Genomic DNA, 250222 nt, shown 5'->3' with positions numbered 1-250222 from the left:
TAAACTTGGTATTTTTTTAAAAAAAAGAAATCTCACATTCTTGACTCATTTAACATATCATATGAATTATATCCAAGTAGATGGAAATCACATCCAAAAGAGAGCTTTTGCAGTCTGGTTTATATCAGGTGAAAGTTTGCTTCTCTTGGACATCAGGGTTTTTTTGACACTTTGTTTTTTAAACTAAAAAAGGTTGATATTATCCTTTCTTGGTCTGCTGTCGTCATCAGGCCCTCTGTGGCTTCTCCCTGACTCTCTGTTCCCTCCAACCCCACTTGAGGATATAGTTTTGTCCCATTTGACCAATCCACTCTGTAAGCCAACCTTCTGGGACTAAGGACCTACCTCAGTTGTGCTGTCATGAGGATAAAAAGGTATACCTGGCACAGACTAAGTGTTCTACAAATGCTGTCTGTTGTCATTACTATCCATCCTATTTGGAACCTTACCATCTAGAGGCAGGGACCTGCCTTACCACTAAAATATCTTGGGGTTCATTTTTCCAGAACCACACAGCCTGTTCCTAAGGGCTCTTTCATTAAAAAGGAAGGAAGATAAGACTTATTGATTGCCTATTTATGTCAAGCACTATTTCACTTATTTAATCTTTCCAGCAAATCATAATACCAAAGGATAGATAGGTCTCCAAATTTGCAGACCTATTAACTGTTCTGCTACTGGGGCCATAGTTGTCTTTGAAGTGGGATGTGGTAGAGCATATTCCTGCCACCAGAGGGCAGAGGTGAGCTACATAAGGGAGACAATAAAGCCAACTGAAGAAACTAGGAGCAGCCACTTGTAATTTCTTAGTAGAGGCTGAGAAAGTAGTCAAGGAAAGAGAGAAGAGACATAGGATGTGGGACTTGTTCAAACAACTGACTTAGAAATAACTGTACCTCAAACTACCCAATTCACCCCATTATATACACCTATCCCTTCACCTACTGATAACCACAGGCCATGTAATTGACCCTGGGCAGATAATTGACGTGCCCTACAAATGAGCCAGTGTTAGAGAAATAGCCACCCATCAAACATATCCATGCCTTCAGTAATCACTGAAATACTGGACCTTATAAAATACCCACTGCTGGCCAGAGAGGCTCTAAGGATGAATTAAGTTCATGACCCTACCCTCAAGCAGTCCAGTCAGCAGAGGAGATAGATGAGAGGGAAAAAATAATACAGAGTGGTAAATGCCATTTTAGAGAATAATCAGAGAATTTACAGGAGATAGAGCCCAAAGGAGCCCCTGCATGAGAGAAGAGGAATTCAATAGGAAATGTTGCCAAGAGCAAGGGACACTTAATATGAAGTATCTGGAAGGAGGAGTAGGGAGTTAGGTATATGGGGTGGGGAAGCAATTCCTGGCAGAAGGAACAGCATATATAAAGGTCTGGGGTATTAAAAAATGGCCCATTTGGGAACAGTTAAGGTCAGAGGTAGGTATGTCAAGCAAAGGATGTGTGGTAGGACAAGTGACTAGAGATGTAAGCAAGATCATAGTTTTTAAGGTCTTGTTGGCTAAAGCATTCATTTTGAACTTACCCTGAAAACATTGGAGAACCACTTACAAGTAGCAAACGTCAAATTATTTTTTAGAAATTGATTGATAACTAGTATGGAGGCTGAGCTGTAGAGATACAGGTAAACTAGTTAGGCTATGGCATCATCCTGAACAGAAATGATACACATGGAGGGCACAAAAGAGATGTTGGATTTGAAAGACTCTTGCCAGGTAGATGGATTTGGTGTGAGTTGAAGAGGAATATTCTAGAATTTCCCAGGATTCTGGCTTGAGTAGCTAGCTCATGCCATAATCAAGATAGATAAAACAGGAGGAGTTTGGGGGTATGTTGCTTATGAAATGCCCCTGGGCATCCAGGTTGAACTGTCCAGTAACAGCTGTGGAGATTTATATATAGACAGATAATGCTGGTTGGTGTTCTAGTAAGGTCAGGCTGGAAATCATGTTTGGCTGCCGTTAGCATGCATATAATAAGGTAGTTGAAGCCATAAATGTGGATGTCATCTGGGGACAGCTTACAATGCAAGGTGTTTATGATATGGGGGTCCATGAACCAGGCTTTTTTATAATCACGTGTATGTATATACATGCACATGTGAATATTTCTCCAAGAAAAGCCATACTTTCATCAGTCGCCACTGGATCCGAAAATTAAAACCTTAAGCAGTAGTGCTATATGAGAGACAAGGCCAAGGACACAAGCATTGAAAGGACAGATGGGATAGCACAATCCTCCAAGTTGGTTGGAGGAGATGCTAGAGAATGAGTGTGTGAGGCACTTCAGGGGCTCTGGATCCCAGATGCTGCATGCAGACAGAGTGGGTGCACCCTCCTTCACTCTGTGAGTAAGGATGAGCTTAGAGGCAGAATGCTCAGGGTTACAGAAGTACTGCAAAAGGAAGACTGAAAACTGTCCTTAAGCCTATACTCACACTCCCACTTCTACAGAGTGGAGAAGCAGAAGAGGGAGTACATTCAAGAGGCTCTCGGCAGGTATGGGGTCGGCGGGGGGGGGGGGGGGGGGGGGGAGGGAGGTGCAGGGGTGGTGCTGATTAGTGCTTACAAAGCCGTGTGCTCCAGTTAGGAACTGCACGCCCACTTCTCTCACTTAGCTGGTGTAAGGTGTTAGCCTCAATGTACTGATGGGGAAAATGTGGCTCAAAATTCAGTGTTAGGACAGTAGTAAAACATAAACCAGATTTGGGTCTTCTGATTTCAACACAGTATGGAATAGGAGTCATGCAACATAAGAACTCGAAGGGTCTTCAAGCAATCTAGTTCTCTTCCCGCTTTCACCAATGGAAAAATTAAGTCCCCAAAGGGTTAACTGACTCACTCAGGACCCCAAAGCAAAAAGGAAAGAAATGGGTTTCTTTATGCTTTAAGACTTTCTGTAAGGACAGATACTTTTGTGTGATGGGGAAAATGAATGACTGAATCACCCTCCAAATGTAAAGAGATGGTATTGTAAAGCTCACTGGTGACCTGAATGTGTTTCTTAGTTAGAAACCCTCCCCCCTTGCATTTGAATAATTTATACACAGTAATATTTTATTAGCATAACAATTTATTAGCAGACAAATGAAATGACACCTCTAGATCACAACCCATATAGGATCTTATATAATCAACATCACAAATAGATCCCAGATGAAAAGGATCTGCTATTAACCAATTCCCCCTCTCCTGCAATAGGCTGTAATCCATCAATAACTCATCCTCATCCCATAGAGGGTTAAGCAAGATTTATGTGGAATAGCATCAAGGCACTTGCTTTAATTTAAAAAGATATACATGGTATGAAACATATTCCCAAAAGTCATTAGCCTTGAATAAATTAGAAAAAAAAAAGGCAGTATACTTTTTTAGTGAATAAACAAGACTGAGATTTTAAGTTCATTCACCTCTCACCCTGATATTGTCTTGATTTGTATACAAAATTGCAGAGGAGACCAAAAATGGTAGCGTTTTATACAGACTGGTTTGTTCACACTAATTTTTGAGAAATCATGGCAGCATCAGAACTCAAACAGTAACTTCCCAACTGATTTGAATTGAAAAGGCAAGAGCAGTTTCGTTCCAAGTAACTTATTATTTTAGGGATGGGGAATGGGGTGTGGGAAAAGAACCTCCCTAAAATAAGTTTCTTAAAACTGCAGTTAAAAATCCTTTCTGGCTAAGGCTGCTTGTCTGTTTGCCAAGTAAAAACCTTCAGTTAGAAATTCTGTCATTGGTATTTTTAATAAGATTATAATTATTTGGCCAATTTCAGAGCCATAATTCAAATCCAAGAAAGGTTATACAACGTTCCAGTGTAGATTTACAAACATGGTAGCTCCAATAAAAGCATTTAGTGTCCTTCATTATTCCAGTTTTCATAATTCAATATCTCCTTCCTATTTTATATCACTAGGAGAAAAATAAAACACATGCCAAAAAATCCACTATTTGGTATAACTGTATTTAACAAGTTTACTTTAAAATCTCAGGTACAAAACACTTTGTTAAAAAATAGTCCTTCTCAGGATAAAAATAACCTTATAAAAATAAATTTCCCCCACTCCTACATCTAAATTCTCCATTTCTAAAGTTACTAACATTCAAAAAAAAAAACCTAAAATTGTATACTTATAGTATTTCAATAGTATTTTACTTTAATAATAGGCTATGATAACAAACTAGCTGGTATATTATTTTGGCCTATTGCATTATAATTTTCATTCTCGTTATTAGCACTCAAATGAATGATCCCACTCATGATTATCTAAAATCCTTACACCAAAAAAAGAAAAAAAAAGCCAAATTAGTTCAGAGCCTAAAAGCCTTCTAGATCCAATTTCTTCCTTTTTGCAGTTCTTAAGGCCCAGTTTCAAATAAGGCATCACTAGAACAGATAAAACAGTAGAAGAAAAAGAAAGAGAAACATTAAAGAACAGAAAAATTAAGCAAAGTCTAAATCCTATCGATAGGATTCTTACCTTGTCACTGTGCAATCATTCCTTGAATAGACCAGGGGCATCCTTGTTTGCCTCAGCTGCCTGCCTCCTGCTCAGACCTCAGTCCAGGCTCAGCTTAGCCCCTCCATAAAGCACCTCCAAGTGTCGCCATGTGTTACTAAAAGAGTTAGCATATAGCCCACCTACTGGATTTAGTACTGTAGTCCCAGCACCTGGCCCAGGGCCCTAGACTCCTGCATAGGTCCTCAGGAAGTATTTGAGGTATTGTCTACATTGATGTTATGGCTCATCTACAGCAATACATAGAGGAAAACAATTCATTAAGAACATTAATAAGGATCACAAAGCTTGAATTTATTATCATTATAACTTCTAGGCTCAATTTAAGTTCCCAAGAAATTCACTGTAACACTTTTCTTACTTTTATATTAAGATCCGGGCTAACACCCAGACTGTGTGATCTTAAATGACAAATTACTAAGAGAATACTCATGCAGAGAATTACTGTTCTTGTTAAAATGTGGTCATTAGCATTAGAATAGCCTAATGAACTCATCTGACACCCTGACACAGTTCAAAGATCACCATTTACCATGCTGTACATTTACCAACAAATTTTGGCTTCAGTCTACTGACATTTAAAAGCTAAGTCAGGCTATCCAAATTGTGTTTTCCTTTGATCCTTCTTTAAAAAAAAAAAAAAGTCAACTAGGCATCTGTCAATTTTACTACCATCAGAGGCTACAGTCACTCAGTCTAGTGCTCTGGAGTAGGTCAACCCGGGCTTTGGCCCCAACCTTGGCTACCAGCTCTTTCAGCTTTGGTGAATCTGTGCCCTCCCCTTCTGGAAGCAGAATCCAGTTCTGAGCTTGCTCTCAAACTAAGGTGTGGCTCTTAATCCTGGTCTTCCTACTGTTGTGAGTGGCTAACCAGGGATTGGATCCTATTCAACTGAGTCCCTCTCTTTTATCCCTTGTTTGGTCAGAGATAGTCTTTTCAATGGTCTATTCCCTTCATCTCTCTCTTGAATGTTACCCTTAGTCTCTCGGTGCATTGGCCCACTCCACCCCTCTGGTTGTTTTAACCATCAAGAGTGTACACATATTTCAATTAAATGACCATTTTAAGATATACAGAATTTTGTACATTTATCAATAAGCAATGCAAATATGCTTCATTTAGACTCTGAAGTTTAGAGTAAGCATGATATCTTCGTATCAGTAAAGTGTGTAAAATATCGCCAAATGAATTAAAGTCCAAACCCTTGAGTAAGAAAGCAAACGAAAAATATTAGTTTTATTGGTGAGTTAGATTTTGGTTTCAGGTTTGATTCCTTTAAATACCAGCAATCAAAAAACCTTAACATGTAAGTATAGGCAGACTTCAAACCAAGCAGAGAAGGTAAGATTTAAATTCTAGTGATACCTTAAATATCTTTACAAATGGCTTTCAAAAGCAGAATCTCTTGTTTGTTTGGGTAGGTGGGAGAAGAACAAACCAGAACACAATTCAAGAATCTGCTAACTGCATAAAGTTCCAGAATTGCTTATATCCACGTTATGGACAGAAATGGCAGGTAAAAGACAAACCCTGTTACTCTGTTCTTTTAAGAGATTTTCCAAATTCTATGGGCTTTTTTTTTTTTTTTGCTGTGGTAGGGTTTGCTAAATTATAGAGTCGTCTTGAACATGTACTCATTACTCTGTCACATGGCATTAGATATCTACAATGATCTGGATTCAAATCTGGCTTGGGGAGGTACAAGAGGGGTTGAAAACAAATGACAACCAAGACACTCTGATTTTACTATTACTATTCATAAGACTGGAGAGAAACAGCAAATACTGGCTACAAACAATAAGCAAAGGACACGAATACAAACAGCAGTTAACATTTCTGAAATTCTAGACTTAAGTTCTAAAAGGATGTTAAAACTCAGGACACTATTACATTTAATCATGATGTCAATCATCTCAAAGACAGAAATCTAGCTCCTAAGAAACTGCTTTGTTTTAATAACAGAAAGGCATTTTTCATGTAAACTGATGGGCAGAGCTCTACCAAAAGAAAAGCAACAGTTGCAGTTTACGGAGCCAACAAGAAAGATGGTTCAAAGTCTTCCACTCCAATAGATGCCCTACACATAGGCTTTGCTTCTTATAAATATTTAAACTGTTTAGAATGTAGGAATGGGTTAAAAATGATTTTGCACTTTTGCAATTTTTATCTTGTTTGTTTAAAATGGTGTGCTAAATGTTTCAATTTTACATCAACTAGTCTCCTAGTCCTAACTTTGGAAAACCTGTTTTTTTTTCCTTGCCCTTAAAAGTACAGATACAGAACTATAAGCTTTCAACGTCAGACATACTTGCTTTTCAAAAGGAAGTATTTCTGGGCCACAACCTGTGACCAGCTATCATAAATAATACACCCACAGAACTTAGGTTGTATAAATGTGATGCTTCTAAATTCTCTTACATAATAGTTTGAGGTGGCCTAAAGAGTTAAATGCTGTCACTGTCATCAATATTTATTGTACATCAATAGGGTGCATGGCAGTAAGCATTAGCTTTGTTTCACTAAAACATCCACAATTATTGATGTTCTTTTGGAAGCACTCTTATCACTTCTATGCATTCTTTTCCATTGGTTATAATAAATTTTTCTTGTAAAGATGAACAGCAGCTTCTCAAATATGAGAAAGACTGTCAATTCCCAGCTGACCCTTGCTAAAATACAATGGGAAAGAAAAAAAAATTCACTGCTAAATAAACAAAGTCTTAAGGGAAGCTGTCAATCATTCCTTTTTGTAATTTGTCCTGAACAGTTTGCCTCAAGCTCATTTAAAAGGCTACATAAAATTGCTGAGTTAGCATTTTGCCTTTTATCTGGCAAACTTGTCACTCACTGGTAATCAGACATAGCAGTTTAGGACAGATTCCATGGGTAACACACTAAATGACTGAAAGTTAAAACACAACTTAATGGTAGAGAAATACTCAGAAACAGGGACAGATAGGGATCACAGAAGAGACAGAGAGGATTCTCATTATGTTGGCTGATTATGAAGAGCTCTTTTTTTCTTACCTACTTACCCTAAACAAAAAGGCTGACTAAAAACATCAAATGTATCACCAAGAGCATTCTGTATAATATGGGGCTAGCTGGTAGGATTTCACAAACCTGCTCAGCCATCAGACTCCTGATAAGACTGTGCCTGAGAGGAATGCTGCTCTCTTATTAAAAGCCAGAGATCCGACTGCCATCTGGGGGGCAAAGACAGGGAATAGAGAATTACAAGTGAGAACAAGCTTGTCTAGTTACTACCCCGCACCACAGAAGCCTCTTGACCTGCTGTTAGGAGAGCAGACACAACATTCTCTCCCTACTTCCTTTCTACTCCCTCTCCAAAGAGCCATGCCAAACAGGCTCCAGCACTTCTCATGTAAATGCCAGCTTTACCCCTTTACCTCCTGGAGAAGGAACAGTCCAGATGCAAATCTCCTAAAACAGGATGGTAATTAAGTTTTGGGGCTACTTTACAGTTCAATTCAATAGATATTTATTTAATTCCAAGAATATCTCATATTTGCAAGAAAGCTGAAAACCACAATATTTTCTTCTTTTTGATTCTGCCTGACTAAAAGCTCTGCTGCATCTGTGTATCTACAAAGGCCATCAGCTTCAAAGGAAGAATTCTGTCGAGCCAAAAGGTTAAAATTTCTAGTGTGCAACAATTTCCAGTTCCACAGTATAAAATGTTAAAAAACTTGAAATTTTAACCTCTGGGGCTAGACAGTATTCTTCCTTCTATTTACTTTCTCAATCAGTCACTGGAAAAACTCAGACCATTGGGAACATATATATCCTTCTGATTTTGAGAGTCTTCTGCAAAAGTCATTGCTTCATATACACTATAAAAGAGAAGGTTTTCTTCTTCCTTTTTGCAATACTCTCCCCGGGCCAGGGAATCCCTCACAGAGGGATTGCACTGAGCCAGCAGAACTTGGATGCCAATGGCTTCATAATCTCTGCGAACTTCTTTCAGTGTATGGATCCCTGCTGTATCTAAAAATTGTATTGCACTACAGTCAACCACTATGGTATGGAACTCTAAGGGATCACGGGAAAGTTGCACTGAAACTTCATCCCGGATTCCACTGAGAGTTGCTGTTTCCTTTTTGATCTTTTTCTTCGCTGCCTTCTTCTGAGCTGCCTTTACTAAGACTGGGTTGAGAGTTTTTTTGTATAAGGAAGATTTAAAATATTCTTTGTTTATGTAGTAGAGAGGGGCTACAAAGCGGAAAATCTTGATGCCTGACTTAGCCTGAAGGTTCTTGTAGGCAGACATGGATTCAAAGATTTCAGACTCTTCCACCACACCAAGCAATGAAGTCGTTGGCTTCTGAGTGCGGAGGATGACACAAAACAGAGAAAAACAAACCCCAACAAGCAGGCCTATTTCAGTACTTATCAGTGCAGAGGACAGCATAGTAACAAACCAGATAACTGTATCCATTCTGCTAATCCTCCACATCTCGGGCAGATCCTTAAATTTACGTAGGGCTCCCCGGAGATTTACAATAGTGATCACACCAAGGACACTTTTCTGAAGGGAATAGAATAAAGGAGCTATTACCAAGAGGACCAACAAAAGAACCAGAGCTGTCACCACACCAGAAAGCTGACTTTGACAGCCTGTGGATTCTTTAACCAATGTCTTTGCAAGAGCTGCACTAGTAGCAAAGCAGTGGAAGAAGGAAGGAATGATATTGCAAAAGCCGATGGCATACATTTCCTGATTAGCTTTGACTGTGTAGCCATGTTTCTTGGCAAACATCTCAGAAAGTGATACAGTAATAGCGAACCCAATGATAGAAATAGCTATTGCATCTACAGCCACATTAGGAATTAAGTTCCAGTCCGGTGCTTTGGGTGGCATAAACCCAGTGGGAATATGTCCAGCAATACTCGTATTGTATTTCTCATTTAGTTTTCCAAAATGAGAGGCTAATGTGGCTGCCACAACAACAAAGAGTTCAGTAGGAATAGGCGCCTTAAGTTTGGACTTGAAGCGCTCATTGAGTTCTTTGGTTGGCAAAAGAACCAAAAGGCACAAAAGGCTGGTGATGAGATCACAGATATTGGTCTTATGGATGTTTCTGAAGATATGTATCCAAGTAGTGATGAGTGATCCCACGCCACTACTCCGAGGAAGGCTGAGTCCAAGGAGATACTTGGCCTGAGATGTAAGAACTGTGAAGGAGGCACCAGTGACAAATCCACTCAGCAAGGCATCTGAGAGGTAGACTGAAACAAAGCCCACTTGAAAGAAGCCCATCGCTACCTGGAAGGAAGGATATACAAGTGTTAAATATAAATGGAAAAGAGCTTCTAAATCCTGTATTCCCCTGGTATTTCTTTGTGTGGAGACATACCATCAGAGCACCACAGAATGTCAGAGCTAGAAAAAAAACCACAATCATTTATCAATCCTCTCATTTTACAAAGAGAGGGCTCATTTTACTGACACTCAGAGGGCTAAGCAACTTGCCCAAGGTCACAGTGTTACTGACTAGCCCAGACAAGAGCTTAGGATTCCTACCTTCTTGCACAATGTTTCTTAAACTTGAATAAGGTTCAGATCGCTTTGAAAAAGAAAAAATTTCTCAAGGATCCATGAGAGGGCTTCCCTGGTGGCGCAGTGGTTGAGAATCTGCCTGCCGATGCAGGGGACACGGGTTCAAGCCCTGGTTTGGGAAGATCCGACATGCCGTGGAGCAACTAGGCCCGTGAGCCACAACTACTGCGCGTCTGGAGCCTGTGCTCCGCAACAAGAGAGGCCGTGATAGTGAGAGGCCCGCGCACCGCGACGAAGAGTGGCCCCGGCTTGCCGCAACTGGAGAAAGCCCTCGCACAGAAACGAAGACCCAACACAGCCAAAAAAATAAAATAAATAAATAAATAATAATTAAAAATGAACATCTGCTTAAAAAAAAAAAGATGTTAAAAAAAAAAAGGATCCATGAGAAATCATAAAAACACAAGTTGGAAAAATTCTAATTTAAAAAACATGTGTTTTTCTTTAAATTACGTATCATTACCGTAAAAGTAAAGTTTTAACTGATAAAACAAAAAACTAGATTCACATCAAAATAGAGTCACACTTTAAAAATTATTATAGAATTCTTTAATCTAACTTCAAACTGAGAAACTATTTTCAGCCAATGCATATGTGCTTATGCTATACTGCCTCCCATGTTAATTCTATATCCTCAAAGATATAACATTTTATTTCTTTCTTTTTCCTCTTCCCAATAATTTCTCAGAATTCTATTCACCCTTCCTCGTTCTCGGTGAGGCATACTAACAAAAAAGCAAAAATGAACTCTGAGGAGCACAACTCTTCTGCACACCAGCCCCTTCTCCCTCTCCTTCTGTCCAAGCACCTAATAAAGTGAGCTACTCTTCCCCCTCCTATATTGGTTCCACATGTCTGTAACAGAGAAGAGGTTTAATGTTGGCACTGACTCCTGAATGCCAAAAGGCAGAGGCATGATGAAAATGGCAGATTAGTGGATTCTATGGGAGACCCAAAAGAATTTCATTTCTAATCCTTCTCCTGGCTGATAGCATGAAATAGTGGTCCCCAACTTCTTCCCTTCCCAGCAGTCCAAGAAAACTACTATCTTTAGTGAGAGTCACTCATTAGAGCAGCAATTCTAAAACAAGGGGGGAAGTCATCTGTAGTTTGAAAAACTCTTGCACTCTTCCTCTCCCAACCCCCATTCTATTGCCCTCTTCCCTGCTAGTGCTGACTCCGCCAATAACCAACCACAAATAACGTCAAGCAAATCTGATAGTTCTCGACATACAAAATTAAGAAGTTGTACTAGGTGGTCTGAGGTCCCCTTCTGGTCTGAATTTTTACAATCAAATAATTAAATTCTGGCTGACTGAAATTCATTGGTTAAGAGGCTGCCTAGGGTTGAGAAAATAGAAGCAGCCTTATCTTACCTGTGGAGTCAAACCAGGGTTTAAATTTTGGCTCTACCTCTTCCATATCCTGAGCGTTCAATAAATGATAGCTTTAATTATTATGATTGCTAAGTTCCCTTACAGATCTGAGATTTCATGCATAGTGATTTCTTCTGCCAGAAACAACCACTTATTCCACTGTTTCTTACCTGATAAACTCCAGCCATAAAGGTTACAGTGCTGCCAACTATAATTGCATAGCAGCTTTTGTCACATATCTTGCCTGATGTCTGGCTTAATAATGTGCTCTCATTTGAAACCACTCCTAAAGAAGGAGCAACATGGGCAGTGTCATAGCCAGCTTTGTATAGTTCTCGGTCAACTACTTCACCAATCATAAGGCACAGTACTCCAAAAATGCCCACAGAAATGTGACGGGAGGTACCCAATAGGAAATAAATGAAGCTGGCAAAAAAAGATGTGTACAGACCATAGACAGGTTCTTGGCCAGCCAGGAGAGAATAAGCAATGGATTGAGGCACCAATAAGATGCCCACAATCAAGCCAGACATCACATCTCCTAAAATGTTTTTCTTCAGATTATATTTTGGGAGCCACTGCAAAACAGGAAGGAAGCCAAAAATGATATTTCTGGCTTTGGTTGAAGTGCACTGGCAACTCTTCTCTAGTTTTTTGATGACAAATTGCTTGAAGTTAGTATCCGGTTTCTCTTGAGGCTCCAAATGGATCCTAGGATAAGGTCTGCATTGATCATTGGTCTCAAATTGCTGGAAGTCATTACATGATTCCTCTTCATGCTCCAGATGGATCCTAGATGGAGGACTGTATTGGTCATCTTGCTCTTTATTTTTCAAAGACATTTCTGGAGATAGATGTTTCAGCCTCCTACCCCAGAGAAAATACGAGGGTTAACTGATTAAGTAATTCTCAGTACTCACACATTTTAACAGTCCTACTTGCCATTCATGAGAGTTAAGAGAAGTTCACTTGGGGGTAGTATCTTATATTCACTTTCCTTAGTTGAGCCTCATTTGTCTTGATCCAGGAAAAAAGAATCAGACTAAGTTAAAGCAAATAACTCACTGAGTACAGGACTTCCCAAAAGTATAAACTATCAAGGATTCTTCTCCATCTCTGCCTGGCTCCCCCTGAAATTTTTTTCTCCAGAAACGGTATTGGGGTAGCCTGTTTCCTCCTTTCTATATGCTACTAACAGTCTTATTTTCAGATTTTTCACTCCGACGAATACTGCAAAAGAGGATCTGGTCTCAAACCTTGACACCTACCTTACCTGCAAAAGTCCCTGAAACAAGGAAGATGGTTTTTTTGTTTTTGTTTTTGTTTTTTCAGTGGGTGGGTCCCTTTTAAGATAACCTACTAGTTGTTGAAAATAAACAGAAAGAAAATGTGAGTGACAGAGTAAAGATATGTTTTGAGAAAAAAAAAAAAACTAGCACAGAATGCATTTGTGTCTTTGAACAACGTGCTCTGGTTTGGTAGGAAAGAAAAGAGAGAAGCTGATAAGAGACTGTTGAAGGAAACAAACATCAACAGCATGGAGTAGGCTGATGGGGCAAGTGTCTGATCTCTGAAAGGTTTTGTTCTATTCTACTTTGTTCTAGTATAGAGTCATGTCTGCTCTATGGGCAGGATCTATATTCGTGCAAAGAAAGATTCGCTTTACTATCCTAAGTATACACTCTAAAACATAAGCTGAATGGAGGAATAATGTTGCCCAACACTTCAACTAGGAGGAGATCCAGGTGATCCTGCATCTCTGGGTCCTAAACTATAAAACTACTGCCATAAGACCTACCACTAAGAACTACAGGAAAACAAAGAAGGTAAAAATAAGCAAAAAGAGAGGAGGGACAACAAAAAATAAGTCTTGTAATAAGAGTAAAAGAGAAGGAAAAAGAAACAGACCTTCAGAGGAACAGAGTGTAAACTGCCAAATACTTCACAAATCAGTGGCTTTGCGTTGGCTGTTTGCTTAGCTTAGAATGGCCATCCAACTCTCTATCAAGACCCCAATCATTTTTAAAACCCAGTTAAAATGCTATCTCTTCTTCAAAGCACTGACCCCAGCCCAAATGAATCTGTGTCTCATAGCACTTCATGCCTCCGTTACAGTACTAACCATACTTTTGTATTAGTTAAGGAAAAGTCTCTCCAGGTCCAGGAGGAAAGGACATCTTGTTCATCATTGTAATCATCAACAATGTATGGTAACTCTGAGATAGCAGGCTTACAAAATGTTTGAATGAAGGAAATAATAAATGAATAAACAAATTTATGACTGTGGACAATAAGAGATAAAATATATTAGACAAAGGACTCAGGTAGTTTCCTGTCTCAGAACTGACAGAAAGATAAGCCCTCGTGAGGTTCTATAAGCCTAATATTGCCAAGATGCCATAATCCAGGACCCATGACCCATTCAAGAACACAATATTTGTAAAAGTAACCCACATTAGTTTTGTTTAGGATAATAGGGCTATAGCTGGTCATCCCACTGAACAAGAGTAAAACAGTAGTTACATTGATGGTCTTGTTAAATAGATAAGGAAGAAAAGAACAGATTTAGATGACCACTTACCCTGGGCAAGTCAATTAGATTGGTGAATACACACAGCAGCTCTTCATTCCTCAATGCAACTGGTCTATAACTCTCTTCTCACTTCCTACTTTCAGGCCAAGCTAGTTTGAGTGCATTCCTTATGTCCTTCTATTTTGGAATAGTTCTTAGTGAGTTCTGGGCCAAAAGGCTTTTCCAAACCTAAAAGAGGCATAAGAAGAAACTAACAAAATTCAAATCTTGCCCTATATGGCAGCTAGCTGGAAAGGAAAAAGATAAAAATTAATACTAGAAAGTGCAACAGGGTGATGGAAACTGTAAGAAAGAACTGAAATGTAATACTAAAAGTGAAAAACGTGGTAACAGAGATAAAGAATGCCTCTGACAGGACCATCAAACCTGACAGAGCCAAAGAGAGAATCAATGAAATTGAAGATAGATTGATAGAAATTACCCAAACTAAAACAGAAAGAGAAAAACAGAATTTTTTAAAAAATGAAAAATAATAATTTAAGAGAACATCCAAGAGCTGTGGGATGTATTAAACAATCTAACTTATGCATAATGAGAATCCCAAAAAGAGAAGACAGAGAATGGGTGGAAGGAATATTTGAAGACATAATAGCCAAGAATTTTCCAAAATTAATGACAGATACCAAACTATAGATCCAAGAATCTCTGAGAATACCAAGAAGGACAAATACAAAACCAAACCAAAACAACACAGCACCACACACCTACACATGTCATATTTGAACTGCTGAAAACAAAAGACAAAGATAAAATTCTAAAGACAGCCAAAGGGGGAAAAAAAAAAAACCACACTACATACACAGGAACAAAGATATGAATTACAGCAGACTTCTTATTGGAAACCATACAAGCCAGAAGATGGAGTGATACCTTTATCACAGAAATATAACTGTCAACCCAGAATTCTATCCCCAGAGAAAATATTTTTTGAAGGATGAAGAAGAAATAAAAACTTTCTCAGACCAACACTAAGAGAATTTATTGCCAGCAGACCAGCACTACTACACACACATACACACACACACACACTACACACACCAGACAAAAACTCAGGTCTACACAGTACACAACAAATAAAGTCTAAGAAATGGAACAAATGAAAACAAGATTTATTTTTAACTAAAAAAATCTTTAATTGCTCTAAAAAAAATAACTGTCTAAAGCAAAAATAGAAATGCATTTTTACAGCACATGCAAAATAAAATGCACAAAACAAGAGCACAAAGAATGGTAGGGGGAATTAAGAATTGTAAAGTCTTATACTATATATGAAGTAATATAATACTATTTGAAAGTAGGCTCTGATTAAAGATGTACATTGTAAACTCAAGGGTAACCAATAAATTTTTTTAAGATATAAATAATAAGCTAATTCTGGAGACAAAATAGAATCATAAAAAATTCTCAATTAACCCAAAAGAAGAATGAGACCTAAAACAGGTAGAACACATTGAAAACGGCTAGCAAGATGGTAGAATTTAATCCAAACATATTTTAAAAAAAAAATCACATTAAATGTGAATAGTCGGGGCTTCCCTGGTGGCACAGTGGTTGGGAATCCGCCTGCCAATGCAGGGGACACAGGTTCAATCCCTGGTCCGGGAAGATCCCACATGCCACGGAGCAACTAAGCCCGTGCGCCGCAACTACCGAGCCTGTGCTCTAGAGCTCACGAGCCACGACTACTGAAGCCCGCGTGCTGCAACTACTAAAGCCTGTGCGCCTAGAGCCCGTGCTCCGCAACAAGAGAAGCCACCGCAATGAAAAGCCCGTGCACTGCAACAAAGAGTAGCCCCTGCTCGCCGCAACTAGAGAAAGCCCGCGCGCAGCAACGAAAACCCAACACAGCCAAAAATAAAATAAATAAAATAAATAAATATTTTTAAAATGTGAATTGTCTAAATATGCCAATTAAACAGATTGCCAGATAAGATTTAAAAAATAAGACCCAACTATATGCTGTCTATAAGAAACCCACTTTAAATATAAAGATATAGATAGATCATAATAAAGTGAAATGTCTTGACCAAATTAGTAATTCATTTAGCTTGTGTAAGTGACTGAGCCAGATAATAAAATCCAGATTTTAAGACTCCAAGAATAGCTTTTTTTGAGCATGTTACTATTCCTATCACCTACCTAATTAGCTTTCTCTAACTTCAGGTACTTCTAAACACTTTGAAATTCAGTTATCCTACACATCCCAGTTTCACCTACCTGCTACCCAAAATGACCTAGCACTGACATCTACAAACTCGTGCCCAACTCTCCTTTCTCTATACTCATGGCCATAGTCCTTTTCCATCTCCAGCTCTCAAAAACTTAGGTATTCACTCACAAACAGTCCTAGAAGTGGAAATGATTTAGCCATCAGTCTGAATCCAAAAACCATCTATAGTCTTTTACTGATCCTAGTCACCCCCTAAAATTCTCCTCAAAACTACTTTTTTCCCCTTTTTTCAAGCCTATTTTAAAACCCCAAACAATATAAAACTACATTAAAAATTATCTTAAACTAAATTGTAGGTATGACCTCCATACAAATTAAGCTCCTTGAGAGCAAGCTCCATTCTGTTTCATCTTTGTATCCCCTGAAGTGTCCAAGTATATGCTTTCGAAAATAGGAATGAAAATATTTGCTAAACAAATAACTGAAATACAGAAAAAGTAGGATGCAAAGCAATATTTATTTTCAGGTGGGACTATCTACTCTGGAACAAATTTTTCAAGTATCCCTTTTTGCACAAAAATCCTCTCATTCCCCCAGGCCTGTTACTGCTTTCAATTACAGTATTCACCAATTGCTTCATGAAAAATGAAGTTACAGTGTTTATCCTTGAAATACAGTCTATAGCCAGACTCCCATTTTCAGAAAGTTGGAATACATACTATATATTCCATGAAATTCAGTAAAATAGGATTCTCCTTTATCATCTAGGGTAGTTTCTCCCTTTATCAACATTGATAATTGAGAGTGAAGAAAAGAAAGGTTCAAGAAGAAAACACTTGAACCTTCCACATTACCTTGCAGGAACTGGAGGAAAAAACCAACAAAACATTTGAAAAATACATTTACATATTCATATATTAAAGTATAATGGCAGTTCAGGCAACACAAAGAGGAAAAACATTTCTGTACTTTCTTCTTTAATTAGGCACATGCAGTGTGACTACTTAGAAAGCTGTCTTATCCTGGTGACTAAACAGCAGCACTGGCACTGTTTCCCGTGTGAATTACTGAGAGTCTAAGAGAACTGAACTAGAAGAGAGGGATATCCCTTCTATGTAAGCCTGACAGCGGGTCAGCCAACTTCTTTTTGAAATTTTGCAGATATAAGAGAAACAATGTCTACTTTTGGTAAGTAATTACAGCATATAATTTTAACCAACAGTGCATATGAAACAGTTTTGCAATTTGTGAAACTGAAATGCCTTTTTGGAAGGCAATAGTGTTCAGAGACTGGTGAAGTCTGCCTCTGAAATATAACGGTTCCATATTCATGCTCTGCTCTGTGTATGTATGCCACAACTCACTGCTAAATAAAACTGAAGCTGCCAACTACTAGAATCAGAGCATCTAAGCAGGGAAGAAATCTGCAAGAGATAGGACAGTTTAGAAAGGCTTCCAGGGAACAACATATCTCACCTGGGATCTGAAGTCCGGGCCAGAGATGAAAGAATGAGGGAAGGACTTGGAAAACGGATGAGGAAGAAGAAAACACAAATAGCAATAGTTCTGGGGTTGGAGGGAAAGAATGAGAAATAGTATGATATGTTTAGAGCACCAGATGCATATGGGAGATCAATGGGAGAGAAAGTGGCAAAGGTACCTAGGGGAGATTCTGGAAGGCTTTTATGCCAGGGTAAGAAAGGTAGACTTTCACCTGCAGACAGTGCGTAGGCGCTGAAGGTTTTTGAGAAAATCACTTACTGTATCACTCATTTGACAATCATTATCTTATTACATCTTCTGGTCTGTTATGTTATTCAATTCTTTTTCAAGCAAGCAAGTAATATTTTCCTTTTTTGCCCTTTATGAATAAAAATTAGTTAAGATTGTTTTTATTTTTATAAATTTATTTATTTATTTTTATTTATGTATTTTTGCCTGCACTGGGTCTTCGTTGCTGCGCGTGGGCTTTCTCTAGTTGCAGCGAGTGGGGGCTACTCTTCGCTGTGGTGCGCGGGCTTCTCTCATTGCAGTGACTTCTCTTGCTGTGGAGCACAGGCTCTAGGTGCGCAGGCTTCAGTAATTGTGGCTCGTGGGCTCTAAAGCGCAGGCTCAGAAGTTGTGGCGCACGGGCTTAGTTGCTCTGCGGCACGTGGGATCTTCCCGGACCAGGGCTCGAACCTGTGTCCCCTGCATTGGCAGGCGGATTCTTAACCACTGTGCCACCAGAGAAGTCCCAAGAAGTCTTAGCATTAACCTAATGTTAATGTGAACAAGTCATCTACCAAAAAAAATCTCTTCTCCTAAGTGGAAAATTCCAGTTAAACTAGGCTGGAATAGGTGTGGACTATACAGTTCGGAAATAATTTTCCAGTACTCACACAGCTTATAAGCAGTAGAACCATGATGAGAATCAAGACCTGTCTGATTCAAACCTACTCTCTGTCTCTGGACTGCTTATTTTGAAACTTTTCAAATATTCAGAAAAGTTGAAAGAATGATACATGGAACACCTTAGTCACAATTCACCCATTTAACAATATACCAATTGTTAATGTTTTGCTACATCTGCACTACTTCTGCACTCTTCATACACTCAGGTTGGTTTGTTTGGGTTTTTTTTTTTTTCCCTCAACTATTTGAAAGTTGCAGACATACTTCAGCCTTAAACACTGAATTGGACCAATGTTTTTAACCACCATCCCATGTTGCCTCTTCTTCAAAAGAAGCATTCGTTAACAACATGGCATCAAACCATTTGGATACACTCTTCAAAAATCTGCAATGGCTCTCCACCTCCTACTAAATATAGTCAAATAACTTTAGTATAGTCTTCTCTCTGTGAATGAGCCTGCAACTGCCTTTCTCTTGCTTCTTTTCATGCACCAGTGTTCCAATCACCAGTCCATGAAAATACTAATAAGCATCTTTTGCCCTTTGGGGCCCTTGCTCATGTCGTTCCTTCAGTCGGGGATGTCTTTCCCTTCTATCTCCATCTATCTTGGTCCTTCTTATAATCTTTTAAGTCCCACCTCAAATGACATAGGAGAAGGGGGCTGAAACTTCTTAGGCTTTGCTTCCCCAACATATGACACATAGCTATTTAGCACTCAAGTTTACATGTGTCTCAAACGAGAGTATCACTTTAGGGCAGACACCAAGTCATCCTCATGTCTACATAACCCAGAACCTAACACAATGTCCTCCCACTTGCTATGTATGGTTACAGATCTATGTTTATTGAAATGAACAAACAGGTGAAGTTTCAAGTTAATATAATGAAGCCAAAAAAAAGTATTCCTTGTTTTCCAGTTATCACAAATGATTAACAATGCCCATTTATTTCTGTGATGCAAAAAGAAGAACCACCACAAGGCTTATATCAGTAGTATAAGCACTATGATATATTTTTTCTTGTATAAAGCCCAATATAAGACAAAATAATAAAATACCCAAGAGGAAAATAGCTTAATGTAAAACCATGGTAAAATAATTAAATAGTTCCTTGCATAGTAATTCACTGCTTTCAAAAAGATTTCATCTAAATAAAAAAACCCAAAAAAGAAAGAAAAAAAGAAAAAAATTTTTAATAAAATTTTAAAAAAGATTTCATCTACATCTCCCACTTGCCTCCTCAGTAAATCTGAGAATCAGAGTATGAATTCCTATTCTCCAGTATGAAAAACATCAAAGTTTAGTCACTTGCTTAACTGGTAGGACCAAATTCTCAATCCTCATCTTCCAATTTCCAAGCTTAGATCTCTTCTAAAATACCACATGACCCCCAAATTTATTTCCTTGCTAAGAGGTCTTAGGAGCTAGTTCAAAGCAATAATTTTATGGCCAAGTGCTCACCTCATTTCTGAGCCTATTATTAATTTTAATAATTAATACAGTTCACAGTTGTATTCCCAGTACCTTGAAACATGTAGAGCACCTAATAAGTGCTTAACAAATATTTGTTGAGTGAATGGACGAATAATAGTTTAAGAGCTATGTGGTAAAGGGTTTCCCTGGCGGCACAGTGGTTAAGAATCCGCCTGCCAATGCAGGGGACACAGGTTCAATCCCTGGTCCGGGAAGATCCCACATGCTGTGGAGGAACTAAGACCATGTGCCACAACTACTGAGCCTGCGCTCTAGAGCCTGCGAGCCACAACTACTGAGCCCACATGCCACAACTACTGAAGCCCATGCACCTAGAGCCCGTGCTCCACAAGAGAAGCCACTGCAGTGAAAAGTTCAGCACCACAGCAAAGAGTAGCCCCCACTCATTGCAACTAGAGAAAAGCCCGCACACAGCAACGAAGACCCGAGGGAGGGAGGGAGGGAGGGAAGGAGAGAAGGAGGGAGGGAGGGAGGGAGGGAGGGAAAGAAAGAAAGAATCCGCCTGCCAATGCAGGGGACATGGGTTTGAGCCCTGGTCAGGGAAGATCCCACATGCCGCAGAGCAGCTAAGCCCTTGCGCCACAACTACTGAACCTGCGCTCTAGAGCCCGCGAGCCACAACTACTGAAGCCTGTGCGCCTAGAGCCCATGCTCCACAATGAGAGAAGCCACCACAGTGAAAAGCCGACTCACCGCAATGAAGAGTAGCCCCTGCTCACCGCAACTAGAGAACGCCCGCATGCAGCAACGAAGACCCAACGCAGCCAAAAAAAAAAAAAAAAAGAATAAAATAAATAAATTTTAAAAATATATATTAAAAAAAACTTTAAAAAAAAAAAGAGCTCTGTGGTGAAGAAAAAGCAGTTACTCCTCCCCCTCCACCCCCACACACCATAACCAAGTTTGTGTCAAGAAACTATTCTGGCAATCATCTACCTGGGGGTTTATACTCATTAAAAGTAATATCAATGCTCAAAATGACCCCTAGTGAATCTAATCTAGTCGCCAAATCCCTGAATAGGTCATCTCCAGATCTTCCTCCAGGAGGCAGCAAATTATAGTACAATACAATGATATCAAACATGAAGATCTGTTAAAATGCAGATTCTCAGACAAATCCAGGGATGAGATCAAAGACTGCTCCCTGGGTGATTCTGAGTCAGTGGGCTGAGGGCCTATTTGGAGAATCACTAGGTATGTTCTGGAGTCAGACAGATCTCTATTCAGATCCCAGCTACGCTGTTCAACAGCTGTATGGCACTGACTGAAAAATTTCATTTTACTCAGCATTAATTTCTCACCTGTAAAATGGGGATAACATTACTCAACTTGCAGTGTTGTTTTAAAACTAACCCAAGTAAAGTACCTAGCACAGCGCCTGGCACATAGCATTTGCTCAGTAAATGACAGCTACTAGTCTCCATCCCTTGAGATTACTGAAGGAAAAAAAAAAGGGGGCTTATTTCTTGCCAACAGCTTTGGCTCTCCATTTCTTCTTGACTCAACATTCAAAGATAAGAACTTCTGCTTAACCCAATACTGGATATCACATTAGTTCCAGATTTCACATAAAATGCCTTAGGGACAAGGAGGAAAAAGGTACTAGAATGAGTGCCAGAAAGGAGTTTAAGTCCTGAATGCGTCTAATCCACCGTGGTCCCCAATCTGTGCAAGGAGGGGCCCAGCCTAATAGTCTATGAGTTTGGTAAAGCTGGGTACAAGTCCTAGTTCTGCAAATGACTTGCTGTGTAATTTTCGGCAAGGCTCTGTCCCTCTGTGTCCTTTCAGTGTCTCCATCTATCCAGTGAAAGAATTTCAACTTAAGTCTATGAGTCTCGAAAAACTACAGGTCCTGATTTGTACTTAACCAGGTGTGTGGTTTTAAAAACCAAGGTAATCAAGTCCTCTCTCCTACCCAAGCCTCAGTTCCCCCATCTAAGGTGGTGGTGGCGGCTCTTATGTCCTTGGTCCTGCTCCCATATATCTGGGTTCGAGAAGGCGCTACGAGGACTCGGGCGGAAGAGCCACACCGTTACCAGCGGGGTTTAGGGCACCCGGCGCGAAGTGTGGGGTGGAGGGTGGGCAGCCCTCAGCCGTCGGAGTTGGGTCGGGATCACCCGGGTGGAGGGAGTGGGGCTTTGACGCTGGCCCTGCCTCCGCCCCTGCCGACAGAGGAAATAACTCCTACGCACACCCACCTCTCACGGCCCAGCCACGATGGCCCGCGGCGACCGCTGGTGCGCGCTTCCTCCCACCACACCTGGGTCACAGGCGAGGACGACCCCAAGAGGGGCCCGCTGACCACGGGAACGCCGGCACCGCTGTCTCCCCCGCGTCTCAAGTCCCTCCCCTCTCCTCACCTCTCGAGTCTGGGCCGCCCCGTGCGACCAGGATCCAAGGCGCGTCCTCTGCCGTGACGGGACTGAGGGGATCGGGTGGCGCGGGCAGAGGCAGCCCACTCCCGGGCCGGCCTCCCTTTAACCCGCCAGCCCCCTTGCCCGCCCATCGCCCGGCCCCTGGAGGAGGCGGGGCCCAGGGGAGCAGCGGGAAGGCACCGGAGGCGGGGAGGTGCCGAAGGCGACTCTAACAACGAAAGTTCAGCATGCACAGTCACGTGGCACCGCGGAAGAACGACGCGGCTGTCAGCCAATGACGTGACCAGGACAGGCAAGGGTGCTGCCCCCTGGCCGCTTTCCTCCTTGCGATTGGCTGCCCTGTACAGAAGGAGCCACGCGTCCCTGATTCTTAGGGAGATTCCTCCTGCGCTGTGCCCGGGCGATGAATCATCTTCGAAGCGGGCAGATTGCTGGCTCTCCGCCTTAACCCCGAGGGTATTTCGAGGAATCAGTATCAAGGGAAACGTGGAAATGCTCTAACGAGAGCTGTAAACTACTCTTTGTTTGCGAGGGGTATCGTCTTCATCTTCGACTCCGTGGGACCCCCGTTCCCACCCACCCTCCTTTATTGTTAGAGAAATGGAGGCCCTGAATGGGAAAAGGTCTGCTAGAAAGTTAGAGGGACTCTTGCCCCAGTGTAACTTACTTTCCACCAAAGTTCCCAATAGCCAGAGGCTCTTTTTAAGATGTAAAAGAAAATATAAAAATAAATATGAAATGTAATTCCAATCCTCGTTTAAAATCCTCAGTGGCTTTCCTTGACATTTACAGATAATATCAAATTTCTCCCAATGCCCCCGAAGCCCTGAATGCTCTGGGCCCCGGCCCCTTACTCCTCACGCTCCTCACGTGGCATCTCTCCCTCCCTCAGCCCTCTCCCACCCATCCTGGCCTCCTTTGCTTGCCAAGCTTGTTCTCTTCCGGACCTGAACACTTGTTCCAGTACCTGGTTTCTACTTGTCTCTCGGGTCTCAGGCTAAACCCCCAACCGCCCTTTCCTCAGCGACTTCCCTGCTAGTCACTTCCTAGCAGGTAGTCTTGATTTAATTATCTGCCACGAACTGGGCGCTATCTGATATAGAGTATATGTTAATTTGTTCATTTTTCCTCTTGTACTGCCTGCGGAGGCCCACAGATGACGATAGGATAGATGGGAGTGGAAGAGGACCGATGAAGGAAGCAACATGGTTAACTTCCTTTTCTTCCCTTTCCCATGAACTTCTTCACAGTCGTTTAAGGAACTCCCTTTCTTATCCTGAGATGAGCCTCAGATTCTGTCACCCACCAGATTCAGAACTTCCAAAGTCACAAGCCGTATGAGAATCAGAACACCTGGGTTCTAATCCTGGTGCTGTCCCTTACCACTGGGGACAAATCACTTAATCTCAATTGATGTTCTCACCTTTCCAAGGGTAATTAATGGCCCCACACTCAGAGTCCTGGAGGGGATCAAGTAAAACAATGGGTGTTAAAGTACTTTGTCAACTCCCTATAAGCTGCAAAACAAGCAGAATGACAACAGTTGACAGTTTCTGGATATTTATTTCTGGATGCACAAAACTTCACATTTATTATCTTACTTAAGCCTCACAGAAGCTTTTGAGGAGGTGCTATATTGTGAATCTCCCTTTATAGGTGAGGAAATGAGACTCAGAGATGTTAGGTGACTTGTCCAAGTTAATAAACGGCAATAGCATGATTTTAACCCAGTTACATCTGCCTGCAAAGCCCACTGTTAACCTCTACACTCCCTGTGTTAGTCAAATGTAAGAATCTATCCCCATCCTTGCATGTAACAGACACCACTAAAGACTGGCTTAATTTAATAATGGCTATCATTTTCTCTCTTTTATTCCATACTTTCTAATCTACTTTACAGATGAGGAAACTGCATCTTGGAATACTGTTACTTAACAAGGCCACTCAACTGACAAGTAGTGGATTTTGCGGTGGAACAGAGATGGGTTTTCTTACTCGTAGGTGTCAGTCATTGGTGCCTCTCTCCCTCCCAATTCAGCATCCCAGGCTGCTATTTAATGTTGTGGTCCCCCAACCTTCCCAAATACATATCCCCAGGGACCTCATAGAGCTAGCCTTTGGTCTGCCACTCTACCTTACCTTCATCATGCTCCAGTTCTCTGCAGCAGGAACCTAAGGTGTGAAACAGATAGCCAAATCCCTGCTAATGGAGAGCTGGCTAAATAATAATCTGCTTTTCCTCAATAACAGTATGTCAGCAGCCAGCCAGCCAGAACCCAGATCTCTTCACCCCTCCCAACTAAGCCTGGGCATTTTCCCTCCTGTTGGTCTCAGGGTTCACAGAGGTGACTGGCAGCTGGAGGGTTACATATTGTAGCCATTACTTTGTCCCAAACTGCTTTCCAAAGAGTAACTAATGATGTGTTAACTAGGGATGTTATGGGCCAGCAAAGAAGTCATCTCAGGTGAGAGACCACTTCAGGATTCACTTCCTCAGCCCTTCCTGACTACCCACTCTTCCCAGGAAGGACAGGTCACCTCCTCTGAGACCCCATTATTGAGTGGACTGTTCCTATTTGCTATCTGGGATTCATTTCCGCTGCTATAGCTATTTTTTAATTTTTAATTTAACTTGATTTTAGGGACTTCCCTGGCGGTCCAGTGGTTAAGACTCCATGCTACCAAAGAAGGGGGTGCGGGTTCGATCCCTGGTCAGGGAACTAAGATCCCATACCCACATGCCATGTAGTGTGGCCAAAAACAAACAAACAAACATGATTTTTCTTAGAAATAGGTAACATGCAAGTAAACAAGTTCAAAATATCAAAGAGTTTACAATTAAAAGTAAATCTCCCTCCCACACTATCCATTCTTACCCGAGCATCCCTTTCTGGAGGCAAACACAGCATCAGTTTCCTGTGTTGCCTTCCAGGTTAGTCTGTACCAGCAGTTCTCAACTCTGGCTGCACATCAGAATCTCTTGGGGAACTTTTAAAAGATAAAGATAGGGCTTCCCTGGTGGCGCAGTGGTTGAGAATCTGTCTGCCAATGCAGGGGACACAGGTTCGAGCCCTGGTCTGGGAAGATCCCACATGCCGCGGAGCAACTAGGCCTGTGAGCCACAGTTACTGAGCCTGCGCGTCTGGAGCCTGCGCTCCACAACAAGAGAGGCCGCGATAATGAGAGGCCCGCGCACCGCGATGAAGAGTGGTCCCCACTTGCCACAACTAGAGAAAGCCCTCGCACAGAAACGAAGACCCAACCCAGCCATAAATAAAATAAATAAATAAATAATTTAAAAAAAAAAAAAAAGATAAAGATATTTTGGTCTCATCCCCAGATATTATGATTGAATGGTATAGAGTGGGCTCAGGCATTGACATTTTTTCAAAGCCCTCCAGAAGATTCTAATGTACACCTAGGGCTGACAAACCAGTGATCTATGCATGTACAAGACTCCTCCAATCAATCAATCAATCTTTCTCTCTCTCTCTCATATATATGCTTTTTTAAAAAAATAAAATGGACACTCAATATATCCTATTCTATACTCTTAAAAATTAATAATATTAAACCTTGAAAATTGTTCCATCTCAGTGCATAAAGAGCTTCTTTATGGCTATCTACTGCTAAGTAACAAATCACTCCAAAACTTAGTGGCTTAAAACAACAATAATCATTTTGTTATTTCTCATGTTATAATAATCTCATGTTATGATAATATTATAATAATAATAATAAAATATATTTTGTTATTAGAAATTTGGTAAGAGCTTTAATGGGTGATTTTGGCTTGGGTCTCTCATAGAGCTATAGTCAGATAGTGGCTAGAGTGGGGACAGGGGATGGGGCTGAAGCAGTTGAAGGCCGTCTGGACATCTCTCTTCATGTAGTCTCAGGGCCTCTCCCTGTGTCTCTCTCTGTGGGCTAGTTTGGCCTTCCTCACCCATGGCAGTTTCAGGGCAGTCTGTACTTAAAAGACCTCCGAAGGTTTCAAGAGTTCCAGCAAGCTATAGCCTTTTAGGATCTAGCCTCAAAAGTCACATACTTGCAAGTCTCAATGGGAGACGTGTCAAAGTCACATTGTAAGAGGGAATTGTGGGGTGGGAAATATCGCTGTGGCTATCTTTGGCCATAGCAGCTGCATGGTTTCCCACTCTTTGGGGGAACCATCATTTATTTAAGCATTGACGGACATTTATATTGTTTCCATTCTTTTTAATATTACAAATAGTGCTTTGGGACTACCCTGGTGGCGCAGTGGTTAAGAATCTGCCTGCCAATGCAGGGGACACGGGTTTGAGCCCTGGTCGGGGAAGATCCCACATGCCGCGGAGCAACTAAGCCTGTGCGCCACAACTACTGAGCCTGCTCTCTAGAGCCCGTGAGCCACAACTACTGAGCTCATGTGCCACAGCTACGGAAGCCCACAGACCTAGAGCCGGTGCTCCACAACAAGAGAAGCCACTGCAATGAGAAGCCCGCGCACCTCAACAAAGAGTAGCCCCCGCTCGCCGCAACTATAGAAAGCCCGTGCGCAGCAACAAAGACCCAACACAGCCAAAGATTAAAATTAATTAATTAATTATTTTTAAAAAAACAAATAGCGCTTTGAACAATTGTAGGTATTTTTTCTCTGCCCCCTCTCCCCCAATTCCTAAAGGGGGCTTGGCCCTTCTTTTTTTTTTTTTTTAATTTAATCTATTTATTTATTTATTTTTGGCTGCGTTGGGTCTTTGTTGCTGCTCAAGGGCTTTCTCTAGTTGCGGCGAGCGGTGGCTACTCTTTGTTGAGGTGCACAGGCTTCTCATTCCGGTGGCTTCTCTTGCTGTGGAGCACGGGCTCTAGGAGCACGGGCTTCAGTAGTTGTGGCTTGCGGGCTCTAGAGCACAGGCTCAGTAGTTGTGGCACATGGGCTTAGTTGCTCCACGGCATGTGGGATCTTCCCGGACCAGGACTCGAACCTGTGTCCCCTACATTGGCAGATGGATTCTTAACCACTGCACCAGCAGGGAAGTCCTTGACTTGGCCCTTCTTGATCACTTGCCTCTCAGGGCTGCTCTGTGGCAGGGCAGGAAGTAACTATTCTCAGACTCAAGAAGAGATCCCCTCTTCCTTTTGGCCTTTGAGGGAAATTAGACTGAATTGTCTCAGAGAGGGAAAGAATGGAGGGCCAGGAGTCAGGGGGAAAGGAGATTTTTGAACGCTTCCCCCATGAGGGCTAGGCTTTGCAGGATCTTTGAGTGGCAAGGACCTGGGCCTCTTCCTGCCCTGGAGATGTGGGAGGGTTTGCCACATGGGTGACTGTTGGTGGCTCTGGGAGCCTGGAGCCACAGCAAGAACCTTGGAAACCTGGCAACGAGCAGGACTGTTTCAGGGGCCTCATCAGCTTGGACGAGGGGCACATTTGTGGTAGTAGGATGGACCAAATAAAGGTTACAGGGCTTTTCTCCGGCTGGACTGAGTTAGACCAACAGGCCTTCACGTGACCCTGGGGCGGGGCAGTGGTCACAGTAATTATTGGGATCGGATATCCTGCCAGCACCGTGGGATGGGGGCTTGGAACATATAAAATTTGATTTGGAGAAAGAAAAGAAATGTGACTCTTACACCTGGGGTAAAGCAGTACAAGTCACCCTTGCTATAATATTTAGGTACAGAAAGTGATCTGTTAGTTGACGTTTCATGGCGATCACAAGCCCTGGCATCCCAGATTTGTTCTTTCAGGATTATGAGCTAGGTGCTGTGGGATAGCCATTCAAAATGGAACATGACCTTTGTGCTAAAATATTGACTTCTCAATATTTCTTTACTTAAACTCTTATATCTTTTGAATAGCCAGGACATCATCTTAAAAGATTAGTAGTTGAAGTTGTTCTTTCTGGCCATGTTTTTTATTAAGAAGATAAGAAAATAAGCAAGTGTACAAAGATTTAACAAATGTTCATTAAGAATATCAAAAAAAAAAAATAGAAGCAGCCTAAATAACCAAGAGTTAGAAATATATTAAATAAATTATGGTTACAGTCACCCAATGGAAGTCTATGAGGCCATTAAAAATCATGTGGTGGGCTTCCCTGGTGGCACAGTGGTTGAGAATCTGCCTGCCGGTGCAGGGGACACGGGTTCGAGCCCTGGTCTGGGAAGATCCCACATGCCGCAGAGCAACTAGGCCCGTGAGCCACAACTACTGAGCCTGCGTGTCTGGAGCCTGTGCTCCCAACAAGAGAGGCCGTGATAGTGAGAAGCCCGCGCACTGCGATGAAGAGTGGCCCCCACTTGCCACAACTAGAGAAAGCCCTTGCACAGAAACGAAGACCCAACACAGCCAAAAATAAATAAATAAATTAAAAAAAAAATTCATGTGGTAATGGAATATTTAATGGCACAGATATTTACATATATTGTTAAACAAACAAAATATATACTGCACAACCACAGTTTTGCTTTAAAAATTATATTTATATGATTGGGAAAGAAGGATATATATCAAAATGTTCCTCTGGATGGTAAATGTTATGTGCTTTTTGTTTACCTGTATTTTCTCAATTTTCTACAATACAACGATATATTACTTTATAAAAAGAAAAATAATAAAAATAGGAAAATAATTATATTTGCATTACTTCTGCTTTCTACCGAATATCACTGCTTCATACTCAGCTTACATTATCATTATTAATGACTACATTTATTGAGAACTGGCCACGAACCAAGTTCTGTACATATACTGCCTCTAAGCCTCACAACAGTTCTATAAAATAAGTATCATTATTATCCACAATTTGAGACCAGAGATTAAGAAATTAACCCAATGTAAAAGTTTGAATTACAGGAAGAGGATTCAAACTCAGTTCACTCTGGTGCTAAAGCCCAAGGATACCCTCCTGCCTGTTGCGTTTCTCCTTACTACTGTGGTTACAAAGTATGTGTTTAGGACTTAACTTTACCTGACTTTTCAGGATTCCCCAAGCTCCTAACTGTTTTTGAATCACAGATTGCTTTCAGAATCCAGCCTTGAGAAAAATGACGTAAAGGTTAAAATGCACCTAAGGAGAAACTTTTACATGGCTCATCCATCACCCAGGTTAGATCATCAAAGTAAAACAAGAGAACTTCACCGACTAGCCATGCTCCAGAGACAGACTCAACAGGAAACCCAAGTAGCTGAATAAAATCACAAAGTCAACAGGTGGCCAGACACTTAGGAACTGACATCAACTCTAGGTCAGGGTAAGAACAAATGAAATATGGGAGAGAGCCAAGGTTAAGCATAAAATGAGGGCAGAACCCAACAAAATGAGGGTGGAGGCTGTCCCACCAGTTCTAAGGGCTAGCTGGTGGGGCCAGAGAAACTCTTCCCTTCTGTGGCTTCACAGAGGACATGGGGTTTGGCAAGCCAGAGGTGAAAGTCCTCTGATCAGGAAATGGAGGCTAAATCAACATGTAACGCCAGTGAAATGTACTGAAGGGGGACACTCAATGCCCAGTGACATGCAAATTACCCAGGCTTGCAGCACTGTTTCTCAGGCCTCCTCTCCCAGTCAGTCAATGTGCCTTCCACACCTTCTTTTTTTTTTTTCTTTAACATCTTTATTGGAGTATAATTGCTTTACAATGTTGTGTTAGTTTCTGCTTTATAACAAAGTGGATCAGCTATACATATACATATATCCCCATAACCCCTCCTTCTTGCGTCTCCCTCCCACCCTCCCTATTCCACCCCTCTAGGTGGTCACAAAGCACCGAGCTGATCTCCCTGTGCTGTGCAGCTGCTTCCCACTAACTATCTATTTTACATTTGGTAGTGTATATATGTCCATGCCACTCTCTCACTTTGTCCCAGCTTACCCTTCCCTCTCCCCATGTCCTCAAGTCCATTCTCTACATCTGTGTTTTTATTCCTGTCCTGCCCCTAGGTTCTTCAGAACCTTTTTTTTTTTTTTTTTTTACATTCCATATATATGTGTTAGCATATGGTATTTGTTTTTCTCTTTCTGACTTACTTCACTCTGTATGACAGACTCTAGGGTCCATCCACCTCACTACAAATAACTCAATTTTGTTTCTTTTTATGGCTAAGTAATATTCCATTGTATATATGTGCCACATCTTTTTTATCCATTCATCTGTCAATGGACACTTAGGTTGCTTCCATGTCCTGGCTATTGTAAATAGTGCTGCAATGAACATTGTGGTACATGACTCTTTTTGAATGATGGTTTTCTCAGGGTATATGCCCAGTAGTGGGATTGCTGGGTCATACGGTAGTTCTATTTTTAGTTTTTTAAGGAACCTCCATATGTTCTCCATAGTGACTGTATTAATTTACATTCCCACCGAGAGTGCAAGAGGGTTCTCTTTTCTCCACACCCTCTCTAGCATTTATTGTTTGTAGATTTTTTGATGATGGCCATTCTGACCGGTGTGACGTGATACCTCTTTGTGGTTTTGATTTGCATTTCTCTAATGATCAGTATACAATGGAGAAAAGACAACCTCTTCAATAATCGGTGCTGGGAAAACTGGACAGCTACATGTAAAAGAATGAAATTAGAACACTTCTTAACACCATACACAAAAATAAACTCAAAATGTATTAAAGACCTAAATTTAAGGCCAGACACTATAAAACTCTTAGAGGAAAACATAGGCAGAACACTCGGTGACATAAATCACAGCAAGATCCTTTTTGACCCACCTCCTAGAGAAATGGAAATAAAAACAAAAATAAACAAATGGGACCTAATGAAACTTAAAAGCTTTTCCACAGCAAAGGAAACCGTAAACAAGACGAAAAGACAACCCCAGAATGGGAGAAAATATTTGCAAACGAAGCAACTGACAAAGGATTAATCTCCAAAATATACAAGCAGCTCATGCAGCTCAATATCAAAAAAAGAAATAACCCAATCCAAAAATGGGCAGAAGACTTAAATAGACATTTCTCCAAAGAAGATATACAGATTGCCAACAAACACATGAAAGGATGTTCAACATTACACATTCTTCTTGCTTCTATGCCCACACCCTTCCCTCCAGTCTCTCAGTCCCCATCCTAGGCCAGTTCCTCATTCCTCTGCGAAAATTACAAATCAACTATACTCCAGTAAAGATTATTTTTAAAAAATTGTAACAGCTTCCTTACTGATTGACTAGATTCATCTTCCTATTTAAATGCTGATGTTTGAATCCTCTTTGCCTTGTCCTGGGCTTACCTACCTTCTATGACAGGGACTTTGCTATCTTTAAGGTAATCCAGTTAATCTTAGATAGTTATGATAACTAATAATGATTGAATGACTACTATTAAATTGAACAGTATGAAACTGCTGTCCCCGTAGGAGAAAAATAGTCAAAGAGGGGCAATTTCATATGGTTCAACTTAACATGCACTGGGTGCATAGCTGTGCACTGTACAATATATTATCTCATTTAATCTCCACAACCGCCATGTAAAAGAATTCTAATTTTACAGTTAAGCAAAGTGAGGTCCAGGGAAACTGAATAATTTACACACCACCTCTTAAGCACTATGGGTATTGCTTTTTTTCTTTTTTTTTTTTTGGCCTCGCTCTGAGGCGATCTTAGTTCTCCAACCAGGGATCAAACGCAGGGCCCTGGAAGTGATAGCGCCAAGTCCTAACCACTGGACCACCAGGGAATTCCCGGGTGTTGCCTTCTTATAATAACTTCTGTCTCAACCTGCTGGCTTGTCTGGCTCTCTGGATCCTCCCTGAACAAGCTGGCACACTCCACCCACGACAGCCTTTCAAAGCTTCCTCCTAATTGAACATACTCGGTTCTCTCACCATTGATATTAACAGGAGTGATGAACAGTTGGGGGCCTGTGGACACCTCTTCACCCAGCACTGGGATTTGTGGTGGCCACTGATATGCTAACCAGCCCATTCCCATTCAAGCAGGTCCTGAATTTCCAAAAAGGTGCCTCACAAAACACCTTTCCACAAATACCTCTCCTTCACCCAGCTGATTCCTTGCTGTGTCCTATTTCTTTCCTTTATTCCCCCTCTTTACCTCCAAACTCAGTCTTAAAATCACCTGTGGACCTAGCAGTTCCACTCGTGGGTATATACTCAAAAGAATTGAAAACACATGTCCACACAAAGACTTGTACACAAATGCTCATAACAGCCCCAAAGTGAAAACAACCTAAATGCCCATCAACTAATAAATGGGTAAACAAAATGTGGTATATCTATAAAATGGAACATTATTCAGCCATAAAAAAGAATGAAGTTCTGATACATGCTGCAATATGGATGAACCTTGAAAACATTATGCTAAGTGAAAGTAGTCAGACACAAAAGGTCACATAGTGTATAATTCTATTCATATGAAATGTCCAGAATAGGCAAATCCATAGAGAGAGAAAGTAGAGTAGTGGCCACCAGGGGATGAGAAAACAGATTAGTGGTGGCACAACATAACAAATACACCAAAACCCACTGAATTATACACTTTAAAAAGATGAATTTCCCAGGTGGTCCACTGGTTAGGACTCCATGCTCCCACTGCAGAGGGCACAGGTTTGCTCCCTGGTTGGGGAAATAAGAGCCTGAATGTGGTGTGGCACAGCCAAAAAAAAAAAAAAAAAAAAAAGATGAATTTTTATGTAATGTGAATTATATCTCAATTAAAACAATATTTTAAAATCACCTATGATTTGAGTCACCTAACTTTTCAAATCTTTTCAGTTTTCTTATCTGTGAATGTAGATCTTAGAGTAGAGATTATGCTAAATAAATAGTTCCAGCTATTCTTCCAGGAGGATCCTTTGGCAAGGCTTGTGGTCAGGAACAGAGAAGTCAGCCATTCCCTGTCAGCCCTGCCTCACTCTCAGCCCATCTGGAGTCATGCAACCAGGAGTGTTAGAGATATGTTATTCAACCCTCTTGTTTTGTTCTTAGGAAAATCAGCAAAGCCTTTAGAGAGGACAGGACTTTTTACAAGGTCATAGAATGAGTCAGTGGCATTGTTGGGTCTACAATCCTGTTTTCTTTTTTCTAGTAGAACATGTTCTGTAGGTCTGGACTACAGAAAGCACTCTCTCCTACCCATACCGGTAGCCCCTGCTTCCAATGAAAGAAGCTTCAAATTTCTTCCACTGACATCTGAAATCAGGCCCATTGAACAGGCATGTTAGGAGGTGACCTGCTACAAATACCAGCTTATCTGTACCTACCCAATAATTAGGACTGAAATTTTTTAGCAGGTTTGACTGTCTCATACTGGCATATTGAAAAATGAGGTAAAAGTAGATTTCCTGCAAAACAGTTGCTTATATTCCCAGCCAGAACAAAGCCTGGTGGGCATATTATGGGAAAGGACTTGGGCTGGGCTCTTTTGGAGGTTTTTTAAAAGGGGTAAAGCTTTACCCCTATTCTCGAAGAGGTTGAGTTTGGTGAGAGTACAAATATGTAGAAATAACACAGCCTAAAATGTAGAAACTCTCATTGAAATAGAAGCAAACCAATAGTTTGGGGTTCTAAGTAAGAAAAGTCTAACTGGAGCACCAAAGAATCCATGAAGGGAATGGCATTTGGACTGGGTAGTAAGGGACAGGCTGAGGGCACAGAAAGAATGAAGGGGCAAAAGCCAGAGAGAATGAGAAACACTAGGGTGGAGCTTAGAGTATGTGTAGAGAAACTGTGCAAAACAAAGTAAGAAGGAATATTGGGGCCAAATTTTGGAGTGCTCTTAATGCCAGGATTAAGAAAGACTGCTCACTTTTTGAGGGGTTGGGTAGGGGTAAGAACAGCTTCATGCACTCTGATACAGCCTTGGAGAGCAAAATTTGCATTATTTGTCCAAACACTTAGACAGCTACAAGTTCTTTGGGCCTGGGATTTCACTTCTAGATGTTTTCACTAAGAATATGAGTGTTCATTACAGCATTATTTACAATACTAGAAAATTAGAAACAACATAAATATCTAACTGTGGAGCAGTGGTTCTCAACAGGAGTGATTTGACCCCCAGGGGACATTTGGAAACATCTGAAGACATTTTTGATCGCCACGACTTGAGGGGAGGTGCTACTGGCATCTAGTGGGTAGAGGCCGGGGTGCTATACTACAATGTACAGGACAGCTTCCCACAACAAAGAATTACTGAGCCCAAAATGTCACTATGGGGACTTCCCTGGTGGCGCAGTGGTTAAGAATCCACCTGCCAATGCAGGGGACACGGGTTCGAGCCCTGGTCCAGGAAGATCCCACGTGCTGCGGAGCAACTAAGCCCGTGAGCCACAACTGCTGACCCCGTGTGCCACAACTACTGAAGCCCACGTGCCTAGAGCCGGTGCTCCGCAACAAGAGAAGTCACCGCAATGAGAAGCCCGTGCACCGCAACGAAGAGTAGCCCCCGCTCGCCGCAACTAGAGAAAGCCTGCACGCAGCAACGAAGACCCAACGCAGCCAAAAATAAATAAACAAAATAAATAAATTTATTTAAAAAAATTGTCACTATGCCAAGGTTGAGAATATATATATATATATATATATATATATATATATATATATATATATATATATATATATATATATATATATATATATATATAAAACATATATATATATTCTCCAGGAAAATATTTTAAAATATACAAAGAATATTGGTAATGGTAATATCTGGGATTATGTTCGATTTCAATTTTTTCCTTTGCGACTTCCTGTATTTTCTAAATTTTAATCAAGAATATACAGCACTTTGTACTAGCCAGGGCTCTCCAGACAATTGGCTCATGTGGTTATGGAGGTCGAGAAGTCCCACAATCTTCTGTCTGCAAGCTGGAGAGCCAGGAAAGCCGGTAGTATAATTCAGTCTGAGTCCAAGCGCTGAAGGTTTAAGTCCTGGTCTGAGTCCAAGAACCAGGAGTGCCATGTCCAAGGGCAGGAGAAGATGGCTGTCCCAGCTCAAGCACAGGGCCAACTCACCCTTTCCCCACATTTTTGCTCTATTCAGTCTCTTGGTGGGTTGGGGGATGCCCACCTATGGTGGTGAGTGTGAAATTCATTACCTTGTCTACTGACTGAAATGCTAATCTCTTCTGGAAACACCCTCAATGACAAATCCAGAAGTAATGTTTTACCAGCTATCTGGGCATCCCTTAGCCCAGTTGACACATAAAATGAACCATCACAAGCATAATTTAAAAAACATTACTAAGCATCAAGAATTATGCCAGGCAGCCTTGCAAAGCCTCGGGAATCATCCCTGAGAGGTGCCTGCCCTCACTGGAGCTCACAGTATAGACGAGAAGACACATAATAAACAAGGAAACAAAAAGCAAGCAAAATACATTTTAATAGTAATAAAGAAATAAATGGATGACATGACAGGCAGGAATTGGGGAGGGGGTGGTTGAGATAAGACAGCTTCGGGTGACTAGCACGAGCTGAGACCTTGACGCTGAAGGGCTGGCGAGCTGGGGAAGTGCATTCCAGACAGAGGGCTCACGTTAGTTATGGCGGGTGTGTTTGGAAAAGCTGCTGCCGTGGTCCGCCAGACCAAGGGGTCACCTGTGTACACAGTGTTGAATGGGCACAGTATATTTATTACACTCTACAATAAAGGAAGTAATCTAATTTCCAATGAAGTTCATTTACACAGTTCAAAGTGCCAGCCACAGTCTATGATCCTGCACTCCACAGTGTTTACAACACAGACATGCCAGTCTCTCGCATATATATCCATAGTAACTAAAGTGTATTTCATCCAGGAAGAAAGTGCTCTTCTCTTCCTGCCCTAGTGGGTTCGGAGAGACACTCCAATGAGGATTCTGGTATTTTGAGATTCACTGGAGCTGATAACATCCATACTATTGTGTGCATTTCTGACTGACAACCCAAGAAGGTACAGATTGTAGCCAGAAAAAAGCACTTTAAAATGTCAAAAGAAAGATCAGGGGGTTGAAGGAAAATAGATTGGAAAGTTAAGCCTCTACGGAAAGGAGAGAAATGAAAATGTTAACTAAAGGTTACCTCTGAGTGGCAGGATTATGGGTGACTTTAACGGTCTTCTTTGTGTATTTTCTACAGTAAACATGTATTTTGTAGAAGAAGAAAAAACTATGAAAGGTATTGTTTTTATTTTATTTTTAAAATTTTTTTATTTTTTATTTTTTAAAGTGAACTTTATTTTTATTTATTTATTTATTTATTTATTTATTTATTTATTTATGGCTGTGTTGGGTCTTCATTGCTGCGCAGGCTTTCTCTAGTTGTGGTGAGCGGGGGCTACTGTTCATTGTGGTGCGCAGGCTTCTCATTGCGGTGGCTTCTCTTGTTGTGGAGCACGGGCTCTAGGTACACGGGCTTCAGTAGCTGTGTCATGAGGGCTCAGTAGTTGTGGCGCATGGGCTTAGCTGCTCCGTGGCATGTGGGATCTTCCCAGACCAGAGCTCGAACCCGTGTCCCCTGCATTGGCAGGCAGAATCTTAACCACTGCCCGAAAGGTGTTGTTTTTATAAAGGTGTTGTTTTTATAAAGGTCCTTCAAATTCTGAAATCAGAGAATTGTTGAAATCTAAAACTGGGAGAGTCTATGATGTGGAGATTGTGAAATCAGGGCCCATAATGTACACAAGGGAAGCAGGCTGAGTGGTGAGTGTTCAGAGTGAAGCCCCGTACTGGGGAGGCCCTGGGGAAGGGGGTGCAGAAGAGTGGGGCCAGAGGACGGGAGGTGGGTGGGCAGTCCCTCTCAGCTCTAGCCATTCCTGCCACGGAGGAATTGGACACAGAGTTGACTCTCCAAGAGAAGCCAAACGGATCTCTCAAACAGTAAATGTAGGCTTCCACGTCGAATGTTGAAGAAAAATACCATACGGGGCAGAGAAAGCATGTCTATAGCAGTCTGATGTCTTGTGCCGCCAGTTTGCAGCCTCTGTTTCAGTGCTTTCTTTTAGTTGAGCCCACCTCCTGCCCTGTGCAGAAACCTCTTCTCCTGTTAGAAGACCAAGGTGAAAAGAAAGCTCTCACCTTCTCCCATCTGGGGCTCAGAAGCATCTGGAACACCCTGATCCTCATAATCCTTGTTCTGAGGAAATATTAATGATTTAATCTCCCAAGCTCACTCTCTCTCCTCTGCACCCACACCAGTGAGATTCACAGACAAGACCCAGAGAAGTCTGGGTTGGAGCAGAACTCATCCTGACTCAGTTTTGTCACAAAAAAAGAGGCCAGCCTCAGCCCCCTCCACAGAAATAGGCAGTAGAATTCCCAGCCATGGGCGAGGTGACGGCGGAGGAGGTGGAGAAGTTCCTGGACTCCAATGTCGGCTTTGCCAAAAAGTACTACAACCTCCGCTATCGGGCCAAGGTCATCTCGGACCTCCTGGGGCCCAGGGAGGCAGCCGTGGACTTCAGCAACTACCACTCGCTGAGCAGCGTGGAGGAGAGTGAAATCATCTTCGACCTCCTGCGGGACTTTCAGGAGAATTTGCAGGCCGAGAAATGCATCTTCAACGTCATGAAGAAGCTGTGTTTCCTCCTGCAGGCAGACCGCATGAGCCTGTTCATGTACAGGGCCCGAAATGGCATTGCGGAGCTGGCCACCCGGCTCTTCAACGTCCACAAGGATGCTGTCCTCGAGGAGTGCCTGGTGGTGCCCGACTCGGAGATCGTGTTCCCCCTGGACATGGGAGTGGTGGGCCACGTCGCACTCTCTAAAAAGGTCGTGAACGTCCCCAACACAGAGGAGGTAACCTCTTCCCCATGAGAGGGAGGGCAGGGACGCATTATTCCATGGGGGTTCTGGGGTGCAAGTGGGATGGGGAGCTGCTAGCCACCAGACTGGGCTGGTGACAACTTGGCACTTTTCTTTCTTTTTTTACTTGTTTACTGATAACTTTCTATTTTGAAAAAAAGAATCAAATTTAGAAGAGTTCAAAAATAGTACCAAGAACTGTATATCTTTCATCCAAATTCACCAACTGTTCACAACTTACCACATTTGCTTTATGTCTCCATTTTTTCTGACCCATTCGGAAGTCAACATATCCTTTTAACCACAGGTACTTTGCTGTGTATTTCCAGAACAAGGACATTTCTTACATATCCAAAGTACAATGATCAAATTCAGGAAATGTGACACTGATACAATACTATTATCTAATAAACAGTCCATATTCAGTTTTTGCCAATCATCTCAATGATGCCCACATAGCACTGTCTCTTTAGTCTCCTCCAATCTGAAACAGTTTCTTGATCTATCTTTGTTTTCCATGATGCTTATGTTTTTGAAGGGTGCGGGCCAACTATTCTGTAGAAATGTCCCTCCATTTGGGCTTGTCTGAAGTGTCTTCACGTTTAGATTCAGGCTATGCATTTCTGGCAGGTATATCATAGAGGGAATGTTGTGTTTTTCTTCATGCTTTGCATGGAGGGACATAGGATGGCAGTCTGTCTCATCACGGAAATGTCAAATTGACCACTTGGTTAAACACTTGGCTCTGTCTTCTAAGAGTCCAGGGTTCCGTGGGATTCTCCTGGCAGCTCTGACAAAGACTTCTTTGATCACCTAGAGCAAATCACTTAATGCAGTTCTCCCCATAGCCCTCTGCCAGGGTCAATTCCTACTCATCCTTCAGATCTCAGCTTAAAGTTCACTTCCTCAGGGAGAACCTCCCAGGTCCCTCTGTTAGTTTCCTTCCTAAAACCATCTGTCACAATAAGCCCTGGAGGCCAGGGACCATGCCTGCCTTATTCTTCACTTTACCCCAGGACCCAGCAAATGTCTGGGACAAAGTAGATGCACAGCAAACACTTGGCAAAAAGACTCACAATCAAGTAATTATGCAATAATCCCTTTAACACCTGGGCCTTTGTGGGAAATGGTTTCCTTTGAAGCACACTGGGCTAGATCTCCCGTGGGGTTCATCTCTCCTTGGCCCTCCAGGGGTAAGGGTAATGGTTCTGCACCCAGGGGGCTTCCCTGAGGACTCATCCAACTGGATTAGAGTCTGTTTTCCCTTCAATTCTCTCTAGACTTTAACTGTAGACAACATGGGTTGTCACAGTCTTATAACTGATTATCCCTGTTTTACAGATGATGAAACTGAAATCCAGAAAAGTTAAGTCACTTTCTCCGAGTCACAGAGATAGAAAGTGGCAGAGCAGGGATTTGAATTCAGGCACTCTGGCTGGTGCCCACACCCTTCACTGCTCTGCTGTTCTATACCTCCTCCTTATCTAAAATACGAGGGCATTAAACAAAGTGCAGTTTACAACAGGTCATTTCAAATCGAATGGCAGAAAGTTAAGATGTTAAGCTTTGAGGTCAGATCTGGGTGTGAATCAAGACTCAGTCACTTTCTAAGAACATGGCCTTGGCAAATTGTTTAGCCTCTTTGGGCTCACTTCCTAATTTATAAAATGGAGGGAGATACCTAGTTTCTCTAAGTGCTGTTGTAGGATCAAATGAGGGAATTATTTCTCATCTAGCAAAGTTCTTGGCATATAGTAATGGCTCTTACTGGCAGCTCCTCCTCCTTGTTAATATTATTACTATTTTGTTGTTGCTGTTAAGGATCTATTTACTCTAAGGGATGAAGGCTGTACCAGGTCTGCGTGGGATTTGGAGAAGAATCCAGTCCTGCCCTTCTGGAGCTTTCAGTTTAGATTCTATTTGTGGGGAAAAGAGAGAACAGAGGTGCCGAAAGCTTCTATGGACCCTGGTGTTGAGGGATTGAGGATTTAGGAAGGTTCTCTAATTCTAAAATATCCCTAAGAGTTTGCTGAGCCCTGCGCTAAGGAACAGCTTGCTGTTCCCTGCTCAGCCCTGAAGTTCACTCTGGAAGTGATGGCTGTGCTTCCCCAGAAGATTTCTGGACATGCAGCCTCCTTGGTGGGTGCCCCAGGCTTGGAATGAAGTCAGTCCAGGTCAGCAAGCCTGTTTCCTCCACACGTGCATGTGTTCTTCCTTGAGATATCGTACTTTATTTGGGCCTTTGGATAGAAACTGGGAGTTGGATGGAGAAGGAGCAGGAACATGGTGTAGACTGGGGTCTGGGTCATCCTTGAACCACCAACAAGTGATACTCTTAGCCTTTAGCTCCACCCCCGCCCCCCCAAACCTGGGACATGCTTATAATCACTGAATTTTAAAAATGTGAAACCATGAACGGAGTTTCCCAGGGTTGTAATGTGGCTCCCATGCCCTAGCACATTCCTACTTATCCTTGGGATCTCCTCAGGGAGACTTGTCGTTAGGGCTGCCAGATAAAATATAATATGCCCAGTTAAATTTGAATTTTAGATAAACAAAGAGTACTATTTTAGTATGCGTTTTGTGCTGTCTCAAACTGCCAATAATCAATGTTGTGGTTGGACCAGGCCTCGTGGTTCTTATGATGAATGCAAGATACCCTTCAGCACTAACCATCAGGAAACTTTGAAAAAATAAAGGTTTATTACTTACAAGACCTGGAATTACATAGCACACCTGGGGCCACACAGGGAGGTCTCAGGTAGAGAGGGAGAGTGGGGTCCAGCCTAGGGTTTTTATGGGGGTCGAGGGCAGGGGCATAGGCTTTCACAGGCTCACTCTTTATTAGTTAATTTAAAACATAAGAGCAGAAATTTAAATCATGGTAAGAGAAATTAGAAAAAAAGTGGCCCCAAATGATCAGTTATCAAGATCAACCAAGATCTTCAAAACAAAGGAGCCTCAGTGGGAGGAGGTAGCCTGGCTCTTTATCTCGTGTGAGGCTGACAGCCTGCTTATTTGAGATAGCCAAATAGCCGTCTTTGAGGTGGATGTCTCAGCAATCAAAGCCTAAGTCATGCACTTACATTACAAAAGTGGAAACAAACAAACAAACAAAAAACTACAAAAAGTGTCAAACTCACACTACCGTACACCCTCTGCAAGATTTACGATATACTGAAAAATTACTTACTTGAAATTCAAACTAAATTAGTCATCCTGTGTTTATCTGCTAAATCTGGCAACCCTACTTGCCATTCAGTATTTGTTTATGTATTTATTCTTTACCCTTTCTCCTTAGGAAAGCCCACAAAGCCTGTTTGTTCCTGTGCGTCTTATTTACCATTGGTCCCCAGACCTAGTCCAGTGCCTGGGACAGAGTGGGTACTCATTACAGTTTATTGAGTGAATGAATAAATGATGGCCCTTTCCCAGTGGGCTGTGATATTGTGATTTATAAAAAGAAATATTTATTTGGTCTTTGTCCCGGTTCCTGGCACAGAACTGATCCTTGTAATTTCCTGAGTGATAGAACCACCTGACACTGAGCTCCTAAATCCCTTGGAATTTCCTAGGTGGTCAGTGGTCTTTTGTTCTAATGTGGGGACTCTTGGTGGGCTCCTGGATGGGGGCCAGTCATGAGAAAGATCAAGGCATGATTAGGCACTTGGAACTTTCAGCCCATCCCCCATTCTCTTAAGAGGGGAGAGGGGCTGGAAATGGAGTTAATAATCTATCATGCCTTTGCGACGAAACCGCCATAAAAATCCGTAAAAGTACAGGGTTCACAGAGCTTCTGGATTGGTGAACATATGCATGTGCTGGGAGGGTGGCGCATACCCCAACTCCAGAGGGACAGAAGCTCCTGCACGCAGGTCCCTTCTGGATCTCACCTTATGTATCTCTTCATCGGACTGTTCACCTGTACCCTTATTATACAATAAACCTGTAAATGTAAATACTTCCCTGAGATCTATGAGCTGTTCTAGCAAGTTATCAAACCCAAGGAGGAGCCTCGATTTATAGTCAGTCAGGCAGAGGTATAGATGACAACCTGTGACTTGTGATTGGTATCTGAAGTGGGGGCAGTCTTCTGGGACTGAACCCTTTCACTGGTAGGTTCTGATTCTCCAGGTAAACAGTGTCAGGACTGAACTGAATTGTTGGATACCCAGTTAGTGTCAGAGAATTGGCCAGTGTGGAAAAAAACACCTACGCATCTAGTGTGAGAAGTGTTGTGAGTGTGGCAGTAGTGTGAGAGTAAAGGAGAACAATGAGCTTTTTCTAGACACTGACAAATCCCACTTCTGAAGACTGAACCTGAAAACACTGCCAATTCCAGAGACTCTTACATCTGTTGTCTTGCTCTCCTTCCCTCACTATGACACCTGGAACCCAGCATGCCAGGGCGGAAAGAAACCTCGTGGAGGACCTGGTCCAACACTCCAATTTTACCAAAAGGAAAACTGAGGCTCAGAGAGGTTTCGGCTACTGACCGTTTACTGACTGGCTCATGAAGCCACTCAGAGAACAAGTCCCTCCCTCCTGGGGCCCCAGGACATCACCCATCCGGTGGGGGCCTCCTTCACATTATGGTTTGAATTGTGAGTGCATGTTTTACATGATGTCCCCACTGTACAGTGATAACCCATTGATAACTCACCTTTCTTACTGGTCTTGGCATATCCAATGCCTCTCACAGAGCCAGTGCTCAGTAAATGTAAGTGAATGAATGAATCAATCCAGCAATGAATCAATCAGTGTATCAGTGAATAAATTAATGAATGAATGCAGTGGCTGTGCCATTTACCAGCAGGGGAATAACTGTCTATAAAACAGGGAAGGAGAGAATTTTGTGTGACAGGGCAGATGTGAGAGTTAATGAATTGTCTGGCTCTGGGCCAAGTACATCATTATTATCCAATAAATAGATGTCATCATGGGATGCAACAGAGCTTGGCACTGCGAATGTTTGAAAAGGGAGCTGGGGTTTCCAGGAATGAGAAGCAGTCTTGCATTACACTGGAATAAAATCTAAGCTCTTTACGGTGGCCTCCAAGGCCCTGTCAGATAAGGCCTCTGCCCATCTCTCTGACTTCCTTACCCTCCAATCTCCCTCACTACACTGGTCTTCTTCCTGTTTTTCAGATCAGCCAACTCACTGCCTTCTCCTGGCCTTTGCATTCTCTGTGCTCTCTGCTTGGAATGCATGTCACCTGCCTGGCTCCTCTGAGCCTTCAGCTCTCCGCTTACCTCTTGGAGAAGCGCCCCTACCCACCATGACTGACCAAAGCAGCTTCAATCTGCCACCACTTCCATCACTGTCTATAGCATCATCCAGTTTCTCTCCTTCAAAGCAGCTGTTTACTTGCTTTTTGTCTGCCCACCCCATTTGAATGGAAGCTTCACTAGGGAAAGACATTCACCCCTCTTGTTCACTGCCTAACCTGAGGGTCTAGAACAGTGCCTAGCATACATTAGAAGGCACTCTGTTAATGCTAACTAAATGAATGAATGACTTTGGGCTTTCCTTAGCTCGATTTCTGGTTCCTGGGCTTTAAAATAAACAGTTGGAGCTAAATTGTTTCTAAGGCCCCTCCGTCTCTGATAAGCTGAGGTTCTATGACACGGTTGTTTAGAACACTGTATATGCTGAAAATATAAGGCTTACAATGACTATGCAAACACCAGTCAGTTGGCAGCTGTACTATTTGTGAGAAAGTTCCAGGGCCGAGAACTCAGTGGGAGAGAAGGTACTGGTGGATTTAGTAATATCTGCTTCAGATGAGGGTAAGGCCCAAGTACTGTTTTCCTTGACGGAAGTGACTATTGCAAGACTGAACTGACTTCATGAAATGAATCTGAGGATGCCCCACTCAGGCTTGGGTTTAGGGATTCATCAGTGTCCTTAGAGAGTGACGTGGAAAACCCCTGTGGCTAATGCCTCTTTAGAGGTTTTGCTTAATCCTTGAACACTAATTCAAGTAGAGCACTACAGGCTTCTCTTAATTCCTTTACCCTTCACCTGGTTTGAGACAGCTTCCTTGACAATAGTGCCTGTTTATTTAATCCCACTCCAACTGGAAGAAATTAACAGATGCACAACACCATACTCTGAACTTCTACATTGTGGAAAAAATACCACACACCCGGTTCTAGCAAAGCTCTGTGAATTGGCTCTATGAGATACATTTTCCTTCTCAGAACAGCATGAACTGTACATGTCTGGGCTGGCTTGTGTCCAAGCAATGCTGACCGTTGGGAAACATCACAGTGCTACCAGGAAACAGAAAGGTGGATTCTTTGGGATTTAAGACAATTCGGGTTCTGTCTCCCCTTTCTGACCACCCGGACTGCAACGCCCTGTACTGGCCTCCATGTTTGCCTTCAGGGTGAGGTGTGGGGGGTGTGTGTTCCTCTGTACTTCCACTGCTTTGAGCCAACACTTATGTCCTGCGTTACTATTACTGATTTATCTGTGTGCTGGCCTGAATCTTAGTCTTCTCTGTATCCCTAGCGCTTAGCCTAAGGCCTGACACAAAGTGGGACTTCCATTAAGATTTGTGAAATGGGGGGCTTCCCGGGTAGCACAGTGGTTAAGAATCCGCCAGCCAATGCCGGGGACACGAGTTCGAGCCCTGGTCCGGGAAGATCCCACATGCCGCGGAACAACTAAGCCCGTGCGCCACAACTACTGAGCCTGCGCTTTAGAGCCCGCGAGCCACAACTACTGAGCCCACGTGTTACAACTACTGAGCCCACAAGCCACAACTATTGAAGCCCGCACACCTAGAGCCCGTGCTCCGCAACAAGACAAGCCACGGCAATGAGAAGCCCGCGCACTGCAACAAAGAGTAGCCCCCGCTCCACGCAACTAGAGAAAGCCCGCGTGCAGCAACAAAGACCCAACTTAGCCAAAAAAAAAAAGATTTGTGAAATGGGGATATCCATTGGACTGGCTGTGTGGTGCTAGAACTGGATTGCGAAAAAAGCTGAAAGTAACAAATTATTTGGTTCAATGACCTAGACCCAGGTCTGCCCTTATCCAGCCTTCCCTGAAAGGCAGCAGAGCTGAGGGCAGGTTCTGGAATCACACACACAAACAAGTAGTAAGTAACATTAACTTTCTTGAGTTTCAGTTTCCCCCGCTGTAAGATGGAATACTAATGGTCCCATCTCACAGGTTATTGGGAGGAATAAAGTGAGCTGATGCAGGCAAAGTGCCACACACAATACCTGCTAGCGACTGTGATTATTATACTCACTGAGGTCTTTTCCGCACTCAAGTTTCTATTTTGGGCGAAACTGCCATCACCTCAAGAGAGCCTTCTCGAAACCTTCCTCCACAGATAAAGTCAACCCTCCGCCCTCATCCTTGGGCCCCTCACATTGTCTCCACAGCCCTTAGTGGGTCGTATTTCAGACTTTCTTCTACTGGATTTTGGAGGTTTCCAGGGCAGAAATCATCTCTAATTGCCTTCCCCCGCTGAAGCGGAGTAGATGGAAATGTCTTCATTCTTTTGTCAACAAGAGAATGGGGAGCCCCCTTACCCTACCCCTACCATGGGCACCTGGGGCTCTGTGTTGTTTTACTGTCTTTGCTCTTCATCTGCCCACTCAGGCTTGTCCCTGTCTTCCTTCAGGATGAGCATTTCTGTGACTTCGTGGACACCCTCACAGAGTATCAGACTAAGAACATCTTGGCGTCTCCCATAATGAATGGGAAGGACGTGGTGGCCATAATCATGGCTGTGAATAAAGTGGACGGGCCCCACTTCACCAAGAGAGATGAAGAGGTAAGAATGCTTTAGAAATTGCTGGGGTGGCCATGCTAGCACATTCTCCCAGCTCACAAATCCTCTGACCCTTGCTATTTGGCCTGGCCTCGGTTTCCCCATCTGTAACACAAAGAAGTTAGTGGTCTGATGCTCTGTGAGGAAGGCAGGGCAGGATAATCATTAAGATGTTGGACTTTGGAGCCAAGAACATAGGGATAATTGTTCTGGTTCTGCTAATATCTGTTTGACTTGGGCATGTTACATAATTTCTCTGAACCTCAGTTTTCTTATTTGTAAAATGGAGATGATTTTTTAGTATCTTTTATATAGAATATCTATAGTATCTCTTGAGGTAGTTGTGACGACCAAGTAAGATAACATACATAAATGACGTATCACAGGGCCTGCGAACTCAATAAACAGTAGCAATTTTTCATGAATACACCCGTATTAACGTAGACACTCTACATTCTGTGAGTTTTTCCCTCTTATAATGCATCATTTTATGAGTCAGCCTTCCATGACCCATCTGCTCAAACTGTCTCAGATGAAGCTTTGAAAATGTTCAGACTTATTTTCTGATGGTAGAAGTGGCCAGAGGAGGAATTTCTCCTTCTCATCTGTTTCCCCTCATGCTGTTTGATTTTCAGATTCTTCTCAAGTACCTCAATTTTGCAAATATAATCATGAAGGTGTTCCACCTGAGTTACTTGCACAGCTGTGAGACTCGGCGCGGCCAGGTAAAGGGCTTGGCTCAAGGGAATGGACTGGATGTGTCCTTTTACTGAAGCATTGATGTGCTCAACTAGAAAGGCAGTGATAATAAAAGTGCCTGGGAACCATCATACTGTCTCTGCTCAGCATCTCTGGGGTGCATGAGGTAGTAGATGTTTGTAAACCTGTATCCCAGAGTGATTGCATGAACAAGCTTTCAAGTCAGGCAGCTTGGATTTGAATCCCTGCTAAGCCATTTACTAGCTCTAAGACCCTGAGCAAATCACTTAACCTCTCCGAGCTTCAGTCTCCCCATTTGAAAAATGGGGAAAATTATGGGATAATGTATGTAGGGCACTGGTGCTCAATCAATGTTTGTTATTATCATTCTTATTAACAACCTAGGAGATAAAAGAAATGGGAAGAGTTGGACCCAGTAGAAGCTGCCCAGTTATTCACCTCTCTGAACCTCAGTTTCTCCATCTATAAAATGGGGACAATTATTGTATCTCTTGGTTATTGTGAGCTGCTGCTCTGTGCCTCAGAAACATTGACTATGTTTTTGTATTTTTTCAGATACTACTGTGGTCTGGGAGCAAAGTCTTTGAAGAACTTACGGACATTGAGAGGCAGTTCCACAAAGCCCTGTACACAGTTCGAGCCTTCCTCAACTGTGACAGATACTCCGTGGGGCTCTTGGACATGACCAAGCAGAAGGTGAGAAGGCTTCAGGAGCAGACATTTCTAAGAACAGGTTAAATATATACCAGGTGGAGCCCAGACTTCTGTCACAAATTCAGTGCTCAGGGAAGAGGCTGGGAGGATGTGGATGGTTGTGAAAAGATTTTCATAGGTCTTTTACACTGAGGAGAGGACTACCAACCTTCAAAGAGGAAAAGTCATTCTAGGGCACGGGGGAGTAATAATAACTTGTATCTTCCCTTGTCTGTTGGAAAAAAATGAGTATGTGAGAAGAAGGCGTGATGAGGTGGTAAAGGTAGGTGATAAAAGAAGTTTCCATGCAGGATGAAAGTCCAGAAAGAAGAAAGTTGCCAACTTCAGGAATTCTCAGAAAATGCACTCAAAGGTGGGCAGAAACCTTTCCTATGGTGTATGGAGCCCAGGGCTCATCCAGGCAATTGAAGTGGACGCATATGCTTAGATCTGGTCCCTCAGAATGCTCTAAGGCTAAGGCGGCAGAGACTCAACTGGCCCCCAGTCATGTTCTTCAGCTAGCTTTTCCCAAACCAACTCTCCCATTGCTCTTTCTCTACCTGTCTCTGCCTCCTGGAGCTAATCATTTTCTGCCTTGGAACAGAGTTCCAGAGTTATCTAGATATGTGATTTCCTCTCCCAAAGTCCCAAGATCCCTGTCGGTCTCATTTTGCGTGCTTTGTCATGCTGCGTGTGGTACACAGCCCAGTGGAGACCCTCCAAATATCTGGTCGAATGAATAAATGAATTGCAGAATCTGGGGTTGGAAAAGACCTTAGGTTAGTCCAGAGACTCCCAAATGTGACAGTAAATTAGAATCTGCTGAAGAACTGTTTAAAAATAGCTGGGCTAATCATCAAAAAGTCTACAAACAATAAATACTGGAGAGGGTGTGAAGAAAAGGGAACCCTCCTACACCATTGGTGGGAATGTAAATTGGTACAGCCACTATGCAGAAGAGTACAGAGGTTCCTCAGAAAACTAAAAATAAAATTACCATATGATCCAGCAATCCCACTCCTGGGCATATATCTGGACAGAACTGTAATTCAAAAAGATACATGCACCCCTATGTTCATAGCAGCATTATTCACAATAACCAAGACATGGAAGCAACCTAAGTGTCCATCGACAGAGGAATGGATAAAGATGTGGTACATGTATACAATGGAATATTACTCAGCCATAAAAAAAGAATGAAATAATGCCATTTGCAGCAACATGTATGGACCTAGAGATTATTATACTAAGTAAGTCAGAGAAAGACAAATATCATATGATATCACTTATATGTGGAATCTAAAAAAAAAAATGACACAAATGAATTTATTTACGAAACAGAGACAGACTCACAGACTTCAAAAACAAACTTATGGTTACCAAAGGGGAAATGTGGAGAGGAGGGATAAATTAGGAGTTTGGGATTAACATATACACACTACTATATATAAAATAGATAATCAACAAGGACCTGCTGTATAGCACAGGGAAATCTACTCAATATTCCATAATAACCTCTATGGGAAAAGAATCTGAAAAAGAATGGATATATGTGTATATATAATGGAATCACTTAGCTGTACACCTGAAATTAATACAACATTGTAAATCAACTATACTCCAATAGAAAATAAAAATTAAATTAAAAAAAGAATAAATAGAAAATCTAACTAGACCTATAACAAATAAAGAGATCGACTTAGCAATTAAAAAAAACTTCCTACAAAGAAAAGCCCACAGCCAGATATTTTCACTGATGAATTCCACCAAATATTCAAAGAAAATTTAATGCCAATCCTTCACAAACTCTTACAAAAATAAAAGAGGATGGAACATTTCCCTACTCATTCTGTGAGGCCAGTATTACCCTGATACCGAAGATATCACAAGAAAAAACCCTACAGACCAAAAACCCTACAGAATACAGATGCAAAAAATCTTCAACAAAATACTAGCAAAATAAAAACCGTGGTCACATATAAAAACCATGGTCAATTGATTTTCAACAAGGGTGCCAAGACCATTCAAAGGGGAAAGAACAGTCCTTTTAACAAATGGTGCTGGAACAACTGGATATCCACATGCTAAAGAATGAATTTGGGGTCCTACTTCACATCATATACAAAAATTAATTCGAAATGGAGCACAAACCTTAAACTATAAAATCTCTTAGAAGAAAACATAGATGTAAATCTTTGTGGCCTTGGATTAGGCAACAGTTTCTTGGATATGACATCAAAAGCACTAGTAACCAAAGGAAAACCAGATAAATTGGGCTCCATCAAAATTTAAAACATTTGTGCTTGAAAGGACACTAATGAAGAAAGTGAAAAGACAATCCATAGAATAGGAGAAAATATTTGCAAATCATATGTCTGATAAAGGTCTAGTATGTAGAATATGAAAAGAACTCTTAAAATTAGGAGTATGGACAGACTTAGAGAACGAACTTATGGTTACCAAGGCGGAAGGGTGGGGAGAAGGGATAGTTAGGGAGCTTGAGATAGACATGTACACACTGCTGTCTTTAAAATGGATAACCAGGTGGGTCTCTACCCGGGACATGGGGAAAGTGAGGGGCCTGCGGGCCTGGGTGCACCAGGCTGCCGTGAGGCCCACAGGGGAGGCCACGCCCGGCCCCGGGCCCCCCACACGGGAGGCAGCCCCTCTGCAGGCCTCGGCTGGAGGAGCCGTGGGGACGGAGTGGGCTTTCATGAATGCCAATGTCTTTGCTGGGACCACGAAAGACCCCAGTGCCTTGGTGCAGAAGCTGGGCATGGACGCAAGGGGCATCACCTCCATCAGGAGAGGTGCCGAGGCCAAGGCTGTTTTGCCCAAGAAGGAGAAGCTGAAGTTGAGGCGTGAGAGGTGGCTGTGGAGGGATGCAGTTTCGATCCCTGGTCTGGGAACCGATCCCATATGCAGCGGGGCAACTAAGCCTACGCGCTGCAAATACTAAGCCTGCGCGCTTGGCGCCACAACCAGAGAGAAGCCTGCGCACCACAACGAAGCGCCCACGTGCCGCAAGGAAGAGCCAGCGCAGCCAAAATAAAATTTAAAAAAATAAATTAAATAAAATAAAATGGATAACCAACAAGGACCTACTGTATAGCACAGGGAACTCTGCTCAACGTTATGTGGCAGCCTGGCTGAGTCACTCTGCTGTGCACCTGAAACTATCACAACATTGTTAATCGGCTATACTCCAATATAAAAGAAAAAGTTTAAAAAAAATTAGGAGTATGGGATTAACAGATATGAATTACTATACGTAAATAGATAAGCAACAAGGATTTACTGTATAGCACAGGGAACTATACTCAATATCTTGTGATAACCTATAATGGAAAAAAAAATATATATATCAATCACTTTGCTGCATACCTGAAACTAACACAAAATTGTAAATCCACTATACTTCAATTTTTTTTTTAAATTTGATGTTTTGCTCATGAAGGAAAAAAAAAACCTCCTACAACTCAACAATAAAAAGATAACACAATTTTAAAAAATAAAGTAAAATGAAATAAATAAACATTGCTGGGTTACACGATAGTCTGCCTTTTTTACATAATGTTCTGTGAACATAATTTTCATCAGTACATGTGGATTTTTTTAAGACAACATACATACACATAATACACACAGAAAAGAGCACTAATTACAGGAGAATAGTTCGATGAATTACCACAGAATGAACATCCCACTTAACTACCACCAAGATCAAGAAATAGAACATAACTGGCCCCTCAGAAGCCCCTTTCTTACCCCTTTCCAGTAACTCCCACCCCTTCCTCCCTAAAGGTAACCACTATCTGACCTTTAAAGCCATGTTAGTTTTGCCTATTTTTGAAGTTCATATAAATGGAATCATATAAATAAATACTCTTTTGCGTCTGGCTTCTTTTGATCAACATTTGGGTTGCAAGATTCATTCTTATTGCTCCTCATAGCATTAGTTCATTAATTTTCATTCTTGTGGAATATTCCATTATATGAATAATCTGCAAAGTATTTATTTATTCTACTGTTGATGGACATTTGCATTTTCAGGTTTGGGCTTTTATGAATATTGCTATTATGAAAACTCTAGTACATATTTTTTGGTACAAAGTTGTACCCATTTCCCATTTCAGTTAGGTATTTACCTGGGAGTAGAAATTCTGGGTAATAGCTTTTTTTTGTTTGTTTTTTAATATTTATTTATTCATGGCCACGTCGGATCTTAGTTGCGGCCTGCAGGATCTTTCCTTGTGGTGCACGGGCTTCTCTCTAGTTGTGGTGCATGGGCTCCAGAGCACGTGGGCTCGGTAGTTTGCGACGCACAGGCTCTCTAGTTGAGGCACGCGGTCTCAGTAGTTGTGGCACACAGGTTTAGTTGCCCCGTAGCATGTGGGATCTCAGTTCCCTGACCAGGGATCGAACCTGCATCCCCTGCGTTGGAAGGCAGATTGTCAACCACTGGACCACCAGGGAAGTTCCCTAGCTTTTTTTTAAATTGAAGTACAGTTGAGGTACAATATTATATAAGTTACTGGTGTACAATATAGTGATTCACAATTGTTAAAGGTAAGAATTACCTTTAATATTACTCCTCTGGGTAATAGTTTTAATAGATATTGCCAATCTGATTTTCAAAATTATTGTACCATTTTACCCTCCCACTAGCAATGTAGAGGGTGTCCTCACTAATACTTGGTATTGCCATCTTACTAATTTAGCCATTTTGGTGGGTGTGTAGTGTTATCTCTTTGGGTGTTAACATGTGTCACCTAATGACCAGGAAGATTTATGTTTATTGACCATTTGGATATCTTTTGTGAAGTGCCTGTTCAAGTCTTTTCCCCATTTTTATTATTCTATTGTATGTTTTTATCTTACTTATTTGTCAGAGTTCTAAACAAATGCTGGATATGGGTCCTCTGTTGAATGCAACATTGCAAATATCTTCTGCCATACTGTGCTCTCATTATCTTATGTTTTGATAAATGTAAGTTTTAAATTATATTGTAGCCCAATTTATCAATCTTTTCCTTTATGGTTATTGGTTTTTATGCCCTATTTAAGAAATCTTTCCTGGCCCCAAGGTGATAAAGATATTCACCTATGTTAACTTCTAAAAGCCTTATTGTTTGAACTTTCACATACAGCTCTACAATCTACCTAACATTTCTAAAATGTATAGCATGAAGTAATGTCAATATTAATTTTTCCCATATAGATATCCAATTGACCAGTACTTGAAAAGACCATCCTTCTCCCCCACTGTTCTACTGAAAAGACCATATTTCTCTATCATACCTCTATCATCAATCAAGTGTCCATATATTGGGTCTGTTTCTGGACTCTCTATTTTGTTCCCTTGGTATATTTATCTATTCTTCTGCAATACCATACTGTCTTAATTATAGTACCTCTATAAAATATCTTGATATGCAGTGGTAAAAGACCTCTAAGTTTGTTGTCATTATATACTAGAGTTTTTCATCATGTTTTACGTCTCTTACACTCCTTTCTGTATTTCCCGCCCTTTTATATTTTTGTTTTTTAGTTTGAATATTTCTTCTGATCTCTCCATGAATCTTCAGTTGTGTCTAATTGGCTGTTAAAACTATCTATTGAGTTCTTAATTTCAGGTATTTTTCAATTTTAGAATTTCCATTTCATCTTTCTTGAGGTTTCCAGTGCTCTTCTAAAATTCTCTATTCTGTATTTGATTTCTTGGACATAATCAGTTATTTTAGAGTCTGGGTCTGAGAGCTATAATATCTGTGGATATATTCTATGGCTGTCTTTCTATAGTCTGTTTTATCTCTTTATTTTCAGTTAATCCTTATCTTGTACACGACTATTTATTTTTGTTTGAACATTAGAGACATGTATAACACATTTTAGAGATGATTTGAAACTCTGGGCAATGTTATATTCCTCCAAAGGGGATTTATGTTACTTCTGGCTAGCAGTTGAGATAAAGGCAGAGCATCTGAATCCACTCAGCGATTGAGCTGATTTGAAGCTGGTCTTCAGTTTTTGCAAGGGATGTTCTGTATCTGATTCACTTTTACTCCTAGGGTATAAACCTTTAAGAAGGGCCGGCTGAAACCTGGGTTGATTTCAAGGGTCCCTCCTCCTTGGCAGGCCCTGAATTCCAATTTTATCCTACTAGCCCAGTAAGTCTGCACAGCTTCCCAGCGGCTCCCACAGCATCTTTGGTATCAGCAAGGGGATCAAGAGGAAAAGCTGAATCAGACATTAGGCTCACATCTCTGGGCTTCCCTTCTCTGTGGGATCTTGGCCCATCAAGTCCTTGCTGCCTTGCTAGCTCTATGATTCCTTCAAACAAATGTTTATATACACATATGCACACATACACATATACAGTCCAGATTTCATAATAATTCTCAACTGGAGGACTGGTCTGAAACAAACTGGCCACCATTAATAGGAGTAGAAATCCTCTTTCTTTGTTCTTTAATCCACATAGATTTACCTCATTCTTCTAAATAGCATGGATATACCATAATTAATTTATCCTTTCCCCTATTTCAGGGCATTTAAATCATTTCTAAATAGTCTTGCAATTAAAGACAATGCTATAATGAACAACCTTGGAGTTAAATTCCTGCACACTTGACAGAGACTATCTATAGGACAAAGCTGTGGAAGTAGATTACCAAGAAAAAAATTTTATTTTGCTTTCCCAAAATTTTCCCTCTAAAGGCTAAATCATCTTATACTCACTCGCACTGCATGAGAATTCCATTTCTCCAAACTCCTGCCAATTCTGTGTATCATAAATCTTTTTATTTTTTCCTACTTAAATGGGCAAAAAATGTTATTTTTTTTTCTAATTGTTTTTTCACTGATTACCAAGTGAGGGTAAATACATTTATATGTTTATTTGTGAGTTAACTTTCTTTCTTCCATATATTGCCCAGATCTTTCTGGGCAATATATGCCCATTTCTCCACCTTTAAAATTGAATTCTTTGTCTATTTCTTATTAAAATATAGGACTGCTTTATCTATGATATAGACTATATCTCTGTCACATAGGCTGCAACCATATTTTCCCTTTCTGTGGATTATATTTTAACTTTGTTTATGGCATCTTTCATCATACAGAAGATTTAAATTTTCTTTTATGGCTTCTGCGTTTTGAATTTTGTTTAAGAAAGACTTCCTCAACCTTAATATTATAGTCTGAGATAATCTGATGTGTTTTGATTAATATATTTTCATCTTTCACTCATCTTTTGAAATTATTAATATGTTATGGTATAAGGTAGGGATAAATTTTGTGCCCACCTCATAATTCCCCATTTAAAGAACAGTCTACCCTTTCTCCACTGTTTTGAAATGCCACCATTTTGATATGCCATTTTACCATATAACAGATTTCCATATACTCATGGGTTTATTGTTCTGATTTTTGCCTTTAAAATAGCTCCCTAAGTGATTCTGGTGCAGTTGGGCCATATACTGATTTTAGGGAACCTCTGGCTCTAGTGCAACTGTCCATTTGATTTTTGTAAATTCTTGAATCAAGTATTTTGCCAAATATGGCTAAATCCAGCAATAAGCACTTTGATACTCCTTCAGGAAGTAGCAAATGAATTCATACAAATGAATGGTTCTATTTTTTAATCAAAAGAATTTCTGAGTAGTTGAATTCAAAAGAAATTTGGAGGTGCAAACTGAGCACCATTTTAAGGCGTTCAGTTTGCACCTTAAAGGATCTGAACACAGCTCTGAGCTGCAGTGTTCTGCCCTCTGTTTCTTTTGAACTCCCCCTCAAAAGGGAAAGTCACATTTAAGCAAGAATATCCTGACTTAGTCATCCCCAATAGATGGAACAATCTAGCAATGAGAAGTGGGCTGGGCTGCCTATAATCACTCTAAGAACCTATCTCCACCTCCCCTCACACCGCCCCACCCCAGGTAGCTAAGCTCTTACCTGAAGTATTGACATTATGAAAAAAGTCAATAAAGGTCACTGAATTGTACACTTAAACTGGGTGAATCATATGGTATATGAATTATATCTCAAAAAAGCTGTTTAGAAATAAAAGAGAGAGAGAGATTGAGACAGAGGAAGGCAAGCATAAACATGCCCCACATTCCACCCAACCCTTTGTTGACAACATCTGCTTCTCCTTGGGACAATCTTCAAAATCACTCAGAGTTTGACTTTGACAGTGTCAGCCCCATGTCCTTCTTCTGGTCTCCTCTAACATTTGTGTTCTCCTTGTATTACTGTTTTGGTTCTTACCCCATCTACCTTACTAAAGTTACTTGAGGGCTTAATTTTCTCCTCCATGACATAGCAGATTCCTCCAGGACATAAACTTTGCCTTGTCCATCTCTCTCTATCTAGCAGCAAGCATGTTGTGGAGCTTAGGTAAGTCCCCAGTTCACATTTTCACCCAGAATTGAATTGCTTCCTGTTGTTGGTAGTCAAGAGAAGAGCCCAACTGGGCAGAAGGGTGAGGATGTGAAATCTGAATTTCATGTGGAGTCCCTTCTGCTTGCCCTCTGGATGATATTAGAACAAACCCCCATGACAAACATGTTCAAACAAGAGAGAGAGGTCAAGAAGCATCCTGCCCACAGTAACCCAGAGCTAGTGAATCACGGCCCCTAAATACCAACAGATAAATGAACAGAGAGGCACTGGAGGACAGAGGCCTCCTCCGCCAGGCCCAGATTTGGCCCAACACAAGCTGTGCAGCTGCGTGTGCGGTAGGAAAACCAGCGGAGAAGTAGCAAGGGAGCGCCTGCATGGCTTCCCAGTTTCTTCTCCTGGGGCTGCGTGACCATGCAGAGCCTTTGCCAACCCTTTTCTCTCCTCTCTCTACCCCTGTCTTTGCCAGTTGTCTTACAGGTGTCATCCTTTCCTGTTGGAGCCCAGATATGGGTCTATCCCTCCATATTTGGCACCATTGTCTGTTCTTTCTTTCTTATCTAGAAAAAAATTTTTTACCCTATTACAAAAGCCATAAATTTTATTAGGGAATAATTGCTAAATAAAGTATAATCTCATTCCAGTCCCCCAGAGAAAACCAGTTGTTAATGCCTTGTTGTGAATTCTTTGACAGCATTTTCTATATAAACACTGGGGTCACATGATTTATCTATTTTTGTCACCTCACATTTTTTACTCATCAGTGTATCATGGACCTCTTTTTAATCAATACCTACACAACTGTAACATCATTGTTACTAGACGTACCATAATTGATTTAATAAGTCCCCTCCTATTGGACACTTAGGTTTTTTCTGATTTTTCACTGCTATAAATGATACTGCAAGAAATATTGTTCCAGCTAAACGTTTGCTCACATGCTTAGCATGTATTAATACTTAAGGTAAATTTCTTAGCCATAGTGTCCCCATTTTCCCTCTCATGTCCCATAGCACAGGGAGTATGAGGGTGCTCCAACCTAACTCCCATTTCTTGGTTATTGATTAGATAGATCCAGTTCTTTTTTTTTTTTTTTTAATTTTTATTTATTTTTTGGCCGCATTAGGTCTCTGTTGCTGCGCACAGGCTTTCTCTAGTTGCAGCGAGTGGGGGCTAATCTTCGCTGGGGTGCGTGGGCTTCTCATCGCAGTGGCTTCTCTTGTTGTGGAGCACGGGCTCTAGGCGCATGGGCTTCAGTAGTTGTGGCTCGCAGGCTCTAGAGCGCAGGCTCAGTAGTTGTGGTGCAGGGGCTTAGTTGCTCCGCAGCATGTGGGATCTTCCAGACCAGGGATCGAACCCGTGTCCCCTGCATTGGCAGGCGGATTCTTAACCACTGCACCACCAGGGAAGTCCCTAGACAGATCCAGTTCTGATGATATTGATATATCCCAAAGCACAGACATGACTGACATTCTCCAACTCTAGTGAATCTTGCAGCCCTTCCAACCTTTGGTTTCACTGAGCTCTGCCCATCTTCCAGATTTCAGTGATAGATGACTCATACAGGTAGTCTTCTTTTCTTAATCTTTTTCTGATCTACTTTCAAGACACATAATTATTGTTTTTCTCATTCCTAGGAATTTTTTGACGTGTGGCCAGTCCTGATGGGTGAGGCTCCACCCTACTCTGGTCCCAGGACTCCAGATGGAAGGGTAGGTCTCTCTCTAGCCTGTCCAATATGATCAAATGTTTAATGAAATGCAAACGAATAAGGCACTGTAGGCCCTGCTGAAGTTTCTTTACCACTTAGGTATTTATCTTCTCTGGGTTGGGTTGTCTCCCTTGAAATTATAATTCCTCACAATTGCTCAAGCCCTGTAATTTGCAAGGTATTTTAATAACTCACTGGAGTTTCACAATAACCTGGTGGGACTGACAAAGGAGGAATAAATATTCTCATTCCATAGATGAGGAAAGAACTCCAGAAAGATCAAGCAATCTGCTCAAGGATCCACCCAGCAGGAAAACTGTAGACAATTAAAGCTTCGAATAATCTTAAAATCTAATCTAAAATGTACAAATTGATAGCCAGAAGGTCAATTCCAGCCAATAGATAAATATGTTTGGCTACATAAGTTTTTTTAGTTTTTCTTTGTTTTTACTTTAAAACAGTTTTGAATTGGCAGCTTAGCACTTAAAGATCAAGGAATTTCTGATAAACATCTAGATTCTCAGTTTCTTTTCAAAAGGTGGCGGATCAGTCAAAACTGGATCCACAGTCCTGCAGGGTAAATTTGATTGGAGCTGAGTAGCAGCCGCCTCCTTGCAATGTGTGGCCTGAACTCTCTAGTTTGCACGGTCCCCCCGACTCCTCCTTGTATACCCCTGGCCTCCTCCTCTCATTTATGTTTCTATCAGGTGTCTCTTGGCATTTCGGTTTGTGACCTCTGGTTTCCTACTATTGCTACATTTTAAAGATGAGGCATAAACACTTTAGAGAAGCTGAAATGAAATGTGTGGGGATGTAAAGATGCAGCAGGGTAGACAGACCTGGCACTCGAATGGCCTATAGAACCTGTAGAATGACAGAATGACTTTAGCTGAGGCCACATAGAATAGGTAAGCAGCAGAGTCGTGTCCTGAATTGAGTTTTAGGGCAGCATTCTTCCCACAAAACCTTCCAGCCTGTCTGAAATGGTATATCAATTTCTGCTAGGAGGCCTGATTCCCCCCAGCCAACACTAACCCTACCCAAAATAAAGATAAAGGACAGCGTGTGTATGTTTCTGTGTCCGTGTGTGTGTGTGTGTGTGTGTGTGTGTGTGTGTGTGTGTGTGTGTGTGTGTGTGTGTGTGTGTGACAGACTTCATTGAATCTTAATTCAAACTCTAGGGATTTAGAATTAACACCCTGGCCTGTGAGCTTCATATACACACCAGAAAAGATTTCAACCTTGGAATCTAAACTGTTCTGCTTTATCCAAAATGACCTTTATAACCTGCCGCTGTCCAGTTTCAAACTACTCTTTTGCCCACACAATTTCATGATTTCATTTGGGAAGACTGAGTCTTCAAGGCTTACATCATGTGCTGCTGTCAGAAAACTATTTGGGGACATTTTTCCTTTTTAAGTACAGCTTTTTGTGTTGGCATAGTTGAGATGTTACTACTGAGCTTTTCATCTAATTCACATATGAGCTGGACTTGTTACTAAAATTTAGAATTCTAGGAACTATATAGAATAGAGATCACCATAGCTTTCAGACACCACCAACTTCAATTAATTTCAGTTTCCCGGGCTGCTTTAATATTCAGCTCTCTGAGCTGAGCCCTGAGGTCAGAGGTCATCTCCAATTCCATGACAGCCAGAGAAATATCAGGCTCTATCTAACTTATCCTTTTGCCTTCTAACATCACTCTCACACTCTATCTGCCACATTCACGTTAGAAATACAATCTTCATCTGGATCTTGACCAATACAATCTTCATCTGGATTTTGACCAATTAACCTCCCCAAATCTTGGTTCTGAAGTTCCCCCAAAGCAACTACACCTCACTTCATCTCCTCTTAAAAATAAAGTGTTGTGTGTGTTTTGTAATTATGAAAAAGGCTAAGTAGGCTTCATGGAAAAAAAAAAATAGCACTTCTTTTAAAACTGGTATATTTCCATGCATCATGATTTGGCTCTGGCTGTATGTGGCTCTTTCAAAGACCCTGTGTTACAGCGTCAGCTGCTTAGGTGCAAGGTGACAAAGGCACTCATTGATGGCTTGGTTTTGACTTTCCAAAGGCTGGTGAATTTCTACATGAATATGGCCTTGAAAGCAACTTGGCTGAGCTACAGTGTGTGGAAAAAGTTCTGTTTACCTAAAGCACACTGATCTTTTTGTTGCTTTCTGTGAAAGCACAATTGATTCTCCTGTGGGTTTAAAAGAAAAAAAGTCCATTTCTCACCTTTCTAAAGGAATCTCATGGAGACCCCTGGGTGGGGCAGTTTACCAGGCCCAGGGATCCAGCAGCTTCCCTGGGAGAGCAGTGAATAGCCCAGGCCCAAGGACAGATGGCCCTGAAGCAAGAAGGCCCTCTCCCCCTCCCAGAAGGAAACAGCTCTACCAAAGTCCCAGCAGATAATGTGGCCACCTTTGATTTCTAGAACTGCCCATAGGATATGACCTCACTGTTTTAAAATGTTCTTACCGCAATGTATTTATATTTATTGAAAAAGTAATACATGAGCACAGAGAACAGCTCACACCATACAAAAGAGCACAGCACAGAAATCCAGCCTGCCCTGAGGCAGCCACTGTGCCACTGTGAGCGGTCTACCTTTCCCAAATGTCCATGGACATTCCTGGGTGTGTGTACGTATGTGTGTGTGTGTGTCTGTGTATATATATATATATATATACACACACACACACACACACACACATTCCACCACCACCACCCTTGACAAGTGTGATGATTCTATTTTGTGCCTTACTTTTCCCACTTGAGTATATTTTGGCATCTTTCCCTATCAGCACAGATACAGCTAGTCGCTCTGGAGACATGCGAAGTATCCACTATGTGCAGGCACTCAGTTTGCTTAACCATCTCCAAGTGATAGATATCAGCTATCTCCAGACTTTTTAAAGCAGTCTGGTTGAGAGCCCTAGATGGGGAAAACAATGCTGTTACCTACATTTTGGAATATATCTATAGGATTTATTAGCATATGTAGAATTACTGGGTCAAAGAATATGAGCATTTTAATCTATGAGAGACTATCTATCTATGCTAACTCTCCAACCATAGTCTTAGAATCATAGCTGGAAGGGGCTTTAGGGATTCCCTAATTCAGTTTTTTAAATTCCCGGATTATCTTTAGAACCCAAGACTCCCACAGTGGCTGCCTGGGCCAGGGGTGAATGGGGGCAGAGGAGGACAGGACAGGGAGGGAGGGAAAACCAGGAGAGATGCAGGATCTCCATGTACCCAACTCTGCTTCCACTAGGGTGGCGTTACTTTCCTCTGCTTTATAGGATTAGGGCCCATGCTTTGTTAGGGGAAAGGGTTCTGCTACTTGACACCAACAACAAACAAACACCACCGATTTTACAGCTGGGGAAACTGAGGCCCAGAAAGGACACATAGTGGAACCAAGACCAGAGCCTGAGTCTTTGCACTCTAGATCTATTCCTAACTCCATTTCATCGTGCTGTGGGGTTCACCTGGTCTTCCCTTGGATGTTTCCTACTGCAGGGAGCTCATACCTACCATGGAGCAGCCGATGCCATGGGAGCCGCTAGAGAAGGGTTCAATCACTGTAGCTGCTTCCAATGCTGGGCATTGAGGAGCAGAGCCTCTCTCTCCCTCGTGAGCCTGAAGAAGGTCACGATTGCCCGTCAGCTAGACACCCTTGACTAGACGAGGAATTTCCCTTTGTGGAGGTTCTGAGTCAGGAGGCCTGGATGGGGCCCAGGTATCAACATTTAAATCTCTAGGGCAATATTTCTCAAAATAACCTGTAGTAGAGGAACAATTTTTTTTAATTTCCAATTTATTTTGGACTGATACTTTTCAAGATATGATAAAAGTCTATTATGCAAAAAATAAAAATTTAAAAAGACATACAAAACTTGTCTTTTTTAAATTATCAGTTTCAACGGACCTAACCTAACTCAGTCAAATTGCTGTAAAAGTTTCTAAACACTGACTGTCAATTTCTGTTTTTATCTCATCATGGAATAGTAACAAATAGTTTGCAGACTGGTACCAGTCCAGGGACCACACTTTGAGTAGCCCCCATTCTAGGTGAGAGTGCTACAGAGAGGAAAACACTATCTTAAGCTATTAACCTTACGTGACAGCAGAAAGAGCTCTGAGCACAGGAGTCAGGGGCCAAGGTTCTGGTCCTGGCTTACTGTCTTACTACAAATGAGTCCTTTCCTCTCTCTGGGTCTCAGTTTTCCTATTTGTAAAATGATTATTACTAACCTGCCCATCACATTCCAATAAGGTGATGGATTTTTTTTCCCTGGAGAGCTAGGGAAAAGGAACCACCTGCCAGTATCCAACCCCATGTTAGGAAGTCATGTAATTGAACAGATCTAATTTAAGAGAATAGGGGTTTTAATGGTGTAAGGAGGTGGGAGGGATGGAAGAGGTGGAATGTGAGTCGGGAAGCATGAGGGATGATTGGGAAGGCAAGTCTGGAAGAGCTGACGCAGCAAAGAGCAGCTGAGTGGAGGAGTGAAGGAGAAAGGGGGTCGTGACCGTGGAGCTGACCCCACATGGAAGATGGCTGGGTTGACGATGATGCTAAATGGGACAGAAGCCTCCTTCCACCTCCCTCGCTCACTAGACTCCACCAGCAATCTTTCTCTCTTTCTCCTTGTACTGAACCCCCAGATTCCCTTGGAACACTTCCTATGTCTCTTTCCAGCCCCAGATCCCAGCCCCTGCCTGGCCACTGTGAGCTGGTTCCAAGGAGAAGCACACTGAACCCTGAGAGTCAGCTGAGGACAGTGAGCCCCAGGGGCACTGGGACACGCCCTTAGAGGGTCAGGCTGGTGCTTCTGGAAAACCACAGGGCACAGGGTAAAGAACAAAGCCTTTCTCAAGGACACACTCCTGCTGAAGTACTGTCTCAGGCTCTGAAGAACTTTCTCTATCTCTTTTGCCTAGGAAATCAACTTTTACAAGGTCATTGACTACATCCTGCATGGCAAAGAAGACATCAAAGTCATCCCGTAAGTCTCTTCTCAAAACATGTAGAATTGCAGGCACGTTATCAGTGTCCATAAGGTACTCATTCCAAGATCGACACTAACCAAACCCAAGAAGGCCACACACTCTGTTCGAGGCAGGGAGAGCCGTAAGGAGGCAGTGTGGAAGGGTGGAAAGACCATGCAGTTTGGCAAATGAGGCTGGATTCTGAGTCAGCTGCTGTGAGTTCAAGTCCCAAGTCCAGGGTCAATAAGTGGCCTGGGGACTTCCCTGGTGGTGCAGTGGTTAGGAATCCGCCTGCCAGTACAGGGGACATGGGTTCAATCCCTGGTCCGGGAAGATCCCACATGCCACGGAGCAACTAAGCCCATGCGCCACAACTACTGAGCCTGCGCTCTAGAGCCCACGAGTCACACTATTGAGCCCACGTGCCACAACTACTGAAGCCTGCATGCCTAGAGCCCGTGCTCCGCAACAAGAGAAGCCACCACAATGAGAAGCCCGCACACCGCATTGAAGAGTAGCCCCTGCTCATAGCAACTACAGAAAGCCCGAGCACAGCAACGAAGACCCAACGCAGCCAAAAATAAATAAATTAATTAATTTATTAAAAAATAAATAAATAAGTGGCCTGTTTGGGCCTCTCTATAGAATGAGGCCATGGTGTCTGATCACGGCTTTTCAATGATTTTCTGTGGAGGCACATCTGGGGCCTAATGCAGAGGGTGAGGCAAAGGCAGGAAGTTGGCACAGAAAGTGACTCAACCCCCAAGGAAAGCTTACTCTCTCTCTCTCTCTCTCTTTTTTTTTGTAAATTTTTTTTATTTATTTAGGCTGCCGCAGGTCTTAGTTGTGGCATGCAGGATCTTTAGTTGCTGCATTCGAACTCTTAGTTGTAACATGCATGCGGAATCTAGTTCCCTGACCAGGGATTGAACCCAGGGCTCCTGCATTGGGAGCTCATAGTCTTACCCACTGGACCACCAAGGAAGTCCCGGAAAGCTTATTCTCTAATGTCTTCTTATATGACCTAGGAGGATAATGAAAAGGCAAGAACTCCCAGAGGGTGAGGCCTCCAACCTACCTGCAGGTGGTGGAAGCTCAAAGGCCATTTTAAGATTTCAACAGTCAAGAACGTTTTTAGTATCAGCTTGTACTTTTTGATCAGTAGAGCACTCTCCAAAACTTAGCTGCCTTGTTACCTATGTGAATCCTCTGTGGGTACCAAGAGCCACCCCACAGTTCTGTCTGAGGCTTGGCTGTCTTTCCCAACTGAACTGCAGACTCCGTGAGGCTGTGATCAGCCTCTGTGGGAGAGCCTCACCTTTGGTCTCTTTTCTGGTCCAAATGAAGGGATTTATAGCAGGTCACCTTAATCCTTAAATAGTGGTTGTGAGAGGCCACAACTGTTGCCAAACAATTTTGATAATCCTGTCACTCAGATCACTCAGTTCTCTGGTTTATCTTTTACTGGTTGGGGATGAGAGACTGCTTCAGGTTCCTGAGTTTCTGGGTTCTCTCTGTTCAGTCCTGTTTGCATGAAGACTGAGTCTTTCCTAAACTCGTCTCTTTCTTTTTCTTTTTTTTCCTTGTCAACTGCATATTCTGCCACCATTCTGTTTTCTAACCACTTCTCTAGAGGTGCCAGTTTATCAAACTCATTGCCTGTATTCTGAGTTATCACAGATCACAGTTCTCCCCAATGTCTCACCACTCCTCACCAAGTATCACACTCTTCTAGCCTCTGATAACATCCTAGCTGCCTTCTACAGTGTGGCTGTATCCACACTGAATTTAATATAAATTCTTAGAAGTAACTTAAAGAGATTATACTATGATGCAGCACGGAAACAAAAAGTGCCTTTGAATGGCACAAAAAGCCAGGAAAAAGGTGTGAAATATGATAAAAATCTATACCTAAATGCTAAAAGAGCTCTGTTGATATTCATAAAGTAATAATTATAAGTTCAAAAAGCACTGTATTACAGATTAATTGGCAGAATATTATCTTTCTCAGTTGCATGTAAGAAATGGTTCTTGGGAATTCCCTGGCCATCCAGTGGTTACGACTCCACGCTTCCACTGTAGGGGGCATGGGTTCCGTCCCTGGTAGGGGAGCTAAGATCCCACAGGCCACATAGCACAGCCAAAAAAAAAAAGAAAGAAAAAAAGACAAAAAAAAACCCAGTTCTTATAAGAACTGATGAGTTCTGAGATATACGCGAAGAAATACCATATATCCTATTTACAAGAGAGCTATCTAAAAGATAAGAATACAGAGAGAATAAAAGTAAAAGAATGAACAAAAGAAATGCCTCGCAAATGATAATCAAAAGAAAACTGATGTAACTATGTGACTATCAGATAAAAATAGGTCTCCAGGTGCATTAGTAGAGGGACTTCCCTGGTGGCGCAGTGGTTAGGAATCTGCCTGCTAGTACAGGGGACACAGGTTCAAGCCCTGGTCCAGGAAGATTCCCATATGCCGCAGAGCAACTAAGCCCGTGCGCCACAACTACTGAGCCTGTGCTCTAGAGCCTGCGAGGCACAACTACTGAGCCTGTGTGCCTAGAACCCGTGCTCCGCAACAAGAGAAGCCACCGCAATGAGCAGCCCGCACACTGCAAGGAAGAGTAGCCCCCGCTCACCGCAACTAGAGAAAGCCCGCACACAGCAACGAAGACCCAGTGCAGCCAAAAATAAATAAATAAATTTTAAAAATAAATAAATAAAGAAGATTTTTCTAATTAGCTTTTTGTTATTAGCGAAAATAACATATTTATAAACAACTAGCATATTTTCACTGTGACCAGAGGACACCTCTGTATGATTTCAATCGTTTGAAATGTATTGCGGTTTGTTTTACGGCCCATTATATCACCAGTTATTGTAAATGCACAGGTGTTCTTGAAAAGATTGAGTGTTCCGTAGTTTGGGGGTGAGGTGCCAAGTTCTATATATATCCATTAGATGAAGTTTGTTAATTATCTTATTCCAATATTCTCTATTCTGTTTGTTTTAGTCTGGTCTATCAATGAGCAAACATGAATTTATCTATACATTCTTATATTTCCGTCAGTTTTTGCTTTTTTTTTTTTTTGAGGCCTCGTTATTAAGCATATACACATTTGTAAATTCTTCCTGGAATTGAATTGACCTCTTTATCATTAAGAGGTGACTATATCTCTACTAATGCACTTTTTTAAAAAGTTAATTTTATTTATTTATTTATTTTTGGCTGCACTGGGTCTTCATTGCTGCACACGGGCTTTCTCTAGTTGCGGTGAGCGGGGGCTACTCTTCCTTGCAGTGTGTGGGCTTCTCATTGCGGTGGCTTCTCTTGTTGTGGAGCACGGGCTCTAGGCACACGGGCTTCAGTAGTTGCGGCACGTGGGCTCAGTAGTTGCGGCCCGTGGGCTCTAGAGCACAGGTTCAGTAGTTGTGGCACACAGGCTTAGCTGCTCCGCGGCATGTGGGATCTTCCCCGACCAGGGCTTGAACCCCTGTCTCCTGCATTGGCAGGTGGATTCTTAACCACTGTACTACCAGGGAAGGCCCCAGAAAAATCTTCTTATGCTTGGAAACTAGAAACTATTTTTCTGAAAAAAATAAAAAGGAATACACTTCCATATCATCCATGGGTAAAAGAAGAAATCAATGGAAATTATGACATATTCTGAAAGAATGAAAATATTACATATCAAAACCAATGTGATGCAGTGAAATCATGCTTAAGGTGAAATTTACAGTCTTAAATATTCATATGAGAAAAGAATACAATATAAAGTAATAAACTCTGTACCCACTTGCATCAGTCGGGGTCCCAGCAGATAATAGGCGTCACATTCAAATTAGGGTAATTCAAGGAGGCTTTACTTATAAAGGGATGAATTATAGAGGTGTGGGTGGAATGAAGGAAACTGAAAGAGAATATGCTAGTAGTGAGGTTGTTGTAAGCATTCCTGGGCCCAAAGGAAATTTCTAGAACCTGGAAGGAGAAAGAGTCACGTAGAGCAGGGCATCTTGAGAGAAGTGTTGCCTTTCAGTCAAGAGACGCAGTAAAACCAGAGCAACCCTGCCAGTGGGAACCCAGGGAAATAAATAGCCTGGCCTAACTGGTCTACCTTTCTCTAGTTTTGGCCAGGTCTCCTCATTGGGCTAAATTCAATCAGAAGCTGGAAGGCCAGGCACCCTGTTGATGGAATCCACACAGATTGGCCTCCTGGGATAGGGAGGAGCAGGTTGGAGAGTGGATCTGGAGGGGCAGACAGAAGCTATCCATCACATCATCTCAAGAAACTAACAGCAAACGAGCAGATAAACAAACCCTCCCCAAAAGAATAAAGATAAGCCCAGAAATTAATGAAATATTAACAGAATAACGAACAAATGCCAAAAGCTGGTTTCTTGGACAGATTAATAAAATTGATGAATTTCTGGCAAGACTGAGCAAGAGAAATAGAAAATCAAATGAGCTGTATCAGGAAGGAAAAGGGGAATAACCACAATGACACCGAAATTAACAAGATAGTAAGAGGATATGATGCCAAAAATATTGTAAATCTAGATGAAAGCGGCAAATTCCTGCAAAAAATAAAACCTACTAAATATAAATCGCAAAGAAATAGAACACCACAATAGTCTTATAACAGTAAAATACATTAAAACCTTCCCACAAAGACATTCCAGGCCCAGATGCCTTCAGGGGTGAGTTCTACTAAATATTTAAGGAAGAAATAATGCAATTCTCATACAAATTATCCAAGAGACTAGAAAAAGAAGTGGCTAGCATAAACTTGACACCAAAACTCAACAAAGACTGTATGGAAAAAGAAAATTCAGACCAAGCTCACTTGTGAACATAGATGCAAATATGCTAAATAAAATTTTAGCAAATAATAACTAAAAAGGATTATACATCATGACCCAATTGGGTATATTCCAGGAATGCAGGGCTAACATTAGAAAAATGAATAAATACAATCTGCCACGTTAAGAGAAACATGACATAATTATCTCCATAGAGGAGAACTTTCTTAATCTTCTAAAAGTAATTTTTCTTTTAATATCTGAAAATACTAAGTATTGACAGAGACGTGGAGTAAAGGAAGCTCTAATATACTGCTAATGGGAGTATAAATTGGCATGACCACTTTAGAAAACAGTTTGGTCTTACCTAGTAAAGTTGAAGACATTCACATCTTATGACCCAGTATTTCTACTCCTAGAACTAGCACATGGAATTGAATGCACATATACACCAGAGTGTTGGAAGCAGCAATGCTCATATTAGCCTCGCACTGAGGGAAATGTCCATCAACAGTTGAATGCATAAATTATATGCAACCTTACCAGGGAAAACGGCTGAAGTCAATCAAACAAATGAATTACAGCAACATGAAAAAGAAGTCCAATGAAATAATGTATGCGCATTGATTCTACCTAAAACAGGTGAAACAGGCTACAGGAAAACAGGCCACAGAAAAGCAAGAATCATAACATTGGGACAATGGCTACCTTTGGGGTTTGGGAGAAGGTTGCGAGTGGCAGGGGGGCAGGTCAGGGATTTCCAAGGTACCGACAAGGTTGTTCTTTCTTGTTTTTTTAAATAAATTTATTTATTTATTTTTGGCTGCACTGGGTCTTTGTTGCTGCACACAGGCTTTTCTCTAGTTGCGGCGAGCAGGGGCTACTCTTCCTTGCTGTGTGTGGGCTTCTCATTGTGGTGGCTTCTCTTGTTGCGGAGCACGGGCTCTAGGTGCGTGGGCTTCAGTAGTTGCAGCACACGGACTCAGTAGTTGTGGCACATGGGCTCAGTTGTGGCTCGCAGGCCCTAGAGCACCGGCTCAGTAGTTGTGGCGCATGGGCTTAGTTGCTCCTCGGCATGTGGGATCTTCCTGGACTAGGGCTCGGACCTGTGTCCCCTGCATTGGCATGCGGATTCTTAACCACTGTGCCACCAGGGAAGTGCCAGGTATAGTTTCATAGGTGTTCACTGTCAAACAACTGATGAAGTTTTTAATGCATTTGTCCATGAATGTATACATTTTTTCGCAATAAACAAGTAAAAATAATACCCCAAATTGTGATATTGCTGTGTGGGATAAATAAGTATGTAAAGCACTTAGCTTAGTGCTTGATATGTGGTAGGAGCTCATCCTAGATGGGTTTCCCTCATTCTACATGATATTAAGCTAACTCTCTGTATGTAAATACTAATGGAGGGAAATGATGGCATCTGTTTTTGCTCAGCAGCCAATAACAATCTGTTGGATGAATTTTGTCTCTTTTCTTAGGGAGTCAAACTCAGTGTGAAATTAATAAAACTGACTTATCACTTTTTTCTCAGTGTCTACATTTGGACATTAAGATGCTTAGCCAAGATTTGGGGCTTGGTCTGGTATAGTAAGTGGGTGCTTGGAGCCACCAGAGAGAAGAGGGAGGGTAAGATCCAGTTTCAAGTTTTTAGCCCAACTTTCCCTACAAAAGAAGTTACCACTGGGGGCTTCCCTGGTGGCGCAGTGGTTGCGAATCCGCCTGCCAATGCAGGGGACACGGGTTCGAGCCCTGGTCTGAGAAGATCCCACATGCCGCGGAGCAACTAAGCCCGTGCACCACAACTACTGAGCCTGCACTCCGGAGCCCGTGAGCCGCAACTACTGAAGCCCACATGCCACAACTACTGAAGCCTGCGTGCCTAGAGCCTGTGCTCCGCAGCAGGAGAAGCCATCGCACTGAGAGGCCCTCGCACCGCAGCAGGGAGTGGCCCCCGCTCGCCGCAGCTGGAGAAGGCCCATGCACAGCGACAAAGACCCAACGCAGCCAATAAATAAATAAATAAATATAAAAAATCTATTAAAAAAAAAGAAAAATATTAAAAAAAAAAAAAGAACTTACCACTGTCTTTGGCCTTTACAGGAATCCACCTCCGGACCATTGGGCTTTAGTGAGCGGTCTTCCCACTTATGTTGCCCAAAATGGCCTGGTAAGTAATACAACTTTGAAGGGGGAGAGTTTTGAATCAGGTGGAAAGGTGAAGGGATTTCAGATCAAGACAGTGGGAAAAACGATGGGAAGTGTGTATCTCTAAAAGCCTGGTTCTCCCGTTTCTCAGTTCACTCGACGGCTGGTCCAAGGGGATGCGCAGAGAATTGACATTTGAAGAAATATGAAATACACAGAGAAAGAATCCTCAGATGGAAAGGTGCACAGTCTCAGTGACAACTAAAGATACTTACGCAAATGTCAGTGATAAAGTCACAAGTGGCTGGTCCACCAGGCTCACCACAGAACAAGTCCCAGCCTCTCATCCCAGAGACTTAGTTGCCACTCCCAACCCCCCACCCCCGTCCCTGCCACATTTCCAGCCACACAGCGGAGCTCAAATGCTCTATCTCCCCCCATGCCCTACCCTCTCGGGGTGCAGGGTAGAATGACAGTATCCCCTACCCTAGAGAGAGGGTCATAGCTGCACATCACCCCAATATTTGAGCCTGCTTATCTCTGTATCCTTCCCCAGGCACACACACTACACAGTGCTGTTCATGTATCAGGGTGTTTGTTTATTGGGCATTTTCTATGTGCCAGGTGCTGTGGTTGGCTCTGAGGATACAATGACAGATGAATCAAATAGTTTCTGTTCTGAAGCTCATCATCAAATGGGACATATCTTTATGAACAGATACTTAGACTATAATGTGATAAGGCCAGATAGAGATGTACATGGTATATTCTAGGAACACAAAGTAGGAAGCATCTAAACCAGCTTTGCTTGCCAGAGCGTTTTGGTCTGAGTTTTAAAATAAATAGGGGTTAGGCAGGTGGGGCAGGAAAGGGGATTGCAGGTGGAGGAAACAACATGGGCAAACAACACGGGCTTGAAGGTTTGAAGCGACATAGTGTGTGCAGTTCCATGTTGCTGGAGTATTAGGTTTGAGACAGGAAGATGGCAAGAGATGAGGCTTGAGAGGGAGGGAGGGGCCAGATCACAGTAGCCTTGGACGCCAGGTCAAGAGAGTGAGACTTTAATCTACAGGCGATGGGTTTTTAAGCAAGAGGTTGGCACAATGAATTTTCATTTTAGAAAGAAAACTCTGGACGCTCCCTAGAAAATAGATCTGAAGGGACGAAGACTGGAAGCAGAGTGAAAAGTGTGTCCTTACAAACAAGAGATGAAGAACATCTCAACAAAGGCAAAGGCAGTAAAGAACACTAACTGTCTTCATTGCTAACAGCCAAGGAGTGCTTACGATGAGCCAGGCAGTGAATACATTTGCTCATTTAATACTCATGACTCAGACAGAGATGAGGTGGAGAGAGGGAGATCAGGGCTCAGATCTAACACCGAAAGGGCTTTGTGATTGGTTGTGAGCAGAGAGGGAGGGAGAGAAGGACCAAAGCCAATTTCAGGCTTCTAGACTGGACAGATAATGCTGCCACCAGGTTTGGATGTAAGATGCTGAGATCAGTTTCAGACAAGGTGCGACAGAGACTTTTTTTCAGAAGCAAGTGTCCAGCAAGTAGCTAAAGAGATGACTCAGATGCTGCGGAGCGAGAGGAGGGATGGAGATAGAGATTTGTGTCAACAAAAGGTAGAGCTCCGTACTGACTACACTACAGACAATATGATAGGATATCTGGTCCTTGACCACTTTGCTCCTAGGAGCAGGTGGTACTTGAAACCATGAATGTGGATGAAGTCACCAGGGAGAGTGAGGGAGACTCGGGGTAGAATACTGGAGGATGCCAGCATTTAAAGATTGGGTGGAGGAAGAAGAGTGTGTGAAGGAGAATCAGAAGGAGGGTTCAGAGGTGTCTGGAGGCCCAGGAGAGGGTAGTGTCATGGAAACCAAAGAAGTAGAAAGTTTCAACAAAGAGAATAACAAATGCAGCAAAAGTGATCCAGTGAGATAGGAACCAAAAACTCCCATTGGGCTTGGCAGTTAGGAGGTCATTGGTGGCCCTGATGAGAGCAGGCTTGGTGGCAAGGAGGAGGCAGAAACCAGCGGGTGGTCTGCTGAGGTGTGGATGCGTAATGAGAAGGTAGAAAATGCAAGACAAGGAGGAGAAAGCCTGATGGTCACTACAAAGACCACATTGGGTCAAGGGAGGATTTTGTTTTCAAGGTTGGGAGAGAATCAAGCATGCCCATGGACTGAGGCTAAAGAGCCCTCAGAGAGGTCTGAAATCAGGAGAGAACAATAGCAACTGATGGAATTGGCCCAAGGAGAGGCCAGAGGCGTGGTACAGTGGGTGGGCAGTCTTGAACAGGAGCAGGGACAGCGCATCCTCTCAGACAACAGAATGGTCTGATCTACTGGGATAGGCAGGGTCCAAGCAAGCTCACATGGTACCTTTTTGAGAACTAGAAAAAGGTGTCCCTTCTTGATGGATGAAAAGAGAAAGGCTAGGGCCATTGTTCTGCAAGTCAAGAACAGGCTGGATTTCAACTCCCAGTCACCACCTCAGCTAGATGCCTTTGTGCAGTGCACATGCTACACAACTGTATACAGTGGCCCCATGGTCAGGACTCTGGAGGGATCAGATAAGTGTTATCTGCATGATAGGGTAAACTGGTCCAGTTTTCAGGAGAGGAATCTTGCAATATAAATACAACCAGAGCTACAGCACCTTTTACTTCTTCATCTGCTGTGAAGTTTATAGCACAAGGAAAAACTCCTTCCTGACAAAACAAATATAATTGATTCAAAGATGTTTAGAGTAGCATTATTTACATTAATTTAAAAAAACTGGACATAACCAAATACTCAACAAAAGGGGGCAAGAAAATGAGACACCTTACTATAAAGCTACAGTCATCAAAACAGTATGGTACTGGCACAAAGAACAGGAGAGAAAGCCCAGAAATACGCCCACACATACATCATCATACATCATTGTTGTATGATCAATTAATCTACAACAAAGGAGGCAAGAATATACAATGGAGAAAAGAAAGTCTCTTCAATAAGTGGTGCTGGGAAAACTGGACAGCTACATCTAAAAGAATGAAATTAGAACATTCTCTAATACCATATACAAAAATAAACTCAAAATGGATTAAAGACCTAAATGTAAGATCAGACACTATAAAACTCCTAGAGGAAAACATAGGCAGAACACTCTCTGACATAAATCACAGCAATATCTTTTTGGATCCACTCCCTAGAGAAATGAAAATTAAAAAAATAAACAAATGGGACCTCATTAAACTTAAAAGCTTTTGCACAGCTAAGATAACCATAAACAAAATGAGAAGACAACACACAGAATGGGAGAAAATATTTGCAAACGAAGCGACCAACAAGGGATTAATCTCCAAAATTTACAAACAGCTCATGCAGCTCTATATCAAAAAAAAAAAAAAGACAACCCAATCAAATAAATAGGCAGAAGATCTAAATAGACTTTTCTCCAAAGAAGACATACAGATGGCCAAAAAGCACATGAAAAGATGCTCAACATCACTAATTATTAGAGAAATGTAAATCAAAACTATAATGAGGTATCACCTCACACTGGTCAGAATGACCATCATCAAAAAAAAAAAATGATACAAATGAACTTATATACAAAACAGAAGCAGACTCACAGACTTAGAAAACAAACTTATGGTTACCAAAGGGGAAAGGTGTGGGGGGTAGGGATAAATTAGGAGGTTGGGATTAATATAGACACACTACTATATATAAAATAGATAATCAACAAGGACCTACTGTATAGCACAGGGAACTCTACTCAATACTCTGTAATAACCTATATGGGAAAAGAATCTGAAAAAGAATAGGTATATGGATATGTATAACAAAAAAAAAATAAAAGATGAATGAGATATGAAAAAAGCTAACATTAAAAAGAAGAAAATGGGGCTTCCCTGGTGGCGCAGTGTTAGGAATCCGCCTGCCAATGCAGGGGACACGGGTTCGAGCCCTGGTCCCGGAGTATCCCACATGCCGCGGAGCAGCTGGGCCCGTGAGCCACAATTACTGAGCCTGCGCATCTGGAGCCTGTGCTCCGCAACAGGGGAGACCGCGATAGTGAGAGGCCCGTGCACTGCGATAAAGAGTGGCCCCCACTTGCCACAACTGGAGAAAGCCCTCGCACAGAGACGAAGACCCAACACAGCAATAAATAAATAAAAATAAATTAAAAAAAAAAAAAGAAGAAGAAGAAAATGGGACACTATACAGCTATTAATAACAACAAATTGTAGACTTAACTTTCTCAAAGCTTGGAAATGACTCAGAAGTGAAGCAAATGGTAAGAAGCCATGTTTATAAGGCAGCTTTCCTGTTCGGTAGCCTCAGTTAATAATTCAAAACCATCTTAAGCATGTCTACCTGATGAAAAGAATGTGAATGCCTTGGATAAAGACGTGATATTTCTGAAAATAGCATGCCCATTGCCCTCAATGGGTGCTCTATCAAGTCTAATCATAACTCCATTATTCCTCTTCATGGCTTTCAGATTTGCAACATCATGAATGCACCTGCAGAGGACTTTTTTGCATTCCAGGTAAGTTTTTTTTATTTACTCTCTCAGTCATATGATATTTTTCCCACCAAAGAGGATTCAAATACATTAGAATCCACCTACTTTATTGGGAAGCAGTCTCAACAAAGCGAAAATGTGAGTGCAAAAAAGTCATGTGCCCATGGAAGTGGGGAGAGAGTTAATTTGGTAAATCCAAGGTCCCATTTGGTTTTAAGGTTTACACCGTTTGCCTTCTGGCCTCAGGACCTTTGCTTATGCTGTTCTCTCCCTTACTACCATCTCTTGTCCAAATCCCCTCTGCCCTTCAATGATAACCTCAAATGCTATGAAACTTCTATGAAGTTTTATTCTGCTTCCCCTGGCTGAATATCATTTCTGTCTCCTTAGGATTATCATGGAATGTTGTTTAGTATTCCATTTGATTTTGTTTGTTTGTCTTTTTAAAAAATGTTTGCGGAGGGCACGCTCTGGGCCAGGCATGGGCACGATGCTACACCAGCTACAGAGGTGGACCAGACAGGCATGGTCTTTGTCTTCAGGGAACTCATGATCATATGGGGAAAGAGGCATGTGGAGTTCTGGTCAGGACAAGAGCAGAGGGACAGAGGATAGACTCTCCAGAGGGGCTTGACTTCATCTGGGAAGAGTCAAGGAATGTGTCCCTGAGAAATTATGTTTGGGCAGTAAAGAAAGGAGAGAGGATTGCAGGAAAGAGAGGGCTTGTTGGAAGGAACCAGAGTAGACCAATGAGACTGAGGGGAGAGTGGCAGGACAAAATTCTAGAGAGGTAGACACAGGCCAGGTCACACAGGGCCTGGAAGGCCATGCCAAGGAGTTTGGCTTTCTTACTCTATTTCCCTTACGTCATCTTTCATGATCCTGCCTTGCCTTTTAGATTAACTCCTCTTGGCAAAATATGGGCTTCCTTTGGTCAAAGGTCGGGGCTTATCTTTCTTAACATGTTCAGCTCTGGGTGGCCTGTCAATATTTCTTGAGTTTAGCATGCTAGGTGTACGAAAACCAAATCATGAGCAGTCAGGAGATAATTAAGAAGGAAATAAAAATGACTCATAGCAAAATTAGTGTTTTTTTGTTTTTTTTTTTACTCCTTAAATAACATTATGAAAGACCTTAGAGAGAATATCCTTCCAAGGTTAAAACCGTATGTCTTGTGTTGTGATGTTGACCACATCAGTGTGACAAGGCAAATTGTTGCTGAGAGTTGCTAACCTGATTATAACCACAACAGAACTTGATCTTTACCCAAGTCATCTGATTAACTGTAGTTTACCCACTTTAATAAATAAAATCTAATCTTGTTTTTAGATTCCAGTCTTCTGTCTCCAACTCATCCTCCACAAAGTAGCCTGAGTGATTTTTAAAAGAAAAACATAAGTTGCATCAAGTAACTTCGCTCCTTAAAAATGTTTAATACTGTCCCATTTCACTTTTATTCACTTCCAATAAAATCTGCCTCTTTATCATGGCCTTCAGAGAGGCCGTGATAGAAAAGGTTAGGGAGAGAGCTGGGAACTTGAACTCAAGTTTCCTGACTGACAGCCCTGTGCTCTTTGGACTGTATTCTACATCCCTCTGAAGTCACTCTCCTACCAGGTGCTGAGTCCAAGTGCTACTTAAATAATAATTATCATCTCGCCACCTTCAAAATCTTGGAACTTTCGAGCTGGAAGCCTCTCCAACTCCAGGAAGCCTTCCTTGACTTCCTTCCCTCCTCTGGCTCCCACAGTACCTTGCAGAACTTCCCACATGCAGTGTGATTGCCTGTTTACCTTCCAGATGTAAGCAACCTGAGGACAACTCCTCTGCCTTGCTTTTCTTGGTTCTCCCATCTTCTAGCTCAGGTTCTTGTACATTGTAAAATACTTGATAAATCTTCAATGAATCAGTGGAAGAAAGGCTAGAAATTGTCTAGTTATCCCCATTTTATAAATGATGAAAGTGAGGCTCAGAGAGATGGGAAATGACTCACAAACAGTACCTTATGATTGACCAAGATATTTCACCTCTATTTTCTCATTTGTTCCATGAGGTACATACTCTTACTACCAGCCCCATCTATAAATGAGAAAATTGAGGCTCATGGAGATAAAACGACATGCCAAAAGGAACACAGAAAGGCAGGTCGGGAGGCAAAAGGTACAGGTTATATCCAGTTGATTAGTTCAAAGTTACAAGCATCACCAACATGGTCCCTTTTAAGCCAGTCCCCTGCGGTTAGCTCCTGTATCTGAAAGGGAAACACTACCTCCCTGGACTGTTCGTTTGCATCATTAGATCCCCAATACACAACTCGCTGCCTGGCACATGATGGCCCTGACATTTTGGGGATGAAAACAGTACAGCTATCTGGCTTATGGAGCTCCCACCAGATGGGCAACCTGCTCATGGCCTTTGGCGACTAAAATCATGCAAAACCCAACAAGGTCTAACCTCTTGCCACCCCCTCAGCCAGTCAGGGTCATAATGCAGCATGAAGTCCATTACAGATGCCTCTGCAGTCTGGTACCTGAAGCAAACTTACTCTGGCTCTTCTCTTGCAGAAAGAGCCTCTGGATGAGTCAGGATGGATGATTAAAAATGTCCTTTCTATGCCAATTGTGAACAAGAAGGAAGAAATTGTCGGGGTGGCCACGTTTTACAATCGCAAAGATGGGAAACCCTTTGATGAAATGGATGAGACCCTCATGGAGGTACGGTTTTTGAGGAGGCCTCTAGACGTGGTATTCAGAGTCGGCTCACCAACGAACTTGGCTTCCAGAGCCGCGTGGTGGGGCCCTTGTGTGCTGCTGCCCCAGGTCAGGAGGGATGGGAGCTCACCCTGTAGACGCTTTCCTGACTCAACACTTATTCTCTTTGCTCTCCCTTCTGCACTGCAGCAGTTGTCAGAGAAATCTATATTCCCTTTTTCAAAAAATTAATAAACTTTACCTTTTAGAGAAGCTTTAGGTTCACAGCGAAATTGAGCAGAAAGTGCAGAGAGTTCACTTATATCCCACGTCCCCCCATATGCACAACACATTCCCTTTTTGTGAAATTATTAGACATCAGGATGGTGCTTTATGTGTGTTAGAGCTTTATTCAAAGTGCATTCCCATCCATTATTTCATCTTATCCTAACAACATCTCTTTGAGGAAGGCAGCACACAGCTAATCAAACCCATTTTGTAGCTGAGAAAATGGAGGTTTAGAGAGTCTTGCCCTAAGTTACAGAGGCAGGATCAAACCTGGATGTTCTGCCTCTGATTCTTCCTTTGTTTCCTTTCAGTCTTTGGCTCAATTCCTGGGCTGGTCTGTCTTAAATCCTGACACTTATGAGTCAATGAACAAACTTGAAAACAGGAAGGATATTTTCCAAGACATGGTGAAATATCACGTGAAGTGTGACAATGAAGAAATCCAGAAAATCTTGGTGAGTAGTGTTTTTTTCCTGTTTCTACTCTAGAAATGGCTGCTCTGGGGACAGCTGTCCCTCGCAGGGTTACCTCAGTCTTAGGACCGGACCTTGGCTTAACAGCTCTAGAAACTCCATTTTTCTCTGTGCTCAGGGCTAACATGGTACTAGAGGTGGAGCCACCAACCACAGTCCCTGCTCTGAGAGGAAGCTCTATCTGACAGACCAATGGACAATGGCCAGTTGCTCAGAGCCTCCCTCCGTGAGGTCAGCTCACTTAGAAGACTCAATCTTTCTGAGCAAAGAAATAGTTCAGAGGGGTTTAGATGTTTGTAGGAAGCCCTCACATAGTTTCATCACTGTACAGTATATAAGGTAATTTCACACTTATGATGCTTACAATAGCCCAGTAAGGTGGGCAGGGAAAGGATTTGTTTTTTTTTTTGGCCGTACCACATGGCATGTGGGATTGTAGTTCCCTGACCAGGGATCGAACCCACGCCCCCTGCATTGGAAGCTCGGAGTCTTAACCACTGGACCTCCAGGGAAGTCCCAGGGTAAGAATTTTTTACCCCCCATTGTAGAGATGAAGAAATTGAGCCCCAGAAGGGGGAAGTAATTTGTCCCCAAATCACCCAGCTCGTTAAATAGGTCTCATTTAACATTCAGGATAATGAGCAAATTATCACTGTGCTGAAAAGGCTGCCTTGGGAGGTAGTGAGCACCCCATCATGAGAGGTATCTAAGCATAGGCTGGGTGATCATATATCAGGGAAGCTATAGAGGAGAGTCCCACCTGGGTGGGAAATCGGATGACAGGCTTTCAAAGATATGTGAGAATCGGTGATCCACCATTCCTGGGATTTTGGTCTCAAAGAGATCAAGATTTTAGAAGTAAACAGAATTAGCCAAAGGGCATTAGATATGATGCCCAGCTGAGTTCCCAAGACTTTGGTTTATACACTGCACAAGTTGAAACAACATAAGCCAATGTTTTCAGAGGGCATTTCTTAAGCTGGGAAGATACAACAAATTAGATCATTTTGATCCCAATAACTGATAAATCCAAAGGAGAAAACATCCAGTATGGATGAACTGACCCATGGTTTGCTTGTCTTGGTCCATAATTTTAAGCCAAATGATGGATATATAGACCCTATGGAGGCATAGCTTCAGTGAACCAGTTAAAAGTTAATAGACTATACTCTAGATCAAGAAATCCGAAACCAGTTATTGGGTCCAGGTTCCCCCTCCTGTAGCACATGGGGAAATAGGCCCAGAGAGGGAAGGAACTTGTCTCAAGTCACACAGTAAGTGAGGGGAAGAGCCAGGACCATGAGCAAGGACTCCAGACCCCCAGTCAGCGATAGTAACAATATCATCAACAGCATTGCTTAATTTTAGCACTTACTATGTGCCAAGCACTGCTCTCAGTGATTTACATGCATTATTTAATTTAGCTGCATATATGTTTTTGGAAATGACTTTGCATAAGGGAATTCCCTGGCGGTCCACTGGTTAGGACTCTGCGCTTCCACTGCAAGGGGCATCGGTTCGATCCCTGGTCTGGAAGTTAAGATCCCACGTTTAAAAAAAAAAAAAAAAGGCTTTGCATAATCTAATTTTAACTTGCCAGTTAAGTACTTTTATTATCCCCATTTTACAGATGAGGAAATGGGAGATCCAAGCCAGTAACTGGCAGAGCTCGAATACACATGAAGGGCTCCATGGCTCCAAAGCACATGACCTTGAATTTACCTGTCAATAAATGTGGAATGACAGCCTCTCTGAGTTGGTAGCTCTGTTGCAAGAACTTTGGTGGAAGAAGAAAAAAGGAAATGGAAAAGTAGAGATATATTTAGACCTTAGATGTAGCAAACTAATTCTTTTCTCTGCTATTTCGGGCCCTGGCAGAAAACCAGAGAGGTGTATGGGAAGGAGCCGTGGGAATGCGAGGAGGAAGAACTGGCTGAGATCCTGGTGAGCTGGGCAGCAGCACTGGCCCTGACCTGTTACAAGCGCAGGGTGTGCCCCAAGCATGGGCGGGGAGTGTCTCTGCCAAGGATGACCCTTGCCACTCTGCTCTGATCCTTCCAGCGGACTCGGGATAGGGACAGGGCTTGGGTGGGGGAGATAGGAGAGGGACCCAGGAACTCTTCATGTGTCCCAGTCACTTGACTCCATGTTTCACACAGCAAGAACAGCTGCCAGATGCAGAGAAATATGAAATTAATAAATTCCACTTCAGCGACCTGCCCCTGACGGAACTGGAGCTGGTGAAATGTGGAATACAGATGTACTATGAGCTCAGAGTGGTGGATAAATTTCACATTCCTCAGGAGGTGAGGTCGAAACAAACGTTTGATTTCCCTTTTTCTTTTCCTTGTTTCTTTTTTGCTTGCTTTAAAAAAAAAAAAAAAGAAAAACTCAATCTGTAAACTGCCTTAAAAAGAGTGTACCCTCAGCTTTTAGGATTTAAAGCATTAGTCACATCGCACAGATGCGTCATTTATCAGAAAAGAGACACATGGTTCCTCTGAACTGTGGTGTTTCTCAAGGTGGGTATTGAGGCACTGAGTCCTGAAGACTATGGATAAATGGGATGCCAAAAACGGTCCTACAGTCAAACAGAGTGGGAAAAGTGGGTTGAATCCACTTAAACAGGACTTCTTCCCCTGCAGGATTCCTTAGGCGTGCTGTGCATCTAGGGGGACGGGGATGGACAAAAAGGTGGAGGTGGGGTGTATATCGCGTGCAGAATTTCCCAGACTTCTTTGATTAAAGCAGCGGTTCTAAATGTGTTGCCCCAAAGCACATCGGCACCACCTGAAAACGGATCAACATGGGGGCGCGCGCACACACACACACTCCTAGCTGTAAGGAATCAGAAACTGTTTTCACAAGGCCTCCCCACAGCCCGGAGCGATTCAGATGTGCACTCAAGTCTGAGAACCACTGATTTAAAGATCCCTTTGATTTTTCTCCCGTACAGTTCCTGTAAGCTTCTCCCAGGGCCTTGTTTCATAACCACGTCCACTGTCATAGTACCTAGCAGTCTGCAAAGTGCTCTCACAGCCTTATTGCGTTTATTGCTAGTTCCCACACGTGGTCCAGGGCGGGGGCTGGAGCATCTGGGGTTCAGCAGGCAGCATCCCCACCACCACATCCCCCCAGCCTTGGCGCAAGGCTGCTGCCTCACTGATGTGCATGTGTTCGCAGGCCCTGGTGCGGTTCATGTATTCCCTGAGTAAGGGCTACCGCAGGATCACCTACCACAACTGGCGGCACGGCTTCAACGTGGGGCAGACCATGTTCTCCTTGCTGGTGGTACGGCGGTGGCGGCATCTGGGCGGCGTGGTGGGCGGGACTGCGGGCGGCTGCGAGCTCCCGCTACACCGGGACGACCTCGTGCAGCTCCCCTGGCAGCAGCGGCATCATTCTTCTACTTACTGCTTTTTAAAAAAAAATGCAAAAAGAGTACATGCTTAGCATAAATGAATTCCAAGAAGAGAGAAGTATATAAAATAAAAAGTAAAAGAAAGCTACATTCTTCTCCCACCCCCAAGCCGGTATTTGGAGAAAACCATGACACAACTCCTTCAAGATTTTCTTCTAAGAAGTATCGAGACATATTTGTTCACACACGCATACACAAAGTTTATTTTGTTCATAACCAATTAAATACTATTATTCTGTAACATGCTTTTTTCATTTGAAAATATATAAATATATCGATCACATTCTTTAAATATATTTTTATTGTGGTAAAATATACATAACCTAAAATTTACCATTTTTAGGTGCACAATTCAGTGGCATTAAGTATGTTCACAATATTGTGCAACCATCACTATTCTCCATCTCTCGAAATTTTCCAGCTTCCCAAATAGACGCCCTGTCCCCATTAAACAACAATATTAATGCAGCTCCCCATTTCCCCTGTCCCCAGCCCCTGGTGACCACCATTCTACTTTTTCAGTCTCTATGAATTTGACTATAGGTATCTCACATAAGTAGAATCATACAGTATTTGTCCTTTTGTGTCTGACTTATTCCACTGAATGTTTTTAAGGCTTATCCATGATCTAATTTCATGGCTTCAGAGTATTCTGCACTGTTTAAGTAGACCATAATTTCTTTACCCAGCTCCCCTATTGTTGGACATGGGGGTTGTTTTCGATCTTTCACTATTACAAACAGTGCTACTGTGTCCTTGGATGGACATACCTATGTGTGTATGTGTCAGTCTTTTTGTCTCAGAGGGTTTGCAGTTTCTATATTTCATTTAAAAGTGTTTTCCCATCCAGGTTATGATACACATCTCTGCCCTTGCCTAGCCTCCTCATCCTCATTCCTTTCCCTTGTGGCTGGAATGGTCAGGGCAGAGTAAGCACTAGGGCCAGGAGGCAGGAATTCTGGCTAGGCTGTCATTGAGGGTGAAAAACACACCCCTTAGACTTGATTTATTTCTTAGAGTCACAGAGTCAGCATCGCCTCCCCAGGGCTCTTTCCACCCTTGACTCCAACACCCTGCACAAACAAGGAGTTAAGTACTTGCAAGACGCTCAGGGAACAATTCTTCTGGGCTGTGCTTGAATCGGTAGACCAGGTTTGGAAAGTTTGCTTTACCAGTCTGGTCATGTTCAAAAACACTCTAAATCCTAAAACTCGAGGGCTGTCAGTTTCTCAACAGTCATCCAGTCTGATGTCCTCCACCTTGAGTGTGCACAATGAGATATTGAGGCCCAGAGGGAGATGTGACCAGCTAAGGTCACTCAGGAGTAAGGTGACTCACCAGCCCCATTTGCCTGGGACTGTCCCAGTTCTAGCACAGAAAGTCCCACATCCCAGAAAACCCCTGAGTCCTGGCAAACATCTGGTCACCCTGTGGCGCCAGGGGTCGAGCCAAGATCAGACCTATGTTTCCAAGCTCCAGGCCCTCCGCCTCACGCCTGCGCTCTCAGCCCTTCTTCCGACCCCCACAAGAAAGGAGTGAGTGCTATCTCTGACTGCTCTTCCAGACTGGAAAGCTGAAGCAATACTTCACAGACCTGGAGGCCCTGGCCATGGTCACCGCTGCCTTCTGCCATGACATTGACCACAGAGGCACCAACAATCTCTACCAAATGAAGTGAGTCAGCGCTTACTGGCCCTCCTCTCTACCTCCTGCCTCCAGGATTGATTACCTAGATCTGAATGGGTCTTAGATAGACTCGCTTGCCAAGGAGAAGTCCCGCAGTCCACAACTTCCCACTTCCTCCTGCCCTTTGGATCTGGGTAAACTCCTGTGATAGACAGACTAATGACCCTCAAATATGTCCACACCCCAATGCCTGGAGCCTGGGAATATGTTGCCTTACATTCAAAAATACTTCATGCCTGTGATTAAGTTAAGGATGTTGAAATATAGGGATTATCTTGGGTTATCCAAGTGGGCCCCACATAGTCAGAAGGGTCCTTATAAGAGGGAGGTGGTGGGGATGTCAGAGAGGACAGAAGATGCTACACTGTTGGCTTGGATGATGGAGGATGGGCCACAAGCCAAGGAATGTAGGGGGCCTCTAGAAGCTAGAAAAGGCAAGGAAACAGATTTTCCTCTAGAGCCTCCAGAAGGGAAGCAGCTCTGCAGACCCATTGTAGACTTCTGAACTCCAGAGCTGTAAGATAATAAAATTTTATTGTTTTAAGCCATTCAGTTTGTGGTAATGTGTCAGAGCAACAACAGGAATCTAATATATTAAACTTCTTCACTCTCCTCCTTCCCTTCCTACCTGTTGAATTAATTCAAGCCAAGATGCTAGTAACTGAGAACGGTTCATTTATTCACCTTGGGTTTATAATGCTCCTAACACCAGTGTGGTAGGCCCTAGGCTAGGCAAAGGAGGTACCACGGTGAGCAAACCAGACGCAGTCCCCGTCCTCACAGAGCTTATATTCTAGATAGTCTCTGAAGCAGAGTCCTTGAACCATGTTCTGGGGGACCCTCGTGACCACCTTGTGGGCTGGGCAGAGCAGGGACGAGTGTGATACCCATATTATAAATGAGGAAACTGAGGTTCTTCCCTGGGCCCACAGCCTGTAAGTCATTAACAAGCCCTAGAACATGCTTCTCTGAGTCTTCTCAGTTCTTGCCTGCTGCTCCAAGGTTGGAGATTGTGTTTACATTTTACCTCGTGGGAAGCTAAGTACTGATCTCAGTGCTTGGTGCGTAAAAAGGGCTCAACAAATATTTATTGAATAAAGACATGAATACATACATTGCTTGTGGGAATTCAGTGGCTTCCCCTAAGAATCAGGTATGAAGGATCTGGGGCTTTGTGTTGTTCAAAGTGTGGCCCAGTGCCAATGTCCATGGAAGGGCACTGGGCCAATAAGTTTCTAAAATTGCATGTGGCATTGTGTTTGTGTCTTTTTCTGGGGATGAGGGTCCACACTTCTAGGGAGTGCACGACCTCAAAGAGGCCCAGAGTCAGTTGTGGAGAAAACTAAAGCCTGAGGGTCAGGACACCTGCTATCTAGTCCTATTTCCCACTGTCCTACTGTGTGGCAAATCCCTTCTTATTCCCGAACTTCAACCTCTCTGCCTGCAGAATTAGGAGGTGACAGGAATGGATGATGTCTTTAACCTTCACCTCAGCCATTTCATACTGATCCTCTCTCTCTGTGTCTCTCTCTTTCTCTCCCATTCAGATCCCAGAACCCACTGGCCAAGCTCCATGGGTCCTCCATCTTGGAAAGACACCACTTGGAGTTTGGCAAAACATTGTTGAGAGATGAGGTAGGATGAGGGCCCTCTGCACTGGCTTTGGGGCCTGAGAAGGAGCCCCCATCTCACAAGAAGCCTGAGTGTGGCCAGGCATTGGCCTGGGCTGCCTCTCCCATCACCTGGGGCGGCCATCAGTAGTTGAGCAACTTTACTGCCAACGTCACTTTTTATATCTCTCCTATGGTTTTCTCTTTAGAGCTTGAATATCTTTCAAAACCTCAATCGCAGGCAGCATGAGCATGCAATCCACATGATGGACATCGCGATCATTGCTACAGACCTCGCCTTGTATTTCAAGTTGGTGTTTCTTCTTCCTTTTAAAAATAACAATGATTAGGGAATTCCCTGGCAATCCAGTTGTTAAGACTGCCATGGGCCCGGGTTCCATCCCTGGTCGGGGAACTAAGATCCCACAAGCCACCCAGCGTGGCCAAAAAAATGAACAGCAATGATTATACTGATAATGAACACCACAGTTCTAATCGATTTAGTATATGCTCTGTGCCAGGCACCATACTTGTGCTATGGACACATCGACTCTCACTACAGCTCTATGAGTTAGATATTTTTACCCCCATTATACAGGTGGGGAAACTGAGATCCAGGGGAATATTAGCTAAGATCAGATAACAAATCCATGGTAGAGTCTGAGTTAGAACTGAGGTCTTCACTCCCAGGCATTGGTTCTTTTCACCTTTTTTTTTTTTTTTTTTAATTACGTTGTTTTAATTAGCCTCTGTCTGAAACAGCCAACATTAGAAGGCCAGGGCTTGCCTTATTCTAAGATATGCTCCTTTAACAAACTGGTGTGTTTTGTAGGAAGAGGACGATGTTCCAAAAGATCGTGGATCAGTCTAAGACATATGAGACTCAACAGGAGTGGACGCAGTACATGATGCTGGATCAGACACGGAAGGAAATCGTTATGTGAGTTGAGACAGGGCTTAAACCTTGATCCCCTTAAGCCTGGGGTCGTAAGGCAAAATTCCGCACTGACAGGCCTTGCTGCCTTCAAAACAGTCCCGGGACACTTTCCTTTATGGAGACCTCTGACATATGAAACAAAGAAGTTATGCCAAAACAGCATTGCAGAAATTATATGTTTAATCTTTATTCTAACACACAAATACAAGACAGTATACTATCGTTTTACTTCTTTGTATACAAAAAGTATACTATCTGAAGTATTTCTATCCTAAAATGCAGAATTTTTGTGGTAAAGTGATGTAACTTGAAAGTTTTTGGTAAAACATAGAGCATTATACCAATTATGGTTTGTGATAGCTAAATGTCACTCAAAATCTGTAGGCTTAATTTCTTAAGTGTTCTTTTATACATGGCAGTGGCCTGCAAAACAGCTGTGCAATTCACAAATTAGTTCCATGATTTGTGTGATATTTAGTGCTTTGCTGGCATGAGGTCTGGTAATGGGATGCAACTTTAAGTTTTCTGGTGAATGTCTTCTTTTAGTTTCTCTCAGTGTGCTTCCATGATTCACTTCAATTGATGATGGGGTGAGAAGTGTAAATCTGAGGCTTTTCTTGAATATGTGGCCCAAGCCAATGGGTCCCCTGGCTCCCCTGTGACAGGTCCTGGGTGTTGATGTCAAAGGAAACAAGTCCTGACCCAGTACCCAAAGAGGTGTTGTTAGTTTATCCCCAGATGCTTCTGTGGAGATGAGGTTTAATTAAGTCACAAATGTTACAAGTCCCTGCAACAGAGAAGGGGCAGCTGCTGGGACAGGCTCAGGGAAGACTAGGCAAGTGGCCAGTTGTCCTTCCCTCAGCTTTGAAGTTGTCCAAGCAGGCCTCCCCAAAGGTCCTCCCATCCTGGGGAGCAGTGTGACCTGCACCATTGCACAAGGAGGCACAAATTGGCTACAGCTGCTCCCGGGCAGACCAGGAGCTGCCCTGCTGGACATTTCAAAATGGTGCTGCAGAAGAACTGAATGACTGGAAAGAACACCAAGTTCTTGGACAGGGGATCTTATTATTAGAAAAGCCGTCTATTCTCCCTATTTAGTTATTCATTTAAAGTGATTCCAAGGAAAATATCGACTTTATTTTGGGGAGAATTAGGAAGCCAATTCCAAAATCCTTATGAGAAATAAGTATGCAAAAAGAGCCAGAAAATTCTGAAAGAGAAAGGAAATAATAGGGACCAGTAGAACTGAAGGCAGTTCAATCCTAGGCATGAGAAGGACAGGTCAATGAACAGACTCAAAAGACAATGCCTATGCTAAAAGTGGATTTTCTGCCAGTGGAGAAAGGTGTAAATTCATAAATGGTGTTGGTACCATGAGGTGGTCTGATTGTTTTTTTCCAAGACCAGCAAGCAATTCTCCAGTTCTCAGTGAGCACTGACTGGTTCTCCTACAAATTTCACTCAATTCTCACACTATCTACCCAGAGATAGTGTCAGACCCCACTTACTAAGGGCTCAGCCCCACGAGACTGGCTTCCTTTCAGACACCAATGGCAAGTCCATGTTGCCTGTGCTTCTGATTGACTAGCTATAAATTGGATGTTCTCATGACCCCCTCCTTGGGTTCGATTAATTTGTTAGAGTGGGTCACAGAACTCAGAGAAATGTTTACTTACATTACCAGTTTATTATAAAGGTTATTATAAAGAATACAGAAGAACAGCCAAATAGGTGCATAGGGTAAGGCCAGAAGGGTCCTGAATGCAGGGCCTTCCATCCCCATGGAACTGGGGTGTATTCACCAGCCCTGAAGCTTATTAGATCTCATTGTTCAAGAGTTTTTATAAAACTTAATCTGCAGCTCCTCCCAACCCTTTCCAAGAGGCCAGCAGGTGGGGGTGAAAGTTCCATCCCTCTATTCACTTGGTCTTTCTGATGACCAGCCCTACCCGAACCCACCTAGGGACCCTACCCTAAGTCGCCCTATATCACCTCATCAGCATAAATCCAAAGGGGGCTTCTTGGGAAGGATAAGACACTCCTATCACTCAGGAAATTTCAAGAGTTTTAGGAGCTCTGTGTGAGGAACCAGGGACAAAAACCAAATATATTTCATATTCTACCATATATTTCATATTCTACCACAGAGGTAAATCCCTATTTCACTCCTATAGCAAATAAATTCCAGATGAATCAAGGATTTTAAAATAATGAGAAAACAAACAAAAAAAATGGAAAGAGGAAAAAAGCATGGGAGAATTAAAAAGAGTAAGCTTTTCAAAGTGTGACATAAAATTCAAGTCATGAATAGATCGATAAATTTGACTACATAAAAATTAGAGATTTCTGCACACCACACACAAGAACACATAGCTAAAGTCCGAATGAAAATGATACACTGGGGGAAAATACATGCAACACTTCTGACAGAAAAAGAGCTAATTTCCTTAGTAGTGTTAATACAATTCAAGAAAAAGCCTAATCCCACAGAAAAAAGAGCAAATGGCATGAATAGATATTTCCCAGAAAAGGAATTACAATGGGATGTAAACATATGAATAGATGATGACCTTACCCATAGTGAGAGAAATGCAAAATAAAAGTACCTCGAGATATAATTGTTCATCCCTCTTACTGGCAAAGATTAAATGTTTGCTAACACATGGTGTTGGGCAGAGTGAGGGGCAAGAGGCAATCCTACTCACTGTGGTAGGAATGTAAATAGGTGCAGTTTTTTTGTTTTGTGTATGTGTGTGTGTGTGTGTGTTTTAAAGTTTGCTTATCTTTGTTTTGGTTGCGCCAAACGGCTTGCGGGATCTTAGTTCCCCGACCAGGGATTGAACCCGGGCCATGGCAGTGAGAGCACTGAGTCCTAACCACTGGACCACCAGGGAACTCCCCAGTAGGTACAGTTTTACGGAGGGCAATGCCTATCAAAATTGTAACCGGCCATACTCTTTGACCCAGCAATCCCACATCTAGGATTTACCCTCCAGATTTTCTCCCACACGTGCTTCAAGGAGTATGCACAAAGTTATTCATTGCAGCATTATTTGTAATCACAAAAAATATTGAAAAAACCTTAAATAACCATCATGGGGGACCAGGTTAAATACATTATGGTATTTTCACACAACGCAATGTCATGCAGACTTTACAAAGAAATGATATTAAGGGTTTCAAAAAATTTTGAAAAGCCAGAGGCAGGACTTCTTCAGTCATTGTAAAAGCCAAGGTAGTCTTAAGCGGAAGTCTTCACTGAGCACACATACCCCTCCCAAAGCCTTCCAAGACAAATATAGGCTTGGATGGCCTCAAGGGAATCAGTGTTCTCTCTCTTCACATTATCTTCTGGAGAAAGCACAGTAGGTGAGGCATGGTCAGTTCCTCACTCTTCTCCCACGTTACAAAATAAAGGCAAACTCGCCCTTTTTTGAAGTCTATGGTGCAAAGACCTCTGGGGCATCAAACAGAGGGACAATAAATACTGGTGTCCTCAAAGCTTCTTTTAATCGTGGCATTATAAACCCAAGGGAGGGCTTCTGATAGATAATTTGGAAGAATTTAAAGAATGGAATGACATTGTGACAAAACTCCTTCCATTCCCAGGGTTTCTAATTATTGCATCTAATTAGTCTTGCAATAAGAAGTATTCATTCATTAACTGATTTTTTTTTTCGTTTTGGCTGCACCACGCGACTTGCGAGATCTTATCCCAGACCGGGGATTGAACCCGTGTCCTCAGCAGTGAAAGCACAGAGTCCTAACCACTGAACCGCCAGGGAATTCCCAATTTGTTAACTGATTTTTAAAAAATAGTCCCATCCTATCTCATCAATAGACGAATTTCTAAAAATATTTGAGTGTTTAATAATTTCTAAAAATATGTAATATATTTTATTGTATTGGTTAAGCATGCAATAATAATAACTCAATCCAAAAGAAAAGTTTTCAACACTTGGAGACCTATGGTCAAAGACAGCATTGTTTAGTTATATAATTTCAACTAATGGACATATTTGGTTGCAAATAAGTATGAAAGGGTAATCAATACATTTCATATATATTTTTTTTTGAATGTCTATCTGTGATATGTATACAGTTATACACATATATACATACATACATATACACACACACACACACATACAAAACATTAGGATAAAAATCTGTGGGGGAAGTCAACTGGAAATACAAGTTTATGAAGTAAAGGAAGAATGCAAAATTCCAGACTTTTTTTTTTAATTGAAGTATAGTTGATGTACAGTATTAATATGTTACAGGTGTACAATATGGTGGTTCACAATTTTTAAAGGTTATACTCCATTTATAGTTATTATAAAATATTGGCTATATTCCCTGTGTTGTACAATATATCCTGTAGCTTATTTTTTTTTAATAGTTTTTTTTTTTAACGTTGTTTGTATTTTAAATGGGAATTATTTATTTATTTATGGCTGTGTTGGGTCTTCGTTTCTGTGCGAGGGCTTTCTCTAGTTGCGGCAAGTGGGGGCCACTCTTCATCGCGGTGTGCAGGCCTCTCACTATCGCGGCCTCTCTGCTTATCTTTTACATAGTAGTTTGTACCTCTTAATTCCCTACCTTTATATTGCCTCTCCCCACTTCCCTCTCCCTACTGGTAACCACTATATCTCCAGCTTGTTCTTCATATCTGTGAGTCTGCTTCTTTTTTTATCACATTCACTAGTTTGTTGTTTTTTTTAGATTCCACGTTTAAGTGACATCATACAGTATTTGCCTTTCTCTGACTGATTTCACTTAGCATAATACTGTCCATCTATGTTGCTGCACATGGCAAAATTTCTTCATTTTATGGCTGAGTAATATTATCTTGTATATCATACCACATCTTCTTTATCCATTCATCTGTCAACAGACACTTAGGTTGCTTCAATACCTTGGCAATTGTAAATAATGCTATGAATATTGGGGTGCATGTATCTTTTCGAATTAGTGTTTTTGTTTTTTTTGAATATATACCCAGGAGTGGAATTGCTGGGTCATATGGTAGTTCTATTTTTAGTTTTTTGAGAAACTTTCATACTGTTTTCCACAGTGGCTGCACCAATTTACATTCCCACCAACAGTGTACGAGAGTTCCCTTTTCTCCACACCCTCTCCAGCATTTATTATTTGTGTTTTGTTTTGTTTTAGTTTTTGATGATAGCCATTCTGACAGGTGTGAGGTGATATCTCATTGTGGTTTTGATTTGCATTTCCCTGATGATTAGTGATGTTGAGCATCTTTCCATGTGCCTATTGGCCATCGGCATTTCCTCTTTGGAAAAATGTCTATTCCGTTCTTCTGCCCATTTTTTAATCAGGATGTTTTGTTTAGTTTTGTTTTGTTTAGGTTACTTTTTTGATGTTGAATTGTATGAGCTGTTTTACATTTTTGGATATTAACCCCTTATTGGTCATATCGATTGCAAATATTTTCTCCCATTCTATAGGTTGTCTTTTTGGTTTGTCAACAGTTTCCTTTGCTGCTGTGAAAAAGCTTTTAAGTTTAATTAGGTTCCATTTGTTGATTTATTTATTTTTAATATATATATTTTAAATTTTATTTATTTATTTTTGGCTGCATTGGGTCTTTGCTGCTGTGCGCGGGCCCCCTCCAGCTGCGGAGAGCGGGGGCCACTCCTCGCCACAATGCCTGGGCCTCTCACTGTGGTGGCCTCTCCCGTTGCGGAGCACAGGCTCTAGAGCGCAGGCTCAGTAGCTGTGGCACATGGGCTCAGCAGCTGTGGCTCACGGGCTCCAGAGTGCAGGCTCAGCAGCTGTGGCGCTCAGGCCCAGCTACTCCTGGCATGTGGGATCCTCCCGGACCAGGGCTGAAACCCGTGTCCCCTGCATTGGCAGGCGATTCCCAACCACTGCGCCACAAGGGAAGCCCCATTTGTTTATTTTTTGCTTTTATTTCCTTTGCTTTAGAAGACCAATCCAAAAAAAAATACTGCTACAATTTATGTCAAAGAGTGTTCTGCCTATATTTTCCTCTAGGAGTTTTATGGTTTCTGATCCTACATTTCAGTCTTTAAAATTCCAGACTCTTAAAGAAAAGCTTGTCTCTTTGTTTTTAAATGGGTGATGTGCTGATGGTTGATATGAAAATGCTATGCTATTTAGATGCCTTTATACTTAAAGAATGATGTAATCATTATTTTTTTAATTTATTTATTTCACTTATTTATTTTTGGCTGCGTTGCGTCTTCGTTGCTGTGCGTGGGCTTTCTCTAGTTGCTGCGAGCAGGGGCTACTCTCCATTGCGGTGCACGGGCTTCTCATTGCGGTGACTTCTCTTGTTGAGGAGCACAGGCCCTAGGCGCGTGGGCTTCAGTAGTTGTGGCACGTGGGCTCTAGAGCACAGGCTCAGTAGCTGTGGCGCACGGGCTTCGTTGCTCCACGGCATATGGGATCTTCCCGGACCAGGGCTCGAACCCGTGTCCCCTGCATTGGCAGGCGGATTCTTAACCACCGTGCCACCAGGGAACCCCTGATGTAATCATTTTAATAGCAAGATGTCAACTTAAAAATGTTCAAGAAGGTAAACATTTTTCAGAATTCTTCAGCTAGGCTCTCAGTGAAAAAGATCTATAAAGATCTATAAAGAGGATCTATATAGATCTATTCTTTGAATCTTTATAGATTGAAGATCTATAAAGCAGGGTTCTCAATCTTAACACTATTGACATTTGGGGACAACAACTCTTTGTTATAGGGGCTATTCTGTGCATTTTAAGATTTCACTTACTAGATGAAACCCCTGGTTTCTGCTCACTAGAAGCCAGTAACAGCCCCTCCTCTCCAGTTGTGACAAGCAAAAATATCTCCAGACATTGCCAAATATCCCCGGGGGCAAAAACTGCACCCGGTTGAAAACCACTGCTGTAAAGCAGTCTTGGAGTTGGTCCATCGATTAGGAGATTAGACACATAATTAGAGCTGCTTCATACCTGGGTGCATTGTACCTGTTACACACTTGTGGCTTCGGCACCAGAGAGTCTGGGTTCAAGTCTCAGCTCTCTCACTTTTTGTTGTTTGACCTTGAGTAGTTTACTTCACCTCTCCGTGCCTCAGTTTTCTCATCTGCTCAAAGAGGATACTGGTAGTACCTACCTTATGGATTATCACAGGGGCCGAGCTGAGACACGTTCAGTGCTGTGCAGCGTTGCTCACGGCAGGTACGGTGTTAGGCTTTTCCTGTGCTATAAAGAGATATATGTATTTGGTCTTTGTCCCCATTTCCCGACACAGAGCTCTAAAACCCTTGATAGCAGTAAGAGTCATAGGCTTGGCAGGAGTGTCTTTTGTTCTAACGAAGCAACTCTTGGTGGGACCCCAGAGGGCTTCAGGGTAGGGGCTGATCACCAGAAAGATGAAGCCTTGATTAGAAGCTTGGAACTTTCAGCCCCAGCCCAACCTCTGGGGAGGGGAAAGGACTGGAGACTAAATTAGTTACCAATGGCCAGTGATTTAATAAATCATGCTGATGTGGTAAAAGTGCCATTAAAAACCTCTAAACAACAGAGTTCAAAGAGCTACTAGGTCAGTGAACACATCTACGTGCTGGGAGGGTGACATGTCTGAAAAGGGCATGGAAGCTCTGTAGGCACCCCCGACCCCATACCTTCTCCTATGCATCTCTTCCACTTGGCTATTCCTGAGTTATATCCTGTATAATAAGAGTTTTCCGAAGTTTTATGAGCTGTCCTAGCAAATTTTTGAATCTGGGGACTGTGGGAACCCCCTGACTCTGCAGTCAAGTCAGAAGTGTGGGTAACCTGGGAACCTGATACTTGCAGCTGACTTCTGAAGCAAGGGTAGCCTTGTGGGACTAAGCCCTCAAACCTGTGAAGTCCGACGCTAGTGTCAGAAGTGAATTGTATTGGGACTTCCCTGGTGGTCCAGTGGCTAAGACTCCATGCTCCCAAGGCAGGGGGCCCAGGTTCGATCCCTGGTCAGAGAACTAGATCCCACATGCCGCAACTAAGAGTTCGCATGCCGCAGCTAAAAGATCCCACATGCTGCAACTAAGACCCGGAGCTACCAAATAAATAAATTAAAAAAAAAAAAAAAAAGAAGAAGTGAATTGTATTGAATTGAATTGAATCGAATCAGAGGACTCCTAGCTGGTGACAGAATTAGTTGTTGTGAGGAAAAAACCCAACACCCCCCTCCTGTGCTCTGATTATCTTGGAGTACCCACCTCAGCCCTTGAGGCATCTTAAGCCGACTGACTTTTGTGAGTCTCCTGCATTGCTATCTCTTGGGTCACCCCACTTTAGTGTGTTTACTGTAGGACCAAGATGTTACAGTACCTCCAGAATCGGGGTGTGACTTCCACTTGTCATTAAACCCTTTACGTCTCCACCTAATTGCAGGTCTCACACTGGATAGTCTGACCAAACCATACACTGGAAGGTTTCTGTGCATGGATTAGAGATCCTCTAGTGGTAGAATGTGAGGCCTGCCACCTGCCACGATCTCAGAATGGTGATTACATTTTGAAATGGTTGGGAAAAAAAAAAAAAATCAAAAGAATAATATTTCCTAACAAATAAAAGTGATAAGAAGTCAAATTTTAGTACCCATAAATAAAATGGTATTCTTGTCGGGAGGGCCACACTATGACTTTTGTGGGTCATAGGCACTTTTGCCTTCATGGCTTCTTCCTCCATTTAAATAAGTAAATAAAAACCATATTTTATGACTGTGTTGGTATAAAGACAAATATAATCCAGCTGAAGTCATTCATTATTCATAAATTTACTATTACTATATTCTTTTTTTTTAAAAGAAATTAAGATTTAAATGTTTTCATGGGCCCCTAAAAGTATCCTGAACCCTAGGCACTGCCTAAGAGATAAGTGACCCTGTCTTTTTTTTTTTACTGAGCAACCCATCCTCCCCTCCCCCATCCATCCTTCCATCCATTCATCCATCTAGGAATGAATATTAAGAATTTAGAAACAGCCCCTTGCCCTCTGACATGGCCCAAACTCTGTCTCTGGACTGTTTCTCCCAGGGCCACTCTCACCTTTTGAGATGGACCGCATTCCATCTATGGAATGTGTACCTCTCTAAATAAATCCACTTCTTATCTATCACTTGGTCTCCCACTGAATTCTTTCTGCCACGAGACATAAAGAACCTGAGCTTCAGTAAGTCCTGACACCAGGAACTAAGGCCCCCACCCGGGCGAAGGATGGAATGATGATGTGGACCCTCCTGACTTCAACTAAAGCTTGGTCTCTGTCTACCTTCGCCCCGATTCTATGCTGAATTCTCCTCTGCTTAAGCCTTCTCATGTACCCTTAGTTTACGCATGCACCCTTAGTTTAAAACTTCCCCAATTTTGCAGTTGGGGGAGACACTACTTTGGGAAAAGATCCCTGGTGTTCTCCTTACTTGCTGCAAGTAATAAATCCTTCCTTCTCCCCCACATCCCCCCTCCAAAGAAAGCATTTAGAAACATTGTTTGTGCTTGAATCCAAAAGGCAACCACTGTACTAAATACACACTTCTAATATACACCCGCAAATAATGAAATAGGGGCCAAGATTCTCAAAATCCTAAATCACTCTCTTCAAGCAGCTGTAGTCAAGCAGCAATTAAGGGCCACTTTAAACCCAATGAGCTCATCGCGGCTCCAACCTCAGCCGCTATCTGACGTTAGGCACTCACTGTGTTCAAGAGAGTGGAGCTTTGGGAAGGATTGGACGGAAAGTATGAAAACCACAAAGACACCGAAAACACTGCAAACCAAAACTCATAAATCCCCAACAATGTGGGGCTAATGGATTAAGAGTTGTTTCAATGGTAAATGCCTCCAGGGCGGCACTCCTAAATCCTAAATCCTCAGAATCTATCTGGGGCCTGGCATGTAGTAAGCACTCAGCAAAGTGTGCTTGGTGAGTTAACAACCTCCAACCTCTCTCAAGCCCTGGGCCACGCAGCTCAGGCCTCACCGGTCACCTACACAGTCACCTTTCCGGTGACTGGATGCCAGGCGCCAACTGACCTTGTCTTGACTTATCTATGGCTGCTTTCACATCGCGATGATGAAACTGAGTAGCTGCTATTGAGCCTACATGCTCTGCAAAACCTAAAATATTTACTATCTGGCCCTTTACAGAAAAAGTTCGCCAGCTCCTGGTTTAGCGTTTTACAAATGAAAAAAGTGAGGCCCAGAGAGACACAGTGACTTACCTAGTGTCACACGGGCATTCGTGGAACATCAAGGACTGGAATCCAAGTCAACCCACCCCTCTCCCGGACACCCACAGATTTCTCAGGCTCCCTTCAAACTTTCCCCGCAGGCTACAGCCTCCAGGCCAGGTGTAATTCCAGGAAGAATCTGAATGCCTCGCAAGGGTGGCTGGGATGCTTTCAGGGGTCAGCCAAGGGTCAGGGAGAAGCACCGCTGAGCATCCCAGCTGAGTGGAAGGAACGTTTGCTTTGGGCCAGGTGAGCGGGAGCCCATCCTGGTGATTGTGATGAAGGTGATAATGATGAAGATGAGGACCATGGGGCACTTATAAAATCATCTTATGTGATGGTCACAGTAACCCCTAGGACAGATAAATTGCATTGAACCCTGTGAAACTGCTGACTTAACGAGTTTTTGACCCACAAAATCAGAATTTTCATATGATCCAACCTAATATGCTTATCTCATTTCACCAAAGAACAGAGAAAGACTCAAAGACATTAAGTCACTTGCCCTAGATATGGCAAGTAAGGACAAGAGTGAGGATCTAATTGCTCTAATTCCAAAGCCTTGTACAGAGTTTTATACTGTTCTCCCATTCAACTCCACCCCCTCCTCTTGATGACTCTCACCTACCTTGGGGCTAAGGTTCAAATTTCTCAGCAAGTCTTCATGACTTACTCTTGCTCTCTTCTGCATAATAACCCTGTTGTCCTTTACTCTCTTTCATCCTAAAATCTTCCTCTTCCTCACTTTGCACGTCTAATCTATCCCCAAACCCTGTTGAGTTTACTTCTTAAATGCCTTGTCTATCTGGACACTTCCTTTTATTGCCACGTCCATCTCTTGTCTGGATCCTGAAATGGTTTCCAAACTGGGCTCCCGGCTGGCATTTCTGTGCCCTCCGTACCGAAGCCACTTTGTTCTCTGTAAAATGCAAATGTGACCCCTTCCACTCTTCAGTGGCTTTTCCTGTTGCTCTTAGCATAAAGATGTCCCCTCACCACGGCCTGGGTTCTGTGGGTCTGCCCTGCTCAACTCTTGGGTCCCCTCTCACCCCCTCTGCCACCTGCTCCCTGAGCTCTTCCTCCCTTCCAGCTCTTTGAGTGTGCCAGGCTTCCTTCCACCAGGGCCTTTGCGCTAGATGTTCTCTCTGCCTGGAATGTGTTTCCCCACTGCCTTTGTCACCAAGTTCACTGCTATACTTCCAGCACATATCAGCTCCAGGGCCACTTCCTCAGGGAAGCCCTCCCTGACCTCCCAGACTTAGGTCAGTTTCTCTTGTTACATTATCTCCTAGAATAGAACTCCTTTCCTTCAGAGTATTCAGTTGTTTACACATTTACACATATTTGTGAGATACATGTGTGACTCCCCAACACCAGCTCTCTGAGAGCAAGGATGCTGTGAACCAGCCCCTGCCTGACGTCTGGCATGCACACACATACAAGGATGGATAGATGAATGCTCCCTACGGTCACCTGCTGGATGGCCCTCTGCCCTGTGGCAATGCCGTGTACCCTCCACCACACCTCTGCCCACTATACCCTTTCTTCTCCCTCCTCCTGGAGAGCTCCTATGCACCCCTCAGGGCCCTGCCTCACTGTCACCTCTCCAAAGGCCCCTGCACCGAGCTAGTTGCTCTCACCTTTGGATTTTTATTTCTTTGCACCTTGTACTTCTTTCTGCCATCCCTCCCACTTAGCGTATTGTGATAACAGTTTTTGTGTTTATTTTCCCCTCTATGTTCCTTAAGTGACTATGAGCTCCCTGCAGGCCTCTCTGGATCCCTAATGCGTAGCATGGCATCTTGGCCTCGGAACACCTAAGGCAGTGGTGCTGAAGTGAATGTAATGCCTTGTCTTTAGGGCACGAGGCTTTGGATTGGCTTTTCTGGTGTGCAGGTGTGTCCCCCATGCCCCCTTCCCCGCCACATCCCACGAACGTACCAAATCTCTAACTCTAAAACACTTAGTTGTTTCCCTAATTGCTGGGAGTGATTTTCACATGATTTCTCCAGCCAAGGAAAGTAAACCTCCAGTGCTCTCCTGAAGCCACACCTGTGGGCTTAAAATGTAGACACTGACGGGTAGCAGGGAACCAGTGACTACTGGATTCACAGCCAAGCATTCATTTGCTTAATGTGTTTGATGGTAAACGTAGCGCGTCTACAACACAACATGAAGCATCAGGCATGTGTTCTGAAGTTCTTACAAAGTATAAAGGTGTTTCTAAGAGATGTATGCATTCCTGAAAACTTACTTACTTAAAGATTTCTATGAGTTTTTGAGGGTTTACTTAATCAAAGATAGTTAAACCTGTTAATATTTCATAACTCTTCAGGCCTCCCAGACCAGCTTACGTAACCTATGCCAGATACAGCTGGTAAATTGTAAAATCATCCAAGCCACTAGTTAGGTTCAGAGCCCCAACCTTCTCCAACTATTCCCTCCCCAGCCCATGCCCATCATCTCACCAAGTCGGGTTGACTCTACCTACCACGTGAGCTTGACCCCATGCTCTTCCAGCCCGCGGGTATTGCTGCAGGTCAGGCCCTCCTGCCATCCTGCCTGCATTGCTGCAACGTCCATCTTCCTTCCTTCCTCCCTCTCCTGTCTGCTTCATCCTACAGGTGCTGCCAAGCAGCTCTGATGAGGTCATGACCTGGCCCTGAACCTTCAAAAGCTCTTTCTGCTTATTGGATACACCTACACTCCCCAGCATGGAATTAAGGCCCATAGTACATGGCCCAGGATTCCCATCCCAGACGCTCATGCCACTACACCCCGATTCTGAAACACATTCTCAAATTCCCCCTCTTTCTCCAATTCTTTTCCCATGTCCCCTCCCTTCTGTCTTATATCGTACCTACCTATGTAATAATACCTGTCTTATATTCCTATTATTGTGAAACTCCTTTAAGAATTTATCTCTTAGAGACTTCCCTGGCAGCGCAGTGGTTAAGAATCCACCTTCCAGTGGTTAAGAATCTGCCTGCTGGGCTTCCCTGGTGGCACAGTGGTTGAGAATCTGCCTGCCAATGCAGGGGACACAGGTTCGAGCCCTGGTCTGGGAAGATCCCACATGCCGCGGAGAAACTAGGCCTGTGAGCCACAACTACTGAGCCTGCGCGTCTGGAGCCTGTGCTCCGCAACAGGAGAGGCCGCGATAGTGAGAGGCCCGCGCACCGCGATGAAGAGTGGCCCCCGCTTGCCGCAACTAGAGAAAGCTCTCGCACAGAAACGAAGACCCAACACAGCCAAAAATAAATAAATAAATAAATAAATAAAGCCAGAAAACCTCTTAAAAAAAAAAACAAGAATCCGCCTGCCAATGCAGGGGACACGGGTTCGAGCCCTGGTCCGGGAAGATCCCACATGCTGCGGAGCAACTAAGCCCGTGTACCAAAAATACTGAGCCTGTGCTCTAGAGCCCGTGAGCCACAACAACTGAGGCCGTGTGCCACAACTACTGAAGCCCGTGTGCCTAGTGCCTGTGCTCTGCAACAAGAGAAGCCACCGCAATGAGAAGCAGTGAAGATCCAATGCAGCCAAAAAAAAAAAAAAAAAAGAAATCCAAATCAAAATATTAAAAATAAAAAAAAGTTTATCTTTTAACCCTTTCTTTCTTTCCTCAATCCCTTCCACTACTTCTTAACGTAATGCTTCCTCACAATGACCAGGGTCGCCCTTCTCCCTGCATCATGCATTACTCAATGGGGCAAAAAGCGGTTCTTGGGAGAGGAGCAAAAAATCTTAGATATTACAATGGTCTGTGGCCCTCCAAACAGATATACAGTATGTCTATGTTATTAAAATTTCATGGTGCAGCGATTACAGAAAAAATGTCTAATAAAAAATCTCTTTGACAGTGGAGCAGGGAGGATGATGAGAAACAGGTTGAGAAACATTGTTCTATATTAGACGGGAGAGAAGGAACTCCGAGGATGTGATGAGATTTAAATGAAATTGATGTCTATAAAATGCCTAGAACAGTGTGTGGCACATAATAGAAACCCAATATATGTTCCTGATCATCGCCAGTGTTTATTGTGCACATACTATATCCAGGCACCATGCTAAGATTTTTACACACATTATCTCATTTAATCTTGCACCCACTCCATGAGGGAAGTACCATTATTATTACAGACAGGAAACTGAGGCATAGGGAAGTTGGTTTAATTGCTCAATGTCAAACTCCTGGTAACTGACAGAGGCAGGATTTAAACCTCTATTTGATTTCAAAGCCTGACCTTCAGATGCAATGGGGAAGTGACCCTCTTCTCACCATGGGATGAGGTCACCTACTAGTAGGGGCAGGAAAGGAGAGATAGATGGAATTAACCAGATATACAGCCATGACTGGCTCCGGACTGATGGATGGTGTACTTGTGTACAGGGCCATGATGATGACCGCCTGTGATCTCTCAGCCATCACCAAGCCTTGGGAGGTGCAGAGCAAGGTATGCACTCCTCCTGACCCGAGAGAAGGAGTATCCCAGTACTGGTGACAGCAGCTAATGTGGCTTGGATTCTCCAGGTCCTGAGGCAGCCCACCTTTGCTCCATCCTCCTCTGCCAAGACATGGCAATCACCTGAGGACCTCTCCCATAATGACATAAAGTGGGGTGGCAGGGCAGGAGTGGGGTTTATGTCTTTGCTGAGCTGGAAACCCACATGGGATGGGAGCAGGGGTAGGAGGATTGGGGCTGGGGCTTGACTCCATGGCGGGTGTCTACCTGTTGCAGGTGGCTCTACTGGTTGCTGCCGAATTCTGGGAACAAGGTGACCTGGAGCGCACGGTGCTGCAACAGAATCCCATTGTGAGTAGAGAAGGGACTTCAGCCTGATATTGGGCATGTGATCTCATCCTGGTGGAGAGCAGTGACCTTGCCGTGATGGAGAGATGTGCCTCCTCACCCTTGACACAGGGATGTGTGACCTTACCACAGAGATGACCTTTCCTTAATGCAGTGCTTCTCAAAGTATGGTCCCTGGAGACCACCATCAACCTCGTTACTTGGGAACATATTACAGATGCAAATCCACAGACCCGCCCTGGACCTACCTAAACAGAAACTCTGGGGGTGGGCCAGCAATGTGCTCTCTCCTAAAGTTTGAGGACCCTGCTTTAAGCTATGTGTCCTTAGCACACTCAGCTAAGTAGTGATTGACAAGTGGACGCCAAAACTTAGATTTCCCTTTCAGTTCCGACAGTCTAGGAGTCCACCTCCCCTGGCTCTGTTCTAACAGCAGAGACCACGCAAGGGGATGACCTGGTAAAGCTGAGAACCTATCGACGTTGAAAGTAAACTTGGCTGGAACTGTCAGCCAGCTCCCCACCAGACACAGGGAGACCAGTTAGAGGGTTTTTGTTTTGGAAGAATGTTTCATTGGTAGGGTGGGTCCCCTTGCTGCATCAGGCCAGGAGGAGCCCAGTGCAGTTAACTCTTTCTCCCCCGTGACAGCCCATGATGGACAGAAACAAGGCGGACGAACTCCCCAAGCTTCAGGTCGGCTTCATTGACTTCGTTTGCACCTTTGTCTACAAGGTAAGTCCTTTGCTTTCAAAGGCCCAACAAGATGTCTTTGATGAGCCCGGGATTCCCAAATGACATCAGGAATAAAAAACCCTGGCAAGTGACGAGTGATACTTTACAAAGTGCTTCTCACCTCCAATGGCATTTGGCCCTCAGGACAGCCCCATAGGAGCTTGTGTGACTTCATACCCAGGCCAGAGCCCGGAGCTTCGTATATCCTAGCTGCTCAATAAATAGGTGCGGGACAAATGACATATCGTGTTTTCAGGCAGAGAAATGGGGGGTGTAGCAGATACATGCCTTCCTAACTTCCCCAGCTGGTGGGAATATGACAGGTCACAGTTACTCAATTGTCAAAAGATAATCTGGAACTTCTCTTTGAGTTTTGGCTCAGTTAGTCTCTCTCTTGAGAAACCCACCATGCCCCAATCCATGTTATCTGTGCCACCACCCGCCTCTCGTTTGTTATTTTTATTTTGGCCATGTTACATGAGGAGACAGAGGTCAGAGAGGAGAAATGACAGGGCCAGGTCACTGGAGTCAGCTACAGACAGCATCAGAGCCGGGACGCCTGACCCCTAGTCTAGGGCTCTTTCTGCTGCATAAGCTGCAGCCCTTCTGCTCCCAGAGGGCGCACAAGTGCATCTCTGATATAACGCAGACTAACTGGGGTCCTCTGAGCAACAGGGCAGCGTAGTTGACGCTCTCCATGATCATCAGTAATATATGAAACAACAAAGACTGAGCTAAGTGCTTTACGTGCATTATCACAGCAACCCTATGAGGTACTGTCCTGATTTCATGGTGTCCTGCCCAAGCTCACACAGCTGGTGGCAGAATCTGGATCTGAACCCAGGCAGCTCTGAGCACAGCTGGCTCTGGCTGAACTCCACAGTAGATCCTGGATTTGCCATTCTTACCTTGTGCAAATCTCCACCAATCTGCATCTCCATTTCTTCATCTAAAAATCTAGGAGTAATGAGTCTCATTTTCCCACCTCGCAGGCGTTTCTGAGGATCAAAGGAGATAAAGCACTTCATAAACTGTCATGTGCTGTGCTCAAAGGCTTTATTTTTATTCTTAGAGCTAAGAGACCTTAAGAATCCTCTTCCTATCCCGATTTCACTCAGCAAATATTGACTGTCTTTGTGCCCCAGACCCTGTACTAGGCCAAGGCCACCCCAGTGAATGAGCAGAGATGTCCCTGCCCTCTCCAGCTCACAGCTCCAGGGGAAGACTGGCAAAGGGAGTCATTACAGCGAAGTGAGATGTAGGAAGAGAAGGTTTGGGGAGCTGCTAATAGAGGACCTGACTTACCTTGGGGATCAGAAGAGGCTTCCCTGAGGAAGTGATGTCTAAGTGGAGGCCTCAAGGGAAAAGAAGGGATAAGTTAGAGTGTTCCAGCAAAGGCAAGAGCTGGTATGAAGCCCACAGAAACTGACAGATTTGGAATGTCCGGAGGGTTCAAGTTGGTGAAGGGGAAGAGCACTGGATCTGGAGAGCTTGAAAGCCTTGTGAAGGAGCTTGCGCTTCATCCTGAAAACCGGGGAGTGCCCCAGGAGGGTTTCAAGCAGGAGAGGCACGGGACCTTGTGGCCAGAAGCCCTGCAGTGTCGTCACACACGCCGCTGGGGATGGAAGCTGCAACGTGCCCGGGCAGCTCATTCCAGTGCAGACACGACCCACTGTGCTCCACCTGGAACCCGGACCCCAGGGCTCGACTCCTGCGCCAGAGGCTCTGTCTCTCTCTTCCAGGAATTCTCCCGGTTCCACGAGGAGATCACTCCCATGCTGGATGGGATCACCAACAACCGCAAGGAGTGGAAAGTGCTCGCTGACGAGTATGAAGCCAAGATGAAGATGCAGGAGGAGGAGAAGCAGAAAGGGCAGGCAGCCAACCAAGGTTTGTGGAAGGGGGAGGACGGGGAGCCCCTACCCCACACACACTGAGCTCTCATGGCGTGCCTGGCGGGGCCGCAAAGCCTCACACACGTGGACCTCTTCAGGCCTCCCCACGACCTAGCTGTCCCCATTCCACGTATGAGAGCACTGAGGCCTGCAGAGGTGAAGTGTCATGGCCAGGTCACACTGTGAGCAGTAGCAGAGCCTGGTTCCCAAGATTGAGGCTCCCAGCAAGGGTTCCCTGACTGCCCCCAACCAGTGTAGGACAGATTCCAGTAATCAAGTGGTAGACATAGGGCCTCTGAAAGCCCTTGAGTTTGCAACTCTTGGTCCAAACCAGGTCAAAGGGAAAGCCCGCCGCAGCCTCTTCTCATCTGGTGTGTTCTCTTTCTTGTCTGATTGCAGCAGCCGCAGGAAATCAGCCCGGGGGAAAACCAGGCTCAGGTGGAGGCGCGCCTGCATCCAAGTCCTGCTGTGTCCAGTAGTGCAAGCGGGGATCCACGCCCAGACCGGCCCCACCCTTCACTGGAGGAGGGTACCCCAGCCAGTGGGAAACCATGCACCTGCTTGAGAAGTCAGAGTTATAGGGTATGAAGACTGAAGAAGAATTTAGTTTACATCTTCCCTAGTGGCTTTCAAGGCTCTTTTCGGTTGTGAGCACTTTTTATTGAGCTACAACCAACATTTTGCCTTTCATAGACTCAGTTAAACATTAGCGCCAGACTCACCTGCTTACCTAGAATCATTTTTGTTCTTATACTTTCATTTTATAGTACACAAATTTGCAATCATCCTCAGAAGTAGAGAACTGCACAATGAATCCCCACCTACCCATCACCCAGATTCTAATATCGAGAGTTTTGCCACATTTGCTTCGTCTGTCCTTTTATATTTCTTTTTCATTTTTCTCTTAGCTGAAATGTTTAAAAGCAAATTCCAGACATACCGTTTACTCCTCCATTATACATCTTTAAAGACATATGGGCGTTTTCTAACATAACCACATCCTTATCACATGCAACACACGAACCCCTAATATCCAGCTGTGGCAGATGCTGTGATGAGTTTCACAGACCCTTTACTGAAGACTTGTGTTCCCAGCAGTGATGAGCGCTGTCAGCAGACAGCCCTCGGTGCCAGCCCCTTCGGGGATGACCTCATCCGCAGGGAGACAGTTGCCCAAGGGTGGTGGCCTGCACCCAGTGACTGATCCATGCCAGGTGTTAAGGCCTGGCCATCTCGGCCCAACACAGGACAACTCCGCAGCAATAGCACACACATCCAAGACGGAAAGTCTTGGAAGATGCCACTCTTCACTGCTCTCACTGGGAGTAAGTGAGCAAAGGAAAATGTTTCAAGTTCACCCAAATATGGCACACAATTCAAGTTTTCCATATCCTCCGACCAGAAACCGTTTCATAGTGGTCAATTGGTGAGTGTCTTTGTCTGAAACCAAAATGTCAAAATATCTCTTTTAGCACATATATTTAGTGTGCTTGTGTGAAAAAGCGGATATACCAAAACAAGGGAGTCCTCGTTCAGAAGGTGGTATATATAGCTTTATAAAAGTCACACTGGCAAGAAGCCAGAATGCAACAATGTTATGTGAGGCAAGTCTGAATGGTTCATCATGATCCACAAAAAGTGCTATGAAGAAAGGACTAGTGAGCTCGGAGAGTTTTGGCGTGAGGGGCACACCTGGACTGGGGTCTTCTCTGAGAGATGACACTGCAACTAGAATCCTTTCCCCAGTTAGTAGCCGGTGCGACCCTCAACGAGCACGTAGGACCAATAAAGAAAGACACACCTGGGCAGGGCTGTGGGTGGTATTTTCTTTTTAATCTCCATAGTGTATTTGTTAAGTTTATTTATAAGCAGATCACTTCACTATTTACAGTACATGAGCATAGAGATTCTACAGTTTTTGTGATGTAAACAATAACTCCACAGTGGGAGTTTGAGAAAAGAAGCCAGTTCTGAAGTATTTACAGACGTTAAAATAGAACTTTATACTCACGGAATAATAATACATAGAGCAATTTGGTTAAATTATCTATGAAACTATAGAATCTGACAATGTACAAAGACAGGAAAACATTTTCTCATTTGGAAGGTAAGACAGATAAACCACACCAGAAATAAAATGGGGACGATGACAACCACAATAATTAAAAGCAAAGAAGTTTCTTCCTTGCCCTCACGGATAATGTATTTATATAAATAAGGACACAACCCAACAAAATGGAAAAAATATATAAAAAATCCTCTACCAATTAAAAAAAATAGCAAAACTAAAAACTTGATTCTCAATCATCAGCAGTGTCCTTTAAAAAATTAAATTTTAGCTTTCTATTATAAATAACAAAGCAGATGTGTCCCTCTGTGTAGGTGAAATTCTTGCACCTTTCTCAAGAAATGCATCAATGTAATTCCACACATACACACAAACACAGGCGTGCACACATGCATACACACACACACACACACACAACCTTGCACTCACGCACCCCAGGCTGTAGTTACCTTGTTGAGCTTCCTAATAAATAATGCCCCCTACAGTAGTACCCCTGGGGATGCCCAAACCTCACAAGGTTAGCCATTCCCTGGTTTGACCCTGTCACACAGCCAGGGAAAGCCCTGGCTTCCTATTGCTCAGAATTCTCTAGGCTGCATGGTCACACTAAGAGAAAAGGATTTGAGTCCAATATTTGGAAATGCTGGAAGGGACCATAGGGACCACCTTGCCCAGTCGATTAAGGCTAGCTACAGACACTGTTTCTTTAGAAACCTGGGGATGGGGAGAGGAATCTTGTGTTGGTTTCAACATTAGCAGCTGCCTCTGGAAGAAGCAGATGTTCCAAACCAATGCTAATACCATGGCACAAGTAGGTGAAGGGGGTGGGTGTGAACTTCCGGAGCAGACTGCACTGAGCCAGACTTCTGGATGGTCACCTTCCCCAGAAACCATTTGGAAATCCAAGTGGTCCACTTCCCTGGTCCACTGACCACTCTGACCGCACACCCCTTGAGATTTCCAACCTCTTTCCATTGGAATCAGAACATTCCTCCAGAAACAAAGTTGGGAGTAGTTTATGACTTTTTATTCCTAACACAAAAACATTTGACAAGATTTTTAAATACAAAAACAAACAAACAAAAAAATCTATTTGGCTATTCGGTGGACCACACCAAAGGCCATGGCCAGGCCCCCCACAGAATCCTCACACTCAACCTCTTTGCTTGTCCCGAGGGTCCAGTGGGGGGCACAGAGCAGAGGTTCACTTAACAAGGTCAGCAGCTGCGCTGCCAGTATTGCAGTTACAGTAAACCCCTCCTGGGCACCTGGGCACAGGGTTCACTCCTGTCTCTGCTGCCAACAGGATAGCTAGTGTATTACTTCTCAGTCTGCGTGGCTGCTTCTGGGGCTTCTGACTGGTGTTACACTGTGCTCTAAACACACAGACAGTTTGCTCATGACCTTGCATTTCATTCCCAAAGTTGGTGTTGGACAGCAAGGTGGCCAAAAGGATTTATTTGCCTTCCATCTGGGTAGCTGGTAGATACAGTCTTTGGCCACTAGATGGCGCCTAGACGTTGATAAGGCAAAGTGCTGAGGTGGAAGATGACCAGTCCCTTCAAAAGTCACCCATGAGCAAGGCTGGCAAAGTGAAAAAGGAGGCTTGGAGGATCCTTTGACAAAACGTACAGCAGAGAGGGGGTTCTGGCTATAAAACATGTCTTTGAGGCATTGTTGCACAGCCCAGGGACTGACAACCTACAAAACCCTATTTTCCGAGCCCCCAGTTCGGGCAGTTGGATTTCTGTGCTGCTTCTGAATGTGCAAGGCATTCTGATGAAATGCAGTACCTAAAAATCTGTCCCCCAATCTTGAAGCCTCAGTCACCGCTGCTATAATGAAACAAAAAACAAAAGTTGCCCTAAACATATGCAGTGTGATCCATGCCTCCTGTTGCCCCATATGTTTTACGATCATTTGAAAGAAATGTGTGAAAAGATCCTAAGTTAAGCTGTTTTGAAAAAACAAGTGTATTGCTAGTATTGCCTGCGAGCAAGAGAGAAACAGCCAAGTGGTCACAACATTCGGACTGAAAGCTGTTCGGCGGGGACAATGTCGAGGCTCATGTGAGACTCGACGTCGCCACCTAGCCAAGCTGGGGTTTACTTCTCACCACCCCACCAGAAACTATGGCTTAGATCTGTCCTGGGGAGCTGGCCTCCTCGTATAAGGTAACTCGGCCAGGACCGTGTGGGTCTGAATCCACCGCAGGTTGGTTACCTTGCAGAGAACTCTCACCTTGAATGTGAGCTGGGCAGTCAGAGAATGGAATTGGTTTCGTGGGTTAGTGATGGATTCCCGATGCTCCAGGATGGGAATCTGAGTCTATCAGAGGTGAAAGGGACTTACTTTAGTGCTCATTCCATCCAATATTCCCATTTGTAAATGAGGAAACAGTGGCCCAAGACCACATAGCAAGTAAGAAACTCTGGGTTTCTCACTTTGAGATGGCTTATAGATAAATGACTTGCTCTGCAAACCCATTTCAATCGGCTGTGCTGTTTTCTTTTTTTTTTTTTTTTTTTACAGAAATAGGTACCAAGATAGAAAAGCACCACTCCATTTTTAGGGCCTCCAACAAAGAGGCCAGCAAAGGGCTGGCCCTAGAATGGGCTCTCCTGTGGCTGATGTCTAGGAAGGCATGTCTGCTCGCTCTTCCCTCAGCAGCCCCTCTCCTGATCCCCTGTTCCAATCCCTAGGAGAATGCCTCACACAGCCCAAGGAGATCCATATTCGCCAGTGTAGAAACACGGAGCCAGGCTGAGTGCTGTGGTTTTCTCAAAGTGCTTTTATTGGTTCAATGCAAAGTTAGCTTCTGCCTACTTTCCTGGACATTCTACAGCCGGCTCCCAGGGGCCCTCCACCTCACGTCTGTTTTGGGCCAAGGGCATCGCTATGCATGAGGGTTTCCCAGCTCCCAAGCTCTCCCTCCACTTACCCCATACCCCTGGACTCGGCAGACAGCCCTGGAGCCCATCTATGTGTGCAAATGTCTGAGGGACTTGGGGACCAGCTTAAACATATTGCACGTAAGCACAAACTGGTTTCCTTCTGCCCCAATGGGAAGGATCCCTCTTCTTTGGCCATTGAAACCATTAGATTCACTTTATTTGCTACTGTACATTCAATTTCTTTCCTTGGTCATATCTGAGGATAAATGCTAAATCTCAAATGGTAAGGAAATACTGCAGTTTTGACTCAGTGAGTCAGATCAACAAATCCTTTGGGGTTGATTCTGCTTCACAGCTGGGATGTCCCATCTCTCAAGCTGCAGGCTCAGCTGTCATTTCAACTGAACCTAAGGCCTGGGATAGGGTTCCAAGCCATCCCTGCAGAAGGGCTGCACTGTCATGCCTTCCCTGCCCCCTCAGTATGTATATTGCATACACCTAGAAGAAATCGCTCTCCAAACATCAACAAGCACAGGCTTTAGGCGAGAAAGATTTCTTATTGCATCTCTTCCCACATCAGGACCTGGGTACCGAGTCTTTGCAGCTTAGAGCATTCCTCCCTTCCTCTTCCCGCCCTGGAACCCCTGAAGCCCTGCCTCTCTCCTGGGCACATTTGACACACAAGGCTGTGAGAATTCACAGCAGATGCAGACACCTGACTGGTGCTTTGTGTCTCAAAGCAGTGTTCTGGTTGGGGGGCAAGGTATGATGGGGGGAAGGGGGTCACCGCCGTAGCTGCACTCCATCCACTCATATTCTTTACCTCTTTGATGCATTTTCCTTCGGTAACCAGAGCCCCCAGGAGTGAGGATTCTGATTCAGCCTGTACCGACTGAGGAAGGAGATGGAAGAATTCCACTTAGCGTTTAGATCGGACATATTTGGAAAACACCAGCACGGCACAGAGATGGACAGTACAACCTGCCTTGCGTGGGTGGCTACCAACACGGTCTACTGTAAGCTTTTATGGCAATCACATGTAAACATGATCAAGAGCAAATACTAGGACAGAGCTACAATGAGATGGTTGCCAATGGCAGCTGCTCCCTCTGGGTTACTCCTTAATTTGGTGGGAAAGAGACCAAGGTTGACTAGTTGTCCTGGAGAGACCCTGGAGTCTCCTTGGTAAATAATAACAGAGCACCGAATGAGTCTTCCGGATGGAGGTTGTCTGCAGGGTTGGTCAATTTTAGAACTTGCAGCCTTTTATGTACGGGATGGAGAGAAGAAGCTTCTTGATGCCTTTGGCAGGCACCCTCTCCCATCAGCGGGCCCCAGCCCCGACCTCAGGCATATCACGTCCCAGTACTACACTCAAGAGCCAATGTCTAACTACCTTCAAGTGCCTTGTATTAATCTGAAGTGAAAGGGCAGCTTCAGCTGACCCAGAAGAGGGGACAGACTTGTCTTTCACTAAAAATCTTCATTTCTTTACCCTAAGGTACCATATTCTCACGGTAGAATCTCTAGGCTAGTGCAATCAAGGAAGAAGCAATTAGGAGGGGCTTAGAGATCATCTAGTCCGACTCCTTCTGGCACACCAAGGCTCAGGGAGAGGAAGGGACTCTGTGACTTATCAAAGTCACAAAGATAGTTTGTGGCAGAGCCAGGACTCAACCCAGTTCTCCAGACTCTGAATGTAGAGTTCCTTCCTACTTTTTCCACAGGATGAAATCTCAGTTTACTCCTTGGTGCAAATCAGGACTTAGGGGAGGCGTCGGTGGATTTAAATTCTATTCCATTCCATTCTATTCCATAACCATTTATTGTATGCCTACTGTATGCTAGGCAGTGAACAGCTATAAAAGGAATTTAGAATGTGCAGGTCCATGCTATGCAAAGTCCCCTTTTGGTCCATCCTCATAAACCCTGCCTTCCCCAAACATGTTCCTGCCCACTATTCCACTTGGCCCCCATCCCCAAGTGGGATTGTGTCGGAGTAGTATTGGGAGTCCTGTGCCAAGGAGGGGCTTTAGGGGAATTTTCTCTCATAGATCAGGGATGGGCCAGCATGAAACCCAGCCACCATATAGTTCTGTATAACAGAAACCATTCAAAGATTAGACCAGAAGGTTAAACAGGTTAAACTCTGATCAGTTAGTAATGGCTGCTTGGAACACTGTGTTGAGGATTCTAATAGCATGACCAAGCTCAAAGAACATGAGTACTGTGGTTGATTAGTTATGTCTGCTACTGGCCGAGGACATGGGAGTAGTGGCCCATATGCCATGTATTTGCTAGATACCACCTTAGGAGAAGCTAAGACTATCAGACCGGGCAAGGACCTTAGAGATCAGCTTGCCTAATTCTCCCCCTCAGCCCATTACACAGAAAAGACAATTGAGGCCCAGAGAGGTTAAGTGACTTGATACACAGGAACTCAAATTCCCTGTTCCTCTAACACCTGTCTCCTCCAACCTGCTCTGTGGGCTTGGAGTATGCTCACCTCTCAGGAGATGTTCATCGGCCCAGTTAACCTACTGAGGTATTTTATAATCTTAAAAACAAACAAACAAACCAAAACCCCATAACTACCAATTCCCAAAGAACTAGGCCTGGCATTAATAATAGATTAAATCACCTCGTTTAGTTAAATGAGTCAAGTTCAAACTTTTTTTAAGCAGCAGGACCTTTTTTCTTTGTTTTTCTTTTAAACACAAAAATTTCCCGAGGAACCCTGATGTGTGAAAGAGACCAAGTTGGAGCCGCTCTGTCTGAAGCGGAAGCAATGCACTCTTACCCTGCCTGGCCATGCTCTCCCTCACAAACGGCCCCCAAGGCACCTGCAGAACATCCAAGCTGGACATGGCTTTGACATCACTCAAGAACACAAATTTTAAAGTAGAGCCCAATGAACGTTTTCTAAGTCGGAGAGGAGCTTGGAGATTGTCTTGTCCATCCCCATCCCTCATGTCTCCCTCCTGCTCTCCCTGCCCCATGCCACCAAAACAACTTTACAGGTGAAGAAAAGGGAAGTCAAGCTGAAGGAGGACGGGCTGGTGACTGGCCCAAAAAGGATGAATGACCGCTCCCAGGTTGCCTCTCTGTGTCACCCCAGGTGTGTCACTGAAGCTCTGATGGCATGTCCACAGGTGTAAGCAAACCACAGGACCCCTTGGATCAAGACTGGTGCCAGAGCCTAAACTTGGCCCATGCTGATGAGGCAGCCATTGACTTACCCCACAAAATGAGCCTGGAAGCGTCTAGCCTGTTGTCCTTTTTAGCTGAACCCACCTCTACCAGTCTTTGCAACTTTGCCTCTTTACCCTAGGATAGGCCCGGGCTGGGCTGTTCCTCTGTAGTTTCACTGGTCGTGGGACCCTGGGCAAGTCATTTCGCCTCTTGGGGCACTGCCTGGAAAACAGGAATAACGCAGCTCACCCCACCTTCCTTCCAAGGTCCGCAAGGATCTGAGCATTCACGGCCAGGCACAAATTCTAAGCGTGAGCTGGACACCAGATGAGGGCTCTGATTGTAAATGGACCCAAACTTGCTCAATGAGAGACAAGGCAGCGCTCAGCGGAAGAGGCCCAGAAACCTCTCTCCATTCCTCCTAGCTGTGGCTGCATGCCACACCTCCCCGGTGGCCAGGCTTCTGGCCACCCAGCACCTCTGGGGCATTCTGGCAAAGGGAGCAGTGCAGCTCAGTGGCAAACACCTCACGACAGTGCATAGTTAAAAAATCAAGGAAGCAATACAATAATCCCAGGCACAGTACATCTGAGCCATAAATACATTAAGGATATACTTTTTTTTTCTTCAATTAAAAATGAGTTTATAATCCTGATTCTATTCACAAGTAACAATTTCATCATCACACACTACAGACAAGAAATGGTATGGTGAACACAGCTGCACGTCTACGAGGGGACGTCGGTCGGGGAGGAAGGGGAGGTGGGTGACGGACTCAACGTCTGAAGCGCACCCGGGACAACCCGTCAGAAGCGAGGACACTAATGTGGCAGTGGAACGTCAATACCATGGAAACTCACAGACAGAAGCAGCTTTGTTCAATGTAAACATTGATTTTTTTGTTTGTTTTAAAAGGACAGCAGTTCCAAGTCTCTCTCTCTCTCTCTCTCTCTCTCTCTCACGCACTCGCTCTCTCTCCTTCTCATATACTTAATTTCTTTGAAAACGTAAACATATTGGAAGGGCCTTGTCTGAGGTATTGAGGTATTCCTCGAAGGTTAAGGCTGTTATCAGTGCAGGCTCTGCTGGGCCTCCTTCAGTAAGCTGTCAAAATCCATGGCTTCGTACTTGGTTTTCACTGACGCAGGCAGGGCCTCTTCTGAATTAGAATCTGGGTGGGGGTGGAGGAGTCAGTGAGAGGGGAAGGCAGCGAGCAGCTCAGAAAGGCCAGCGGACCAGAAAATCTGCCGCCGGGGTCAGCACCACAGAGCGGATGTGGCCCGAGGCCTCGGAGAGCACCGGGCAGCGGGCAGCAGCTCTGCCCTCCTGCTGCGACACCTCTGCCGTGTGAGCAGTGTCTCAGGGCCTCGGCCACCCTGGTTGTAGGATGGGGAGGCCTGAAGCAGAGTCCCCCAGAGCTCCTTTCCAGCTCCAAAAGCCTCTAATTCTACTTCCCTTAACAGTTTCTTGCCCATTAGGAAACCAGTGCGGAGGTCACATAAGGCAGCCAATGAAACTATGAATCCCTCAGCGCATGGCCAGGGAACTGGGTCCCCACGGGGGACATGCAGTCAGGAGCACTGCCTGGCCAGGAACCTCTGGAGTCTCCTGACACTCAGCCCTGCACTCTGGAGGCTGCATCAGACTCTCCCCTACAAAGAACTCGCCCCTAAATGGTACTTTGTCCTTCTTCATTGACTTGTCCCCAGATGGCTAGGCATGGTGACAACAGTTTCACTGCGGCCCATTAATGGACAAGGCTGCTGCCTGTCGGGGCTGCCGTGGATGCCCCTCAAGGGGGAAGGTCAGCTACTGGCCCTGTGAGGTCAGAGAGACGGTAGCCAGGGTTCTGCCAGGTGGCTGTGAACACGAGATTGGACCTTCCAAGAGGCCACGAGAGGTTTCATCTCTTTGGTAGCAGTCCTGGCACAGGACAAGATGCACCAGAGGCCCGCCTCCGGGCCAAGTGGCTGCCAAGTTATACTCACCAGCACAGGGGAGTCTGGGTGTGGGAGCCGTGTCCAGAGGGGGCTTTAGGTTTCAATAAAGGAGGTCACTGCCCCTGACGTTTTGGGTCTGACTGGGACGTGCGGGGCCTACGTACTCACCATAGTCAGTGTAGCGGGGCCAGCAGAAGTGCCGGAGCCCCCCGTAGCTCAGCTGGAAGGAGGGCTCGCTGCGCTTCCGCAGGGCAGCGCCGTTCCTCAGAGAGAGGGCGGCGTGCTCAGAACACCGGTAGGTGATGAAGCCATACTTCTCGCCTCTGGGGGGAAGAGGACAAAGGGAGTGCGTCACTGGGCCAGCTCGGTAGGCACCGTCAGACCACCCGCCACTAGGTGAGGAGCGGAAAGCCGCGATGACTCTCGCGTGGCCCCTCGATAGACACAGTGACAGTCACGGGGCTGACCTCCACGATGGAGTAATAGTAAGAGCAGGCAATTTACTGCATGTTTGCCCGGGGCTGGCCACCACCCATCGCCCCACACGCTCTTCAGTCCCCCCTGTGATGTGGGGGCTGTTGTCATCTCCCCGCTCTGGGGTGAGGAAACAGGCTCTGAGTTCAGAATTTGCCCAAAGACAGGTGGCAGAGCAGAGAAGTAAACTCAGGCCTCCCGCCATGAAAGCTGATCCTCTTCACACTCCCCTCTATTTCCCTCAGGATTCCCATTTTCTAGGATTTGCCACACCTATGCCCCCACCCTACCCGTCCCGCACCCTTCAAAGCCAGCCTCAGCCAGCCCTTCCTTGGCTGCTAACTTGGCCTTCACCTTCGCTAAGATCAAAGGTACTCCGTACGCATCTCATCCTTCATGGGAGACGCGTCGTGCCTGCCCGCTCAGCCTCCACTCCCCCTCCTCTGACAACAGCGCCCTGTGCCCAGCTGGGCTCAGGGCGCCAGGGTAAGTCACACAACAGTGGCCCTCCTTGGCCACAGTGATTTGTTCAAGGATGAACCTGTCAGCCAAAGCAGAACCCCAAAGACTCCATCCCACGTCTTTGCTGGAACCGTGAGGGAGATTCCTGCTTCCCCGAGTAGGGGACAAACTTAGAGCTGGAGGCAGCCACTTTGCTACCAGGAGGGAAGCCTGCCTGAGAAGGATGCTGAGGTGAGGGGGACCTAAAGTCAGTCCTACCCGACTCATCAGTTCCACACACAACAAGAGGACGAATCCCGACCTACCCATCTGCCAGACAGATTCCTCACGGACAGCGACCCTGTGGACCCTCCTGCTACTCAGCACAGGCCTAGTGACAGCAGATGCCTTGTAAACACTCAGCTGTATCACATTTCCTGACACCTCTCAGAACCAGGCCGAAGTTGGGACCCTTCTGATTCTTTAATTTAGTCTGAGACTCATGCATGCTTTTTAAATCTTAACAAATTGACCCGTCTCCTTAGAGATTAATTTGATTGCTTTGTTTTTACAGGTTATCTTCATTTGACATCCTGAAGATTGCACAGAACTTAGTTCTATTTGTGTAATGACTTTTTAAAAAAATTGTGATAAAAACACATAACATAAAATTTACCATCTTGAAGTGTACGGTCCAGTTGTGTTAAGTTTGTGTGACGGATCTCCGGAACTTTTTCATCTTGCAAAACAAACTCTGTACCCATTAAACAACAACTCCCTATACCCCTCTTCCCAGCCCCTGGCCACCACCATTCTACTTTCTGTTTCTATGAATTTGACTACTTTAGATCCCTCATGTAAGTGGAATCACAGAGTATGTGTCTTTTTGTGACTGGCTTATTTCACAGCATAATGTCCTCAAGGTTCATCTATGCTGTAGCATGTGACAGGATTGATACCCATCCTTCTTTAAGACTGACTAATATTCCATTGCATGCATATACATTTTGTTTATCCATTCATCTGTCAACGGACACTTGGGTTGTTTTCACCTCTTGGCTATTGTGAATAATGGTGCTATGAACATGGATGTACAAATATCTCTTCAAGATCTTCCTTTCAATTCTTTTGATTATATACCCAGAAGAGGAATTGCTGGATAAAATGGTAATTCTATGTTTAATTTTTTAAGGAATCTCCATACCGTTTTCCACAGTGGCTGCACCTTTTATATTCCCACCCATAGTGCGCAAGGTTCTAATTTCTCCACATCCTCACCAACACTTGTTATTTTCTGTAGCCACCCTAAGGGATGTGAGATGTGTAATGATTCTTATGCAGAAACTATTTTCTCGCTGAAGTTTTTAAAAATTATTATTAAATTAGAATTTTTAAAACTTAATAACTTAGTTTGCAAGTATAATGGGAGATACTTTAGAATTATTTCAAAACCGACAAAGCTTTGACATCTAAGTTGTGCATTTATATGCAACCTATTCTTGCAGATCCCCTGACAGATGAAACACTGCTTCCCCAGGTGAGTGAGACACCTGGGCCGCAGCTGCAGAGGAACAGAGGGATGGAGCAGCATGGGGCTTGCAGCAAAGTAAGACTGCAATGCAAGCGTGCCTTCAGCCACCAGGAGCTTTTTGCAGCCATGTACCAGGGTCTAGGATGGAAAACCAGAAGCTGACACACGGGCTGCAGATCTGGCTCTGCCACTAGGTAGCTGTTCAGTTAACTTGTCTGCGCTCCCCAGAAAGGAGAGCAATAGAAAGAGTAAGAGTGCATATGTCACAGGCAAGTTGGAAAGTTAAGTAAAAGAATGCATGGAAATTGGCTCACACTTTAGCAAATTATCAGTACATGTTCCCTGCTATTACCGGGTTGCGTGATGGTTACCGGTCCTTCCTTCCCCTGCGCTGGCGGTAGATTTGTTCTGCAAATCTTCTCAGGCATCTTTTATGCTTCCAGACCTGAACTGGAACCTCTGTGCCCTCCACTCCCCTCCTCTGCGAGAGCCTGACTCACCTCTTGCTTCTCGTGAGCACCTGGCACTCCACAATCTCGCCAAACACCTCGAAGCGCCTCTTCAGTTCACGGGAGCTCATGTCACTGGAGAGATTTCGAACGTACACCACGCGGCCTTCACCCTGCCCGAGGGGGACACAGAGGGGCCCGTCATCATTGCCTGGCTTCCTGGAGCCCCCTTGGTGGCGGGCTCCCGTGGAGTCCTCGTCCCCAGTCCACATCACCTGGCTAAGCAAGCGACACCAGCTGGGGCTGGAGTCAGAGAGAGGACAACGACGGTCGCTAACCCAGAGGACCTGCCTTGTGAGAGGAGGGGGCTGTTTAGCATCGGATGGGGAAGTGGCCCCAAAGGAAGCAGCTGTTTACTTGAAGGGAATGAGCAGAGACTGGGTGGAGACGGGAGAGGGAGCCATCACTGTTGATGTAACTGCACACTGAGTAGCTTCTGTATTTTTGAGTCTGACTTTTTCTGGTAGTGGGGGAGGTCCGAGGATGGTAATGGACGAGCACTGGGGGCCAGGTGGCTACGGGTTAGAGTGGGCTGGGAGAAAAGCAACGGGACAGGGGCATAGGGCTTGGAGCCACCATTATCTGTGGTTTTGCCAGGGTACTGTGTAGACACGTGACCAAGAGGTGACCTTCAGGTGAGCTTGGTGCCAGGCCCCTAGAACTGCCCAGCAGGGGGACGGGGGCGGGGAAGCCCAGCTGGAACCTCCCCTCCTCCTCTACCGTCTGTGATTGGAAGTTAAAGCCACAGCTATCGGAAGAGCGGCTTTGATTTGCTGGAGAAACCCCAGCTGTGCTCCTGTGGGCAAAATCACCAGGTTCTGGTTTAGATGGGCTCTCTCCGGAACAGGTTAAGGCCTGTGATTCTCCAGCCATCCCCTTCTGCGCCACTGAGGGCAGGGAGGAAAGCACAGGCCCGCAGTCCACAGCAGGGCGCTGCTGTACGGTCACAGGAACTGTGCAGGTTCCCTAGGATGGCCTAGGTTCAGCTGCGTGTAGCAATGTCCTCCCCCAGCCTCCTCCGGCACCTTGAATTCACAAGGCTCTTTCCTGCCTCTGCCCCACTGTCTTCCAGAATCTTTGCTTCATTGGCTCCTTTCATCCCTTGGGGCCCAGCTCCTTGAAGATGCCCCTCCCAGACGACCATATAAATACATCCGCCCCACCAGTCAAAACACGACTGTTGCAGACATTTTAGTCATGACGTGATTAACTTCATAGTGCACCTCCCAATCTGTAATTACAGTGTTTATTGCTTTGTTTACGAGTCTGTTGTCTCTCTCTCCCTTCTGGCCCAACCACGGGAAGTGGGGACCTTGTTTGTCTCGTTCACTCTTGTCATCCAGCGCCTAGAACAGGGCACGTCACAACTGCTGAATGGTCACACATGGATTCCGAGAAGGCGCTCCACGTGGTTTTAAGTACCTGCTTCGAGACAGCGGCATGCGTACCTCTGGGGTGTGCATACCTCATGTGTTCCCTTCCCTGAAGCATCCTGCTGGGGGGGAGGTGGACAATCCAGTGAGAGTCTGTCTGTCTGTTCGTGCTTCTGTCTTACTTTCCCTTCCCTCCTTTCTAAGTGATATGGAGGAGGTGAGTCCAGCTCCTCACTGCAGCTTCCTGATGAATTTTCCCTACGGGGTGCTTTGCAGTGGGTCCACCAGGCACAGCCTGGCCTCTGGACTAACTCTGGGAGAAGATTAGGGAGACGGATCAGGAGGAAGGGGCAGTCTCTCTTGGTCCCTTAGCCCCGATCGCACCGGGGGACCCTGTGTACAGATGAGTAAACTGAGGCTCGGGGAAGCTGGGGAGCAACTGACGGTCACACGGAAGTGGAAGCAGGGCCGGCTCTGCTCCCCCATCACCGCCTGCCCCCCGGGCCCTGTCAAGCCTCTGATGCTGAGCCCTACATGCTCACCAACTGCACGCCTCCCAGCCAGTCCCTTGGCTGCATTTTGCACGGTGCCACCTTTGATGCCCTTTGGTGACCCCTGTGCTTTTTTAAATGAGAGAAATATCACCATCTCCTGCAGGCCACAGATGATCTCAAAGGGCTTCAGGTCTACGAAGCCCTAGCACTTCCTGACGCCCCTGCACATCCCCATTCACTCTGGGCTCTGGGGCCCCGTTTCACTTACAATGGCCTTTTCCCGCCGCTTCCTGGTGTGCCGGACACTTGGCGTTCTGTCTGAACACGACCCTCTGCTCTCACATCTGTCAGTGAACAAGCAAAGCAGAGGCACTCACTCTCGGCAGGAACCACAGGGGGACGGGGGAAGGACTTGCTCAGGAGGCAAGGGATGCTTCCTCCGCTTCTTTCGGACTCGTTCGTGAGGGCAGAACTATGAGAAGGCCCTCCTGAGGGAGCCCGGCTTTCCCCCTCAGCGGTGACCGCCCGGGGTCGCCTGTGGGTCTGAACACGTGACCGACACATACCTCCTGCCAGCTTCTGGGATGAGATCACTGAGAACCACCACCTTGCTAATCATAACCCTTGTGAACCTTTCTGTGCCAACGGGGGTGGAAAGGCCCTCTCGCTTCATTATGGTATTTGACCTGATGAAAGAAAAACCATCCTCTGAGGTCTCATGTTTCCCCACTTTCCAGATGACAACCCTGAGGCGCAGGTTCAGTATGAAATTCGCGCAAAGCTAAAAAGTAAGGAAGCCAGAGCTAGTGGGAGGTCTGCTGATTCCAGACGCACTGCTCTCCCTCCAGTGGTTGGAGCCTGACCAAGCAGCAACCCCAGCAGCCATCACAGCCCCCAGGTCCTGGGGGCCAGCGGGCCAGTCAGCCCAGATGCACAGCCTGAGAGGCTCCTGGGTGCCGCACGCCTGTGCCCTCCTGACTGTCTGCACACGGCCCTCTCCTCCTGAGGGCCAGGCTGCTGGAGTGGAAGGAGCAAGGCATGTGGGGCGTGGGTGAGTCCCAACTCTGCCACACGCTGTCTGCGTCCTAGGGAATAAAGCAGAGGATGAGAGCAGGGGCTCCGGAGTCAGAGAGCGCTCCAATGCTGACTCTACCACCTCCCTGCTGGTGACCCTGGGCTGGCTACTTAAGCCACCTCAGCTCCAGTTCTTCACCTGTGAACTAGGGAGAATCAATTGTATTTGCCTCCTAGGCCATTTGGGAGGATCAAATCAGAACATGCCCATAAATGCTTAGCCCAGGAACGGCTCGATACTTGCTGGCTATATTTTTCTATTGAACGTCTTTGAGCCTCAGCTTCCTCATCTATAAAATGGGGATAAGAGGCAGACGCACCCTCCAAGTGCATCTGTGAAGCTCACATAGGGTAAAAGAAAGGGATGTGACTTGCAAACTTTAAAGTACTATACAATAATAGTACCATGATCCATTTGCAATGGAATTGGCAGCCTCCCCCCATGAAGAGCTGAGAGTGACTGGAAGCCTTGTTAAACCAGCTCAAAGTGCTTCCTGTTGACTGTTGTTTGGTAGCAGAAGCACAGGTAAAGAAATGCTGGTCTGGAGAAGACTGATGACTAGTTTATCAGGTTTACCAGCCACCAAGCTCTGCCAGGCAGCTGAGCAGGAACCAAGTTAACCAATTAACTTTCTCCAGTGGCAGAGAAAGCCAGCCCTGAACTTGGCCCAAAAGGGAGAAGAGGAAAAGGAGAATCCATGGGGGTTTTGAGAGAGGCCCCCAACTCTTTGCAGACAAGCCCATGCGTACAGGCCCTGAACAGTTCAGGAGGGGAAGGAGGCCGAGAAACGCCAGCTCCTGCCTTGGGGGATGCGCTTCAACAGGACAAGAACCGTAGTAGCTTCTGAGCAGATGCTGCAGAGGAAACCGCCTAATGAGAACACAGGTGGGCTGGCTCACAGCAACCCTTGGAGAAAGGAGAATGGAGCTGGAAGGAGGGCTCAGAGAGGTCTGACAGAAGATGGCTCTGACTGATCGTCCTGGCTTATTACGTAGAAGGGCTTTTAGAGAAATTGCTCAAAATAAGTTCATTTCGAGTGACAGATAGTTCAGGGCTTCAGCACGTTAGTGTCTGGGGAGTCCACAAATCCCCTAAAATTGAATGCTCAGTTAGACGTCTATGCTCATTCTAATGGGGAAAGGAGGCTTTGCTTTTAATCAGATTTTCAGTTAAGAGCTACTGGTATAGATAAGGAAATATAAAGCGGAATTTTCCTAAGAAAAGGTATCTTTCTAGTACCTGAATTCTGCTTCTCAGAGCATGGCACTCTGGCAACGTCATCATTCCCTGGGAACTTGTTAGAAATGCAAATTCTCCACCTCCACCCCCAGACCTACAAAACCAGACACTCAGGAGGTGGGGCCCTGCCATCTGCGTGGTAACAAGGCCTCCTGGTGACTCTGCACTGCTCTGGACCCAAGAGCACCATCTGGTGGTCACTCGCGTGCATCTCGGGCAGAGGGTTTGGGACCTGCACCCACCCTCCTCAGGCCTCCCCCAGGAAGAGCCAGGTCCTGCTGTGAGCAGGGAGAGAAGCAATCTATCTCCACCAAAATATGCCAAACTTCCATTCTTTCTGCCCAGCCCCCCACAGAATTCTGGACCAGCTCCTTCTACAGTCCAGTTCAGTGAGCAAAGATGGTACGAGCAAACAGGGCCATGACACATCATCCCTGTGCGAAGGTAAAAGAGCTCCCACGGGACAGCTGACTGCCGGAAGACACTGTGCAACTCAGCAGCACTGAGAAATGGGAATGAACCTTATCACTGCTTTAAATCCCGGTATTTTTTTTTTTTTTTTGGAACATAGATTAGAATTATGCTAATCTTTCTTTCACATGGAAACATCACATAGGTATTACACTGTGTGGGTATATTGACCCTTGAACAACATGGATGTGAACTCCGTGGATCCACTTACATTGGGATTTCTTTCGACAGTAAATACTACAGCACTACACTGTCGGCAGTTGTTGAATCTGCGGATACGAAGGAACCTCGGATAAGGAGGGCCGACTATAAATTACACGGGATTTTTGACTGTAGGGAGGATTGGTGCCCCTAACCCTCGCCTTGTTCAAGGGTTAACTGTGTATGTTTACACAAAAACCTATCCGTTTTACAAATATAAAAACAGAAACAGATGAATAAGGGGCAAGTTCATTTAGATATCAGGCCACAATAGGCCAGAAAGTGGGTTTTCTTCCTCCCCCGAGGCCAGGAGATTTGGGCCACTCCTGACTGCCACACAGCAGGCTTTGCTTGGATACAGGACTTGCCCACAGCTCCCCAAGGAGTCCACCTCCAGGGCCTCCGACCAGGACGCTGACCACACAGGGGGACGCAGCCCCAGTTTCAGGGCTCCTCTCTCCCCTGACACCCCTGAAACTGGGGGGTCCTCAGTGGTCCACCATCCGTCCTGAGGCCACCCGTCTATCCATACCTGAAGGTCCTTCGTGTGGCTGGTGACCGGGAGCGGCAGGACGAAGAGCCAGAGCTGGAGCGGCTGCGGGAACAGAGCTGTCGACTGGCCTTGCTTGGTGGGCTCTGGTAGGGGCAGTGGTCAGAGCAAGGGGGACTGACCCCTGAGTCCTCTTCCTCGTCGTCCTCCTCGTCGTCCTCCTCTAGGAGGAAGTTGCTCTCGCCACTGCTGCTGCTGTCCTCAAAGACGGTGTCGTACTCGGGGCTCTTGCAGGAGGCCAGGTCTTCATCCTCCAAGGCTGTCTCCAGGAGGCCAAAGTGCTTGGTGAGGCTGGCGCGGATCTCGTGGTCTCTCAGCAGCGTACTGTCCTTGGTGGGGGCACCGACATCACAGCTCCCACCTTCCTCCCTGCCGGAGGCCTGTGCCTCAGCCCGCGGGGCACCTTGCTGGGGCCAGTCCTCGAGGTGGACCCCAGATGGCTCCCAGGACCTCAGCACCTTCCTCTGCAGGGCGCCGTCGGGCTTGAGCACCTGGCAGTAGTCGTGGTCTCCAAAGGAACAGGAGAAGGGGCGCTTCTGACCGGCCTGGGAGGCTGGCTGGGCTGTGGCATGCCGCAGGTGGGACAGGAGCTCGCTCCGCTCTGGGTGCTTCTTTGGCAGCTTGTGGGCAGCCTCTGCGGCGGCCCCGAGCTGGGGAACCTCCGGGGTGGGAGCTATGTCTTTGCCTGGGCTGTGCTTGATGTCTGGCTTGAAGGGGTCTTCCTCTGTGGGCTTGTACGGAGGCGTGGTGGGCGGAGTGAGTCCTACCCAAGCAAGAGGAAACACATGTGAGGCAGAGACAGATCACTTCTCCAAGGAACACTGAAACCCTAGTTTGGGATGGCAGAGAAGTAGCATATGTGCCACCACTCCCCAGATCCAATGGATGGCAGGAATCACTAATCGATCACTGCACTGCTGACTGAGCCTGGACGTAGCCTGGGACTCCTTCTCACACAGTCCATCAATAATTTTTCAGAGCTGGCATGTGATGAAAGCCATTTGCCATCCCTTCTGTAGTCTGGCAATGGTAGCCAAAGCCTCCAGATCATCCAAGATCTCTCTTCATGCTCCACATCCAATCATTCCACAAGCCCTCCCAACTGGTCGTTCCAAATGCCTCTGAAGTCTCCCAGGATGCAGAGGGGGCAGGCACCATAGGTAAAATCTCCCACCTGGATTTGACCACCACAGTGACCTTAGTGGTCCTGCAATTGACCTTGGACTCCACCGTCCCCCAGGCATCAGCCAGAGAGCTCTTCCTTTCTGGTGCTCCTGAAGCCCACAGGATCTAGGCGAACCCCTTTGGCCTGGCATTCCTCTCAGCCTTTGGTGGTTGTGTTTGCCTGACCCCCCAGTTCTGCCACAGAGCAACACCGGGTGGCCAGTCTCCTCTGATGCACCTATACTGCCGCTCCTCTGTGCCTCTGCTCATGCCAATTCTGCGGCCGGGGACACCCTTCCCTTTTTTTTTTGTCTCTCCAACTTCTATGCATCCTGCAAGCCCAGCTCAAATGCCTGCTGCTCTGGGTACTTTGTGAATCTTCTCAGGCCACATCCTGCCCCTCCTCACTCTTCCCCTTCCTCTGTGCTCCCAGAGCTCTTGCATGGTCTTTGGAACAAGCGCATATCAAACAGTACTTGTCATGGTGTGAGTCTGTCGCCCACATAAGACTGTGGGCTCCTTCAGGGGAAGACACGTGTCTCTTTTTATGTCAGGTCATGTGCCAACTGTTGGCAGCTAAACAGCTGAGCCTGGGCCCTGACTCTCCTTATAACGCCCTCAATGTGTAGCTCAAGACCCGGCGTAGCCTGTGCAGCGGTGGCAAGGAAGACTTGATGGGGTACTCCCTAACTGCCCTAGGGGCTGCGTCCCCAAGGGCACCCCACCAGCTGAGCCCCTGGCTCACCTGCCGTGCCACAGAGCTCCACCGTCAAGGTCTGCTCGAAGCTCTTCTTGCCAAAAGGAGGGTCGCCAGTGGGGCTGGGGAGCACAGGAAGGAAAGAAGTCAGTCAGCAGCAGGCTCCACCTCCCCGAGCATGGCAGGAAGGCAAGGGGACATTGTGCCAGACCCTGGCTCTGCTGCCCATGAAAGTGAGGCCTGGGGAGAATTTTCTGGGGAGCTCTCTCCTGGTTGTTGGAGGAATTCAAAGCTGTACAGCTCTTTTAGGAGACACGGGAGAGACTTGAGGGAGGTGGAGACAGGACAAGCATTGTCAGCCTCCTTATTTTATGACGGAACACCTGAGGCCCAGAGAGGAGAAGACACTTGCCCAAAGCCACACAGCATTGTCAACTTTTCCCCATGAAATTCTCCATCTTTCCCCTGGGCATGCTTCTAAAAACAAACTCCCTTCCAAGGGAGCCCAGATCCTGAGAGTCCCATATGGCAATGAGGGCAGGGGTGTGGGGACAGGACCAGGCTCAGGGGCCGATGAACCACCCTACACCCAACCAGATAAGGTCTCCTGGAGTCATAAATCAACAATTTCTAAAAATCTACCTTTGCGACAAGGCCAGCATGAGGCACCTGGGAGAGTCTGAAAAGAAGACAAAAAAGAAAAAAATAAGATTTTCCCCAACATGGCATGGCTAGCAGATGTTTCCCTCTGAACTTCATCGGTACCAAGCACAGCTTCTTTCAGACACGTGACCCAAAAGCCTCTGCCACTTTTAGGGACTGGCAGGAACAACTCAAATCCACCCTCATTCCCCCAGACTCAGCAACATTAACAGCTGGCGGATCTACTGATTCTGCCGAGTTGATGGGCACCAGGGCGACCCCTTCTGGCCAATCGGTGTAGCACAATGGTGAAGCATTCCAGCTTCCAAGGCCAGTGGCTGCGGGCTCTGCCCCAGACAGATGCAGGACTAACTAGCTGAACCGACCATTAGCTATCTCTGTGCCTTTGTTTCTGTGTCTTAAAATGGGAATTATAACAGCACCCACCACACGGGCTTCCTGTGAGGATCAATGGGGATAATCCGTGTTAAGTCTTAGACCAAGCCTGGCATAGCGAGTGCATAACAGATAACTGCTGTATTATTATCCCCACTACTGTTACCATTTAAAATGCCACTTCATTGTGGAGCTGAATTTATAGACTCACACCCTCCATCACATTGCTACCCAGGAAGTCTTCTTTAGAGCACTTATCACAATTTGTAATCACTTTTCCTTTCTTGCTCACTTTTTGACTGCCTGTCTCCCCCACTGAAACACAAGCCCCAAGAAGGCAGGCATCTTGCTGCTCGTTCATTAAGGACGCCTGGCCCATGCATGATGAGAAACTCAGAGATGTGAAGGAGGTTCCTGAAGATCTGCCCAACTAGCCTACTGTATAGGAAGGGAAGCTGAGAGCCAGAGAGGGAGAGGGATTTGCCCAACCCAGGGCTCCTGGCTCCCGGGCAGTGGGGTCTGCCACACCCCAGCCCTGCCCCCTCTCTCGGACCACCGACTCCGACTACCTCCAGAAGAGAGCTGCAGACAACTGGGGTCCTCGTCGGTGTCCCCACACCCGCTCTCACAGGGGCTCTCCAGAGCTGGGATCTGGGGTCCCCGTCGGAGCTGCTGGTCTTGGCCACTGTCCTCGTCCGCGGGGCTGCCCAGCTCCCCCTCCACGTCGTAGGCCTCAGGGGCCAGGCGCAGCGAGGGCAGAGCCCCTTGGGGCTCCGCGGGAACCATTGGCTCATCGGTGAACGTCAGCCAGGGGCCCAGCTCCGGGTTCAGTCTCCTGGAACGCCGCACGGGGCACACGGAGCTCTCCTGCTTCCTCCCCAGCTTGGTCCCCGGCAGGCCCCGGCCCGGCCTTTTCCGGCCCCACTCCTCTTCCTCCTCTTCCTCTTTTTCTTCTTCTTCCTCCTCCTCTTCCTCATCTTCCTCCTCAGGCTGCAGCCTGGCCAACCGGCTGATGTGCCCTTTCACCTGCAGCCGCAGCGGGCGCAGGCTGGGTCTAGGCCCCGAGCTCTGGGGTGAAGCCGCAACCCGCACCTCCTCCACGGGGGAGGGGTGGCCCGCAGAGGCCTGGCTGTCTTTGGGCCTGGGCCGGGCCCGGGGTGTGAGGGAGGCGTAGACAGGCGTGGCCAGGCGGTAGGGTTTGCTGACATCACAGAGGATATCTTGAGCCAGAAGCTCCCTTAGGATGGAGAACTCAGCCCAGGTGGCTTTGGAAGGGTGCTGGCACCGAGGCCGGGGTCTGACCTGCTTGGCGGGGCTGCTGCAGGGCTGGGGGGCTGGCTCTGGGGCCTGTGCGGGCAGCTTCCTCTGGGGAAGGCAGTAGGTGTGCATGTAGCGAATGAGCTGCACCATGGCCTGCGTGTCCTCCTGGGAAACCTGGGCGCCGGGGTCTGCCCTGCCCGGTGCTGGGGAGTCCCAGGGAGAGGCTGGAGCCGGCTGGGGACTCGGGCAGTCCTCACCCGCCTCCTCATCCTCCTTGGCAGGGACCCAGGGACTCAGGGGTGGTGGCTGGAGGACCCTATCAGGGGAGCGGGCTTTAGCCCGGGGGCAGGACGGCACCGAGGTGAGGTGCTTATGCAGCTCCGTGCAACTCCGGGTCTGAGACTGCATCATGTGGGCCTTTCTGTCTTGGATGCTGTTCATCTGGAGAGGAAAAGAGGCCAGAGTGAGGGAGGAGACCCACACTGCTTCTCCCGGCTGCCCACCCCTGCAGCCACTGGCCAGGCCCAGCGTGTCTCACCTGGATCGTCAGAATTGCCAGGTTTCACCACTTCATCCCCAGCTTCCAGCACAGAGCCTGGCACTTAACAGTGCTCAGGGGATGAGGAATGAAGGAATGGCCAGCCTCCTAACAGGTCTCCTAGCTATGGATTTCGCCTTTTTCTAGATTTACTGCCAAAGCCCTGCTCTGAATACCCTACTCCCCTGCGCGGAGCCTTCAGAGAGAGCGCCAGGAAGTACATTAGTGGTTGCCTGGGGCTGGGCGTGGGAACAGGGATTAACTGTAAACAGGGACACTGGGGATCTTCCTGGGATGATGGAAATGTTCTAAAACTGGATTGTGGTCATGGCTGCACGACTCTGTAAATTTACTAAAGATCACTGAATCATACTTTTAAAACAGGTGCCTTTTATGGTATATAAGTGGCACCTCCATAAAGCTGTTAAAAAAAGAAAAAGAACAATTCAATATCTTCCCAGTACCCGTGGGGTAAAGGGGAGGCCCCCTGGTCAGGGGTGCTCTGCAATGTAGCCCCACCCGACCGCTGTCTCCAGCCTTATCTGCCCCCACTGGTCCACACAGGGGCTTTGCTCCCAGTGCAAATGTCTCTTTGCTGGGGCTAGACTGGCTATCAAGGGTGTCTCACGCCCCTGGTGTGCCCCCTGGCACTCCAGAGGGCAGGCTGGCTCAGGAAGGAGCTTAGCTGCTGCCCTGTTGACAAAATGGAACATGAGGGATGGACCTCTGTTCTGGGAGGTCAGCAAGGACAAGTAGGGAGGGGGCACAGGGACAGGGTCCACCCCCCAGGGGAGCCCAGGCAGGGGACAGACTCCTACACAGAGCCACTGTCTGAGAAAGATGCCATCTTGATTCTGCCCCGAGGGGTGGGATTGTCCGCAGCAGTCCCCTGCAGCAGTGTCAGGGGACAAGAGGGGAGGGCTGGGTGTAGGCTTTGAGTAACAGGAACGCTGGGAAATTACCTCTGAAACCTCTCCTTGGAAGTCTCAGAAGATGGAGCCCAAGGAGGAAAAGGGACTTGCTTCCCTCCTGGGTGTTCAAGATAGAGCTTTCAGCCCTCCGATGGCTCCCCCCAAGAGAAATCCAGACTCCTTATGGTCTCCATGGTACCAGTGAGGACCTTATGTTTCATTCTGTCACCTCATTAGCATAAGCTTCCTGAGGGCAGGCCACATCCTCCTCGTCCCTGCTCTAACCCAACATCTAACACAGTGCCTGGAACACTGAGGTACAGTTGACTCTTGAACAATGTGGGGGTTGCGGGGGGTAGACCAGCCGCGCAGTGGGAAATTCACATATGACTTCCAGTCAGCCCTCAGCAGCCACGGTTCCTCTGCATCTGTGGATTCAACCAACTGTGGATCCTGCAGTACTGTAGTATTTACTACTGAAAAAAAATCCACATGTAAGTGGTCCCATAAAGTTCAAACCCATGTTGTTCAAGGGTCAACTGCACATGAACAAGCCCAAGGCTCTTTCTAGAACCCCAGACTGGCCTGGGTCTCAAGCAGTGCCCAGCATATCAGCGACAAGGGTTGTGTGATGAGCAAAGAGGGAAGCTGGAAGTGGATTGAACTTGATGGCCTCTAACAAGAGCGGAAAGGTGCACACTGCCCTCCCCAGAGACCCCCAGAGGCCTGGGTGGGTCTGGGGGCATGTGCAGAAATACCTTGACCCAAGGCCGCTGACTTCTGGACCTGAGGCCTGCCTGGCGCCAGGCGGTCCCTTCCTTCTGGCTGTCAGAGGTCGAGGTTGGGTAGGACGTGGTGAGAAGGAGTTTCTGCAGCTGTGGGAGGAACAGAGAGGAGAGGAGCCGGGGCTGAGCTGCATCCAGAGACACGGGGAAGCGCACCTCAGGGAGAAGCCTGGCCCAGAGCCAGCCCCTCAGGACCAACCACACCCTGACCCCATCATCACAGGGCCATGGCGGAACACGGGGAGGGCACTTAATGACCTAGAATATGTTCCCAATATATTAAGTACAGAAAGCAGGTTGTCTAACAATCCCAAACCCATACAGGTATCCCAATAAAACGTAAGTCCTTTTGAGAGTTAATAACCTAAGAGGAATATCTGTGATCTTGAGAAACCCAAACAGATGTTAGGTGATGTCTACCCATCCTACTGTTGAAATGTGACGCACACACTTGATTGGGACATTCTGCATATACTCGTAGTACACATACACCACTTTCTGTGACCTTTCATGAGGTGGGATTCAATCATACAAGAATATATATATACACATCACTTCCAACCCAGCCAGCTGTTTTCACACAAGTGGAAGCTTCTTAAGCTTGTCTGGCTTTTCTAAATTTTCTATAAAAGTTGCTGAGCTTCTGTACCCGGAGGAAAAGTGCTCAGTGTATCCCAGCCAAGAAAGCAGGGAGCTGAGTACGCCTGGAGGTTTCGCCGGGGATCCTACCACAGCCAAGGTTGAGAACAAGTCAAGAAGCATGATGGGCTTTTGCTACAGCATCAAGTGTTTCCTCAAGGGACATGACCCCTAGGAGGATTGCCAAAGGCCTGGGAACCAAAGTAAAGGTCACTCGCCACTCCCCTAGGAGCTGGATGAGCCACACCACCCTACCTAGACCCCAGACCAACACACACATCTGTGATTCTCTGACGTGGACAGGAAAAGATTCTTAGACCAGAGGCAAGGGACCTGGTTCTGATTCAGTTCAATCCCAGCTCACTGTGAGACCTTGGGCGAGTCCTTTCCCTCTCCCAGCCTTGAGGAAGAGGAAAGGATTGGGAGAAACCAGCCTTGGTTTCTCCAAGGTAGGGGGTATGTGTGTGTGGGTGGGTGTGGGTGGGTGTGTCTGTGTGTGTGTGTCTGTGTCTGTGTGTGTATAAAACAGGGGCAGGTAGACTAAATGGTTGGGTCTTTTTTGACTCAGGGGTCCCTCTAAGAATATGAGAAGCTACTGACCTCAGAAAAACACACATATATGTAGAGGTCCACAGGTCCCCATTAGTCCAGAGGTAGACTCTCTGGGACCCATGTCTCCAGGTTAAGAACCGGGTGTCTGTATAAATTCTCAGGGCCTTTCTAGAACTCTGTTGGTATGCAGGGAGTCTAGATGGTGAATCTGTTTCCTGTGTGCCTAGCCCAGTGCCTGAAACAAAAGTGCCATCTAAGGCATGAGAGGGAACAACCGGTGACCAGCAAGGGTCACTCTCTACCTCTTCCAGGGTGGTCCCTCTCCACAGTCCCATACAGAATTCCTCTGGTTCCATGACCACCAACACCAGTTGTGCTGGGACTATCACTGAGATAGCACTTATTGAGCCACTTCTTTGTACCAGGCAACTGTTCTAAGTTCTTTATATGTATTAATCTGCTGCACTCCTCCCAACCACCTTTGAGATAAGCACTATTATTAACCCCACCTTACAGACCAGGAAGCTGAGTCAGAGAGAGGCTAGGTGCCTAAGGGACACATAAGCATTCACTGGTGGGGCTGGGAATCAAACCCAGGAGATCTGATTCTAGTCTGAAAGGAAGCACAACGCTTATCAACAGGAGCCACAATGTGGGACTGAACGTATGCTTGTATCCGGCACACATAGGTGCTTACTAAATATTTCACACTGCTTTGGGGAACTTGCAGGCAGTGGGAAAGAGGAAAAGGGGTCCTGGACCAGGAGTCAGAGTACCTGAGTTCTAATCCTTGCTGGCACACCAACTTGCTGTGTGACCCTGGGAGAGGCCCTCCCCTCGCTGGGCCTCTATTTCCCCAGAGTCGCACTTTATGGTCACCAAGGGCCTGCCTGGCTCTCACCCTTCACGACCAAAGACCCCTTCCACCTCCAACAGGCTCTGATTTTCCAGCAAAGTCTCGCCAGCCCCTAGGAGCTACAGTGTCGAGGTGGGGAGCCCAAGACAGATAAGCTGTTCCTCACAAGCCAGGACATCTGGCTTTCTGGAGCCCTAAGCCTGAGTTAAGGGAAACTGCTTTCAGCAACTTCTGAGGTCTGGAACCCATTGGAATCTGAAAAAGCTGAGACCTTCTCCCTAGAAACCTGCAATGCCATGTGTACGTTTCTACATTCCACGGACACGCAGGTAGCATTTAACTTTTGCTGGTGGAAGTACGAACTGGTCCAACCTCTTTGGAGGGCAAACTGGAAGTATTTGTCTAAACTGAAAAACCACATATCCTACGACCAAGGAATTCCTTTTCTAGGAACGTATCCACTTACAAGTGGCAAAGGCCAGTAACAGGACACAGACTGAAGCAATGGAACAATAAAGGAGTTGAAACAATGTACATATCTGCCAACCAGGGAATTGGTTAAAGAAGTATGGTACATCCTTATGAAGGAACACTATGTAGCCAACAAAAAGGATAAAACAGAGATACCTCTGCTCATTTGAAAGAGTTCCCAAGACACACAATTCACTTGAGAAAAGCAAGGTGCAGGGTAGTATATAACTGAGGCTTCCTTTTGTAGTTAAAAAGAAAAGTGGAAGAGGAAAGTCACACAACAGATCAGTAACCATGGTTACTTCTAAGGAAGGAAAAAACAATTATGAGATGGGTTAAGAGGTTTTGCTTTTAACTATCCATACTTCCTGCTTGAATTTTTACTGTGTGTGTATGCGTAATCTTTGGGAAAATGTTTGCATTTAATTTCAAGGGTTTAACACACACTTAGGGTCAATCCATGAAATCCCAATCCCAAAGGGCCTACAGTGTTGCAGGCGAAGCCCAGGGAGGCCACCCATGGCCAGTCCAGGCTGTCTGCCCTGAACCCTTGCCAGTGATGCACGGAGACCCCTGCAGGGGCTGGAGCTGGTTTCCTAGCACCCACCACCTCTACCACCAGACACCACATCTCAAGCCACCACCATCACTTCAGTTGGAAACAGATTCTCACCAGCGAGAGCTCATCCACTTCAGGGGCCGAGGCTGGGGCCCTCTCCAGGGAGGGGCTGGGGGGCGCAGATGAGGGGACAGGAGAAGCAGAAGCGCAGGAAGGTGCGTCTCCATCATCCAGGGCAGGGAAGGCGGCCAGATGCACAACATCTTCAGGGATGTCATCCAGGGTTTTGGTGAGTGCTGCCAGGAGGGCCTCATTCTCACTGTCGATTATCTGCAGTGAGCAGAGAGGCAGAGAGGGGACACGGTTAGTCAATGCCTTGGGCTCAGCGACTTTGTGTAGAAATCTGCTCTGTACACACAGCTGCACTGCCATCACCCTCCTGCCAAATCCACTCAGATCCTCTCAGTTTGCTGGGACAGCAGATGCCCAAGAAATGTGCTATGGACTCCAGGAATCAAAGAAGTTTACGAGCAGGCAGCAGGTGGAACTGGAAAGGGGCTTGGCCTAGGAGCCCCAGCCTGGACTCTGTTGCTCATCAGCATGTGACCCCAGGCCCAGGGCTGTCCACGTGAGGGACGCCCGTCCCCTCCTCTAAAGACAGCCACTTCAACCACGGCCTCCCGCGTCCAAACCCCTGGACAGAGCCCTGAGGCTGGTCTATGCCAATGGTAGCCCCAGGTCAGTCTCTCTGACCCTAGGGCCCAGGCAGGTGGTAGAAAGGCTGGAAGCTTCAAGGTTCACCCGTGACAGTGAAAGCAGAGCAATAGGAAAACAGCTACCATTCCCCTGTGGGTTCCCGGGGCTTGCTGCCTCATTCACTCATGGAGGGGCAGTTAGTGCAGTGGCTAGGAGCCTGGGCTCTGGAACTGGGGCTGAATCCCAGATCTCACATTTATCAACTGTAACAACAATACCTACTTCATAAGGTTATTGTCAAGGACTGAGTTAACATATGTAAGATGCTTAGAAAACAGTGCCTGGCACCTAACAAGCACTCATTACTACTATTACTACTACTACTACTACTACTACTACTACTACTACTACTACTACTATGATTCCTGCTATGATGGTGATGATGATGAAGAAGATGGTGATGATGATGATGGTGATGTTGGCGGTGGTGATGATGGTGGTGGTGATGATGGTGGTGATGATGATGGTGGTGGTGGTGGTGATGATGGTGATGATGGTGATGGTGGTGATGATGGTGGTGGTGATGATGGTGATGTTGGTGGTGGTGGTGATAGTGGTGATGTTGTTGTTGTTGTTGGTGGTGGTGGTGGTGGTGGTGGGGATGATGGTGGTGGTGGTGGTAGTGATGATGGTGGTAGTGGTGGTGGTGATGATGGTGATGACGATGGTGGTGGTGGCTGTGGTGATGATGATGGTGGGGGGGGGGGATGATGGTGATGATGATAATGATGGCGGCAGTGGGCAATTCCTCCCCCGCCTCCCTTCTCCTACCACATATGTACTGAATGGCTACTCTGTGCCTGGTGTTGTCTGGGCACTGGTAACACAGCATCCCAAGACTGGTACAGCCCCTGTCCTCATGGAGTTTACCCTCCAGTGGAGAAAACAATTAAACAAGGAAACAAAATCAGATCATTTCAGAGAGTGAGAAAGCCTGGGAAAAAAACAAAAGGAAGCTGTGATGGAGAATAAGAAAGTGTTGAAGATTCATAGGCTATTTACAGTGGTCAAAGAAGGCTGCTCTGAGCAGCTAATACTGAAACTTAGGCTTGAAAGATGAGAAGGAACCAGCCAGGCAAAGAGCTGAGGAAAGAAGATTCCAGGCAGAGAGAAAACCTAGTGCCAAGGCCAGGGACAAAGAATTTGGCTGATGAGAGGAATAGAGAGGCTTTGTAAATACTGCCTCAGGTAAACCCCACAATAACCTCTGCGGGGAAGGATACTATTCCCATCACCATTTTGCATTTGAGGAAACTGAGGCTCATAGAGGTTGACCAACGTGTCCTGGGTACGTTGCATTCATTCACACAGCAAATCCAGGGCAGAGGCAGGGCTTACACGGAGCACAGCGCACACACATGAACCAAGAAGCTTCCTTCCCTGATGTCTCAGACGTAACACGAGGGTCAGCGTGCACACTCCCAGCCCACCGACAGATACCAGCCCACCAGCCCTGGGGCACAGAGATCACACTGCTATTAGGTGAGGCACCAAGCGCCTCGTTCAGTAAACCCTGGCTGCTGGGCCTGTTCTGGCAGGAGGCAATTCTGTCACATGATGCCTTCCCCAGCACTCTTTCCCATCCCAGGTCAGGATGTTTATCCTTTCTTCAGGAAGTTCGTTCGAAATACACATGTCGTGACGGCCTTTTGGCTGCACGAAATCTGCTCCAGGCCTTGCAGCCGGAGCAGCAGCTGAGTAATTTGAAGGGGGTACATGGGGAGAAGAGAAAAAATGTGTTTGTAATTTTGGAACAGAGCTAAGAATAATAGAAAAGGTCAAAAGGTTTTGGTTGAGCCTGACCCGGGCCCTGGGGATGGGAGTCCAAGGGCAGATCCAGGCCCAAGAACTCTGGTTCGGGAATGCAATCGGGCTCAAGTGGCAGCCCCTCATCCCCATCCTCAGGCCAGAACCCCAACCCTGTGTTCCCAGAGCAATCTGTCCAGCCTGATGGGGAGCTAAGATCTTGGGACCTGGGACTCAGGGACCACTCTTGGGGCTGACCGTGGCAGCAGCTCTGCCACTGACAGGGTGATCCTGGGCAAGTCATTTCCCTCTTCAAAGCCTTGCTGATTTCCGGTAAACGGGAAGACAGGATCCCTGGTTGGCTTCCCTCCAAAGGCTACTAGGAAGGCCAGTTTGGAGGCAGTGACACAAGCGCTCTGTGCAATGTTCCTGGGTCTAGCTCAGTGCCTGGGGCATGGGAGGCTCCAGGCAGATTTGCTGAATGGAAGAATGAGTGAACCGAACAATGAACTCTGACCACTGGGGAGAGACTGAGATTAGTGTCTCAAAAAACAGATTCTAGAGGGAAGTTATTCAGAAACGATGTCATCAGCACTGGATGGAATGAGGGTTCCCTCTTTCACAGGGAGAGAAGCATGGCCCAGAGATATTCTGAATTATCACAACTATCAGAGCTGGAAGGGCCTTCAGGGATCACGTAGTGACCAGGGATGTCAAACATGCAGCCTGCGTGCTACTGTCCCCATCCCTCCCCCCAACCCCGCCATGTCGCTAACCAATGTGGCTCTTGTTCCTTCCACCTTTCTGAACACAACCCTCCAGGCAACACCGCCGATACATCTCAGTTGGAACTCATGAGGAAGCCTATTTGCCATTCTTTTGGGGGTGGGGGGAATGAAGGTCCAGAAAAGAGACTTGCCAAGGTCACATAGCAAGTCAGGAAGGGCTGGGGAGGATGGTCAAGGACTTACTAGGTGCCAGGCATGGTGCTGAAAGGAATGCCAGATGGCAGAGACCCCAAGGAGCTCCAATAGGTTGAGTAAAAACAAAATGACTGACAGACAGAAGGTCTCCTCGCTCTCTCCTCAGCCCTCCCTGGGCTGCTCCAGCTCTGGAATAGCCAGGCAGGGTTGTGGGTCCTGACCCTGTCTGGGAAGAAAGTCCATTCCTGCCCTCGGCATCGTGCCATCAGCGTCCTAGGATAATACATCACAGGGAGCCATGCCGCCCCTCTCCTCTTCCCGGGCCCATTAGCTCAGCTCTCCCGACTCCGCTTAGAAACAAAGCGCAAATTAATGGAGAGTTAATCAGCTGAGGCAGGGATATTAATAGACTTGGCTCCACCCCCAACCTTCCTGAGCTCTCTTAGGCTGAAGAAAAAGGAACCTGCAAGAAACCTGAGGGAGAACGCTTCATTCTGAGTGCCTAGAGGAGCTTGAAGGAATGACACAGAACAGAATTTAGGCTATCAGGGCCAGAAGAACACTCAGAAATCGTCTGCCGTTCCAGGGCTCAACTGGGGTGCAGGAAACCCAGGAAATCAGTTTCCCTTCCTTTTTTCTGGGGGTGGGTCCACAGATGTCATCAGGGTCTAAGAGGACCCAGTGACTCTCTCCCTACAACAGATTAAGAACCACTGATCTGATCCATGCTCGTTCTTCACTTCTCACCTGGGGAAACTGAGGCCCAACAGTGAGGAGCTACTAGCCCAAGGCCACATGGCACACGGTGATAGAACCAGACACCAGCTTCCTCCAAAAATACTTACTAAGTTTAGCCTATTGTGACCCTGGCCCTAGGGACTCCGGGCACACAGAAACGGAAGGCGCTGTCCCTGCCCCCAAGCAGTTGTCAACTCTTGTAAGGGTAGCTGTTCTCCACTCTCTGTTTCCATAGTGATGGTACCACCTGACTTGTGAGAACACGGCTCTGACACAAGGCAGCATGGCTCTATGACTGCCACTGGTCAGCTAAGGACTCTGTCCCAGTTAGTGGCAGAGGGGGTATTAGAACCTCTGGCCCCTGTATCCCAGCTCAAGGACTCTGGAATGGGTCGTGTCTGGTCCTTGGAAGGAAGGAAACTATTACAATCAGTTTCTTCATTCAACACATATGATTGAGTCTTTTCGATGCGCAAGGGCCCCACAGAAAAACAAAACGCTGTTTGTCCTCAAGGAGCTCGAAGTCTGAAGGTCACAGGCATGCACGTACACAGGATGGGAGCCCAGAGAGGAAGTGACTGACCACCTGCCTTAGGAGGGGCTAACATGACAGCTGGGTGTCGAAGGATTTATTCATATGATAAATATTTTTTAAACCCCAAGAAAGTGCCGGGCTCCATGCAGAGCCCTGGGGATATAACAATGCACAACGCTGTATCAGCCCCCAAGCTCAGGGGGTTTATGATGGGGGAGGGGGGAGGGAGGAATCAGGCACTAATCACATAATCACTGCACAGAGGCGCACCGGTGTGTAATGGGTGGAGCAGAGGTGGAGTGCGGGCCATGAAGCGGAGAGGGGCTGTGTGGGCAGAGTTCTGCCTCAGTCCTAACCATCTGTGAAGATTCTCCTGCCTTCCTTGCTGTGCTAAGAGCCCAAGGGCCATACCAAGGCTGACTTGTGTCTGAGACCATTTCATGCACATAGTAGGACCTTGGCAGGAGCTTACTAGTGGGTCTGGCCAGTCTCTGAGTAGGTGAGGCCTGTACAGTTTAGGTGGGGATGGTCTCCCCGCAGCATCTAAACCCCTCTCTCTCATCAGCTCTCCATAACCTGAAAGCATTTCCTGGAAGTTGGCCCCCTCTGAGGGAGGGGGTAGCATAGCGTAGTTAACCCCATTGTTGTGAGAAAGAATGGAGGTCCCGGAAAAGAGCCAGAATTAGAGCCCAGCCCCCCTGATCCTCATAGGGTTGGCAAAGAGGTTATACAACAGCGAGGGGTTTGGGGTCCTGTGTTAGAGTCTACACTCTGACCCTTCCTAACCCTATGGCCTTGGGCAAGTTACTTAACCTCTCTGACCGTCACTTTCCTCACCTGTAAAATGGGTTACTGATAGTTTTTCTACCAACAGGTTAGAATAATCTTGGGAAAAATCCAACTCCTTAACATGGCCCGGAAGAGCCTGCATGATCTGGCCCCTCCTAGCCCACCTCCACCCCCCACCCCCAACTATTTCCTGGCACTTTCCCCTTAGCTACTGCTCCAGCCCTTCGGGTCCCAACACAGCAAGCTTTCCTGCTTCCTGGCTCTGTGATCATCACTCATCATGTGGGTCCTCCTCCTCCTCCTTCAGCTGAAGCAGCTCCTCCTTGGAAAGGCCTTTCCTGACCACCCAGCCTTTAGATGCTCTTCTCATCCCAGGTTTATTCTTACTGTGCCCATGTCACAAGTGACCACTGTTTGTTTATGTATTACCTGATCTAGGGTCAGTCTTCCCTCTAGACCATGAGAGTCCACTGTTGAACAGTGTCTGACACATACAGGGAGCTCCATAAACATTTCTAGAAGGAATGATACAATCTGTCAGGAGTACTATTTGAGATGATGTTCATGGCACACTGACTTGGCACATGGTATGTTATTATTATTGTTGTTGCTGTTGTTATTATTATTATTATATTGCCAGACATCATCATCATCATCATCATCCTGCCAGACAGACACAGGGAGCTATGGCTTCTTCCTCCAATCTTTATAGGGGAGCATATTTCAAGGAAAGAATAATGAGTCCAAATGTACCCATCACCCAGATTCAACGTGGGCAATCATATTTCACTTATTACCCTCCATGCCATGCACCCACACCCACAAACGCAAATGCATGTAGGGATTGCTTTATTCTGATGCAAATCCCAGACATCACATTACCCCATGTTCGAGGGCTTCTTAAAGGAAATGTGCCTCCAAAGCTGAGAACAGAGGCAGATGCATAGATATGCACTGCGGTTCTTGGCACTGCCTCTTTTTAAAGAACCTCTAGGCTCCAATTGAAAAATGGAGATAACCATACTCCTGTATGTGAGTTGTTAAGAAAATTAAGTGAGTTAATATACACAAACAGGGACAGTCCTGCCACAGAGAATGTGAGTCATTCCCATTATGGCGTCAGCATGGTTATAAAGCTCTGGCTCAGGAGGCAGGCAAACCGGGTTTAAATCTAGTTCAGCTACCGACCAGGTAAATCACCCTAGGCCCGTGACTAAACTTCTTCAAGCCTCAGTTTCCTCATCTGTAAAATGGGGGAATAATCTCACCTGCTTCACAGGGTGGGAATGAGAGTTCAGTGTGACCATACAGGGAAGGGAGGCCTTGGAACCCGCCCTGGCTCACAGAGGGACTCGGTTCTGACTGGGGGCATAGAGAGAGCAGCTCTTCCGAGCCCCCACTTCCCAGGGGCGATAACACAGCCTGGCAAGGGGGCAAGAGCTGCCCAAGATCAAGTGCAGACCCGGGACATGAGACAGGGTCCCAAGAGCTTTGGTGGATGAGGAGACTTCTTTGCATGAGCAAGTGTAGGAGAAGATGGCTCAGGGCAGAGCCAGGCTTTTAGGGGCAGAGAGAGGCAGCGAGGTTCCGGAGGGCATACCTGGAAGAGCTCCGGATCGTCAGGGCTGTACTGGCTGGGTTCAGTCTCGGAGTTCTCCGGGCGCCACTGCAGCTCCTCAAAGCAGGTGGCTGAGTCAAAGTCGCTGGCGTCCAGCTGGGAGAGGTCTAGCTCCGGAAAGTCAGCGCAGAGTTGCTCCTCCCCAGATCCCCCGCCCTGAGGAGACAGGAAGGAAGGAGGCGGGTCAGAGCTGACCTTGGTTAGACCCCAGCAGGGACCCTCTTACTCAGGATGCTGCCAGTCTGAACCTGTGGCTGCCTTTGTCCGAGGCCCGATTTTGCCAAGCGACCAAGAAATGTAAAGCCGCATCCTCTTGCAACTGTTGAACCTACCATGAGCTAAGTCAGGCCCTGGCAGTACAAATCCCCCTTCCTGCTGCTCCGTCCCCGCCTCCTCTGCACTCCTATACACCCCTCAAAGCCCTGCCCGCGTAGCACCTCTATTCTCTTACCAGAAATATTTTGTTGAAAACTTTATTACAACCTATAAATGGAGATCTATTCCTTTATACAACTGCTTCCACCTGAAAGGGGATTTCCGGAAGGCAACAAGCCCTCTATATGAATAATGAAACAACAAAAAGCAGTAATAACAAGAGATGACATCATTGAATGATTGCTGTGTTTTGGAAGAACACTCACCCATGTTCCCAGGAATATTTGTAATGTCTAAAGTGTGGAAGACCACCCATCAGTAGACAATAGGTAAGTAAAGCTATAATCACCCATATCATAGAACAGTGCTGTAGAAAAGAATGAGGCCGTTATGTATGTTCTCCATGGCATGTTAAATAAAATACTAAACTGCAGAATATCAGCAGGTAAAATATTACCCCACATGTGTAAAGAGAATGGGACAGACTCAAGCTACACATTTCTCACGATAATACGTATGAGAATACTGTGCCAGTACACAGGAAAAGGTCTAGAAGGCCATTAACCCACCTGCCAGTGGTGGGTTGGGTAGAAGGGAGTCATGGAGGACCTGGTAACAGTACCGACCGAACTGGTGCTTCTCAGAGGGTGGTCCCAGGACCGGCAGGGCCAGAACCACCTGGGAACCTATTAGAAATAATGCAGATTCTCAGGCCTAACCCCAGACCTGTGGACTCAGAAGGTAATCACCTTCTCACCCTGGTCTCCCAAGTTTAACAGTTACCAACAGAAGGGCTGCCTTGCAGATTCAGAAACAGCCTGAGTGGGGAGGCTAACACAGAAACAGGATACCACAGGCGCTGGGGTCTGGCAGACTTGAATCATAATCCCCATTCACCAGCTGTGATGCCTTAGGCAAGTCCCTTCACCTCTCTGAAGCTCAACTGTCTCATCTGTAAAATGGAACAACAACTGTCTCATACAGTTAATATTAAAGGAGGCAGTGCTGTAGCCTGGCTTGGTAAGTTGCTCAATAAATGGTAGTGAGCAGTAATGACAACAAATTTTTAAAAATAATAAGAACAACAGAGTTTCATGGCAGGCAGAGGAGGGTGGAACCTCTTTAGTGAACAGAGACAGGCTTGTGTGACACTTAAGAGAAATAGGTTTTATCCAGACCTTTTCCTTAATTGTTCCCACTTACTAGGCCTCATAAATTATGAATAAATGTATATTATTAGCTCAACTTGACACAGGAAAAAGGCTTTTATCCGAATTTGGGTCAAATGTCTTAATTGGCATTTTGCAAGAATCCTGCACACACGGGCAGCACCGGGGCTGGGTTCTCCCAAGCGGCCAGTCCCTGCTCTCAGGCCAGGCAGAACGGTGCCCAGAGAGTATGTCTCCAGGGACATCCCTGACCACGCCTGCCCTCCATCTGCCCGGTCTTTCTCCAATCCACTTGTGTTCAACATCCATGAATACTAAGTCCTGCGTCACTCCAGTGAGGATTCTCAGCCCCCTTCTGGGGCTGCCAATCTTCCCCTGCTCAGTTGGACTCTGGGGGTACAGTGGTCTTGCCTGTTCTAGACGGATGATTGGTTTGTTTCTAGTTTTTGGCTGTGATGAACAAGCCTACAATACTTGTGTACAAGTCTTTGTGTGGACCTATGTTTTTATTTCTCTTGGGTGAATCTCTAGGAGTGGAATTGCTGGGTCATATGGTAAGCGTATGTGTGACTTGATTAAAAACTACAAAATTGCTCTCCAAAGTGGTGGTGCCATTGCACACTCCCACCAGCCGTATGAGTTTCTATAGTTCCACGCCCTCAACAGAACTTGGTGTTGTTAGTATTTAAATTTGAGGCGTGCATGATAGCGGGGGCCTACAAGCATTTATTGAATGCTACTGTGAGCCAGGCACTGTGATGTATAAGACTCAGTTCTTTCCTTCATTTGTTGACATCTCAGTGGGGGAAGAAAACACATAAATATTTCATGACAGATTGTGCTAGTGCCACGAAAGAAACAAACCAGGTGCACTGATGGAGGACAAGAGAAGGAGGGGAATCTACTTAGACGGGGTGACAGAAGGCTTCCTGGAGGAGCTGACGTCTGGTTTGAGACCTGAAGGAGAAGCCAGGCAGTGGAAAATGTGGAGAAGAAGGTTCTAGGCAGAGAGGACCCAGCAAAGTCAAAGATCCAGATGGGGACCAAGCCTAGAGAATGGGGCACTGACCAAAGGCCAGTGAGGCTGCAGCTCAGCCCTAGAGTAGGGGGAGGGAGAGGATGCCTTCAGAGAGGCAGGTGGAGGCCGGGCCAGGTAGGGATTGAAGGGATTTGGGTTTTACACCAAGTGTGATGGGGGTGGGAAGCAGGCAGATGGGTTAGGCCGGTGTAGCATCCAGGAGAGGAGCAGGTGGTGGGGCTGGGAGGACAGCACCGAGGGCCTGTGGAGCAGGAGGGAAGGCCAAAAGTAGACAGACAAGGATGCTAGGCAGCTAGGGCCTCCCTGGCCAGCAAAGCCCCAGCTATAAGCTCTCTGGGGAGCTCTTTCTATATGTTCTAGAACCAGCCCGTGCTAGTAACTCAGAGCAGCCACCTCTACAGGACTTGCTTTTTGAGTCTTAGAAACAGCTTTTAAATCAGAGTTCCAGAATCCCAGACCAGCCAGGAACCAGCAGCCCTGAGAGGTTGTCCATGCAAGTCTTTGTGGACAGTTCGGGAGACCGAGGCGCCTTCAAGAACTAGTTATGGATATGTGTGCACAGTGCATGTGCGTGCAAGGAATTTAGACTTAACTTCTAGCCCTTCACAGACACAGCTAAGAACTCCTGACCTGGTTGGTCTACCTCCTTCACTTTGCACCTATGGAAACTGAGGCCCAAGGAGGATAATGGATTTGCTCAGGGTTATCCAATGAGTGTCCTTCCCATGAAAGCCATGCCCCCTCCTTTACAAAATGCCCATCAAGTAGCCATGACTACTGCACTTATTGATTACCCAGAGCAGCTTGACATACTCAAAGTGTACCCAGGGCATAAAAATAAAGAAACCTCAGCTTCAAGGCCTTGTCAATTAGGGATGAGGCCACTCTCCAGCTAAAAACCATTAAGCATTGCATTAATAGTGATTTCTCTGGCCCTCTCCATATTTAGAGAGGCTTTTGAAGGGGTGCCTCGGGTGACCCAGCTCTCTTTGAAAGGTCTGACTTGAGGCCTTCCTGTTCTGTACTGGGCAGCCCCAGCAGGACCCACCCATGGAATGGGAGGTGGGGGGGTCACAGCACAGGCTAAGCCACTGCTATTACTGAGCACTTTCTATATGCCAAGGGCCACACTAAGTGTCTTATATACATCCTCTCAGCAGATTCTTATAACGACGCTACAGGGCAGGGGTCACTGTCCCCATGTTACTAATCAGGAAACTCAGAGATCCAGTCACTTGTATTAGTTTGCCAGGGCTGTCGTAAAAAAGCACCACAGACTGTGTGGCTTAAACAACAGAAATATTTTTCCTCCCAGTTCTGGAGGCTAGAAGTCTGAGATCAAGATGCTGGCAGGGTTGGCTCCTTCTCAGGCCTCTCTGGTTGGCTAGTGGATGGCAGCTTGTCCCTGTGTCTCTTCCCATTGCCTTCCCTCTACGTGTGCCTGTCTCTATCCAAATTTCCCCTTAGATTAGGCCCACCCTAACGACCTCATTTTAACTTGATTGCCTCTGTAAAGACCCTATCTCCAAATAAGGTCGCATTCTGAGGTACTGGGGCTTAGGACGCCAAGATACCTTTGTATGGAGGACACAGTTCAACCCATAGCACCCAGGGTCCCAGAAAGGTAAAGCTGAGATTCAAACCCCAGGTCTCCTGGCTCCCTAACAAAGCCTGTGCCATTGCCCGACATCCTGCGTCTGAACGTGAGAAGGAACGTTTAAGACCATTTATTCCCATTTATGGATGGGGAGACGGAGCTTTGGGAAAAGTCTGAGAAAGACCCAAGTCACAGGGCTAGTTTGTAGCTGAGCAGGGACAGGCCTGGGGCCACATGTGCTGCATTGTGCACCAGCCCCGCATGCACAGCCCCCTGTGGTCCCCACCACCAGTCTGCTCACGCCCCTGACATGCTCGGGACACCCCCCTCTGGTTGCTGAACCTTCTGTATCCATTCCTCCAGGGACACCACGCTGCTGATCTGAACGGGCTGTAGCTGCCCCAAGCCAGGGAGATAAATGCCCCGGCAGTGGATTAATGGCACTTCATCCAGATTCTAAGTTGCTTCACTGGAAGCTTGGGTATCTTGTCGCAAATCGATTCCCTGTTTAAGAAAGAATGCATCTTCAGGAAAAATTGGTGGCTCCGCTTTACTGACTACAATCAGCAAATCACCTAGCTTAGTGCCTGGCCCAGAGTACATTCTCAGAATTACTGAGTGGAAGGAAGCAGGAGAGGGGGAGGGGTGGCTGCACTAACAGAACTTGGGTTCTGGGCCTGCCTGCACTCACTCTGCATCCTTCAGTGGGTCACCTCCTCTCTCGGGTTCTCACTGCCCCCTCTGGAAAACAGACCATCAGACACAAAGACCCTATGGACCCCTCTTGCTCAAGCATTTGCAAGTACAATTCCGCACTGCACTTATCCAGTTTCTGTGATCCACATAGGCTTGGGGTAAGTATTTAGGTAGAATAAGTAAATGAATTTACAGAGGCAGAGACAAAGACGCAGAGAGAAGGTCTGTATTGAAATGGAAGGAGGCCTAGAGAAGAAGGACAAAGGGCTAGGGCTGGCTTGGCTACTAACACTAATCCTTTGTGGTCAGGAACCTAACTTTTGCCGCCTGAGTTTCTACTGACAAAATGGGGATAATAAAAAAGAATCCTATCTCACGGTGTTCTTAGAAAGATAAAACATCACAGGTCAGGAGCCTGGCACGTGTCAGACACCCCGTGAATGGTGGTCACAGATGCAGCATTTATAGTTGACATTCAAGTGATGTTCACAGCTATGGTCTCATTGGTACCTTCCCAAGATGCAGGAAGTAGGCAGTGGTCAATGTCCCCACTTGACTGATGGGAAAGCAGGACATCTCAGAGGGTCAGTGCTTCATGAACTTGTCCTCTGACCCCTCTGCTCGGTCCTAAACCCTCTGATGCCCTCAATCCTATGTTCCTTCAACCTCCACCAGCCCCCATTCCAGTGTTACCATCGCTTGTGGTTTCTCTTGGCGGATGATCTTGCCCTAACAGCCAGACCACGCTGGCTCTCTCCGGGCCTGCCCTGGAGGGTGGGAGCAGGGCTCCCACCCAGGCCTCACACAATTCTTTACTGCCATCTTGGATGCCCTAAGTACTGCCCTACAAAGCGTCCTTCACTGACAAGAAGTTGTATTTGATGGTCTGGGGCAAGTTTTCCCTTTAAATTACTGTTAAGAATGCCCAGACTGGCCTGGGCATGAGATCTGATAGAGTGGTAGGTACCTGGCACTCGGCTCACCGTTCCTACCTCCCTAACTTGGCAGATACCAGTAACCAAACACGGCTATACCTCCCACTGAGCCCCGAGCCTTCACAACCCGGAGCCTTACCAGCCACTGCTGATTCATTAGACCCAGCCTGCTCTAGACCTATGACCCTGTACCTCTACTCGCCTTCTAGGAAGGAAGTGAAGTAAGTATTCATGATGTCCCCACAAAGCCATTTCATACACAGATGTTTTCCTTTTTCTCCTCCTATGTCTGTTATTTGGCTGGCCTCCCACCCATTCCCCTTCCTAATGGTGGCAGCCCACTGATCTCCTTGGGGAAGTCATCCCTCCCCCGAACCCAGGCAGTCCAGGTAAGCACAGTCTGGCCAATTAAAGGGTTTCATCCAGTGACCACAGCAACTGGTTCACAGGGGTGGGTCAGAGTAAACACCAGGAATGTGCTGGAGCGTGTGGACAAGGGTGCTCAGCTGGTTGAATTTAATTCTGGAGACGCTGAGAGCCATCTTTGCTTCCACCTGGGAAGAGCCTGCCCGAGAATGAAGCCAGCACAGGGAATGCAGAGTCAAGAAGCAAAGAGAGATGTATTCCCGATAAAAATAATTTAAACACTTGGATACAGCTGTGCCTGAAGCCAGTCTATTCCCTGTACTCCACAATTATGTGAGTGAATAAGGTCCCTTTCCAGATTATGTGCCAGCTGGAGTTTGTCACCTATCAATGAAAAAGTTATGACTGATTCATCTCTCTTACATCCAAAAAAAACAAAAAACAAAAAACCTAAGCTTCCCACTGTCTTCCAAATTAGTACAAAACTCCTGAAGATGCTTCCAGGAGAACAGTAGGAAGACTAATTGATTTTTAGACCTCAAAGAAATACTACAGCATCCTCATAAGACTCAGGAGTCACAGACACAAAATTAAGCTCCAGGAAGAATAAGTAGAAAACACAGGGGCTCTGAGCTCAGCCTAAAAGAACAAAACACCCTGAGCTTAAAGATAAATCAGACCATTGAAAGGATCTCCCGCCAAAACACTCAAGGCTAAGTGTCTCAAAACATCATGGAGGCCCTTTCCACGCAGGTGCATCTGGCCCCAGGTCTGCCGAGCACAAACTCAGTGATGCTCAGTGCTTTTCAGCGGGGCCCCAAGCCCCAGCTACGCAGCTACCTGCTCAGGGCTTAGCGTAAGGTGATCTGACAGAAGGTCACCAGGCCTGGCAAGAGTGGGTCCTCCAGCCCAGAGAGCAAAATGGGTCCAGTGCTCAGAACTGGGCTACAAGGCCAGGCGGGAGGATGACCAGTTACCAGTGACCTTGGGAAGGCAGCTCTGCTTGGTAGGCGAGGCAATAGGATGGAGGAAGTGGGGTCCCTGATATTTCTAAGTGCCAATCGGCCCTGGGATATCCACCTCAGGATGTGAGGGAGGACTCAACGTGGAGCTTGTCAAAGTCTTCATCATTTTGGGCAGTTTTCTGTTACTTGCCACCAAACCTAATCCTAACCAGGCCCTCTCAGGCCTTTGGTACAAGAGACACTCCCCTAAGCAACCGCCCAGGTTAACCAACACCCTTCATCCCCTCCTGTAACAACACACATTACTAAGGCCCAAGGCGCCCCAGAGTCTCAGAGACAACCCTCCAGGTCGTGCACACATCTGTCTCCAGCAGCTGGGTTGTTTGTTCAATGTCAGTGTGTTTCTTCCCAAACCCATTTGTTACTATAATTACAAAGTTGTTTTGTTTTCTTTTTTGCGGGGGGGGGGGGGGGGGGGGGGGCTCACGCCGCCTGCAGCATCCTAGTTCCCCAACCAGAGATCGAACCCATGCCCCCTGCAGTGGAAGTGCGGAGTCCTAACCACTGGACCACCAGGGAATTCCAATAATTACAAACTTTAATGAAATCGTTCATCAACAGAAAATATGAGTATAAAAGAAGAGAATGCGATGGAAACTAAGTTGAAGGCTGTGGAAGGACTCAATAAAGTTGAGCTGTTTTTAAAAAAAAAACATACAAAAACCCTGCTGTCAAATTATGTGTGGGTGAGCTAACAGTGAAAGATTAGGGAGGCACTGGCAAGAATCTGAAGGATTCTGCGCTTAGATTGCTTGACGAGAGTCTAAATTCTTAATCCAATTGAGTGAATCCCCAGTCTGGAAATAGGAGCCCTGGCGGCGTGGGTGTGGACCAGGCAGGAGAGAGAGCTTGGGATTTCAGCGTCGGCAGCACAAGCAGTCCTAGAGCAAAAGACTGGCAATAATGAATGTGCATGCCATATGGCTTCATTAAACAACAACGTTAGGTATTATGTTTTATGATTTCTTACTCTCACTGACTTTTTCCAAGGAATTCCCCTCTCCAGCCCTCCACCCACCCCACCAACCCCCAGCTGTAGTTCCTGCTCTTCATCGGATAAGGTGGCTATTGGACATGGATTGCAGCCTGCATTGTATAGGAAATAAATCCTTACAATGGACTCCCAGAACACAGAACTGGGGCTTTTGGCACTGGAAGAGCCTGTGGAAATACTTCTAGAGATGACTTTCTTATTTTGCAGATAAGGACACTGAGGCAGACAGTCTCCTGGGACAGGTGTTATCTTGGGCATCTCCTTTCCTCCTCTCTGTTGCCTGCAAGCAGCCCCTTATCCAACAGAGATCCCTAAGGTCTCTCAGAGCTGTGCCTGGGCCAGGGTACCTGGGATGGAGCAGCTCCTGGCTGTCTTGGCAGGTTGTGGGCACCGAGGTCTCAGAGGGCGCCATTGGCGCCCCACACCCCTGCACCCCACTGTGGCTGCACAGATCCTGGCACCTGTCAGCCAACACAGGCTGCCCCTGGCCCGGGAAGGTGGTGCTTTTGTTTACTTTAAAACAGTAAAATGGTGAAGTATATTCTGTGACACGAGTGAGCGAGAGTGAGTGAAGGTGTTTCAGGGGCAGCGTCGTCCGCATACTGTGTTCGCCTACAATTGCTGTCAATTTTATGCACTTGAATTCAAGGGCCTCTTCAATTCACCGGAGAGCGGCAGGAAAAGCGCTTTGTGAACTGCGAAGCGTGTGCAGGTATCCACCTGCTGTTAAGACTGGTTAACAGTCCCTTTCCATCTCCAGGGACCAGCCTCCCTCATGGAACTGCTGTGTGGCTTGAGTTTCCACCCTGGGGCCCCTATGCTGGCAGCTCCCTCGGCCTGGGATGCCTCCTCTCTCCTTCTTCTGAGCATGGCTGGTCCTTTCTTATCAGCCCCATCCCAGATTAAATGTCCCTCTGAGATGAGCCTTGCTGATCACTGTATCCTAAAGTGGCTGCCCATCTCGCTCCCATCACCTGCTCTAAGTCCCTCAATTAGCACGTTTCACTCTCTGGTATCCCCTCCCCCCTTTGCCGGTATTTTTTTTTTTAATTGTGGTGAAATACACATAATATAAAATTTTCCATTTTAACCATTTTTAACTAGGCAATTCAGTGGCAGTAAGTATATTCACATTGTTGTGCAACCATCACCAGCGTCCCTCCCTCTTCAGAACTCTTCCCCCTTTTTCATTTATCTACTTGTGTACTGTCACCTCCCCCGGCTATGAGTTCCATGCGGGCAGAGGCGGTGTCTGTCTTGTTCCCCAGAGGCTGTATCTGTCTTGTTCCCTGCTGTTTCCCCAGCGCCTAGCACAATGCCCAGCATATAGTAGCTGCTCAATAAACAAAATGAGATCCATGTGGAAGTGCCCTGTATACTGTAAAAGGTGGTACACAAGAGCAAGAGACTGCAACATGGACATTTTTTCCGTACAGTCCCAAGACGAGGCCAAATTGCCGGGCAGCCTCAGTTATTCGACAATGATTGTGAGTTTTGTCCAACTCTGTGGGGGCAAAAGCATCGAGAGCTCCTTTTCTTTCCTGGTTCCAGGCCCCTCTGAGAGGCCAAGAATGAAGATATATGATCACACAAACCACCTGACATTGACACCATTTCAACACATCAGCCCTACCCAGAGCAACATTTTATTAGTCGCTGAAGGGCAGGCACAAAAATAGACTGCAGGGATCAAATGCCACCCTCTGCAGTGGTTGAAAGGCCCTGGCATATGACGACTTGAGGCCTGGGGACCCGGGGAGGGGGTCCTCTGTCACAGGAGTGCACAGACATTGGAAGCTAGAATCAGGGCTGGGATTAGGCTGAGGTGAGGGCACCAGCCTTGGGCACCAAAAAATTCAGCAATCAAGACAGATCATATTTAATGCAATATTGTGAAAACAATCAAAATTAATGCCCCCTAAAAATCCATGATGAGCAACATATCAAAATTCTAAATAAAGACAAGGTCAGTGGTACTGATTTTTCCTTTTGCTTCAGGTGACTATTTGGCTCTGCAGGGCATTCTTCCCTCCTTTATTTAAAGATGGGGTGTGTTCAAAATGGATATTTTGGCATTGACTATTAACATATTAACTAACACTAACTATTGCAACACATGTAAATGTTGCATTAAAATATGATTTATCTTGATGACTGAGCTTTTTGGCATCTCCTTAAATTTTTGTGTCTGAACCGAATGTCTCCTTTGCCTCACCCTAATCCCCACCTGGGTGGAATGAGGGTGAAAGAGTTACTGTATGCTCAGGTGACTGAAATGAGATCAGATCCTGTCCTACACCCCTTCTCCCTGGGGCCTCAGTTTCCATATCTCTACAATGGAGCCCACGACCCTAGGGTAGCTGTGGAACTGTCCCAGTCTTGTCCAATGAGGCATTTGGGATGGGAAAGTAGGAAAACTCTAAAGTGCTGGCTGCGTGTGAGGAAGTGTTATTACATTTTTATCAAAGGTAGTAAATGGTCCATCACAATGGTGAGCAGCATTCAGCTTTGAGATGAGTTGCAACACACTTGCCTGATTTATAATGAAAGGAGTGAAGTTTGCTAAATGAATAGGTTTTACTTAAGAAAAGAGATTAGAGCTGATTCACGCTTCTCTCAGCAAGCAGGATCTCCCCTCCCATTCCAATGCCTTTACTGTACAGGAAGGAAGGCAGAGGGCTACAGCTAGCCCTGGGAAAGCACCCATTTCACGCAGCTGAATGGGGCGACCCCCAACTCCCTAATCATGCTGCGGGATCATAACCTAACAGGTGCTCTCCTTTCCCCGTCATATTTTGCGGGGTTCCCTCAAAATCAGAATATGCTCAAGGGCAGGGCAAGAGGGACTGGCATGTGTCAGCCATCCTCAGGTGTGAGATGCATGAAGAAATGCCTGGGAATGGATAGTGGTGAGGTTTGTACAAAATCATGAATGTACTTAATGCCACTAAATTGTACACTTTAAAATGGCCAATTTTATGTTATGCATATTTTACCACAAAAAAATAAAAATAAATTTTAAAAGTCCCGGAGTCCTAAAATAAAGTGCCCGGCACACTCTTTCTGGAGGTGTTCTCTGGGGTCCTACAGTGTCCATGTTCTTTGGTTCTATTTATGTGTCTCTTGCCGTGGCTGGCAGGAGACACGGAGGGAGCTGGGCCAAGGCTCAGCTAAGAAGCCCTTTTGCCTGTTAACACTGTTATAAATAACGCAGAAAGAGGCAGAAAGAGGGTCCTGGCAGGAGAGTGAAGGTCAGGCAGCCCCTTCATGGCATTTGAGGAAATGTCACGCCCATCGGGCCAGCAAGGTGCCGGCTCACATCTCCAGCCCCACGCTGCCCGCGGCGGACGGCAGCCGTGCCGGGGAGCCCGTGGAGAATCACTCCCGCTCAGGAAGGGCAGCCCCAAGGTGGCCGGCTCCCGGGGGTTCGAGCAGAGAGGGGACCACGGGGTGGATGGAGGAGCAGAGGAGTAGCTGAGAATCCCCCAGCCCAGTGGGCAGGGGCTAAAGTCAGCTTCCCAAGAACCCAGGCCAGGGCTCAGCCACCAGCACACCAGCCTCGGCTTGTCAGCCGGTACACACAACCCGCCGAGGGAGAGATGACTCAGCAACGCTCAACCCACAACTGCCCCCGCTGGGGCCGCTGCACAGCGTGGGAGCCAGGAGGGGCCTCACGGCCCATCTGGTCCTGTGGTTCCCACGCTGGGCTCCCTGGGGAACCCCCTGCACGCTCTCCACCCCCGCAGCCCGCCAGCACCCTGGGCTTTGAAGTGGGAGGGGTTATGAGGGAGTTCATTAATTAGGTTTTCCATTTTTATTAACTAAAAACCATACAGTGGCAACCCATCCTACTCCTATTTAACCTGAGTGAATTCAACATTATGAGCCTGGCAAAAACCAAATTTCTGTTTCTTTCTTACATGTTAGAAATACGATGACATTCTATTTTGCACAGAATTTTATTTTTTCCCATACCCACACACTCTTACCTACTGTTCATACACGCTATTTCATCAGCAATTTAAGGGCTTTACGGAGTTCATTTGAATCCTCAGACTAAGAAGCCACTTCCCAAGTAAGTGGTATCCACCACTCAGAGCCCAGCAATGTGGGTATTTCCGTATTTTACAGATGAAGAAGCTGAGACTCAGTGAGGTAACGTGACGTTGCTAAGCAGAATATGAATGTTTGAGAGTCTTTATGGGCTCAGGAAGCCCAGGTAACAAGTTGCTGTGTAGACCACAGAAGAGAGAGCCGAAGCCGGGTCTCGCCCACCATCCCCAGGATGCTGGAGGCATAGCTGAGACTAGGGGCCGTCGCTCACTCGCCTGCTTACAAGCCTTGACTTGTCACTGCCCTTGACAAAACCCCAAAGTCCTCACCGGGCCTGTGAGGCCTGGCGCGGCCTGGGCCTGCCGCCTCTCCCACCATTTCCTGGGCCCTCCCGTCCTCCCGACGCTGCAGACACAGCAGCCTTCTTCTTCTCCTGGAACAAAACTCTCTCGGCTTGGGGTCTCCACCTGGGACACCTCCTGCCTGGTCCTAGGCCACTTATCCAGCACTGGGTGTCAGTGAGAGAGGCCTTCCCCAACACTCAACCCCCTGAACACTATGAATTATGTCCCCATGTGTTATCCACAGCATGAACCCAGGGACTGTCTGTCTCCCCTCCAGAATACCAGCTGCACGACGGCAGTGGTCCAGACTTGTACTCTGTTGAATCCCAGTGCCTGGAACAGTGTCTGGCACGGAGTAGGTGCTCACCAAATCTTTGTGGGATGAGTGGAGGTAGCCCGGGGGAGGAGAGCTCCGGTTTCCCACGTCAGTTTAGGCATCTCTGCCTCACACTGTTGTGAGGCTTGCAAGGCCTCCCTCTCACGCACCCGCCTTTCCTGGGGGGGCGGGGGGGACTGTCCTTCTGCATCCATTTATTCCCTTAAGGAAATAAATTTCACAGTGGTCAGATGATGAGAAACCCAGACCCATGGGCTCCCAGATGAAGCTGGTGGGAAACAGATTCTCTCTGGCCCCAGCAGGCCCTCCCTGGTCATGTGGTCAGTGAGGGCCCACTCACTCACGCCCCCCATGCCTGAGGCACTGGCTCCCTCCAGCCACAGTGAACCTGCCTCATGTAGAAGTATGTTCACCTGGCATGTAAAGCGAATTTGTGTCAAACAAATCATACCTTTCCATTCCCTTCTTCTTAAGTAACAGGGAGGTGGCCCACAGGGTGATATTGCCACTGGCTCCCCAACCAAAGCCAGGGCCCTAACAGTGGAATAACAGGCACCTGAGCTAGGAAAGGGACGCCATCTGACGATGCTTGGTTATCACCCCAGCTTGCAGAGAAATAGGCAGGAAGTGGGGAGATCTCCAAGAGAGAACAGTGAGATCTTTCAGGGAGTGAAGTTCCCATCACACCTGCATGTAAGTGCCACCTGAACCCACATCTCTGACCTACTAGGTTCCTTCCACCCTGCCAGGATTAGGAATCCTGGGGCTCATAAAAATCTTTCATGCCTGTAAACTAGACATTCTCCCATTTGATCCTCACAACAGGGCAGAGGTTAAGCCATTTTTCTGATGGGGAAGCTGAGGTTCATAGAGGGGAAGTAACTTGCCTAAAGTCACCAAGCAAGTTAAAGAGAGAAACAGGACTAAAACTCCCAGACCTCTGACTTAGTTGAAGCAAAAATATCACTGATTAGGAGGCACAACCTTGAACTCTCTGCACTACTGGCAGTGGGGACCTTGGACGAGTCCCTCTACTTCTCTGAGCCTCAGTTTCCCTATATTCCAAAACTGGGCAGGCTTGGAGACCATGGTCAGTCAGCTGGGGCTTCAGGACATGCAGGGTCAGCCTGTGACATCCTGGGCATGGTAGCAAACCCTCAGGTGCCCCATCAGCAATCCCTAACAAGGGGGAAAGATGGTGGAGATGGAGGTGATGATCACTGAGGGACACGTCACATGGTGTGTGTCTGCAATGGTGTCATGGGAGGACATGTGGGAGATCTGCTAGCTCCTCACTCTGCCACTCAAAGAGCGGTCCACAGACCAGCAGCATCAGCCGGGCCTGGAGCTTGTTCAATTCTGCAGAATCTCAGGCTGAATCCTCCTGAATCTGAATCTGCACTTTAATAAGATCCCTAGGTGATTCGTAGGCACATTAAAGTTTGGGGAACAAAAAATTTTAAATCAGACCAATTGTAACATGTGACCTTTGGTTCAGCACCTAAATCCTTCAAGCCCCAGCATCTGCATCTGTAGAGTAAAGATAATAATGTGTACACTTCACGGGACTGCTGTGAGCGTTACGTAAGATCACACATGCCAACAGTCTAGCCCAGTGCCCGGCAGGTAACAGCTGCCCAGATTGCTAGTTTCTTTCCTTCCTGAAAGGCCAGAAGGAAGAAGGCCTCTGCTTCCATTCCAAGTCCTGCCTGTACATCTGGGAGGCAAGGAAAAGACCCCCATGGGGCAGCAACAGATGGGGACAGGGTGGGAGCAAAGGAAAAGGAGGAGAGCAGAGGAAATAAAGAAGCAAAATAAAGACAAGCAGCCGAGACCATCTGAATCCCCAAGAGGCAGATGAACATGTGACACCCAGAGACACAGCCGTTTCAGCTCATGTCAGAAGCCAAAGGGCTGAGAATGGAGGAGCAAGGGCCACTGGGTTGTGTCCCCTCAGGTCACACACTGCTTTTCCAGCCCAGCTCTGAATCAGTTCTTGTGGCCAGGGTGGACACAGCGCCAAGGGTCACTGGAGCAACCAGACAGAAGCTGGGGGCTCAGGCTGAGCCCTGAGAAGGGTCAAACTTGGCTGGAGGACAGCAATCCAAGGGACTGTCAACCCAGAGGAGCTGGACAATGTGGGGCTGAGCTGTGTGATTTTGGCTGAGTGATTTAACCTCTCTGGGCCTCAGTAAAATGGGAGATAGTAATAATAGCCTTAGGGTTCTTATGAGGATTTAATGCGAAGAGCTTGCATTGTGCCTGGTGCAAAGTAAGTGCTCAAAAGATAACCGCCATTCCTGAGATTATTACACAGGAGACCTGAAGCAACTGCTGGAATAGAAGCAGCCCTCTGGGCTTCTCGAACTTCCTCTACACCCAATCACTGTGTTAACCCCTTCAAGCTCAGACTGACCCAGTCCACACCACCATCAACTCACAACGTACTGGCAGCCACGGCTTCCTGCTTCCACCCCAGCCCCCTCCAGGCTGCTGGACACAGCACAGCAAAGTTCTCAAGATGCAGATCTGACACTACTGGACCCTGTTTAAAATCCTGCTTGCCCCCAATTCCTCCCAGATAAAGAGCAAAACCCTCCATGAGGCCTGTAATGCTCTGTGTGATCTGGCTTCTGTCTACCTATCCGGAATCATTTCTTAGCATTTACCCACCGTCTCCCCAACTTTAAGCCACTGGCCTTCTCTCCACCCCTGGCACTTGCCAGGATCTCTTCCCCCATAGGACCTTTGCATGCGCTGTTCCCTCTGCCTGGAACATCATCCCACACACAGATGCTTTGTCCAGTTATCTCGTACCGTACCCTTCACTCTTTACCTCCTCGAGCTTTCCTTGAGCCATGCAGACCACACAAGGAGCCCGGTCGTACCCTTTCCCAGCCTTCTGGAGGTCCTGAGCCTTCCTTCAGAGCTTATCACAGTTGGTAATTTATTTGCATGGACATTTATTAGTGCTCACCAATGTATCCCTGGCACCTGGCACATAGTAAGTACTTAATAAACAAGGAGAGTAAGTGAATAACCTCATTCTCTGGCAACCATCTCACCCCCCTATCCAAGTCCCACCTTCCCTCTCACCTCATCCCCTAAGTCTTAACTCTCCAAATACACACAGGACAAACCCCAGGGCTCCCTGATCCTCAACCTCCATCACTGACTTGCAGGAGTGGTGCCAGAGATCCAAACGTTTTAGATCTGATTTTCTTGAAAGCAGCTTTGGGCTATGGCCAGGGGAGGCGTGCACTGCTGGCCTCGGCAGTAAACGCTGATGAAGCTGTCTGGACCAGCTGAGCTGAGATCAGGAAATGCCAAGATTTAAAAGCATCCGGAACCCATTTATTTATTGTTGTTCTTGCACTTCCAGGCTATTTTAAGCTTCAGATCAATCAGATCCTCTCTCCAAATATCGCTCCAGAATCAGCCAACATGCACCTGGCCCTACCTGTCAGGGCCCCATCTGACACACGACCTCAACGACAGCAAAAACAGGCAGCTGTTCTTGTTTATTGGGTACCTCTGTGAGTGGTAAGTGAAAGTCGCAAACAGTCTCAAAGGGAGGTAGTATTAGCTCCATTGGGAAGATGGGGAAATTGAAACCCAGAGAGGTGAAGGAAGTGGCCCAGGGTCACACAGCTAGTAAGTGCCGGAACTGGGATTCGACCACAGATCTTCCAAATCCAAAGGTCAGCCTGGGCTCCTAACTGCTCAGCAATACTGCTTCCCTCATTCCCCTGCCAAAGCTCTTCATACATACTGTGGGGTTTCTCATCTTGCCCCTGCCCTTTCAGCCACTTGCAAGGACCATCAGTGTTCTTACGCCATGAGTCAGAGGCACCCGCCCCCATGTGCATTGCTATGGGAAGGTCGCCAAGCTGGGCTGTTAAAAGGGGAAGGTAACGTTACATCATCATGTTTGTATTTTTTTTGAAATGATGGATGGATGGAAAGATGGACAGATGGTTCATATATTCATAGATTATTGCTAGAAGGACACAAATGAAAGTATCAAGAGTTTGGGGGTTTGGGGGAGTAAAGAATAAGGAGGTGATTGGGGATAAGGGATGTCAGAGAATATTTACTTTCTATTTTATGTCCTTCTTAAGGTTTTTATTTTTCTTTAGTCATGCTTCAACCCATCCTTCAAAGGCCAATTCACAGGCCGCCTCCCCCATGGAGCCTACCCTGATTGCCTCCACCTGTCCCGCCTCTGCATCCCTACCACATTCTGCCTGCATCTCTCAGGGCACTTAGGCCACTGAGCCTGCGTCCTCAGTGTGCACATACCCACAGGAGTCCCCAGCCAGGCAGGAGCTCCAGGGCCTGGATCAGTGTCATGAGCTTCTGGGGTCTCCCCCAACACTGAGCCTCTGCTGAGGCGGGGGAGTGGAGAGGCCTGGTGAATGAATAACTGTTTTGCTTTCTATCTTGGTCCACGGCCTCCTGAAGCCAAGGAAGTTGGAAACTCTAAAATGGAGCTTGGGGGTGGGGAAGAGAAGAGGAAAGCAGAGAATCAGAGGGTAAATTCAGCTCCCGGAAACCTGCCCAGCGCGCATCCCTGGGAAATGACTCAAGCACAGCTTATGCCAGCAGACAGTCCATCTGGGCCCTGAGGTCACCAAACCTCATCAAGGTCCTGCTTATTAAATATAGAGGCACATGAAATAAAGCCACCAATCTGGAGCTGGGGCTCTGAGGAAGACAGACAGTGATGAGAGGCAGGGAATCTGTCCCCCATTCCCCACCCCTGACTGATCACCCAGGAAGCTCTGGGCTGTGGCTGAGGCTGGACCCCTAGGTCAGACTTGGCTCTTCGCCTTGATAGGAGCTTTGGTGATGGTCCCACCTCACCTCCCACGCAGCAAGGGGGTTCCCTGCCCTCCTCAGCACCCACCCCTGCCTGAGGACCAAGGAGAACTTGGTAACCTTTGGCCCATGATAATCACAAGCTTTGTTGAGCCTCTATTTTGTGCTATACATTTTACAACCATCTCATTGATCCCATCCATCCAAACAGACAGGCAGATACTGTCCAGTCCGTTTTACAGATGAGGAAACTGAGTCCCAGGGATGTAAGTAATGTGCTTGAGATCACACTGCCAAGTTAAGTGATACTGGAACTAGACCAAGGCTGCAGCAGGGGAAGAGCCAGAACCAGAACTCCACTGGCTGGAGCGATGGGACCACAGCCACCCAGAGACGAGAGGCCTCAGTTTTCTCATTTTCTCAGGGGCTGTCAGGCTACATGGCAGCGTAAGAATCACTGAGCTAAGGCCATGCTTCCCTGTCTCTGATCACATACCCACTGGGGGCGCAGCGGTGGGCTGAGAAATACTCAAAGGCACAAGCCAGGCATGGTGCCTCTTCTCAGAACTCTATTTCCCTCTTAAGATCTGGCATAATAGAAAGTTAAATCATTTCACTGGTAAGGGAAACTTTGTTCCAGTATAAAAAACAAGGGTATGCTAGGGACTAGAATGTAAAAGTTGCATTAATTTTTTCGTATAAAATAAGAACGATTTTTGTGTCGTGGATTCTGTTTAAACTGGTTGTAGGTTTAGCTGACAGGGCTACTTTGGAGGCAGCGACAGGACTGTTAAGAACTGACTGTGGGGAATAAAGATGCAGACGTAGAGAATGGACTTGAGGACACGGGGAGGGGGAAGGGTAAGCTGGGATGAAGTGAGAGAGTGACATGGACTTATATACACTACCAAACGTAAAATAGATAGCTAGTGGGAAGCAGCCGCATAGCACAGGGAGATCAGCTCGGTGCTTTGTGACCACCTAGAGGGGTGGAATAGGGAGGGTGGGAGGGAGATGCAAGAGGGAGGGAATATGGGGATATATGTATATGTATAGCTGATTCACTTTGTTATAAAGCAGAAACTAACATACCACTGTAAAGCAATTATACTCCAATAAAGATATCAAAAAAAAAAAAAACTGACTGTGGGATCAAAAAGATCTGCATTAATTTGGGCTCAGCCACTCAAACAGCTGTGTGACCCTGGCCAAGATACTCGACCTCTCTGAGCCTTAGCTTGTAAAATGGGAATGATAAGATCATGCTTGTAAAGCAGAGGTCCTTAACCTTTTTTGAGTCATGGGTCCCACTGGCAATCTAGTGAAGCCTATAAACTTCTTCTCAGAATGTTTATGAATGCATAAAATAAAACATAGGATTATTAAGGAAACCAACAATATCAAAATACATTTATACAATATTAAAAAGAGTAAATTTATGTTACAGTAATATAACATGCTTCCTTACTACTATACTAAATAATAAGATCTAGTAGCAAGTGTAACAATCACCAGTAATTTCAGAGTAGTGAGGAGTATAAATATTTTTAGATATCTGAAACGACTGTAATGTGATATGAAAATATCTGTGATTTCCATTGGTGACAAAGTCACAGGTACCACTAATACTTTTACAGTTTGTCACCTACATTCACAACGGGAGGAAATGCTAAGTTTCACTTGGAGGTTAGCAAAAAAAAAGATGTAATTTTTTTTTCCATCCAAGTTCACAGACCTCTGAATTCTATCCCCTGGGGTTTAAGCAGCTCAGTTGTAAGGCAATCTACACAGTGTCTGGCATACTCTGTAAATGTTCTTTAGGGTAGCTGGTTTGAGATATGCCAGACTCTGCCCCCCATACACAACAGGGCCCAAGGTTTCGCCTGCGTGCCATTAGGAGTCCTCTAGGGGAGGGGTTTGAGCAGCCCTGTGCCCCTCAGGGGCTCAGGGAGGGATGTGGGTTATGCAAAGCTGTTAGGTGAGTGAGGGAAGCTCTTAAAGTTAATCCAGAAGCTTAGGGCTGGAAGAGGGTTAAGCCCCAGCTAGATGTGCACTCAGGCTGTCTCAGCTCAAAACAAGCTGTGTCCTTCCGCGCATTAGCTGCGTCCTCGACCACTCTGCAAAGGAGCCCTTTCAAATCCTGCCTCCTTGACATCTCCACTGTGTGGTTTATTGGCATCTCAACCTTATGTCCAAATGGAATTCTATTTGCACGCAAGCCAGTTTCTCTTCAGTTTTCCCCATGTCAATAAATGGCAAACCCTTCACCCAGCTGCTCAGAAGAAAACTTGGGTTTCCCCTTGCCCTCACCCCCACATTCAATCCGTCAGCCAGTCCGGTCCACTCCCTCTCCAAAATACAGTACTCTTCTCTCCATCTCTGCTGTCACCACACTAGCCCATACTATCACCACCTCCTACCTAGGCTTTTACAGTGCGGCCTAACAGGACTCCACTTCCATACTTGCCCATCCCACCCCAAGTTCATCCTCCACATAGTAGCCCAAATAATCTTCAAAAACTGTAAATCAGATCATGTCACTCACTCCCTACTCAAAACACTCCAAAGATTCTCCTACTGCACTTAGAATGAAATCCAAACATCCATGGCTTAGAAGGCCCTTATCTATGTTGCCAGCATCCTTTCTGGCTACTTCCTGCCTTGCTCACCATGCCCCCGGCATCCTGGCATTCTTTACATCAGAGCTCAAACTAGTCACTGCCCCAGGGCCTTTGCACAAGCCATTTTTTGCATGGCTGGCTCCTTCCTGACACTTAAACCAAATGGCACCTCTTCAGAGAGGCCTTCCCTGACCACTCACTATAAAGTGGCCACCCTTCCCCACTCTGGCACACTCTCCATCACATGGCTGCATCTAACTTCTTCATGACCCACATCACTGTCTGAAATAAACGTGACCATTCTGTTGATGTGTTTTTTATCTGTCCACCCCCACTTGAATGGAAGCTCCTGATTGCTGGGGACTAGTCTGTGTTGCTTCCTACTCTATGTTGGCTCATAGTAGGCACTCTTCAGATTTTACTGAGCAAGCTTATCTTGTATGCGAAAATGGGCTGGGCTCTGGACAGGCACTTGACATGCAATCCTTACAGCTGCTATTCTTTCCCTTTTACAGAAGAGGCAACTGAGGAGGCCCAATGAGGTTCCCCAGCTGGTTGAGTACTGTCTAACCCCAAAGCCAGATTCTTTACCACTGCATCATACTCTTTAAAAAAGATTACCCCTTCACCCACCCCCATCCTCTCCAAAAGTCATCCCCAAAGAGAAGACAAGGAAAGATGCAGAGGTATAGGGCTGAAGTGATGGCATCCCAGGCCTCATGATGCTGTGACCTCATCCTGCTCAGAGGCTGTTCCCCTGCTGGACCGCTCTGCCCGCGGAAGCTAGCTGGCAGGGATGTGGCATCCACACCTGGACTCACATTTGCCTGCAGCACCCTGGAAACTCCCCATGGCTCCTTTCTCCTCAACTGCCTTTTCTGGGCCTCTAATCTCCAGATCAGGTTTCCAGAGCTGGGGAGTGTCCTCTGCTTAGGAAATTCTCCAGTCAACACTGGGGGGAGGGGGGAGACCTACCTGAGAGGCTGGAGATCTGGAAGCCAGAACCACAGAAACCCAGATAGGAAAAGACTGACAGCCATTCAGTCCAACCCTCCTCCTTATGCTTTAACCAAACAATAGCTGCAAGTACCTCGTGGGATAGTTTCCCTTTTAGCTCCATTTCACAGATGAGGAAACTTGAGGCCCAGAGAGGTTTGCTAACTTCCCTTGGAGACACCCAGCTAAATAAGTCATTGAGCTGGGATGGGAACCCAGAAAATCTGACTCCCTAAGCCGGGACATTTAACCTCCGTGCTAGAATAAGAACAAAACCCTTTTTGTTTCAGAGCCTCGCCAAGGGAGGCACAGGTGCCAGAATTACAAAACAACAGAGTGAAAGGGGCCCTTAGATAGACCTGGCTCTAACCCTCCTATTTTCCAGGGGAGGAAACTGAGGCTCAGAGTGGGAAAGTCTCTGACTGCCCCTCTGACTGCATCAAGCTGCCCCTGGTGAACTCCACGTGGCCCCGACACCAAGCAGGGTGCACAGGCGGCACGCATGGTGGGGGGGTGGGGGGGTGGGGCCAGTGACCCCTACGAAGGACCCACTCCAGGAGCGAAGGACCCACTCCAGGAGCGCAGGACCCACTCCAGGAGCGCGCTCCCCTGGAGCCCGCATTCCAATCTGGTTACAGCAGGAAGGGCAGGTGCTCGGCAGACAATGCGCCATCCTCCATCCGTGGCGGGCAGGAGGCAGCTGCTGTGCGGGAGCTTGCCTTAAACAGAACTCCCTGTTTCCATTTTAGCCCTGTTGCCATGGGATGGGTCTGGCTTGGGACAACAGCCTCCTTATATAGGGCAAAGTAGAAATCCTTGCCCCCCTTCTCCTAACACAAAGGCAATGGACACAAAAAAAGACAAAATAAGCAACTGCTCTTTAGAGGCAAACACATCTCTTTGCCATTTTACTGCTTAGAGAATTTTGCTTGTGTGTGTGTGCGTGTGTGTGTGTGTGTGCGCGCGCACATGCACGCGTGAGCACGCATGCAAGCCACAAAACAGCAAATCAGAACAAAGTGCTCTGGCCTGGGTTTGACACTGAGAGCTGCCACCATATGCTTCCAAGGAAGTCCCCTCGCCTCCCCAGGCCTTAGTTTCCCCATATGGATATGCAAGAGTCAGACTAGACAGTGTCTAACATCCTTCTTGCCCCTAACATTTTATAATTCTATGAAATCCAGATGATCTGAAAACTTTTCCATTCATTAAAGCACCAACACGTGAGGGACAACACCATCAGCCAGTCTGTCTGGAAATCCTTCCCCAAGAGACTTCACTCCTCCTGGTATTGCTCTAACACAGGCTGATTTTTCTTTTGTCTTTTCTGTTTTTTTGGGGGGGTGGGGGGCTGTGCTGTGTGGCATGCGGGATCCTAGTTCCCCGGCCAGGGATCAAACCCGTGCCCCCTGCAGTGGAAGCGAGGAGTCTTAACCACTGGACCACCAGGGAAGTGCCCAGGCTGAATCTTAACCCTTCCTTGATAGCTCAAATCATCAGGGTTTGGCCACCTTTTTCTGTAAAGGGCCAGATAGTAAATATTTTAGATTTTTGATCTATACAGTGAACTACTCAGCCCTGGAGTCATAGTATAAAGCCACGGACGTGTGAACAAGTAGGCCTGGCTGGCTTCCAATAAAACTTTATTTTCAAAAACAGGCAGTGATTGGACGTGGCGCTCAGGGCCTTAGTGTGCTGACCCCTGGGACCATCATCTTAACCATCACCCCCTCCACGTGGTCCTTTGCTCTGACACAGTGCTGCCCCTCCCCTCAGGGCTCTAGTGTTTTCAGAGCTGCTGGTCTCTGCCCTGCGCAGTCATTGCCTCTTGGCAGTTGGGTCAAGCTTGGCTGACACGTCTTCCTGCTGTGAGTCTGCTGTCTTCAAGAAGTTCCACCCCTCTCTGCTTAGGTACTGCAGTGGACTGGTCAACCAGATCTCAAAGCTGAAGGCTCTGTCTGAGACAAGAATCAGTGGGCTCTGAAGGAGACTTGTTTGGGGAACAGCAGTGCCTGGTCCCTGTGATAATGATTTTGGCTACCAAAGGCTCTGCAATAGACTCCAGACTGTGTAGGCTGCTGGACGATGTGTCTGAAGGTATGAGGAAACCAGGGTGTGATGTGTCCTCCCCACAAACATCTGTTGCATGGGTGCCAAGTGAGGCAGTTCAAGGGCATTCTTCTAAACAATGGGCTACTTACACTTTTATTAACAGCGCAGTGGGATTTTTGGAAGACAAAGGATGCTCGAATGAACCAACTTCCTTCTATCTTTCCCCTGGACTTGTTGATAGAACCATTTGTCCCTTCTGACAGGAAAGCATCTCCTATGAGTCAGGGGCTCCTACTGGCAGGCAGAAACCACTCCCCTGCCCAAGAAGAGCTTCCCCACCTTCTCCACCCAGTTCTTAGGGAGGCAAAGAGGAAAGAGCAGACAACAGCAGCTGCGCCCGCAGGCTTTTTGGGGGGGGTGGGGGAGTCACCCAACCAGCACCCCAACTGCAAGGGCAGGGAGGCCCAGAGGGATGGAGGACACACCCACCACCAAACCCAGTGACCTGGGCTCTGATTGGAAGTCTGTGGTCACTGCTGGTTTATCTGCATGTCTCTGAAGGTCAAGGAGAAGACACATGAGCATCTTTATTGGGGTCCCAAGGGCAGATCCAAGATACCAATGGGTGAAAGTCACAGTTTTTCCCATACAAGTAAGAATGAAGGCAGCGATTTCCTCTTTGCTGGGATTTATACAGAGGCCAGCGGTGCAAACTGCGAAGGGGACTCAAGCACCCAAGAATGCAGATGCTTTAATTAATCAATATGACTAGGTACCAAGTCTGTGTTCCATTCTGGTTCTTATCCTTCATCAGCAGATTCTTTAAGCCTCACATCAATCCTTGAGGTAGAAATTAATGGTCCACTTTGCAGATGGAAAAACTCAGTCACAAAGGCTGTTACAGAGAAGCAAAAGTAGTGCAGCCAGCCAGGATTCGACCCCAGCTCTCTAGTGGCAGTGTCTCCATAAAATCACATTCCTTAAATGACACTCAGACTCTGAGTCCCATCCCTACTCCATCCCCAAAGTGGGATGAATTCATTCTGGGAGGTGGTCTTGGCCTTTCTTTGACCCTTCCCTCTGGGGAGCTGCTGTGAAGAGTGAAGGGGTGGGGACCCCACGTCTTAGAGGTCCCAAGAAGGTAGAATTCTGCCTCCCCCTGTACCCATCCCATCCCTGAAGGATCAGAAATCTCCCTCAGGAGAACTGGAAGGACTCTCTATGCCAGACCTAGTTGCTAATTCCCATTTTACAGCCTCCTGCCCTGCCCCTGCCCACCCTTTACTCCAAACACCCTGAATGGTCCCACCTCAGCACCTTTGTACATGGTGCTCTATCTTCCACCACTCCGCCGCTCCCCCTTCCCTAGTACGGTCACTCTGTTCTCTTCAAAACCCTGCCCTCCCAAGTCCTGCTGGAGGACATCATCTGCCCAGCCCACGTCCCTCTGTGGCTTCAGCATTACTTCCCCATGGGGAGACTTTGAATACAAGGCCAGGGGATTATGATGTGTGTCCTGGGGTCCCCTGGGGCCAGCAGGTGCTCATTCATCCCATCTTTGTTGAATGAGTGAAACTTTTATAGATGTATCCTTTTATATTTAAACAGAAAAACCACAAGGCACTGGGATATGGTCCCTCATTATGTTAATCCGTAAAAGGCTGTAAAACGGGGGAAGGGGGCTGCCAGACACCAGGCCAATGAGAGTAGCTCTCCTTGTCTCCTCTACTCATTGGGCCTTCGGTTAAGAGCATGTGCAGAGGGGAAGAAAGTCCTACAGTGGAAAACTAAAACTCCCTTCTAGCTCTTATATTCGCTAATTACCATTCATTCTGCAGAAATTGACTTTTGCTATAAAAGACTAGCCTCTCCAGGCAATGAAATCACAGAATCTCAGCACCAGGAGATCTGCACTGGGTCGGCTCACCAGCGCCAATCCAAGCAGGCAGTCTCTGGAGCCCCTTGCACACCAACAGGGATGGGGGGATCACGAAGAAGCAGAGGGTCATCTCTAGAAACTTTCAAGCGAGAGTTTTGCGGGGGGGTCTTGCAGGGTCTTTCACCTCCCCCAAGCGTTGAAGGTGGGGTGGCTGAGAAAGGGGAGTTAAGGAGAAACCTAATAGAATCAAAGGATATTCTAAAGAAGGACTCAGTATTTCTCAAGGTGGTTCTCTGACCACCTGCTGCAGAATCTCCTGGGGAAGCTTGTAAAAATGCAAGTTTCCTGGGTCTTACCCCAGAGGCCCTGAATCCATCTCTGGGGGAGACCCAGGAATCTACATTTTAAACAAGCTTCCAAATGATGAAGCAATCATTACTGTCTACTGTCCAGATTCCTGCCCCAGCCCAGGAATCTGTATATGTCACACATTGCCCATGGATTGCCAGGTCCCACTGCACAGGTGGGGTCACTGAGACCAACTCCCAACAGAATGGAATGCACCCAGAGTGACTGACAGGAAAGCAAATCCTCTATAAGCTTTGTCACTCATTTCTTTATTTCATCAGGTCCAAAAACAAGGGCACTTGTATACTTCCAGATGCCTCATCCTAGAATCAGAATCTCTTCCGGTTGTGCTCCTTTTATTATAACTTCTAAGCCTCAAAGGCCCCCAGGAAATGCAGGCTGCAGATCAGCTCACTCTGGATTTGGCTGGATGGGGGCTGCGGCAGGATGGACGGGGAGTACAGCTGCCAGCTGAGCGAACGTAGCAGGAAGAGCTGGCGGAGACATGCAGGGGTGAGGAAAGAGGCACCCCCCAGAGGGGTTATTGAGTCCAAAGTCTGGGGGCTGAGGGTGTGGGTGGTAGCTTTTACCTGAGAGGGGAGAATTTGCTCAGAGCTGACCAGGGCATCATAATAAATGATGCTGCAGAAAAAAAGTCCTGGTGCTCTGCCCCATCCTGAGAGGGGCAACCCATGCCCACCATTTCAGGTCCCTTTAACCTCTGCACCGCTCCCTCCACCATCACCCATACTGAGTATTTAATATGTTACCAAGCACAGCCCTTATGTTATCTCATTTACTCCCTACAATAATCCTACACAGTAGGTATGATTACCACCCCTATTTACAGGTGAGGAAACTGAAGCTCAGAGAGGTTAGGTAACTTGCTCAAGGTCACCCAGCTAGGAAGTTGTAGAGCCAGGAGATGAACCCAGGCAGTATAACTGGAGATCAGGGGCAGACTCTTAGATTTACACTGCTTCCCCTTCTTAACCCCCAAAAGGTCTTAGAAAGGTGTCACTGAGCTGTGAAGGGTTCACACATAGACCACAGCAACCTCCATGGGTCTTAATGAGAGAGTAGACATGTGAGGCATTTCCTAGCAAGAAAAGAATTAGAGGTACTGCTTTAGGTAATCCCTTTCAGGTGCACTGCACTTTACAGTTTACAGTGAGAAGCATCATAATGCATAATAAAGGGATTCAAAGCAGTGATATCATAACCAGGCTGCCTGGGTCTGAACCCTACTCCCAGGGTTATGTGATCTTGAGCATGTGACAATGTCTGCACCGAAATATCATTTCATATAAAATGAGGATAACAAGAGTAGCTACTTCACAGAGTTATTTTGAGGATTTAATGAGGATATAAGTAAAGCACTTAGAATAGTACCTGGCCATAAAAAGCGTCATTTAACTGCTTGCTGTTATAATAAGTATGATAAAATGATCTCACATTTATTACTTCATTTGATCCTCATAACAGCCCTGCTTGGTCCACAGGACTGGATCATTTGTCCCAATCTGCAGATGAGAAAAGCGAGTTTCAACAGGGAAAATGAATTCCACAAGGACACACAGCCAGCATCATAAGTCTCAATGCACCTCCTAGGCAAGTCCCCATTTTGCCTTTGCTTCTCTTTTGAGCCCTGAAGTTGCCTCCATTTGTTCTGTTGACTCATATCTAAAGTGAGAAAGCTAAAAAAAAAAAGGACAGGAATGTCTACCACACAACAAACATGCCACCACTTTCAGTGCCTCTGCCCATGGCAGACACTGCTAATCAATCATAGGCCTCTTTCCTACTGAGCCTGAGCATAGATTTGGACTCTGCAACACAGTACTCTTGACAGTCATTACCAACTGATCACACATGGTAGCTGATCAAACCTTTCATTGTGTAGACAGAACCTTCTATTCAAACTCGGATTATTTCCCAATTTAGTTATGATTGGGAGACATGGGTACCCATAGCCTAGCCACATTACTACATATGTCAACCTCCCTGCAGATCCTTCTCATAGATTATAGTGTCCCTGTGAGTAGAATGTGGTCACAACAGCATCCATCTTTCCCTACATCCAAGAAACTGCTTAACAAGGATGCCTTGCTTACAGTTGACCCTAAAGCCTCACCATCATGACTGGCAATCATGTCAGCTATTGCGGGAGGCATTCGACATCAGCAGGTCTCCTCTGTGTGGTTATGGACACTGGTGAAAGGTATGGTAGGTAATTAGTTACTAATCCTATTTTAAAATCCCAACCTGGAGAATGATTTGGTTTTTAATGTAAAGTGGAGCAATTCAATGGGCACAAGGGTTTTTATCCCTCCACCATCTCTCTGGAGAACAATACATTCCAACGTTGTATCTCATGGGTCAGTGACGCTGAACCTATATACACACTCTTGCTCCAGAGGTGGGTCCTGGGCAGTCAGAGAGCCACACTCCCAGACATCATTACTGGCTCAGGGCTGAAAATATAACCCCCAATCTAGACAATGAGAGTCAGCCCCAGGATGTTAGCTGGTGCTATTGGAAAAGAAATGCTCTCCTCCGCTTGCAGTTGCTAAGCTGATCCATGAGAGGCCTTGTGGACATTTTTTCAATTGACTGGGAAGAACCTGTATGAGAACGGAGCCCCAGTAAAGGAAAGCTGAGTTGAGAGATGGTGCTTCTGGATCAAACTGAACCTGAACCCCACGTTTCCAGTTATGGGACCCAATAAATTCCTTTTTGGGGGGTGACTTTGAGTCAGCTCTCTTTCATTTATAACCACAACAATCCTAACAGTTGAATACTCACATTCTGATGTGGGTAGAAAAGACCTCCAGCGGGCACATTGCCCCTACAGCTTCTCTCACCCATGCCACAGCTGATAAACTGGGCACGCATAGAGGAGCGAGCCTTTGTTCTCTAACATGCATGTTGGGGTGAAATGTTAAAAGTTTGAGAATCACTGAGCTTAATTCTGTGGTTTTCTACTGATGTCTCTTTTCTACTCTAGGTACCTAATAAAATTGATAAGGCTTGAGGCAAGGGAGTTAATGGTCTGCTTCTGAGGCCTGGAAGGCAATTTTGCTTCTATTGGCAGAGAACCTTTCTTCATTCGTTTGTTCATTCATTCCTTTATTTATTTCACTGACATTTACTACTGTTTGATGGTATCCACTCCAACCCTCTGAATTCTCCTCCAACCCTCCTGCTACCTAAGACATTCCTCCTCTGACCGTCTCAAATTCCAGCTTCTGCAGTCTGCAGCATGCATGCCGCTGGGGTTAGACATAAGGCCACCCCGTGACAGGGTGTCCAGGAAGACTTGGCTGCTGCCCCTGGGGCATCTTCCCATCAACAGTGGTTGTCAGGGGACTTCCCTGGTGATCCAGTGGCTAAGACTCCACGCTCCCAATGCAGGAGGCCCGGGTTCGATCCCTGGTCAGGGATGCCGCAACTAAGAGTCTGCATGCCGCAACTAAAGATCCCGCACATGGCAACGAAGATCCTGCATGCAGCAACTAAGACCCGGCGCAACCAAATAAATAAATAAATATTAAAAAAAAAAAAAAAAAGAATGGGTGTCGGGCTTGGTCCTTGGCTTGCCTTTGCTCTAAGCCCAGCCCAGCCCAGCCCAGCCCCTTGGGCAGCTAACCTCGTAGATGTGAGGGGAGGGTCAGCAAATGATTCTGTACTCTGGCCTCATTTAACGCCAACCTGGGTTGGGGCACCACGAGCCCCCGACAGTCACAATGCTAATAACCACAGCAGGCTCCACAGACACATCTGAACCACTTGTGTGACACCACCAGGAGACCAAAAGGTCTTTACACTGTGTGTGAAGAGGGAGACTGGGATCTCAGGAGAGGCAGAGTAAAGGGCAAGACCAAATGCACAGCGGTCTTTCTATAAATACTTGGCACTAAAAGTTAAGGGGAGGAAAAAAGAACTTTTCTTAATGATCAAGATTTGTGAGTCATTTGAACTGCCACGTTCCATCGTCAGGTTGTAAACTAAAAAGGAGAGGCCCCTGTTTATTGTGTGCTTACTAAGTGTCAGGCACTGCACTGTCTCATTTGAGACGGCAGAAAGGAGTATCTCCACCTCCTTCAAGACGAAGATACCAAGGTTCAGAAAGATCACCTGCCCAGCAAGTGATCAAAGCCAAGATTCAAATCTGGGTCAGTATGGCTGCAAAGTCCATGCTATTAGCCTCTTTGTCTTTTTTCTGTTCTACCTTTAGAACTGGAATGGCCCTCAGATGAGGGAGTCTGGTCCAATCCCTGTTGTACACATGGGAGACTGAGGCCCCAAAGGAAGAGGCCTGCCTGGGACCTAGGGTTCTTGCTACCCTGGGTGGGGCTTCTCTCTAGGCTCCTGAACGCTGAACACCAGTATGGAGAAAACCTGTTGTCCTGAGAGTACATACACTTTCTTCTTTCCTGAGCTGTCATTTCAAAGCTAACCTGAGCCATGCTTCTAGGGATATAGCAGTGATAGAAAGACGGGGTCCCCACCATCCAGTCAGATGGTGCCCCAGATCAGTGCCCAGGCAATTAGAACACAAAGAAAAGGAACTGAGAAAAGTTCAGTTGGCTGGAGTGAGGGTCAGGGGCCCCAGGAGGGATGATGGGGAAGCATCCTGAAGGACTTCTAGGCCATGATGGGGAGGTTGGCCTTTGCCCCAAGATCATGGGGCTCCACTGAGAGGGTTTCTGCAGGACAGTGACAAGATAGCTCTGTGTTCTGGCTGCCACGTGGAGATGGGGACAAAAATGGCAGCAGGAGGCCCAACTGGGTGGTTGTCCCATAGGCCAGCGTGACAAAGTGGCTGCTAAGTGGAAGGAAGTAAAATGAAGAGAAGCGAATGGATTGGACTGATTGTTTGCCAACAGGGCAAAATGGGGCAGATGGGCTGATCGGTCATGACAAATTCCCATTATAATCCTGCTGGTGGCTGTGCATCTCAGTGGAAATTAACTAATGGACTTCTGGGGTGTTGAGTGTGGCAGGAGGGAAAGAGATGTGTCCCAAGGTTGAGGAAGGCCTGAGTGGGCCATCAGTGTCTCTCTCTCTCTCTAATTCCCATGTGACACTTATACTGTGACCCAGTAGTTGCGATGCCCATCCCAGAATCTCTGCCCTAAGCACCTTGACCTTCTGTCCACCCTGCGAGCTCGGAACCACTGGCCAGGACAGCCCCACCAGCTGCCTCCACACAAGGCCTTTCTTCCCTTCTTCTTTTCTGCCCCCCTCCCCACCTCTGTCCCAGCCAGCACTTGGCAGCACCCCAGAGGCCTGCTGGGAATCAGGAGGGAATGTTGAGCATCTGGCCAGAGCCCAGGCCAGCTCTGTGGGTTCACATTAGGGCACCTGCTAATGTGCAGGACTCTGGGGCACGCCGTCCCGTGATTGGTTGGTGAGGCCAGGCATCAGGGCCATCCCAGCACCCAGGGCCGCGTGACCCCAAATCCCAGCTATAAATAGATGAGAACCTGTCAGCCCTCCTGCCCATACCCAGCCTCCCCTCCCTCTTGGCGAAGAATGAAAGGGCGCCTTGAAAAGGTGCAGAGGCCCAAATACCCAGCTCAGCTGCTCTGGACCCAGACCTTCTGCTGATCTCAGGGAAAATACTCCATCCACCCTCTAGAAATCCAGGGATCTGTCAAGCTCAGTCCCCACTCAGCCCACATCTTGCTTCCATCCTCAATAACAATTCTGGTGTAGTTACTGCTTCCAGCCCCCAGATTTCTGAGTCATTTGGGTCACACTTTAATATGCTGCTACCAACAAGGCATTCATTAGGAAGTCACTGCCTGGGGAGAAGGGTGCATGCGTGCACCGGTCTTCGCAGCAATGTTTATTTTTTAAAGCTTATTTACGGCTTTGAGGATATGAGACCAACACTCGCCCCTTACCTTACACAAAAGGAATGGGCCTTACCCAAGGTCACATAGTAAATGGACAGCAGAGCAGGGACCAGACTCCCAGGCCAGAGCTCACCACAGCCCCGAGGTGATCATGAGCCTCGCTCGCAGCCCAACACCACTCGGGTTTTTGCTTATGCCGTGCCAATGGCCTGGAGTGCCCTTCTTGCTTCTCTCTTCTCTCCCCTCCGTCTTGGACTCGGCCCACTACCACCTCCACCAAGAGGCTTTCCCAGACATTTAATTTAGTCTACAGCTGTCCTGGCCCCCACTCCCCACCAATGCAAACACTTCCCTTAATGCATTTACTGAGTCACTTGCTTGGCACTGACCAAGAATGGCATTAGTAATTATTTTCCTTTATTTAGGGGTAGCTAAGAGTCTATCTCACAAGCCAGATATAAGTTAGTAGTAGCTATCATCGTGTGGGTAAGGATCTGCAGGAAAGAGTACGGTGACTGATTAGTGATGTCTGCCCTGGCCAGAGAAAATGTCAGCACTCGTGCCAGCTTTTGCCATACCTGCTTTAGTATCTACTCTTCACTCTGCTGCCCCCAAAGACTCAATTCCTTAAGGCAGAAGCTCACTATATATATCAGTCAGCTTGAGGTATGAGAACAGGGATTCTCCACTCCCTGCCCACCACCAAACGTCAGCACGGTGGTAAGCAGACAACGCGGGGCGGGGTGGGGGGGTGGGGTACTGATAATTATCCCTTGCTCACGTCTGTGGCTGTACCACACAAAGGATTCCACAGCCATCACCTCAGCTAACCTGGACAACAAGGCTGAGAGGCAGACAGGTATTCTCTCTCCTTTTCACATAGGGAAACTGAGGCACACGGAGGTTAAGTGACTGTCTCTGGATCACACTACAGGTGTCAGACCTGAACCCAGGTCATAGAATGGCAGCCATCCAGAACCAGCAAGCCATAAAAAGGAAAGAAATTGGGTCATTTGTAGGACATGGATGGACCTAGAGACTGTCATACAGAGTGAAGTAAGTCAGAAAGAGAAAAACAAATATCGTATATTAATGCATATATATGGAATCTAGAAAAATGGTAGAGATGAACCAGTTTGCAGGGTAGAAATAGAGACACAGATGTAGAGAACAAACGTATGGACACCAAGGGGGGAAAGTGGCTGGGAGGGGTGGTGGTGGTGTGATGAACTGGGAGATTGGGATTGACATGTATACACTAATATGTATGAAATAGATAACTAATAAGAACCTGTTGTATAAAAAAATAAATAAAATAAAATTCAAAAAAGAAAAAGAAAAAAAAAACTCAACTGCTAAATAAAAGAAAAAAAAAAGAAAAGAATCATCACAGCCAACGTGCCAGGTGTCCATCCCACTTGCCCTCTCATACCTCCCATGACGGGAAATGCCCTACCATCCAAGGAAGGCCAGCTCATTCCATCTGGGACAGTTCTGGGCATTTGGAAATCTCCTTCTTTGCCTGAGCTGGAACCTCTTCTTATGACCCCCATTCTCCATTGCCACCCGTCTCCATGTCAAATATTTGCGGGCAGCTCACGCCCTCCCCGAACCTTGTTTCCTCTGGTTGCACACTTTACAGCTCTTGCCATTTGGAATAACACCTAGTCTCGAGTTATCTGGCCTTTTGTTCCTCTTTCTCTGAGAGCACATCTGTTTGCCTACTTTTTTTTTTTTTAATAAATTTATTTATTTATTTATTATTTTTGGCTGTGTTGGGTCTTCGTTGCTGTGCGAGGGCTTTCTCTAGTTGTGGCAAGCGGGGGCCACTCTTCATCACGGTGCGCGGGCCTCTCACTATCGCAGCCTCTCTTGTTGCAGAGCACAGGCTCCAGACACGCAGGCTCAGTAATTGCGGTTCACGGGCCCAGCTGCTCCGCGGCATGTGGGATCTTCCCAGACCAGGGCTCGAACCCGTGTCCCCTGCATTGGCAGGCGGATTCTCAACCACTGCGCCACCAGGGAAGCCCCTGTTTGCCTATTTTGTTGAAAGAACCATCTCCTCCCTAGTTCTAGAAGCCAGACTTCTACTAATATAGCCAAGCATTCAGAAGTATCCATAATTTTTTGATATTCATCATGCTTCACACTATACACTGCCCTCTCCCCACCAAATATCCCTCCTCTGCCACCATTCTGCAAAACTAGAAAAAACTAGAATAATGGGGAATTCCCTGGTGGCGCAGTGGTTAAGAATCCGCCTGCCAATGCAGGGGTCACAGGTTCGATCCCTGGTCTGGGAAGATCCCACATGCCGCGGAGCAACTAAGCCCGTGTGCCACAACTACTGAGCCTGCGCTCTAGAGCCCGCGAGCCACAACTATTGAGCCCGCGTGCCACAACTACTAAGCGCGCACACCTAGAGCCTGTGCTCCACAACAAGAGAAGCCTCCACAATGAGAAGCCCGCGCACCACAATGAAGAGTAGCCCCCGCTCGCCGCAACTAGAGAAAGCCCGCGCGCAGCAATGAAGACCCAATGCAGCCAAAAATAAATAAATAAAATAATAAATTTATTTAAAAAAACAAAGAAACAAACAAACTAGGGCTTCCCTGGTGGCACAGTGGTTAAGAATCCGCCTGCCAATGCAGGGGACACGGGTTCGAGCCCTGTTCCGGGAAGATCCCACATGCCATGGAGCAACTAAGCCCGTGCGCCACAACTACTGAGCCTGCGCTCTACAGCCCGCGAGCCACAACTACTGAGCCCATGTGCCACAACTACTGAAGCCTGTGCCTAGAGCCCGTGCTCCGCAACAAGAGAAGCCACCGCAATGAGAAGCCCATGCACTGCAATGAAGAGTAGCCCCCTCTCACCACAACTAGGGAAAGCCCACGCGCAGCAGCAAAGACCCAATGCAGCCAAAATAAATAAATAAACAAAATAAATTTTAAAACAAACAAACTAGAATAATAGACTGTCAGAGCAAGAAGGACCTCAGAGACTCCGATGCCAGACCTCTCACCGCACAGATGAGGGAGAAGGACCCTGTCTCAGGTTCAATGGCGAGATGGTGGAGAGCCTGACCAGAACCCGGATATCCTCCTCCCACTCTTGGACTCTGCCTACCAAACACTGGGTAATGTTTGACTTGAAATCCTACACCCAGTTCAAGGTCAGGCGAGCCAACCTGGGTCTTACGGAGGACTGTTGAGAGGTCAGGATGGGAGTCTGCACCCGACAGGCCTAGGACCACACTCAGCTCCCACTGCTCTCCATACGGGCTCATCCCTGTGTTAGAACCCGTGCTGGGGTCTTCGCCTCCCTGGCTGTGTGGGCTGACCACGTTCTAATCCCACACGGCTCTGCGCCCCACTCCTGCCCACCCCCAAACTCTGCAGCAGTAACAGGCCTGGGAGTTCATCACAGGCTCCACTCCCTCCACCCCGCCCAGGACGAAGGCCCTTTCATCCAGTTCTCCTTTCAGCTTTGGGTGCAGGGAAATAGTCACCCACCTGCTGCCAGCCAGAGGGTGTTAGCAAATGCCAAGTGAAACGGGAGAGCTCCCACGTGGAAGGGCTGGGAGCGGGCTCCATGTACTCCTTTATCAAACATCACTGAGCACTGAGCGGCCCTGGAGCCAAGATACTGGGACACAGCACCACGAGGCTCAGTGCATGCCCTGACCTTGCCACCTCTGGGACCTGCCTCATGTCTCCCTCCCCTGTTCCCACCACACCACCCTCCTCTCAGTATCCCTCCAGGCTTTCAAATGCTCTTTCATGCCTGGAGGTCTCAAAAGTCAATCCTGGAACAAGCCTTTCCAGATGCCCATCCTCCCCACCATTATTTCCTCTTTCTGCACCCATCACTGTTCCACAGTTTGTCACCAATGTCTCCTGATTTGTTTCCTTGTTTCTGTGTTTCTAGAGAGCTCCATGGATGCAGCGGCCTGTCAGTCTTACACTGTTGTATCCTCAGTGTCCAGTATACAGTAGATGCTCAATAAAAACCTAAAGGCATGAATGTTGTGCAGTGCCTGAGGTGGTCCAGCAACACTCTGGGGGCAGAAGAGGCAGCCCCTCCCCAGGCATGGGAATGATTGCTGTTTTCCGGTTACTGAGCACTTACGATGTACCAGGAACTTACATGCATCCTACGGAATTCTTACAACAACCCTCAGCCCCCATCTAAAAGATGGGGAGACTCAAGTTCAGCAAGGCTTAGTGATCTGTGACGTGCACCCAAGATGCAGCAGAGACAGGATTCAAAATTCAGGACTCTTCCATGGACTGCCCTCAGATTTGGGGCCTGGCTGGGGTCAGATGGTGACAGGGCCTCTCCTGGACTTCATCTAGTAGTTAAGAGAAATCCGGGGAAGACCCTTCTGAGGAAAGGCCAGCGTGGGCCCTTCGATCTGTGACATTCAAACACTGGGTCTTGTTGCGAGTGATTTCTTGGGCACCTGCTCCCTAAAAGACACTGGCCTGCGAGTAAACTCCTTGTCAAACGCAGACAATGGGCACCAGTCATCTCCCGTGTGAGATGTTTCTAGAACCTTCTGGATAATCTCTTTCCATGGAATTCTGGAAACTTGGGCATGGTTCTGAGGTCACACTTCCCTTTTTACTAACAAGGAAACTGAGTGCCAGCTCTTGCCTGAAATCCCCCAGCCATAGCCAGGCAGTTACAGATCCCGGATGTCTGGCCTGGGGTGTTGCAGGGGAAGCTGTGGGCATGAAGGGCTGTGACTTGCAGGAGGAGTGAGCGAGAAGGTCCCAAGGTCCCTCAGCTTCTGTGAGGTCCCAAGAAGCTGAGCCAGGGCCAAGGGTGGGAGCTGAGACTGCAGCTCATTTATCCTACGGAAGTGCTTGTGACAATCAGAGCTGCCCAAAGATGGTCACAGGCAGCCTTGTGAGATCGCGAGGGCTCTGTGACCTGGTGTGTACAACAAACACGGGCTGCCTGGTGGGACAGCGGGGGATGCGAGCACGAGATGGTGGGCGGTCTCAACGAGATAGTCTTGCAGCCTTCTTGACCCAGAAAGCCTGGGAGCCCTGCTCTGGGTCTCTTCTCGCCACGTCCAGGGTCTCTCTGGCCACTGGAGGTCTAGGAGGAATCAGGGAGCCTCACAGACCTCTTCCCCTCCTGCCGAGTTGCAGGCTGGGGCTAAGAGATAGACTAAAGTCTTCCTGCTGGGAATATGGGCCTCCTCCCCGCTCTTAGTTCGGGGGCTGCCCCCCTTATGCCACGCTCTATGACGTGCACAGGCATCCGCGGAGACTGAGGTGATGCTGGACCATGCGTGTGAGCAGCTAGACACTCTGTGTGTGTGTGTATTTTAAGAAGAGAGTTTTAAATCCCTACTTCTAAGTGCTCCTCTCTTGGGGAGCTACAGCTCTGGGAGGAGGATGGGGCGGTGCGGCCCTCATGGGGAGAGAGGACCAAAGAAGGCAAGAAGTTAGGATGCAGGGGGAGGGGGCAGCCCACGGGCAGTTTCCGAGGAGACCCAGGCTGTAAAAGGAGTGAAGATGCCTCCGTGATCCATGAGAGACAAGGCAGACACTTAACTCTTCCCTCCAAGCAGGGGAGGGCAGCGTGGGAGGGTAGTGGAATTTCCCAACACATTCCTGGGCATGGATCCCAGCAAGCCCCCTCCCACTCCTGGCTGTCTGCACAGCTCCGGCCAGGCCTTACTACTGAGCGGGGCTGGCAACGGTCCAGGAGGTGGTGGGCTTTCGGAAGGAGATAGTAGAGTTCGGGGGGCGAGGGAAACAGGCTCTGGAGACAAAGAACGGCCTTAGATCCTGGCTGTGCCAACCTGGGCGGTCTTGGCATGTGCTTCGGGACTTTGTTCAGAAGTTTCCGCATCTGTAAAGTGGGCAGACTGTGTGTGTGAGAGAGAGATGGCTGAGAAAATTACTCTAAAGCCCTGGCACATACTTGCTTGACTAATAGTAGAGGCAGCAAACCACAAAACTGCCTCGGCAATAAAGACAACAGCAAGAATGCATTCAGGCTGAGTTCCAGCCCTGGCCTTGCTGCTTCACTGAGATGAGTTTTGTCACCTTTTCTGAGCCTTAGGACCTACATCTGCAAAACGGAAATAATAACTTCCCTCTAGCAAACTAAAAAGTGAAATACACCGGGACATGGTTGTCCCTACCGTGGAAGAGCTGGGCAGAGGGGAGGATTAGGACTCAGGGGCAGGAACGAGGCGGGAGCGTGAGAGCATGAGCATGTGCATGTGTGTGTGCACAGAGTACAGGCAGCCTGGAGAGCCTCGCCCTGTCCGCTGCCAAAGGGAAAAGGTTACCAGGCTATTTCCATCCTCCCCTGAGAACCACACACAGTCCTATTCAAACCTGTCTGAAGCCACAGAGCCAGCAAGTGGCCAAAGAGGGATATGAACTCAGGTCTAATTGCTGAGGCCACGGTCCCTCTGTTACTCTACAGTGCTGGCCTCTGGGTGGGTCATTCCCAGGGCCCTGGATGAATTCACTGCAGCTCAGTTGCAGCTGGTACCAACGGCCTGCCCGAGTCTCCCCAGGCCAGCATACACCTCATTCATGATCTCAAGACCCCTTGGTCTATGGATACCAACCATGGGGGAACCACTGCCAGGGGCATTTGGGAGTTCCAGGTTGGCACAATGATTCAACTCAGGGGCCTGGGAAGCTATATGTTCTGCATAATGAAAGCTGTCCAGCCTAAAAAGTTTTTGGTACCCCTTTAGGGAAACACACAGGCAAAATTTCCATAGCACAGATGGGGAAACTAAGGCCCGCAGAGGAAAAGGAATTTGCCCACGGTCACACAATAAGCTAGCAATGGAAATGAGTCTGTAGTTCAGCGCTTCCTACTCCCAGCGCAGTGGTCTTTCATCACCTTCATCACCTACACTCTGCTGTCTTTTCTAGGATATCTGTTAGAATTAGAACAGAGTGCAGAAAGGGTGCAAAGGAAATATCCTTGAATGAGGATGCTAATAACAATGATGGAGGAAAAGGGGTGGGGTCCTGGCTTGGCAGGGAAGAAAGGAGGAGGTGGGAAGAGGCCTGGGTAGCCAGTGCTCTCTCGAGGCCAACCACTAGGGGGCAATGTTGGCCTCAGACAGCTTGGTTGTGCTGGAAGATGTTAAGAGGAGGCCAGAGAGCGGAAATGAGGACAATGCTATTAACTGATTTCTATCTCACTTGATTTACTTCCCGTATAGACCAGCCAGTGCACCTAATGCCACAATTCCCTTCAGTGCTACCTGTGGAGGGAGATACAGGGGGGAAAGGGAAATGGAAGAAGGAGGTCCAAAGGCAGATGCAGATCAGATAAGCCACAGAGATCCAGAGCCCGGAGGACTTCCTAGCTTCCATCCAGGGACAGAGGAAGAGGAGTGGGTATCACTAGCTAAAGCCTTCAACACAAGACATGCCCAGCTGCAGACTCAGCACCCCTTTCTAGACCTCTTAGAGAATGTTTATCTCAAGTGCCAGCTCCAGCTGATTGGGAGGACTGCCTGAAGCGCTGTTCCACAAGGATTCTGAGGCCTGTCCAGGTTCATGGGGAAAAGGGTGGTGATTGATTAGTTCTGTCCACCATGGGCGCTGAAAGGAGAGTTTCAGCTCCTGTGCCATCTCAGTCATGACTTTTCTTCCTTCCAGGAAGTCTCACTCTACTGCATCTTCCAAGCATCCTGGGCAGTGGACAGGGTAAAAACGATTGAGCCCCTTTGAAGGGAAGGAAACTGAAAAGTCAAAGAGCCAGCGAAACTGTCCCAGTGATGCAATAAGGCAGTGAGGATAATGGGGAGGAGAACCTGGGTAGGGGGCTCCATCTCCCCTCTTATTACTGCTATGCTTTCTGGGGACCCACAGAAGTGCATTCTCTGATGCCTCTGCCCCCATGGGACTGTAGTTAGGGCTTCTGCAGTGAAATTGAAAATGGGTGAAAGTTCAGCCACATGAGGCTGTCCAGAGGGTGTTGGGGCATTCACAGCAGGGAGCTGCCCTACCTCACCCCTACACACCCCTCACACACCCCTCAGCTGCCCGTGAACACACCCCACCAAGGAGGAAAGGGGAGGCCAGTCCAGGTGAGGTTGTGTAACCAGTTCCATCCATCTGTGTCTGCCTGACAGCTGCCAGCACCGGCTTTGGCTTTCCCTGCTCTGACTGGAGGAACGTGTCACTCAGCTGGGTCATGGCCTGAGCCTCAGACGAGCCCACCTAGACCCCGGAAAATGCTGAGGTGGAGCAACCACCCCCAAAGGCCATGCTGGACAATGGGAAGAGCACTGGACTTGGAGTCCAGAGTCTCAGATTGAGGCTTCAGCTCTGCCACTCACCCACGCTGGGGCCTTGGCCAAGTCCCCACCCCTACCCCCGGGCCTCAGTTTCCTCTCTGTTCGATGGGGATTCATGGCCTCCAAATGCCAGCCTGTGGGCCAGAGGCATCAGAGCCACCCAAGCACAGGGCCAAATCCCAACCCCAGACCCGAGCACATACCTGGGCATGGGGCCTGGAACCTACACTGTGAAGCAGTTTCCCACAGGACTCTGAGATCTCGAGACAGAACTTAACCCCTGGGCAAAAGGCCATCAGCTGCCAAACCAGCAGCCTCCTCTCAATGACTCCCTTGAGCGGGTCCTAAACAATCTCAGCCATTTTCTGAGCAGGCCGACAGGGCCTAGCTACAAAGGGGAGTGTCCAGGATCAGCGCAGGGCAGAGGCAGGAGGTGGGGGGCGGCTCAGACCCTGCCCAGCAGCAGGATCACACGTGGGGTAGGACCCAGCCATGCTCATCCCTGAACACCTGGCACCCCGAGAAGAGCCTGGCTCACAAAGGGTGTGGGCTGCACGCTGAATGAAAGAACAAATGTCTAAGCTGGGAGTCTGAGAAATCATCCAACCCCTTCTCAATGCTCAGATGTGATAACTGTGGTCAGGCAGGTCATCACGGGACCAACCCCAGAAAGATGACAGTAGCAGCAAATCTTTATGGAGTCCTTATTCGGTGCCAGGCCCATGGCTAAGTGTGCTACCCGTAAACTTTACAACCCCCAGGAGTATGTGATATATTAGCTCCATTTTGCAGGTGAGGAAAAGGGGGGCCAGTGTACACGATTAGTAAGCAGAGCACTATGCGGTTCTCTCACCAGAGGGGGGCAGGGGGCTCCCCCAGGCTCTCTGCTTCACGGATGCTGCAAGGTGCCAACCCCAGACATCCCGCTGGGGCTCTGATGCCCGTACCATCCTGGCCTCTGCCCAAAGGGCGTTCAAGGCAGTGCTGAAAGAAGGACCCAGGACAAGCACCTCATTCGCTCTCCTGACTGGTGCTAAAATGGCCCTGAGGCACACCCTGCAAACACCTCCTTTCTGATTGACGGGATGTGCAAGCTGCCAGTAGGGCCCACGCAGGGCTGGATGGGATCCTGGGGACAGAACAAGCTGGGACCCGTCCGCAGTCACCCGGGCCTGGAGTCACCATCAAGCCAGAGAGTTGGGTCTTTTCCTTCAGAAGTTCACGATCGGCTTCCTCCGCAAAAGGCCTGTCCGCTCTCCCCTACCTGCTTCCACCTCACTCCAGTCTCCAGCTTACGGCCACCCTGCCCGCCCCACCTCAGTCCACTTCCCTGGCTGCTGGGCCTCCAGCCACCATATCTCTTAGCTTCACAACACCCTCCCAGTGTGTAATTACACACTGATGTGGATACTTGATTGGTATCTGTCTCCCTCCCACGAAGGCAGGGACACTGTCTTATTCGCCTGCTTGCCCAGTGCTGGCAAATTGTGGGCCCTCAATAAATGCTTATCAAGAGAAAAGGAAATCCAGGGGGGAGGCAAAATGCAAAGTTGAGAGTGAGTGGTCCCGGTGGCGAGGGGTGACAGAACCCCAAATGGGCAGAAATCAATCAGGGTTGGGGCAGATGGAAGAGAGGGAGTCAATCAGGGAAGGTTTCCTGGAAGAGGAGTTAGGCTTCAAAGCATGAGTAGGAGTTCGGCAATCATTTCAAGAGAGTGGACCCCCACGGGGCAGAGGTGAGGCTGCCCTCGGTTGGAGGGTTCCGGGAGGGGGTCAGGCTGAGAGACAACCTCTGAGAGTAGATGCTGCCTCACCCCACCCTGCCCACCAGCCAGAGAAGGAGCGGAGGTGCCTTCCCTCCTGTGGGCAGCAATGGTTGAGAAAGGTCAACTGCCAGGTTCATACACACGCCAGGCCCCACAAAACACTCAGCATCCCCGCCCACAGGATACGAGGGTGTGCAGGGCTGCCTCAGTTATTTAAGCTTTGGCGAGGGGCACTATTGTGTTTCCTCTGGAGGCTGTGTGTTTTTTTTTTTTTTAATTTTATTTATTTATGGCTGTGTTGGGTCTTCGTTTCTGTGCGAGGGCTTTCTCTAGTTGCGGCAAGTGGGGGCCACTCTTCATTGCGGTGCGCGGGCCTCTCATTATCATGGCCTCTCTTGTTGCGGAGCACAGGCTCCAGACGCGCAGGCTCAGTAATTGTGGCTCACGGGCCTAGTTGCTCCGCAGCATGTGGGATCTTCCCAGACCAGGGCTCGAACCCATGTCCCCTGCATTGGCAGGCAGATTCTCAACCACTGCGCCGCCAGGGAAGCCCCTGGAGGCTGTTTTGATGAATAAAAGGCGTGGAGGTCTGCACAAGCCATCACCACAGCAATCCCTGTACCCCAACTACTATCACAGCCTGTGTGGGTCCCCCCAGACACCAAGAAGGTACAGAGGGAGAGCATCAGCCTAGCCAGCACCGTAGCCAAAAACACCAAGCACCGCACCCAGGAGAAAGCACCATCCTGCAACCACTAGAGCCAGGGCCAAACCCTTAAACACCAGATACAGTCGTGTTATGTTGACACATCGTACCAAACCTTAACTGCACCTTCACCCAGTCCCAAGCACTGGTGCACCCAACGCAACCACAACGCAACCACCTCCGTCACTCAGCAGTTACAGAAAACACCAGGAACGCCACAGCGATACCACGCAACCCCACAGCTGAATCCATTACACCAAGCACCGTAATGATGCATCATTAGCGCAAACCCCATATCCCATGACAGCCGGCAGGACACAAACCCCATCACGCCCTAACCCACCAGCAACGCGTCACAACCATGTCCCTGCAGAACACACTCGCAGCCACACGTCACAACTGCCAGCCCAACAAGCTCACGGCAAAGGCCTTCACCGCCAGAGCCGCTAAAACACACTCAGACCCAACATCCAGCATTCGGGGCAACCCCAATCCAGAGCAGATGGGGCGGGCCCCTTGGAGGGCCCTCACGGCCCGCCTGATCTGGCTCTAGACTCCACCGGCGCCTGCCCCACGCTGTACAGGGTCCACCCTGAACATACACCCCGGCCACGGCTGACCAGCAGCTGCACAGCAGTGGTTTCCCATCCCAGTGCTCCTCTCGGCCCCTATGGGACCTGCCTTGTCCACCCCACTCCACCCGCCCCGATGTGCTCAGTCACGTTCTCCAGACACACGCTCCCATCAGTCGCCCTGCCTGAATTCTCAGAGGAGGTCCTAGGAGACCAGAAGGGTTGTAGTTTTTAAAAGCTCCCAGAGGCTCTGACACTGAATCCAACCCCCTAAGAATCCCTGTGGTAGAGCCTGACACCAGGGCCTGGGGGAGAGAAACGTTCAACCCTCCTTGCCTTTGAGGCGATATCCAGCCCTCGAGAGCCTTGGTATGGCTGGGGAAAAGGAGGCCTGAGGTCCGCAGTGGCAGACCCACTCACTGGGAAGGAGACCTTGGGGGAGACCTCAGTCTCCCTGTCTGCAGAATGGGGACAGCCTTCCTGTCTTTGCCCCTGGTCCCTGCTGAGCACATGCTCCTCAGTACCCCTTGCAGGGCCAAGCCTCCTGCAAAAAAGCTGGCAGAACACTGGCTATAGCCCTGGGGCCTTAGAGCCATAGTATTAGAACGTATTATTCAGCTAGGCCTGCCATAATAAAATACCACTGGGTGGCTTAAACAACAGAATTAATTTTCTCACAGTTCTGGGGGCTAGAAGTCCGAGATCAAGGCACCAGTCAGGTTGGTTTCTGGTGAAACCTCTCCCTTGGGCTTACAGATGGCCGCCTTCTCATTGTGTCTTCACGTGGCCTTTTCTCTGAGTGTGGAGAGAGATCTCTGGTGTATCTTCCTCTTCTTATAAGGACACCAGTCCTACAGGATGAGGGCCCACCTTTATGACCTCATTTAACCTTAATTACCTCCTTATAGGCCCTATCTCCAGTACAGTCCCATTGGGGTTTAGGGCTTCAACATATGAATTTTCAAAGGGATGCAATTTAGTCCATAACAGGAGGAAAGGCTCAGTATAGTGCCCATGGGTTTGGCAGTCTGGCAGACCTGGGTTAGAAAACTTCACCTTCTGAGTCTGTTTCCTATCTATAAATGTGGGATGATGACACCTTAATCACAGTGCTGAGGATTAAAATGAGAACGTAAAGCAGATGAAAGCTGGAGCCAGCTTGGGGAGACATCCCACTGGTAACGTGAAATTGGCCTTGGGTAGGAAATTACGTCACTGGCAAACCCTAAAAATTAAGGCCCCCATCCCCACCCCAGAGCCCACTGTTACACATTTACCAGGACACCACTGAATGTAAGATAGAGTAAGTACAGAACTTTCTACTCAGTGCTGCCAGATAGGCAAACCGAAAGAACAAGGAGAAAGGAATATCACTTGCTATATCTTGCTATGCAAAACTAGCAGAGGGAAGGAAAACACTTCTCTTGCTATAATTTATGTGCAGCATAATAGGTGTTTCCCATTACTCTATGCTTTTGTTTTGATTCTTCTCCACTCCCCAAATCTGACCTCATAGATCCAAGACAACACCCTGCTAGTTCCCTCCTCCATGCCTTTGCCCACAGGCCTGCCTGCAGCGCCCCCATAGTGTCCCCAGTAGCCCAGCAGACCTGGGCAATCAGGGCCCCTGCGCTGGGCTTTGCATCTTAGAGGGCTTGATTCTGGCCCTCCTCCAGCAGTGCCCTCCCCACCTGGAAACAGCAGCCCCCCTCTGGACTCCCAAATGCCCTGCCTAAATGGCCCTGAGCCTGCTTACAGGGCCCGTGCAGGCCTCTCCCCTGGATCCATCATCCACGGGATGACTGCACGGCATGTGTACACTCTGAGGCCCAGGGGTTACTGAGCAGTGGCTCTCTGCAGTCCCCTGGTGGATGGAGCTTAGACATGCTGCTGGGGGCATCCACATGTGTGTGCACGCAGGCTGGGGGCCTCCATTTGTACTCTTGCCCTAGCCTCAACAAACCAGCCATCCAATTTCTTCCAGCTTCTAGAACAAGAAATTTGTCAACGTTGATGATGATGATGATGATGATGATGATGATGATCCTTCAAAGCCCAGAGTCCTCATCTCTTCCATAAACCATAAACCATATCCAGCCCTGTCCCTAGAATAATTCTGTATCACATTTAATCTTGTAAGTCCTTATGACTGCTTTGGTGTCACTCAAGGTATCTCATGCTGTTCCAATAAACCTTGGTATTTCCATAATATTCTCTGTTTTCATTCTTAACACAACCCTTGGGGGAAAAGGAACATGCTACCATTTCCACCTAACAAATGAGGAAGACTTAGAGTTATTTAGTTACTTGCTCAAGGTCACACAGCCAATAACTGCCCTGAGGTAAAAAGTCTTGACTTTGCATGGGTGCCCATGTCCTCCCCTAATTGGATGATCAACTGTTTTAAGGGCAGGGATAGTGTCTTATATTTCTTTGGACCTTGAGGAGCTAACGGGCAATAGAAATATGGTTCCTAGAACGGTAACAATTGGGTCTCCCTTTTTTTTGTAACTTTACTCATAAGAAACTGAACAGAATTTGACAGCTGGAGAAGGCAACTTCAGGACTTCCGAGTTCCTCCCCAATAGGAAGCCAGACCCAGCAAGAAGGCAGGGGCTTCCTGCAACCCTGAGGAGGCTAAGGGGCAGCTGAGGGGGACAGCTGAGCTGTCACAGAGCTGAGGGAGCTCTGGAGATGGAGTTACGTCCCCCAAAGATGTCCATGTCCTAATCCCCCAAACCTGTGACTAGGTTATCTTACATGGGATTTTGCAGATGTAATTAAGTTAAGGATCTTGAGATGGGGAGATTATCCTGGATTATCTGGGTGGGTTCCATGGAATTACAGGGTTTTTATGAGGGAGGCAGGAGAGTCAAAGAAGAAGACGTGAAGATAGAAGTAGAGTAGAGGTCAGAGCAATGTGACCAAAAGCCAAGGAATATGGACAGCCTCTGTAAGTTGAAAAAGGCAAGAAAATAGATTCTGTCCTAGACTCTCCAGGAAGGAATGCAGCCCTGCCATTGATGTAAGTCCAGTGAGACCCATTTTGGACCTCTGACCTCCAGAACTGTGAGATAATAAATTTGTGTTGTTTTAAGCCACTGAATTTGTAGTAATTTGTTACAGCAGCAATAGGAAGCTAATACAACTCCTGTTCAACGTATAAGTGAAGAAGTTGAAGCCCAGAGAGAATAGAATGGCCAGCAGTCCCTCGACTATGGGGACAGACCCAAGGAGAGGCAGCGCTCATGGTGCCCTTGATGGGCTTCTGGTCCCAGTGAGAACCATCTCTCCTGCAGTTTATCATTTAGCCATCTTGATTATCATTTGTAAGGAAGAAACATAATATGTTATATAGAAGAATATAGACAAATGCTAGAAAGTTCCAGGGGAGCAGAGTTCATCTCAATGAAAGGAATACCTGATCTGTCAGATGTAAAAAGGGAATGGGATACCCACAGTGGGAACGAATGTCCTGTCCCTGGAGCTGACAGCTGAGTGGGTACAGCATTTTCAGGGATGCTAACAGAAGCCTTCTTACTTTGGAAAGTTAGACCAAAGGAGATCCACGAATTCATTATTTGAGAAGATCCTAGATTTCTAGAATTCCTCTACATTGAGTCTCTAGATTCCCCTGCAGTTCCAAGATCTCACTCTACCCTTTAATAAAACCTGAGACCCCATGCTTGTAAGACGTCTTAACGTCATCTCTCCACACATCCTCAAGGCTTCCTGGTGTCTCCGTGGAATCAGAGGGAAAAGCAGGGAGAAAACTTCCCCTGGGAGCCCTGAATTTCTAAACAATTATTTAATTACCAAGGAATCTTTCTAGCCAGCCTCACTCAGACCACATCTCCTGGATCAGGGGGAAAGGCTGAAGGCACAGGAATGCATTTGTGGGCTCTTGTACGACCACCCCTTCAGGTCCCAGAGCCCACCTCTGTGAACTTTACACCCTAACCCACAGCTTCCCCCCCAGCCAAGCCAGCGTGGGAAATGGGCTGAGATGACTAACTTTACAGAAAGAGGACTGTTGTTTCCTAGCGCAGGCAGACTTCCTCCCCTGGCGCGGGTGGACATCCTTGCCGGGGAACAGGGTGTTGCCAGGACAGCTTTCCACCAGCTCAGTGCACGGACCCTGTCCTCATCTCCACGCCAGCGCCACCAGCCAAACTGACTTGGAAAGGAACATGCTGGTTTTGCTTCCTCCTCACACCCCTGCCACTCCCCACCCCAGGCTGGTTCCACACTCAGGTTCTCAAGTGCAAGCAGGCAACCTGCTTCTCTCTCAGAGCCATTCAGAGAACATCCACCTTCCCCAAAGAGGCCAGCCACCTGACTCTGCGGGGGAAGGGGGGTCAGGAAACGGGAGAACAGATAATTCCATTGTCTCACATGTGCCTTCAGCTGGATCCAATGAAACCCTGATGGGTGCTACCATGCTCCGTAAAGGACACAGGCAGGACTTAGGGCATAAACCCAGGCCCCAGGGTGACGCACTGCTTCTTCAGGCCAGCTGCAGGCAGAAGCCAAGAGTTCAGCCTATTAAGCGCTCTGGGATCCAGAGACAGGATAGCTATTTGGCCTGGCCTTGGTTGAGAGGCAATAAGAAGGCAATAACACTTCTGGGTATTTATCTGAAGGAAACAAAGGCACTAACTCGAAAAGATAACCTGCACTGCCATGTTCACTGCAGCACTATTCATAATAGCCAAGACATGGAAACAACCTAAGTGTCCATTGACAGATGAATGGATAAAGAAGATGTGATATATATTTTATATATATATATATATTTATAAATGTATATAAATATAGATTATATATTTTTATATATTTATATATATTTAATTTTATATATATATGTATTTATATATATATATATATAAAATTCAGTCATAAAAGCAGGAACTCCTGCCATTTGCAGCAATATGAATGGACCTTGAGGGCAATATGCTAAACGAAATAAGTCAGACAGAGAAAGATAAATACCATATGATCTCATTTATACATGGAATCTAAAAAAACCAAACTCATAGATACAGAGAACAGATTGGTGCTTACCAGAGGCTGGGGGCTGTGGAATCAGTGAAGATGGTCAAAGGTAAAAACTTCAGTTATAAAATAAGCCCTAGGGATATAATGCATGGTGTGGTAACTATAGTTAATAATACTGTATTGCACATTTGAAATTTTTTAAATAATTTTTTGAAAAAAAAGGTTAAGATCGCACACAAGCTTTGGAATCAGACTGCCTGTTAAACTCCAGCTCTGCTGTGTGAGGTGAGGTGTGTGTTGTCAAGCAAGTTAGTCACTTTGGAGCCTCAGTTTCCCCTTTTGAAATATGGCACTAATAAAATTGATCTGAGGAACGGACTACAAAGGAGGTATGCAAAGTGCTAATCAACTTGCCTGGCCTATTAAGAAAGAGCTTAACAAGAGATACCTTTAAATACATAGATTTGTGAATCATTAAGGCTCTACCAGGTCTGGTATTCTGTAGTTAACCTGGTAAAGATACCTTAGCTTGTCTTTCCTGGTTACCCTGTAACCACATGACTTTAGATTTTCTGGTCGATCTCCTTTCAGACCACCCCATTCAAGACAAAAATAAAATATGATGATAAATAAAAAACAAAACAAAACCAAAAAAAGCCCTGAACCTGCAATTTGGGTGATCTGCCACAAAGTGGAAGACTTCTCAATGGCAACATCTCTTATAAGACCCAAGTTTGCCTGAGGATTCAGAGGTAATACCTCTGCTCACGTGACAGATTAGCAATCAATAAATTTCTACATGTATTCATTTTTTTAAAAGCTCTTTGTTAAAATAGCAGCCTTAAATAAATTGAGCAATATCTGCTAGGTACTGTCAAGTGCTTAACCTCATGTAACCCTAAAAACAATCCCACAGAAGCTAGCATTATTATCCCCATTTTTTGGCAATAAGGAACTGAAGGCTCAAAGAGGTGCTGTGGCATGCCCAAGGCCACACAGCTGTATCTCTTAAAGGCAAGAGGACTTCAGGTAAGAAAGACCACCTCTCTCCTCTTTCCACCCTGAAGTTCTGCCCTCAGCTCCAGATGGCTCCAGTCCCAAGTGCCCGAGGCAGACAGTAAAGACTTACCAACAAGACCAGCTGACTGCCCCGGGGCCTCCCAGAAGGGAAGCAGCAATAGCCAGGCTGGCCTCTAATGCCTGTCCCTCCCTAATCTAAAGGAGGTATTTCCTTCATTTAATAAACAAAAATGAAGGAGAGAGCTCTTCCTTCCTTTCCTTCCATAGGATTAGTCTGCCTTAAAAAGAAAGTTCTGAATTATCTCAGGGCACCCCCTTAATACTTCCTTACCTCTTAAACAGAGACTTCAGTTGGTTTCCTTCCGGCAAATCCTAGGGGGGAATTCCCTTTCTTGCATTTTGACCATCAATAACTCTAGTTCCATTCATTAATAAGCACCTTCCACTTGCATTTTCACATTTCTCCCTTCCCCAGCACCCCGATGAAGTTGACATTCCGGTGACAGAAGGGACAGTAAGCAGTACATACATACTGATGAATCAGACATCATCCTGATGGTCACCAGACTTGGCTCTGACCAGCAGACCCTCCTGGGAGAGGCACCTCCATCTTTTCCCGCCACTTGTATACTGACAGCCCCGGTCCACCACCCTGACTGAGCCTGTCTCACCCTCCACGCCCTGAGACAGCCGAGGCCTAACTGAGCCCATCACTGGACGGGCCCTAGGCAGCTCTTCCAGCCTCCATATGTCACAGATAGCAAGGCATGCAGCGCTGTCCCTCTTGTTTTCTGAGTCACAGAGCTAGGAGCAACCTAAACGAGAGCCCAGCCCCAAGTCTTTGGGCTTCAGCTCCAAGCCCGTTCTGCTCCATCAGCCTGGAAGAGGTCAAAGCTCAGGTCCCGGAGAAAAGCCCTAAGTAGCTCCAGCCCCGCTGGGTCCCTCCTTCACTGCACCATTCTTGTGAGAAAGCCTGCCCCAGGAGGGAAGTAGTGGGGCACGAGTGTTTGGGGCCTATGCTCTGCCCTAAGGGGAGCCCATCGTCAGGGCTCAGGGATCAGCCTGGGTCAGTCATTGGTCATTAGAGCGCTATGCTTCCCATGCCAGCTGGCTGATCTTACCATATCTTTGTAACCCCTCCTACTAGTTTTTAACTAATATCTTTCTTTAAATCCACTCATTTTTCTCCTCAGCTTTATCCTTATCAATAAGTTATATGTAATAGCTACATTTTCTCAAATGTGCATTTAAGTAAATACTTAGCTACTTAAATGAAGTAACCTGATTTACTTGCTGCCCCAAATCACCAAGCAGACCACCCACGAGCCCCTCTGACCTCTGAGTTCACTCATTCACACACTGACCTTATCCCAGCCGCCTGTCCTTAGCTGGCCTCAGTTCCTTCCCTGGAAAATTCTGAAACAGTGGCATCTGAGCTCTTTTCAACCCAGCACCTGGTCTCCCTTGGTCTGGCAATTTCACTGGCCAAGGATCACGTCATCCTTGTACTGGAGCCTTTTTTTTTTTTAATGTACATTATTTTATGTACCACTAAGAAAAAACCCTGCCAATTAAACTGTAACACCAGGACTTCCCTGGTGGTCCAGTAGTTGAGAATCCGCCTGCCAATGCAGGGGACACAGGTTCGAGCCTTGGTCCGGGAAGATCCCCCATGCCGCGGAGCAGCTAAGCCCATGTGCCACAGCTACTGAAGCCCATGCGCCTAGAGCCTGTGCTCCACAACAAGAGAAGCCACCGCAATAAGAAGCCCGCGCACCACAACGAAGAGTAGCCCCGCTCACCGCAACTAGAGAAAGCCCGCGCGCAGCAACGAAGACCCAACGCGGCCAAAAATAAAACAATAGTAATAAAAATAAATTATTTTTTAAAAATACAGTAACACCATGCTTTCTTTTTTTTTACAAGATCAATATACAAAAATCAATTTATTTCTATAGACTAGCAATGAACAATATGGAAATGAAATTAAGAAAAAAACTGCATTTAAAATAGCATCACAGGGCTTCCCTGGTGGCTCAGTGGTTGAGAATCCGCCTGCCAATGCAGGGAACATGGGTTCAATCCCTGGTCCAGGAAGATCCCACATGCCGCGGAGCAACTAAGCCCGTGCGCCACAACTAGTGAGCTTGCGCTCTAGAGCCCGCGAGCCACAACTACTGAGCCTGCGTGCCACAACTACTGCAGCTCGTGCGCCTAGAGCCTATGCTCCACAACAAGAGAAGCCTCCACAATGAGAAGCCCGCGTACCGCAACGAAGAATAGCCCCCGCTCGCCACAACTAGAGAAAGCCCGCACGCAGCAACGAAGACCCAATGCAGCCAAAAATAAATTTTTTAAAAAATAAAATAAAATAAAATAGCATCACAAAGAACAAAATACCCATGAACAAATTTAACCAAAGAAGTGTAAGACTTTTACACTGAAAACATCATTGAAAGAAATTAAAGAAAATGTAAATAAAGGCAAAAATATTCTGTATTCATGCCTTGTAAAACAATATTGTTGACATGGCAATATTCCTTGTTTTAGTTTTCATGTTGCTGCTATAAAAATTTACTTCAGCTTCAGCAGCTTAAAACAACACAAATACATTCTCCTATAGTCTGGAGGTCATAAGTCCCCCAGAGAACACCAAGAACATAGGTCTTACGGGCTAAAATCAGTATGTTGGCAGAGATGGCTCCTCTGGATGGAGCCCATCTTGACAGCACCATGAATTCACAGGTTCCATATCTTTGACCAATTCCCACCACCCCTCTCCAGCCCCCATGTTTGATCCAGCCTCCTCGGTGGGGCTGGAGGACATCACACCCTGAGCCTCCATCCCTCTGGGTCCTCCTCGCTCATCTCCCCAACCTCACACACCCCGCCAGCCCTGCCTCCGGCTGAGTGCCCACCACTTCCACTCCTGGCTCCGAGCGCTTCTTCCCGCCCCAGGCTCCCTGCCTACCTACCATGAATTGTGAAGCGAGGGGGTGCTTCTCTGGATCTCAGTTTCTCTGTCTGCACAATGAAAGAGGAAAGGCTCAAATAGAAGTTTTTATCTGGGGCCTGCGCCTGGCTTTCAGAGTCTATGAAATCATGTGCACACATTTTTGTTTTGACATTCTTAAGTAATACAAGTCCACACTATCTTCAAAGTCCCAGACGAGGGCTCTGACCCTGTTTTGGTCAGAGCCCCAGGAGCACAGGGTCTCTGAAGGCCTTCGGGCTCTCACTCTCACACTCTGAATCCTCAGGACATACACACTTCCCCTTGTCACACCCATGGCCCACTGTGTAACGGACCTCAATAAAGACCTAAAACACCCTCTCTTTTCCATGCTTCGTGATCAACAGCCCCTGACAACAAGAAAAAAAAAAAAAAAGAGAAACACACCAAGTGTTTGATGCCTTTTATTCAACTTCAGAACCAAAGAAAGTTACAACTTTTATAGGAAAAAAAGAGAAAAGTTCAAGAGTCACCCCAGGACCTGGGGCCAAGGCAAAGCCCTCACTCCACTGTGGCTCCCCCAGGAATCCAGACTGAGAACTGCAGGAGCAGGGCCAAAGGCTAGAGGGAGAGAGGCTGCAAGGCCAGGGAAGGGGAGAGGGAGGGAGCAGGGGCCAGTTCACCTCTCTAAAGGGACTGGAGGGGGCGTGAGGGAGAGCCCACAGGGAGAGCCAAAGGATGGAAGTCACAGATTCAGCTCAACACCCACATGTCCCCAACACTGTCCCCCCAACAAAACTGGGGGCCTCCGGTGACAGCGAGGGCCCCGTCCTGCATGCACAAGCAGCAGCTGGGAAATCCAAGCCCTGTCCGGGAGGGGATGGCCTCTAAAATCTCTTCTATTCTTGAGACTCTTGGAATTCTTCCTCAGACAAAAGAGAAGGCTGGGGCCTGAGAAAGCGAGAGAGCCATCTAGAGAGAGGCCTGAGTGGGTGAGTCAGGCCGGGATCAGCAGAAAGGCATGTGAAGGCCACTGTGGGGACCTCCTGACCTAAGTCACCCCATCTGCTCCTCTGCTTGTCACTGCCCTTGCGCTTTATACCCATCACCTCACAAGTCCTCGAAGGAACCCAGGGGGGGCGAGGGTCTGGCCAGAGAACAGGATGGGGAGTAGACAGAGCTAAGGAGGGAACAGCAAGGCAGAGGCAGAAATCCTGGCTGGGAGAGCAAACAGGAGCGCTCAGGGCGACAGGCACTGAGCTGAGCTCTTTAAACACGCGTTATCTTGTTTTACCCTCACAGTCCCGTGATGGGGTGGTACTGCTGGCATCCACGGGTCCACGGGAGAACACGTGCTCCCTCCCTCTGGACGAGGAGACCGAGGACAGTGGGGACCCGCCGCCTGTCAAGTTAATAAGCCACAGAAGCAGGATTAGACCGCAAGCAGCCCCTCCAGGGCCCGCAAAACCAAAACGGCGCAGTGGAGTGTGAGAAGGGGCCAGATGCCGAGCCAGCATCAGTCACTGAACAAAACCCCCAGACGCCTCATGCTGTTTTAATAACTAGAGCAGCAGGAAATACCTGCCCCCCAGTTCAGGGCAAGAACTTTTCTTTTATCTTTACTTCAGGGGTGGGCAGGCTCTCCCAGAATGCTCAACTGGACTGGGTGTGCACTGGGGGATCAGGTCAAATGGGATTCTGCTACACCTCAGGGCAAATTCCAGAAATGACTGTGCTCCTTCGCCTCTACCAGGGGCAGCCAGACATAGCGGGCCTCAGTGGCTTTCTTATTTGTGTGGCAGGTGCATGAGATTGTTAGTAGGGCAGTGTCTGTCATATTTGCATAGCGTTTGGGCTCCACTTACATTTCTCTCCACAATGTACAAGCAATGCCAATCCCAAGTGTGTCCCAGACTTCTACACACCTGCTACCACAGCCGTGAGGGACGATGGCAGTGGAGAAGTTGGTGATGGTAACCACATGACTGTTTGAGACACATTATGTCTGTTTATTCTCATTTTATTCTTGCGCCCTTTTTAAAGGGGGTAGGAGGCTCAGAAAAGCCAAGCAACTTGCCCAAAGTTACACAGCTTGTTAAATGGCAGAATCCTCAGACCCAGCACTCCGGTACATATGAGTCAAAAGCCCTGCCTTTAGCTATCATTCAATGCCAAGGCCCTGCCCCTGGCTTCAGGGGCACTGCAGCGGGGGGAGCCCAACCTCAAGTCCCACCCCCAGCAATTCTTCCCGGGAACTGCCGCCCAGGGCCCTCTGGCATCAGCAAAGTGCTCTTTCCCTCACTGGGCTGGCTCATCAGCCTCGACCTTCCGACAGTTTGCTGGTTGATGTGGTCTGCTTGCTGAGGGCTGTGTGCACAGCGCTGAGCGTGGGTGTGTGCTGAACGAATGAATCAGTGGACGTCCCTGCTGCGTCCTTGGCCCTTGCTGCATCTCTTGCATTATATGTGCAAGGCCCGCACCCCTTCTTTGTCTGTCCCCCACAGCTCCTTGCACATAACAGCTGTTCCATTGCACTGGGTAAAAGAATCTAACATGGAAAATGTGGTAGGAAATCTCTGGGTCCAAATCTCAGCTCTGCCACTAACACACTGCCTAACGTGGGCCACCAGCTCAGTCTCTCTGAGCTTCAATATCCAGGGCAGGTGTAAGACCCCCAGCCTGGGGAGTTCTTGGAGGCCAAACTCTTCACCAACGCCCAAGGAGCAGCCCTGCAGCTGGCCCTCGCTGCTGCTGGAAGCATGCCTGGTGACGGATGTGGGTCATTCTTAACCAAATGCACTTCCTCTGGTTTGTGAGGACAAAGGGAGGAGTGAGAGCCCCCTCTCTGAACCAGCCCACGTGTGCCCAAGGAGCAGCCCAGCAGCCCAACTTTTTCCTTTACATGCTGCTGAAGTTCAACTCCGGTCAGCAGCCACTTAAGGCAGGTGACTTAAGTCTCAGAGTCTCCAGCTCCTGGCCACTGAATCAGGAATGGTGGTATCCCCTCCCTCACCTCCTGCTCCATGGTGGCAGCTATGGGTATGGCATTCTTCAAGCACTAAGCCCATCTGCTCGTTCACCCTGCACGTCCACTCCAAGAGGCAGGTACAAGAGGCGAACAGGAGTCAATTACCTGCCTGAGGTCGTGAGTAAAGCATAACCGGCTCTCCTCAACAAACCGCAAAATAGAATCTCTAGCTCCATCCATGAGGAGCATTACCCTGCTGGCATCAAAACAGTGAGTTAAAAAAGTTAAGGCCAAAAGACCTTCTATAACCCTTAATAAAGATTAATGAGACCTTAATAAAGATATATCATCCAATATAATGTTAAGTGAAAAAGTCACAAAGACAATATGATTTGATCTTTTTTTCATGGAAAAATGTTTATGGGAAGAAAAAAAAAGAAGCATTCATGGTGGTCACTCTTAGACAGTGAAATTATGGGTGGTTTTTATTTCCTTTTGGAAGATGTACCTATTTCTTTAATTTTCTTCAATAAAGATTTAATTCTTTTGTAATTAAAATTTTAATAAATTTTTGTTTTATACTTCAAAACAAAGCAGAAGTTACTCTTATGTGAACCAGAGGAATTGTGGATGTACAAAATTAATGTTCAAATCTTTAATTAATTATAGCTGCTTTAAACTGGCAGTAAAATGTGAAAAATAATTCTAAATATTTATAATTATTTAAATATTTGTTGAATTAAAATAAAAAGCAAGATATGATCCCACGGAAGAGACACAGCATACCCTGGAGCCTTGAAGGAAGGCTCAAGCACATGGACAGAACTGGCCTGTAGACGTCTTTGAATCCCAGAGACAATGAGCTCCCAGACAGGACCCCTGCTCCCACAAGGTGGCACCTGGCCCAGCACATGACCACACGGGAGATCCCACCTGGATTCAGATCTCCCAGCCAGCTCCAGGTACTTGTCTTTTGAGGTCCATCTCACAACAGTAACTGACAGCTTCAATGACAAATACAGTCCTAATCATGATGTATGCAATGCATGGGTCTACTTCGTCCTCCTGCCAGAGGACTCTATGCTTGAATACAGTGCGGACAGTCTGTCCTGCTGCGCCTGTGCCCCTAGCACCCAACACAGAGCCTGGCATAGACTATGGCTCAGTAAGCGTTTGTTGAATAAATGGATAAGTGAAAGGATGTAAGATGGATGAGGTGAATGAGTGAATGGATGAATAAGTGAATTCTGACCTAGAACAAGGTAGAGGCTGGATTTGTCCCAAGGGCAGGGTTAGCCAGCCAGAATCCACTCCACAGCGGGACGTGACTTGGCTGAGTGTATAACCTTACCAACGTGAGCTGTAGCCTCACATGGCCATCACACGGTAGACCTGTCCCCAAGACCAGCTGGCCCTGACCACAGACGTTACTATGTGTGGGATGGGGGGGGGGGCAAGGGTCATGGTATAAAGGGGGTGGAAGGAGAAAAGTTTTCCACTCCCCAGGCTGTTGCTAGGAGAGATTAATCAAGACCAAAAAATGCCCCAAGCTGCCCACCTGGTCTTTTTCTAGAACACAAACTCCTGGGGCAACAAGACTCCCTCCTAGGGCAGTGGGGTCCATGGGAGTCCAACGCCTCCACATTAATCTGTGTCACTCCAGCTCTGTGACCTGCAGATCCCTCTGGCTGGGCCTCCCTTCCTCCTCCTGCCCTAGCCCCCTAGACTAGCCCTGCCGGTTTCTCTGCACTGTGACCCTGCCCTGGGCCCAGCTATTCCAGTTCTAAGAAGCCCCCTCTTATTAAGCAACCCAATTAGCCCCACTGACCTCGACTCTGCAGCTCTCCGAGCAGCCAGGCGTTAAATCGCAGATCCAAGAGTGGAAATTGACTTTGCGTCGAGGGTGCCTGAGGACGCTGACACCATTTGATGGAGAGCCAGTGAGGAAGCCCTCATCTGCTAGGGACAGCCTGCCAGAGCTACTCTGAATTAGAGAAGGCCTCGATTCTGTAACTTAGAAAGGCTCTGTGCATTTTACTCATTTCAAAGAAATACTGTAGCTTAAGTGATGGTCTAAAATATATCTATATGCTCAGCTCTCCCCGGCAGATCCCCTCAGGCAGGGCCTGCTCTGATTTATAACTATCACATCACCTGCTCTGAAAAGTTGCTCAGGTCTCTCTATGCAGCCTCCCCTGGGATCCTGGCTGCACAAGTGGTGGGTGTATCTTGTGAAGAGTGACAAACCCAGCTGCTGGAGGCCTTTGCCCTTGCTGTTCCCCACTACCTAAAACAACTTCTCCCCAAAAGGTTGCTTCCTTTTTGATTTCTCAGGCCTCTGTATGAATATCATCTCAGAGGGGGTACCTTCCGGACCACCCTCTCTGATGCAGCTCACGACCCCCATCACAAGACCCCATCACAAGCGGGTGTCTCATTTATTCTCTTCTGAGGGTTTATCCCAGGCTGAAATCATGTCTATTTTCTGCTTCCCTATGTCAGTTCCCCACGGTCAGAACTGGGTCTAAGCTCACTGCTACATCCCCTCGTCCAAGCACAGGAAATGGACATTAAATATAGGTAGAGTGAGACGGAAACTCCCTGAGGCCGACAGAACAATGAATGATCCAGGGAGACCCAGGCCCAGGGGTCAGGAAGCCAGATCCCACCTCAGTGGGACATCAGACAAGGCACTGGACCTTAGGGCTGCGGCTTCAGTCAAGGAAGCTCTGATCCCCTCCACTCACAGGTCACCAGATAAGCCAACCCCCTCGGGAGGGGAGTGGGAAGGCAGGCTGAGTCAAATTCTCTGAGGTTATGGAAAAAGAACGTCTCACAGGAAGTGACCTACAGAGTCTATAGGAGTGGGGAAAATCCCCGAATCCCCTCAGAATGCGGGTCTTAGGGGTTCTAGGCCAAGCAGAATCCGCATCAGGACCTGACTATGGCCAGACTACGCCGCCCTTACTATGACCAAGACAACAATAAACTAGGATGTAAGCTTCCCAAGGCCAGGGACCCTGCTTCTTTCTGCTAAATCCCAAAGCTTGCACCAGTGCCGGCACATAATAAGCACGTCAGTAAGTAGTTTTTAAATAACTTATTATTCGGTGCCTCCTACACAGTAAGCATTTTATATACAAAGTCCATTGATTCTTCAAATCAGCCCTACATAGCCAGGACTCCAATTACTTCCTCAGAGAGGTGAAGTAAGATGGCCAACCAGCAAGGGAGGGCAGAGCAAAGCGTTGAACCCAAGGTGTCAGACGCCAGACCCCAGCTCCCTGACTACCGGACTGCCACACCTGCGATGCCAAACAGTAATAATGACACCATCTACCAAGCCAGACGGGCAGGGCTCTACCACTGTGGTCTCAGTAATCCTTTCAACAGCCCTCTACGCTACACAGAGAAGGCAATCACGGCCCCAAAGGGTGAAGTCACCTAGTGTGGCGTCTGCAGCTAACGCCTGGCAGAACTGGGATTCCAACCTAGATACCTCTCAGCTCTGAACCACAGGCTCTTGGGGTTCAGCCACAGAGCATTCCCCTGAAAGGGAGAGGCTGTCATGGAAATTAGAATAATTTACTATAAAAATCAGGATGCTCTCGAAGAAACGGCTCATAACCTGTGGCTCCTACTGTAGCAAGACAACTCAGGACCCCATTCCCCATCAGACCAGCCTCTGATGCAGGACTCTGGCAGGCCTACTCTCTCTGGGCCTCACTTTCCCCACCTATTTAACCCCTATTTAACCAGATGACACGGCTCTCAAGTTTTAAGAGTCTAAAATCTTTTCACTCATCTGAAACTAAGTAAATATTAATGTGGTATTATGTTTGTACAGCTTTCTACAGTTTATAAAACACTTTTTACATTGATTATCTCATCTATCCAACAAACCCTGCTGTTGAACTAACATCCTCACCTTACAGAGTGGGAAAGAGTGACTTAAGCGATTTAGTCAAGTCACACAGCAGGTGGGTATCAGGACCAGGATGTGAATCCTCATTCTGGTCCACTGGGCTTTCTCCTTCAGCTGGGGTGCCAGCGAGGAGGGTGGAGCCCAAGAAGGTCCCAGGGTACTGTAAGGGAAAGTGGAGGGAAAACAAGCACACCCATATAGAAAAAGAATCAGCAACACAACAGGCAGTTCATTGGAAAGGAAACACAAGTGACTCTTAACCATGAGAGAAAGACTGCAAATTAAAACTTCAAAGAGACACCAGATTAACAAAGATCAAAAAAGTTTAATACCATGTTGTGTTGGTGAACAAGCATTTCCTATTCATTTCTGTGGGAATGCAAAACTGATGTAATTTCATGAAGGAGAATGTGGTAACATTCATCAAAATTTTAAATGCATACACCCTTTAACTGGGCAATTCCACTTGGAAGTATTTATCCTACACATCCATTCACACATGTGCAAAATAACGCTCATACAAAAATATTCACTACAGACTAATAGCAGCACTAAATTAGGAATAACCTAAATGTCCAATAGAAAACTGGTTAAGAAAACTACAGTCAAGCCAAAAAATGAAGCAGATCTTTCTTTATATACTGATATGAAATCATCTTTAAGATATAATATTAAGTGGAAAAAAAGCAAGTTGCAGGGCAATGATCTTGGCTGGCTACCATTTGAGCAAAAAATTGAGGCAAAAGTTAGACCATATATATGGTGGTTGCACAATTTTTCTCTGGAAGAACATTTTAGAAATTGGTAGCAGGGCTGCTGTGGGGATAGGAGCACAAGACTTCCATTTGTAACTTTTACAATTTTTCAAGGAGGATCATGTATTACATTTTCAAAATAAATACAAAAGCAAGTCTATTGTCTCTTTCCCATTGAACAATGCTGTATGTTGAAACCAGCATGAAAATTAACTTGCTAGGTAGCTGGATCTTCCCCGGGCCTGTTCCACATGACCCCCACCAAACCTCTTCCCCGTGGGCCGGCTCCGATAGCAGCCTCAATCACAAGGTGGATCAGTTAACACTTTAAATGGCCTGGCTGAGTAAAAGATTCTAAATCAGGAAGTCTGGGTTTAAATACCTTCTCTACCAGCACAGGTGTTTATCTTGCTCTGCACATATTAACAAACGTATATCTAAAAAGATGTGATGCACAGTGTGTGCAATAAAAGCCAAACCTCTGGGGTGATTAAATTCCAGGGCATAATGGTGATCAGTCATGTGAAATACTTGGAGGTGACCAGATATTGTCCAAACTTGATATGGCCTGAGTTAAAACAGTAGTGGTCACTGTAGTGGGCCCAGGCTGGTCAAGTAATAACACTGCCTTACATCTGTTTGTGACTCTAAAACTTGCAATTAGCTTTGGAATCCATGATACATGCATTCTCACGGCAACGCAGGGATTGATCCCATTTTATGAAGAAGGAGAGAGGTCACATGGTGGGCAACATTTAAACCAGGACTTCAGTTGAAGTTCTCTGTTTCGCAAGGTCACGGGCAGAAATCAGTCCATAAAGGACCAGAAGACAGAAGTGTGCCCAAGGAGGGAAGTTTGGCTGGAGGTGGAACAGGCCAAAAAAAAAAAAGAAAAAGCACTGCTCTTGACAGGTTGTTTCTGGGTGTGGGATTTTTTTTTTCCTTTTGCCTATTTATAGTCCCTTAAATTTCAATAAATTAACACCTGCTACTTTTATATTAATAACAAGAAAATACAATGTATATAAAAGTAAAACAGAGAATGATTTATTCAGTTGAAAGGCATTTAAATACACCAAGTTGCTAAGAGTGGTTGTTTCTTGAGGGTGAGAGATTACAGGATGGAGGTAGCCTCACTTTCTCTGACAAGTTAGCTCCTAACACTGGAAATGTTTTAATATTTTAAAATTTTTATTAAAAATGTTTTAAATATTAATTTAAAAACAGATACATTTGTTGAAAAACCAATGAAAATATAAAATGAGAAAAAAAATTTTAAGGCAGTAAGTATTTCTCCAAAACACCTTGGGATTAATGGTGAATTATGGAGCAATTAGACAAATGTCTGAGTTATAGAGATATAAAATTTCTGTTTTAAATTCCATCATTTTTAGCTTCCTCTATTACCCAACAAAACTGCTTTTCAATTAACTTGTTCTGTAAGGCTCAGAGCAGAGCCTCCCCTGGATGCAGGCAGATGTCATCTTCCAGGCTGAAGCAGGGCCAGGCTGCCTGCGTGCACCCACCAAGCGCACATGGACCTGCCTGTCAGTCCCTCCGTCACCTAATCCACCCGGCTGCAAAATGCAAAAGAATCCGGCAGCTGGTGAGGGCTGGAGGGAGTTGGGTAGCTCTGGTGTTGAATTGCCTGTTGGCCACATGGTACGGTAAGTGTGGTCACTCTTTTTCCACTTGCTGTGAGCTTTCTTTAAATAATTGCAGACCTTGTGGTTGAGCCAGCAGGATCTAAGCGTGAAAGGCAACAGAGACCAGGACCCAAGAATGGCCATCCTGAGCCTCACAGAGCACCCACAGCCAAGTGTGCAGACCCCCGGGGTATCTCAGAATTCACTGACACCTTCCCTCCCTTCTTAAAATATTTTTTAACGAAAACAGAGAGGAAAGCTAAAAGGCAGTTTTACAGATAAAAGAATGATTCAAGATAGATAAAACAGTACTGTGGAAAAAAAGGAAGAAATCAATTTTAGATGTAATCTATCAGTGGAGGATTTTGAATAATTTGCTCCTTTAAAAAAATCTGGCCCAAAGTTCCTGATTTTCACCCAATCTTTCCACCCCCATGAGTGACTTATCCAAATGTTCCGTGATTCACTGGGGAGGTTGGAAATTGGGGATTCTCTTGCCTGGAGTTCCTCCTCCGCCTTCTCCTCTTTCCAAACCCACGCGTTTAAGGCACATGATCCCATGACAAATTTCTTCCAACTTGCAGTTCAAAGAAAAGTCAACACCTGTCACCAGCAACGGGGACACACCCAGGGGAGTTAAGGACCTGCCACTGGCTTTGCCTGCTGGATGGAGGGAAATCATGTTGCCCATCTGAGATGTGACCATCTCCCAGCTCCAGGCATCTCCAGTAACCAACCTTCTCCCTCTCTATCCAGTACCTGGCAGTTCTGCCTCAAACAGAATTTACAAAACAAGACAGCCCCTGCGACAGAAAAAGGATAAGTCACAGCATGGCAGAGATGGCGAAACTCAAGCCCAGAGAGGGGGCCAGACTTGTCCAGGTTTACACAGCAAAGAGGGATAGGCAGGACCTGAACCGAGGCCTTCTTCCAGACCGCCAGGTACAACACTCTCACCGTGGCACTCTAATCTCCAGGGCAGCTACAAAATTCTCTAAACAAGATTTTCTCTTCCCTACCTCAGACTTAGAGGAATAGATGGAAATTACACTTTACGGGGGGAGCTGCAGCTATTGCAAAATCACACAGTGGAAGGCTGCTGCAACTCCATAAAGACTGGGGATCATTGCTCCAAGGAGAATTCGAGATAATCTTCGGAACTCAGTCTAGACAAGGCACAGACATCAAAGGGCCCTAGACAAGGGCCCTTTCAAACACCTTCCCTTCTCGACCTTGCAGACCTGGGGGCCACAAATCCCACATTCCTCTCAAGTACCTGCAACAAGGACCTTATTGGGTAAGACATTTCCATATCTCTGGGCCTCAGGTTCTTTGTCTGTAAAACGGAAATGAAAATCGTCACGACGTTGTGAAATCTGGATGTGAAATGCTATGACAATTGCACAGTGATAAGCTAAAAGGGATAATAGTAGAGGTGAGACGAGTAATAATAATTATTATTATGGCAATAATTATCACTATCATCATTAAATTTACTGAAGGCTTCCTCTGTAAAGCTACTAGCCTTCTCCTTGTCCATCAAGTACCCAGTGGTGTGCGGGGTCCCGCCTCACCGTGATGGAGATTGCGGCCTCATGGGGCGAAAGGACCTCGGTCAGGGCTGCAGGTGAGAAGCTGTGCCCCAGCCTTGTGCCTCCACTCCACACCTGGGGCTGCACAGACCACAGGGTGACACCACTCATTCCATCCTGCCTATGAGGCTCGGGGAAAACCTAGTCACCTCCCCACCCAAGACCTCCCCACTCCTTCAGAGCAGCCTCCTGCTGGTTCCTAGGGCTGGAAATCTTGGTGCTCCTACTTGTGATTCTTCTAGACACTTAGTTCATCCTGTATGTTCTTCCCCCTCACAGGAGTCATCCAGCCAGCTCAAACCCTCCACTGATGGGGAAGGAGCTCATGTTCGCCCCCCCTGCACCTCTGTCACTCACTGCTCATTCACCAGCCACAGGACGTGCTGGGCCTTATGACAGGCTGGCCTCTCCCTAAGATGCCCTTCCCCACCAAGTCAGCCAGTTCATCCCTCAATACCACTCTTTCTGCTACATGAGCTGCCTGGATACTCCCTCTGCCCCGGTCACCCTCACGGCCACCTGCGGATCTGTTTTTCCCAAGATGGGAAGCAGGGCTTGTTCAAATCTGCAATCCTAGCTTCCTGCGCAGAGGGAGTGATTGCTGCATGGATAGGGAAAGGAAGAGGTATCAGCTGATAATCCATGATTCTGTACCTCATGAGGTCCACCAGTTTTTGCCACCCATCTGTCATCAAACCAACCAGTCACTGATTGTCACTGTTAAGGAGAATAACCACCCCCAGGCACTGCACTAAGTTCTTCAGACATTATATCATTTCAACCACTCATTGATATACTTACTATTATCCCATTTCACAGGCGAGGAAACTGAGGCCCCGGCAGATTAAGTAACATGCCCTAAGCCACTCAGCTGCTAAATGACAGATTCTGGACTCAGACCCCAATTCAGAGCTCTAGTCATAACCACTATTCTAGCTGCCTTCCACCGACCCTCAAAATCCAGACCCCAGGCTGAGGCCCTCACTGGAACCAGCTGATACCATTCTACCTCTGCTTGTCCCACAACTGGATCCTTGAAAAATAACTGTGCGGTCACCTGAACAAAGTATTTCTTCTCATTCTGGAGTGGATTCTACATCTCCCTCCTCCCTCTCATGCCTTTGACCTCATCCTCTAGCCCACTCTGCTCTCCCCATGACTTGATCCACTAATCTGGGCCTACTTTGTCTCTAGGGAGAGAAGCTTCCGGTAAGATACCATCATTGTCCTCTAGGCTGGCCTGCTGCAGTTTCTAGCCTGAGACCACCCCCAGAGGTGGGAGATTGCCACATTCCTGCTGGGGGCTGGTCCACAAAGTGCAAGCCAGGCAGCCACTCCCTGGGCCACCAGGACAAAGAGCAAGTGCTGGAGGCCTAGGTGCTGCTGGGCAGGTGCCCGTGGTGACACCCACAAGATAGGGAGGAGCTGCTGCCCAACCCTAGGGAGCAAGTAGTGTGAGGTCACTGGGGCACTGAGGCATGACTCCTTGGGGGCAGGGCGCTGCCGGGCCCCTGGGGGCCTGTGCCTGGCTTGGTCAGCAGAGGAGCTATTCCCCCAGCCCCCACTCACCCTCTGAGCCTCACGTCCCTCAATCTGAAGATTGAGGCTCTATCTCCTGGGGTTGTTGAGAGAGTTAAGTGAACTCAGCACAGCGGCCAGTACAGATTAAGGGCTCAACAAAAATTGAATTCATTCATTCAAGAAATATTCAGTGAATGCCAACCATGCATCAGGCTCTAGGCTAGCTTCTGGGGGTACAGTGGGAACCAGATAGGCAATGTCCAGTCCTGATGGAGCTTCCTTTCCCACAGGGGCAACAGGCAATCAATGAGGTACAAATTAATAAATAAGAAAGTATCTGAGATACTTAAATGCCTTAAAGAAACGAGAACATGGTGCCGTGATAGAAAGTGGACAGAGCAGGAGGATCAGGGAAGGCTTCTCTGAGGAGGGATGTCTCAGCAGATCTGGAGGAGGTGAGGGGGCAGCAAGCCATGGTTATGCCTGGGAAGAGCATTCCCGGCAGAGGGAACAGCATGTGCAAAGGCCTCACTACACTAGCTGGAAGATTACTCCTATTATCACTGGAGCCAAACACTGTCCTCTCCATAGAAGCAGCAAATATAGCTGGGAGGACAACTCACTGGGCATCAGAAGAAGTGGGTTCTAGCTCTAAACCACCATACGGCCTGGCATGACAACCTGCACCTGCTGATCTTTAAGGGTCTGTAGATAACCTGCATTCCCTTGGGCGCCCTCCTTTCTTCCTCTTCCAACCCACCCCCCTCTTGAAGTCATCACGATCCCCACCTCCTGAGTTACCCTAGAAGTGTGTGTGTGCATGTGTGTGCGTGTTTGTGTGTGTGTGTGTGTGTGTGTGTGGCTGAGGCTCGAGGACAGAGGGATTAAGACAAATATCTGAAAACTGATTCACTGCAGGATCCTGTCAAATCACCCTCTGGGGCTCCACTTCCCGCTCTGTAAAATGGGAAATCTGCTCTCCTCTTGCCTATGACACGAGATTGATGTGAAGATCAAACAGAAATGCCAGATAAGGAAGCCGCCCTGCTTTACACAGGCATCATATAGGGGCCTTCTATCTGCTTCTCCGTCATTTGTATCCTGTGCTCTGGACTAAGGCAGGAAGGACAGAGAAGGGAGGGGACAACAGAGTTAATTCCAGACACTCTACAAATAGTATCTGATTGTTTAGGCCCAAAGCAGGGGTGCTATGACAGGGAGCTTTCTAAAAACATAGACGCTTAAGGGCTTGCTCTCAAAGATCCTCATTCAGTAAGTCTGGGATGGCTTCAGACGTATAATTATTATTTGTTTAAAACTACACTGATGATTCTGATATGCACTCATGGCTGAGAACTACTGATTAGTTCTACCAACTCTGGCAGGTAGAAGCTATTATTATTCCCATTTGGGAGCTGGCTAACTAGAGCACAGAGCGACTAACTCCTTGGGTCACACAGCTAATAGTCATAAAGCTAAGATCTAAACCAGACAGTCTGCTCTCATTCATCACAAGGTTACACGGTTTCTTGAAGCCACTCAGCGTTTGTCACAGGCTCTTTCTACTACTCCATGCAGCCTTGGAAACCCAAAAGACAACATCTCACCAGAGGAGACTACACCAACTTTCAAAGAAACTTTTATGGCTAGACTAACTCCTTCTTCATCTCGCATTATCGAGAAATAATGTGTGCTTACAATAAGCAGAGTTTATATCAATAGATAACTTTGAAACTTTTCCTGCTTTTGACAGGCTTCCTATTTTAGACGGTAACACCAAAATACATTTCACTTTCTTACTCCCTTGAACAGAGAACACTGATCAGAATATACCTTTCCTCAGAGATGACACGCTGTCTCTACCATGCATTAGCTTTGTACTTTTGTACAGTAATGTATTCAGAACAAGGGTCCTGGGCTTCCCTGGTGGCGCAGTGGTTAAGAATCCACCTGCCAATGCAGGGGACATGGGTTCAAGCCCTGGTGCGGGAAGATCCCACGTGCTGCGGAGCAACTAAGTCCATGCACCACAACTACTGAGCCCACGAGCCACAACTAGAGCCCGTGTGCCACAACTACTGAAGCTCGCACACCCAGAGCCCGTGCTCTGCAATAAGAGAAGCCACCGCAATGAGAAGCCCACGCACCGCAACGAAGAGTAGCCCCAGCTCGCCGCAACTAGAGAGAGCCCGCGCGCAATGAAGACCCAACACAGCCAAAAATAAAAATAAATTTATATTTAAAAAATCATTAAATTACCCCTAAATAGGGGTAATTTAAAAAAAAAAGAACAAGGCGCCTCCTCGCCCCTTCACTAAAAGGCCCCAAGTGGTTTTCAGTGCTGAGTCCACGTGTTTCTATCTCTGGTGGAACCGCACGCTTGCACGGACACATGCTAACAAAACTGGTTTGCTGCTTCTAATGTCCTGAGGCATGGACAAGACTGCCAAGCTTGTAAGAATTGTGTGTAAAGGAAGAGTGAATTGGCCCTAGGCAGGAAGGGTAAGGAGTGATCTTCTGTGGAACAGACTGAGTCTTGAGGGCATTCTGAGCAAGGAATGATGCATATGGCTTAGAGTTAATCCTTTTGGGCTGGAGAGTACAGTCCTTGGTCCCTGAGTGATCCCTCCCCCCCTTTACCTCCCTGGATTCCCTCCCCACTTGCTTCCTCCATAGTGGAGGCTAGCTTGCCCAGTCCCTCTGGAATAAGCAGCTGGGCAATGGACATGAGGCCCAGTGTAAGGTGTTGGTTTCAATCTCCCTGGAAGGCGTAGGGACATTTGACCAAATCCCTCCCTGCAGATACCCGAGACTCCTAAAGCTTTGAGCCCCTCCCGAGTTGGGCCAGAGCAACGCCCTGTAACAGACTGGATTCCTAACCTGTGGTTTAACATTCCACAAAGACCTGCCCACTGGAGGTGCGTTCTGATAGGGGTTTCTGGAGGCTCCAAAAAAATGTTTGCCTTTGATTCCTTTGTGTGCAAGGCTTATCTTGGAGATGAGGGCAGTGGGGCCCTTGTGGGGACCAGTACAATCCCCACACATACCCCTCACCCACACATTCTAGCTCTAAGCACAGAGAAGGAGCTTCTGGGGCCAGGCAAATGACTGGTGACTTTCCTGAAAGATCAAACAGCACTTGTTCATTCATTTAGTCACTCAACAAATATTTATTGGGGACCTACAGTGTGCCAGCCACTGTCCAGGCACTGGGGGATTTGATGCTGAACCAGCCTGACGAGACCCCTCTCCTTAGGGAGCGCTGGTCCTGACTGGTTACAGAAGAGAGAACAGTAGAGAATAAACACATACACAAAGGTTATCACAGGTTGGGACCAGAGTTTTGCATTTAACAAGCTCCAGGGAAGGCCAGGGATGGGGGCGAATCTGGCACACAGTAGGCCCAGAATAAATAGGTATCTACTCCCCATACAAATCTTCCCCCAAAGCAAATTCTCTTCTGCCCACCCCACCCCCCGCCATCTCAATTATAGGGATGCCACTCTGAGCCCCCTGTACTCTGTCACTTCTCTCCCACATCCACTCACTTCCATTGAGCCCCCCCGGCTGAGGGCAAGTTTAGATGCCTCCTTCCTGCTGTGCATCACCCCCATTCCAGTCCTTTCTATATGTTTCTATATGCTCAGCCAGATTAGTCACACTGCAGTGGTTAAGACCATGTGCTCTGAAGCCAGGCAGACCTAGGCTCAAATCCCAGCCTTTCCACTACTTGTCTGGGTGATTGGGGGTGAGTCACTGAACTTCTTATACCCTTAGTTTTCTGGTTTGTCATAGGACCAACCTCACCAGGTAGCTGAGACTCCTTTACCTGACAATGTACCTGAAGGTCCTAGCTTAGTACTTGGCACATAGTAAGTGGTCATTAAATGTTACCTATTTTCTATGGTTACTGTTATAAATAATAATACTAACAAAAACCTTTGCTGACTTCTCACCAGGACATTCAAAGCTCTCCCTTATAGCCAGTTTCCCTGTGTGTTTTGTTTTGGAGTGGCTGAGAGGCAGATATAAACGAATCAGGGTGACAGAATAGAGTGAAGGCAGGACATGCAAATGTCTGCCATAGACTATGGGATCACAGAGCAAAAAGGGGGCACTTCTCAGAGAAGGATTAGGGGAGGCAGCACTCAAGCTGGCCTTGAAGGATGCTGTTGGAGATTGGGAGGGGCAACAGATACCTCATGGTAGGGGCCCTAGTGGTTACCAGGTATAGGGAAGGAACTGCAGAACAGTGCCAGCACCTCAAACTGGGTAGTCAGCCTCAGTCTACCCAACTGTAAAATGGGGGTCACAGCGGGGACCACTTCATGGGGTTCCTCTGAGATTAAATGCTGTTGCTTGAAAGGGTTAGCAGTTGTCAACTGTTCTCATCACCGTCACGGTTGAAGGATATGGTTGAAGAGGAGGGCGGCCTAGGAACACCTAACATCAGGATCCACGTTAAAAATAAAATATTGTTCTACTCTTGTGGCAATGGGTACACTGTTGCATGATCAATAGTACCGGATGAGTGGATGGACGGACGGACGGACGGATGGATGGATGGATGGATGGAATGATGGATAAATGGATAGGCATTTGAGGCCCCGAATGCCATACCAAGGAGCTTGATTCTGCAGGTCATTGAGGGTGGGCCTGCAGATGTTTTGAGCAGGGGCTGCTGGGGCCTGGGGTCACTAGCAGCATGGAGGCTGGGCCATCCTCAGTGCCAAAAAACCAGGTCAGGGCCTTCCCCAGTGTCCTGGGTACCACACTTCTCTGAGAGGAGCCTGAGACCAGAAATAAAGGCTCAAGCAGCCACGTTGCCAAGGCTGTTTGCCATGGCAACATCAGGGAGCCACTCGTGGGCCGGCTGCTGCAACTGCTCAGGGCCTGGTTTCTAACGTCTCCTCGCTCTCCCTCTGCTAAATGACTCTGTTCTGCCAGGCAAGCACAAGGAACAAACACGGCGGCAGAGCCGCCGGGGAGCATCCATCTCAGCCAAGCAGGGCTCTCCCGGCTGAGTTCCCAGACAGTGGGTCCCAGACAGCTGAGTCCCTGCTATGCAGAGCCAGCCCCGGCCAAGCAGATAGCAGCCAGGGGTCCTGTCCTGCCTCTGCTGGGTGATCTGAAGGCTTTCCCTGGTCTGCTCCCTGTCTGTTTCTTTACTTCAAGGTAAGGGCATTGAGCAAGATGGTCTCTAAGGCACTCCCAACTCCCTGAAAGCTCAAGTTTACCTTGGTGTATTTACATAATTACCATTGTCATCTTCACAGAGGCTACCATTTATTGGGTGCTTGCTATATGTCAGGCAATGTGGCAGGCATATTTATCTTCTGCAGTTATCCTAAGAACATACGATAATTCTCCCCAATTTTGCATGAGGCAACTGGGGTCAGAGAGGTTAAGACACTTGCTCAAGGTCACACAGCTAGTAAATGGTAGAATGCTGATTTAAACCCTTGGCAGTTAAACTCCAAAGCCCAGAGCTCTTAATCACTATCTGATATTTCTTCTCCTCTCTTCAAGCAGCATCTAACTGGATTTGCTTTCCTAAAAGTTGCATTGGAACACCTGGCTAAGGCTGGATGGGATTCCTCTTCAGTCCCCCAAGAAGTATAGGGGAAAGGAAATCATAATACTAGGAACCTCAGGGCTAAGACAGGATCAAGGACCAAGAGTTCAGTGGGAAGATAAGTAGCAAGATCTGAATTATATTTGCCTGTTTTTATTATTAACAATGGCTCCCATTTATTGGGCATTTCAAAACACTTTACAGGCATCATCTCAAATAGCCTTTCCTAAAACCCCTTAAGGTATCTGCTACTATCAGTCCTATTTCCTAGATAAAAATGCTGAGGCACAAAGAAATTTTGTGCCAAAGGCCACAGGGCTTGCCCCAAGCATAGTACAATCCCAGGATTCAAAGCCCTCTCAGCCACAGAAACAAATAATTAGAGAAAACATTTGTTTTCTTTCCTAAAAGACTGAGCAGTGATTAAAGGCCTTTGGCGATAATTAATCAATGACTTTGCCAATGACTCGTAAAAGTCTCTCTGGTCTCCTGCTCTAACCTGAGCTGCAACTCAGGCTCTTCCTTAAGGAAAGAGCAGGTCGGGGAGCCCAGGAGTCTTGCTGCCACCATGGTCTAGCTATGTAACTTCAGGCCAGGCCCCTCCTCTCAGCTCTGTCAACTCCTAACCCTGCAGCCCTGTCTCCCTCAAGGGATGGTCCTCAGCACCTAATGAGAAAACCAAGGTCAACTGCAAGGGAAGTGGGTGAGGCCTCTGGGGTTTAGGAACAGTGAGAGCAGGGAGAACGTGCAGCCTGCCCAGGGTGGTGGTGGACTGCACCCCAGGGTCCTACAGCCACCACAAAGCCCAGCCACCCTGGGCAGCAGTGTCTCTCCAAGGACTGTCACCCTGTCCCTCTCTGAGAGCCAAGACCCACCCTCCCCTCAAGTCCTGATACTGGAAAAGAACTAGTCAGAGAGTCAGAGACCTGCTTCCTCCAGCAAGATGGCTTCTTCTCCTGTGCCCCAGTGTCCCTTCTTCTGGGAAAGGCAGGGGTAGATCTGATGCACTCCAAGATCCCTCCCAAGCTGAGGAGAGGGAGCTGCTCAAGGACCAACGTTCAAATCCCAGGTTAGACACTCACTAGCTCCAAGACCCTGAATGACTTAACCCCTCTGTGTCTCAAGTTCATCACTTACAAAACGGGAGAAACAGAAGCAACCTCAGCATTACTGGAAGAAACCCATGCAACAGTACTCAAAAGTCTCTTCACAGATACACACTGAAATAACCATAGATGACACGTGTTCTGTGGATGGAGGAACAAGAGTGGCCCCTGGTCCAAAATGGCTGAATCTGGGTGTCGGTGGCATGGAAATTCCCTATTCCCTTCCCACCACTGGCTTCTGCTGTGTATATTCGACATTTTCCATCGTAAAATGTTTAAAATACAAAGTTCTTTGCAGAGAACCTGACACCTAATCATACAGAACATTCTTCTGCTCGAAAACTCGTCTGCTTAATGGGTAACCACAATGCTAGACCAGGATAAAAATTATTTTTTCTTGCCTTCCCTGAGTTGTCATCCTAGTTGTAGGGTTAAACGCATACATGCAGGCAGGGACTTCCCGGGCGGTTCAGTGGTTAAAACTCTCCGAGTTCCCACTGCAGGGGGCACGAGTTCGATCCTGGTCAGGGAACTAAGATCATGCATGCTGAGAAGCCAAAAAAAAAAAAAAAAAAAAAGCATGCAAGCACCAGTAGATAGTAAGTGGCACCCTCCACGTCAGTGGAAGAGGCAGAACAGTGTGCTTCACAGGCCTTCCAGAGCAGTCAGGTGTGACCTGGGGCTTGAAATGCGGGTAAGCTATGAATACATTAAAATGGTGGGGATGGAGGCCTGGAGAGGACCTTTCAGGTCATTCCACAAGCGTTTTATTAGTCTGTCTCTTCTCAGGAACACATGCTCTGGAGAGGCTCATAGTGTAGCTCATTTGTTCACTCAGTGAGGATTCTGAACTGTGTTCCAGGCACTTGTCTATTCATTGTGGGAAAAAATGGTCAATGAAGTGAACAAAAGTCCTTGCCCTCATAGAGCTTAACAATCTGGAGTGATTTCCTAAACACTTAACAAGACCTGTGTTAGAAGAGATGCATCTATTATTGGGTGCTTCTATGCCACGCATTGTGTGAGGTGCTTTAAATCCATTTTGTCCTTTGATTCTCATTGACTCCTCAGAACAGCTTTATCAGGGAAGTACTATTTATCGCTATCTTTACACATGAGGAAATGTAAGTTCAGAGAAGTCACGTGACCCACCAAAGGTCTCACGGCTAGTAATACTATCACAGAACCAGGACTCAAACCCAGCTAGACTGACTTCAGAGTGCTCCCTGCCACACATGGGATGGAGTAGTGGTAACTGGAGGTGAGAAGGCGTCACCAAAATGATGGCATGGGAGCTGAATCTTGCAGGATAAATAATGGAAATAGTGGAAATGGAGACAGAGGAGACCGAAAACAGCTGCATGAGCCAACGTTTCCTGGAAGAAGATTCATGACATAGCCTGGGGCGGACCAGGATCCCAAAGGGAAAGCAGACAACTCAGGATAAAGTCAGGGGACTAACTCTCCAACTTCAAGTACCTGAAGGCCCTTGCACATGAAGCTAAACTTTGGCCTTTAATTTAAAAGTACTGGGGAGCCATGGGTGATGTGTGAGCAAGGGAGTGACATCAGACATGTACTCTAGGAGGACAGATCTGCCATCAAGGCTGAGGACAGGTAGGAGAGCGCAAAGTCTGGTGTGGCAAAGATCTGTTTGGTAGTAAATGCAGGAATCCAATTGTCAATGGACAAGGACCTAGACCAGAGTCGGAGGAACGGAAACGTCGGTCCAATCCAACTGATTCCTCATCAGCTGAGTGTCCACAGGATGTATGTGAGGCATTCAACTATGTTGGAAGAGGAGAGACAGTAAACAACACTGCTCATTCTCTTCTAAATGACTTTATTTGGGTTCCCTCCACCCTTATATCACAAGAACTATGCTTCCCTTTCCTACAGAGAAAGGATTGCCCGGGCGGGAGTTAGTTCCATCCTTGCTCTTGCCCTTCTAAAGTGTTTCAGAGAGAGAAAGATTCCAAGTTTTGTGAACGGCAGTTGGATGCTCATTTTATACACATTCGATTATTTAATTCCCAAACCTGAGAGTTAGGGCCTAATATCCCCATTTCATAGACTGAGGAACAGAGGCCTAGAGGAGCAGAGGGACTTATGAGTTCTGCCTTCTCTCTCTACAATTGGCCTTCATTTGCACAAGGTGCTGGAAAACAACTACGAACAGAAAGAGAGTAGTCCCTGTCTTCATGGAACTTGGAGTCAAGAGGTCTAGGGACCTTGCCCACTGATCCTGGCTCTTCCACTTACTCCAAGGTAATGTAGGTAGATCGTCTTCAGCAAGTCAATGAGTTTTCTGAAACTGTAAATGCCTCATCTGTAAAATGGGAATAATAGCACCTACACTTTGTAGAATCTTTATGAGAATGAAATGTAATAATGCAAATAGAAGGCTCAGCAGAGCACACAGCACATAGAGGATGCTCAATAAATTGCATGGATGAGGATAATGATGCATTGTCGTCATAGGAGATAGCCATTAATACTGCAGTGCTCGTATTAGGGACTCACTTCTAAGCCCAAATCCAAGCTCCCATTTGCAAGGCTGCTTCTGACTCAGACCAGTATTCCTCCTATTGTTCCAGAGACAGAAAAAAAAGAAGGGTGACTCACCTTTTCTTGGCAATGATGAAGCTTCTGGCTGGCCTGCACCAGCTGGGGAGAGGAGGGCCCTAGGGTGAAGGGGAAATATAAGCCCCCAGGGCCCAGTTGCTGGGCCATTGCCTTTCCTGGGTTTCACAGGCATCCTGATCATTAGCACCAGCCAGGAAGCCCCAGTGAAAGTGAACCCTGGGCCTCTGGTAAACAAATCCAGCAAACGTGTCCCCTTCTGGGCTCAGGTGAAAAAGTTACTCCCCTGGGTCTCACACAGGTGAAGAGTAGGTAAAGGCACCCAGCAAAGGATTCACTTCAACCTGCCCCTACAGATGGCCAGAACCCTGACTTGGAAAAGAAGTTAACCCTGGCTTCAGGGGCTGTGGAGGCAGCAATACTCCAGACTTAGCAGTCAACATTAGTCAACACATCTTCCCCAATTCTCCATGCGGCATGAGCCCCTTCTGGGTGCTCGGATCCAGTCTTAGAACAATGAGGAGATAGAATACCATTTGAAAAATGGGCCAAGTTCACCAACACAACATTTCACAGAACAGAACCACAAATGGCCCATAATCATATGGGGGAAAGGTTCAGCATCACAAGTCATCAAAGAAATGCACATTAAAACAATAAGGTGACAAAATTTATTGATGAACAGACTGGTAAAAATGAAAAACAATTAAAATACCAAGAGTTATCAGGGTATGAGGAACCAGGCATTCCCACACAATGCTGGTGTGAAATTAGCACAATCTCTCTAGAAGGCAATCCAGAAATGTGTTTACCAAACGCCTGCATAGTTCCTTTGACAGAGTAATTTCATTTCTAGGAATTCAAATGAAGAAAAGACATATGCAAAGATATTCATTTCAGCATGGCTTACAGGAGCAAAAAAAAAAAAAAAATTATAAACTACTTAAATGACTAACAATAAAGGATTGATTAAATGCATTATGGTTCAACCCTTAATATTATATAACCATTAAGATATTAAGCAGAATACCTGTTGATGTGGAAAGACAGTGACAGCATATAGTTTGGAGGACAAAACAAAAGCAAGCTACAACAGTGAGATTCCAAGTTACAATTAGTATGTAAAGAATGACTCCATTTGTGTACAAAAGATATAATCCATAGGAATCAATAGGAAAAAGTCGGAAAATATATAAAAATTAAGAGTGGTTATGTTTCGGTAAGATTACATATTTTCAATTTTTTTCTTTATGCATGCCAGTATTTCCCAACAATTCTATAATTAAATATTTTTAAATGATAACAGGTTGGACTTAATGATTTAAAGTTCCTGCCAACTCTGGGGTGATGGTGGTGGTGGGATGAATTGGGAGATTGGGATTGATATATATATACTAATATGCATAAAATAGATAAGTAATAAGAACCTGCTGTATAAAAAAATAAATAAATAAAATTCAAATAATTTTTTAAAATAAATAAATAAAAGTAAAGTTCCTGCCAACTCTGACATTTTGGGCATCTATGATTGATGCCCCAAGTGACTTCGAACAACCCATATTTAGTGTGGGCTTACTGTGTGGCCTTTGGAGCCTAAGTCATTGCCCACAGCTGCAGCCCTCTGCATTCCTCTCTCCCATACTCTGCCCAGCTGTCTCCCCAGCCAGCCTGAGAGCTTCCCTTGTCTGTAATTCCTGTGCCTAGCCAAGAGCTGAGCAAAGGAGCTCAGCATGGTGACAGGTGCCACAGGGGCACAAAGAGATGAAAGGCACAACTCTAGTTCCAGAATCTTACTGGGACACAGAACGCACACACAAAGTGCTCGGTTGTATAACACAGACTAAGAAAACCAGAGGCTAGAGAAAGCAGGGCAAGCCGGGTTGGGGAGGCCTGCTAGAGCAGAGGGCCATGCAGGAATGGTGGGTGAGGGCACTGCAGGCAAGGGGCACAGCCTGAACAAAGGGAAGCCAACCCAAAGTCCTTTGGGAACATGCCCCAAACCTTTCCAAAAAACTTTCACAATCCTTGGTCTGCCGAATTTCTGAACTTTGCCCTGAATGGGTAAAAGTTAAGTGTCCTAAACAGGAGCCCTCCCTCTATCTAACCCTGGGTTAGCCACCAAAGACAAGCCTTTGGGATAAAGCCGATAAATTACCTTTTTACTCACTCTCCCCACCTCTTCCAAAGGGGGAGATGGAGGAGGGGAGGGCCAGGGAGGGTCTCGGGGGGAGGAGAGGAAGTTGCAGGAACAACAGACATCTCACATGCAAACAGTGCTCACCGCAAGCAACCGCGGGCCTTCTCTTGCGGCGCCACCAACCCCATTTGACAGATGGAGGAAAGGAGGCTCAGAGAGTTAAAATGGCTTGCTCCGGGGTCACCCAGCCAGAGAGTGGGGAAGGCGACTCCACTCAGGCCTTCTGACTCCAAGTCCAGTGCTATTTCGAGGTAACACACAGGACCTGGAGTCAGGAGCCCTGGATGGCTCTGTCACCCACTGGCTGTGTGGTCCTGTACCAGCCGCTCAGCCCTCACAGCCTCTATCCCCAACTGTAAAATGAGGAGGCACGCGATGACCCGCCCAGGTCCTCTTCCGGCTGGCTCTATGAGCCTTCTAGGGGCGGCTGCAAAGCTCCCCCTATCAATTACATTTCCCAAGTTGGGCCGGCAAAGATCACCAGAAGAGCCTCAGCCTATCACGTGGTTAAATAAAAAAAGCAAAACGTCCCGGATTAACTTTCACTGAACTGCTTCGTCTGATACCTGATTACCCAATTTTCAAGTTTCCTTAGGTGAAATATCCCTGCTGGGTAGGCACTCCGGACGGCTAAAAGGGCAAATAATTATTGGTGAGCCAAAGAACACAGAAGATGGAGTTAAACCCAAAACGGACAAGTTCTTGCTATGGGTCTCTGAACAAGTCTCTGGCTATTTCAGGCCTCCTTCATCCGCGTCTTAGTGAGAGGTTTGGAGTCACCCCCCAGACAAGTAAGAGGGCCGAGGGCAGAACTTTCCTAGCGGCAACTCGGTCCACCCCGCATCCAGTCCCCCTGGCCCCAGGCTGTCGGCTGGGGGGCTGGGGGCGTGGTGGTGCCGGGGCTGGGATCCGCCTTCGGAGCAGACATGGGAGCGGGGCGAGTGACTGCGCCCAGTGACCGCCGCGGGAGCTCCACTGCAGTTTCGTCAGAGGTAAAGGTACGCGCCCGGCGCGCGCGGCGTGTGCACACAAACACAGACATCCGCGCGCGCAGACCGTTCATCACACTCTTCCCCCGGCCTGGGGAAGCGCGATCACACGCCACCAGCCGCTTCGGCCCCTGCCCGGAACCCACCCAAGCGGGCCCGCCACCGACCACGAGGCCCCACGGCTCCCTGACGCATGAACGTCCGCAGCGGGCGAGGACCGGCCTTCTCCTGCGCGTGGCGGGCTTCCTCTCGGCGACACCCCGCCACGCCGCGCGGTTCCAGCAGCCAGCCAGGACTCGCCACCCAGAGTCCGCCAGAGCTGAACGTCTCGGCTGCTGCATCCCCTCCAAGTCGCATCTCAAGGCAAGGAGTCAGCTAGCAAACCTCTCCCCGCCCACCCGGTCCCATGACAGCTGCTGCCGCCCAAAGACAGGCAGATATAACAAGAAGCAAAGTTTCCCTCTCTCCCCTCCCACATCCCGCCCCCCCCCGACTTCCCCCTCCCTTCCAGTGTTATGCAAAACAAGCCGGCAACGGCGCTCCGACTCCAGGTACCAAACCAGCCCTAGCGAGCCGCGCCCGGGAGCGCCCAGCAGCCCCTCTCGGAGCTCAGGCATGCGCCCGCATCCGGGGTCTCATTCTCAGCTCCGCCGCATCCCCAGCCGCCCCGCTACCCGCAGCGGGGCGGCCGTAGAAAAAGCCCTAACTATGGGGCCAAACTTTATGCTTGCAACAGGCATGCGGTGGGGAAAACTGGGGAAGGGGTTGGGGGCGCGCACGCCTTGTGTTGCCATTTTCGGTGCAGCTTATCCCAGCAGCAACCCCCCCCGCCCCTGTCTCCAAGTCACCAGCTTCCTTGTCGCCCCCCCCAACTCCCGGCACACCAGGGCACCCTCTCCTGTCACGCGCGTGTCTCCGGTGGGGCTCCCAGGCGCCGCCAGAGCCCGGGACGCCGCCTCGCCTTCCCTTCCCCCAGCATCGCCGAGCGCGCACCCGGGCCGCGCGCCGCAGGGGGACCCAGGCATCCCCAGACAGTCCTCCGCCCCCATCCTGCCGTGCTTTTCCCCCCGGGGGCTCTGCCGGGTAGCGAAACCAGGAAGGTTCTATCCCCGCCCGCATGTCCACGTGCCCCGCAGACCCCTATGCCTTCAGCAGGCAACTGGCAGGAAACTCCGCGCTGCTGGCGCTTTGGGGGAGCCTTGTGGGTGGGGGGCAGCAGCAGAACGCGGGGTATCCGAGACTGGAGGATCAGGGGACTCCGGGGACCGGGGCAAGCGCCTGTGCCCGGGCCACAAGTCCACGTGAAAGTACGGCGGCAAGTGCCGGGAGCCTGAGGGCGCGCCTCCCGCACCCAGAGCCAGCGTAAGGGTCCCCCACACCTTGGCGCGGCTCAACCTCCCCAAGGAAGCGTGGAACCCCCCAGCTCTGCGGGCGTCGGGGCCGGACTCCAAGCAACGAAGGCTAGACCCTCCCCAGCGGCCGTAGCGCCCCCAACGCTCCGGCACGCGCGGGGGGACCTCCAGCTCCCAGTCCCCGTAACGAAGCGCATCGCAGGGTGCACGGAAGCGGGGCTCTGCAGCCTGGTACCCCCGATCCCCCCAACACGCCCACCGCTGCCTCCCGGCCTCCGCGGCTGCAGCGGCAGCCCCCGCAGCTCAGCAGCCCTGGCTCCGGGCCCGTGGCCCCTGCTGGCCGTACCTGCGTGTCGGCGAGATAGTTGAGGAAGAAGGAAGAGAGCTCTTCGTCCAGCAGCGCGCCGCAGTCGTTCCCCGCCATCTTCCAGCCGCGGCTGCAGCGTGCGGCGGAGTCAGCGCCGAGCCGGCCGGGGGGGAGGGAGCGAGCGAGCGAGGGAGGGAGGCGGGAGGAGGGAGAGAGGCCGGCGGGAGGAGGAGGGCGGAGCTCGGGCCCCGGCTGCCGCAGGGCAGCTGGCTGCGGGGGCGGGGCCGCGCGGTGCCCGCTCGAGCAGGGGGTCGCGCCCCCACTTTCCTGCGCAACGTCTGGCGCCGCGATCCTCTCCCACTGCCCCCTGCCTGGGAGGAAAGCGCCCGTAGCCTGGTGACGGTGCCCCAGCCGGCAGTCCGATGCCTGCGCAGCAATGCGGGCAGCCCACCGCTCCTGCCAGAGCGAATCACGTTGCGTTAGCACTGGGCGGGTCCTTCGAGACAACCTGCTTCGGCACAGCTGGGGAAACTGAGGCCTGGGAAGGCAGAGGACCTCGTTTGAAGCCACAGTGCAATTCAGTGCAGGAAGACAAAGCCCAGGTCTGGCTGCCCTGGAGGCTTGAGTTTGTCATGCCGGGCTGCAGGCCAGAGAGGGAGGGATACCATAAGTCAAAGGTGGAGAAATCCGGGAAGGCTCCTCAGAGGGAGTGGCTTTTAAAAAAGTCTTTTCCTTAGAAGATGCGTTGACCCATATTCCAAATGTAACCCTCTCTCTCTCTCTCTTAAGTATCCCCTCACTCCCTAATTCCCCCCACCCCCCCAAAAAAAACCCCAAAACTTCAATGACTTCTCTTACCGTGACCCACAATGCCTTGAAATGGCCAGCCTCCTGCATGCTTCCCCAGGCCCACTGGCCTCCTCCCAGTTTCTTGGGTGAACCATCTCACAACAGGGTGCTGTCCCCTGCCAGCAGACATTCATCTAGTAAACCACATCTTCACCGCATCCTTCCTTGCTGCCCCTCAGACTGTCAACCCATTCCCTCTCCCCCCACTCCCACCATCCTGGGCTCCCTTAGTTCTGCAGGCCTTTAAAACACTGGTTAACAGTTGTCATTTTACATTAGTTTCAGTGAAGATTTGATCTTGGAATCTCTTCCTACTAGACTCTAAGACCCATGAAAGCAGGGCCTGAATCTGCTTTTGCACATGCTATGTCTCCAGTGCCTGGCATATAGTAGGTTCTTAATAAATAATGTGTTAACTAAAAATCCCAGAGGATTTTGCTCCCCCATTACCACCACCACACATTGTGTAGATAAGGAAACTGCCCAGAGTCAAGGGTGCACATGGAGTGAGTGCCAGAGCCAGAACCAGAACTCGGGTCTCCTGACGCCAACCTTGAACTCTCATCATCATGCCCTGCTGTTTGCCAGGCAGGAGATGAGGGCACCGCCTGGGTAAAGGCAGGAAGGCAGGAAGATTTAGGCCTGTTTTATTGGGCGCTCCTGCCTCCTGCTCTCCTCCCACCCTGCACTCACAAGGGCTGACCCACCCTGCCTGCCCTACCTGGGCTCCCTCCCAGCCAGAGGAGGAAACAGGGAGGGTCCACAGTACACCTGCTCAGACTTGAACACCAGGGCAAGAGCTTCCTTCTTCTGCAGCCTGAGGTTCCCAGAACCGCAGGGCATGATTTCACTCTTTGGGCTTTAGACCAGTGCGCTTTTAAGGGACAATGAATCCCAAGAGAAAGCCTAGGACTTCCCCGGCGGTCCAGTGGTTATGACTCCACGCTTCCAATGCAACAGACACGGGTTCGATCCCTGGTCAGGGAACGAAGATCCCACATGCCACGCGGCCAAAAAAAAAAAAAAAGAGAGAGAGAGAGAGAAATCCTACATGTAACCTCGGAGCACTAGCCTGGGAGTCAGGAGTCCCAGGTTCTGGTCCAGCCCACCACATCTCATTCCAATATTGGGCAACTCAGGGAGTTAAGAGCATGGGCCCTCTAGTCAGAATGCCTGGTTTTGAACACCTGCAAGTCATTTAGTCTCAGGCCTTGGTTTCCTCATCTACACATATGGGGATCATAGAATTACTTACTTCAGGACTTCCCTGGTGGCGCAGTGGTTAAGAATCCGCCTGCCAAAAAAAAAAAAGAATCCACCTGCCAATGCAGGGGACACGGGTTCAAGCCCTGGTCGGGGAAGATCCCACATGTCGCAGAGCAACTAAGCCCGTGTGCCACAACTACTGAACCTGCGCTCTAGAGCCTGTGAGCCACAACTACTAAGCCCGCATGCCACAACTACTGAAGCCCGTGCACCTAGAGCCCATGCTCCACAATAAGAGAAGCCACTGCAATGAGAAGCCCGCGCACCGCAACGAAGATAGCCCCTGCTCACCACAACTAGAGAAAGCCCGCACGCAGCAACGAAGACCCAATGCAGCAATAAATAAATAAATAAATAAATACTTAAAAAAAAAAAAATTACTTCATAGGGATGTTATGATGATCAAGGAGATGACATACGGAAAGTGTTTGGCACAGTACCTGACTTCATGGGGAAAATGCTAACCTCTCTGTTTCTTTGTTTCCTCATCTGTAAAAATGGGGATAAAATATTTGTCTCTCGGAGGCCCTGGCCAATGTTACTTTCCTTTCCTCCAGTGCTTACAGGTTGCTGGCTACCTTGAACTCCAATAGGTCTGGATTTGAATCCTGGTGCTCACTAACTTTGTGCCCTTGGTTGTTTACTTAACCTCTCTGAGCCTCAGTTTCCTCCAGGTAGGGATCTTGTGAGGATTGAATGAAGCAATGCCTGTAAAATAAATTGCCTAGCCCTGCACCTGGCAAAGAGGAAGTGCTAATTCTCACGCTCATCATCGTCACCACCATCACCAGTGTCATCCCCATTAGCACTAAGGACATGAGCACTCCTAAGGCCCTGCTTTTCTGCTGTTGCCCATAGGCACCAGAGTCAGAGCCCCACAGGACTCTGTTTCCAAGAAGTGTCCCTACCAGATCCAGCCTGGCCTCTGATTGGTGTTGTGCCCCTTATAACCCAGGGGCCATTCTTGGAGGGTCCCCAAGGCCAGCCATCTCTAGCCTTGGCCTGGCAGAGCTGCAGTGCCAGACAGGGCCTCCCAGGGAAGCCCTCAACAGCGCTCGCCCAATGGCTTTTGTCTTTAAAACCCTGATGTTGATAGAAAAGCCACAAATTGCCCAGCTTCAGGGCATTTCTTACTAACCCCTGTGTCCTCAGAATGGGCTTCTGGCTGGCAAGAAACTCAGGTGAAAAGGCACCTCACCTGAGATATCCAGCTTCTTTTACAAAAACACCTTATCCCAGGAATTCCCTTATCAAGGGCCAGCCACAGAGTCAACCTCATCACCTTCTCTGATCCATAAAAGCCCTCAAGAAACCTAACAGGCTAGGTGATCTTGTGCAGTTAGCTTCCCCCCTCTGAGGCTGTTTCCCTACCTGTAAAAACAAAAGGGTCGGGCTAAACCAACCTCTACTGAACACTCCAGCCCAGATATTCTGGCAGTTTATAGGTATCAACCTAAACTTAACAGCTTTTCTGTACTGTGCATGTGCCAGACACCTGAGTTTATATCATGTCAGATTGTCTTCAACAACCCTGAGTAGTGGGCAGTGTGATATCCATTTTATGACTGAGGAAACAAAAGCTTAAAAGGGGTTAAAGTGATTAGCCCAAGACCAAGCAGTTAGAGACACAGCTGAGATCTGAAGCCAGATCTGTGCATGGTCTAAGCCACAGACCCTTGAAAGGGATTGAGGAAAACCTCACACCAGCAGCCCCTCCCGGGAAGCTGGAATGGTGGCACATTTCCTATTTTATGACTTTCAAGTGAAGGGCAATAATCATGCCAAACTTGGACTTCATGTGCCTCGACTCCTATCTCCTCTGCCTTTTTATTGGCCTTGCCTCTCCCGAGATTAGTGAAAGTTTGCCCTGCCCATACCCTGGGCGAAGCCCAGACCGCTCCAGGCTCCATGGAAATGGCTACAGCAAAGTGAACCTATTTGACTTGAATATTTTAGTCACTACCAACAAATCCTCAAAAGTAAAAAACATCAGTGTTTTCTCCCTTCTGATAATAGGAGAGTGCTTTACTCAGATATTACAGCCATGATTCTCAAACTCTGGAGTCATGTCAGTCACCTGGGCCCCATCAGCAGAGATGACAATTCAATAGGTCTACGGTGGGCCCAGGCATCTGCATTTCATATGCTCCCCTAAATGACTCTGCTGCAGGAAACTACCCATCATTCAATAGATGTTTAATGAACACCTACTATGTGCCAGCCAGTGTGATCAGTGAACACAACAGCTGCCACCCCTGCCCACATTCTATTCAACACAACTGCTTAGTGAATTTTTGTCGAGTGAATGGGGGAGATAGGACATGGGTCTTGATAATCACTGAGGTTTCCTGCCAGCTGCCCATAACTCTGTGAGTCTCTGACCCAGACCAGGGAGTCAGACACACACCTATTTCCCACCTATTTCTCCAGTCCCAGGAGGCAGGGACTCAAGCCAAGAGGAACTAAAAAGCTACCTGGTTTATATTGTTCATTTAGAAAGCCAGCTCCATCTTCTATTGAATTGTAGAACTTGAGAACTGTGGAGGGGCAGTGGAGGGTATGTTATCCACCAGCTTCGCCGTACAGGAAGAAGAATGTGGCGGAGGTCATACAACCCTTCAGGGGCAGAGCCAGGACTAGTAGCCAGAGTTCCAGATTGGGTAGTGCTCAGGTGTCTTCACAGGACAAACTTCTCAGGGCTGAGGCTGTGGAAGACATCATCCAGTTGTGTCAGTCGAGGGTCTCGGAATTGGGGACAGGGGCTTTTGGCCCTTGAAAGTCCATCATAAGCAAGGCATTTCTTTGTGTTGCCCTCTTCTTCCTGTAGGGCTAACTTATAAACTCACCAATACATTTGGGAGATACTTACCAGATCACTTTCTCTTTGACACACTACAAATGATGAAAGGGTTTCCAAATCAGCAGGTGAGGGCAGTAAACAGCTGTGAAGTCAGCTATGACTGTTTTGCAGTTTTGCAAGGGCAGATTTTCATTCACCCTCCTCTGCCTTGTTAATGACTGTGCACAAGTATGGGAATCATGAAGCAGGGTAGGAAGAGAAACACCTGCTTTTTCCCCATCTGCCCACAGAGCAAAATGATCCCAGACATGTGTGACAGATAAATGGGCCCTCCTTATGCCCATTTGACAGATGGAGAAACAAAGGCCCAGAGATGTGAATTATTCTTTGTTTTTACAGAGGTGTAAATTCTACCAGGTTATTTTATATATATATATATATAATATATATAAATACCTATCTATATATCTATATCTATCTATAGATAGATCAACCTATCTGTCCCATCTGACCTAGAATTTTGTGTGGATCAAGTTCACTTACAAAGGACTTTGAATTTTACATTCACAATCCTAAATCATCAGTAATGCTCCTTTGGAAATTTATCCTAAGGGTCTGATTCAAAAGCTGGGACCACTACAGCATGATGTTTATGTGGATAGATAAATAGATAGATAGATTCAACAAATATTTTTAGAACCTGCTGGGTGCTACAGGCCTGTGCTACAGGCCTGTGCTACAGGCCCACAAATGGTAACCATAATACAATCTTTGCTCTTGCGTAACTCACAGCTCTGATCTCCACAACATGCAGGGGAGAGACTAGTCAACCTGCAGCTTGCTAGGGAGGGTGTAATAAGTTCCTTAATGGAGGAAGTTGGGGGGCTGAAAACTGGGTGGGGCTGGGAGAAGAGTCCAGGGGAGAGGTGGGATCCTGAGCCAAGACAATGAAAGTAGTAGGAGGGATCTGGAAGAGTGGTTGGACTGAAGCCATATTTTAGAGGGGGTATCAATAGTCTTTGGTCATAGGTAAGAAATGGTGGGGGAATTACAGGGAATGGTCAGGACACCCAGGTTCTGGCTTCAATGGATGACTGGTCTTAGAAGAGAGGCAACTCAGAAGGAAGTCTCCTAAGGAGTATTTTCAGATGACTGTGGGATGTTCAAGGGGAGACATACAAGGGGGGCACATTGATGCCAAGCAAAAAATTGGAAAGAACCTCAGCATCTAGTAAGACAGTTCAATTCCACACCTAGTTACAGACAGTAGACAAAAGCTCACACATGTGCGCAGAGAAGTGTGTCCAAGGATGTTCATTGCAGTATTGTTAATTATGGTAAAAATAGAGGTTACAGGAAAAATGAACTGTGTGGTGAGATCACACAGTGGATTATTAGATACTTGTGAAAGTCAATAACAGCTGCATGAAACCACAAAGATAAATCACAAAAGCAATAAGTGAGATCAACAAGCAGCCTAAGGATACACGCAGTATTATGCCACTTACGTAATATTTTAAAATATGCAAAATAACACTCCATAACGTTGGTCAATACATGTATATGAAGTAAAAGCATAAACACGGGACAGCAAAGACACAGATCATTTTAGGAAAGGAGAGGAGAGGGGGATCCAGGGCTGGCTTCGTGGGTGTGCCACCTCATGCGTGCAGTCACACCGGCCCTGGGCATGGTTAACTGCTCTGCTGTTGCCATCTTGAAATTCATAATGATTTTTGAATAAGGGTTCCCACATTTCATTTTGCACCAGACCCTGCAAGTTATGTAGCTTGTCCTGGTGGGATTAGAGTACATTGTACGTGAGAGAGCTCCAATTGTACCTGTGATTTTTTTTTTAAATTCATTTATGTATTAATTTTTGGCTGTGTTGGGTCTTCTTTGCTGCGTGCAGGCTTTCTCTAGTTGTGGAGAGCGGGGGGCTATTCTTTGCTGCGGTGTGCGGGCTTCTCATTGCGGTGGCTTCTCTTGCTGCTGAGCACGGGCTCTAGGCGCGTGGGCTTCAGTAGTTGCAGCACACGGGCTCAGTAGTTGTGGCTCATGGGCTCTAGAGCACAAGCTCAGTAGTTGTGGTGCACGGGCTTAGTTGCTCCGCCGCATGTGGGATCTTCCCGGACCAGTGCTCGAACCCATGTCCCCTGCATTGGCAGGTGGATTCTCAACCACTGCGCTACCAGGGAAGCCCTCAAAAATGTTTTTAAAGTATCAGTATTTGTTAAATCTATGTAGTGTATTGTTCCCTGTGCTTTTTTGTATGTTTGAAATATTTTATAATACAAAACAATGAAGATGTAGTTATATAAATAGTGGTTTATTTACTTGAAATACGCTGCAGAAGGTAGAAATCTATATGGAAAATGTACAGGAAAACATGTATAACATTAAGTGAAACAGGATTATAAAAATGTTTGTAAAGTGATTATAGTTATATGCATAAATGTACATGTAAAGTGTGTTAGAGTGACGTAAGGAATGTGAACAAATAAAATGTGATTAGGATGGCAGAAATAATTTCTTTTAATATTTTCATTTGTGTTGTTACAATTTTGTTTTTACAATAAATGAAATAAAATGTAACTTGCTGTCTGCTTTCTATACTAAAAACGAGCTCCTCTGATAAACTATGTTGTTGAGTGCTGTGCTATTTAAGTAACAAATACGCATTGTAGCAGGGACATTTCAGGGACTCAAGATCTCAACATAAAGGAGTAGCTATGATGGAACTTTTGGGAAGCCTCCCTAAAATGAGGTCTGAACTGGAAGTCAGGTTGGAGTCCCACTATGGCACTGAACTCACATTTGGACAAATCTCCAAGCTAAGACTCAGATTCCCAGTCTGCATACCAGTGAGTTTGGACTGGATCAGCCACCCCAAACATGCCTTGGATGGGTGTCTCCCCGAGACCTCTGCCTTGACGGTGAGATGCTCTGATTCCCTCTCCCCTTTGCAGGGGAGATCATCCGGGCCATGTGTAGTTTGGCAGCAGAGGCGGTTGGAGTAAGGATACTGAGAAGAGAATCCAGGTCAGTAGGCCACCCCAGGAGTATTTTACATGGGGTGGAATCTCCTTGGCTCCTGGAGCAGCCAGAACGGCAGAGTCCCAGGGAAAGGGCATGGCCTTACAGGCAGGGCAAGGCATAGAGGGCACAGCATGGCATCATGGGCACAGCATCACGGGGGCCGCAGAGCATCCTGGGTACAGCATGATGGGTGCAGCCCTGCTCTCTTCAGCTTCCCTGAGAAAACTGACAGACAGCTCAAAAGAAGAAAAACTGGTTGAAAGGGAATATTCCACCTTCTGTCAGAGTTCTTTTATTATTTTTTCATTATAAATTATTTTAAATTACACATGACATAATTATTTTATCCTTGTATATAAAAAAAACCATAAACAATACAAATAAAGGACAAGTTTCTTTCACCAACACACCCAACACCACTCCCTCCCCATAGGTGGCCACTGTTAGTGTTTCATGAATGGCCTTCCAGAAAAGAAAAAACAAAAAAAAAAGGATTTTTCTTTGTTTTATATACTCATTATAAGACCTAGAAACCCTCAAAGTTTCATTGAGACTTTTAAACAAAAACGGAATCCTACTATAATAATTACTATTTTGTAATTTCCTTCTTAATGTGTCTTGGAGGTCTTTCCATATCAGTTCACATAGATCTACCTATTCCTTCAAATTGATGCATGGCTTTCCCCAGGGTGAGTGTGCCATGGACTTGATTTGTAACTGTTGGTCCATCATGTTTCTAGACTTATGTTCTCCAGGTTATATGGTCCTGGTTATATCACTAAAGAATATGCAAATCTGGGGATAGAAAATAGTGACAATGGATGCATTCCTTTATTCATTCAATCAACAAAAGCCTGTGGAATGCTTACTTTGAGTATACCCTTCATCTTTTAATACACAATCAAGCCAGATATGCGTATATGAGTTTAGAAAATAATATCAGTCAAGTTGCTACATTGTTTGAAATTCATTCATCATTCCTTCACGAACAAACTACTTTGTGCCAGGTATTCTGCTAAACTTTGTGGGACTATACAGTATTAGTTGTGGCTGCTTTGGTTGCAAATAACAAAAAACCCTACTTAAACTGGCTTTAACAGGTAATGTATTGGCTTCCATAATTAACACATTTAAAGGAGGAATGTTGCCAGGAAGATGTGGAAGTTCATTTCTCAGCTCTCTTTTCCTCTGTGTCAGCTTCATTCTAAGACAGTTTCTCTCCTGGTGATGGCAAGGTGGTATGCTCCAGGCCCAAACCCAATCCTCTTAGCAAGTCCAGCAAAGGAACTGTCCCAGTTGTCCAGCAAAAGACTAGGATTCACTCTGATTATATCAGTTTGGCTCAAATGCCCATCACTAAGCCAATCCCTGCTCTGATTGGTCAGTACTGGGTTACATGCCCACCTCTGAATCCAGGAGTCAAGCTGTTTCATGCAACACCCCCACCCCCAAACCAAGGCTTCTTAACAAGAGACCATTAATTTGAATGGGAAATAATTATATCCTTTTTACTAACTTCAAAATGAAATTTATCATTTCCTTCTATTATGAATGTAGCAAACAAAGCACAGTGGTATTAAAAGTTCCTATAACTTTGGCACCAATAGAAATCACAGATATTTCATATCATATTGCAGAATATCATTTATGTTCATCACTATTTTGAAATTATAGTAGCTATTAGACCAACTAGATCTTGTTATTCCATGTGTTAATAAAAAATATGTATTATTACTATATCAAAATTTCTTTTTCTTATCATTTGATAACTATTTCAATATAATTGACTTCTTTTAAATCATTTGTAGTTGATATTAAACATTTAAAAACATCAATCTGAGGAGGGGTCCATAGGCTTCTACAGACTGTCAAGGGGTCCATAGCACACAAAAAAGGTCTAGATATAGTATGGGGGAGGGGTGTCTCCCTAAAAGGAAATCAGGTGCCTTTGCCAGAGGAAGAGGAAAAGGTGCTGAGTAGGCAGAAACAACTGATGTCCACACCAAAGGGACACAGAGATGAATCAGATGTGAGCCTGCCTCTAAGCCAGTTAGACAAGGAGGCCCCTGCAGATGCTCTGGTCCAGCTCCTTCATTTTATACATAACAAACAATTAAGACCCAAAAGCGTAGGGACTTAGCTAAGGCCACCTAGCAAGTGGCAGTATCAGGACCCAGCAAAGGCTCCCTGACTCTAGACCTGCTTATTTTACTCCAGTCTCTTCAGGGTAGGTGGGAGGGTGCAATGGAACCCCAAACTCTTGAAGTTAAACAACAGCACATACAAGAGGGGGACATTTATAGTGCGAAATGCCTATATTAAAAAACGAGATCTGAAATCATAACCTAACTCTCCACCTTATGGTACTGGAAAAAGAATGAACCAAGCCTAAAGCAAGCAGAAGAAAAGAAATAAAAAGATTAGAGTCAAAATTAATGAAATAGAAGAACAATAGAGATAAATCAGCAAAACCAATAGCTGGCTCTTTGAAAAGATCAACATAATTGACAAACCTTTAGCTAGGTTGACCAACAGAAAAAGAGAGAAGATTCAAATTACTAAAATACAAAATGAAAGAGGGGACCTTACTGCCAACCCTACAGAGAGAAAATGGATTATAAGGGAATACTATGAACAACTGTATGCCAATAAATTAGATAACTCGGGTGAAATGGTCAAATTCCTGGAAAGATACAAACCATTAAAACTAATTCAAGGGACTTCCCTGGTGGTCCAGGGGTTAAGACTCTGCACTCCTAATGCAGGGGGCCCGGATTCAATCCCTGGTCAGGGAACTAGATCGCACATGCCACAACTAAAAGATCCTAAGTGCCACAACTGAGACCTGGTGCAGCCAAATAAATAAATTAAATAAATAAATATTTTTTAAAAAAACTAATTCAATGAGAAATAGAAGATCTGAATAGACCTGAAACAAGTAAAGAGATTGAATTAGTAATAAAAAAAACTACCCACAAAGAAAAGCCCAGGTCCAGATGGTTTCACTGGTAAATTCTACCAAACATTTAAAGAAGAATCCATACTAATTCTTCACGAAGTCTTCCTAAAAAAAAAAATAATAAAGGAAAGAACACTTCTCAACGCATTCTAACAGGGCAGTATTACTCTGATACCAAAACCAAACAAGGACATCACAAGAAAAACAACTACAGACTATCATCTCGTATGAATGTAGATGCAAAAGCAGTACACAGGGGGACTTCCCTGGTGGTCCAGTGGTTAAGACTCGGCACTTCCACCGCAGGGGGCACAGGTTCCATCCCTGGTTGGGGAACTAACATCCCGCATACCACAAGGCCAAAAAAAAAAGAAAAAAAAAAAAAAAAGCAGTACACCTAAGGACTTAACCACAGAATTAAATATCATAATGAAAAGAGGTATATAAGGATGTCGCTCATTCTCAAAGGATTCCCATCATCAAAAACAATGAAAGACAATGGTGATACATGAAATTAAATGTAAGCATAGAAGTAAGTGGGACCATTTTTTTAAAATATGCAATGATAATTCTTAAGAATATTTTGTTCCATAAACCAGGATTAATAATACTTCTCTGTGACACTCTCCAACCCTTTTAGAATTATCTTGAGGACCATTTAAGACAAAGATGTGAGAGTATTTTAAAACCCTCTAGTAGAATAATTACTGTTGGGACTCTTTACAGTTTATAGAGCATGGCCCTACTCATGAGCTCCATTCCACTCCTTGTGATGAGTAATCTCCTGCCTCAGGGCCTTTGCACTTGCTGTTCCCTTAGCCAGGAGTGCTCTTCCCTCAGCTCCCCTTGTGTTTTGTTCTCATTCTTCATCCCTTAGCCCAAATCTCACCTTCTCAGGGAGGCCCTCCCTGACTATCTGATCTAAATTAAATCTCTGAAATTATCTTGCTTGTTTACTTATAAGACAAGCAAGGCAGGAGAGCAGGAATAGTGTCTTGTTACCCACAGTGTCCCCCAGAATCTAGGACAGTGCCTCCCACATGGAAGGATGCTATTAAATGAGGAGTGATCGACATCTCTGTGAAATTGGTAGCCAGGCCTGTGGTACAGAGGAGGAAGCTGAGGTTCAGGGAGGAGAAATGACTTATTCAAGTTTCTGTGGCAGGTACGGTAAGCACATAACTTATTGTCCAGCCTGGGAGGTTTTTACCCTGGACACATGCTAAGCTGAACAGGACACGGGATAACAGGTGTTAACTGAAACAGCAAACAAAGACACCTGGTCACACTTCAGAAGGGGGACTAAACCCTGGCAAGTGTAAGCCATGTTCTTTCTGCTAAATCTGAAGTTCTGTGAAAAGTTAAGGTCAGCAAATTACTTTCCCCACATGCCTCTGCCCCACAGGGAACACTAACCTACACAGCTCAGGAGCAGCTGATCATCACGAATCTGCTGACTTTATTGTCCCCCAGAAGTCCTGAGGAGGTTCTCCATAGCGGAAGCCAAGATTTCTTCTGTGGAAGTAGGTGCAACGGTAGAATGAACAAAATTAAACCTGGATCTCCTTTGTGAAGAGAAGGAGGAGGGGGCTTCCCTGGTGGCGCAGTGGTTGAGAATCTGCCTGCCAATACAGGGCACACGGGTTCGAGCCCTGGTCTGGGAAGATCCCACATGCCGCGGAGCAGCTGGGCCCGTGAGCCACAATTACTGAGCCTGTGCGTCTGGAGCCTGTGCTCCGCAACAAGAGAGGCCGCGATAGTGAGAGGCCCGCGCACCTCGATGAAGAGTGGCCCCCGCTTGCCATAACTAGAGAAAGCCCTCCCACAGAAACGAAGACCCAACACAGCCATAAATAAATAAATAAATAAATAATTTAAAAAAAAAAAAAAGAGAAGGAGGAGAAGCTCATGAGATCACTTTGCTCTGCAGATGCCGACTGGTCTCAGCATAGAACCCAGCAATATGCCTGCCCTTTGACCAGGTCTCCCTGTTCCCGGGAGTTCACCTTAAAAATGAGTGAAAGGAAGAGAAAAAGCTAGCCAGGCAAAAATATTCACTGAGGTGGACTGGGGGTGGGGAAGCTGGGTTTGGAGGCTAGAGTCAGGCAGGCCTGGGTTTGAAGCCCTGCTCTGCCACTATCAAAAGGGTGGCCAACAGTGCCGCCCACCCCCCGTGCATGCTGCTCCTCCAGCATCCAGGATGGGGTCTGGCTCTTCCCCTTGATTTCGGACTAGCCTTGTGACTTGATTTGACCAAGAGAATGCAGCAGAGAGGATGCTATGCCAGTACCAGGCCTAGGTGTCAGGACAGTGGGAGCTTTTGCTTTCGCTCTCCGGGAAGCCAGCCACTGTGTAAAGAAGTCCTGCTAACATGCTAGACAGATCACATAGATAGAAAGAGGCCCTGAAAGATGAGGGACCACAAAGACAGAAACCAGCTGACTCATAGCCATTTCAGCCTCCTCTGCTGTGGCACCAGACATCTGAATAAACCCATCTTGGATCCTCTAGCCCCAGTGAAGTTGCCTCAGTCAGTACTGTGTGCAGCAGAGATGACTCACCTCCACCAAGCCCTGACCACATTGCAGAATCATGAATAAACAAATGGTCCTTGTCACCTTAAGCTACCACATTTGGGGGCAATTTGTTACACAGCAATAGCTGCCTGAATTTTGGCAAATTATTAAAATAATGTGAGCCTCCGTTTCCTCATCTGTAAAATGGGATAACTTGAATACTTACCTTATAGGATTGTGGTGATGCTCAAATGTTACATAGCAAACATTTGGTGATTTTGTGGAATATAATATTATATGATAATATGGTATAATTTCCTGCAGGGGTTAAGTTTCTGTAAGTTATTGGAAGGACTCTACTGGGTAGAATAGTATGGAGCCATTAGAAATCATAAGCATAAAGTTCGTGAACAACTTTATTTATTAAATAATTTGAAGCAAAGAGAGCCATTCTGATTCCAATGAAGAAAAAATTTCTGAATAAAAGTTGCAAGGCAATGTGGAGAAATGAAAACTGGTAGTGTATTTGGGTGGTCGGTTTTATTTACAAATGTACCTTTAGGATTTCTTTAGTGTCGTTGTCAGCTTCTTAATAATAAATCATTTTAATGCAATTTCCAAATGGGATTAAGTTTTGAAGAAAACATGGAGAAATGAGAACTGTGTATTTGAGTTTTGATTTTAGTGAAAATGTTCTCTCCTCAAATTTCCTTTAATTTGATCTTCATAAAAAATAATTTTAGTGCAATTATTAACTAGAAAACTGGTCATTGTGTAATTTATCCAGCGGTATTATGAGCCCTGCGGAGAACTAAGTGTTTGCCTTCCTTTGTTTATTCAACAAATAGCAAGAGCTCAAGGGGAGGGATTTCCATGCTTTGTTCTTTGATGCCTCCCAGCAACTCTATGATGTCAGTGGTGTTAACCGCATTTCACAGATGAGGAAACTGAGACTCAGAGAGGTTAAGTTACTTGCCAAAGTCATTCAGCTTGGAAGTGGCAGAACTGAGATTTGAATTTAGGTCTCTTGAGACTGTCTTCCTATTATCAAAGCTCACTCCTTTGCCCACAGCAGTGCAGACTGCTCCGAACAGAGACTGACCAAGCAAGTTTGTGAGCACCGAGAGGCAACACTCTCACAAAACGACAGCATGGAGTCAGGAGACCTGGACTTGAATTCTGGGTCACTATGTGGCCCTTCCCTCTGGACCTTAGTGGTCTCACAGGCTAAATGAGGGATTTGGATAAATACTTGAAAAATTCTGGAGAATAACCTAAACCGTAATCCCTTGGACCTTAACTTTAACTGATTATAGTTAGTACGTTAGTCCTAAAATTGTGCTACAAATATGCCAATGGTATTCAGTTACTATTCTAAGCAGTATTTGGATTTTAAGTCCCAAGATTTGGGTTCAAAGACTGGCTCTACTTTTGAGTGACTTTGGGCCAGTTTTCTAGCTCTCTGACTTTCAGTTTCAAGGACAATAACAATCGTAACCTCTCTCGTTGATCATGTGGACCCAGTGAGGTAACCCCTGTGGAAGAACTGAATGTTCTCTCTCTCTCTCTCTCTCTATATATATATATATATATCTTAAATGAGAGACACCTTAATGAAACATCAAAGTAAAATTCCATAGTATATACAATTAGCATAAATCTATCTGTTTTGATGTTTTCTAATCACTTAGCAATTCTTCGATAGGTAGATATATATATATTTTTTTTGAATATGTATATACTATATATGTGATATAGATGATATATAATATTCAAAAAATATATTTTTTGAATATGATATATGAATGGCAACATGCCTTCATCTCTGTGATGACAGAGTTAGAGCTAGGGTGGAGGTTGCCCCCAGCTCCCTGCCCTACCTGCCTCAAGTCTTCCACCTGCCATAACACCTGGCTGGAGAGTGGTCTTCCCTGTATCCTGGGGTTACCTCTCTTAATGCATTAACACCTTGAGTGAGAACATTTTCTCTATTAAGTATCTGTTTCCCCCCAAGAGACCGTGAGCAAATCAAGGCCAGGGACTGAGTCTTAATTTTAGATACATCAGCCCTCACAGTAAATGACATAGAGTAAGTAAATACTACTTGTTAAACTGACTTGAACCCATAGAGCTTGGAGATTTCTTTTCTTTTTTTTTTTTAATTTAATTTTATTTATTTTTTTGGCTGCCTTGGGTCTTTGTTGCTGCGCGCGGGCTTTCTCTAGTTGCGGCCAGCAGGGGCTACTCTTCGTTGCGTTGCTCGGACTTCTCATTGTGGTGGCTTCTCTTGTTGCAGAGCACGGGCTCTAGGCACATGGGCTTCAGTAGTTGCGGCACGTGGGCCTTAGGGCACACAGGCTTCAGTAGTTGCTGCACATGGGCTCAGTAGTTGCCCCACGTGGGCTCAGTAGTTGCAGCATGCAGGCTTTAGGGCACGCAGGCTTCAGTAGTTGTGGTGCACGGGCTTAGTTGCTCCACGGCATGTGGGATATTCCAGGACCAGGGATCGAACCTGTGTCCCCTTCATTGGGAGGTGGATTTTTTTTTTTTTTTAAATAAATTTATTTATTTATTTATTTTTGGCCGTGTTGGGTCTTCGTTTCTGTGCGAGGGCCTTTTCTAGTTGTGGCGAGCGGGGGCCACTCTTCATCGCGGTGCGCAGGCCTCTCACTATCACGGCCTCTCTTGTTGCGGAGCACAGGCTCCAGACGCGCAGGCTCAGTAGTTGTGGCTCACGGGCCTAGTTGCTCCGCGGCATGTGGGATCTTCCCAGACCAGGGCTCGAACCCGTGTCCCCTGCATTGGCAGGCAGATTCTCAACCACTGCACCACCAGGGAAGCCCGGGAGGTGGATTCTTAACCACTGCACCACCAGGGAAGACCCGAGCTTGGAGATTTCTAAAAGCAAAAAGTATTGCTTTAAAATTAGGTCTATTTTATATGAATAACAAATAAGCACATGGAAATATGTTCCATATCATTACTGATCATTAAGGAAACATAAATGACAATCACAATGCAATACAGTTACTCTTTTTCTATGATGACTAAAATTTTAAAAACTTGCCATACCAAGCGTTTGTGACAATGTGGAGCAACTGGAACTCTCATACAATATTGACACGAATGCAAAATAATACAAAGGCAAAATGATACCACTTTGGAAAATAGTCTGCCAATTATTAAAAAAGTTAAACATACCTTCCACATGACCAAGAAATCTCATTCTAGGTATTTATACAAAAGAAATTTAAAAAAAAATATGTCCACACAGGATGCATAGGTGAATTATCATAGTAGATTTGTTAACAATAGCCAAAACCTAGAAAAAATCCAAATGGCAGGCTGACTAAACTAATTGAATGAATAGACAAATTGTGGTAATAGCTATTCAATGAATACCGTTCTGCAATAAAAAAGAACAAACTCCTGACATACGCAACAACATAGATGAATCTCAAATGCATTATGCTAAGTGAAATATGCCAGACTCAAAAGACTGAATAGTATATAATTCCATTTAAATGAAATTCTAGAAAAGGCAAAATTATAGTAACAGGAAGTAGCGTGCAGAGGTGGGGAGAGCTGATTGACTAAAAAGAGGACAAGCAAACTTGGGCCTGATGGAAATGTCTAAACTGTAGTGTGGCAGTGGTTACATAACTATTTGTTTCTCAAACTAATTGAATGTTATACTTAAATTGGTGCATTTTATTGTATGTAAATTATACTTCAGTAAAGCTGCTTTTTAAAACATGTATAGATTTGTATGTTTTTTGTTTTTAAATATGGTTGGCTTTTTGAAGTAGGCAGTGTCCTGTCCCCAGAGAATGCCAAAGAACAACCAAATGGATATCTGTCAGGCATGCTGTAGAAGGGATTCCTGAGTTGGGTGCAAGCCCAGAAGAGATGGCCTTTAGACCAGTTACGGTTATGGAATTTAGGCTTAAGTCAGTATTGCCTAATGTGTAGTAGAAAGAACAGTGGTCTAGGAGTCAAGAGCTGTTCATTCATTCATTCGTCATTTACTGAACACCTCACACGAGCCTGGCAAAAGGCTCAACAGTGTTGAGCTTGAGCTAGTTTGAGTCCAGTTTCTATGCAGTCACACCTAAAATAATCCTAACAAATATAAGCCCATCGCTAAGTATTAAATTGGGTGATACCGACTATAAGTGCCAAAGGAGGAGATCAGTGAGGGCTTGAAGGAGTCAGGCAGACCACCCACTTTTCTCCATCTCCATCGCCACAGCCTTGGTTCAGGCTGCCATCGCCTCTCACCCTGGACAGTTACAGCAGCCTCCTCATGGGTCTCCATGAGCCTACTTGAACTTCCTCGGGTCCATTCTATACCTAGCATTCAGAGGGTTTCAGCCGCCACTTGAAATCCAGATCTGACTCTAAAAATTCTTCCATGGTGTCTCCTTGCCCCAGATTAAAGTCCAAATTCCTCAACATGGTTCCCAGGGCCCTTTGTGACATAGCCCTGAGTTGAAGGAAGATCAGCTAGGGAGGTGTGCGGTATCCCGTGGGCTGGAGTGGGGAGGAGGAGCAGGAAAGGATGGAATGGAGAGATGTTTTTGATGCCAAAACCACCTGGGTTCCGGCACTGGCTGTGCTGTTGCTCTGTGTAACCTGAGCCTCAGTTTCCAGATCATCCAGAGATGAGGCAGGTGATCTCGAAGGACCCTTTCAGTTCCAGGGGTGTAGGTTTATGCTTCTAGGTATGTTTCCGGACTGCTCCTCTAGCTTTGTCTCTCTGTGTGCCCCTCTCACTCAGCAGACACCTTTATAGAAAATTGTTATCTGAGGATATGAGTCACAGATTATAACTGGCTCAAACTGCAGGAGGCTTCGCAGCCCATCCTGCTGACATGATTCTCTGCCCAGAAGAGCTGGAGAGTCATGTTACTGACCTGAAGTGCAAAAGAAAACCTGGTGAGTGTCCTTTGAAATGGGAAAAGAAGGAATGCACTTATAGCCACTGACACTCCCCTGGACGATGATTGTTCCCTGGAAGCCAGCAAAAGGGAACGAGTAGGAGAGGGAATGGTCCAGCCTTTCAGATGGTTCAGATGCTGTGTGTCCAAAGCACTCAAAACACTACCAGGGAGGTGCTTCCTTCCAGTCAAACAGAAAGGTCACTGAACTGGCTGTGAATCAATGCGCTACTCACTCACTCAGTCTTGGCTTGACCTTGACAATGTCACTTCACTTCTAGCTCAATTTCTTTACCAACCAGTCAGACACAGTAAGGACAGCTTAACCTCATCAAACAGTTCACAGTTTCAATTTCACAAGCAGTACATGTTCATTAAAGAAAACGTAAAGCACGAATAATCAAAAAGGACAAATAAATTCCTTAATCTCACCATTCCGACATGAACAGATGTTTTTCTATTTTAATCAAAGTGGGACTGCACTCGCACATTCCCTCCTGCACCCAATTATTTTCTTTAACAATATATTGCAAACATCTTTCCACGTCATTACATTGTCTTCTACGTTAGGATACTCAGATGTGACTGGATACCCATGGGTATTCTCCAACTGAGGCCAGTCTCTGTATTTTATCTCACCCTTCAAAAACACATCCAATCCCAAAAGAACCGGCAGGCACTGTATCACTGAAGACTTTGTGGGCCGTGGAAAAGAGAGTTGTATTGCTCACCATCCAGCAAACACTCTCAGACACCCCACTTGATAGCTCCATTCTCTCTGTAGTCCGACTTTCCTGCTCCCCCAACACAGCCTCTCAAAAACCACCACGAGTGGTGGTTGTATACGCTACTTGGCATATACAAGTAGACCTTCTGGTCTACTTGTATACGCCATATAGCAAAACAGTAGTCAGATGGCATTCCTCAAGGTTGCCCCTTGGAAATTAATTTGACAGTATTATTTATTCATTCATCCCTGCAATAAATACCAATCACCTTTATATGATGGACATTGTTTTGAGTGCTGAGGGATTCTTCATTCAACAAGAGGAAAAAAATCTTGGTTCTCATGGGACCTATTATTTATCACCGTTTACACTCCTGATGAAGGAAGTCTCATAATTTATTTCAAAAGTCAACTCTTTTTGGACCTCTGTGTTATTTCCAATTCTCCACCTCCTGGTGGTAAACAATGCCAATGTGAACATCTTCATGGCTTAGGCTCCCATTTTAAAGATCTTTCCCTTGACAGATCTTGTTTTAGTCATAACAATCTAAAGAGGCTCTACTGAAAAGGAAGGTAAGGACCAAGAAAAATCAAGTAATTTCCCCAGGGTTACATGTTTGGTTATTTGGTGGCAGATCAAACAAACAAACGTATTTTCAAGAGGAAAACATGAATTCACAACAGCATGAGCCAGATGACTTTGAGTCCTTTCCCCTTGAACAGCAGTAGCTGATGTTTACAGAGCACTTACTATGAGCACAACCCCAATACACACATTTCATTTAATCTTCTTATGTTATCATCCCCATTCCACAGAGGGCGATGGACAACAAGTGACAGCCAAGTCTTGGACCCAAGTAGGTCTGATACCAAAGCCCACACTCTGAACCTCTCCTCTACCTGGCCTCACTACTCTATGCATGTCCAATTCCAATCCCAGCAAACTTGTCTTTGAATCTTAAAAATTGCGTAGGAATCTGCTAGTGTTTCTGGCAAATTCCTTTTCTGGGCAGGCCAGTTGTCATTCGTCTAAATGTTGTTTAGCATCATAATATCTTTTTTTTTTTTTAATTTATTTTTGGCTGCATTGGGTCTTCGTTGCTGCGCGCAGGCTTTCTCTAGTTGTGGCGAGCGGGGGCTACTCTTCGTTGTGGTGCACGGGCTTCTCATTGCTGTGGCTTCTCTTGCTGTGGAGCACGGGCTGTAGGAACACAGGCTTCAGTAGTTGTGGCACGCAGGCTCAGCAGTTGTGGCGCACGGGCTTAGTTGCTCTGCAGCATGTGGTATCTTCCCAGACCAGGGATCGAACCCGTGTCCCCTGCATTGGCAGGTGGATTCTTAACCACTGTGCCACCAGGGAAGTCCCTAGCATCATAATATCTTAATAATAAAGATCATTCTCTCTATGTGACAATTTTACGTTTTACAAACAATCTCACATGCTACCATCTCATTTGATCCTCACAACAAATACTTATCCTTCAAGTCCCAACCAGGCATCTGCTTCTCCAGGAAACACTCTCCAACTGTCTCCAACTGAGAAGTCTCCCTTCTTCAGCCTTACAGTTCACCAGACTGCAGTTCTTTTAGGCTGTGTTGTTATTCTCTGTCCCTGAGAATAGTGACCAAGTTTTTTTCACCCCCAATGTCAGGCACTATGCCTGGCTTACTCTGTAAAAGTTTGTGACCACCACTGCTCACACTAGGTTCCTGGGAGGGAAATGAGGATTAGAAATCAGGGTTCTTCACTCCAGTTCTTCACTGTAAGATTTTTCCTACCACACCTGCTTTGAGCTCAGCCACTTCAGGTCATTGGAGCCCTGGTGTTAAAGATGCTAAAAATGGAGACTTCCCTGGCGGTCCAGTAGGTAAGACTCCCAGCTTCCACTGCAGGGGGCACGGGTTCGGTCCCTGGTCAGGGAACTAAGATCCCGCATGCTGTGTGGTGCGGTGAAAAACAAAAACAAAAACATTAAAGATGCTAAAAATGAGCAGATGAGTGGAGAGATGGGAGAAAGGAAGGGAGAGTGGGAAGAAATGAAGGGAGGCAGTAACAGAAGGGAGAAGGTATAAGGAAAGGTGAGTAGTTAGATGGAAGTAAAGGATGGATAGATGGATGGATGGATGGTTGGATGGATGGATGTATGAATGAACGGACAGTAGGATGAATGGTTGAATGAAAGAAGAAAGGAAGGATAACTGGGTGGATGTATGAAATGAAGGAAAGAAAGAAATATAGATACATGATTGGATAGAAAAGGATAGTGCAAGTATGGGAAGGAGGAAGAAAGGAAGGAGGAGAAAGGAGGAAACAGGAGAAAGGAAGGAAGGAGGAATGGAAGGAGAGAAGGAGAGAGAAGGAAAGGAACAGTGACTTGGTTGAATAGGAGATTCAGGGTTGATTTATTTAGAATCTCACTCTGGAAATCACACACCCCTAGGAGGATCAGGTATGCGAGCCCTTCTCCACTGAGATTCTGCATTCCAGCCCTTAACCAATATTTCATATGCTGGATTAACCTAGGGCTCAGAGAAGTGAAGAGTTTGTTTTTATGACCAAGGATTAAGTTCATACAGACAGTCAAACTGGATACTTAGGATTCCAAAGCTAAACCTCTAAAGGACAATGAAATCAATCTTTAAAGAAACATTTGTTTTCTAATCTATAGAAGAGACAAAGTTACATGAGGCACAGAAGATCAACAAGGAAACAGGTCTTGCTATAAGTCAAGTAGCCCTAATAAACATCTATTTGAGTCAGGCAAACAGGATCAATTTTTATTAAACTTATGTGCTTGGCTTTCGGGACTTTCCCTGTTGCTCTGAAATGCCTATACTAGGGCTTCTGAGACCATTTCTGAGGGAGGAAAACAAATTGGGGTGGCCATGGCCCGGCCTGGAGCTGCTGCTCAGACCTGGACCATCTGTTTCCCTGAGTCCCACTGGGTCTCCTCATTGCTGGGACACAGCCTTAGTTGCAGGAGAAGCCCAGGACGGATCAGGCAATAAGTTCAAATGGAGACTGTCAGCAACTTGCAGCTGCTGCCTCAGAGTGACGTGGTGGGCTGGGCTCCCACTATCCTGTAGGCTATTCAGGGGGTTGGGGCAGGGCTCCAGCTCCCCAGGCCAGGAGGGCCCTGACTGCCCCAGAGACATGCCTCACGACACATGAAGCCCTGTACTGGGCCCTAGGGACACAGAGACGAACCAGAGGTGGGGCTGCCTTTACAGAGCTTGTAGACTGTTTGGGGAGATGAAGCCAACAAACACCTATAAAATAGGTGGAAAGTGACCAGAGCCATGTGAGGGCACAGATGGGGAGGGTCTACGGGAGCTCTGAGGAAAGTGAGTCATTTCTAGCTGCGGCTGGATAAGGGAGGCTCCTGGAGCTGGAGCCTTGGAGCTGGAGCTGGGCCTTAAATGCTAGGAAGGATTTCACCAAGTTAACAGGATAGCAAGGGCAAGGTTGCCTGGTCCAAAGGCCCATAGCATATTCGCATGCCAGGAACTTCCTAGAGGGGCTACTGTGGATGGTGAGTGAGGCCGAGAGGTGGCGGATGGGCTGGGTGGGAGGACTGAAGTCCAGCCCGCCTCACTCAAGAGCTGTGGCTTTAGTCTGAAGTGTGGGAAGCCTTTGAAGGCTTTTGAGCAGATATCATTTGCATATGTAGATCCCTTTCCTTCATACACTGGCTCAATGATAAAAATCCTCCGGGAGGGCTTGGTAAAATGCAGATCCCCAGACCCAAGTACAGGGGATTTTGGTTCAGTCTTTCTGGGGAGTGGGGGTAGAGGAAGGGACAAGCATGGTTTTGATCAGTCCCTCATTTCAGGGCTTAGCCTCACCTCTTTCAAGTCCTCTATTTACCACGTGTCTAAACCTCCATCCTTCAGCTGTGTCAGGGATTGGGGCGGTAGATAAACAAAGCATGGGGCTATTTCCTGTGGTGTGATGTGTGGAAGGATCAATGGGGAAATGTCCCCTACCCCAGTGACATCAACCCCAATGAACCCAGCCCAACACTCATGGGGCTGTGATCACCCCATTTCTCCCCCGCAGCCTCGAGGGCGCAAGAGGGTGGTAGCCTGGCCAACCGGCACGAACTTTGGCCTAGTGTTATCACTCTTCCTGAGAAATTCAAAGTGGCCAAGCAATTCAAAGGTCTTTTATGACCAGGAGGACAAAAGTCAGCTCCAGACATTAGCCATTAATTACTTCTCACCACAACTTGGATGAGATCCTTGTCCCACTTTTACACAGAGTCTTAGGGTTATGCTAACAGGTCGCTGTATGATGCCAAGGTGTCTTATCAGACTCCCAGGCAGGCTTCTTCAGAGAGCAAAGGCTTCTAAACTCACACCTACTGAAGTTGTGAGTGCCCAGGTTGGGAAGGGGGGCTCAAGGTCTCGACCAGCAGAGGAAAGATTTACACTTAAAACAAGGATCTCCATAACAACAACAACAAAATAGTAATTATGGAAGGTGAAGGATATGTCAACTACCTATTGTGGCAACATCTCACAATATTTACATGTATCAGATCATCACACTGTACACCTCAGACTTTACACAATGTTATATGTCAATCATATCTCAATAAAGCTGGAAATAAATAGTAAATCAAACCAGGATTCTTCCTCTCCTGGCAGGAGTGTCGATAGCAATCTATATCAGGAACTTTAAAAAAAAAGCTCTAGACCCTTTGGTTCAGCAATTCCATTTCAGGAATCTCTCTTAAGGAATTAATCCTCAGTGTGGACAAGCCTCCAGACACAGAGGTGTTCATGATAGCTGAAAAACCAAATCAAACATGTCTATGCTAGCCATAGACAAATTATTAACATTTATTGTATTGGGCTGTTGGCAAAGCATTTTACCTGCATTATCTTGTTGAATCCTGGCAGGAGTCATGTAAGGTGAATACTGGTATTTAGCCCATTTTGCAGATAAGAAAACTGGGGCACAAAGAGGGTAAGTAACACACCCAAGTTTGCATAGCTAATGAAACCGTGCACCTCAGATTGAGACTTGAACCCACGTGGCTGGGACTCGAACCTGGAGAAAATCCACAGTCTTCCAACTGAGATCACACATCTGGTTTCAGGACTTAGTGAAGCTCAGGTTCTTAATGTCTCATCACAGAAAGAGTTCAGTGAGAGACAAAGTGATAGGAAAGAAGTGGATTTATTTAGAGAGAAACACTCCACAGAGCGTGGGCCATCTCAGAAGGTGAGAAAGGCACCAGGGTATGGGGTTGTCAGTTTTTATAGTGGTGGGTAATTTCATAGTTTAATAAGTGGGAGGAGTATTCCAGCCATTTAGGGAAAGGGCAAGGATTTGCAGGAATTGGGCCACCGCCCACTTTTTGATCCTTATGGTTGCCTTAGAACTGTCATGGTGCCTGTGGGTGTGTCATTTAGCTTGCTGATGTGTTACAATGAGCGTATACTGAGGCTCAAGGTCTAGTGGAAGTCGACTTGTCCACCATCTTGGACCCATTTTGGTCTAATCCGTTTATGTATGTCCTCGGACTATGTAATTCTTTCAAAAGTTGTGCCCTGCCCCCTTCCCTCCTGTTTCATTCCCCCCTCAGAGATTTTACTCCCATATTCTTATGGGAAGCAGAAGGGCAATGGTCCAAGTCTTCTGTAACTGCTTCAAGGCTGAGTAGGGGCGTCGACCCTGCCTGTCAGGGAGTAAAAATCTCTGGGTGCCTGATTTAGGGGCCCCAGGGGCAGGGCAGCTTCTCGTTTTAAGTCAGTATGGGCTGGAATCTTCACATAGCCATTATCTTGGGGTGGAACTGTTGTAACTGCTTCCATAGCCTTTCTATGCATCTCCTTGATGACGAAGCACTTTTTGTAACAGCATCAGAGTACAAAAATATCTATAAATGACAAAAGACTTAAAAGGCATGATTAAACCTCTGATTACAGAGTAATCAATAAAGAAACTTGGTTACAATAACCAGAATTACGAATGATTACATTTAACTTAACATACCAAATAATCCTAAATATTTCTCTTTAAGATACCTCAGGGGGCTTCCCTGGTGGCGCAGTGGTTGGGAGTCTGCCTGCCAATGCAGGGGACACGGGTTCGGGCCCTGGTCTGGGAGGATCCCACATGCCGCGGAGCAACTGGGCCCGTGAGTCACAACTACTGAGCCTGTGCCTCTGGAGCCCGTGCTCCGCAACAAGAGAGGCCGCGATAGTGAAAGGCCCGCGCACCGCGATGAAGAGTGGCCCCCGCTTGCCATAACTAGAGAAAGCCCTCGCACAGAAACGATAGACCCAACACAGCCATAAATAAATTAGTTAATTAATTTAAAAAAATAAGTTAAAAAAAAAAAGAATATGGCAGTGTTATTAAAAAAAAAAGATACCTCAGGGACCCTCTAAAGTACCCCAAAGTTAGGTGGCAATCCAAAGAAACTCAATTAAAATTCGATATTTGGGGCTTTCCCTGATGGCGCAGTGGTTAAGAATCTGCCTGCCAATGCAGGGGACACGGATTCAACCCCTGGTCCGGAAGATCCCACATGCCACGGGGCAACTAAGCCCGTGCGCCACAACTACTGAGCCTGTGCTCTAGAGCCCACAAGCCACAACTACTGAAGCCCGCGCGCCTAGAGCCCATGCTCCACAACAAGAGAAGCCACCGCAATGGGAAGCCCGCGCACCACAACGAAGAGTAGCCCCTGCTCGCTGCTACTAGAGAAAGTCGGCGAGCAGCAATGAAGACCCAACGCAGCAAAAAAAAAAAAAAAAATTTGATATTTGGGAAGTTTGTCAAAAAGTTTTAAAATACTTGGTCAAATAAGATCATAGGTCACTGTGAGACAATACTTATTCCTTAACCAAAGTTACAAAAGATCTCAAAAGCAAATACAGATCACTTAAAGGCAAAGAAACTCATACTATCTGTTATTAAAAGCAGGATTTCAAGAAAACTTTGGAGGGAGAAACCAAATCCAGTCTTGTTCTAGCCCATTCCTAACAAAATCCATTTACCCAACTAAATTCAATCTGATCTTAGAAAATCCTGATCACGCATAACTCTTTTCAGTATTTTTCATTCTTAACATTCTTTTACTAAAAACACAAATCTTACTTTTCTTAAAAGTTTTTTTCACATTGAGTTACTTTTCTTGTTGACAACTTTGTTACAGATAGAATAAGGTCTTATTTGACCTCTAAGAAACCTAGGTACAACAGAAGTATTATACTTAACTTGATGACTCTTACATGTCTATATTAATCAAACCAACAAGCTTAAGCCGCCTTCAATACCAGATAACAGTCTAGTATTGAGTATTTTCCAGATGACATGAACCTGAAACTCATTCTGGCCAGACTGTTTTATAAAACCAATTAGGTAGAGCTATTTTACGAATTAAATTTTGGCAATACCATACACCTACAACACACATATAGATACATATGAACACACAAACAAACACAGAGGCCTCATAGTTCCCATTCCAAAATTTCAGCCCTGAGTCAGGTACAACATAATAGCCATCAGTTACAAGGGGTTGGATTCAAATTGGGCTTCTAGCAGATGGAAGAAATCAAGGTCACCTACCTAGATGGTTAAACCCTTTTTACTAGTGCTTACAGAAAAGACACTTAAGATTTCTATTTGTCCTTGACAAGTCAAGTTCTAAATTACTTTACCCTCTTTTTAAAATTTGCATTTAAAAAGATAGCAGAGATAAGGGTTCCTGAGAAGACCAGATAGGACATTTGCATCTCAAAGGTACAGGCAAGTTCCTCCTAGGATGACTTTGTTTCCCCTTTGTTTAATACTTACAAGCCTCTGTAAAATAAATAGGGAAAGTTTGGAGAGTGGTAAAAGGATTGGTGGGCTTTGGATTACTTTTGGAGCCACACCTCTGGTCCTGTAAAGACTTCATTTGTAAAACAAGGACAGTTTTGTTTTCTTTTTCGAAGAACTGGGTGGTTACCAGTGGGCACTGGCAGTCAAAGATATTGAAGGACTGACATACCCATTCACCTTTGTTGGAAAGTTTTACTTTTCCTCATTTAGCTTAAGGGAGAAGGCCTCTACCAAAATTCCTATCAGGCTCTGAATATCAGCTATGGTCAGTTTAGTCAGACCAGTGGCCTCCTATTTTGGTAATCTACATACAAACATTTTTGAGGATCTTCCCTAGGTTTAAGAAATCTGTACCTTATATTTAGACACTATATAACCCTTTTTACTTAATAATCACCAGCTGGATATCTTTGGCCAAGCCTGGAACCTCGATATTCCACATTCCAGGGTCTACTAAGGCTTCTATTTTAGCTTCAGATTTTATCTGTTCCTTTTTGCTTTTTGTTAGAACCATTTGGTGATGAGGGTGGTTCCCTTGCCCCTCAAGAAACAGAGTGGCCCCTAACTTAGTTAATAAATCTCTTCCCATTAAAGGGATGGGACAGTCAGGCACAAACAGAAAGGAATGTAAAAACAGCTGGCCATTGATCTTGCACAAAATGGGTTCCAGGAAAATGTGCCTGTGTCTCTTCTCTGACAACCCCATTAGGTATTCCTTATGATTGCTAAGGTTTCCAATCCTTTGGGTTAAGACCGAGAAGGTTGTACCAGTGTTTATAAGAAATTTTATCAAGTGGCCAGCCACATCAATGACCACCTGAGGCATTAGTTATGTAGATGGTGTCTCTTAGGCAGAGCCACTTTCGGCCTTGTGCCCCTTCAGTCTTCTGATTGAAAAACCATCAATGGCCGAGGGGCCCCCGTCACTCTCTGGCATCTGGGGCATTCCCTCTTCCAATGCCCTGGCTGTTTGCAGAGGGCACATGGATTACAACCCTCCCTCCAGTGTCCCTTTTGTCCACACAGGGTACACTGGCCTTGTATGGGCACCCACGGGCCTTGTGGTCTGCCAGGGCCAGATTGGCCCAGAAAAGCCGGCTTCCCCTTTGGTGGTCTCTGAGTGGACAAAGCCATTGCAATCATTTGGGCCATTTGCCTATTTCTCTGGGTGTGTTCAGTCTTTTTGGCCATATCCCTATTACTGAAAACCAAATAAGCCAATTGGAACAAATAATTCACTGGAGTCTGAGGACCAGCAGTTGCTTTCTGAATTTTGCACCTGATGTCTGGGGCAGACTGGGCTATGAAATGCATAGTCAAAAGGACCTGTACCTCAGGGGAGGAGGGATCCATGTTCATTCGGGATCCATGGCGCTGTAGGGTGGGTCAATTAAAATGTCCTCTATGTCCTTCCTAGAGTTATCCCTCCAAGCTACACAGATTCCTTTTGGGTTCCATTGCCTAGATAGAAGGCCATGAAAATCAACATAGGGTACTTCATTCCGTTTTAAATATCTTAACTCTTATGGTAGCCAAACTTGATTATATAACTTACTAAGTTTTTTCCTTTTAATTTCTGTTGTCCAAATCTCTCCCAATCCCGGAGTATAGGGCCCAGAGGGGTATAGGGCCCGGAGTATAGGGCCCAGATGCAGCCTGACCCATTTCAGACAAGCCTAAGGTGATGTCTTTAACTCCTGAGCTATCCAAAATTCCTCTCTTAAGTCAAAATCCACCACGCAATTTGGTCAAGATTTACACTTACAATTTTAGATGCTATCCCTTCCAAGGTAGTCTCCCAACCAGGTGTTAGCGCCCAAGAGTTGTCGTAAAGAAACGGCACAGAAGACGTCCCCAGTGGTGTTGATGATGAGCGGGAGTTGGTCTAGCTAAAAGTTGGGAATAAAGGGTCAGCACATGTAAGGGTCAGAGGGAGGGGAGTAAGAGCAATAAAAAGTGCACCTTGGTGGTCACACAGGTCTTCTGGGGAGAAAAGAGAGAAGAGAGAGAAAGAGAGAAAGAGAGAAAGAAAGAAGGAAGGAAGGAAGGAAGGAAGGAAGGAAGGAAGGAAGGAAGGAAGAGAGAAAGAAAAAGAAAGAAAAAGAAAGAAAGAAAGAAAGAAAGAAAGAAAGAAAGAAAGAAAGAAAGAAAGAAAGAAAGAAAGAAAGAAAGAAAGGAAGAAAAAGAAAGAAGAAAGAAAGAAAGGAAGGGAGCAGGAGTGAACAAGAATGCAAGAGTGCAGGAGGAAAACCTCAGAGTCAAGGAGAAGAGTATAGAGACTAACAATTCTCTCCTGTATCTGTTGTTGGATGTGCATAAGCATACAGGGTTGACCCGCCGGTCAAAAATGAGCAGACAGCGGCAGAGCGTCCTCCCCAGTACGCCTGGCTCGCGGCATCCCACGGGCCTCCTTAGGGCCAAGACCTAACTCTCAACATTTTCTTACCTTATCACTGTCCCTATATGGTCGCCAGCTGAAACCGTGCACCTCATATTGGGACTTGAACCCACGTGACTGGGACTCAAACCCGGCGAAAACCCAGTTTTCCAACTGAGATCACACACCTGGTTTCAGGACTTAGTGAAGCTCAGGTTCTTAATGTCTCATCACAGAAAGAATTCAGTGAGAGACAAAGTGTTAGGTAAGAGCTGGATTTATTTAGAGAGAAACACTCCACAGAGTGTGGGCCATCTCAGAAGGTGAGAAAGGCACCAGGGTATGGGGTTGTCAGTTTTCATAGGGGTGGGTAATTTCATAGTCTAATGAGTGGGAGGAGTATTCCAGCCATTTAGGGAAAGGGCAAGGATTTGCAGGAATTGGGCCACCGCCCACTTTTTGATCCTTATGGTTGCTTTAGAACTGTCATGGCGCCTGTGGGTGTGTCATTTAGCTTGCTGATGTGTTACAATGAGCGTATACTGAGGCTCAAGGTCTAGTGGAAGTCGACTTGTCCACCATCTTGGACCCATTTGGTTCTAATCCGTTTATGTCATGTCCTCCGGCTATGTCATTCTTTCAAAAGTTGTGCCCTGCCCTCTTCCCTCCTGTTCCATTAATAGAACAGCACAGCCAGGATTTACAGAAACATGAAAAAAATACTTCTTTTGAAACGAGATTATTAAAAAGGATCAAAATTGATATGTGGAATGATTATAACTATATAAAACAATAATAACGACTCAGAGATTTATTTCTAAAGACGTCAAAGAAATTCTCCAAAATATTGCAGTGGTTGCCTTTAAGTACTGAGTGTGTGGATGTTTTGTGGCTTTGGCGTGGTGGGGTGGGGGGGGGTTTTACTTTTTTCTACTTTACACAGTTGTTTATTTTTTATAATTCAGGGGAGAAAATGAACTTCTTGTTCGTCTTTAAACAGAAATTTAGAATTGATAATGCAAAAAGATGGTTCTCAAATGGAGGAATTTTAGGCAATGGAGGAGTTATCCAGGGGCAGTAAGGACCTTGTTGCAGCAGCCGCCAGAGGACCTTGGAAGTTTCTGACCAGCTCACTTTGATCTGACCTAGTATCACCTCAGAGGTGTGCAGGGAATAGCAGAGCAGAGAAGCCAAGATGGGGAAAGGCCCAGAAAATGAGTCCCAGGAGAAAATTTCTAAACCGTTGGTCCCAGACCATGGGGGCAGACCAGGGAGGTTTTCCAACAAGTCTGGAGACAGGGAGGCTGGAGGCATCTTTGTTTTCCTTTTTCCTCTGCAGGGTGGGCACTGGCAGCCAAACATCAAGTTCCCCCCATTGTGGCCACACCAGGGGGGCAGGGAGGGTGGTCCCGGGCCTGGTCCACTCCTTCATCTCCATCAGTCTCCCTCCAACACCTACACATCCCCTTCTTTAAAATGGATAATTAATGTTTGCTCAACCTAACACAAAGCATGAATAAAAAATTCTTTGGAAAACTTTATTTTTATTTGACTATAACATACATCAAAGTAAAAACCCTGTGCTTGTTGGACAAACACACCTTCAAAACAGCCCTCATGCCCCTCCTAGAGACGAGGAAACTGGAAGCACCTTGCCCTCTGCTGTGCCCTAATTCCACCAGCGAGTGCCAAGGGTTAAGGAGACCTAAGATGGGGACTAGATGAACAGTTTGGCAGGCGGGGCAAGCCATCTGAGGGCAGCAGGAGAGGTAGGGCCCAGGGTCTGGGCCAAGGAGGCTGCAGAGAGCAGGGCCAGAGGGAAGGGTCCAGGGCTGCTCGGAAGTCAAGGTCAGGCCAGCATGGCTTCATCAGCGGCCTGAAACTGGTGGCTTTATGTTGAAAAACTCAGTTAATTACAGACATTTTCCAACATAAAATAATAAATGTCATTATAGAAAATTTAGAAAAAAAGGAAAAGGAAGTTAAAAAAACAAATGACCATTTCTCTGACGCCTTTATTTTATTTAAAAATACATCTTATTATAAGTGTATTTTCCCTTTGAAAGTAAGCTAGGAGTGTTCTGTGTGTACTTTAAATATTTCTGCGTTGTTTGAATGTTTTAAAAAAATACCTGTCTTATTTATGTTAAGTAATGTCTGCTGTTAATTTAGTAAATATAAAATAGAGCAGAAACAAACAAAAAGTGTTTTTTTAACCTAAATATTTTTTATCCTATGTTTCAGAAACTTTGTTTTTAATGACATAAAGCAGGTACTCAGGAAAAAGGTATATATCTTTGAAAGTCCGTGCTACCACATTCAAAAGGCACAGAGAGGGATATACACAGTGAAAGGTCAGCCTCCTTCCCTCCCTCTCCCGTTCCCCCAGCCAGCCAGTTCCCCTCCCTGGGGAAAACCATTTTTGCTACTTTTTATTCATTTTGGCAGAGAGTATCTTTGCATTTACAAATGTATGTGTAACCTCCCTTCAGTAATTATGTGTGCACACGTGTGTGTGTGTGGGTGTGGGTGTGGGTGTGTGTGGGTGTTGAGACTCTATGTTCTGAAACTTGCTTTTTACATAATTTATCTTGGGGATCTTTCCATAGGACAAGTAAAGAATTCTGTTGGCTGCGACCTCACCCCTACTGACCTAAAGCGCCCTTCTTAACGTCTAACCAGAAACCCTTACAACTCTCAGTCACTCTAGCAAGGCCTGCACCCCCTTGGGAGAGACAAGGAGGGGGGTGGTTCAAGGGCTCTCTTTTTCTTCCTCCCTCCCTCCCTTCCTTCCTCTCTCCCCTCCTTCCTTTCTTCCTTTCCTTCTTGCTTTCTAAAGTGAAAACAGCTCATTGTGGCTTTATTCACTCCAGTTATTAATGCAAAACGTGTTTAATTGTAAAATGATCAGGAAGTCCAAAAAAGGAAAAAAGGAGAGAGTAAAAAGTCACTCCCACCATTACCAGGAAATAATCCCTGTTAACATTTTAGTGCCCGTCCTTCAGGTTATTTTTCTGGAATGCACACAATTTTTTTTCACCATTTTAGCCATTTTAAAGTGTACAGTTCAGTGGTACTTAGTACATTCACAATATTGTACAACCATCACCACTATCTAGTTCCAGAGATTTTTCATCATCCCAAAAGGAAACCTTGTACCCATTAAGGAATCAATCCCTATTCCTCTCTCCCAGACCCTGGTAACCACTAATCCTGTTTTCTGTCTCTGTGGATTTGCCCTTTCTGAGTATTTTATATTAATGGAATCATATGTACCTTTTGTGTCTGGCTTCTTTCACTTAGCATGTTTTCAGTGTTCATCCATGTAGTAGCACATACCAGCACTTCATTCTTTCTATAGCCAACTAATATTCCACTGTATGAATATGCCTTATTTTGTTTATCCATTCATCATTTGAGGGACTTTGTGTTGTTTCCACCTTTCGGCTGTTGTGAATAGTGAACACGCGTATATAAGTTTTTGATTGAACAGCTACATTCGATTTTTTGGGATATATATTTAGAAATGGAATTGCTGGTTAGATGGTCATTGTATGTTTAACTTAGTAAGGAAACATGAAACTGTTTTCTACACTGGCTGTACCATCTTACATTCTTACCAGTGATGTATGAGAGTTCCAGTTTCTCCACATCCTTGTCAACTCTTGTCATTGTCCACTTTTTTTTTTATTATATCTATCCTAGTAGATGTGAAGTGGTGTCTCATTGTGATTTTGATTTACATTTCCCTAATGACTAATGACATTGAGCATCTTTTCCTGTGCTTGTTGACCATTCATATGTATTCTTTGGTGAAATATCTATTCAAGACATTTGCCCATTTGAAAAATTGGGCTGTTTGTCTTTTTATTGTTTAGTTTTACAGTTCCTTTACATATTTTGGACACAAGAGCCTTATCAGATACATAATTTGCAAATATTTTCTTTCATTCTGTGGCATTCTTTTCATTTTCTTGGTAGTGAATTTGATACATAAAGGTTTTTAATTTTATGGGTGAAAGGTGTCAAAGGGTACAAAATTCTAGTTAAAAAAAATAAGTCATGGGGCTATAACATACAGCATGGTGACTACAGTTAATAATACTGTATTGTATAACCAACAAGAACCTACTGTATAGCACAGGGAACTATACTCAACATCCTGTAATAACCTATAATGGAAAAGAATCTAAAAGAGAATATATATATAGGCATGTATGTATAACTGAATCACTTTGCTGTATACCTGAAACTAACACAACATTGTAAAGCAACTCTATTTCAATAAAAATTTAAAAAATACTATATTACATGTTTGAAAGTTGCTAAGAGCATAGATCTTAAAAGTTCTCACCAAAAAAATATTTGTACTATGTATGGTGATGGATGTTAACTAGACTTATTGTGGTGATTACTTCACAATATACACAAATATGAAATCATTATGTTGTACACCTGAAACTATGTCAGTTATATCCCAATGAAAAGTTTTTAATTTTGATGAACTCCAATTTATCTATTTTTTCTTTTGTTGCTTACACTCAAGGTCATGAAGACTCACGCCCATGGTTTTTTTCCTAAGAGTTCTGTAGTTTTAGCTCTTATATTTAGATCTTTTTACCATTTTGAGTTAATTTTATATGGTGTGAGGTAAGGGCTCAACTTCATTCTTTGCATGTAGATA

General features: G+C 46.3%; 3 protein-coding genes and 1 non-coding gene across 9 annotated transcripts; 2 read left to right on the top strand and 2 right to left on the bottom strand.

Moving 5' to 3' along the window:
- Positions 1 to 5783: 5783 nt before the first annotated feature.
- SLC26A2 (solute carrier family 26 member 2) lies at positions 5784 to 22729 on the bottom strand. 5 transcript variants are annotated; one of them, XM_068536180.1, is made up of 5 exons: positions 22514 to 22569; positions 20847 to 20877; positions 14084 to 14263; positions 11673 to 12369; positions 5784 to 9832 (listed from the first exon to the last, which is right to left on the bottom strand). In XM_068536180.1, exons 4-5 carry the CDS (start codon positions 12342 to 12344, stop codon positions 8312 to 8314), a joined length of 2193 nt encoding a protein of 730 aa, XP_068392281.1. In that variant the 5' UTR covers positions 12345 to 12369; positions 14084 to 14263; positions 20847 to 20877; positions 22514 to 22569; the 3' UTR covers positions 5784 to 8311. The 5 variants fall into 5 exon arrangements, with proteins under 5 accessions (XP_068392281.1, XP_068392282.1, XP_068392283.1 ...); XM_068536181.1 differs by lacking the exon at positions 22514 to 22569 and adding an exon at positions 22352 to 22405; XM_068536182.1 differs by lacking the exon at positions 14084 to 14263 and having other exon boundaries at positions 22514 to 22729.
- Positions 22730 to 37775: 15046 nt separating this feature from the next.
- Positions 37776 to 103333, top strand: PDE6A (phosphodiesterase 6A). Of its 2 annotated transcripts, XM_068534548.1 has the most exons (22): positions 37776 to 38249; positions 45899 to 46051; positions 46684 to 46773; positions 47324 to 47464; positions 57502 to 57576; positions 62535 to 62599; positions 69495 to 69561; positions 74043 to 74090; positions 76631 to 76780; positions 77356 to 77499; positions 79396 to 79461; positions 79677 to 79823; positions 80701 to 80808; positions 82503 to 82612; positions 84172 to 84259; positions 84444 to 84544; positions 85067 to 85174; positions 99807 to 99870; positions 100156 to 100230; positions 100876 to 100959; positions 102702 to 102849; positions 103254 to 103333. In XM_068534548.1, exons 1-22 carry the CDS (start codon positions 37776 to 37778, stop codon positions 103331 to 103333), a joined length of 2586 nt encoding a protein of 861 aa, XP_068390649.1. The 2 variants fall into 2 exon arrangements, with proteins under 2 accessions (XP_068390649.1, XP_068390650.1); XM_068534549.1 differs by lacking the exons at positions 45899 to 46051; positions 46684 to 46773.
- Positions 103334 to 111702: 8369 nt separating this feature from the next.
- PPARGC1B (PPARG coactivator 1 beta) lies at positions 111703 to 216339 on the bottom strand. Its single transcript, XM_068534547.1, has 12 exons — positions 216262 to 216339; positions 137864 to 138037; positions 130891 to 131106; positions 127673 to 127789; positions 124775 to 125906; positions 123810 to 123846; positions 123216 to 123289; positions 121289 to 122069; positions 118039 to 118114; positions 115895 to 116016; positions 113117 to 113271; positions 111703 to 112179 (listed from the first exon to the last, which is right to left on the bottom strand). The coding sequence occupies exons 1-12, from the start codon at positions 216337 to 216339 to the stop codon at positions 112079 to 112081; spliced, it is 3063 nt and encodes a 1020-aa protein (XP_068390648.1). The 3' UTR covers positions 111703 to 112078.
- A 10559-nt stretch (positions 216340 to 226898) lies between these two features.
- On the top strand, positions 226899 to 226971 carry TRNAR-CCU (transfer RNA arginine (anticodon CCU)). Its single transcript has one exon. It is a non-coding gene; the product is annotated as a tRNA-Arg (tRNA).
- The last annotated feature ends 23251 nt before the right edge of the window (positions 226972 to 250222 follow it).

This window comes from Eschrichtius robustus, chromosome 2 (genome assembly GCF_028021215.1).
Source record: "Eschrichtius robustus isolate mEscRob2 chromosome 2, mEscRob2.pri, whole genome shotgun sequence".
Taxonomy (NCBI): domain Eukaryota; kingdom Metazoa; phylum Chordata; class Mammalia; order Artiodactyla; family Eschrichtiidae; genus Eschrichtius; species Eschrichtius robustus.
This window is presented reverse-complemented; position numbering and strand designations above follow the sequence as displayed.

What these genes read in the sequence shown, in the direction of transcription:
- PDE6A (XM_068534548.1), top strand. Translation starts at nt 37,776, where the DNA reads ATGGGCGAGGTGACGGCGGAGGAGGTGGAGAAGTTCCTGGACTCCAAT. An exon ending in CCATGTTCTCCTTGCTGGTG is followed by an intron (nt 80,809 to 82,502) that starts GTACGGCGGTGG and finishes CTGCTCTTCCAG; the next exon opens with ACTGGAAAGCTGAAGCAATA. An exon ending in CTTGGGAGGTGCAGAGCAAG is followed by an intron (nt 99,871 to 100,155) that starts GTATGCACTCCT and finishes TACCTGTTGCAG; the next exon opens with GTGGCTCTACTGGTTGCTGC.
- PPARGC1B (XM_068534547.1), bottom strand. Translation starts at nt 216,339, where the DNA reads ATGGCGGGGAACGACTGCGGCGCGCTGCTGGACGAAGAGCTCTCTTCC. An exon ending in TCTGCAGCTCTCTTCTGGAG is followed by an intron (nt 123,847 to 124,774) that starts GTAGTCGGAGTC and finishes TCTTCTTTTCAG; the next exon opens with ACTCTCCCAGGTGCCTCATG. An exon ending in AGCGGCGGGAAAAGGCCATT is followed by an intron (nt 116,017 to 118,038) that starts GTAAGTGAAACG and finishes CCCCTCGGGCAG; the next exon opens with GGTGAAGGCCGCGTGGTGTA.
- SLC26A2 (XM_068536178.1), bottom strand. Translation starts at nt 22,659, where the DNA reads ATGGGCGGGCAAGGGGGCTGGCGGGTTAAAGGGAGGCCGGCCCGGGAG. An exon ending in GGGCGGCCCAGACTCGAGAG is followed by an intron (nt 12,370 to 22,513) that starts GTGAGGAGAGGG and finishes TCTCTGGGGTAG; the next exon opens with GAGGCTGAAACATCTATCTC. An exon ending in TTATGGCTGGAGTTTATCAG is followed by an intron (nt 9,833 to 11,672) that starts GTAAGAAACAGT and finishes CCTTCCTTCCAG; the next exon opens with GTAGCGATGGGCTTCTTTCA.